At 38.8% G+C, this 225,546-nt stretch overlaps 6 protein-coding genes across 22 annotated transcripts; 2 read left to right on the top strand and 4 right to left on the bottom strand.

Moving 5' to 3' along the window:
- Positions 1-15,581: 15,581 nt before the first annotated feature.
- On the bottom strand, positions 15,582-21,449 carry LOC309882054 (uncharacterized protein). Its single transcript, XM_082768722.1, has 7 exons — positions 21,326-21,449; positions 19,281-19,631; positions 17,910-18,326; positions 16,884-16,979; positions 16,756-16,783; positions 16,612-16,646; positions 15,582-15,786 (listed from the first exon to the last, which is right to left on the bottom strand). Exons 1-7 carry the CDS (start codon positions 21,399-21,401, stop codon positions 15,623-15,625), a joined length of 1,167 nt encoding a protein of 388 aa, XP_082624848.1. The 5' UTR covers positions 21,402-21,449; the 3' UTR covers positions 15,582-15,622.
- Positions 21,450-25,529: 4,080 nt separating this feature from the next.
- Positions 25,530-42,340, bottom strand: FAM81A (family with sequence similarity 81 member A). Of its 3 annotated transcripts, XR_014318227.1 has the most exons (11): positions 42,256-42,340; positions 40,812-41,207; positions 39,382-39,447; positions 37,863-38,136; positions 37,001-37,119; positions 30,193-30,322; positions 28,939-29,045; positions 28,524-28,659; positions 27,978-28,173; positions 27,305-27,560; positions 25,530-26,124 (listed from the first exon to the last, which is right to left on the bottom strand). XR_014318227.1 is itself a non-coding variant. In XM_082768723.1 (10 exons), the coding sequence occupies exons 3-10, from the start codon at positions 39,426-39,428 to the stop codon at positions 27,421-27,423; spliced, it is 1,149 nt and encodes a 382-aa protein (XP_082624849.1). In that variant the 5' UTR covers positions 39,429-39,447; positions 40,812-41,207; positions 42,256-42,340; the 3' UTR covers positions 26,943-27,420. The 3 variants fall into 3 exon arrangements, 1 of the variants encoding a protein (XP_082624849.1); XM_082768723.1 differs by lacking the exon at positions 25,530-26,124 and having other exon boundaries at positions 26,943-27,560; XR_014318228.1 differs by lacking the exons at positions 40,812-41,207; positions 42,256-42,340 and having other exon boundaries at positions 39,382-39,554.
- A 2,579-nt stretch (positions 42,341-44,919) lies between these two features.
- On the top strand, positions 44,920-134,293 carry MYO1E (myosin IE). Of its 2 annotated transcripts, none has more exons than XM_082769269.1 (28): positions 44,920-44,976; positions 81,323-81,466; positions 84,198-84,287; positions 85,205-85,299; positions 92,487-92,574; positions 94,521-94,610; positions 95,646-95,777; positions 96,900-97,034; positions 98,101-98,233; positions 100,346-100,542; positions 101,562-101,642; positions 102,002-102,088; positions 103,299-103,385; positions 104,050-104,217; positions 104,944-105,029; positions 105,619-105,700; positions 106,862-106,968; positions 110,691-110,789; positions 113,785-113,929; positions 117,722-117,836; positions 118,334-118,503; positions 118,943-119,088; positions 123,648-123,794; positions 125,381-125,538; positions 126,536-126,628; positions 128,296-128,488; positions 132,574-132,743; positions 133,216-134,293. In XM_082769269.1, exons 1-28 carry the CDS (start codon positions 44,935-44,937, stop codon positions 133,290-133,292), a joined length of 3,357 nt encoding a protein of 1,118 aa, XP_082625395.1. In that variant the 5' UTR covers positions 44,920-44,934; the 3' UTR covers positions 133,293-134,293. The 2 variants fall into 2 exon arrangements, with proteins under 2 accessions (XP_082625395.1, XP_082625396.1); XM_082769270.1 differs by lacking the exon at positions 44,920-44,976 and adding an exon at positions 47,173-47,256.
- Positions 134,294-135,526: 1,233 nt separating this feature from the next.
- Positions 135,527-142,152, bottom strand: CCNB2 (cyclin B2). The gene is made up of 9 exons (XM_082769271.1): positions 142,021-142,152; positions 140,876-141,004; positions 140,682-140,795; positions 140,107-140,277; positions 139,875-140,033; positions 138,161-138,397; positions 136,817-136,957; positions 136,137-136,247; positions 135,527-135,842 (listed from the first exon to the last, which is right to left on the bottom strand). Exons 1-9 carry the CDS (start codon positions 142,042-142,044, stop codon positions 135,741-135,743), a joined length of 1,188 nt encoding a protein of 395 aa, XP_082625397.1. The 5' UTR covers positions 142,045-142,152; the 3' UTR covers positions 135,527-135,740.
- Positions 142,153-143,338: 1,186 nt separating this feature from the next.
- On the bottom strand, positions 143,339-195,069 carry RNF111 (ring finger protein 111; the record flags this gene model as incomplete). Of its 8 annotated transcripts, none has more annotated exons than XM_082768671.1 (14): positions 143,339-146,259; positions 146,908-147,035; positions 148,627-148,722; positions 149,644-149,736; positions 155,528-155,654; positions 156,406-156,531; positions 159,036-159,387; positions 160,134-160,389; positions 161,240-161,559; positions 162,466-162,663; positions 164,875-165,038; positions 167,851-167,977; positions 177,317-178,212; positions 194,993-195,069. In XM_082768671.1, the coding sequence occupies 14 exons, from the start codon at positions 195,067-195,069 to the stop codon at positions 146,142-146,144; spliced, it is 3,078 nt and encodes a 1,025-aa protein (XP_082624797.1). In that variant the 3' UTR covers positions 143,339-146,141. The 8 variants fall into 8 exon arrangements, with proteins under 8 accessions (XP_082624797.1, XP_082624799.1, XP_082624798.1 ...); XM_082768673.1 differs by having other exon boundaries at positions 146,908-147,011; XM_082768672.1 differs by having other exon boundaries at positions 160,134-160,386.
- A 23-nt stretch (positions 195,070-195,092) lies between these two features.
- SLTM (SAFB like transcription modulator) lies at positions 195,093-223,272 on the top strand. Of its 7 annotated transcripts, none has more exons than XM_082768666.1 (21): positions 195,093-195,356; positions 195,743-195,830; positions 204,353-204,417; positions 204,743-204,928; positions 205,356-205,403; positions 206,323-206,350; positions 207,764-208,178; positions 208,742-208,791; positions 210,840-210,958; positions 212,486-212,635; positions 212,723-212,832; positions 212,920-213,080; positions 213,399-213,490; positions 213,715-213,878; positions 214,945-215,119; positions 215,721-215,845; positions 216,830-217,000; positions 217,887-218,201; positions 218,651-218,804; positions 219,587-219,744; positions 220,080-223,272. In XM_082768666.1, the coding sequence occupies exons 1-21, from the start codon at positions 195,147-195,149 to the stop codon at positions 220,186-220,188; spliced, it is 3,093 nt and encodes a 1,030-aa protein (XP_082624792.1). In that variant the 5' UTR covers positions 195,093-195,146; the 3' UTR covers positions 220,189-223,272. The 7 variants fall into 7 exon arrangements, with proteins under 7 accessions (XP_082624792.1, XP_082624789.1, XP_082624794.1 ...); XM_082768663.1 differs by having other exon boundaries at positions 207,710-208,178; positions 220,080-223,271; XM_082768669.1 differs by having other exon boundaries at positions 195,095-195,356; positions 218,663-218,804; positions 220,080-223,270.
- The last annotated feature ends 2,274 nt before the right edge of the window (positions 223,273-225,546 follow it).

Here is a 225,546-nt window from a genome sequence, read left to right as displayed (position 1 = left end):
CAGCTCTGCCAGGGGGTAGTGGAAACCAGCAAGGAGCAATGGTAACTCTCCAAAAGCCAGGTTGTAGCTAATGTAGGAGCATACACTGATTACATTCTCAGGTATTTTGAAATAGTCCGTCTAGGTTGAGTTTCATTATTTCCCTTTTTTGTTTTGGGGTGGTTTTGTTCCATGAGATCTTGACACTTCAGGAACACCTGGCAGACAGGAGTAAGTTACTAGGATCTCTGTGTTATTCACAGAGGAACCAAGTGTTATTATCCATCTGTAATTAAATCCTCACATGGCAGTGCTCTGAGTACCCAGATTTTGCCTCTTCACGTTTTGGAAGGAAACTCCTTCTCTCTTCCTCCTGCTGTCCACTGCTGCTTTGGCACAGGTCCCTCAGGCATTTCTAGGTGGACAGTCAACAGCAGCAACTGTTCAAACAGCAAATTTGGAGAGCAAATTTACAGTTCAAGGCTGACCTCTGCTGTTGGCTCATTTTGCTCTGCACATTGCTTTGTTGCCAACTGCCTCACCCCAGCTGGTGAAGGCAGCACTGTGGAAGCTTGCCCAGCCCAAGGTCCTCAGCGGCCTGTCGGGACTCAGCCGTTCCCTGTAGGCCACGCCAGCCTGTATCTCCCGACTTGTTTGCACCAGACCCCTCCATCTACTTCTTGCATCTCCATTCCTTCTAGACCACACAGCCCCAAGCCTTCGCCCCCTTTTCCATCTCACCGTGTAGCGGGAGCACAAGGCAGGATTGCTGAGCAGGGCTGGAGGAGGAGCTGGTGTTGCTGTCTTGGCAGCAGCCTGCCCAGGAGAGAGGTGCTGTGGTTAGGCAGCAACCCTTCAGGAGCTTGCATACCTTACAGCAGTTGGGAAAGCAGAGTGGGGGTACTCTGAGATGTATTGCTGAGGCTACCTCTTTCCTTCTCCAAGCGATGGCTGGAAAGAGAGGCTGTTCACAATGCCTGAATGGTCTCTGGTTTCAGGAAGGCTGAGAAGCTTCAGAATGAACTGTGTGTCTTTGGTCTTTGTCATATACAACTGGCTCTGGAAACCTGCCTCCCTGGAGGCGATGAAAAGGATGGAAAGTACCTCTCAGCACAGCAGCTCCGGGCTGGATGCCCGTCAGCAGGAGGTGGAGTTGGTGGCAGGGAGGGAGAACACCGGGTGTCCCTCTGCCATGGCTTGCAGCCTCTGTAGCTGGAAGTACTTGTGTGCAAACCTAGAGGGCACTGGGACCTCTCTTGTTCTCCTGGCACCTGATCTTTGCATCTTCCTCAGTGCACTGGCATTTGTATTCAGAATGATGTCTTCGGAATTATTACTCATTTAATAATAAATCTATTAGACTTTAGTAGGTTTGCTTGTAAAAAACAAAAACAAAACAAAAAGTTTACTCTGTTTTTGAGAACAGATCAATAAAAATATAATTGCTAATTAGAAGAGATGAAAAAGGTAAACTCTTCAGGGGGTGGTGCTGAAGCCCCAAATTCCAGTAATAGAAGGACTGAATGAATAATTCATAACTATTTCTTTGATAAATCTTGACTTATTTTTCTGTTTGTGGATGTCTTATTTGTTTTTCATGTTAGCAAATTAAATTTTATAGGCACTTTGGAAATTGCACGCTGTAGATATTCTATAACAGCAATGTGCAGCCAAACTCCTTGATTAAACTGTGTTCCTTAAGTGCCACCGGGCAGCTCAGTCAGATGCATTCCTGCTAAAGGATTTTCCTTTCTAGTCAAAGGTGCTGATGTGAATGCACATGAACAGCAGGAAAGGCTGGAGTTTACTTTTGGTAGATATCCTGGCTGGCAGAAGTCAATTTCACAAATACTTATATGTACTAGCAAAGAAAGATAAGCACATACTGTACTGAGTCCTCTGAAAGCCCATGTGGCACACGTTTTTGTAAAAGTACATTGTACACAACTGGGAAGAAAGCTGTACAGCCTGTGGCCAGCAGAGGCTCTTTCCTGAGACTCCAATGCCCACCAGAGATAAGACTCATTCTCCTATGGGCTTTAATTCTTCTTTCTGTAGTACATTATCCAGGCAGGTGATTTGGAGCCATCACCCCTCCCCAGGTAATGCATTTTTAAACAAAATGATGAGAGCAAATCCATTTCACAATTAGAGGCTGTAAAAGCTGTTGTGGGTCTCCCAGCCCACCTTGCACTTTGGGGCCAGACTATGGACAACCCCTTAGCATCATTTCATTTGTCATGTACGTTGGACATAATTCAGCAAGGCAGTTGTGCATGTCTTATTTGTGAATAGCCAACATAATCACAGAGACAACAGTATGCACAGATGACATATCTTCACAGGAAGGTCAGGCATAAGAAAATAATTTCAGTAATAGTGTTTATTTAATGTCAGCATGCTTCCTGTTGCTCCTTTATCTGGTAAGCAAAGAAGTAAATACATCCTTGTACAAAAGGCACAAGTCTTCATTCAAGTGCTACTTCAAGAATTTGAGTGAGGCACAGAGTTATCAGAAACAGACTTGGAATTGTGAAATAAAGCATCTATGGAAAAGGCCCTCTTCGTTACTGTAACGTGTTTCCCAGTTTCATTTACAAGGCCAACTAGTACATTGGTCAGTTAAAAGAACCAGGGATTGAAGGACATTAAGAACGACTCGTGCGGTCATTACAAGATGCTGAAATTGTCCAAAGATTATAATATCCCCAAGCACGAGGAATATCTTTATTTTCTTTCTATACAGACTTGTGGGGGATCAAAAGCATTCACCTGCCTAATGTGACAGAAGACGGTAAGACAGCCCTGAGACTGGGCTGGAAGAAGTGACCATCTTACATGCAGCTTTAACGTGCCTGCAGCACTTTCTGACTTTGATCTAATTATTGTGCAACTGCAGTGCCCCAGGACTTCCATGTCAAAAAAAAGTCTGCTTTTCCTTCTTTTAGAGAAGAAGGCAGAGTAGGCTAGGATTCAGAGTAGGCTAGGATTTTAAATGGTAACTTACAGTATACGTTAGGTGAGACATGCCTACATTTATCTGAATGTTAAGCAACTTAAATTAATTACCTCTTTAATTGTTACCTTTATTTTTTTATTGTGATGTAGTGTTAGTAATGGTGTCTCATGCTATTATTTATTCTCTATGGTTTATTTTGCACCACTAGCAGCCTCACTGAGGGAGAATGTATCGGTGAAGACCTTGAATTTTTTCTATAAAATACCCTGAAATAATATATTGCTTCTTCTTTGCCAAGACGTAGCAGATAGCTTTGATGGTGATTTTTCTACTGAAGGACAAATTAATGATTTGAAGTCTGGTTATTTTTGTAATTAAACTTGATGTTCTATATACAACAATACATTCCCCAAATGGTCAGTGGTTGGAAAGGATAAAGAAGGGCACAAACTATATTGTTGTGTAAAAATAACAAAGCTGCTGCACTTCCACTCTGCAAGAAGCAGAAACAGTGAGCCTGTCTAAACAGTGCTGTAATGTGAAGAATAAGGATTTGTAAAATTTGTCTAATGAATTTGTGTATCTAGTGATTTGTGTAACAGGGCACATGGTCATTTCTATAATGCCAACACCTTTCAAATTTCATTCTCATCCCTTATTGTTGTTAGCATACACACACATTATGTCTGAGTATAGCTATTAAGCGGCAGCAGTAACAACACTATGAAAATGCCAGAAGAAATCTTAGGCTCTTCTGGTAACTGGAGCTCAAGCTACGTAAGTACGGATACTCCTGGATCTGATGGCTCAGTCTCAGTCATTAGGTGTCACATCAGACAACCGCAGAGGTTTTTCAGCATATCTACCGTACTGGTGCTTTTTGTCTGTTGAAAACTGGCAGATTTTTATTTATGCCATGCTTAGCACACTTCCACTTTGTTTTCTGTATAAGGAATTACGTGTTCCACTCATTTCAGCCGCTGTCATTTTCACTTCTTTTGAGTCATTTTGTAATCCCAGGGCTTGGCATTCATTTCTCACAGGCGCAGAGTTCACAGCATTACAGAGTTACTTTGCCATCTTTTTGCATGAGTGTGAACAGCAGAAAGTTGGCAAAACTGCTTTTCTTCACCCTGGTTAATTTTAAATAACTACATAATTTAAGGTTCACAGAAGCTAATTAAAGTTGACAAGAAATCTGCATGTTAGGCCTGCGGCTTTAACAGTTCCTCATCTAAAAGCATCTAAAAATCAACCTTATTTATCTTGTCCTAAAGCAACACACTACAAATTTTTCTTTGCTGAAAAAATTACCATCTGGTAAAATTTAAATGACATGAATTCCAGAAAAAAAGGGTTGTTTTATCTGTAAAGACCATATTAATTAGGCCTTTGACCGTAAAGCTAAGCTCTAATCCTTTCAAAGATGGAAATGTTTGAAACATGCCTCTTTTTTTTTTTTTTTTTTTCCCAAGCAGAAATGCTAAGTAATGTTGTGTCAAAACTGAGTGCAAATTCATGTAAACTTTGGAGATAGAGATGAGGCAGGGAATACAAACAGACCAGTCTTAAAAAGTCAAATTTTTACAGATAAGATTTCTAAAATAAAAAGTAGTCAGGATGTTTTCCTCTGCAAAGAATGCTGGTTTTGTTTGTTTGTTTGTTTGTTTGTTTGTTTGTTTTTAGAATTCTACTGCTTAAGCATAGGTTCATTTTTACTATGGCTGTGAGGAGAAACAATTTTTTACTTTTACAGGTCTCTATTTTGTCATGGAATGCAAGGATTGCAAATTTGCAAGTGCAATTCGTATTTTGTAGAAAAGCCAGCATTCCCCAGTGCTTCTCTCAGCTTCTCCCACAAAGTCTCGGTATCACTCCTAAAATAAATCAGTCCAGTCCGTGTAGGTTTGATTTTAATTAATTGCTGCTGAAGGTGAAGTTGGTACTTCTCAAGCATTCAGAACAACAGACATCATGTATCACCTTCTGTTTTAAATGAGATCTTGTCCTTTCCCTCTAACTGCATCGCTTGTGTTATCATCACAAGTCTACAAAGGGGCAAGTGCCACAGTGATTTGCCAGGGACAGCACTGGGGTTCCTCCTGCTCAGCTCTTTAGAATGGCTGCCAGCCATGGCTCAGTGAAAAATGCTCTTTGTCTCCAGATGGTGGCAGTTTTTTCAAGGAAAGTCTTGCAAAGGGCAGCAGTCAGAGAATGGAAAGGAAAATGAGTAATTTTGTTGTCAGAATAGAGCATGGTTGGAGTCTGTGGATCCTTCAGAGGCAGGGAGATTTTCAAACTGGGTTCCTCCCTGGGCTAAAAGGAACACTCAAGCTGCTAGCAGGTCGTGTTGCTGATGAGGAGTTACAGAGCTCTGGCTGGGGAAGTGGCCAGCGAAACAGCACAGCTGCTGGGTTTGCTTAAGCAATCAGTGGAGTCTTAGCAATTACAACCTTATAAATAGTAAGTGTTCTGGGTACATTTCAGTGCATTTAGTGATGTCTGTTGGATCATCTCAGCTACACATAAAAATACTTGAATACCTCAGTTGTCAGTCATAAAGTTTAGTTTTATTTGAAAGTGCCCGCTGAAGGAGGCTGGCTCTAAAGACTGGTTTTCCTCTTGTCTGAACAACTGTTAATCTGAAGATCATTGTTGAAAACCTATGTGATGCAGACAGAAGGCTGTGCTTGCATTAGGATAGATTTCTGTAGCACATTTAAATTAGGACTTGTGACTCCGAAGTGAATATCCGTTCAGTATCAAGCGACTGCACTTAGCAGTAACTTTTCTTCAGCGTAAATAAGGTACAACCTTAAGCAAAGCAAATGCTTTGCTGAGCAGTTATGTCTTTGTCAATGTCTGCTGTTGCCTGTTCACTGCCAGACTGAATTCTTTTCCCTGTCTTGGACAGCTGCTTCATGCTGCCTGCCTATTTCTTCAATCCCTTCTCTGTATATTTTTATTATTTTTAATGTACTTAATTAGCATTATAATACATCTTGACAAAATGCCCTGTGCATCCATGTGCAGACTGTACCACAGGGGAGGAGTGAGTAAAGCATTGTTTAGCTGAGCTAGAGGTCAGAGACGCTGAGGGTGTGCGATAGGAAGTGGGTGCTGTTGTGTACCCGAGGGAGGAGCTGAAACTCCTGTAGATACGTGTTTTGATGGAAAATTCACTGCAAATAATTCAAACCACTGGATGTGATCCATTTTATCCGGCTGCCTCAGATACAGAAATGAGGACCTAGGCACAGCACGTCCAAAGTGCTGAAGAAGACGGGATGTGGGTTTTGCTGTATTCAGGAGTGCCAGCGAGGTTTTTCTGTGTGGGAAGCACAGCAGGACCATGCTCCAACTTTCCAAACATGGCCAACAGAAACAATCCGCTGGCTCCTAGGACTTTCGGAAACAGCCAAGTGTGTAGGAGTAGCGGGTCCCTCTTCCAGCTTCATTTCTGATGTTATTGTTTGTGACAAAGTGTGTGGGACTTTCTCCTACTCACTCTTGGTTTCAAAGAAGACCAGCCAGTCTACTCATCACATCACACTGACTGCGAAGCCAGGGACTGTACGTGGGTGTAGTGTCGGTAGCATAAATCATGAAGCAGAAGAGTGCACAAAAGCAGTTCTGACTGTTGCAAGTGGAAAAAAAAAAAGTCTAAAGCACTGGGTTTCTTCTCCCAGTGCTCAGCTCCAGTGGGTTCTAGTTCTTTTCTTGCAGAGGAGGAAGGGCTTGTGACCTTGAGGTCACAACCTTGAGGTTATGACTCACTGACAGCTAGCGTTATTGTTTATTGACAGTAAACAAATATTGTTTATTGATGATACTCCTGAGGGATTATTGGGGTGGGTTGTGATGCACATCATCCTTGGAAAATAACTATACAACACCATATACACTTTGAATAAGCCAGATGCAGATAGCAAGAATACCTGATCTTTTTGAGCTGGCAAGAGAAGCTTGTGTGATAACCTCCAGGTTGTGTGATTACCACCAGGGTGGTAACCTCTCATAACCTCGACTGTTCTGTCTCAAAAGATTTTAGAGTTATGTAAGATTTGATCAGTATGTTTTGCAAAGCATGTGTGTTTATTTTAAGCACCTATTTAAGACCCACTTACCTGCACATTGTTCAAGAATGTTCAAGAAAGGTGCTTGACTAAAATGAGACCTTGCTGAACAGCAAGTGCCACAGAGCTGAGTTCATCACCAGAGTGGGAATGGCGTATTCAGATGAATGGTGTCTTATAATCAAATGTTTAACTAATACATAGAAAATAAAACCCTTGGCCGTATGTGACTCATCTCAGCACTCAAGCACCTATCAGAAGAAGAGATATCTGAAGTAACTACTTTATGAGCAAACTGTTTGGTAGCAATGAAATCAGACACATGCACAAAGGAAAGACCTTCCCAATAATAAACCTGCCTTTGATTTTAAGGTGATAAATAAAATAGAAATAAAAATAAAATAAAACAAAACTTCTCTGTTCTTCAGTAAAACTAAGAGTTTTGTTGTTGTTTTTACATATGAGTGGATGAAAATTTCTTTCAGTGTGCTTGAATTACATGTAAAACAGCACAGTTAGTTCCTACAGCTGTTATGAACAAATTTGCTCTAAAATTTCTTTTAATATGGCAGACAGGATGAAAAATTTTTAAAAGAGGAGAGTAAGGCCATAAAGTAAAGAGAGGAAGAAACTGCTTGTTTGTTTGTTTGTTTGTTTTTCAGGCATTTTAGTTAAGTTGCAGGTTTTTTTTCAAGTTTGGGTAGGCTTTCAGGTATTTCCTATAGCATTTGGTTTGCAGGAGGAATTTTAAACCACTGGCTGTTTTACCGACTAAGTGTAAAACAAAAGATAATGATCAAAATAGAATGAAAAATGGACCTAAAATTTGTCTAGCAATTAGAACAATGTACTAGGAATGTCTTACATTCCTACCCTGGGAGTGTCTTCTTCTGCATGTCTTACTAGCATAGATACAAGAAGCCAAATCCTTAGTTTTTTAATGGTACTGGTATTGAATTTGACTCATTTGATACAAGAAAAGAGCAGAAAAAAAAAACACATGGTTTTCTAGGCCAGGCAAATAAAGCAAGAAACATAAGGGAGCTTACTGAAAGCTTTCTATTGTCATATTTCAAGTTGATTTTTCAACCAGAGATGTTTGAATACCTGGACTTCCCTTAATGAAGCCGAGCTTTCAGGGAGTTGTCTGTTCATACTGTGTACATAGAATATCTAAGTAAAACAGCGTTCCTGTTTTTGCTAATTCACATAAGTAATCTTAATTTTTAATTGAAGCTCTTGCTTCTAATAAATCCTCTGGGATGTCTAAACAAAAATGCTGCACATCTCCTTAATGGCTGTAATTCAAGGCTGTCTTTTTGTCACGGTCAAGACTGTTATTCTGGATTCCTGCTTAATTATGAAGTTAATGCGGTGCGGCAGCTCAGAGGGAATAACGACATTGCTAATGTCAGGCTGCAAGGATAGCTTGTAAGTAGCTGAGATGGCTTGAATATTTTAATTCAATCTATCAGTTTGCTGATGCATTGTCTGTAGTAGTGATATTTATAACCCACAGATTTCAGTGTATGATGATGATCAGTATATCAAGTATGTTAATAATAGTACAATTTTTAAAAGTGCTCCAGTAATTTAAAGCCCATGTCTTACAGAGATTTTTATCACCTGGTATCTTAAGTCTTAGGGGAATCCAATAAGGTTATATGCCTAAGAGTAGGTTTTATAAGCGTTTTATTCTTAGGAGTGTGGTTTTTAATAAATCACCCGAGCATTTTGTAAGATTTTAGAGTATGTCCTGTATTAATTTTTATTTTTTAAAGTTAAAATGTTGTGTAATGAACTCATCTAAACTGATGATTCTGAAGGTTTTGAGTGTCAAAACCCAGAAATCCCCAGATAAGCATGTTGCAGAAACACCATCTCCCCAAATGTCTCTTGCAAAATGGGAATCAGCTGAATTTGTCTTATGTAAGCCAAACAGAGGTGTTAACTTACTGGTCATTGCTTTGGGGTATTTTGTGACACAGGACTGATTACTGCCTTGTCAGCATGATCTCGATTTGGATAGTTCACTGAGCAGATGTTTGGCAGTAAGGCGTCTTTCCTTACTGTTGACCTGGCCTGAAGTTGAGTCACTCCAGTAAATCATTCATTTCTCTGATGTGTTCTGAGCTGCTCTGTGTTTTCTGCTGCTTCCTTGTCTGCGCATAACAGCTTCTTTATTTCATGCATTGTGTTGTCAAATTCAGCACCAAATCCCAATATCATTATATAAATTTTCTAGTTTGAGGAAGAAGGGGCAACTTTAAGAACATGTTAGGATTCCTTTGAGGAGGAGGAAGGCTGTTTGTTCTATGAATTTGGAGTTGCCAGGTGATAAAGAGCAGGACACTGATGGAGTCCCACCTGAGGAAGAATGACTGTATTTTAGGGTTAAGAACAGGAACAGGAAAGATAGAGATGCTCTGTTAAGTATGTTGGCTCTATTAGAGTGGTAGCTTTTTTTGTTTGTTTTGAATTTATTTATTTCAGTGAACTGGTATCTGCCTAGCTAAGGTAGCTTACCTTTAGGGAAGAAATAACGGAATTTTGGACAGGGTTTTAATATGGTATTTCTTTTGTTAAGAAAATGAATGCTTGTAGAACTTCTGGCTTTTTAATTTTTTTCTTTTTAATGAAGCTTGTAAGTTTGTAGAGCATCTTGTTGGTGCTAGCATGTATTCAGGCTAATTATTTGAGAAATATACTTCTTAAATTCTAAGTCTAGTAAGGTGTTTTCAAGTATTTTCCATGCATCTGTTTTCTTCAATAGGTACTGCATAGTCTTTAGGAAAAACAGGAGTGTAACTGTTAGACTGATGAAGCTGAGACACAAAACAAGGTAGATGAAGATGACGGGTAAGTCTTCAATTTTACTTTTTGATCATTTTGTGAATTTGCACTGTGATTCTAGAGTTTTCTTTTGGGGAAAATTCTATTGAATTCTAAGAAAATAAGATCAAAACCTAGTATGGTAAAAAAAATATTCTGCAGTGTTCTGCTTCTGATTCTTTTCTTTCTGAGGTCTGCAAGACTTAATTGCATCTCTCCAATGTTAACTTAATGGAAATTCTAGGGCTTTAATGACCAGGAGCTAACAACAGGAGCCCAGGTTTAGATGAGGCTGCAGCACTGACCAGGCAAGGTTCCCAATCTTGATTTGGGCGTCTGTTAAATCAGTATGGAGAACCTGGAGTGGGTTCTGTGAAAAGCAGCGTGTTGGGTAGAGAGCTATGTAAGGCAAAGTGGCTGGGAAACACTGGGAATACATGCAGGGCTTAAATGTTGTCCTTCTTCCTACCTCTGTGCTGAAGGCATGTATGCTCTATCTGCCCCGCATAACTTTAGAAAAATAATTCAAAACTCCCTCAGGAAAATCAGAATGGCTGTTTAAAATGGCGCTTGTGTTATCAGTGGAACTGAGGCTTAATTACAAGGCATGTTTATATGTATGATGTAAACAACCACTGATATAAGTAAATGGTGCCATTTTATCTAAGGTAGTAATATCTTACGTTCTAAACTGAAGATCTTCCTCAATGGGATAATTTTCCCAGTATTTCTGAGGGACGCCTGTAAGGCCTAGTCAACTGGAACAGGAACATTTCGCTTCCTGAATATTTGTTTATGACAGACCAAAATCTGTTCTTTCTGTAGGTTAAAAATGAAATACTCTGTCGAAAAACAATTTTTTTCCCAGAAGACTTCCTTGACAAATACTTCTCATTTTTTTTAAAACAGTGTTATTTATAAAAACACTTGAAGTGAATCACTAAAATCTGAGCTTTGAAATTCTCTGCAGACAGCAGCAATGAAACCTGCCTAAAGTGTAAACGAGCAGAAATTTAAATACTAACTATGAGTTGATATTGCACAACCCTTCCTCTATACTCATTTATAGAACACTTGAGCAGCACCCTTTGTATAAATAGCAGTTATTTGCTGCTGTGGCATAATTTAAAACTTGATGTTTGAGGAAGATAAGCAGGAACTGTGATGTCTGTTGCTGTCTTGCTGCATGATATTGAGAGAGGACTGAAACTAATAGTGCGCTATTTCCTATAACTCGAATTCTTATAGTACTGCAAGCAATGAAATGGTATCAGTGTGCTTAGACTTAACTAACGTGCAGCAAGAATGTCTTTTTGCAAAGGATTCTTTGGCTTTTGGGGGTGAAAACAAGTTATATAGTATGTGAATTAAAGATGATAGTTAACCAGGCTTAATTAATATATTTAACTCATTGTCTTGAGCGAAGCCTGCACAGGAAAAAAGACTTTTACTCTACTTACCTGGAAGTAGGAGCACAAATTGGCTGCAGTTTGCAAGAGCTAGGATATTGTATTACTTTTGATTGCTTACACATTCTCTTTTGCACTAACTTCATTAATGCTTCTCTGTACTTTTTTTTTTTAACCTCACACAAAGACATTGATCTAGTGTATAGTAAACTTTTACAAGAAGTCTTAGCATGCATACAAGCTGTTCTGGTGTTGTCTGGTTTTGGCCAGTACTGTAGTTGTATCAGACATCTTTGTGACTGTGGTTTCACTGAGTCAAGCATTTTAAGTGTGTTTAAACTCTTAGGAAAACCAAGTTCATCATTTGTGAAGCAGCAGGCTTGTTTAGATGCCAAATTTAAGACATGTTTTAGGTGCCGTATGTATGTGTAGAAGTTTGAGTATTAACCACTACCTACCGCTGTGAGCAGAGTAATAACAGTAGAGCTTGTTTGTCACTTGCAGTCAGTGCCCGCATGCCTCTGGGCTGAGAAGACCCTGAAAGCCAGATGCTGTTCTGCTGGGCCTTAATGCGCTTCTCTGAATGCTTATATAGTGAGAGGTGCTCAAGTGAACGTAGTCATGAACTTTTATTTCTCCTTCATAACTTTCTGAATGGTGATTAAAATATCTCTATGAAAATCATGCTGTTCAGTTCGTCATACCCTGATATTCTATCATTCTTGCCAGACGTGAAGTTACTACCTTGCAACAACATAGGTGACTCCACTCTTAGCCCCTTTGTTTAGATCTTACCTTGCATCTTTTCTGCCTGTCACTGCCCCTGAAAAAGCTTCACAGTCATCATTAGATGTGTGTTTTGGCCTCTGCTTGGCTTTTTGTATTGGATAACTGTCTACCTATTTATGGAGTTTCTCCTATTTCATTATGCTTTGTTGTGAATGCTGCAGGTGGAGGAGGGCTTCCTCCTCTGGTCTGGTGTTTGCTTTGTGGGGTTCCTGTCTGTGCACAGACACTGAGCAGTCCCAGCCTGCCCTCAGCAGACCACAGAGGGGCTCATACTTAACCAAATCTCTCTATTTCTTGTCTTTGTCTTATATCTTATGGACAGCAGTTGTCATTTTTGCCTTATCAAAATAACTTGAGTGATCTCCCTCAGTGCTCCCTGCCTGCTCAAGTCACTTCCAGAGCCGCCAATTCGTGCAGACATGCAGCCTCACTGCCTGCCTTGACTCGACAAGAGCAGTGGTGACATCAGGTGGCAGCAGAGCCTCAGGGACAGAGTAATGCCAAATTCCTTCCTCACTTTTTTCTCATTATGTTTTGAATTCAGTGTGGTGTTGGAATCACTACAACTAGAGTGAGCAACTTAATGAACATAAATAATTGATTTGCTGCTAGATAATTTACTGGAACAAAGGGCACAAATCTATAAACTGTGGGCCCAAATGGATCTGGGATCTAATGCTCCAGCACTGTGCTCTGTCTCAGTGTCAGTACTATCTGGATCTTTCTAGTCTCCCCTTGCTCTGGGGAAGGGAGGTACATCAATACAAATTAATGGTGATAATATTATCTGTGGTTCTTTTGTCTTGTTAGTAATGGTAACTTGAAACCTAAAATGTTACACAGTGGTGGTTTTTTTTTTTTTTTTTTTTTTTTTTGCCAGGAGACCATACCAGAAACCAGTGATTGCTTTTATTTTACAACATAAAACATTCCACATGCAAAGAGATAAGCAAGCAGCTTACTGTATGCTGCAAGCTGCCACATTCGTTTTAGTGAGATTAATCTCAGGAAGGAAAGCATGTGTGGAATTGGGTCATAGTGCTTCATGTATTCAAGTGTATAAAATACAGTGATTGATTCCCTCATAAGATCTTTGTGAGCTGAATAATGTTTATTAATTATTTTTGTAAACAAGTTAGCATTTACCTCTTCCAAACGTGGCAATAGCATAAAATATTTAACTTCTATCATTTTCAGTTACCTGCATTTTAAATGTTCTACTTTGCTACACCTTCCTAGAAAGTTATGGTTTATAGAAGATACAAGTCTAATGAGAACTAGTCTTACAAGGAGCAGCTGAGGGAGCTGGGGTTGCTCAGCCTGGAGAAGAGGAGGCTCAGGGGCGACCTTATTGCTCTCTACAGATACCTCAAAGGAGGCTGTAGCGAGGTGGGGGTTGGTCTGTTCTCCCACGTGCCTGGTGACAGGACGAGGGGGAATGGGCTAAAGTTGTGCCAGGGGAGGTTTAGGTTGGAAATTAGGAAGAACTTCTTTACTGAGAGGGTTGTGAGGCATTGGAATGGGCTGCCCAGGGAAGTAGTGGAGTCACCATCCCTGGAGGTCTTCAAAAAACGTTTCGATGTAGAGCTTAGTGATATGGTTTAGTGGGGACTGCTAGCGTTAGGTCAGAGGTTGGACTAGGTGATCTTGGAGGTCTCTTCCAACCTAGATGATTCTGTGATTAATGAAACATCTGCCTTTATTAAAACTTTAGGGAACAATGTCTTTGGAATGCGTGTTTTGTTTTGTTTGTCAAAATGTGTAATATTGTGTAAATTGCTTGCAGTCCCACGTCAGTGGTATTAGAACATTTATGGATCACAGGTTTAACAGGCATCTTTCGTTCATTGACAAGAGTAATGGTGACACCCTGTGGCCAATTCTATAGCAGACTTGCATTGCATTTCTCAGTGTTCTTTCACTTACTTCTGAACTTCTTGTGCCATAGGGAAGGTCACAGGAGGAACCCCTTCCCTACAAATATGAAAAAAATTATGCCCTCGTGTCTCTCACTAGAACTTTCCATTATTGGAATATATGTCTTTTGAGCACTTTAATTCAGAGACAAGGAGAGCGTTCTCTGCCTGTGATGGCTAATAACCTGAGAAAGTAGAGCAGGAAAATGTAGAAACTGAATCAAGATTGTGTTTCATGTTAAATTGATGTAATATGAGTACACTGCTCTATGTGTTCTTTCACACTTTTTCTCTAATGCGATTACAGTTTTGACATACTGATGTAATTCAGTGGACACAAAATAAACATCCACAATATAAAACTGCACTATGTAAATGATCGGGTTTCAAAGTCAAGATAATCTTTATAACTTCTCATTTGTATCATTAACTTCCCTAATGAGTCTAAGTAACGTTATTATTCTGTAATTGCTGACATAATTCTGTTTCCAGTTAAGTCCTGGAGACTAAACAGGTCTTTAAACCTTAGAGGTGAGAATTTGGTGTACGGGCAGTTAAGTTTTACATACACTTCAGGTTTCCAGCAGGCTAACACAAAGTATTTAGCTTTCACTCGTGCAGTGAAGAACAGTTGGAACCTCCTGTCATATGTAATGGTGATAACAAAGAAATCTGTGTAGTAAATTTACATAGGTTAAGATTGTAAGGAAAAAAGAAATCTGTGTGTAAAGTCTATTCAGTAGTTTGTGAAATTCATTCAAAGTGTCAATTCAGGTCCATCTAATATTATCTTATTATCAAGTAGATAAGATGCTTTTTAGAAAAACTTCAGTCAAACTTGAAACAAACAAACAAAAAACATATAAACTACAGATCAGAAATGTGTTTTGCATTTACTAAAATATTCAGTCTTCCCAGAAAATATTTTCATGTTACCCAACTATTAAAACGTGTGCAAATCTGCACTGTTTTACAAAAGTATTTGCAGCTCAGCAACTTCAGAATTTGCCAAAAAATATTGCTTCTAGATGAATGAAGAAGCAAGTTGCCGACTCTTTTCATAGATTTCTCGTTCAGTGAAAGCTGCTCTTGATGGCTTTTTCTGGGTGGCCAGCCAGGGACCCTTCTCCACAGACTTCCATTTTGTTTCAGTTGGTGTCCCAGAAGTGCTTGGAGGGACAGTTCCTGCCCTAGCAGGATGACAATGTTGCATATGGAGCAAGATCACTGCATGTTTCCTTGCACTTCCCATATTGCATGTTTTGTGTACAGCATCAGTCTTGCTCAGTGACCACCTAGCTCATACACATTACTAGTGTAAAGTTTGCAGAGGATGAGTTGTACTCATCCATGTTAGGCAGGCATTTCAGCCTGAAACAGAACCTATAACCCACAGTTTTATTGGTAGAAGAAGAGGCAGAAAGAAAGAAACACCTTTTCCATATTGCTATAGTTTAAATAAATAAAAACACACATTTTATTTGGTGATTCACATATCGGAAATGTATTGATCTGTGAGTATACATTCTAGTGATAAAGCTAGTACACATCTAGCCAGGATGTTATTCAGTCTGCCATGTGTTTTGTAAAAAACAAACAAACAAACAAACAAACAAACAAAAAAAACTTGCAAATTCCTATCTTGATGTAGCTGAAGCTTACTTATTTAACAGCATATGCATATACTGTATGTATATCTTCCAGTCCTGTCCCAGAAGCCTTGTTGTTATCTGTGGCAGAGACTTTTGCATAAGTCCCCGCTACATGGCAATAAATGTGCTCACTTCTTTGCATGTCACTGACACAACTTGTTGCATATGGAGAACCTGTGAAAAACAAAAGGATATAAGAATTTCACAGGGTTAAAACTCCTTATTTTGATATTTAAAGAAAAAGTACTTGTCCCCTTTAGTAAATTAATAAATACAAATCCATTCTGCCCTGCAATCAAATGCTAATTCATACTCTGTCCTAAGTCTTAATTAAGATAAGCGATCTACTGGCTATGGTATACTGACTGGCACTTTGGTACATCTTCCCACCTTATGAAACAGTGGGCTTGCATTCTTCTTTCATTTGGAGAACAGAAGCCTAAGGTGGGGAGATTTTAACTTGACCGAGGTTGCAAATCATGAATAAAGAGACATGATGAGAAAATCCTGCAAGTTCCCATACAACCCAAACCATTCTATGAAATAGAGCTTCTTATAGTATTTGGTGTCTATTGGTCTCCTCAAATATCTACAGCTTACTTAACCTGGTTCACTTAGTATATTTCAATTGCCAAGAAGAATCGATAGCATGATACTGAAAAATACACACAGACAATAGTGTGCCTGTGTACCTGGGTAAGTTTGGAGCAGTGTACGGCTACTGAAGAATAGCTCTCTGTGCAGTAACCCCCATGTGTGTGCTTGTTTCTTATATCAAGATCATCTTTAAATTCACTTTGGAAGCTATGTAAACATGATCCCTTGGAGATGGGGACAGAGTGTGTTGTAAGGAAGCTAATGCTGAAGAGCCTGCATCCTCTAAATGTTGTTGTAACTGCCAACAAGCAACTTCCACCTGAGCCCTTGTGTATACATAAACCTTGATAAATCTACTTTGAAGGTAACCACTTAGAAGGTTGTTCAAAACTTCTTGCTTACATTCATCTTCTGGCATTCCAGCAACATCATAATATCTAAAATGAAAAGGATGGAAAGGTCTGTTTATAGTCATGTCTTTCAAACATAAGCAACTTTAAAATTAATTTTCAGTAGTCCAGGATATAAGCGTTTTCAAGGAAATACCTGTTAAATTCTGTGGATGATTTTTTTCCTGAAACAGATAAAAGAAATTATGAAACTTCAGTAATTAAAATATTCATACAAATGATACTTAGCTTTAATTCAACAAAATAATAGAACATGTTCCTTACCTTTTGATTTGGCTGTCTTGAGATAGGTTAGCCATGTTACGACACAGAGAAAAATAATCCCAGCTATAGCTCCAGAGGCGATATACCACTGTATATCTAAATAAAATAAAATTTATATATTATTTAGAATGTGATGTGATAGTGAATTCTGGGTCAAGATAGATTTTTATTTTTTTTAAATATAATCTATAGTGGTTTACAGGTGATCACTTGATCTTTAGTTACTGTGAAAATAATTTACATATAAATCTTATTTTGGATGACTCCAGGGTACTGTATCCTGGGAAATATCTTGATTTCTCTGGGCAAATTTCCTTCATGTAAAAAACAAACAAAACTATTGATATTTAGTGGCACTGCAGTATTCTCAAAGCACAGCATGAGCAGGAAGGTAGGCAAGGTCTTCCTATTTTCTGCCTCCCCTTAAGAAGACAGGATGCAGCCTACAGTGCTACCTGTCCTGCTCCCATAACTTCTCAGGTCCTTAGGCTCAGTGCTCTGTGGCAGTAAGGTGGCTGAATGATGGTAACGCACATCTATGCAGTGGTTGGCAACAAGTAATACGATAGTGAAAGACTGTTTTCACACTTGGCACTCTTCAAACATGGATCATAAAAGAAATTATGGTGAGTCAATCATCCACTTACATTGTCATTCATTTTCCTATTTTTCTTCATGCCCGTACAACTGTTACAAATATGGAGTTGATTTTTATGTGATGCAATTTAATAATTCATCCACAAAGTATTCTGTGTGAAATAGCAGACAAATAGTCTGTGACATGCTGCTACTTAATGATGCAGAGTTGCTCTATTTTATTTTAAGTTATTTAAAGAACAACCAATTCGTTTGTTAAAAAGAAAAAAAAATCATTTTTTTGATCATATTTTTGGGAGGTAGGATTTTGCATGACTGAATCTAGTGATAGAATGCAGTATCTTTATGACAACCAGGTGCAATTTCTTGGATTAGGATAGCTGTCACCTCTCCAAGTTACAGTCTGTTACGAATACAGTTTCAACTCACATGTAGTTTTGTCTTTCCGAACTTCCACAGACAGGTTATTAGCAACTCTCCACACATGTTTGCCGTTTATCCAGATAGCAACAATGCATAAATATTCTCCACTGTCAGCACTAGTAACATTCAGAATAGTCACGTTGCTTTTTTTGTCAGTTGAACTGAAGTCAGTAGTGTTCAATAATCGTCCATGCACGTCTTCATCAATACAGCAATGCTCATTGTAGGTCAAACGTGGGGTTCCAGGTTCATGTGCTAGAGAAAAAATGCATTCACTTGTTTTCGCAGCTCTGATCCAATACAGAGTAAAACATTGTCCTGAGCAGTTAGCTTCAAATTCACATGACAAAATGATGTTGTCTTCAAATACCAGGCTGCTGTATGGTGTTTTAGGAACGCTGTCTAAGGACTTGCTTTCTGAAACTGAGGAAATGAACAGAAAAACAAACAAAAAATGGTGCAAGTGAGTCTAACCTGGCAATATTTTGAAGTGTGAAAGCTGCATGAAGAACTGTGCAATCTCAGACATAGATTAAACAGTGTTTTACACGTAGATTAAACAGCATTTTGTAATTCAGTTAAAATACTTGTGCTCTGTTACATCTGAATAACAATTATTTTATTCATTAATGATACCAAACTAACTACCTGGCATTGAGATAACTGAGTTCTTGGTAATAATTCTAAAGCTTGGCTTCTACATACATTTTTAGGCAGTATTGCCTCAAAAAGGATGATGCTGTGATAATTTAAGAAAGCATACAAAAAGCAAAGTAGTCTGTTGTTAACGCAGTAGCATATGCTGTCAGTGGTGTGTCCCTGGTCACACTGTTCTTACCGTTGGGGGTGTTACTTAGCAAATCTGTGCTTTCCTGGGTTAAATTGGAGAGTTATCAACTGAACTCCCTAATGTCACCAGTGTGCCAGTCTGGCACAACACCCTATCCTCAGAAAGCTTTCACAGGTCTAATCCAAATGTTTTTAAAAACCTGAAACCGTAAAACTTTGAGAAGTGTGAAGTGCCAACTAGAATTTCTTATTTCTATTTTTCTTTGATATGTATTTAATGTTTTCAGCAGCTTCTCTTACAGTTCTCAGCCATTGACTTCCTCAGTTTTTCCTAGGTTCCCGTTCTCCTAGTGTTCTGTTTGAGCCACACGTTGGGGTTATGTATCCTGTTACTGAGCATCTTCTCCAAAGAATTCTGTATCTAAGATACAGTAGGAAAAGGGGCCTAGATAGCGCCACAGAGCACCGTTATTGGAATTGTCTCCTTTTTAATGCAGGTTTACCAATACTCTTAGTGGGCATCTGAGCTGAAGACAGGCTTATTATGAGGAGTATGGAAATACACACTGTTTAAAAAGCATCACTCACCTTGTGTGGAGTAAATCCTCTGTGTAAGAAAGAAGTTGTAGTGCCTGCAGTGAGAGACATTGCGAAACAGCGGGCAAGTTGCTGGTGTTCCGTCACTGGGAACTGCTCCACATGCAAACAGCCCTCCGCCAGGGGGTATGTGGGTCACTTGTAAGGTGTCATTGCAGCCTGAAGGTCCCCCTTTTTTTCCACATGAGGAAGGAGGCTCCTTGGAAGAGCAGCTAATGAACTTAAATTGCTGCAGATTGTCGTCTGCTATATACCAAGCTATTTCTGCTTTTCCTTTAGCAGCTTGCTGATTGCACTGAAGTGCAAGATTTCCATGTTCTTGTCGATGAAAGAAAGTTTCGCCTGTGAAGCATATTTAAATGGTTGGTGAAGCAAAGTGATCTGGAAAGACAGTCTGATCATTAAAATTCTTGGTGAGATCATAGAATCTTAGAATCAGTCAGGTTGGAAAAGACCTCAAAGATCTTCTAGTCCAACCTTTAACCTAGTACAAGTCCACCACTGAACCGTGCTACTGAGTTCTATATCTAGGCGTTTCTTGAAGACCTCCAGGGATGGTGACTCAATCACTACCCTCAGCAGCCTATTCCAATGCTGTGCAACACTTTCATTAAAGAAATTTCTCCTAAGATCCACCCAAAGCTTCCTCTGGTGCAATTTCAGGCCATTTCCCCTTGTCTTATCACTTGGATACAATGTTATGGTTTTGTTTCTTTTTTTTTTTTTTTGACAACAGAACGTATTGCAAATGCAGTGATGGATCCTTTCTTGCAAGGAAGGGTATGCTGCTGTGTTCCCCTTGGGTGTGTTCAGCTTCTTCCCAGCACCAGCATCAAGTGCTGAGCTCTCACTCTTCCTGCACTCCTGGCAGTACTCTCTAGGATAAAGCCTTCTGAACAGCATTGACAGCCTTGGGTTGGAGCAATGTAATGGAAAAAAGCAATACTAACACTGATCAAGGGATGCAGTACAGGCATAGATAAAGGCTTTTCTGAACAGAGCATTTTTGTGAACGCTTCTGGACACATCAGTGCTACTAGATGAAAATAGGGTACAGACAGACATTTCTGTACTTTAAAAAGGCCACATAGTTTAACTAGAGAAGTAACAGCTGCGATCAGCCACTACGTTTTGCATGACGGATTTAGCCTGCTGTTTGTACCTTGCGGGGCACAAATGCAATCCTCTGCTTCTGCAAACGTTTAATGCAGGCAGCGGAAACTACTCATATGTAAAACTAGAATCCACCTTTGATATTTTTATGCAGCAGGTATCAAACATAGCCAACAGTGTATGTCAATATATATTTAAATTTTTTCTTAATACACTGGAGGATTCTAGCGCATTGAAGTCAAGTCCCCCCAGTTAGCTGCAAAGTCTTAAATAGGGCCGGATATGCATAACCAACGCTGGCAGGGTGTATTGAGGCAAAGTAATTGGCCTTTACAGTCTCATACTTTGTAATACCCTAGAAAAAGCAAAACTGAAAACAAATCAAAAAAGATAGCGTTTGCAAGTTGTCTGTCACTTTGGCTGGGAAAACTCTCAATAAATATTACGTCTACTTATCAACACTTGGAGTAACTGGAGGAAATGATAGACAGCTGCAAGAAGAAATATTATTATTGACATCCTGCCTCAGCTGCTTAAGTTTCCTATGTACTAAAGGGTACTTGCTAAAGCCCTGACCCTGGGGTTAGTGCTCTGACATTTCCAAGTCACTCTGTAGCTTGTTCAAAGCCTTCCCTCATTCCTCTTCCCCCATTCACCTGTCCATCAGCACATCAGTTCTTTCTCACAGAGCTGCTATGAGGCAGGGAAGTACTCTTGAGACAGCTGTTAAACGCAGCCCTTCAGGGGTGGAAGCATGGCCATAGCCACTTGCTTGATCAAGTACATTCAGATACTTCTGCATTCAGATACTTCTACCAAATGTACTTAAAGCAACAAAGAAGGAAAAAAAAAAAAAAAAAAAAACAAATATCTGAAGTGAGAAATGAGAAAATTTGAATGATTTATGTGAAGAGAAAGCATACCTGTTATTTCTCCTAGAAAAGACGTGATCGTCAGGAAGGTTATTACTTTCTGTGAAAAAGAGGAGAGAGTCTTCATCCTTTTCAGTTCTCTTGCTTCTTAACTCTAAATAGTGCTCAGGAAGATGGATGGGGAGGAAAGAAGTAGAAAGAAGAGGAAGTGCTGACAGCATGCAAAGCCACAGCCTTTCCTCCCTCAAAATGCCCTTCCCTCACCATATCTTCCGCACAGCCTCGTCTCAGGAAGAAATTGTGTGATGAGAAATGAAAGGCCAACACAGGGCTGAGATCCATGCTACTGTCTGCATAGACATAATTCGCTTTAAAACCTGAGAGCCCCTGTATCAGTGAGGTGCTGCCATAGTTTCCAGTAGCATGTGTGCTGTCCTGGAGTGCTTTCCCAGCCTCTTTGAGGCTGCTGCACGTCACGGTAAGCACCAGGATGTCACAGCAGTCTTGTCACTGGACCTAAAGGTTGTTCGTCCATGTCTGTCCTCACAGGAGCATCAGCAGCAGAGGTGTGCTCCCAAGAAGTATGAGGAAATCTTTGGTAGAAAAAAGACAGCCAGAGGGGACCCAGTAAATCCCCGCCCTGCCCGTGGTGGCCAGGATCTCCTCCAGGTCAGTGGCCGGGGCCAGGTGCCAGCAAGCAGCAGCTCTGGCAAGCGAGGGCAGCCCATGCCCGGCCAGAAGCCATGCTCTGGAGCGCTCTTAGGAGAACTGCGGCTCAAATGTGTGGCCAGAACTGTGCCTGAGCCACCAGAGCAGCATCACAGAAACAACGCGCCTTCTACACAGAGGCAGGTTTGAAACTGCGGTTTTATTTCAACAGGTGTTTGAAGCACACAAGGTGTTACACAGTGCCATTAACGTTAAGACCTTCCAGCCATTTTCCTGCCACTGCTGCCCCCTCCAACTTCCCAAGCAGTGATGTTAATGGGGTTAGGCCACAGGCAGCTGTTGGGATCAGCATCAGTAAATAAGAAATTTCTGTGGTCATTTGCTGCTGTTCTTCAGAAGTGTTTATTCTTTAAGGAAGATAAATATAAAATACATAAAAAATGTGTCTGCAATAGGCTTTGCCCGATTTCTTGTCTTTTTTTTTTTTTTTTTTTTTTTTCCCAGAAATAACCTCCCTGTACGTTCACGCTTTTTCTAGATAGTTCTTATATCAGTACTGGCATAGTACAGTAACTCAGTGTGGGACGTGAGTAATGAAAATTATATAGAAAATGTGTATCTGTGAAGAATAAGAAGTGTTATCTCTGCATTTATAGCTATTTAAAAGACAAGTTGGGAAACTCTGGCTTGAGGAGGCACTTAGTCCTTGTATCTTGGTTATTAGTTGATAAATAGCAGTATACATGTGTATTGCCTGAATAAAACTCCCCAGAAAAAAATAGGATTTTATAAAAGGCTATGATGAGAACTAAAGAGCAGCTTAAGAAATTTTTCTTAAGAGGAAGTAAAGCTGTACATTTTACAAAAAGTTTCTGATTATGACCTTAGTTCCTGTTAGATTTTTATTAACCACAGTGTGCAGAGTGGGCAGCAGAAGTGAATAAGTTACAAGAAGAAATAGGAAGCTGCTGTTACAAGAAGAAATAGAAGCAGCAGTCAAGGCACTGCTGGTATCACATATTCACATGTGGTGACATTTTTCCTGTGTGCAAATCTTGTTGTGGCCAGTGTTGGTTAAAGCCAGATCACACTTTTTATCAGGGAGATAAAGAAAGAACCACAGGGTATGCAAATAAGGGACATGTACAAAAAGATTTCATGAAACCTGTTCCTTTTGTCCTTTCAGATTTAAAAGGCTTGATCATAAACTGGATTATGGAAATGAACATGTCTTTTTTTTCTTTTTTCCCCAGCTGTAGGCCTTCTGTTTGTGTTTCCTTGGAAAGCTAGTTTCTAAAAAGAGAAACCTGTTAAATATCTCTGAGTAAGTCATGTGTATGCTAGGTAACATCCTTGCTTGACTTCTCATTCACTGAAAAGCATTCACTGAAAAGTTTTTGAGTCTGGCCAGTTGTTTAGGCAATGGGATCAGCTTAAGAAACCTTGGCAAATTTAGCTTGAGCTTCCCGTGTGAACCTGGTTTCCACGCCCCAACAAGAGTCCTTCCATTCACCTCATGCAACATCGTTTCTTTTTATTGTATTAGAAAGGGTTCTGCTTTGGGTTTGCTTTGTCATCTGGTTTGATTTGATTTTAGTTTAATACCCAGAGTTGGAGCCTAGATATTCAGGTTTGTTAGTGAGTTTAAGGAAGCATTGCTCCCTAAAAAGCACATCAAAAATACTGGCGTCACTTGTCAATTTTCTTCTATCCCACCTGAGAGATTTTATCTATGAGTTTAGAGCTTTGGGGTTTGTTGATTCACTATGTAATCTCCTCGTACTCACTTTCAGCTGCACAGTTATCAACATATAATTCTTTAAAGTCATGGGGAGAGGAGAGACGGTCTTCTGATTTCAGAAACTTTCTTGGAAATGCAACTGAAAACTTTCTTGGAAATGCTTCAATCACGAGGATGTTTCAGCATTTAAAGTAGTGCATTGCAGCAGATCCTATCTGCTCTCTGTATCTCATATTACTAAAGGCCATTACAGTGATGAAATTTGGTTTTAAATTTATAGAACTGGGACACTCTATAAATACACAGCTTGGAGTTGGAGATACCCTGGAAATTCCTGGTTCTGTAAGTGTTTGCGTAAGGAGAACTCAGCCAGTCCAGAGGAATATAGTCATTATTCTTGCCTCCTGTACTTTGAGTATTCCAGAAAAAAGTTCCCCGTTTGTGCAATATGAATTGCTACCTGAGCTCATCTACTACGTGTCCCACACCTTTTGAGAAAGGAGAGTTTTCCTTCAGGGGCCAGTGCTGGACCTGCTGATTCAAGTTCTTATGCTGGTTTAGAAGTCATTAGCGGTAGGGGATAGTGGATCTTCTTGGCGCTTCCTTCTTTTTTTTTTTTTTTCCCGTTTGTTTTGTGGTTGTGTGTTTGTTTTTGTTTGGTTGTGGGTTTGGGTTTTTTTTTGGTTGGTTGGTTTTTTTTTGGTGGTGTGTTTTGTTTTTTATTCTTTGTTCAGAAGCTCTGTATCCCCTAAGAAAAACGTTGCATACTTTTGTTTCTGTATTGCTTAAGCTTTATAGTAAGCACAAGCTCTGAAGACATTAAAGTCTCACCTCCCATTTCATGGAAGTTGGGATCATAGTCAAGCAAGTGGAACAAACCAATGTCCAGCAAAGGCTGTTTCAGTTTAAAGGAGCAAGAGTTAAGGAGTAGTTTTTCCTTCAGGGTAATAGAGATTCAATATAACCTTGAAAATTACCCAGACTAACACTGCCTCTTCTCACTACGTTTCTTTTCTCCCTTTGTGGAGAGAAAACACAGCCCAGTTTGGTGTTGTACAGGTAGTGACTCCTGGAGGTACTAACGTAAGTACTTATGTTGAGTGGAGAAAATATTACTTCCTCCATCAGAAGCCCTCTGCATTCCTGAAGGAATGAAATTAGCACTCCTAACACACAGGAATTTCAGGGGAGACCAACATGGAAAGGAAAAATAAAGGGGCAGCTCCACTTTCAAGCACAAGTATGTCCTTCTGTTTAGTTTTGCAGGATCTGTGCAAGTCAGTGTTTACAACTGGTTTCTGCTTTTTAAAATCAAGCTTTCCTAGAACACAGTATCCATAATACTGTCCTCCTGACTGTTCCCCTGGGGGCAGGCTGTTTCTGCCTGATGAGAGGCTTTTGCTATGCAATTTTAAGAAGATAGAAAGACGTAGGGACTCTAATTCTACATTGAAGAACTCAGCTGTTATTTACCAGAGACAAACACTCCCTGACAGAAGGTGCAGTCAAGATTTTGTAGGCCTAGTCTGTGCAGAAAACTTCCTCCAATAGCACTTCATCGTAGTTGGAACACATTGCTTGATAGGAACTCACATTTCAGTGTTGTTGTGTGTGTTTTGTTTTGTTCTGGTTTGGTTATTTACCTTAGCTGAAATTTAGGGAAAACAGCAGAAGTAAAATTAGCAAGGATGTCAAGGATGTTCTACTTTTTTTTATATATATATATCTGATGAATCACACAAGATTTTACAAGAGAAACATTTTATTAGTCATACATAAACTGTTTCTCTGTTTCCCTGTAAACTCTTCCATATTGTACAAGACTCTCTCAGGTACAGATTTGCAATTACAGAAGAAAAAGTGAGGTTTTGTTCATCTCTTGTTTCTTCCTTGTGTGTTCAAGGTGTGTGTCTGTTTTTTACAAAACACCAGTGATAGCTTTTCCATTGTACTTGTCTAAATATTTAAGAACAGATGAGAATACAGAAATGAAGAAGGAATGAAGTATTAAGACAATTCCTAAAGCATATCTGCAAGCATTTCATTGTGTCCATTTAGAGAACAGGGCTTACCTTTTAGCTGCCGTTGTAAATATACTCCACAGCATGTGGATGATACCAGACAGGACTAACAGAGGCAGTGTTGTTATCAGAGAGCACTAGAAGCCAGAGTTGCAAAAAGCTCAGATATCTTTGATGCATTAAGATACTTTCAACTATATAGGAAGTAAATATCAACTTAGGCACTAATCCTGTAAAGACATGTATGTTTTCCTGATTTTACACAGTACACTGTCCTACTTAATGCACATGTAGTTTTGGAGCATTTTTTTAATATGGTGACTGTGTGGGCCAAACCTTGGTTCATGGAAGTGATGAGACGTTTGCCACTGGTTGTCCAAACACGAATATGGTTTTGAAATATTGGCTAAAAGAAAGGCCTGTTAAAGACAATGGAAAGACATTGTATCAACTTGTACAAGTTGGCAGTAACACTTGTACGAATTAATGGTATTTTTGCACATGAAGTACTATTTACTGTATAAATTAATAGGATACTGGATGAAGCCTGTTATACTTCAAGACTGCTTAATCCTGCATGATTTGAAAACATAAGCAATAACAAGCTCTGAATGAAGATAAAGAATCAAAATATATTTTTTCCCATCTAGATTATTATTCTGCATGGGTGCTCATTTTCAGCATGTAAACTATTATGGGAATGGAAATAAGCACCATTATTACTTGGAAATACCATGAATTACCAGTTTGAACCTACTAAATTATTAAAATCTACTTAAATTTGAAGAGTTAGTTGTTTTACTTCAATAGAAATAGCTAAGCAGATCATAAACTGCATTTCATTTTACACAAAATTCTCCAGACTTTATCTCCAGATCATCACTTTTTCTTTTGTTTTCAAACCTTTCAAAATCCATAGTAATATAATGAAACAAGTCACAGGAACACATGCCCAGCTTATAAAATACTGTATATAAATTTTTTTTACTTTGTCTCAAGTCTACTTGGTTATTCATTTAAAAAGGTCACAATACATAAGACCACAAGTTGTTTCTTATATTGTCATGAATCATCTTAGTCTACAACTACATTATATAATACTATTTAGTTTCCACACACACACACGCGTATGCACGCACACAGGATATTTGCACAGCTAAACAAAAGTTTTCTGACAGTGTCTAAGTTTTGAAAATTGGTCAGTTTGGTGCCAATTCTGTCTCCTCAGGGAGTCAATAGTAGAGAAGGTCACTGCAAAAATGTCCGGTGACTTCAAACATAGTAATTTGTATCAAGGTGGAGAACCTTGCCGAACTGATAATAAACAAGTGATACCAACTTCTTATTTAAAAAAGAATATATCGAGATGCTTATACATATAAGCATATAACTGCCTGATCAAGCCTACAAAACTGGGGAGCATTGAAATGCCTTTAGCAAGTTAGGTGCCAGCTTCACCAATATATTACTCTAGTTTTACGTTGGTAATCTCCTGAGAGCAACTAGAGTAGTGCAGTGGTAAATCAGCACCTCAGCCCATAAAAGCTTCCTGTCAGTTGATCTGTTAAAAGCTTGCATTTACCACTTAAACATACAAACCTGTGCAACAGCAGCCTGTCCTTCGGTACATGCATTACATTTGGATTACAGACTGGAACAAGATTATAGTCTGCCTATTAGCCAGGTAAATATTCATCTCAGACAAAATCTTGCAGTCACGGTCCAGCCTCTCCCCATGCTGGAATCTCCTGCTTCATTTGGTGGATCTGCTTCTGTAGTTCATCTCTGTCAAGCTTCATTTTTGCTTCTAGAACTTGCCGTAGAGACCCAATGCTCTCATAGATAGCTGCAAACCCTAATTGCACATGAGAATTGAATTAGTCTATAACATAAAGCAAAAGAGTATGATATAGTTAATATCAGAATATGCCTCCTAGCATAACACTCAATTTTTCACTAGAACGATAGTAAAAATTCTGTAAAAATAGGACTTCAATTATTCTGGTGTGCTGATGGTAATAATGCCCCTGATTGCAGCCAAACCGTGCTTACATATGTTCAGGGGAAGCACTTCTAAGCTATTAAGATGTCACCTGCTGTTTCTGTGAGCTTCACACTTAGTGAAAGCCCTTTTAAATGCAACAGATGCAACAAATATGTTTGGCCCCAGTGTCTTTAAAATACTTTAGTACAAAGACATTTTGAACAGTGTTAAAGGTCAGTCATTGTTACCGCAATTCAGAAGAAAGATCTTGATCGATCATAGTCCTACCAGCATTAACTTCAGCTTTCATTTCTTTTATGTCTTCGTTAATCTCATTTTGAAGTTTGCCAATGCGAATATTTATCTTTTCTTCATTCTGTTGTGCCTCATGTGCTTCCATGGTAATCTTCTGTATTTCTTCTATTTTGTCAATTTTCTCTGACATTTGGTTGAATTTCATCTCTATAGCTCTTTCACTCATTTCCTGGAGCCAGGAAAAATAATTTTAATGGTTTCTTTTGAGTATGAAACTAGAGTGGTGTTTCCCAGATATGCAATAGGTATTGATTAATCATCTTTTCTTATGTGGAATTTAAAGGTGTAAGGAATTAAAATTTACTTTAGAAAACACTTTAAACTCACTTGATAGTAGGCTAAAATACTGATGTTTTTAAAGTGGTCAGATCTATTTCAAGACTCTCAGGCCATGGGAATGCTATGCTTGACATCAATGAAAAGAGTTCTGCAACTATTGGTGAGGTCTGAAAGTCCCAGTTACTAATAATGCTTTTGAATAGTTCCTGAGAAGTGTTAGGAGACTGTAATGAAACTTACCGTGGTTTCCTTAAAAGTCATTGAGAGTTGGTCCAGCTTTTGCACAAGCTCTTTTTCAATCCTTTCATGTTCCTGTTCCAACCAGCTGCGTGCAGACAAAATCTGGCTGCTGAGTTCCTCAATAGCGTTTTTTAATCTAAAAGCATAATACAAATTAGGAGATAAAAAGAGCAGAAATTTCAGTCATTCAGCACCATTCTTTTATGATGATCACAAAAATTTAATGATAATTACTGCATTCTTGACACCGTATCAAGGCAAATCTTCAAACTTTAAGGCTAGTAAATGGGACAAGGCAGGCAACATTGTTTTGGAAAATAATGAAAACAAAATAGAAGTATTTATATGAAATACCACAACGCTTTGGGGCACTAAAAATGGGGTCGTCTCTTCGGGCCGATGGCTGCTCACTCACTTGGTGTCCAGCAGGTGGAGCTGCTGCGTGCTCTCCTTGTAGGCAACCTTCAGCTTTGCTTCTTGCTGCATTATTGACTGCTCCACTCTGCTCAGGAGATGAGAAATCTGAAACAGAATTCAGAATTTACTATTTTTCAACAACGTTTCACCACAGTCTCATTTGGGAAATTTCTGTATCAGTAGAAGGGATAAAGAAGGGTCGTATTGCTGATGTTTCCAAAATTATTGAGTTTGTGCATTTTACTTTATCATGAAAAGTATATTGTCTCACAAGACAAAAGTAGAAACACTGTGAAAGATGTAATTCTACAGCCATCAATAAAGTGAACAGCCTCGTCCTGCTCTGAGGCAGCTGGATTTACACAATCCATACATCACCAGGTGTTACATGTGCAGACCCCTCCACCGCAACTAGGTGAGAGTCTTCAGCACTTCTCATGTAATGCCTACTGCAGTGCTGAATTTAACTGCGGATCAGTTATTGCTAATGTAAAGTATTTCTCACAAAAGCAGTCGTGGCAGTACAAAACATACTGTTCTGTTTACAAGATTCATGACAATATATTCCTGGCATGCTGAGTGTTCTGAGAAAAGTGAATTTTAACCATTTACCTCCCACAAAGTGAAAGTGCAAAATATTGTTGTTACCTAAGAAAATGAGAAGGCTTTGAGACAGAGTTATGAAGAACCTTTTTTTGCAGCGTCTCAGGACTCTGCTTGTATTTAGTGCTCAATTTCACTCTCGTACCCAATGGGAGAGAAACCCAACAGATAGGTTAAGGGATTCTGAGAACCACAAAACAGATTTGTTTTGCTGACCTTCAAAAATAGTGTTCAAATGTATACAAAATAATTTTGGGAAGGCCAAAACATACAGGGTAACCTCAAGCTTGCATTATTACGGTGGTTTTGTAGAACTTCCCTGTCTCATTAACATTCTGACCTCAAGAAACTGTTCACATCAGCAGTCACTGATGGCTGTTCATTCCTGGAGACTTCGTGGGTACCTTTAAACACTAGGACCTTCTGCACAGCATACAAAAGGCAACAATTTAAGGACTTTTTTCTAGTTAGACCAATGCAGTAATGTAGCTGTGTAGCAATATTCAGTCTAATAAGGACTGTGAGTAGATATAAGTCTCCATCTTTAAATCTCTGAACTCCCAGGAAAATAATTAACGTTAATGGTGTGTGTTTGAATTAGACTGTAATTCTTACCTATACGTGGATCACTTGGGTCTAAATACTGTACCTGTATTTCTGCCTCTTTGATTTTAGATTCTAAGATCAGCTTAGAGGTATGTTGGTCTTTACTTAGGCTCTGAAGTCTTTCATATGTAATTTTATGTTCTGCAGACAGTCTGGCTAACCCGGCATCACACCTGTTTGAATAAACAAATACCAAAGCAACAGCTGAATAGAACATAAGGTCCAGCCTTTTAAAATTATCCATTTTAGACTGGGTATTTCTGTGATAGTGATGGCTGTCTAGCAAAATATCGTCTTATGAGGCTGTTAGAATGCCGATATATCTCACAGTACCTATCAAACTGCTCCTGAATAGGAATAGAAGTCAAATAGTCTACCAAACATTTGATGCACTCCTGTTTTCTTGGCTCTGGCATAAATTGTAGACTGTGTTGTTATCAGAGTTGGGGTAATCGCATTACAATTTCAAAGATACGCAGGATTTCAATGTGTCATACTTCTGTCATATTCCAGCAGACAGCTGTCATGGCCTGTAAGATTTGGCCTATGTAGTTAGAGGCCTAACTAATTGAAGACGACTTCTCCATTATTGTAGCTGTGCTCCTCTGAGTCTTGCATTCCTATTTTTATTTTCTTCTGCAAAATAATAGTACACAATCTATGTAGTAAACAATGTGGGGAAAAGTTATGGTTTAGTTAATACAGTCTGTATTTAGGTAAAGCCGTCATTTAAAGCCATGCCAATTTTGTCTTGCTAAGGACTCCAAAATGCAGTACTGGCACATAATAATTACTTTCCTTTCTTCACGTTGGAACATTTCTCAGTGCTGTAACATTTTAAGGGCAAATGTGCTATAGAATACATGCATTTCCTACAACATTTCAAAAATACTTTAATCAGGTGGATTTCATCTACAATAATACAATAAGGACATTAACTGAGCTGCACAAATATAAGTACTGTAATTTCAGAAGTAAGACCCCTGCAAAGTATGAGTCATGTGTGTATATATATATATATATATATATATATATATATATATATTTTAGATGTATAATAACCAAAGTTACTAAATTTGATCTCTGAAACTGATGAAGAACAGACAGCAGTTACAATTTAAAGGGGAAAAAGGCAGTAAAATGGGACAAACTATGGCAGGTTAAGTCATTATGCAAAGCCATGACACATTTTAACTTCTTTTAACTCAGGTTTCAGTTGGAAAGCTTTCACTTCAAAATGTGCTTTCATCACCTTGGTTACAGTAACAACTGTTACTATAAATATGACAGTACAATTTCAATATGAAAATAATAAGTAATGTAAAATATCACAAATTAGAAAACCTGTAGAAAATAATTTATAGTTGAGCAGTTCAGCATAGCAAGATTGATTAGTAATATCTGTAGAAAAAGCAGAATAGGTTTACACAGCAGTGAATTACAGGTCTTAGAATCAGTGGTTCCTTTAGAAAGGCAAGAGAAGCTAAATCTATTCACCAAAAGCCTGTGAACTCAAAAAATAAAAATTAAAAAAATAAAAATAAAGTCTTGTTTCTCTGAGGCATTACAGAAAATATGAAAAACAACAGCTTTGAAACTACTATACCAAAAGTAAAGAGTAGGCATCTGTAATTGCTTTTAAGGCAAATTAGCATTATGGATTTAATCATAGGGCATCTCTTCTTTGTGGAACTGGGTTACATGATCAAAAGGGTCATGTAGTTGTATGGTAACTGAAACCTTAAAAATTCTGACTGTTAATTTAGTGTCAAGCTGGTATGTATGAATTGTGCTTTTAATATTTCTACAGGTATACTGTAATTGGCACCCTTTTAAAACAAAAGTAGGAATACATTTTAAATATCAATGTAGTTATGGAATGTACTTCATTTTTATCCTGGGTTGTTTTTTAAAACAATATTCTCAGTGTTCAAGTGGTCAAAGCAGTCTCTTTACTATATATGTTGTATGTAATCCAAAATGCCTGATCAGTTTTTACCTGCAAAAGAACACTAGTATGCTACATACAAAGATCCTGATATCAGTTATGTGAGTATATATTTTGAGTTTAAGACTTACAGCAAATAATTTTGGTCGATGCTTCCACTAGCCTTCAAATAGTACAGAAAAAAAGTAAACAGTATGAAGATGAACATACAGAAAACCATGGTCTTTCCAATACTTTTGATTTATATTTCCTCCTGCATGATGGATGGGAAGAAAATTGGTAATCTAAAAAATAAATGGTTCATTATAGTTTGGAATTTTTCTTTGTTTACAGATAAGAGGAACATTACAATACCTGCTCGATTTTCCATATGTCAGAAAGCTCTGACTTCTTTATAGATTCATGTTAAAATCAGAATAAATCCTTCGTAAAAGTACTATTTAAATCCAATGTTCAGAAATATTTAATATAATTAATAGTAAGATCAGACTATAGATGAAGCTAGTGGACTATGGATAGAAAGACAAAAGTTGAAATCAACTTTTGAGGTCTGGTCGTCTTAAAAGCTCAAGGAAAGAAATTAGAAATAGTTTAAGATTTATAGAAAGAATACTAATTTAAAAATGTAAGAGCTGAGGATACGGATATAAAAAAATCAATTTGAAAAAAATAGCTGTGCTTCCAGCTTACGCAACACTTAAGATTTTATAGAAAACCATTTTGTACAAAGAAATGCACAACAATGTCTTCATGCTTCAAATGAAGAGAGTAGGCCACACCAACTATTCACACCAGTTTTTCATGTTGCAGTTGCACACATGCACTGTTGAAATTTGGGCCAAAAATGTACTAGGACAGGTTTGTTGTACTGTTATTTAACTGTGGAGGACATTTTCTAAAAGTTATGATTACCAAACTGTGTACTTAAATTAAATTAGTATAGGAAGACTAAATGAAGAGAAGACTTTGTAGTTCCAAGTACTCTGAGTTTCAGAATCCAGTATAAATAAATTAAAAAAAAAAAAAAGTAATGTTTAATAAAAACAGTGAAATTATCAAGCAGCTGTCTTCCAAATGTTAGTAAGCAAAAGCAATAGTTCCTTTTCTGGCACACTGAAGAATATTTTCATTGCCTTTCATCTCTAAGAAATCAAACTGTAATGGCTGTTCTATGAAGTATCATCAATGACTAGAAAAAGCTGAGAACTAGGCTAAAATGGCATGCCAGATTGGTAATGTTCTGGTTTGTTTGTTTTTTAATAATAGGAGATGTTTTGATTAAAAACATCTTTAAACATTAAAAAAACATTAAAAAAATGCTTCAGTGAAAAACAGGTAGCTGAAAGAAAGGTTGTGAAAAAACAAGTTGATGCATCTAGGGGATCCACTGGGCTGGAACAGCAGAGCTAGTAGATACTACATGGCCTGCACCCGGGAGGCCAGATCAGTCTTCCCTGTATGTCTTGTACATCACCAGTAGAGAGAGTGCAGCAGATTTATTTTACTTACAGGGATCATAAATGCAGTGCATCCCAGATGCATCAGACTCATTTTCTACTCAGTGTAGGAAAATCTGCCTACATGTTTGAAGTCCAGGGCATCTGAAATGAGTCAGATCTATGATGTATATAAAAATCAACTATATATGCCTGGTAGGCCCAATGTGAACACGCATCATTGCTATTTCTCTGGAGTTTTCAGGAGAGGGCGACCTCTAGACACAGCAACTGCTCTTGTTCTTATAAGGCTGCTGTATTTAAACGTCCCAGACAAGTGGTCATAGTCCACAGAACATTCTATAAATAAATGATAAGGCAGCACCCATGAATTTTATGGTCTTACGAATTTATCACTAGAAATAAACATAGTAAAGCTGGGTTATATAAAACTACCAACATCAGGGACGGGAGGCTGGGCTAATGGATCTATGAGTATCTATCTAGTTTTCTGTTCAGTGTGTCACTGCTTTTAATAGAGGTAAATTCTGTCTTAATGATAATGCTGATTCTTAGGAATATGGACAGCATCATTCATGCTGAACCCCGTAATGATGCTTTACAAATTCATCAATAATTCTTAATGAAAAATGGCCCAGAGACATGAACTGCTCTGTGGGTTCCGTCCTCTCCTGCTAGGGCTATGAGCTGATGCTGTGATGCAGGTGCGCTCGGCCCTGAGGTCTCTCTGAGTCACACGCCTCCAGAGCTGTGGGGCGTTGGAGCTGTGCCTCTCAAGTGCACGTGCGTGTAGGGATCCCTGTTCTCACCGCTAAAAGCAGCAACCCTCAAGAATTAATGAGACAGTTGTTCAATAATATATTGACATGTTACAGAACAGTTGGTGTTAGGAAATAAATAGTACTCTCTCCAATACTGAAGTTGAATAGGATATTTAGTATGCATGTAATTACTGGCGTTGAAATTTGGCCAGGATCCTGAGATTGACAGGAAAATCCTTACAGGATCCAAAGGCTCAGACACAGGTGATTTGCCATCACTCAGCGTATACAAACTGAGTCACAGCAGTAGTCCATGTGTATTCTTCTAGCCTAGAGCAAATGTGATGTACTTTGAGTTAAATTAGCCGACTGTCACTATAGCCTGAGCCACACACAGCACCCTGGCTGTGGCTGAGAGCAGGGCTTAGCTGATGGACCCAAGCTGGTAACCCACAGTAGCTTCAACATGTTTCTAAGCTTTCACTCTCTGAACTCATGTGAGAGCTAGTAAGACCAGATGCTGAAGTAAAATTATAGTAGGTGAATTTGGCTTATTTTATGTAACGTATTGGCTAGAGTAATCAGGAAATATGCAAGGGAAAGTTTCTGGTAAGTATCTGTATAGCACAACAAACTGCAATTTTGATCATAATCTCCAGGAATACCATAACCATTATTCACGGGAGTTTGAAGTAGAATATGTTTGTAGGTGAAGGAAAATAACCTTCTCTCATGGACCACTGCTTTACCTTGATTTCTGGTGAAAGGCAAGCTTATTTTCATCTGCACAGAGAAAATGCAGGTTATAATACTGAGTAGAAGGTAACAGTTAAAAGACAAACTAATTCTCTTGTGGTAATGAATACAAATTTCCAACGTTCATTGTTCGTGCTGACATAAGGGCAGATTGGTATAATCTCTTAAAATAATCAGATTGCAACCCAGGCAGAATAAAAGGGAGTTGCCCTAAGTAAATAAAGGAAGAAATCCTGGCAAAGACTGAGCTAGTCCACCACCGCTCCCCATACCAAGGACTCAGTCAGGCGGCACCCCATGGAGAAGCTCATGTTGGCACATGTTTATTCATGTGAGTTCTCTCCTGAAACCAAAGGCACTTTACTTTGCTGCACAAGCAGTCAGTATCTGTGTTGCTCCAGATAAGGACCAGTCTTACGATGTAGTGGGATCTCAAAGTGGATATTTTATATAAAAAGCAGGAAGATCCAAGCATGTACATGTGTCGCATCCATCCTCATGGCCCACGAAGATGACCAGAGGGCTGGAGCTGGGGTCATTCAGCCTGGAGAAGAGAAGGCTCCAGGGAGACCTTATAGCAGCCTTCCATCACCTAAAGGGGGCTGCAGGAAAGCTGGGGAGGGACTCTTTGTTAGGGGGTGTAATGATAGGACAAGGGCTGATGACTTTAAACTAAAAGATGGGAGATTCAGATTAGATATTAGGAAGAAATTCTTTCAGAAGGTGGTGAGGCACTGGCCCAGGCTGCACACAGAAGCTGTGGCTACCCCAACTGTGGCAGTGCTCAGGGCCAGGCTGGATGGGGCTTTGGGCAGCCTGGGCTTGTGGGAGGTGTCCCTGCCCATAGCAGGAGGGTGCAACCGGATGATCTTTAAGGTCCCTTCCAACCCAAGCCATTCTATAATGATCCTATAAAATTTCGCAGAGAACAGTATATATTTCAGTCAAGTTTTCATTTGACAAAATGAGTTTGTCTAGTTTGTTCCTGTTTACTAAAGAATAACTTTTAGGAAAGCATAAGTTTTTTTAAAAGTTACATAATCAGTATTTTTAACCTCTCTAAAGTATTCTTTACAAAGCGGGCTAAGAAGTAACTGTGGAAACTTGAAACAATCAAAGAATTCATGAGAAAAATTTACTTTAAGGAAAATCCCTCCCTGGATATCTTTGTAGGCTGTTATCACTACATCAGTTGAAGTACAAGAAAAAATAAAAGTTACCTGTACTATACAGATAATAGGTCAAATTCAGAAGAAGTGTAATTCCAGTGAAGCCAGGATATTTTAGGACAGATTTGGTCCTTTTTTCTGTAGTTGTACAAAACTGTCTTTTAAGTTTCACTTCACAGACACTGAAACAAATGTTGTTGTACTATGGCTTGTAAGTGTGTCAGTGGTGGCACAACCTTGTGTATGTGTTGTTGCACAGCTGTAACTTGGAGTTTGAAGTAGCCTGTAAAAACTCAATTGTTTTATAGCTTTCTGTTTCTTACGTGCCAGGTAGCCTACATAGATTTTAATATGGTTAACCAATAATTTAATTCACATATTTCTACCTCTAACACATACGCAAAAATGTGCATCTATTATGTTCTTTACAAGTGCAGATTATACCATACCTCCTTTATAGTAATTGTGCTAATTAGTCTTAAAGTCTAACCATAATTCTTTTTAAAACTGAACTAAATCCAGATTCCTATGGAATTTGAAGTCATTTGTTAAAAACAAATTTGGGGAATTAAGGGTCACGTTGTTAAGTTTAACACGTAATACTGGAATGCAAAGGATTATTATTCATTTTCTGGAAAACACCGAGCAAAATTACCCTGGGAATTTTGCCAAAGTTCAGCCCATTAACATTGACATTCATATTTCAAGATTAAAGCAACATTAGCTAGTCCCCAAAACATACTTTCGTATTGGCATTTACCTTGCCACTCTTCCCCGAAGATCTCCTAAACCAGAAAGCTGCCGCATTTCCAGACTCTTTAGGGTAGAATTTGTTCCATAGCTGAGATTGTCTCTGACACGTATCTGTTCCTGCAGCATCTACAAAGTATTCATATGCAAATACAAATTCAGTATGTTACATTTAATGTACATTTTAAATGTCACTCATTATTTTTCAGTATTTCAGTAAAAAGAGATATATTTTATCATGACTTTAATCAAAGCTTCATCTCATATATACAAAAACAAGTACCTCTAGGTCATTTATTTTTCTTACTGTCCTTACCATAATCTGTATAAAGTAGAACTTGACAATGGAATAAAGTTTTAAATATTAACGTTTATCCATCAGTTTTTCCCACCACGCCCATGTTGCTCATTGAGCAGAGGTCATGTATCTGCGTATGATTAAGTCAGAAAAATGAGCAGTTGGGTTTGGTTACTTAGTGTCATCAGCGAGTCAGAAATAAAAGAAAGTTTATTACAGACCTAAGGCATTTCCTAGTGTTTATTCGGCACAGCCTTTGGATTGAAGTTGAGCTGGGTATTAGTGTCACGTTAATTCATTTTTTTCAAGGTTTTCCAGTGTTGCTTTTGAAAGCAAGCTTATTAGTACCACAAAGGTTTCTGTGTTTATATGCTAATATCCTGTACTATTTTCATAGCTGCTGAAGGAACTGCCTAATTTGCAAACAGTGTTTCAAGTTATAAAAACAATTTATAAGCTTACAGGATCTTCAGACCTTGTCTGAACTTTCTCATCCTGTGATAAGCTTTGTTATTAAATGAGAAGGACTAAGTAGCTGAAATGGTATTAGTCCTTTTAAAAAACCCTAACGTACCTCAATGTCCCGATTAAGCTGCCTCACTATTGCAGTTATGTTTCGGATATGTTCTTCTAAGAGTTGCCTAGCCAACCGATCGCCCCCCCCTTTATTCTGCATTCTGTGCAGAGTGGAAACAATGTCCTCCTTAATACGAAAAGCGTGTTCCACGAGCGCTGCCGTGGTTTTCTCATGGCTTAGGATTCTGTCTTCCAGCTGATCCACAAGGCTTGCAGATGCCAGCGGGACCGCTGTCAACGCCTGGCTGTGCAGCGGTATGTTTCGAACCCGTCTAGTGAAGAAGAATATTCAGATATTATTAAGGTCTCACACAAAACTGGCGGTAGTGGGGAGAAGCACCAAAAGACTTACAGAGAGGGCCCACTGCGGCAAATAAACAGATGCTGCTTGCTACTGCATCTATCTGTCCTGTAGAAAGGCAAGTTAGGCTTTTTCCTACTCTTTAAGGAAGCTTACAAAGGCATAGGATCTTAAGAAGAGGACATTAGCATTATAAAAAGTAACAATTCAGAACTATAATTGGAATAAGAACACAAACCCAGATCCTGTTACTGAGTTTCAGAAGTAATGCTATTTGTCTCTACAGCTTTCATCTTTCTTTAGGCTTAATCAAAGCAGAAACTGTAGAACGTAGATACTGCAAACTAAATAAGACCAGGCCAAGATTAAAAAGTAGTAGCTTGTGTACTTTCTTTCTTGCAGTCTATACAGCTATCCTCTAATACTGTACAGAAGCTTGTCCTCCCACAAATGGGATAGGAGCATATGCAGGTTTAGAACGTGAGGAGAGATCAAAATTATGACAAGCTTCTCAGTCTCAGAAGCCAGATTAAAAAACAAAACAACATATTTAGGTCTAGGTTTCTCAAGAGCTCTGCATTATGTAGCTTCCATGAAAAGCAATGGCAGCTCATGGATGCTCAAAGTAAAAGAAAATAAATAACAAATTGACCGCATAGACTGCGGATGCACATAATCATTTCCCAATGCTATGTTCTGTAAAGAGTAAATAAATTTTTCAGAACCATAAGTTCCACTCCCCTTCAAAAGAGGAGTCGTTATTTTTATTTTTTTTTTTTTAACTCTGTTAGTTACTGTGTATTGTCCATGTTGTTTCCTGTTAATGAACCAACCTGACAATTTACTTTCACCCTTATAACACTGATAGAGATGTACGAGGACTCTAAACAAAGGTGAGGTCTGTCCTTGAGCTTTCACACTTATTCCATGTTTAGAAGGCTTTGGCCTAAGTATAGCATTCTTGGACTTCTACTAAGTTACAGTTTAAGCTATTTAATTTTGTTCAGAAAGGGTTAAGTAAAAGCTGACTAAGGAATTGTGATATGGGCCGTGATTTGCATGAGTCTAGGGTATTTCATTTTGCTTTGCATATAAAATGCCAAAGTTCTATGTTACAGCATTACTATAAATAGACAATTAAGAGAGAATTAAGAGAGACATAATACTCCACAATATGAAGATTTTTTATTTTATTTTTTTTACATTCCAGCTGTACCTTTCAGAATGGGCAAGAGTTGGGAAGATCGGGCTTCGCTGGGCCATTTTCTGGTCAATAATTTGTCTGTTGAAAAAGTACACATTGAATTATTTAATAGTCTATATCTGGCATGAAATGATTCAATGCTTCTGCTTTAAGTGAACCTTCAAGAGGAGTTTAAGAATATGCTGACAGGTCTGATCTTGGAGTTTAAATATTGCTTATGGAATAGATGCATTTGAAAATTGATATAAAGGAACAAAAGAATGTGAACTATAACCTGATAGGAAGGGTTTTTTTTGTAGTGAAAACGGTATTCTAGAGAAGGGCAGGGTTGACAACTTCACAACTGAGATCTGCTCCGACCCATAGAACAGGTTTGGCAAGACAGAGGCAAACAAACTTCTTGACCCAAATATGTCTGCTGGTCTCAGACGGCATCAATCAGCAAATACAAAAGTGAGATACATGGGATTATAGTAAAGCTTAAGAATGCATTGGCTAGAGAATGAAGTGAAAAGATTCCATGACAGCAATTACTGGGGATAATGTATTTTTCAGGTAATCTAAATAGAATGGTAGAGAGCAGTATGGTTTAGCAAAACTGTATATTTTACCCATTTGTTCTCAAATCTAAAAGAGCACACTTTATGTAGTAAATTCTTATGTAGGAAGACTATATGTTTTGTTCTTAATTTTTACATATAGCGGGCCAGACTGTGACAGACATTGCAGCAGAGTAGCTCTGGTAATAGCTTCAAAAAGACATTTTCAGTATCTTACTGTAAGTGAGATCAGGGCCTGGCACAGTAGCTTTCCTCTGGTGACAGAAATCAAAACAATAAAAAAAAGTAATAGCCTCAATCAAATCCAAGTGTTCCACCCCATATGAAACAAACACACATTTTAATCTGCAACAATGGCACAAGTGAGCATGGCTATCCCATGGAAGGCCTGAGCCTGAATTCCTGGGGAACCTAAAATGCTCACTGAAAACAAGACGCTTACGTATGAAGAGAATTTTGCAATTGCTGATGAAACCTGGTGCAATATGCTGTACAAACAGAAAGAGGAAAACAGGGTTATTGGAACAAAATCATAAAATTTTGACTGTAAAGAAGTGATAGGACTGTCCTCTGAGGTTTCAAAATGCCAAGCATGTTTGTGCTTTAGAAACTTATGAAAGCACTGCCTAAAAACAGAGCAAACATTGTCACAGTATGTGTGTTCTATTTATAGCACAGTGCTTCAGAAACTACAAATTAGAAAAAAAAAAAAAAATAGTTTCAAGAGAGGCTGGGTTGCTGAGCAGCAGTGACACTAGTCTGCAATTCCGAAGGTCTGATGTTAATTCCTTGCGCAACCTCTGATCCTGATGACTGTGGATGTTATTTCCATGCCTAATGACTCGAATTCTCTATACGGGAAACAGAGATAATGGTACCTACCTCTTCGATTAAGCTCTTACATGCCTGTAAGTAACAAGCCCTGAATAAGAGCTGGGTATCATTATGATGACTGAGGCACTGGGAATTCTGCACAGCCACTGAATGTCCAGTCGTGCAGTCTGCTCCTCGCACACGTGGTTCCCCACGTTTTTTCAAACGGTGCCGCTGTCCGTGGGGAGCCCCTGCTGGCTGTCCGGGGGGGCTGTACAGCTGCCCGGTAGTGCCCGAGGTCTTGGTAGGCCGCAGCTCATTTACTCCCGGTGCTCTGCGCCGTACCACAGTTTAATGATCTTGATGAAGCGAAGCATTTGAACGTGCAATTTAACTATGAACACAGGGATATCCCACTGATTTAAGTAGAGCTATGCATCACAGAGGCAAAGAACTGGATTCTACCTAAAAAAAAAATAAATAAAGCATTAAAGTCTGTACATCTAGCAATATCTCAGTGATACACTCCTTATAAAAACAGCCAAACAAAAAGTCCTTAACTCAAGTGTTTTCTTCTTACAGCCTTCTTACATTTCATATCAACTGAAAAACAATTTTTGGAGTAGAATAAGCATAAGGTTGCTTGAAGATTTTATGTTTTCTCCCAGACTACAGCTAAATGCAAGTGTCTGGACAAATTGTGCACATGAAACAAGAGACACATGGATGGACTTCTCGTTCTTCTAATTTAAGCACGTCACTCATCACTGAAATCTTTCCTAATCAATTACAGATGACTTGACCTGATGCGGCACTCAGCAGGGCTGTGGGAAGGTGCTGGTCGGCGGCTGCACAGAGCAATACTGCGCTTGTGAGGTGCGTGCAGCAACCAGGGACACCTGGGTGCCAGGACTGATGCCAGATTCCCTCTCGCTCAGCCTATGTAACGAGCGCCCTTTTATCCTAACCACTGTCAAACCCAAGGAACAAGGAGGTGTTCTCATGGCAAGCACCGGAGGCGTGCAGGCTCACGCAGCTCCGGATTTAGCGGTGCTGTGCTGAGGTGGCACCGACACCAGTCGGATCGCTGCCTTCGCGTGTTTAGGCGCTGTTCTAAGCGGTGCTGCCTGCAGCTTGATATTGCTATGGCAATTCCAACCATGGCAATTCCAACCGTGCTGTACCGGCGCAGTGAATTGGAGCAAATCCTGCATTTACCGAACGGGGCTGCGCTGGGCCCGGTGGCAGGACGCGGATTGTCCCGGTGCTAAGCGGCCCGACGGCACCCGAAACAGCCCTGCCCTCGGCCGGGGGGTGTCCCGTGCGGACCGGGGCCGCTTGGTCACCGTCTCCCGAAGTCGCCGGCACCCCTTGTAGGGCGCCCCTGTCCCTGCCTGCCCCCCCCGTCCCTCCCTGCCCTCCGGCCGGGCGCCTCCCGCACCTCGGGGGGAGCCGCGGGGGCTCCGGGGGGCTCCGCGGGGCGGGGTGGCGGGGAGCGGGGGCCGGGACTCACCGCTGCGGCGGGACAGAGCCGCCCGCCTCTCGTCCCCGGCATCCCCGCGGCCGGCGGAGCCCCGCTCCTCGCTGCGCTGTGTCCGTCTGTCCTGCTGTCCGTCCTGCCGTCTGTCCTGCCGTCCGTCCGTACCTCCCCGCCCGCCGTTGGCGCGGGCCTTGGCGCAGGCCGCGCTGCGGGAGCCGGCGGCGTTGCCAGGACGCCGGCACCATGGGAACGGCGCGGCGGGGGCAGCTCCGCAGCCGGGGCAGCGCCGGGCGGGGACGGGGCGGGGCGGGGCGACACGCACGGGTGGTGACACACACACGGGTGGTGACACACGCACGGGTGTCCCGGAGGCTGCACGGTCTCCCTGGACAGTTGCTGGGGGAGGCATGTTCCTTGCACCCAGTCTGAACCTCCCTCGGCTCACTTTATGTCCTCGCCCCCCCCCGTGCGTTGCTGTGAAGAGCTTGGCTTAGCCGTCTTGACGGCCTCCTCATCGGGGGGCTTCTGGTGGGTCCCCCAAAGCCTGCTGCCACCTGGCAGAGGAACCCTTCTCACCAGCCCCCCGGTCCTTGTGATCCTCTGCTGAGCTTGCTCGGCTTTGTTACCGTGCACAGCTGTGTTCCTTCACCTGCTGGTGCCCCAACTAAGTTCACGCACAGGTGTGGTTTTCACACACCTGGTTTTGGATCCTTGTAAAAGAACTGCTTGGAGTGTTAGTGTTTTCTAGTATAGATATGGCTGCAGGACCTGGGCTTAAAAGCAAATTGTTATTTGAAGCAAATTGATTAAGGTTATTTTATTTTAAAAACAGCTAACATGTATATTTCCTATTTATATAAAATCCTATTTATTTCCTATTTATATAAACATTTATATTTCCTATTATAGCCTTGCAATTAACGTTAAACTGATGCACAGACTCACTCTCAGCCTGTGTTCTCCCTCCAGGCCTTCACGCTGGTAACAGTGTTGGCCCCAGCGGGCTCTGGGAGGTGTGACGGTCATGCTGAAATGCTCGTCTGTTCTTACACGTGTCCCTAGGTGTTCATACAGGCTGAAACAGGACGATAAGGTGAGTGATCTTTGGTTTGACCCACATAGATATTCTTTTCAACTTGTGTTACCAGAAACCATGGCTTTTGTACTTATATTGTTTCCTTGATGTTTCTAACTAAAGCAGTACTAAACTGTTGTATTTGATGTAATTGTATCTTCAGTGTAATCGGTAATAAACAGATTTATTTTCTTTAAGGTAAATTCAGATCACTTTCCCTATCAAAGCACAGTAGTATCATTTATATGGACTGCTCTACTGTCTCATTCCTGTGGAGCCCCATTCTGAGTAATCATAGAATTACAGAATGTAGTAATTTAAGTTTGAAGGGACCTCAGGAGGTAATCTGGTCCAACCCCCCCCCTCAAAGCAGGGCTAATATTGATGCTAGATCAGGTTGCTCATCCAAACATAAAGTTTTGATCTTAAAAACTTCCATAGGTTTTCAATAAATCTTCCTCTGAGGAAACAAATACAATCCTTGTACTTTTGTTGATGTGATCCCACATAGCTTAACTGAAGCCACAGGAATACAGGAGACAAAACTTCTCGGTTACCAAGTCCTTGTGGAGTTCTTCCAGATCTATAGCAGCCTTGAGAATAACAACATTATTCATACGTTTCGGTTTGCAGTTGGAGAAGAACTCAACACTGTGTATTTGGAGCATCTCAAGTCTGAGGCTTCTCTTAATCAGATCCAGAGTAAAACAGCCACATGAGGGGAAAAAAAAAAAAAAAAAAAAAAAAAGAACCTCAGAAAAACAGGGGGTGAAGAAGGCTGTTGACTTTGTTACGGTACATTTACTCCAGTGATATTTTAGATGAACATGTTAGTAAGAATTTTTCCTGAACAGGTATGCTTCTCTAATTAAAGGCCAGCAAAAGGCAGGGAAGGAGGAGACTCTTGTTAGATATAGAGACAGGGAGTAAAAAAGAGTTAAACTGATTGTACTGTCATCCAACGTGGAGATCCTGTCCTAATCATTGATTTCACCACATTTAAAGTCATAAAATTCTGGTTTTGTTTTAGATATATAATTTAATTTCTCCCTGCATTTCACATGAAGAAATTGCTGAATCCTTACTTTGTTTTCTGTAAGTAGGATTCTACATTCACCGCTTGTAACTGCGGGCAGAATGTAACCATCTGCATTTTAGCATTTAGAAAATGTTAAGATTACTGAAGTGTATGTTTATTCTTTGGAAAGCAGATACAGCAAAGATATCTGCATTGAATTTTTAAAATGACCTTAATTTAATACCATTTGCTTTTCTGTGATACAAATCCTTCATCTTTCTAAGAAATACCAGATTGTGTGGCTTTCTAACTGAAAGTATGGTATTTTGTTAAGGGTATTAAGCCTTATTTTAGTGGCCTTCAGGCATTAGTTAAGTGATTAATGAAATGATTGTGATCAACAGAACACAAATATGTGGCTTGGAAAACTTATTCTAAATGTATTTCCTGAGTAAGAGAAAAGCAGTAATGCTTTTTTTTTTTTTCTTTGCCGCCTGTTTTAGCCAATTAAAAATCAGTCAGGGCAGTGCCTATTTCATTAAAATTTCTAATCTTTTCCAGATTCACTGACTGCTTATAAGAGCTACTTCTTTCTGAAGCCTCAGTACATTTTTTTAGAATGAAGAGCACAGGACGATTGTATTCTGTGGTGTTTCCAGAGGTAAGTGATAGGGTATTTTGGAAGACAATTTAGTCTTTATGCATTTTAGCACCAGCCTGATTCCTGTTCTGTGCTGGCTCAGTCGACCAGGCTGTGGGTAGGTAGAAACATGTGTGGGTTACCAGCTGCACGATGGAGGAGGCAACAGCTTCTCTCTTTGTGGCACTGACTGGTGCAGTGCAGGCTCCAAACTGCATGATGGCAGAGGCTGTGCTGGATCCATCAGCACTGTGCCTGTAGCCCTGAGACAAGTCCCTTATGCTAAGCCAATCAACCTACTCAGGCACTGAAGTGAAACTTGAGCTTAAATGTCTCCCTGAAGCTTAACTATAGTGATCAATATCAGGAAGATCAAACACTGCAACTGCTTGCATCCAAAACATATCCTCAAGATAGTTTTTGATGCTACCACTTCCTTGCATGAAATAGTATTGCTAACCAAACACAACACTGTCAAACAATATATGCATGAATGAGCTTGCTGAAAAAAAATGATGGAAGTTCTTGATGCAGGGAGTTCTTGCATCTTTTCGAATTAGGTCTTTTACAGGTAACCTGTCAATATGAATTTCATGATATAAATGTCACCACTTCTAAATTTTGTGCTTCATTTTAAATGTACACAGATTTCTTTTTTTTACTCTGCTGGAGCTCCTTAAGATGAAAATGTGAGTTCTGCCTTCCTCAGAGATGACTGTTACTCATGATTAGCTGGAGGAGCTCAGGCACGCACAACATTTAGGCACACCACCACTCACATTGGAAGGGAAATGCCTTCCCCTGCTTCTGAGCATGGATGTTGAATAAGTATCATTCACTTAATATAGTCAGCTTGGGAATTCGATGTTTACCATTAAAATAAGCAGAAGTAAACCACTATGTTTAACAGCATGAAAAGACTTTATTGTAAATTAGACTGCTTGGTACACACTGTGCAAAGGTTAGCACAGAGGCAGAGCACAGATGCTTTTGGCTCTGAATTTTTTGTTAAAAGTCATCTTGTTGTCCATCTAGACTAGATGGACCCTAGCAGCACATGTAAAATTCAGGGAAGTTGGGACTAGTTTCTCTATTAGCTATGTGGTGCAAATGCTCTTTTTAAATCTTCTTCCACAACCTGAGTTCTCTGGTTTTTTTTTTGAGGAGACATTTCTTCTCAGAAAGAGTGGAACGGGTTGCCCAGGGAAGTAGTGGAGTCACTGTCCCTGGGGGTGTTCAAGGAAAGGTTTGACCTGGTGCTTAGGGACACGGTTTAGTGGGTGACATTGGTGGTAGGGTGATGGTTGGACCAGGTGATCTCAAAGGTCTTTTCCAACCTTAATGACCCTGTGTTTCCTGTGTTTTTCATAGCTTGTTATAAAGTTGTTTGTATGTAGACACATACATGCAAACATATGTGTCTTAGGAAAGCAAACCTAGACATTAAGAAAGACCCAAATCCAAAGCGAATAGAAAAACCTATAAAACCTAGGGAGACTCTGTCGTGTCTGTCCTCTGTATGCTGTGTGGATTCTTACAAGTTCTTGCACTGATTTTTATATTAGACTTACAAATTTCTGTAACGTTTCCATTTTCAAATGAAATGTTAGGCAAATTGTTTCTGTCCTCGTACAGTGCAACCGCTGCTGCCTTCTGTTGGGAATCGAAGCGTGGAGCTCTGTTCCTGCTCGCTTCCCCGATGTGCTTTTGTTTTAATGGCAGTCGCAGATCACGTCTACCACACGGCTCCTCTCCCAATCCCCTTCCCCTCACGCCGATACCGGTTGTGTCTGAGCAATCCGACAAGGACGTGCCCGGAGAGGGGCCGGGCGAACGGCGGAGCCGAGGCCTGAAGCGGGAGGAGGGAGAGAGGGAGGCCGCGGGTCGGGCGGCCGGGTCACGGCCCCGGGTCCCCGCTCGTCCCCTCACGGGGCTCGGTCCCGGAGCCGCCGCTGCCCCTTGGGCGGGCCGGGAGCGGGCGCTGGGGCGGGGGCGGGATTCCCTGCGGGCAGGGCGGGCGGCGATTGGCTGCGCCGCGGAGACTTCGCCATTTATGGGCACGGCCCCGCGCGGGGCAGCCGCTGCTCCCCGCCACCAGCGCCCGCCCGGCCCGGCCCAGCCCAGCCCGTCCCGTCCCGGCGGCGTGCCCGGAGCTGCGCGCGCGGGAGGGGAGGGGAGGGGAGGGGAGGGCAGAGGGGGAGGGCGGGCTCGCTGCTGCCGCCGCCCGCCCCCTGCCTCCTGCGGCCGGGCCGGCGCTCAGCGGAGCCGCGGGCAGCGCAGCAGCGCGGAGCAGCCGCGATGGTAGGCGCGGGGCCGGGGGGCGGCGGGGCGAGGGGCTGGGGATGGGGATGGGGCTGGGGTCGGGGTCGCCCCCGCGAGGGGCCGGGGGGAGTGCGGCGGCCGCACCTGAGGCGGGGCCGGCGGCGGCTTCGTCCCGCGGCACCGGGAGCGTGCCCGGGGGTGACGCGGCCGTGCGGGGCCGGAGGGCGCCCCCCGAGCCCTGCCCCGAGCACAGCGCCCGCGGGGCTGCCTCGCCGGGAGGCAGAGCTGAGGGGCGGCGGGGGCCAGGGTTCCGCCAGGTGCCTCAAACCGGCCTCCGGTAACTCAGGGAGCGACCTTTGCTCCTCGGCGCGTTACCTCGCGGATACCTGTGGTGCCTGTGGTGCCTGCGGACTTCCTGGTAGGAGCCGGGTGTCGTGCTCCGGGTTATCGCGTCGCTGATGACCCGTCCAGGCAGGTAGGAGCCGCAGCACGGGTCACGCAGAGACGTCTGCCTGCTGGCACTGCGCTGGGATCAGCCTGTCTGCAGCACAGCTGCGGCAGGGGCCAACAATTCCCCTCCGAGGAAGGGCTTTAATCAAGGCGCAGCTCTCATAAATGCATGCAAATAATTGGTAACACACTCAACAAATGTTACTTTATCAAGCTGAGAGAGTTAGTTTAGATATCTTCTAATTAGAAGATATTCTCTTCTAGGAACTACACAGGCAGTTTTTGCCTGGCTCGTGAACAGTACTTTTATGGTTCTCCCTAAGCAATCATTACAATCAGGCCAGAAAAGATTGATGTTTTTAAAAGCACTGCTTTTTCTAAGACCTATACCCAGACGATTGTTTGATAATCCATTAGCAGGTGGTGTTTTATAATGTAGCTGGCAGAGGGACTGTCTGACAGGATTTCTAATGGCTGCTTACGATCATGACTCACGCTGCTGTCCTGTAACTTTGCACTCTTTTCTGTGCTGTATAAAAAAGTAATAATAATGTTGTTTCCTTTATTTTTGCCTTGACAGTTTTGATTTGTGTGGGGGGGGAAGAAGTCACCACTGACACCAGTGGCAGGTTCACATGCTGATTTTCAGGTAGTTTGATGTAGCAGAGAGCATGAAGGTGGTGACCCCAGGGCAAACGTTCCTTCTCTTTCAGCCTCTGCCACTGCGCATTGCCCTCCTTAGGGCTGCTGGCAAGACTGCAGCTCTATGCAACTTAGCGATGTGCATGCACTTTTTTGCTGGTTTATTTTTAAGCCAGGTCAATATCTATATCCGGTTAACAGCGTGGTTTCGGGAGGAGTTCTGCAGTCATGGAATGGGTGAGCATTTTTGTGGCCGTACACTGCAGTATGACGTGGGAATGAGAAAGAATGGGGCAAAACTGTGTTAAAGCTGACAGCGTTAAGGATCATTGATGATGGTTGGGATTTTTATCTTGAAACGCGTTCCTTTTGTTTATTTTTTACTTTTTTATAATTTTTTAAATTCAGAATCATAGAATGGCTTGGGTTGGAAGGGATCTTAAAGATCACCCGGTTGTACCCCCCTGCTATGGGCAGGGACACCTCTCACCTGCCCAAAGCCCCATCCAGGCCTTGAGCACTGCCACAGTTGGGGCAGCCACAGCTTCTGCGTGCAGCCTGGGCCAGTGCCTCACCGCCCTCTGAGTGAAGAAGCCAGAGCTTCTGATGGTTTAGCTGCAACTTCAAAAATCTGTATTATGCTAAGCATAAAGTTGTCCCAGTTCGGTCATGGACTAGATCCTTAATATTTGGGAAACCTCCCAACAAAACTCAGCTGAAACTTTCTTGAAATGGCACATAAGATCAGGTGAACTTTCTGCAGCTTTTGCTTTTATGCTATGAATTTGAAATTATTTTCACTTGACTGTCACAGTGCAATTAGATAATTCATGCTGTTGCATTGGAGGGCCTACCAGAAGATATGTTACCTCGAGTTGCATGGAGAATCTGAATTGTGCTACAGAAATATATTTTTTTTTAAGTCCTGTCATAATGTGTTTTAAGGTCTGATCTTAAACCTTGCACTTAAAAGTAGTTCTGTGGCTTTCAATGATGGATTATTCCCATGAGTACTGCCACCTGGCTCTGGCTTTCTCAAGGGTAAGATGTTGGACACTAATGAGATAACATAATACTGTTGGTAAGGCATAAACTGCTACCATGGTTATGTAAAACATCCCAACGGCAGCTGATCAGTGATCAGCTTGGCTTGCTGTTGTACGATCTGTTATACATTAATTTTACTGAAGTTTAGTACCAATTTGTTACCTGTTACCACTTTGTCACTGAGGAGAATGAAAAGCTTGGCTTTTCTCCAAGAGAAAGCAGGTTCAACAGCATCTGGAGTATCTTTGAGCAGAAGATAGCAAAATCAAGCCAGGGTTTTCAATTTCACTCATGTCAAGCAAAAAAACATGTGTTCACATGTTGCCTTTAATCAGCTTTTCAATACAAGCATTTTGCTGTTGTGCTGCAGTCAGAATGTGCGTTCTCTGGGCATGTTTGGTGGCTTCCTGTTTCCACCTCTTCAACAAAGGTGGAAGGAGAACTGGTTGATTTTTTTTAAAGTTTTCTCTGTACAGAAGTTCAACATAACTTGATACGAGTAGAGGTCAGGTGTTTATAGCTCAATCCAGCAAGATGCTGGGGAGGTCTTGGTTACATGTAGTGCTCGTGAAAGTCTGCAGAAATGAAAATGACTCAATTACACTGCGTGGACTTGCTAGGCTTTAGGATTTGGTCCTAAAAGAGCTTGTGTGATGTTAACTGGGACCTTATACTGTCTTAAGCCACCTTCCTGTAAGAAATTCACAGGCAAGACACGGATGCTTAGATGGGTGCTTTTCTGTCTGGTGCTGCAGACAGTAGCATAAGCTCAAACCTTGCTCTCTGCCAAAAGTGGAATAGTAGAGACAGTAACAGCATGTGCTTTGCATTATGACTAGAGGTGCATTCATGGAAAAATCTTCCAGCTATATGGTGTTCCTGTCTGGGAGATACATAAAATATAGTAACACAGTAGCGTGTTCAATAGCAAAACTGGTGATTCATACTTGGTGTGTTACATCGAGTGCATGCTTTTCTCTGCCTCTTTCTAGTCTAGACCTTTGGAGTGGTTTATGGATATACTGTGGATGTTAGAGCACTTTTCAGACAACATTAATGTAGGTGGAACATTGCCCAAATGCGGCTTTTGCAGCTGATTGAAAACTGAACGTGTAACTATATACGTACATACATCCTAAACATTTTCCTCATAAGTCTTTTACTTTCCAGAATTACTTTTTTTTTTTTTTTTTCCTGTCCGTGCATAACTACCTTATAGTAAAGGAAATGGGGTGAGAACGCCGTTAGTACTTTGTAACTAAGCTCTTTACAGTCACTTTGTTTAACTTGAAGTATGAGGTAACTTGTCTTACTGCTTAGTCTTTAAACCTTGCTGCATAAGAGTGAGGGGAAAGGTGAAACAATCTTTTCAGAGCTGTTGTGACAGTTGGCCGGTGAAAGGTTGTCAAGCTGAACTCATCAGCTCCCAAAAGGTTCTTGGTAAAATCTTAGCAGTTACTTGAAACATTAAGTAGTTGCACATCTCTTCCGAGAATTTTCTCAGCTACTCTTGTGATGACTTTAAATATTTAATTTTCTTTCAGCAATACCAATTTGATTTCTTCCCAGCTTCTAGGAGTTAAAAGATGGCGTAAAAATGACATTGATTTAAAAGATCATGCATTGCCTTATCCAAGCCACAGCTCAGAACGAAGTTTTTTGTGTTTTTCTATTCCCAGTGTCAGCATAAGGAATCAGAAATGCCTGTGTGTTTAGGTTTGGCATTTAATACAGTATGCATGTATTACTAGTGTATATATAATGAACATGTAAATAAACATTTTTGGAGCTACAAAAGAATCCTTTATAGCAGTAAAACCTAATTAGTTTCAGTTGTTGCATCTGATGAGGAAGGGAATAGAAAGGTAAAAGGTAATCTTGCTTGCAAAGTTGCTGGTTCTTGTAGTTGCTTTGCCAAGGAGCTTGGGTAACCCTAGGCATGATGCTACTGTGGTTAATTTCAAGGGTTCTGACATAAACTGCTGTAGTTGTGCTGGTGAGATGAGCCTGTGACCTGGCTTACTGTGTCAGCTTATTAGTTGTCAGATTTTTTGCTTACCCCTTGGTTCTGGTTGCTGCCACAACACGTGGCTTATAAATGACAAATCTGCTTTTATTTTTTTTTGAACCTGGACTGTAGATCTAGATGGTGTGCTGCTACTTGGAAGTGTTAAAAGCTCTGCTAAAGGGGATTTTGTTCCTAATTAAAACGGTTGTTCTGGGAGTTAACAGCTCAGAACTAGAGGGAGAAAATCAAAGCAGCAGTTCTGAGAACTGTGAAGAGTGAGTATGTTTGTTTTACAAAACTAAGTATTTGAAAAATAGGCCAGTCCCTCTGCAAACAAAAATCATGGGCACAGGCTTTGACAAGAAAGCGATGGCTTGTGCTATTGTTAGCTTTCTGAATGAAGCTGCTTTGTACTATCTAATCAAAGTCTTATCTTGAATATATGCAACAGGGCTTTACATCAGCATGGAAGGCTAAAAACCCTGTGGGGAAAATCATGTAAAGTTTCTTAGACTTTTATCTGATGGACGTCAGTCACTTCCCCACTACCCTGATGTCAGAACAGCTTCTTGGCAGACCGATGCTAGTCACAAGCAAATAACCAGCATTGTTATTACCCCTGTGGAAGTGTCTTTTATTTCTTGGGAGTGGAGAAGTATTATAGATATGTGGGCTGCTCAGTCATTTCTGCAACCAAAAGGCTCTGTTAGCTGTTGTAGGTTGTTTGGCTTCAATTGTTTTCACTACATGGGCATACAGGTATTTGTAAATATCTGAGAAACATGAGAGTAAACGAGAATTTTCTCCTTATCTTAAGATCTAAACCAAGTCTCTTTCACAGATGAGTTGTTCGGGCCTTGACCTCACCTAATCGTTGGGACCCTTGTGCAAGCTCCCCAGGCTCCTGGGGGCTGGGCTGTGAGGAGCTCTGTGCCTTCAGTCGTGCCTCCCCGCGCTCCTCAGCCCATCCTGCTCCCTTCTGCGTGTGCCCTGGGCTGCCGATGGCTGACCTGCCCAGGAAGTGCGGCTGTTGCTCACCTCCTGACTCACCCTCAGCTTCCAGCTCTCCTGTCCTCCACCTACTGACTTCCTCCCCTTCTCCTGCCCCCGACCTCTTCGAATACGCAAATACCCTTGGGGAGACCAGGTGCGCAGTCATGTCCTGGCAGGGCGGGGAATCCCTCCGCTCTGCTTCTCTAAGCTATTGCTACAGGTGGGAAGAGGTTTCTTACCTAGGGTAACGCATTTCTGCATGCTGAACCTCACCCGTATTATTAGCCCGTGTAACAAAATGCACCTCAGCCAGGTGTGTACCCAGCCAGGGAGTGACTGCTCCATGTACCACAGCAGCTACATCTGAGCTCAGGATTAATGGAAATAGCCTAGCAAGGGGGGTGGTCGAGTATCCATTTCCAAAGACAGAGGCATTTAATTGCCATTAAAACCATCAGTGGGTTGAGTTCGTCAACTGTCCGCTTGTTTAAAAGCTTTTACTTGAAACTGCAGTTGTGCTTTTGAGCAGAGCCAGGGGAGGGCTGACACGGTTGGTGCTGACAGTGGGTGTTGGGGGCTGGAGCAGGACTCAGGGGTTCCCAGCCTCAGCAGCAGTGCTGCTTGCTGGAAGGAGCACTTAAGAGGGACTGTGCTAGTCTGAGGAATTGCCTGCTGACATAATTAAACAAATTCAACAACTAAACGAACGTTAAAGCTAAGTACAGCAGTTAGCAGGTCTTCAGCGTGCTTCGTGCTTCTGGAAGTGTAGAAAGGACTGTGAAAGGGTGGGGACTCGGCTTTCTTGTCAGCTGGGTGATTCTTCAGCTGCCAGAAATGTCTCGGGTGAAAGCTGCTTCTGTCTGTCGGGGAGCAACGCAAAAGGTGACAGCACACCCCCCGGGGTGGGATGATAGCTATATATTTATTTAGCTGACTTCAGAAAAAAAAAAAAAAAAAAAAAGAACATAAATACTTTAAACAAAAACATGTGATTCTAAAAGCTACTTTGATGCTTTGTTCAGCAGTCTGAAGTCTAAATAAAGTTTTTTGGCACTCTTCAGACAGGGCTAGCAGCTTTGTAGTGACTGGCTGCACTTGTTCCTGAGCAGGAAGTGTGGGGATTTTTTTTCTTTGCCAGCTCAGAACCACTCACTGAATCACCTTCGTCAGCTGAGCCAGCTGAGCATGAGTCTGCAACCAGTTCTCTGTCAGCCTTGTCTAATTTAAGTGTTGAAGAAACGTTCAAGTCTGAACAGTGCAGCCTGATATCACTTATAAACTATGGCATCTACGCTCTGGCAAATGTTCTTAACGCTCAGGATTTTAAATCTTTCATGCTCATGTCTTATGAAATAACATGCTGCCAGATGTTTGATCCAGCACCTAGGACGGTCTCCTGTTTTCAATCTGACATTCCACTGCATTTGTGAGGCTTTACATTCTAGGCAGTTTACCATTTCTTGCTGTTATTTTTGTACTGATTTATAACTTCTCCTGTGCTTTGAGTTGTATATTACTAATAACATAAATACGGAAGATGGAAATTGGGGCTCTTTGTCAGTAATACATTTGAATTGCCAAGCAGTAGTCAAGAATTTCTCTTTTTTTTTTTTTTTTTCCTGTCTTGAAGGATACAAGTCTGTACAATGCTGAAGTGCTTCCAAATCTGCTTTTGCAGTTAACCCTTAACTATTTGTTACTCCTAATTCTAGAGAAACACACTAATACAAAGTTTATTTTTATTTCTTATAACAAAAAATGCTACCAAGTCCATCAGGTTGCAATCCCTGTGCACTGATAGCTCTTCTGGTATGAAAGTACTCTGCGTGAGGTGGGTTGGTAGAAAGAGTCCAAGGATAAAAGGTTGTCCTATGTATTGTAAATATTTATGTGTATTTACATAATTCTGTTAATCGGTTTTTGAGCTGTTGTAATTCTCCAACATGCACTGAATGCCTTTTGATTGCTCAGTTTTTGGAATACTGATTGCAGATGTTTTGGTGATATGCTGATATACTTAACTTGCTAAGAGAAAGCAGTGTTCTTAAGCTGCATTGAAGCAGTACTCTTTTATTAAACCTAATCTTAATGGCCATTTCATGGTACTCAAAGACAAGTGCATGGTCAGAGTACTTGTGTTTTCTCTCAGTATGAGAAGAATTTTATTTGTCTGTTTGCCTGTTGTGAAAGAATCTGTTTTCCTATACTGCACCCCGATTGTATTCCAGATATAGCTAAAGAAAGGGCAAATATGCAAATAAGTGCTTGAGGAGTCACCTTTCCAGTACAGGTATATTTAAATGGGCAGTTTCAAATTTGATGAGATTTGTTCTAGAAAGGATATAAAGCTACAAAGCGATGCGTTCTTGCTTTCTGAGCAGAGGTACTAGTGGTCTACACAGTCTGAATTATGAAATAGTTCTACACTATCTAATAATTGCAAAAATTCATGTTTAATTACCTCTATCTTTTTGGCACTTGTAAATTGCCTTCTAAATATGGATCAGGAGATCTGATGTTTTTTCCAGGAGCTAGTGATAGAACTAGATTGTCTAGGGAACAAACTAATTAATCACAGGACTCTATCAGGATTAGATTATTGTATCATTTTTTGTTCTGTAATCTTTGATTCTTGATACTACAGTTTTTATGGAAGTAAGTTATAGACTAGATGCAGTATTCTTGTCAAGAAACTTCTGATGTTTTCTGCCGTAATTTGAATTAAAATTTTGGATAGTGTGGAAACTGACGTATATGATTTTGTTACATATAGCTCCTATACTACAGACCGTATAACATTCTGCTGCAACTGTTATGTAAACTTTTGTTCCTGAATTGCTTTAATTCATGTAAACAGATACTTGATTTTACCAGTTAGAAAGCAAAAGTAGTTCCGCGAAGTACAGAACTACTTCAGCTAGATTTCCACCCCTGCACCCTCTCAAAAACTAGGCCTTATGCACAGTCATGTTTCTAGGACCTGATGCTGTTTTGTTGGTAGTTCCCAAAGCCTTTTTCAGTGCTTCCCCTCAACTTTAAATATACACTGGGAATTACTATATTGGTCAATAATTACTAGATTCAGCAAACCAAAGATTGCTACAAAACCATTCTGGTCTTTGCAGTGGAAAAGTCAAAATAACTTGTTAGGGTAGGGCAGTTTGGCTCCTGGCTGTTCTGTGTGATACCTGCACGACTCGAACAGGCTGCAGGAAGGTGACTTCTTGTAGCTGACGCCTGGGTGGGGAGGGGGAATCATGAGCCTGCTGCGATGTAGTAGTTCCTTAAACCTGCTGAGATGGTTGTGGCAGAAGTGCCAGAAATACATAAATTGGGTCAAAGTCTATCCTGAATGGCCTCCGTGTTGTTAGCCCTTCACTCGCTCTGCAGTGGCTGTTGGCTCTGCGAGACATCTCGTCCTCCTTCCTGAGGTGCCCGAGAGCTCCGAATCACAGATGCTTAGAGCCTGCCTGCTCTAGCTGCAGCGGTAAGGGGTGGCATTAGTGCACAGTGTTTGCGTGAGGAGAAACTAGTGTTTTTTTCCAGCTAAGCAGCAGAACACAGTGGGCCCCTCGGGGTTCATATTTGATGGTCAGCATTAAGTTCTGCTTGCAGTGGTTGAAGGCGAAGTCCCTGTGGAAACGGCCTCAGGACACCGTAAGGATCCACGTCCTGTTCTGTTTGTGATCCTATTCATGGGAATGGAGTATCAGCAAATAGTCTTGACTCTTCAAGTTGTATTTGCAGTAACTTCCATAGACTGTGCTCTTTGTTGTGGGTTGTGTGGGTGTATTGTTTTTTAGGCCTGAATTAGGCTTGACATGGCCATGAAGAAGAGAAATGATCTGAAGTGTTGCTTGTGTCAAGTGGAGGTTCTGGTGTGACATTGCATATTTCTACGCAGGTCTCATTCAGGATTTAACCTTTAACAATCGGAAACTTGACTTCCATGTAAAGCAGAGTTGTATGTGGGGGGAGGCAAGGTGACTTCGTTGTAACAGAGGACACGGCTTTTGCTTTTGGGCCACTCGTCTTCATCTTGGCATTGGGTTGCAACCACAGAGGTCAAGAAGTGATTGCTTTCAGATGAGAGGATAGGGATGGGTCTTCCTCGGAGCAAGTCCTACCTACCTACCCAAGTGAAAAAAAGACCTGACAGTGCTTGAGTATCCAATATGTGAAACTCAGGGTGTATGTTGAGTCCCTTGAAGTCAGATAACTGCTTCTAGGAATTAAAATGTTAGTCTGGTGTCTTAAACTGCTTGTAGATATGTCTGTAACTGTCACTCCTGTCTGACAGCACTGTGTAAGCACTTACATCTGTATGAAAAGAACTAGATCCAATGTACTGGAGAAAATTTGCCCAGTTTGGTATTTGCTTTAAATAGCAATTAAATCAGCATATATGATGCTTGTTAGATAATGAAACTAAAATGTGATACAATTGCAACAGTTATGGCTTTAAAAAAATGTACATACAATAACAAAGGTTTGTTGGCTCTAGCTTGACGCTGCTGTCAAACAGACAGGAACGTGCACCCAGAGCTCAGCACAGTCCTCGCTGGCATTGGTCTCAGGAAAACATTAGTTGAACAAAGTACTTGAACCTATTGCAAGTGCTTAAACGGTGCACAAGATTTCATGTAGATAGTACTACTGTTAACTAAACAGTTTTAATACTGAAAGAATATTTAGGTTACCAATTTGTAACGTCAGTTACCCAGCTGACTTTTCCAGAAGTCTTAGAGATATTCACGAGTACTACTCTTTAAAGCTTTTATAGTGGTAAATAGGCATTAAAAGCCCTGGAACTAGAAATCCTGAAATACCAGCACACCCAGTCCACAGAGACCCAATCTCAATTTGCAGAAAAAGTTCATGACCAACAGTGGTTTCTTCCTGCAGTTTACTTTGTGTTTTTATTCTTGGCTCATTCTAGGAACACTTGAGAGGAAATGAGCAGTGGGTGCTTATTCCCGTATTTGGTATCACTCTAGACAAAATGAATATCCTTCTTCCATTGAGAAACAGTGTTTCTGAAGAATCCAGCCCTCCAGTGACGTCCATGGGTTGATCGTAACAGGGTCACGTCAGGCTTATTTTCATTGTAGCTGCATACGGGGCAGGGAGTTAGGGTGATGCTAAGCAGTCAGGTATCACCAGTAGAGTGAAGTGGATTAAGATGAATGTTTGCATCTTTTGCAACAGTAGAAGCTTGTGTTTACATAGTTACAAGCCCTTGTTCTACAAGGGAGTTTGTCTTAGTATTAGGCATTAATAGAGATATATTTAAAATTATGTTAAACAGAATTGGAATTAGTGGATGTGATAAAATACAGTGAAATAAATGTTCAGCTTTTAACTGCTGATGGTGGAAGAGGAAAGAATAAATAGAAGATAAATGTCAGCTACATCTCCTAACTTATTACTTGTTTTTTTTTTTTTTTTTTTTTCTTGATGTGTACTCAGATGGGTTCATGTTATCTGCTGTGTTCCAAGTACAGATCTGGGGTTGGGGGGAACTCCAGTCCTAAACCTGGTTTCTTAATCAGGCACTAATTAAAAATAAAATAGAATGAAGCAAATACACTGTATTCCAGAAGAACATTTTCATCACTAGACACATACTCCCTGCTTCCTGCTGCTATCATGGGCTGCTTTACCTGCTCCCATGCAACTCATTAATAAAAATACAACTAATTCTGTGACAGCATACTTTGATTTTTAGTTTAGGAGTCCTGAGCTTGACCTGCTCTTGTTAAGTGTTGCAATCGGTACTTAGACTAACTAAAATTCAGCTGCATGCGTCAGACTAACCAAAATTAAACTGTTATGGATACATTCTTCAGAGAACTAAAAATGACCAGTTCTGGATAAGGAAGGAATGTCTGAAACCCACCCAGAAAAGCAGCACACAGTACAGAGCTCTCAAAATGAGCCCTGTCTCAGTGACATAGGATAAGTCTATAAACTTATCCTAACTGTTTGTCAGTCCTCAAAGTTTCTTTTGTGGAAAGGAATTTTAGCGCTGTTTATTCTGAAAACAATCTTAACTATGTGAAAGAACGCAAATGCTGAAGCAAGTATATTTGGGCAGTGTTGACAGTACAACTTGTACCGCTGGGTGTATAGGCAGATACCTCATAAACCTGCTTCAGTCACTAAGGATGTTCTGATGAATCTGGAGGTGGTAGCCTGTATGTGATAGAGAAGCATGTTACCACAATTAATGAATTAATCATAGATAGCTATTTAGTCTGACACACCTTGAGAGTGTTCACCTACTGAAACCTGGTTTTCTTTTGTTCAGATAATTTCTTAATGATACAGGCGGAGGCATTTTTGTACATGAGGTCATTAGGTAGCTTGACTCTTTCAGTCTTTTCTGTCCTTAGACCAGAATGCATTTAAAATTGAACAAGGAGTTAGCAGGCCTACCCTGCTACTATACAGGATGATGTCTGTGTAGCTCGAACACTGAAGTAGTGTGTAGTCTTTACTCACTGCTCTGGCTGAGTAACCCTTGTGCCTGGAGGTTAAATAACAGCAACAACTGCAGGCCGATACTACTGTTTTTTCCAGTTAGATCACACAAATTGTTATTGAAGAAAGAAGCTTATGATATTTTTCTGCATGGATTTAATTACCACTAGTCCTATTCATCAAAACATGTGTGAATGCTTTACTGCTTAGGTAGCTAATAGGCACTTAGTAAGCAACTGAAACTGTTGGCAGCTCTGATGCAGAATTCTTGCCTCTTTTGTTTTGAGGGTTTGTGAGCTTTCAGTAGCTGGAGTTCTCTGCCCACTAACTTCTCAGTTCTGTTATCCTCTTCATAGCCGCCTCCTTGACAGTACTTTGGCAGGCTTTTTCTTCTAGGATGTTTTTTTTACAAGCAAATACAAGGGTTGCCAGTCTCTGCCCGTACAGGGAAACAGGCAAAAACTGAATGGCTCCCCAAAGAAACATGAGGTTCCTCAAGCCCTGCAGAACACCTGTCAATAGCTGCTCTTCCTGGTGTCTATAAATCATTTTTTTTTCTGTGGCTAGAGTCCAGCCTGGGACTGTAAGGGACAAATCAAGTTGAACTGCTTATATCAGCTTCATTGCAACCTGCCTTTTGCAGTTTGTGCTGGATCCCTGATACTCAGGAACAGTTAAATAGCTGGTAATTTAGTGTGGTGGAAAAGACTTCAATTAAAAATACTAGTGGTAACTTTCAACTCTTCCAGAATTCACTTACGAATTTGGAGAGCTTGTCTTCCTCACCTCTTCAAAATGTAGCCACAGAGTCAGGAACTGGGGTATTAACTCCCTCTTGTCAGGTAGCTATAAGGTCATGAGTTCTGCATTTGAAGTGGCCAATCATTTGGGAGGGAGGATATCCAGTTTGATTTCAAAATAATTTTCCATGAGGACCACAGTTAGATCTTAAAGTTAGAACTCAACTTATTTGTTCCACACACACCCCTCTCCAGGTCTTTGAAAATGTTTTGTCATTGTGCTCTGTACAGATGCAGGGTAGCAGGCTAACTATAAACCACTAGTCCCGGTGCTGTGCTCTCAAAGTGCAGGTGTACACACAGGAAAAGAAAAAACAAAGGGGAAGCCAATATCATCTGATTACCAAAACAAAAAAGCATCAATTCAGTAGCTAAAATTATGTTCAAGCTGGTAACAGGATATGGTGAACAATGAAGAATGTGTTTTTTTTTTTTTTTTTTTTTTTTTTTTTTAAGTTCTGTCACTAAATGTGTCCTTTTAGGGCTTGTTTTGCATTTAGTTTAGGCCAATAGAAATTTGTTGGGGGTGCAGGGCTGGAAATCTAGCTCACTTAAGTGAACCCATTTAACTTTCTTGGCATGATATCTTGATTGGAAGCTTAGTTGTTAATTTTTAATTGGGATTTTTGACAATTTGGGATTATACTCAAGACCTGAAATTGAGTAAAAGGCTTCTTTAGGTCAGTTGAGACACGTCTTAACAGGATATCAGAACTGGTAGGTGGGGGGGAGTACTTTCTATTTTCTATTGCAGCTGTAATAAAATATACAGTTTTTCGTAATTCCTGTTCCTGCCTTCCAGTCTAGTGTGATGATGTACAAGAACCTTACTGTGAAGTACCAGAGTTGCACTCACTGCTTCTCTGGATGTTGTTTTGTTCTGGTGCTGTGCTAATAATTACTAGGGAATATAGCTAGGGGACATATTCCTAATGGCTGCCACAGCCTCTGTGTTGTGGAGCTTTTAGGATCTTAAATAATCTGCAGCGCGTGAGAGGACTGGGGTCCTGTGCTGGCTCTGACAGCCAGTGTATCCAAACCACACTGCTTTCTGTCACGGGAGGTATGACTTGGTCTGCAGTAGTCTGAGTGGCAGACCCTCCCTTCTCAAATAAGAAAGGGAATAATGGGATTAAATGTAAGAGGGAATGGCAAAATGGTCTGGGCTAGAGAGATGGTGGGAGCCTAGTTTGATCCAGGTAAACTGTGTCCAGCCCCACTGTCAAGTTCTCCTCCTTCAGTGCCACCTTAACACTCTTTCCATCTGGTTATGAGCCTTCAGTGTTGCTGATGGAACTGGTTTAGTCTAACACCTGTAAATCTAACCTCATGTAGGAAACTTGTGCTTGTCCCCTCTCCTATTGATCAGCCTGAATGTGTGGTCGTAATGCTAATTCCGTGACTTCTCTGATTTGTCTTCCACAACTTTCCCTTTCACATCTTTTACTTCTAGCAAGCCTTTACACACATCTTCCTGTGTTCTGCTGCAAATCCCACAGGACATGTCCCACTTTATTATAGGCTTTGTGTGATTTTTGGATTTGTCTTAAATGTTATCTGTAATCGTGTATAATGCGATGTGTAAGTTACACCTTTACTAGGAGTTCCAAACAGGTTTAACCTTACTCAGTCAATAGTTCTTAAATGGTGTGTGCAAACACTGGAGCTTTTTTCTGTTTCCTTTTTAAAAGGTTTTTATATAGTGCATACTAAAGGAACACTTACAATAAAACACATGGTATAAAGGCAGTTTTATTTTGTACTTTGCAATAAAGTGGTGGAGATGAAAACGGATGTACAATTATATCCATTCACAAAGCTGGTTATATGAATAGGTCCTATTATTACTTCTGCCTTCATTCTGAAATGTCTTTACAATAGATTAAAATGAAAACTCTTACTTTGTCCTGTGCTAGCACTAAGTTGACAAAACACCACTGGTAAGATCTCTGATACAGGAATCTATGGAGTAGTTGATGTTAGATATTGCCTGTATGCCACAGACCACGCTTTTGTATTAACAGATGATATGGGAAAGCCTTCCATAATGCTAGCACAAAAAGGCTATTCCTGTACAACTTAAAATGCATGATGTCTTTTTGAAGCTGCTGGAAATGCAGTATCTAAAAGCAATACAACTACTTTAGGGCTGGACTCCAGAGCAAATAAATCTGTTCCTGCAAAATGTTCCACTGCACCTTGAATCACTGCAAATAATTTAAACCTCTCTAACAATCTGAAAGATCTTTTCCCCTTCAATGGCCCTTCTGTACCTCCAGTGGGCCATTTCTGACGCATCCATGACTAAATTACTGGTGTAGCTCTCTGTAGAATCCCGGGCTTCACCTGATGCTCTCCCATGCAAATGCTAGGTAAACCCAGCCTTGCTGAACATTACAAGATTTGACAGGAGCAAACTCCAAAGCAAGATAGCTGCAGGCTGCCTCCTGTACTTTTGTACTGTGAATTGGTGGAAATAAAATGATTCTGGCAGTCAGACGTTGCGGAAGGAGTATGCAGAAGCACATCTGTGTATCTAATGGTTTACTTCTTTAATCTCCAGATTTTAAGTAGTGCTTTCATTAATTGGATGAGGCATGCTTAGCTGCACAGCATACTTCATACTTAATATGAACAAACATGACATTTTGTTGGAGAAGGAAAAATGCAGAGGAGGGCTGTGTTGGTTAAAGATCATGTGCCTGATGTACAGCGTATGTTTCCTCTATTGCTTCATAGAGGGCACGGAGAACTGTGCATGTAAAGGAACCTTGCAGAAAGCAAGATTTCCTCAAGTGTTATACTTCAAATAGACCAAATCATGTAAAAGCATCAGCATGTGGGTGAGCATGTGAATCCCAAACCGATGTCACCAAATGATCACACTCAAAGCTTCAAATCCCAGTTTATTTGCTGGAACAGTTGATGTATTCCGTAACTTGTACCTTTACCTTTTCTATTACGTGCTTTAAGTCCTGCGACAGGATAGCGTGCTACCCTCAAGTGACATACGGCCCACTCCATCTGACCACATGCCTGTGTCCAGTAGTGTTAGCAGTAGTGGGAGATGGCAGAGTGGCTGTGAGCTGTGTGCTCTTGCCCAAATTCAATCCTAGTGTACAGGTACAGTAATATGAGGAGATATATATATGGTGGTTAAAACCCAGCATTTCTTCATTAAATTAAAGTGAAATCAATAGACATTGGAAATGATAATGAGATTTAATAGTGCCATGCATGAAACACTTAATAGGGAGTTGTGAAGTGAGTTGTTCATCTACATAGGTCAGAACTTAACTAAATGAGGCATTCCAGTGCTCACAGGTTTTAGATACACATTACTGCATTTAAATGCAATATGACCTACAGAAGATTCATTTTATCATTTACAATACAACAGTCTAGAAATTATACTGAAGAACACTTTGTGCTAGCTTGTCTCTTTTTGTACTGAAAAATTTGAACAACAACAAAAGCATAGGTTTTCCTTAATTGTGAATATATTAACAATATAGTGAGTCTGAAATACTAAAAGCTATGTTCTTACAATAGTAAAAATAAAAAAAAAAAAATCAGATTTGTTCAGTTGCTGTAGTTACAGCCTTTATAGCCTTGCTTATTAAAAAAAAAAAAAAAAGTGTAGACACATAAAAGGTTTACCATGCAGGATATTTGAAGATCCAATTCTATGATCAACAAAATGACTTTCACTTTAGAGCGATAGACTAAATGGGATCTGTAACTTCAGTTTTTAGCTAGTTCTCTGAAATGTGCACACATGGCTGAAACCTTATGATTTGTGGATGAGGTCTTCCCTTTATTTTCCTTTGGAGCACTGCCTATAAGAATGGATAGGGTACTTCAGTATTGTCTTTACTTCCAGTCCTTCAAGGACAAACTTTCATAATTCACCTGAATATTTTTCTTGTAAGCAAGGTGAGGATAGTTTTCTTTAAGTTAAAAAAAAAAAAAAAAAAAAGACTAAGTAGCAAAATAGGTTGACAAGTTATTACAAATACCTGGATGTTTCATGGTTCTTTGTTCTTTTTTAATTATGTGTACATAATTAGAATAATTGTTTCTTCAATTGCCTCAATGAGCTTCAGTACTTTAGCTGTTGCATAATTTATGTTAAAGTTTGTTTACGTGCTGTTAATGACACCAGAAAGAACCTCAAGCAACTGTTTAAAAAAATAAATAAAATTACCACCTTCCTTTATTCACCTCTGGTTAATAACATTTAAATTCAAAATGTCTTGGCAAAATGTGCTTATGTGAAGACTAGGCACTATGCCTAGCCCTAACACTGTGTTATGAGGGCCCTCCAAATCTTCCCCCCCTTTCAAAATTGTTTTTATTCTATGGACAAATGTTCTGACACATTTTGTTTCCAGTCTTCTTTTTTTTTTTTTTTTTAAGGGTTCTTTTCTTTATTTTCAGGGTTGTGTGGATGCTATCACCAAGTACAAGCAGCCTCACTCCAAAATGAGCTATGCTGGAGTGTTCTATTAGTTTTGTTTATAGAGACTGAAGAGGGGTGTCCGTCTCTGTCCTTAGGAAACTGTCTGAGCACTGACTTCTTCAGACTGTGCTGAAGTGATGGTTAGCATAGTATCAAGGAATTGCTTGCTTTTTTTGTAAAATAGTTACCAAATCCAGTGTCTGACAGTGTTCATGAGGAAATGTTTGTGATTAGACAGAGGAAGAAAACACACTTGAAGTTACAGGGAACCCCTTGTTAGCAATCTCATAACCAGATTTTTTTCAAAGGAAGAAAACCAGATTTTTATGGATGTAGACTTGTAAACGTAGAAGCACATACTCCATCAGTGCCTTGGCATCTTCTCATGTGTTTTCAGACACCATAGGTCAATGCTCCAAAAGTTCATGGCGTTGAATTAAATTCTGGATTTTCGTAAGAATCTTACATAATAATATGATTGTGGAATTTAGGGGAAACACTGAATATGCAGTAGTAGAGAACAGGCAGGAGTTGTGGTCTGTAGTCAACTGCAGCGTCTTTGTTGCTCTATCTTAACTTCCTGAAGTAGCAGAAACACCATTCTGTTGCTTAACCAGGGCTTGGAGCTGCCTGCTCACCTGAACCCTCCTCAAGAACCAGATGTGCTATGGACACATCTGCTTTGCAAACCAGAGGTCAGCTCAGGCACTCACAGAGAAAAAGGGTCAAAACCAGGCAACTGTGTAGTGGCAGAGTTAGAGGTTGTTCTCTGACAGTCTGAAGATGGAGTAAAGCTCTTCATGCATTCCAGTGACTGAAGCCCTGATAACGGATCTGCAGGTTTGGTATTATTCACAGACTAATAGAGCACGTTGAACCCTTAAAGTCAGCATCAGGGGGGGTCTGTAGAAAAGTGTCTATATTTCTTAAGAAGTTTCTTTTAGGTATGGTTTCTGGGATGCTCTCCAACATCTAGTATTCATTCTCCTTTGTTTCTCGGTTCAATTTGTGTCCTAGTGTTTCTATCTCAGGTGTGAGGAGTACAAAGAAACTAGTGTGGAAAGGAGAAATACAGTGGAAAGGTTTGTTAAAGTTCCTGATACACCTGTGCAGAGTAAGTGGAAATCACTTATGTTTAATGGATACCTAGTAACCAAATAGCTCTCCCTGTCCATCTGCATGCCTTACTTGCATGATGATGGAGCACATGCACGGCTGAGGTATATGTGGCAGAATGCACTCTTACTACTACAACTACTGGTGTTGTATTTGGGTCAAATTCTTAGCACACCACTTTAAAAGGTATTTGTTTTCAGCAAGGTAGAGTCAAAGGCAGCATTTATGTCACAGCTGAAAGACCTAAGCCAGTCCTCTGGTCCTTGTGGGGTCAGGAGGAATATATTGTTTAGCAAGCTGGCACACAAACTTAGATCAAATCTACCTTAGTACTTGGTTTTTAAGCAAGAACTTTATTTTAAAAGGCCACAAATCTTGACTTAAATACTTAATGTAGAAAAAACATAAAGCTTTCTTTAAAAGGCTTCAACAGAATGTAATGAATTGAGACATCTAAAAAGCTGAAAGCAAATAAAAAGGATATTGGTAACCTGAGCATTTATCTCATGTCTAGGTTGTGTGAAGGTTGGGGGGAGGGAAGAGTACTCATCTAACAGCTGTCTCTTGTGAATGAATGCTGAACTTAGATGGAAAGTCAATATTACAACTAGACTTTTGCTGCTGAGTACTGTGTGAAATTCAGCTGGTCTTAGTTTACATTTCCAATGACTTTTTCCTTCTTTTTGGTTTGTTTAGTTTATGTGGGTTTTAATTTGGACTTAAGTTTGAATAAGCCTAAAAGTTAAAAGCGCTGTACATCCCAGGCTTTTAAGTTTAATATGAATTCATGTTTAAGTCCAGCAAGCTGAGGTCTTCGGACAGTTAATATCTGAAATTTAAGTGTTTTCTTGATTATTCTCAAATTCAGAAACCTCAGTGAAAGTAACTTGTGATTTAGCTTGAATTTTACCTGTTCTGAGTTTCTATTGTGAAGTATAGCATATGCTTAAGTTAAAGGTAAGATGCCAAATTGTTGGCATTAAGATACCGTTAAGAAACATAAACAAGTAGTTGATAAATTGTGTTTTAAAATCATACAAAAGAGTTCTTTGAAGACAGTAAGATTAATTTTGTTAGGGATACAGATGGTAATGATGAAGAAGGGAACAATGTAGAATGTGAAATCATGCTGAATACAGATCTGCATCAATACAGTGGGGGGGGGGCAATTTATTTGGATTGGGTTTCAATTTTTGGATGCTTTACATCCTTTTCACTGTTCTTGAGTGTTCAAATAGAACAAACTTTCAGTTAAATGATGTATCCTCAACAAAGAAAATGTTAATAATTTTCTCACAGGAAGCCAGGGTCAGACATGGATATGGAAACAATAAAGGGGACAGGAATATGCAGTATCACTCTGCTCCACTTCAGAGATGTTTTTAAATAAAATTTGAGCAATTTACCTGTATTGGTATGCAACATTTCTTTCTTCAAAGCTGATAAGTAGCTTTCTGTTCAGTTTCCCATTAACAGAATTACTTTGAAACTGATAGATATTTATGATGCTGATAGTGAATTACAAGTCATAACAGATGTTTAATTTTGGTGTTTTACATGTTTCTGCAAAATTGGTGATAAAGCTACTGACTTTGTGAAACAACAAACTTTTAGAAGTCATTTAAAAACCCACTGGAATATATTCAGAGCTTGTCTGGCTGGCATCTCTGCTTAAAACATAATTATGCCAGTACAACATCTGCAAGACTGAATCTAATATGTATTCTGATAGTACCAGTTTCCTCTAGCAGATATATGAAGAAAGCTGGTTTACAAATGAAATCAGTTGTCAACACATGTGGTAAAAGCCTATAGCTTTGGAGGTAGCTGGATGTCTGAACTAGCTTTCTGTTAGTTTTCTTGCTTCAGTAATTTAAATGCTAAATATCTCCATGAAACATTCCAGCATTTAAAAAGACCCACACTCCCTCCTCCCCAAATAAACAACCGACCAACCAACCAAAAAAGAAAGAAAAAACAGAGAAAAAGCTTGGGGAGCAGAATAGCTCTTTGTGTGAGAAGATCTCTGGTAGACTAATAGGAACTGTCATTTGACCTACCAAGTAAACTCTGCACACAGTTCATAAAACGGAGACACTGCGATTTCCGGGATCATACATACGTGTTGTTGCAACCTACGTAATAACTATGAAGACCCAATCACCCAGCTGTAAAAGGTTTTATTAAAGGAAGTATCTGGCCCCAAAATTTTTAATTCAGCTCCTAACCCTGGTGTTCCACTGGAGTAGAATGAATTCTTTGTATTCTGAATGCATTTCTCTGCTTCCATCTTTCTGGGACATAAGCTTTCCTGGCAGAATGATACGAGGTACGTAGCCAATGGAGATCATGTATATTCATTTTTAGCTTTATTTTTCTCAGTGCCTTATGAATTATTATGCAAACGTGAAAGTCTGTAGAGTGGATATAAAAGCTTAATGAACACTACAGTAAATAATTCAAAGCAGGGGATCTGACAGAAAGAAGATATGACAGCCTTATGAAGTCTTAAGCAGGCTGCATTATTTGGAAAAGTGTTCAAAGAATAGCATGCTTTTCATGTTGACTAGGAAAACACTAATAAAAGCCAGTGAAATAAAAACAAGGTATTAAAACAAGCTAAGTGTTCTATAAAACCAAAATATTACTTGCTGTTTTTTATGTACTTTCTTCCTGAAGCTGCTCTTACCACAGAGTTGACTGAATAAACAAAAATATTTTAGAAAATTAGTGTAATGGCAAATACTAACTTTCCGTATGAATAATGGGTATGTGGAAGATGATCTGCTTATGAGAGCATCTCTAATTTATAGACATTCAGTGGGACCTGCTTGCTTTGGCATAGTGTAGTTATTGGTCCAAGTGAAAACCAGTCCCTGACAAAGGGTGTGCAGGAAATTGTCGCAATGGGTAAGTATTTTCATTATTTGTTCACTAAGTTCCCACTTTTGTATGTTTACCTTGAGTAGCTTAGACTTTTCCTGCTGTGTCACCATGTATTTTGCAGGAGAAAGATCCTTTTGCCTCCTGAATGATTAGGTAAGGTCCTTATGTGCATGTCTGAAAACCTGGAGTGATCTGCAAAGTTTCCTGTATTGGATCTTAATAACCTTGGCATATCTTCAGGCTGGCAGGGGAATGTGCTTTCTGCTGGCATTCCTGTCAACTCCAGAAAGCACGTGCTCCGGAGCTGCAGCGTAGTTGTGTAGCAGTCTTTGAGCCTTAGGCCAGAAGCAAATAGTAAGCTCTTTGCAGATCAGGCCAGGTATGGAGGTACAGCTGAGAAAGTGAAGTGCCTGAGAAAGAGTCTCCTACATGGGGCGTGAACTTTGTCAGGTCTCACGTACGCTGCTTTTCCCAAGATTTTGCTTCTTGCTGTGTCTTTGGTTAAAAGCTGATGTGAGCATGTAGGACTTGGTCCTTTGAAAAGATACACGTAAATAATTTCTGAAGTGGGATGCTGAAAGGAATCCTTGCTTGTATTTATGTAATAATTAAACAATTTGTATTTGGAAGAACTGAAATAAAAATTAGTGTTGGATTCTTCTGAAGGGTTGCAATAAAGGCTTAACCAGTGTTATCAAATAGTCTACTACACTCTGAAGTCAAATCTGATTTCTGCACATGGATAGCAAAACTTGAAAGCTATTTTATTGTGAAAGCTATATTAAATTCATAAAAAAGGAATTTGTGGGCTAAGCCACGGGCATCTTACAAGCCTGGTGTCAGCTCCCCAATAGGTGGGGTGAACGCTGCTCCCTGTTGCACTGAGCCAGTAGCGTGGGGGTAAACAGGCAGCTGCTGTAGTCCTGGAACATTTACTGTGTGTTTACTCAGCACCCTGTGAAATTAAAGCAAATATAGAAAACAATTTTTACCTCAGAGCCTCCCCAGCTGTGGAACCTCTTCTGCCCAACCCAAGCAAGCACCTCCAGCCACTGCCCCCAGAGACAGGAGCTGACTGCTCCCATGGGACATGTCAGTGTTGGGGGGGAACCGCTCCTGCCCCTGCCTCAGCAAGGAGTCAGAGATTTCCCTGCATCTCCTGCCTCCCGGTGTCCCAGCTGTCAGTGCTGCTGGGGGCACTGCTTGCTCTTGGGCTGCTTCCCCACCCCCTCCCGGTACAGTGACCTGAGCTCTACAGCTGAGCACAGTCTAAGGACAGATAATGCAACTCTTCAATCCAACACGACAGCAGGTATTCTTGCAGCCATCTAATGGGGTAAATCTCAGATAAATTTAACTGCAGCCAGGCCTTTGGCAAGCCTGTTCCTTTTCAGGGGGCACCAGCACGGCAGCGGTTATCTCATGCAGCCCAGCGATACCACCAGGATCTGCTGTGTACACAGGAGGGCAGGCCCTGGTTATACCAGGCAGGAAGGTCAGAGCAAGTATCTCAAAATAAGTTGGCCTGAAGCCACTCAACATTCTTGTGCCCACGTTAATAAATCAGCAGTAGAATTAATTTGGCATGTTTTATTTTGGGCGTCTTGGCAGTGCATTACACTAATAAAGCGTTGAGGTATCAGCACAAGGATGCTTTTTGGTATGGACTGTTCAAACACCAGCATTAGCTACAGTTATCATCTGTTGCGTTGCAACTTCTGCTGCTTTATCATGACCATTACAAAAACTGGTGTTTCTTTTTAGCTTGACCTACCATAGATACGAGGCTACGTAAGTCTAAAAAAAAAAAAAAAGTTTATGTTCCCTTTGATTTGTAAATAAAAATTCATATATATACATGGTTTTTATTATACCTAAAAGGAAAAGAAGAAACCAAAAGAGCCTCAAGGATGATTTTTCAACATGATTTTAAATCCAAATGTGATTCTAGATGCATAAAAAGGTTAAAAAATAGCACAGAGGTTATTACATTTCAGTTGTCGTTTGTCCTTCTCTAGGGTTTACACCGAGCAGTTTTAAAAGACAGCATGTCAGACTAAGCACTGCAGGGTTAGAAAGGCTGTCGTGAATAGTTATTTGGGGCTTTGGGAATTGTTATTCATGCAGACCCCCTCCCCTCCCCTGCCGGTCACCGATTTCAGCAAGCTTTCAGCAAGCTGAATTAGCGGAGCTGAGAAGCTGGCAGAGTTTGTGCAACAGGGCCCAGGCAGCGCGGCTCCCGCAGGCTGGGCTCCTGGGATCCCCGGGCCCTTCCTCCCTGGCTGATTGCTTTCAAGCTGGGGGACATCTACAGTTTTTGCAGGAACTGCTTTGCTGCTAAATAATCAGGTTTTAAAGATCATTTTTTTTCACGGGATTGCACAGAATAGTTGGGGTTGGAAGGAAGCGGTGGGGGTCACCCAGTCCAACCCCCTTGCTCCAGCAGGGCCTCCTAGAGAAGCTTGCCTAGGAACCTTTGTTCATCTTCTACAAGTAGTGGTCTACAGGCTGAATACAAATTTCTGAGTTTTCGTTATTCTAATTTTGTTAAGCCTTTTCAATGTCTGAGTATTTTTAATGAAAAAAAAATGCAGATACCTTTTGTATGTACTCATGCAGAATGGCGAAAAAAACACCCGAAAACCTTATCAGTCTTGGAGCATAGTTTTATGCCTCACTTTTAATATATCTAATTAATTAAAATGTCTAGGGAAATATTACGATCTTAATGAAAAATGAAAGCAAAAGTCATATTGATAGGCACATAATTCTTAATACAAATAATATTTTCATGCAGTGCCAATACACTAGTTAAGAGATTTACTATCATTTTATTATGTAAAAGTTTCATTTGGCAATGTTATCTCATGAAAAATATTTGCTGAAAACTAAATATTTTATGAATAGACAATAACATTATGGTTAAAGTTTTACACTAAATGTAAGGGAAGATTCAAAAATATAAATGCTTGGCATTTCCTCATTTTGTCATGCTTCATGGTTACTGACAGAATTGCTTTTGAACAAGTTTTTCAGGGATAAGTCATGCTTTAATTGCATAATTAAGAATACAAACTGTGACTATTTTCTTTCAGGGTATAATATTTTCCTGTTTATAACTAAAATGTTGGACAAATTGTGTAAATACTTATTGAGAATGAAATGTAGTGAAGTCACAAAGGCTTCAGGTGTGTTACCCCAGATATCAGCTGGTTGTGTTACTGAATGCGTGGCTGTATGCCAGGTGATGAGAGCTGAGAAAAAGCTACATTCATCCTCTCACGATGACCTCTGTAGTCTTTGTATACAACAGAGCAGTGGTAGAGAGGGGCAGCATGTGGAGAGTCTGGGCTGATCAGCCACTGAGCAGTTGCCACCAGGTAGCCCAGCAAGCTGCAGGGTTGATGGGGCCACAGTTGATAGCAGGTCTGCTGATGTGAACAGCCCTCCTTGTAATCTCACTGTGAAAGGGTAGTTGGAGGCTCCAAGGCCACAGGCTGCAGAGAAATCATTTCCCTAATAAAGCCCTCTATCTCAAAGCCATCATCCAGGGGCACCGTTTCGGGACAGGCTTTGGCTTTAAGGTCTCAGGTTAATGTCTCAGCAGTACTAGTCTGGTGAGAAAAACAAATACCTTGATTTTATCATGAAACAAAAGGGTCAATGGGAGGGGGAAACCAAAAGCAACTTCCGATTGCTGTTTGTAGATATACAGATAGGGCAGTGACTGAGCAGGAAGGAATCCACTGGGATGAGCTGTGGCCTGTGAATGTGGTTTGGTGCTAAAGGCCTGAGATCCCAAAAGATGGAAGATGGGGGAAGGGAAATGAGCAGTAATGTCAGCTAGAACAGGACAGGCTTGTGATGGCATTACTGCAATATGCTGCTGGTTTTACTTTCTCCAAAAACTTCAGCTGGCACCAGTATATGGTAATGTACCACCATCAAAATGCTGTCTTCTGGCAGTGCATGTGCAAGACGCTGGTCCATGTGTAGAGCTTCTGAGTCATGCTGTTCCAAGAGTCTTCTCTCTGGAAACCAGATGGTAAGCTCCCACTTGACTTCAGTTCTGTATTTAGTGTCAGGATGATCAAGGAAAATATTTTCAGTGTGATGCTGAAGGAGAGGCTGTGGCGTTTTGTCTAAATTTATTGATTGAGGTTTTCAAACTAAGTGTTTCAATTAAAGACCATAATACATTTTTTGTTAATGTGACACACATAGGAACACTTGGAATAAATTCATTATAGACAAATTATTTTCTGTTGCTTGAAATAAATGAAGAAAAAAAAAAAAGTGTTTTGTTCCAGAAGGGGTGAAGCATTTGGGAGCATTCCAGCTATAGAAAATCCTGTGATTTTTGGCCTCTGAGATTCCAGTTGCTATGTAGTATTTTGGGAGAGGTGATACTGAAATACTCCCAGAACATGCCATTTCCAGGGAGATGTCAGGAGAATGAATGAGCTCTTGTCCTTTTTTGTAACGAGTGAAAGTAAGAAAAAGTTCACATATACATAGATACCCTTATATTGTACAGTTGAAAAAAATGAATTTTCATACTCTGTGGAACTTTGATAGCAAGTTTTGGTTATGTGATATATAGAGTAATAATTTGTGTCAAGAAGATGGTTGATATTGATAAAGAAGGGGGAGATGTGGGAGTATGGCCATGGGGGTTGACAAGTCCCATGGTTGATGATAACATCAGACTCTTAACGATGAGGCCATCAGGAATGTAAAGAGTTTAGAGGGAACAAAGAAGATATGGGAGCACTTCAACCAGGATTACCATCTCCAGCTATGCTCCCCCAGTTGTGGACATTAATAGTCAATTGATACCTTTGCTGATTGTACATATGTATAGGCGTACTTGTGTTTAATATGTAAAAGCAGTGTTCTGTATATTTAGAAAGTTCGATGTTCGTGTGTGCGTGTTGGTAGAGCGTAGACTCCGTGCGCACCTAGCGCTGTTTACTTCCCTTTTATAAATATTACTAAATTCAGATTGAGTTGTAACTTCATTTATAACAGTTAAAGTATACAGTATTTTGTAGTATTGCATTTGAGATGGTTTGTTGCGCAAAACCTCTTTAAACTTGTTTTAAATGGAAAAGAGGGACAGAAAATATTATCTGTAAAGGTGAATCCAGCCAAGGTGAAACATGTTTGCTGTAATTGTTCTCTTGCATTTTCTTAACTTGTGTAATACGTATATACAATGCGAACTGCATGTACAGTTTAGAGACTGTGAGTCAGTGTGAATGGGTGCTGCTCAGTGATCAGATGATTGGAATGGCAGATTTGTACAACCTGACTAAATTTTGCTATTGCAAGGCCTGTCTGTAATCCATCACTGTTGCAGGGGATTTAGCTACTTCTGCCATGGTGTACAGGTGAAATACAGAACATCTCAGGGGGTTGCCCAGTAGGTCAAGTAAAGTAGTGAATATTCAGGACTAAATCAACCATATTAAATACTTAACAGCATTGCATTTTCCTGAGATATTTCTTGGAACTTTAGGCTACAGCCATCCAAAAAGCTGTGGGATAGACAAACATGAATCTACAGTTCATTAGAAACTTTTTGGTGACTGCCTACTCTCTCTGTGTAAGTTGTATCAAAAACTAATGTATGCTACCGTATCTGCTCTTAAGTTCATTCATATCCTTATTTGTTCTGCAGAGTACCTATACCTGTTTTTAATTTTTTTTTTTTAATTAAAAAAAAAATATATATTGATGCAATACCTGTTTCCCACAGTCAAACACTGGAGTAATTTTTATTTTGGTGATGTTCTGTTTTTTATGAGAATGCTGATGACTTTCCCGACTCCGACAAATGAGCATAATGCATATACCCTGTAGACATCTCATATTCCCATAGCTCGTATTGTGTTTCAGGTGTGCATTTGCTGTTGGGTAAGCAGGCTCTAGATTGTCTCTTGCTGTCCTCCTGAGCACAGCTGCCGTGGCTGTGCCGGTGCTGGCTGCCAGGAGGGCAGAGCCATGCCCTGGAACCAGTGCCCAGAGCAGCAGACAGCAGTGGGGTGGTGGGGACGTGTCCCGTGGCCACTTCTGCTGCCTCTGAGCTGCAAAGGGGCAGCTCAGGAGCAGATGAGGAGCAAGTGCTTGAGCAACTGGGACATCCCAGCAGCGTGTCACCAGCTCTGGAATCTGTCCTAGCCATGCTAGGCTGAATCCTGTCCTACAGCAAACTGAGAATTGACTTCTTTTCCCCTCAGAAATATTTTTATTGATACTTCATTTCTATAGGTGTGTCTTTCTGGGATATTAAGCTGGTCGTAGTTCCCATTCTTTAATACTTATTTGGAAATTTTAATTCTTTGTATAAAATGTCTGTCCTGCAACTAGATGCTTAATATTTTTGCTTTGCTATTTTCTCAAATATTTAAGTACTGCCTTTTTTCTCCCCTAATGTTTCCATCATATTTAATTTAAATCATTTGCCTTTTATCTTTGTCCATCTAGCTACTGCTTCTGTCTTCCTTTAATTTAGTCTCTGGAATGTGGTCACATCCCAGCAGCCAATGTCTCTGTTTAACATTAAACATTACATACACAAGAGTTATTTTGACGCACTTGTCTACCATGGCTTCTCAATTTTGATTATACCAATCAAGAACCAAAATTCAAGTTAAGCTTTTATGAAATATTTTCTACTGAGAATGGCAGACTGTTTCACTTCATAGAAATACATAAAAGATTCCTGTCGTTAGATTGTGAAAATTTACTAGTTTGGTGAATGTTACTGCAAAAAGCTGGCAGTGCGTTTTGGTTGGTTTTGTTGTTGTTTTGTCTGTTTGTTTGTAAAATGGAAGAACTAGTATGAATTATGCATGTGTGACAACAGTGGTACGCCTCCACTGGCAGAAGCATTGATGTCAGGTGTAGAGTAAATGGTGTGCAGCTTTTTCAGTATTCTGAGTTAGGATGATAACTGTGTGTCATTTAGTGTGTTGATGATACTAATCTCATGTGGAGTGGAGAGACAAATGCTTCCAAAACTACAATGATTTTATGCAATAGCACTCTGTCTGCAATAGGTAAAGAAAATACCTGAAACGGGAACAAAAAGATCATGCTTGTGATCATTTGACACTCCCTCATGGAGGCTGAGTCCCTTCTGTACCGTGATGAAGGATGAATGTTAGCTACTGAAAAAAGCAGTCAGGAGTGCAGGTTGGCAATTTTTCCCTTAGTGGGAACCAAGAAATGATTTTTTTATCATATGTAAGTTGTTGTACTTTAGGCGGTGCTGATGGAGAGGGGGAGAGAGAAACCAGGCACTTTCTCGGGGCAGATTATACAGTCTTCTGATCCCTTGTTTTTAGTGCTTTATTTTTAGATATATTATTTTTAAACAGCTTGAAATACAAAAATATTTGTTCTTTTTTTTTCCAGTTAAAAGAAAACCCTGTTGTGACACAGCATGACTCAATCTTTTTATAGCTACATCAAATACGTGTTGCTTAGGATAATGTAAAAATGTATAAACAACAACAAAGGCAAAAATAAGAAAACACCAGTTGCTATTGTGACACAAGGTGGAGGGCAGCAACACAAGTTCTGTAAATAGATGTCTCATCAATATTATTATTCATTCTGAACAAAAACAATATTGTGCTTTAACCATATCGTACCAAAGTTAGTACAGGTCTAGCACATGGGAAAGTTTTTTATCTCCAGGACTGCTGTAGCGGTAGGTGATGAAATCCCCTGGACACGGATGGTTAGTGCTGCTTACTTGTTTGCTAAGTAAGGTGTTTGTATCACTTTGTGTGATTGTAGCAATTGTCTTAAAGTGTTAACGAGTGGGTGTTAAGAGAAATTTGGAAATTGACAGTAGAATTCATTTTAGGCTCTTTAGATTCTTGATTGTTTTGCTGCTGAAGATGGTAAAATTGTGGAGGTTTGCAGGACAGTGCTTCTCGTTTGCCAGCCAGTTGTGACCTGGATATGAGCTCCTGAAGCGGTACGGCTCCGAAACAGTAGGCTTTTGGCTCACAGGGTCATCTTGTGACTGATAAATGTTATTCTTGTCAGATTGCAAAGCAGATCTGATTTTGAGCCTGAAACAGCAACCGGATGAATAATAACAGCTGACAGCAGTGCAGCACACGCCTTTAATTCCTACTTTGCCAGCCCAGCCTTCGTTCCCTGTGCAACTTGAAGCACGGGGTTTGAAGCCCTCAGAGAAGCTCGCAGGAGCCTTGGCAGCCAGGTTGTTCTGTGCCTGCTTGCGTCTCCACTGCTGGGGCTTTTCACCAGGCAGAGGTGCTGAGGGCTTTTAGCAGGCCACTGAGGTGGTTTTGTTTTTTTGTATTTTTTTTTGATCTCCCAAGCTTGTCTTTTTCCAGCTGCTTACAGCTTGTTAGTGCTGACACAAAGACTTGTATTGACTAATTTATTGTACAGTTTGAGCACATCTTTCACCAAGAAAACCTGAGGCCGAGTCGTGGTTTGCTGACCTTTAAATGTGCCACTCAGCCCTGAGCCTCTGTTAGCCCGGATCTGCCCATGCCAGTGCGGCTCTGCTCAAGTCACTGGGTCCAAACTGGTGCTGAGGTGAACACTTCCAGCCGCCCTTGTTCTCCCAGGTCAGCTGTGGGAGACCTGACCTGGCCTTCTTTGGGAGCAGGTGGAGGCTGAGTGCAGTGTGTGAAGGGCTGCACAGGACAATCAGCAGCTTGCTAAATTAGTTTGGGGCCTCCCTGCAGAGGAGGGTCAAGGTAAGGTGGACACCAGCTAAGTAGCTCAGATTTAAATAGTCTCCAGATTAGAATATTGCATTTTTATGCGGATGATAGAAAGCTGTAACTAAAATAAAGGTTAAATTCTCAAGAAATATCCAATAAGAACAAATCATTTGTGTTTGAAATGTGCCAGCTGAGGGAGGTCAGAAGTCATGTATTGCAATCCCTAACCCTTCCCTGCTTAGGGTAGTTCACTTTGCTTGTATTTTTACAACAGAATACCAAAACCTGCTTAGTTATTTCACAGTAAAAACATACTTTTTGGTACTGAAGACACTGATTAAATCGAACTTCTAAATTTGGGCTACTGAAATAACTACATTACTACAGCCCCTATTTAAAAATGATTCTGCTGTTTTGCTTTGGTCTGCAGAGGCTGTAAAAAAGAAAGACCATATTCTGAAGTGTAATTTGGCTGGGTCTTCTCTCCATAGTTAAAATAATATAGAGGTGCTGGCTCCTGGAAGTGCAGCAGAATCAGAGATGAGAAATTTTACTCTGGACTACGTTTGATCAGTGTTTGTCTTCCTGCCAGACAGAGTTAATTTTTCTGTCCGCCTCTGAAAAGCACTTACAACTTTATGAATCAGTGCTCTGTGAGCATTACTACCTATGTTCTTTCTTAGTTTTAGTACCTGCGTGCTGTTTCACTGTTCCAAAATCATTACTACCCATATTCTTTATTATTATTACAACATGCGTGCTCAGCTCTCTTAGTTTATGTGTAACTCCTTCAAAGAATGCAAGACAAGGCTAACTATATAATGTGATGACATGCGAAGTTTTCCTGCCTGATAATCCACTCCTTAGAATTTTCCATTCCGTGAGCAGATCCTTTTCCATCCACTGCCTGTGCCTCTTCATTTGTAAGGGAACAATAGCGCTCCTTAGGGTTAATTTATGAGGGATCCCCGTCCTTGCCTATGAAGTTCTTTTTCTGGTTACTTACTGTTTTGCTAAGTCTGTAACAGCTTTCTACAAACTTGGTTTACTGTACCACATGAAGCCATCATTCGAAAGTCTACAGTGTGTGTGTGTATATTACAGTATTATTTGTATGAATCTGAAAATAATTGTAGTTATGCTTCTTCAGAGATGACATTTTCTTTCAGTTATAACTGAGTTGTTTATTACAAACATATCAAGTATAATTTTGAGATGGAAAGGCTTCCACATATGATAGTGTTTTGGGAGAGACGTTTAAAGTACATTTCTATAATTTGCCTCTTGAACAAGTTTTGAAAATGCAATTAAAAACATCATAATTTTTAAATATATGTGCTTGGCCTCTAGGAAGTGTGCAGTGTTGGAGAGGTGTGAAGAGTTCCTTTACAATTGCTGTGATATGGACTTTGTTTGGTTGATTTATGACAGGAAGATTTTTTTTTGTATTTCAGAACAATAGAAGAGTAGTAATTGTTATTCAGATGTGGTTATAGTACCAGTTGGAAGGGGCTGAGGTTGGTAAATTCAGGTCAGACTTTAACACCATTCTATGATCCATGCTTGGGGGTAGGTGGTGCCCTGTAGGAACAGCACTCCCTGTCTTAGGCACTACATGTGGCCACCCCACTGGTGCTAGGTTCCTCAGAAAAAAAAAAAGAGGCTGAAAACAAAGCTTAAACATGCAAATGAAATTAGTTACTGCTAAAGCTTGGACTTATTTCTAGATCCACAGGAAAAATCTGACAAAGGTCTGCCAATGGTTTGCTGTTTCTCCATATAGGTTCTTATAAGGCTGTGCCTTAAGGGAGAAATAGTCCCAAACTACCAATAGAAACTTACTTAAAATGTGATACAATATTATTGTGAACTACTTAGTGCTAACATTGTCAACTGTCTTCAGTGCAATTGGTTTCCTGGATATTTAGGCTGCTGCTTTTTTATTACATCTCTGCTGCCTTTTCCGTTCGTGTGTGATACTGTAGGAGTCAGATTTGATTACAGCTGCACATTAAATCAGCGTAAGCACTGGGGAGAGCAGCTCTCGAGGTAAGCTGAGCCTTCCTGGCATTGCTTTTAGAAAGAAGCTTCTGGCCTGGTAGTGTGACTCACAGTCAACCAGCAGTCACTGACTTCTATAAAGCTTGCTGTTGTGTGAACTGTGTGCACATTTTCCATACATCCAATGAGCTTTGTGAGCTTTGTCTTTTTCTCACTGAATTTCCAATGGGAGCTTGGTTTTCTCCTACCATCTCATTTCTGTTTTCTGTAGCTTATTTGATTTTCTGATGCTAAACCACATTCTGCATAGCTTCATGTCATTCTGTGTGTTTATTTTTATACTACACCTTCTTTGTCCATGCTGCCAGTCCCTTTTTCCAAGTGCAATATCACAAATAGTTGATGAGTACACTGAAGGAAATTATGCATTTCTGCTGGACTTCTGTTTTCTCAAATAACCTGACCTTCAACATATTTTCTGTCATGTGTTTTATAACAATTTCCAAAAATCAGTTGGTTCCTTCATTTTCTCAGTGCTTCCAGATCAGTGCTTCCATTTTGCAAATATAAAACTGACAAGTCTTATACAAACTAAAAGAGCTTGAAGATCATTTTGTTTGTGCTTTTGTAAGGTTGTTATGTTCAGGAGAATGGCTGAGATTGTGTGCTTTCAGACATATTTTCCTCTGCTATCCTGTATTAAAAAGCATTCTTTTCATTAAAGCCTACAAATATTCTTTAGTACTGTTAGCAGTGATAGAGCTGAATCAGTGGTAGCAATGGCTGGGGACTTAATAAAATACACACGTAAAGCCTGGAAGTCCCGTGCTGTCTGCAATAGGCAAATGGGTCCGTTTTTAGTGCACACTAATTTATTTTGAGATAAAAATCCAGTTGGGCCTTGTTTTTTTATGTCAGTTAGTCAAGCTGAGATGAGGCCAACCTGCAGGTTTGACTCCACTTGCTAATGTACATTATGGATTAAATTGTGTCTTTGTTAGTTTTTACTGTTTTTTTTTTTTTTTTTTTCCACAATTGATGCACTGAATTTTGTGGGAAAACATACTCTGAGACTAGTTTAATGAATACTTGCAGCCAACCCAGCTTAAATAAAAACCTTGTGCTCCCCTGCTTCCATTTGTTGCTCCCACTCCTATGCCTGGTATTAGTACAAGTGCCTGACTATCAACACGAGGAAGCCGTTCTGCACCTTTGTACAATCACATGGGTCTTTTGCTGGTATAGAAGTGTGCACACACAAAAGTTGTCCATCTATCAGTTGCTGATGTACCATTTCAAAATACCTGAGTGCGGCCAAAGTATATGGAGTACCTACATCTTCTTTCTTACCCTGTATGATTATGCATTATTTTATTCTGTGAAACACTTTATAAAAAGTTGCACGTATTCTGATGAATATGACTTCATCCCATAAAATACATGAAAGCAGCGCAGCTAAATCTTATTGCTTGGAATTATAATGTTAGAAAATGGGAAGAGTACACCAAATTGCTCTTTTGTTAGCCACATCTTCCTTGACAGCGTACCTGGTAATTTATCAGTGTAAAACGTATTAATTTTTGTATTTCTAATATCAGTATTGTACAAACAAAAATTTAAGTATAAAAATGCAAGAGGGCTGAACTCCGTGAGAATTCCCTGCCAGGCTGCAAGGAGTAGTTTTGGGATTAAAGAACAGATTTATAGCTGCATTGCGTCTAGACAGGATTTAATTCTGCTTATGGGTGCATCCACAGAACCCAACTACTGTTCAAATCAGCTGGAAAAAAACAGATTTTGATTTCAACTGCTGCAAATTGAAATGTCACGAGTTTTCAGTAGCATCCCGAAATAGTCTCTAAGTGTGGGGAGAGAATATCTATTTAGATGTCAGTTAAGTATGGTGACTAACAGATCGAAAGGGACTGTTAAGACATGCAGCTTGTCAGGCTGCACAGCTTGGTCTGCAGAACAAACATCACTGAATACTTTCTGTATCAGGCTGAGCTTCTATTTGAGTAACATCGCATGTCCGTGTTTGATGTAAAACACTGTTAAAGGAGGGAGAATCCACGGCATCCCTGTTTAATGTAGTTCAGGTGGTTAACTATCCTCATGACCAATAGTTGCACTGTAGGAGACTAATTTTAGCATCCTTAGCTTTCAATGACTGCATCTCAGTTGGAATAATTGTTGGTTGTTTTTTTTTCTTCTAGTTTTAGAAAAGTCTGACATCTGAAATCTCTTCGGTGTGCAGACAGTCACAAAACCCCATGAAATTACCTTCTAATTTTTGAGGGCAGTGATGCTTTAATTAATAGTTCAGAGATGAGTAAGGTGACATCATTTGTGTATGCTTTTCTATAATGCCTGGATTAAGGGATGGAATTCAATGTGAGGGATCTATTTTGGAAGTTGGAATTTGAATGGATTGTTTTCAGTTACCTAATGCTCATGAGAAATATAGTAACTTTTTAATGCTTCTTGTGTTTTCCTGCAGGGCAGCAAAGGGCACTACAGATACCACTGGCAGAGCCACAATGTCAAGCACAGTGGAGTGGATGATATGGTCCTTCTTTCCAAAATCTCAGAGGATTCCATAGTGGAGAACCTTAAGAAGCGATACATGGATGACTATATTTTTGTATCCTTTATACTACTACTTTTATTCAGGTCCTGTGGACTTACTGAGGCAATGCAAAACTAGTAGCATATATGTATTCTGTTTAAGTAGATCAGTCAAAGATCCTGAGCATTTTATATGACAGTGCACCTGTGAGTACAGAAAATGAAATTTTGAAATTTGAAATTAAGATCTGAAGGTTTGAAATTAAGATCTGAAAAACGTTTATTTGATATTCTTTTTTACATATGGTAGTGTTCTTGCCATTGTTGAAGATAGGCCTGTAGTTCCATGTATTTATATATCCATGTGACCTCTGAAGCTAGGTACAATTATGCTACTTCAATGATCAAGAATTAATAGGTTTAAGCATTATATATGTTTTGAGATTATGTTTTTGTTTTTACCTATCAAAATCTAACATTCTTTTGTGACATAGTCCTGTTTACAACTTGTTCTAGAATTCTTAATACTGTGGATCGTGGACTGATGGAAACAGATAACCATATGAACATCTGCAAATCTAAAATGTTTGCACTTCGATTCTTTTTTTTTTTAAACTGTGATTAATGAAAACATGAAAGATTTAAGTACGTGAACATATAACCCAGCAAGAAAAACAGATTTTAGCACCAAAAATTTGCTTTTTTTTTTTTTTTTTTTTGAAATTCCATATGAAAAGACTTCTAGAGACAAAACACTAGACACTGTTTCATTTTTAGCTTTCACAATATAACGTGAGCTGTAGTGAGAAATTTTGTAAACTCTAGTCCGTATGACACTGGTACTTCTTCTGCTTTAGCCAAGTTTTCATACTTCCTAGTAGTACCTTGTGAACAGTTTCCTTGAAGTATTTAACGTTTTATTTCCCTTTCTGCTAAATATATATATATATATATAACGCCTCCTGGCTAACTATATATTCAGATAGTAAGAGCTAAGTGGCAGCTTGCTTTAGCAAGGACTGATAGAGGATAAGTAATGTTGCAGCTATGCTGACATTTCCATCCCAAACTGTATAAGTTTTTAATAGGTGTGCATTCATGGTTTTGGATCCTCTGTTCAATTAATTACCTCACCATTAATGATTTTGCATTACAGAAATGTGACAAATTTGTCAAACAGATAATATTGGGGCAACCTATAGTTCTCATCCTATTAGTAAAATGAACACTTCTGTCCCTGTGGAACCCTGCATCTTCCATGAATTACATTCACATTTTTCAGTGCTCAGTGCTGAAGAAACCATTTGATGCTTTTTTTCTTACAAAAAAGTGAAGTTAGCATAGTCTTCTTACTGAAGCAGGATTAACTGTGTTTTCCAAGGGAAATGGTGGTCATGCTGAGGTATGAGTCTCCTTTTAAAAGCATTATAATTCTTCTGTGTGGGGAAGAAGAATCCTTTTGCAGTCCTGTGTAGGATTTTTGTTCTAGAAATCATCTCCTGAATCTTTCAATTGTTCTTATGTCTCCCCATGAATGAATATTTCTCAGTGCCACTCTGCACAGAGATAACTATTCTTCCCAGAAAATGCTTGCATTGTTTACCAACAGAAAACTATCGCTTCAGATGTTTATACTGATGCAATGAGTGCTTGTTTTGACCCGGATGTTGTTAATCTTCTTTGAATTAAATTTAAAAATATATAAAGAAAACATTGCAAATTAACAATACAGAGGTGATGTTCACTGATTTATAGTTCTTCCCCAACTGACTACTGTCTTGTGCTCTGGCACCAAGACAATAGGTTATTTTGTAGGGTAACACAGCAGGATAAATTTCTAATTTTCCTACATCTGTATGGAAAGCTTAAATAGTAAGTTTGTCCATGAACAATTCCAGATTGTTCAGTGAAACCAGCAGTACAGTATTTTGGACTTGTTATTATTACACTGTCAACTCCTAACTCATGAACCAGTCCTGCCTGTAAAGCAGTATCAGGTGCTTCATTTATGTGTATAACAATTCAAATACTAAAGGTTTCTGAAGTATTTTCTAAATGTAGGTACGTGTACAGCTCAGTGCAGAACTGTGAAACACTAAGATTCAAAAGGTTGCAAAAAATCTTTCTGGGCATAATAATAGCTTGTCGCTGATTGTTGTCTTACAGGGCAGCCTGCAGGATGACTTCTAGGAACTGTCTTCTTATACAGCCTGCAGGATAAGACTTGTATGGACTGTTAACAGTTACGTTCATAAAGTAACACCACGTAACTGAATTACCTAATTCCCTTAGCTCCCTGACTTGTCCATGCAGCTGAGTGATTGTCCAGTTCAGCTCAGTCCAGGCTGTTTCCATCTGTCTGCATGCTCAGCACAATCTCTGTGAGATCAGAATGTGTCAGTACAGCTCATTCTGCTAAGGTCAAAACAATCTTTTCAATACTAGCAACACGATCTCCTCAGTTGCAAAGGAGCAAAGCAGTTCAAATATACCATTTCCTTTCTGTATTTTTACTCAAGGAGTATTGGATTTGGGCCTGTAATACATGTTCCTGTACTTAGCTTGTTGTAAAACACATATTTTGATAATATGAAAGTATCCTCCTGAATGATATTTTTATATTCTTGTAAGCCTTCTAATTTTATTTTTATTAATAATCGTTTTAAGCTGTTTTTTTTTTTTTTTTTTTTTTTGTATTATTTGAATCTGTGTACTACTGTGTAATATATGGAAAGGTTATTTGGCAGTCACTAGAGGTAAGATAATACTTTTTAAGCTGTAGTTACCTTAACTGCTTTTAAATACAGACATACATTGGCTCTGTGTTAATCTCTGTGAATCCTTTCAAACAAATGCCATATTTTGGGGAAAAGGAAATTGAGATGTACCAAGGAGCCGTAAGTAAAGCAGTCTCTAGTGAACTAGAGTATTGGCAGGCATGTAAATATTATTCTACGTTGTAAAACTCTTGAAAGCATTTGTTTCGGGGTTTTGGTAGTTCGCTGTGTTAGATAAATCGGCTGGGAGAAATCGGCTGTTATCCATCACCATATACTGACTCTTCAAATTGAATTCCCCAGAACATAGAATTAGTATCTCAAGAAAATACTTGCATTAACTCTAGTCCATACCAGGCTTTGCCCCTTGACAGGCCTTTCCTCTTGCAAAGGCAGTTTTTAAGCTATTGGGTGCTTAAAGTGTGGCGCATAATACAAGCTGGCCAGAGTGGACTTGGAGAATACGGGAAGAGATCCCTGACTGGAAAAGAACAATAAGAAAATCGAGATGCCAAAATTGGATACCTGTTGTGAAAATACTGCTTGAAGAGTGAGCAGCACAAGGACATGAGGGAGTTAAAATGCAGTTTCCTCCTCTGCTCACATGCCCACAGCCAGAAGACTAGGGAAACCGTTCGGTTTGAGTGGGTGCAGTGGATGAAAATGAGGCTGTTACAGCACCAGGCTCTGTGTAGTGGCTTAGGTAGTTTATTGTTAGCATGTGACCACTGGTGGGTTAGGCTTAAATTATATGAGTTTCTCTTGGACAAGTAATGTATTTCAAGCACGGCCTATTTTTAGATCAGACTGTTTACAATACTTCAGGAGAAAATTATAGATGAGAAAAAGATCAGTAACAGAAGCAGAGGCTTTGGTTTGTTTTTATTAAACAAGCAAAAAAAATCCTCAGAATCTTCAGTGTAAAGTGGGATAGAGAATTGTTTTCTTGTTCTTCCAATTTAAATAAAAGTTTATATTGCTTTTGCTGCATTGCCTAATGCTGTGTTGAAAAAACTACGCTCTGTTTCCCTTTCTAGGCACAATATGAAAACCCACCACATATTTATGCTCTTGCAGACAGCATGTACAGAAACATGATTATTGACAGAGAAAATCAGTGCGTCATTATTAGGTAAGAAAAAGATCTGCAAAAAAAAAGTTGTTCTTTTTTGTTTTAACTTCAAGAAATGGAAAAGTTTATTTTTTATTATACTAATAAAAACCTTCTGTGTCCATGACCACTGAATATTTTGGGGTTTTCTAGGATAGCTAAGTATTTTCTGACCCTCCCTTTTGTTTTCCAGTAGAATCCTGGTAGCTTAACAAAAAATTGCTTTCTCTCTGCTTCATGCCCAATATCAATTCTGCAATAGCTTGAATGACTACATGAGGTACAGATTAACAGCTATAGCATCCGTGGGCAGTGCAAAATCCAACGCTCACATTGACTACATTAACATACTCTGGGTTTAGTTCTATTTCTTTTTTTTTTCCCCATTAAAAATAAATGCACTTTTGTTCATTTTATAATTTTCCTTGTATTCAGTCAGAGACAAAAGGAGAAGAGAGATACAAGCAAATTAATTTTGTCCTCACTATTATTCCATTTTAATTATTAGGCTGAGGCACTTTGAATTTATTATTGAGTTTGTTTAATAATAGGCATTACTTAAGTCACAGGCACAGTGAATTTTGGGTACAGAGGTATGCTTTGGTCTCATCTGTGAGTTTATACGTGGTTTATAATAAAAGAAAATGTGCAGAGAGCAAGAACTGCAAGATGTTTTATCTCGTACACTATCCCTCTTAAATATTTTCCTTCTTGAATGGAAAAGTTAAGAGGTTCACTGTAGTTCACCTGGACCTGCAGTTTGCCTATGGCAGTGTTGTCCAAATACATTTATATATTTTGCAAATAATTAAATTATATATATTGGGAGTGTGTGTTGAGTAATTTCTTACTGATTGGGTGCATAGTCAAAAAAAAGTTTGGAAATCACTGGCCTGTGGGAATGTATCAGTCAAGAAGCAGGGAAAAGAAAGAGAAGGAAAAAAATTCTCTTAAGTTAAACAGCCATTATTTTATTAATAACAGTCATTCTTAAGCTTCCTATCATGTCTCTTCAGAACACTCAGAGAGACATCACCATGAATTTAACTGCTGCTGAATTTAACAGAAGAGATTTCAAGACTTGAGTGTTTTTCTTTGTCCGGGGGCCCTCTCTGGTCCTGGGGTGGCTGTGTGCCTTGCAGTGTCACAGCCCCAAGGGGCAGGATGTCAGTGATCCGATCTGATGCCATGTAACTTACTGCTGGCTGGAACCTGCCAGGAAATGGTGAAGGGTCACTGATGTTAAGCCTCAATGCCTTTTCACCAGCCACTTGCTAATTTCAGTTTCACAGCAGTAATAAAAAAGACACGGGCTTAGTGAGTGGATCTTGCATGTGGAGGTGCTCCATGTGCGAGTTTTCCTGTACCTTACTGAATGATTCATTGTGAAAACAGGTATAATATTTACATATCTCACATATGAGCTATATAAAATGTGCATATCTCACCAATGAGCTGCCTAGAGAGCTTGTGAGGAATAATTGCTTGTAAGTTATATTCATTGTGTTATTTGGATCTATGCCTGGGGGTCATCTAGGCAGAGCATTTCTGGGTGACAGGTTGGTTACACTGGAAAAACTGACAGGTGTCCCTCTTAGTATTAGTAAAAAGTGCATGTAGGTATGCAGAAACTGATGGTTTTGCATTTAGGAAGGTCAGCCAGGCATTAAGAGTTTGTGACACTGAGCTGTACTACAAGGGCCTCCCTATTTCTAGGCTGCTGTTACATGGTGCCATGTAACTTAAAAAGCCCAAAGCTCATACTCTTGCTTTTCATATTTCTAAACTGATCCCTGAGCTGTCATCTTTTGGGGAAAATTGATGCCTGTTGCCAGGATGAAGTTAGTAGTACCATTTGGTCAAATTTAGACCTGTTAGGAATGAGTAAAATTGAGATTTATTTTGATTTTTGTACAAAATAACATCCCAGACCCTCAATATTTCATATTAAGCTAAATTTATAGTGCAAATTCTTAAACTGCGGTGGACTGTTAGTAGAAAGCACAATTTTTGATGTGTTGCTAATGCCTCAAAGTGTAACGTATACAGAGGAGTCACATTGCCAGAGAGTGGAGTCGCAGATCTTTTTCAATTTACAGGTTAAATTCTTGAGAGCATTCTTGTGCCTAAATGATGGATAGTGCATTCTTCAGAGTGTGTGCATTGTGTCTGGGCAGAGTGAATTTTTTCTCAATATATGCACAGACTATTCAAAATATGCTGGAGTTAATTAAAATCTACTGAAAAACTGAAACAAGAAAAATCATGTTTTCCAGGGCTATTTCAAAGAGTTCCTCTTACTCAACATTTTTTATTTTTCCTATGATTTTTCTTATTACAGACACTGGAAAGACTGTAGACTAGACTTACAGGTAGTTTTCATGGTAGCATTTGTTTTTTGGGACACGATTAATTTCTGTGAAATTGGTAACTGGGCCTTTCATAAAATTGATTTTGTTTAGTGTGATATTTTAATTCTTTTGACCACGGTTCATTTAAATTGTTTAGCTATATCCCATATTTTGCGATTAGAAAGACATCAAAATTTCTAATGACTAGCTTGGCTTAAAAGGGAAGTTTTGTGAAATTTGGCATTCTGTTGCTTCCATTTACCTTATTTCATGGACCAGAAAGCACTGAAATTGCTGGCAGACTCAACAGTTCCCAACATCCTGCAGCTCCTGAGTTAAGCAGATGCTTTAGCTAGCTACATGTCTACTGTCACAGCATCAGTTTCACCTAATTGCTGCCAAGGATTTTACCATTATCGTCCCCAAACTGCTGATTGTCAGAAAACTGAGATACAGTTCCAGTTGTTTGTCTTCAGCTCCACAGAAGCCTGTGGAATGTAAGCAGCTTCATATGAACCTTTGCATTTCAGTGAACCATAACTTTTTCCATAAAAATTGATCCTGTGGGAAATGAGTGATGATGGCAATGCAATGAGGTGCTGATTTGCTTCTCTTCTTCGTCAACCAGTCTAAAGTTGGATTGGCTTCACTGAAAATCCCTGATGGAACAAAAGAAACAGAGAAAGCTAGTACAGAAACAAGTCCATTGTTTTTCTATTTTTCCCCCTCCTGAAGATATCAGTCAACATTTTCAAATAAAGGTTTGCAAAGAGGGAAGGGGCAAAATCATGCGTAGAGTGGGCTGGTTCTCAGTCATGTCTGGCCTATGGTGCACGTGGAGACAAAACAATGATGGGGGTGGGGTTGCTGCATAGCTCTGTCTTTCCACAGCATGGGGTTTGGGCACCTGTGGCATCCACCTCCAGACCTGGGAGGGGTCATGCATTCAAACAGTGGGCACCAGAGGTAGGTTTCCAGGCAGGTGAAGGAAGGTCCCAGCAGCATCCCCATGTGGTCGGGACCCTATCTGTATGTGGGGACCACTCAACCTTTTCAGAGGACATTTTGTTCCAGGATTCTAACTAATGCGTTTGGACACTGGTGGGAGAAGTTCCTCCTCTTCAAAAAGCAACTGAATTAACTAGGAAGGCAGATCCAAAAGAACATAGAGTTCTCTGAAAGGCTGCATTGATACTAACCAAAAATATTTTTTTTTACATGATAATACTAAAGAAAAAAAGAAAATCCTCACTGACCAACCATTCCAGGGACGGGAAAGACTATTTCATTAGTGAAATAATTGCAGTATATATGTGTATGCTTTAAGAAAATTATATGTACACGTCTAATTATAGCTGAGGAGCCATGGGTTATTTTGAATGGCTGTTAACAGTGTAAACAATGAAGGGCTGGATTCTGGCTGGGCTGAATGCAGGTGCAGAGTGTGTGCTATGGTGGGAGGAGGGAGCAGCACCTGCAAGCTTCTTCCCTAGTTCAGTATGCACCAGGCAGAATTACAAAGGAAGATTGCTCATACAAGTAATGGAGTTATGCTGGAGTTGGGTTTCTTACTGAGTTTATGTTGCACTGACGCGTGATACTTAATTGAAGCCTCTACTGAACCAAACGGATAAATCTGTGTCTGCTACAGCAGACTGTTCATATTTCTTCCTCACTAGAAATGGCAGCCCTTCCAAATGAGCAACAATGAGTTGTCTAATCAAGATTTTAATTAAGAAGGATTGTCTGTTGTGGCTTTTAATTCCTTCTGGACTATCACTGTCCTTTAGTTAAGAGAGTGGAGGTTATGATAAGTATTTTTCTATTGTGTAGCTATAAATATTTCCTCAGATTATTCTGAAGGTTTTACCTGTCTGTAAAATTGAGGACTTTATTTTCCATTTCATTCTGTGATTTCTGCCAGGAGATATAGCAAACAACTATCTGTCTGTCTTAAGCCTACCAAGTTAAAAATTTAATACAAGATTTCTAGTCGGTTTTTGTGCCTCAGACTTCCAGAAGACTCAAATGTCCGATAGTTCTAAAACGTCTACACAGAATCTCACTGGAAATAAGGCTGAACTTTTATGAGGAAGTGGTAGAAATGCAAGTCTAATGTAGTAAGAAAAGTTAGGTAACAACTCTCTGTTTCAGAGGGGAAAATAAATCACTGCTGTTATGCTGCTGAGGTCTCTGAACATCACTGGAAAAAGTAAATTTTGTATTTCAGCAAACTAGAAAGCTTATTCAAACATGACAGAATATTTTACATATATGGTGTTCTTTGCTGGTAGAGCCAAGTGTTCTTTATAAAAATTTATTATTAGAATTTCCACCTTGTCTTGATTATGTAGATAACTAGTATTGTTTTATAGCCAGGGCGACAATATGAAATGTCACTCAGCAAATTAATTTTAGAGAGAAGAATAAAGCTCTGTATTGGATCTTGCTTCTATACTAATCACTGGATTATATTTCCTCTGGGAAGGAAGGAAGGAAGGAAGGAAGGAAGGAAGGAAGGAACTGAAAACTTGCCCTGTGTTATTCTGATTTCAGCTAAGTGTTAATTGACTTTGCTGAACGTAATGTAACTTTTCTGAAATTGCAAATAGTGCTAGAAAAACAATACAATGCCTTTCAGTGTGTTCTTTTTTGTTTAGTGATACATGTAGAGGCTATATAATGATTTATTTTTAGGAAGAAAGGTTTCTAAGAAAATTGTACCATAATACGCTTCTTACTTTAAGCCATTCTCGTTACTTTTTCAACCTTTAAAAACCACTGTACTTCCAACATACCAGTAGTACGTAATTGGCAGAGTACCAGTGCTTTGCTGGGGGTAAGGCACCATCTCATCAGATAAAATTACTTCAGTTCATAAAGAATGTATCATGCTGTTCAACTGTATTTAATTGGAGATATTTACTGGTCTCTGATCAATAAACTTATAAAACTGAGGAAAAGTGTAAGCATACATAAATCTACAGCAAACTCTGAAAGGCAGTCTTTTGGCCAAATTAATTTAATATAAAGGATAACTTATACTGGAACAGAGACATAACAATAAAATGGAATTATATTCCTCCATATTGATGTCCAGGACAGACACTATGGAATGGGTAATGTAAACCATACTTAATTTGAACAAAGAGAAGGATAATGTATGCATCAAATAAAAACTTAAGTAAATGTATTACATTTTTACTGCTTGTTAAATAACATCTGATCTTATTTATTCAGTGTTTGACCCCAGATCCTTGTCTGTATTCAGTTGAAAAATGCATATATAAATTCAAGAATATGTTTTGGGGTAGATTGGTTTCTCTGTCCTGTTCTGCAATAAGATAAACAAATTACTGTGAGCAAATTTTGGTTTGACAAAATACTTTTTTCTAAAACATCTTTAAATACTGCTGATACAGACTTCCAAATATGGTTTGCTATCTAACAAACTCAGTCTGTTCCTGTGAATGTCATAGATACCAATAATACAGGCTTTCTTCTCCTTGATATTTAGGAAAAGATGACTTAATAACAGAAGTCATGATCCATACTTGATCAAGAAGTATTTTTTCACCTTTTTAAGTATCCTGTTTGATCTGTAAAACTGCAGTCAGGAGAAGACAAACACATGAATTTATTTCTGACCCAAAACAAAACAAAACAAAACCTCCTTTCAGTATTTCTGTACCTTTTGGAAGCTTTGGGAAGCCTTTTTAGAATTAAGCCTTTGTAAATGTCTCCATTAGTCACGCTGATAAGGAGCTAAGAGTTGACATTCTCAGCAAGTCCTCTTCCTGTGCAGGACATGCTGATGTTTCTCTCGCAAACATAGCTAAAATTTGTGCAGGAAAAGATGTGCAGTTGATCCACATCCAGGAACAAGTAGGCGCAGGATAGAAGAGTCAACATTCATAGAAATTACTCAGGAGCCTAAAGATGATACAGGTTTTCATACAAGAAAAAACAACAACAACAAAAACAAACATTTCAGATGTCTTTATGACATTGAACAGACATCCTTATGTTTTTCTTTGTATTCCTATACAAGTCAAGGTCAGGGTAAATTCATTAAGGACAAAGCTAATTTGCAGCAAGATTTATGTAAGGCTGGAGAAATTCTGTTGAAATGAGATTAGCTTTAAGGTATGAAATAAACTGTTGAGGTTGGATTGCATGAAGTATCAATCTCCTTTCCATCTTAAGAAACTCTTAATAATCAGAATAAAACAAATCTGATGTAAACTGTATTCACCATTGAAGTGAAATATTCAAACGGAAGGAAGGAATTATTAAAGCTAGTATGGAATATTAAGATTTCTTGTACCCTGTGTCAAGAGGCATAGGAACCGGAAGGTGGTTCTTCCGTCATTCCGGATGTGATTAATAATGTCTCATTATTTCATTCAGGAACGCCTAAAACAAAAGAAGTAGGCATCTGGCATGCCACTTAGGGCTTGGACTTTCAAATGAGTTTTTGTGTTGAGATCTGAAATCCCATTAAATTTAAATGGGATTAAGCACTTGTGCTCTTTTGAGCATCTTGATTTAAGTATATTTATTTTGCAATTTACGTTATATTCTGACTTTGAAATCTCAGAGATTCTGGAACCCATGCAGGGTGATTTAATCAGAATTATTTATTCATAAAAATATACAAGCAACCATGCTACAACACTGTATCACAGCCTGTGTTACCAACTTACCTGATATAGAACACTTACTATTTATTATTATTCATTATTATGGTATTGTTATTCAATATTAAGATACTTGAACAAGATAAACCATAAGTTACTCCGTTCTTAGAGTTATTTAAAAACTAACAGGTACATTTTTGTGTTCCTTTTTTCATAGCGGGGAAAGTGGTGCTGGGAAGACTGTGGCTGCTAAATACATTATGAGCTATGTCTCCAAAATTTCAGGAGGTGGCCCTAAAGTACAGGTGAGTTGATTAAGGGCAATACTGAAGCATAAGCATAGTCTGAAGATTGAGTTCAGAGGTAGAATGGCAAAGGTCTGTCTTGGCAGATGCTGGCAGCCAGTAGGCACTTCACTGCAGAAGCTTGTGAGCTGTAAGTATATACAAGTCCTCAACAGCAGAGAGTCAGCTGAAGAGAATACTGAACTGCTTGCTTGCAGCTCTCTAGGCCACCTGTGTGAGGAGAAAATCCACAAAACCAGAATGATCTCTGTTAAGTGTTTTTTTTTAGCTCTCACACTAAATTATACCTACAAGTATGTGTGTGTGTGTGTGTGTATATATATATATATTATATATATATATATATATATATATATATATATATATATATATATATATGTTTAGTTAAGGTGGTGTGTCGTGGTTTAACCCGGCTGGCAGCTAAACACCACGCAGCCGTTCGCTCACCCTCCCCCCTCCCTCTCTGGGACGGGGGAGAGAAATGGAAAGTGAAGCCCGTGAGTTGAGATGAAGACAGTTTAATAAGACAGGAAAATAATAATAACAATAATAATAATAATAATAGTACAATGATGATAATAGTACTACTACTAATAATATGTACAAACAAGTGATGCACAATGCAATTGCTCACCACCCGCTGACCGATGCCCAGCTTAACCCTGAGCAGTCCGGCCCCCTCCCCCCGGCTAGCCACCCCTATATATTGTTTAGCATGACGTCAGATGGTATGGATACCCCTTTGGCTAGTTCGGGTCACCTGTCCTGGGTCTGTCCCCTCCCAGCTCTTACTGCACCCCCAGCCTGCCTGTTGGCAGGACAGAGCGAAAGTCTGAGGTGTCCTTGGCCTGGTATAAGCACTGCTCTGCAACAATTAAAACATCGGGGTGTTATCAGCACTCTTCTCATCCTAAGCCAAAACACAGCATTCCACCAGCTACTAGGAAGAAAATTAATTCTGTTCTAACTGAAACCAGGACATGGTGTAAAACTTTAATTATCATTCTTAACCTTGTTAAGCAATCTTCTATTAGTAGGTGTGATTTTTTTTTTTCTCCTGGACTGGTATTGCATTGAAAACTGAACTGGCTTTTCATGTTTGTATTACTTCCGTTCCGTCTCTGATTTGTAGGCATGCATTAGAGAGCCAACAGCAGGAACATCATCTTGTTTTATCAGGTTATCTAATCAAAAGTATAGTATCTGAAAGCTATCTGAAATAACAAATAGTTCCTTTTCTTAATAACTGTATTACCAACGTCTGCTCTATCTACAGAAGAAGCCCATGAAGTAAAGCCAGTTGTCTTGAGCAATTTCACTTGAAATAAAATTCAATTTTATTTATACAGCTCAGCATGCATTAAGTTTCTTCTGAAACTAATAGCTAGACCATAATTCCAACTCCTAGGATCAGATACAGAAACAATAGTAACAGACTGTATGGCTGTCTAAGATAGATAGGTAGCAGCATCACTGGTCCTCAGACAGGTTACTTAAGTACTTGGAGAAGCCTACATTTCACGTTCTGATTTCATATGTTGTGGTTGCAGACCCTCAAAGTGATCTAAGTGATTATGTGGAGGAAGGAAATTGCTTAAAAACAAGAAGATGAAAGAAAAAACACAAGAAAACCATATCAATTTATTGGCTCTGTTGTTTTGCCCAACAGTGAACAGAAGGACTAGTTGTTTGCAGCCTCAGGCATTTTGTTCAGTTTTCTAAGATTTTCTTCAGAAAATAAGAAGCTTCAAAAACATGAAAGCTCTGAAAAAAGATTGCATCCAAGAGGATATTTTCCAGATATGGTCTTCATTACTTTTTTATACATAATTTAGATGTCATGGTTTCCTTGAAAAACTCTTAAGAACTTAAAACAAGCAAACAAAAGACTGTTAAAAAAAAATCTATTTCTGAATCTCTGTTTCTTTTGTTTCCTCAAATTTTAGCACGTGAAAGATATAATTCTACAGTCCAACCCTTTACTAGAGGCCTTTGGGAATGCAAAAACTGTACGGAACAATAACTCCAGCAGATTTGTAAGTCCATCTCCCTTAGAGATTTCCTTCATGCTTCCAACTTCTATAGTGTTATTATTCAGGAGTTTAATATAAAATTGTTTATATTGTTTATGATAGAAGATATATCAGGATAAAATGAATAAAATAGAAGATATATCAGGATAAAATAAAATATAAATAAAATGATTTATATTATTAATTACTCAGGAGTGTAATATAAAATAAATACAAATGAAAGAAAACTATATCAAATATAGACTGTGTTTTCAAACAAAGTATATGTTGAGAGGCCTCTTTAATTCTGTATAGACTGTACATTTGTTACTCTTGCAATATGTACTGGTCAAAATTTATAAAATTCTCAGTCTGTAAGCAAATAACAGCAACAAACCATCCAGGTTAGTAAAATATATGCAATAATATATATATATATTTATAGTACATAAAAGCATCCTTAGAGTTATTTGATGAGAATTAAATACCTCTATTAGTATGTACAGAAAGCAGGAATTATTTTTGTTGTGTCATTATAAAATACTCAAGGTACTGTTGTGAAATAACTACTAACATACTGTAGGTTCTGTTTTTAAAAGTTACACATAGGCTTTACAAATTTGCTATTTGTTCGTAAGCCAACATGAGTGTTAGTACGATTAATGTTTCCCTGAAAAGACAAAATAATTGCTTTACCTTGCTTCCAAGCAGAACACTGCGTTTGCCATTGGCCATGAATCTGTTACTTTCAGTACAGGTGGGCATTACGGTTTCCTTTATGCTAAGCAAGAGTCTCAGCAATGAAAAAGAAGCCCCTCACTTCCTCTCTACCTTTGCGTTACTGCATGACGTATTATCCCTAGTCTAGCACTGCATAAATGAAGAAAGAAGGAAAGATATGTGATAGTTCAAGATTCTTAGCTCTGGTAAATCTTGAGGTAGCTGAGTCACAATATCGATGATAATTAAATACGCTACTAACCTTCCTTGAGATATAGTACAAGTAGTGCATTATTTACTATTTACTAATCATTCAACAACTTTAATTATTTATTGCAGGGGAAATACTTTGAAATCCAGTTTAGCCCAGGTGGAGAGCCAGATGGAGGAAAAATCTCCAATTTCCTACTGGAAAAATCTCGAGTTGTAATGAGGAATCCTGGAGAGAGGAGTTTTCACATTTTTTACCAGGTCAGAAGCCTACAGCTCTTTTATGAGTTATTTTAAATAACTTGTACCTGTTATTCCTTTTGATTGAAAAGTCATTCTCAACCCAATGAGATTATTGAACACGTTTTCAAAAAGATAATCTGGATATCATTGAGAAACTTCATAGCATCTTAAGGCACCATGTGACAGACCTGTCTAGCTGCCTTTCAACTCTAAAAGGAAAGTACTTCAATATTTCAGAGGCCCAACCTGGAAATTCGGTGTGATCTCCCATATGGAAAAATGCAACAGAATATAATAGAAAATGAGAACTTTCAAACAAATTTATTTTTAAACTGGCTTATATAATTTCACCTTCTGCTTTGGAATTCCGTAGCACTGCTGTGAAAGAGAGATTTAATTCTATTTTGTGGGACACTTAGGATTATATCAGTATGGTGAATTCTCCAAAAATCCTCTCAATTTATGTTACAAAAGGCTTTTCTAGCCTTCGCTGGTCCTTTATTTAAGAGTTTCTTATCTGCTTAAGTGCTGCTGACCAAGCTCTACAAAACTAGAGTAAAGACAGTACGTTGTAAGTGACTGTCAACAGCATCACATAAAGTTGAAGTGTTGTGAGGATGGAAAGCTGAGTTGGAGCTGGAATTGCTCCAGGAACTGTGTATTTTCCTTGTCTAAGGCATATGAACAGTTTGCGGTGTCCTGCGAATTTTCCTCTGTGTCTAGGAGAAGCTTTTTGATGCAGGCAGTTCGAAGACTGTATAAGGTTTTGACTACTCCGTGCTGAGATCAGTTTGTTCATTCCTTCCTACTGCAGCTGTATGTCTGCACAACTGTGCCTGCCTTTCAGTAAGTATGGAAAATATGTTGCTCCTGAGGATTTAGGTAAAACATTGAAGACTGGAAAAACAGCTTTGCCTAATCTTTGAGATAAAGATAATAGAAGACATTTACTAAACCATTTATGAGAGAGGGAATGAATATCTGGTTGTTCACTTAGCGAAAAATTAGGAAGGTTACAAACTTTGCACAGTATTACCCTTCTTTCCTAATAATTTCAGACTCAGTCCTGTTTCTGACCAGCTTCATCTGTGCTGAAGGTTGTTATATAATGCCTAATAATATTGGGATTTTATTTTGTAGCTGATCGAAGGGGCATCTTCAGAACAAAAAAGCAGTCTTGGCATTACCACCATGGATTACTATTACTACCTGAGTCTATCTGGGTCCTACAAAGTAGATGACATCAATGACAAATCTGATTTCCAAGAAACACTGGTGGGTTTTTGATGCTGATTTGTGTAGTGGTGCATGTATGTTCACTTCACTGTGAAGGTGTTTTGTGAAGGAAGGTGGTTTTTTTTCCATTCGTCTTTTCTCATAAGGGTGAAAATTTTGAAATTTGTGCACAGATAAATTGTACATTTAGAATCTGGAGTATAAAACGTGAGATGCAAACACACTGAGGAATTTCCATTAGAAGAAAATACAAAAGAGCACCCTTTTAGCTGAATTTTTGGTGGTACCTTATCTTCTGTTCCTATTTAAAACATCACAACTGAAAGGCTGGATAAAGGGACCTAGAAAGCATAGATTAGAAATCTTCACCCAGTATTGTTGTCAGTTCATTGTGTAACATTTATGGAGGTCACATCAACTTCCTGATTTCCTGTTATTGGAAAATCACTACTTAAAATAAGCATATTAACATGTCTTCTTATTTCTATTTGTAGCACACTTAAAAATGCATTCCAAAAAAAAAATTGTTACTTCTACATTCTAGCTAATTGGGTATTTTGGAAAAAGAGTAAGTTGAAAAGACATTTTGTAAGTTGTCATGGACTCTAGACTGACTCTAAAACACAACGTTGTGCTGAGTCACTCTCTAATAAGTAGCTGAAATAGCCTAAACCAGACAGACTGTGCTACTGTAATGTTGAGAGTCATCCAGTACCTCTTCACAATTGTTAGTCTCAGTAGAAAAACTATGCATAGAAGGAACAAAATCATTGTCTCTTAGGTTCGTTGTTCCCCATTTTGCAGTAAACAATTTATTTTCAGTGTGACACTCAAGGGCAGGTGCTTGTTCAGCACTACATTTTTTCCAGAATTTATTTTGCTAACGCATCTTCTAAATGGTGTAGATGTTTCTGTATATAATTATTAAAAATCAAAAATGCTCAGGTAGGATATCTAGTGCTTTTGGATAATTCAGGCTGTAATGTAATTTGGATGTGTTAAGTATTTAAGCTCTTCATAAACTGAAATTTTTAAAATAAAAAATTTAAAAGGACTTTTATGGTGAAAGTAATTGAACAGACTTGTTGACTTTTTTTTCTTCCAGCATGCAATGAGTGTGATTGGGATCTTTGCAGAAGAGCAGGCATTGGTACTACAAATAGTGGCTGGAATACTTCATTTGGGAAACATCAGCTTCAAAGAAGTTGGCAACTATGCAGGAGTGGAAAGTGAAGAGTGTAAGTACCTCTGGAAACTGTTACAGAATTAGCAGTGGGCTGAAACCCAGATGGCATGAGCTGAACTGCCATCTTGAGCTTCTTATCCAAACACAGTGCATCATTTCTTTTAGTGTGAGGCTGTTAATTTAGGTTTTTCCAAAAACAATAATGGTACTGAGGCCCCTGTTCTGTCTAGTACAATGCCATTGACTTTAACAGAAATGTAATTTTGAATTTAGGAAATCTTTTTCCAGCCTTTAAGCATGAAATAATTGAAATTGTGAGAACGTCTTTCAAGCAAACTTAAATGTATTCTCCATTCAGTGCATCAACAGTCATTCATAAAATTAAAAAAAAAAAAAGTCTCTTAATGGTTTGTCTGACATCATCCTCACATGGAAGCAGCTACCAACTTGTAGAGTATCTCTAGTCTCAGGTACACAGTTAGTGCTTGGGCGTACATGCACACATCCAACAGAGTAGCCTTGAAAATGCATTGAAGATCGGAATTTACATACTACAAGTGTTATCTTCCTTGTCTCAAATTTCTCATTCCATGCTTCATTATCAGATACATCTACCCTGGAAATATTTCCTTATTAGTAATGTACTGACCTGGCATCCTTGCGCTCTTGCTGCTATTTTATATCAGATGGTGGTGAGGCACTGGAACAAGTTCCCCAGAGAACTGTGGATGCCCCATCTCTGCATGTGCTCAAGGCCAGACTGGATGGGGCTTTGAGCAACCTGGTCTAGGGGGACGCGTCCCTTCCTGTGGCAGAGGGTTGGAACCAAATGATCTTTAAGGTCCCTTCCAACCCAAACCAGTCTATGATTCTGCATTAAGAGTGTAGAGTTATATTGTGTTTGGTTCTGCTTCCCTTACACTAAATCATCAGCACAGTGAAGGAGGAGTTTTTGAGGTGGCTCTTATCATTATACTTTCCTCATAAATTCTTACAGTAATATTGGCTAAATATTTATTCTGGAATCTTTACAGTATATGTGAGCATATTTGGTCTATACTTCCCTACAGTCTCTTGCCTTTTAAAATACATGATGTTTAACCTTTTCATGTTCTCAGTGAGTTATCAGAGATGCTGCTATAGACTCAACTTTGGATAGTTCCTTGGTTACTAGTACCCTTGGGTAAATTTAAACAGTTTCCTGATTGTAATCAGAAAGCTGTCAGTTATTAACAGTTCTAAAAATACTGTTGGATTAATGTAGTAAAGGGTTTAAAGAAGCCAGATCATGCTGTCATATTACAGATGTGTAAAGCTCAAATGGCCGCTGTCCTAGTGATTATTTTACATCTTCCTCACACCAGTAGAGCAGATCTGAAAGTAATGGAACATGAATGAAACATTGTTAGAGGATTATGTGGTTTAGTGGAAGCACAACAGTAACTCCAAGAGACCTACCCTTGGGAGCTATTTCCATATGCTCTTAAGCAATTTCTTTTTTCCCATTCCTTAAGGTGTGTGACACCTGCAGCTAACATCTGCTCTATGTGCTAAAATGCAAATACTGGACTTGTGGCTGCTTATTGCACAGATGTGTATTTTTCTGCTCTGCTTTTATACAATGGGAACCAGAATTTTCCCTGTAGTTTCAGAATAAGGGTTAAAAAACAAATAAATGGAAGGGAATTTAAGATTTTTTGCAATATTCTTAGAAAGGGAAAGGATTTTAGGAAGCAATAGTACTCTTTTCTTATTATACTTTATACGTTTCATGTATTTACACATTTTTTTTCAATTGCTTCAGTTTTATTTAATATGTGAGCTTTGTGTTTTCCTCCCATCTCCTCCAGCCACTCCATCAACCACATAGTTCAAAACTGGCTTAAGACAGTTCGAAGGACTGAAGGTACAGAAATAGATGACTACTTTACTTTGAGGTGGTTTACCTTAATTAAAATCCACGTACGCAAGGACCTGAACATTTCCTTGAGGAGCTTAGAGGAATTTTTAAGAAATAAATGCCTATTTATTTTTTTAAAGCTGCATGCCCCATGAGGTTTATTACTGCTGTTTGTTACTAGTGATACAACTATTTTTTTTTTCTTTTATTCTGCACTGGTTTAGCGTATAAGTCATAATCTAGCAACCTTGATTTTTCTTACAGTTTTGGCTTTCCCTGCTTTCCTCCTGGGAATTAACCAGGACCGCCTAAAGGAAAAACTGACCAGCAGACAGATGGACAGCAAGTGGGGAGGCAAATCTGAGTCCATTAATGTAACACTAAACGTGGAACAAGCTTGCTACACCAGGGATGCACTGGCCAAGGCCCTTCATGCCCGTGTTTTTGATTACTTGGTGGATGTAAGTTGTATTTGCTTGATTCTATTGAAGTATTGATACAGTGGGAATGTTCCTTGCAGAGCTTTTTTTTTTTTTTTTTTCACCTGGTATGTGTTCCTTTGCCTAAGCTTTAGCAGCAGCACTGAGCAGTGCAGTGGGAACACAACCACATACAGGGCACTGATTATATGAGAAATGCTACACTTCCTTTGAAGCAAATGAGCTGTGCTTTCAGCACTGTATTTGTTCAGTCTCTTGCCACAACTGACCTGTGTGATGTTCTGACATCTCCTTTCTGTCACCATCCATACTTCTCTGAAATCAGTCTTATTTTTCTCCTACAGAATTGAACATTTTCAAATGAGCAGAATAAATAGGTTATGTTACTTGTCCCCTGTTCTCTTACCCTACTCTCCTGCAGAGAATCTCCTTCAGCATCCTGATACTGTGGCATTTGAGCAAATGCTCAAACTGCACTTTCCATGCTGCAGTGCTTTCTATTCAGGATGACGCTGTAGGCTGAATTGGCAGGGGATAAACCTTACCTTTGGCCACAGATGTTAGCTAGATTAAATGAAGTCTGCTCATCTGCTCTGTGTTGGCACTGCTAGTATCTCAGAAGCCTTCCTGTTCATGACAGTTCTGAAATTCCTGCTATATGAAATAGGGGAATACAGAAATTAGTGAAAAAAATCATGTTACTATCTGCAAAACACATCAAATATCAGACTTAAAGCTGGTCTGTTTTTTTGTTCATTCTTTTTTTCTTCAACTGCACTGAGCCAGTTACTCCAAAGGAGAGATTTTTACAAACAGAAAATCCAAAGGCTCACTGACTTGGAAAACAGGGTAGTATACTGTTAATTTCCTAGATATTAATAACACTTTATTAAAAAGTAAAGTACCCTATTAAATACATATGTATTCCATTCCAATATGTTATTTCTGAAGAAACACTGTATTTATATAAAGATTTATGAATATACAATTTAAATATTTTAAGCTTCACTTTGTTTTATGTTTTTTGTTTGTTTTATTAGTCCATTAATAAGGCTATGGAGAAGGACCATGAAGAGTATAATATTGGTGTCCTCGATATTTATGGCTTTGAAATATTCCAGGTGAGACGATGCAACATTCAGCATTTGAGCTGATTTGACCTGACAGTTTTTTGTTATTAGAAGGGAAAAAATCTAACAGGAAAAAAAAGTTTGGGGGCAGAATAGAAGCCAAAAAAAGACAGCTTCTTAGACATTAAGTTCTTGCTGCTAATGTCTCGCTTAGTAAACACAAAATATTGAAGAAAATTCAAAGAAACTAGGTCATTGATCCTAAAACAAAGATCTGAGATTACACACAACACCTATAAAATTAGAAACCTATCCATCATTGACAATATTTCTATGAAGCTTCTCCTACTATTACCAACATAAGAACTAAGAATTACTGCATGAGAATAACTTTGTTTCTTTTTCTGTAGAAAAATGGCTTTGAGCAGTTCTGTATCAACTTCGTTAATGAAAAACTGCAGCAGATTTTTATTGAACTGACACTGAAAGCAGAACAGGTAACCAGACATTATTTTTGACTTCACAGAATGAGCTATCATTTTCTCAGTTGGTAGAAAAAGTGAGGTTTCATCATCTGTTAACAATAAAATTTGCCTTGTTAAGCAAGAAACAAAACAAAACAAAATAAAATCTTTGCTGTTGGCTAACCCTAAAAATGTAAACCAAGCGAGTCCGTCATACTGTGTACTAATGCAGTCATATGACTGCCTAGACTTGCTGCGTACTCTGACTCACTGACAGGAATGGAAAACTGCAGTTCTATTCCATCCCTGTGCTTTCATTGGACATGACAGAGTAAAATGGGAATACTTTTCTTAGTTTCCTCCACACCCATTCCCCTCTCCGTTTCTTTTTTTTTTTTTTTTTTTTTTAATGTATACAAAATAGATCCCCGTGGCAAATGCGCAAATATTCTGTGTATTTGCATTTCTCTGCTCACAGTCTCACTGAAAAACCCCTCTTTATGTGAAGGGAGCTTCTGCATGGGAGGGCAGACATAATGCAGCTGAGACAGTAATTGTGTACAGTATGAGCTCAGGCCTGGCACCGACTTCAGGACAGTGTTTTCGAGAATGTGCATACACAATTGCCTTTGTATAAAAGAAACTGATCAATGCAATTGAGCACACAAATAACCTTGTAAGTGTCTAGCTAAATTCATATGTATGCAACTGAGTGAATCAGTTTAATCAAATTTCAGCATGATTTTTATTCCAGTCTCTGTCCTTATGGTCATAGTAATTGTATACAGAAATAAAAAGTAGAGCTGTCTCCATTTTATGTCCATTTCTGAATGTGTTATTTTGAGGGCCTGATTTTTGATATGCCTGTCATAAACTTATTTTGTAAAATACTTTAGAACATGGATGCTTAATTGCATTGTCAAGATAACATAAAGCTCATTTTGTTGCTATTTGCAAAGGACTTTGACAATAAATGCACTGGCAAAATACTCCTGCTGGTCTTAGTGACTACTCAATAGCTATGAGAGACAAAAGAATGTACAGAGAGCACAGAGAAGGATCCTAATTCTGCTCTTAGGTGTAGAGAGCTGGCTTTAATCATCATATGGGTCATTCCTCTTCTTTACCCAGAAACAGAGTTGACAGGTTTTTCTAAGCATAGAGTATATATGTAGTATATTGTAGATCTGCTGCTAGAGCTGTGGTGCATGGGAATATTTGCATTTTTCCTCTTACTTAACAGGAAGAATATGTGCAAGAAGGAATCAGATGGACTCCAATAGATTATTTTAACAACAAAATAGTGTGTGACCTGATAGAGAACAAAGTGGTAAGTAATTGGCATAAACAGATGGAAAAAAAAAAAAAAAAAAAAAAGAAAAAAAGAACTGTCTCTAAAATATTTGGGCAACTGCTTTGCTGTCAAGAACATTCATGAGAAAAATGCAAATACTGTTGTTCAGTAACTGAGTCATACTAAGCCTATATATAAATCTTACATAAGGTATCTTATAAGATCTTACAAGAGCTCTAAGATATGTTATTTAAGATATTGGCCAAAAAGAGAACCATAAGATAGTATGTTTGATAAACATGATTGAAAAATTCACTGGTTGGAAATTACTTTATCCACCTAAATTTGTCATCAATTTCATGACATATGCTCCTGTATACATTAGGTAATTTTTGGTAATATACATAGGTATTTTTTGGTGGAATGAGAAAGAAGATTACTTTGCAAAGTTTTCTAAAAAGTTCTTAACAGGCATAATTTCCGACTCTGTCACTAGCATTACATGGACTTGTATCTCTCGTTAAACTGTTTACATGCTAGTGTACAAATTAACCTTTACTATGAACTGTATAGATTGATGGAGATTTCTTCCTGCTGTGACTTTGCTCTCATGTTTTTGTACTAAAGAATTTTCTTTTGGGGGTAGGCATTGAGCTTTTTTTTTTTTTCCTCACTTTGTTGTTTTCCTCAAATGCATTAGAATCCCCCTGGAATTATGAGCATTTTAGATGATGTATGCGCCACAATGCATGCAGTGGGAGAAGGAGCTGACCAAACACTGCTGCAAAAACTCCAGATGCAGATTGGGACTCATGAACATTTTAACAGCTGGAACCAAGGATTTATCATTCATCATTATGCTGGAAAGGTAGTATGGAAAATCATCACTGAATTCCGCATAATGCACTTATAAGGAAAAAGAACAGTCATGAAGGGAAGGGGGAAGTATTACCTCTAGAGGGCTATTCTGATTTTAAATAGGCATATTATCTCAGGAGACAGTGCCATCCTTTCTCAACGCATGGAACTTAAAACACACATGCCCTGACATAGGTCCCTTACTTAGGATAGATGTCTGGGCCTTGCTGCTGTCAACTGTTTTAAAAAAATCTAGTATTAAATGTAATAAATACCTCAATCTTCATTGTCAGTTATAATAGCAGTAGGTTTAAAGCATTCAGGCATAAAAATGATCCTTAATGTACTAGTCAAATTAGAAATATATACAGATCCTATATACAGTTACTTGGGCATATTTCTCAGACTATTCATGATTTCCTGCTGTTGTATTGAATAACAGTAAACCCTTATTGTGCTAAATATTTTTATTCTATAAAGTATTGAAATCACACGCATTATATTCTATTCACCACTTTCATTTTTCTTCTTTGAGTTCAAGTATATGGATTAAATTCCTTTGTTGTGAAAGAGTTAACTAATATATGCAGGAATTTTTTAATCCCTATACTGCCTTTAAGTAATACTAGACTAACCACAAAGTTCAGATCAGCTACTGATGAGGACAGGATATAAATTTTCTGTAATTATTGGGTTCTCAACTTACCACAAACAATCAATTTCCACCTTGGCCCAGGTATCTTATGATATGGATGGATTCTGCGAGAGAAATCGGGATGTTCTTTTCATGGACTTGATTGAACTCATGCAGAGCAGTGATTTGTACGTAAGCAAAACTTGCTTAAAGCTAGGAATAATGTGCTAGTTCAGATGGATGCAGAGGGCCTGACTACTACTTTGCAACATGTCAACTGATTTGCATAAAAATGGAAATGAACCATCACAGAAAAACAGCATCGCTTGCATTGTACTCAGTCTTCATTTTCTGCAAATCTCAGTAATTATGTAAGGTACCAAAGTGTCAGAATTAGGTAGTATATTGATAAATGTTTTTTTGACCTCAAAGCAGGCCATCACTGATTTGGCATTATCTCAGAACAGGAACTATTTTAACATAAACGTTTTTTTATTTATTTTAACTAACTGAGGCTTTTTAGGAAGTGCTTTTTGCTTTGAGTCTTGAAATCTGTTATCATGTGTCTTTACAAGGCTCACTAAAATACTGAGGGATCTCTGTGAGGAATGAAGCTCTTGGAAAATAGTAATCTTAAAATAGATTTGATACAACTCTGGGTTAACATAAATAGCTCTTTATATTCTACTCAAATATCAACTTTAACAGCATATTCCTTGACATTCCAGCATTTAATTGTCTTTCTATTCCAACGCTATTTTGTTTATTCTTTTCTAGGCCTTTTATAAAGGCTTTGTTTCCTGAAAATCTTCAAGCAGACAAGAAGGGTCGCCCTACCACTGCAGGCAGTAAAATCAAAGTATGACTAATTTTTTGTTATATTATTGTGTGTTTGTGCAAGTTTAAAAAAAAAAAATAGTAGTCTTTGCTTGTTTTTATTATCCAGATATTTTTGAAGATAGACAGTGGAGTGTTCTGACTGCAAAGCAATGCATTGTTTCAGCTGTTAGAATCATGTTTTGCCCAGCATCACTGTTCATTAAACCTTTTGTTCATCTGCATTCTACAGCAGTGAATTTTCCAAATGAGCAATTGATGGTAGTGATAATACTACTTGCATGTGCATAGTGAATGAGCCCCTTTACTCAGCCACTTGATATCCTACAAATAACTACAGATAACTAGTCTCTTTATAGTGCAGAAATGCAGCAGAGCCTGACCCTACACCCACTGAAGTTAACAGAAGTCTATCTATTGACCATAGTGTGGGCTGAATAAAGCAACAAGTGTTAGAAGGCGTCTCTTTTTTTTTTTGAGACTGGTTGTAAAATACATGCTTAGATGATATACTTACTTGAAGACTTTGGAAATCAATATTTTTTCAGTGTCTTTCCTTATATCTTACCCTGACAGTTAAGCTCACCTAACACATTCCCCATGATATGCATTCCCCACTCCCTGTTTTTATATAGTAGTTTAAATATATTACATGGTTGGAGATAATAGTGCCTTCTGTTTACTGAAAATGTTTTCCTGAGGTGAGAGACTTGTGGAAGGTGTTGAGTTTCTAAGTGGATGTGTTTATACATCTTTTACATACATATTCATAGACACCAACATGGGTAAGTTTTAAATAATAAGAATAAAATTATTTGAGTGAGCAAAAGTGATTTGCAAAAACACAGGAACAAAGAGCAGAAAATTTTCCAGTAATATAAAGATAATAGCATCCTTTCCTTAATTTTGGATGTTTGTAGTATTAAGAGGTGGTTTTTGTTTTGGTTTGGTTTTACTTTCTCCCTCTCACCTTACACATACATGCACATACATGACTTTTTCTGTACATTGTTTCCGGGCTAGAAGTGCAGGTCTGCTACTGCTATATATTATCCCAAGACAGTTCTGGAGAAAAGGACCAAACCCAAATGGATCATCAGTAGATGTTTGATGTTTTTACAACTCTCTCAGAGGATTTACTCTCTTTAGGTCAGATCTTATTATTTTTTCCTTGATTTTACAGAAACAAGCAAATGATCTTGTTGGCACCCTGATGAAGTGTACACCCCATTACATTCGCTGCATCAAACCAAATGAAACAAAGAAACCTCGAGACTGGGAGGAGAGCAGGTATGTGCATAAGCAGCCAAAAAAAAAAGCCACCAAAAAAATCATGATCTTTAATCCTATAACCTACAGACAATAAATAGGGCACATGATCTAAATAAGCAGTTAGTAGATGAAGTTCTTAGTTGTTTTTTTCATATCAGTTAGAGATGATCAAAATTCGCAGAATATGTAGCAGTAAAACTATAAGTATATTAAAGACTTTGTTTTCCATGTGGAATTTGCACACCAAATGCATTATACATCAATTCTAACTTTTGCTCTGTGCTTTGAAAACAGCTTCTATTAGATAGCTGAAAGCCAACAAGACATTTGTATTTGCTGTCATGTATCAAACAAGAAAAACAGAAAAAAAGTGTCTATAGCAAAGAAATATAGGTTTCATGTTTTTTTTTATTTTCCAACATTTAAGTTTCATTAGCCAGCTCTTTAAAGAGAAATAACTAGAATATCATTCATACAGACATTGAATAGATGCCTAAATCATTAATTAGGTTTATTGCATCTGTTTTAAGTCACCTTTAACCATGTGGTACTTTTTAACATCTTCATAATATCTAAAAAAAAAAAAAAAAGATACATTTCTTTCTTGTACTGAGGTCAAGTACAGTATTTAACATTTTTAATTATATACCAAGTACTTCTGGTATTGGTAGAAGTGCTGATAATAGCAATTAGTTATTTTTGTCACAGTGAAACGATTTGTGAAGTCTGATAAAGAATATTCTTGACCACATCAACAGCATGCCAGAATTCACTTCCTGCTTATTTGGCACACAGACTAGCACAATTACATGCAGATGTAGAGCACTTACAGAAGCCACAATCATGACTGCCCCTTGAAAGTGTCATTTAGGTCTTGGCAGTAAACGATAGACCCTCTTTCTCTAGCTTTTCCCACCTTTTAAAAATCCTACTATGCAGCACTTAATTTCTCACCCACACTGGGACCAAAGGAGGAAAGTTATTCTAGTGAAAGTATGTCTAAAAGTTGTAGCAAAGCAAAAAGTACAAATTGGGGGCACTTTAAAAATCAATCATTTACATATTGGAAAACAGGCCTATTATTGTGGGAAGTGTTGCTAGGAAACCAGTGAAACGAAACAAAACAAAAAACTAATCCTGACAAAAGGCCAGCTTTCAGGAAGCCCATTTTGGAATAAAAGTGGGTAAGATTTCTCCCCCCTCCCAACAGGGATGGTATTTAGCAAATGCAGCAACTGGTGACACTAAGATAAATGAAATACAGATGACTGTATAGTATCAAACTCAACTACAAATAGAATTAGTTCTTAGGATGGTAATCCTTCATCCCTGTTTACAAATACTAACATTCTTTCCCTTTTCAAACCATTTCTCATATATTCTGACATCATATTATATACATATGCTGTAACATTTAGTGAAATTTGCAGGAAAAATAAATGTAATTATATGCATATATCAACTCAAAACTTCAGCTTGTTTAATTTTGTCATTTCATGATTTTACCATGAGAAAGTTCTGCTGAGGGAAACAAAAATGCAACTGAGTATGTGTTATTTTTCTGAATGTTGCAGTAGTGTTTTTGGTTTTCTTTTGTGATCATTCAGTCTTGTATCACACACATGCTGCCATACTTAAAAATATGATGGGAACAGTATATTTAATCTGCTTATTAGTAGCATATTACTAGACAGCGGAAGTGTTATCAAGTAAGGAGAAACTTCACAAAAGCCCATCCTCATGCTCATACAACCCATGTCACTTCAGCCTGCTACAGCTGTTGAATAATTTCAGATTGTTTTGTACTTTAAGATAGACCTCGTATAATACCTAAACCTTGTATAATACCTTAGTTATTCAAAAAATTGGGGTGTTCCTTGAAATGTGTTTTTGTTCAGATCCTGGCACAGCCACTTGGACGTGTATTCAAAATTGCTGCGTTAGCTGAATTCCCAGACCCTGACCTGCTTGAGGTTGATGCCTGGAGGGAGTTCAGTGTGCCTTTTCTCAGAAAGAAAAAGAAAAAAAGAAAAATGTCTCAAATTCTGTGTTGCTGGACACTAGTACTGGCAGGACAGTAAGAAAAAGGGAGTAATACTGTTGCTGCAGTGCATTATTCCAGATGTGAACAGGAAGGAAAAGCTATAAACAGGAAAATGTATTTTTGTCTATCAATTTTCTACTGTTACTGTACCAGAATTTTTGGAGTAGGTTCAAAACATACTTTATTCCTTGAACACAGCAAGTTAAGATGTGCAGTTTTTTTATTATAAGATAAAAGAGCAGCGTCTCTCTGTAATAAAATACCTCTAAAAAGAAATAACCACAGGGCTTCTGTTATTTGTAGCATGGGATTTCAATTTTTTTCCCCTTATACTGAGTCATGTGAAAAGAATGTCTCTACCAAAAAAAAAACAAAAAACAAGTGATGAAATTTATATTGAAATTTAGCATTTCAAAATACCTAAAGAAATAATACCAAATTAACCTAGAGGGTTTTCAAGATTTGAAATATCTTGATTCATAAAATTGGTGAAACGGTACTTTAAAAAGGATTAAAATTAAATGGTTCCTTACAGACTCACTTTTTTTTTTTTTTAATAATATGAAGAATTTTTATATACTGTTCATTAAATTTACAGGACTAAAATCTTAACTTACTTCTGACTGAAAGCTAAAGCTTGCATAATTTGCCCTATAAAAAAAAAACAACAGAGCCCCTGGAACACCACATTTCAGAATTAAAAGCTGACATTGCTTCTTTCAACCACATGACTTAGATGAGAAAAGTAAAGAAATGCAAAGGAAAACAGCACAAATTGTACATTGTTAGCAAAGTTAACTGAAATTCTTCAAATCAAATCTCCAAGCATTAAAAAGCAGACTAGTAGGATATGTAAGAAAGAACTTAAAATATGTTCCACAGCTCCAGAGACAGGAAAAGGTGCCAAAAGATTTATGGGGAAATACTTGTTCCTTGTTTAGAACCTGAAAGAGTTTTGCATGAGGGAAATGTAATGGTGTTGGGATAACAATGTTTCAGCTTGTGTGTACAGCAGAATCACCCCACAGCCATTAATTAACACTTTCATCTGGACTAGTACCAGCTCAGTTTTTGTTTAGAATTAAAGTATGCCATGAGCAAACTTACCAGGCACGCTTCTGCAAGTCTTATGCCTATCCTCAGATCCTCCCTTTGCAATATGGTAAAGTCAAGAACAGTGCTAGCTTTTCACGAATATATTGCCCAAGGTCTCCTATTTCTGATTCTGTGTGTGCCGGAAGTTTGGAATCTGGGCCTCTCCCCTCTCCTCAGATGCAGTTCTTCTCCAGAACAGCCAAAAATGAGCTGTGTGCAACTGTCAATGTTTGAGCTATATAAACATAGGTGAAAACTACAATAAAAGAATGCAATTTCCCACTGCCTGGAATATCAGCTATGTAATTGTGTAGGTAGTTATTTGGCTTTTTATGGGTAACATTAGTGAAGAAATCTATACATGAATTAGGAGGTAGGTAGGTAAGCTACAATAGGGAATGCTACAGTAAATTTCCTGCATATATTTCAGTAATGTAGTCTACCTGCGCTGAGTATTTGTTCTGCCATGCAGTGTGCCTGGTAATATGCAAGAATAAATAGATTCATATATGAATTTTATTATTTCATATGTGCATGAATTTTACAAGTAGTCTTCTTTACTTCTAAAAATAACAGATTTTAAATCTTGTTTTGTCCACAGGGTAAAACATCAAGTGGAATATTTAGGTCTTAAAGAAAATATTCGAGTACGAAGAGCTGGCTATGCCTACAGGCGGGTTTTCAAGAAGTTTTTGCAGAGGTAGGATAATACTAATTTTGAAATATTACAGTACAATTGTTTACATGATGAGGAAAAAAAGAAGTTGCAATTTTTAAGCGCTTCTCATGTCCCACTTTTCCTTTCTCCTATTTACCTTTATCTAGGCTATGCAGAGATTTAAATGTATCTTAAAGACTGTCTATTGTTGTCTTTGAAAGTCTTTTCACTTTCCTGTAAACTTGCTGAAGAATTCAGTTTTTTTGTAGTCTTTTGAAAGGGTTGCTGAAAGTTAGAACTGAAGTCAAGAGAACTTAGAGTTAGGAGCTGTGTGTTCTGGAATCTGAGGGTAGCTCTCCAACTGCTCTTTGCCAGTGACAGGATAGGCAAAGAAATATGTGCCTGCCATTCCGCTATTTCAGTGCAAATTCATACCGTAACGTGTGGACTCCATTTTCATTATGAAATAATTTTTAATCCTATTTTTTTCTTTATCTTCAAGCCCAGACATAATAAACATGAATGTGCTTCAGAGTATAAAACCTTATGTGAAGGCTACTGCTGAGACAGAATAACAGATAATAATGAGTATGAAATCTAGCCTAACAGTTGTCAAACACTGATTATGAGGGCTGTGTCTAGAAATCTGCCTGAGGTCTGCACAGAGGAAAGCCACATGGTGTTTCTGGAAGGTGAATAGATTTCTATACTTCATTTCATGTGCAGAGATCCACAAGCAGCTGAAACCATTCTCTGTGGAATTCATCCATTTGTTTCAAATCTGTTTTGTAAAATTTAACAATTTAAGAGTAAACCTTGTCCTGCAACCTTTCCATTCACAGTTCCTAATATGCAGAACAACCTGTTCTGACACGATGAGTCAGTGTGAGTAAAAGTGGGCTGAGGCATGGGATGGTCAGGAAATGCATGCTTGTACATTTGTTTTCATTGGGAGCTACTTGGCATCTTGATGTAAGAAGAGATTTTGGGGCTGAATAGACTTTTATGTACGAAATTTACATTTGCATGCAAAAAGCTGATGTCACTGAAAAGGCCTGTGTGTTTCAAAGCATAACCAATCTGAAAGCTGAACTCCATACTCAGAGATAGGACCTAACTCCATACTGTGAATCTGTAATAGATAATATTTTTGATCTTTTTTTTTTTTTCTTGGAATTGTTACACAGCATTTTAAGAACACAGTCGTGCTGAAGTCCCTCATAAGCCCAAATTACATTTAAAGTCACAGAACCTATATATACAGATACCAACACAACCAGTTTAATGAGAAGTATGCAGAAGTACATTGGAGGAAAGTGCTATTCATTCCTAAACAGCAGTGGACAATGATAGAATTGATGCACATAACATACTAAATTCCAGAATTGTGATATGCTCAGTTGGTACATGTTACAGTATAATATAGTTTGTTTTTTTCTTTTTTTTTTCTGCCCATTAGACTTGTAACAACTGTAAATTATGTGAAGCTAGTCTAAGTTTATGAAAAAGCAGTTCTAATCTTTTCTTATTCTGTACCTGAGAACTTTACTTACATTAAAAGATCTTCAGTCATATTTTTCCCAATGTCCTCCTTTATATAGCTTAGATGTAGGAAAGAATTTGTAACATGCTGAAATGTAGTGTCAAATTAAGTTTTGTGAGGGGTTGCACAACTTTGATTGCCTTTATTAACTTCAGCACCTTTATATTCAGACTCCATTATCCAACTAGATTGTTGGAGTTACACGATGAACCTGCAAAAGAGGCTGTTAAATAAGCTGGAAGTTAGTTTAACTTACAACTCCTCCTTACTACTACACATCTATCTATCCCATAATACTGATAAGTAAATTATACTGTCTCTATACAGACTATATGTAATGGACATCTGTAACATAACAAAAGTAGCTCTTATGACATAACATCATGCTAGTGTCTGAGTATTTGTTAACTAACTTCAACAGGAGAGCAGTATGGACCCTTTGAATCTCACTGAATTTTGTTTGCCTTTTCTTTTCATGTACATGCTATTTAGAAGTATTGTGTTTTTTGTGATATGCTCCTTTTTAACTGTTTGTTATTTTTATGTGGTATTAAGTTGCATGACACTGTTTCTGCTTCTGGCTAGATAACAATTTAGATATGACACGATAGAGAAATGAACATTTCCTGAATAAAGTTTCTAACGACTTGTGTGATTTTGAGAAATTTTATTAGAAGCTGCCTAAATCTTCCTAAGAAACGTGAACTTGGGAATTACAACAAACTAAATTCCATACTCTATCAGTTTTTTCATTAATTTAATAGTTACACTAATATAAGCATGGGAGTATTATGAGACAGAAAACTACTCACTGCTACCTATCAAAGACATGGTATTACAGCACTTCCCTGCCTCCTTTCCTAGCTGTTTGTATGGTCAGTTGACCTCAATGTTCCCTCCAGATAGCACCAACATCACAGTATCTTCCCTCCTGTAGCAGGTGCCAAGCCAAAGGCTTTCTGGGATAAGGCCAAGACTGGCTCCTCGCTAAATGCGGACCAGCTGTTGTTAACAGGTGCGTTAGGAGCACGAGCTGTCCGCTTGCTCATAAACACAATAGACCTTTGTAAGAATACGGAAGACAAAGGCTTGAGTGGGAAATTGATCCCATACTTGGGAAAAAAATCTAGCATATTAAGGATATGGAGGTACTTAAACTTGCACCGTAAGTCCTTGCTAGTAAATAATCTTGCTCTGGCTTTATGGAGAGCAGAGCAGAACTTTCTGTAATTAACCACTGCAGTTACCAAATAGTTAACTTAGGATTTGGAAATGGGAGACTCGTGGACAGTTGCCATTCTTGATGCAGCTGTTTTGTCTCGCTAAGCAAAAAACACCTTAATATTCTGCATCTTCCCATGCTCTGAGCTTCTGTAATTCCTACCAAGGTAGTCAGTATGCCCCCTGGGTAATAATACTAAGAATCAGTGGTATTCTGCTGCTGCTCTTTGCTGTTTTAACTTCTTTTCCTTCTTCTTTTCCTTGGTGGTTAAGATACGCCATTCTGACCAAAGCAACCTGGCCTTCCTGGAAAGGAGAGGAGAAGCAAGGAGTTCTCCATCTGCTTCAGTCTGTCAACATGGATCCTGACCAATACCAACTAGGGAAATCCAAAGTCTTCATCAAAGCTCCGGAGTCTGTAAGTGTGGTAGGACATGAGTCTATAAATATGAAGCTTTAGCTGAAATCAGAGGCCTGCCCACTCAGAAGTTTCACATGATAGGGTGGGAGAAATATCAGAATATAAGTCAGGCTGGGCAGGCCTGTCACAGATGCCTCAAGTCTGTGGGTGCAGTAGAGATTCTAGTCGCTTCATTGATGGGTACAGTATAAGGACGCTGCAGAAGTTTGACACACAAGGAGCATTAAATACATGAAGAGATGAGATACGCAAGGATGCTTTGCACGCTTTGTCAGGTTACATATGATGTTCCATCAGTGAATCTGTCATTTGAAGGAACGCGATGGTTTGAGAAGATATCTGTAGCCATTAGTCCAAGAAAACAGGTGCTTTTCTCAGTATAAGAACTACTGATGGAAATAAGAGAATAGCAACAAATATAGTAATGATATGTTATATATTATGGAGTAAATCAATGTCACAGGATGACTGTAACTTGAAATCCCATCCTGAAAGAACATTAGGTAGTCAGATTAAGACTTTTTTTCCCATGGCTTTTAAATTGCACAGTGTTGGAAAAAAAGTTCTTATATCACTCATACATCATTCAGGAAACTTGTCAAGGAAGAAAAGTACTCAATCCACCATCCTGTGTTCCTTATTTATTAGTAGCAGGTGACTTCTCGGTGCTTTGCCTTAAGTTACACATCAAAATAAGAGCAGAATATTTCTGTTGCTGTAATTTTCAGAAAATTTTTGGTTTTGTTCTGTATGGTAGGCAGTAGATTCAGGCAGTAGACTCTGCTATGCCCATTCACATGGTAAAAGCTCAGAGGGAAAATACTTGTCCAAGTCTTAAAATTGTTTCTACCATGAATAGGGTAAGTCTCATCTGTTTATATAATAAAGCATTATAGTGTTCAAGGTGTATAGGGTATCTGAATACTTGGATGCATGTTGACAGAACAGGAACTTCTAGTAGAGGATTATTTTCACTTCAATATTGCAGTCAATGAGACTTAACCAGCTAATTATAAAGAAGCATGAGCTTTGTTTGCCTTCCACTGTAGCACAGGTCATGATTTATTTGTTAAGATTTTGGTGAGTCTTACAGAGTTGGTGTGATAGTCTTGGTCATCAGTGAATGTCATTCATATCTTTTCTTGTGACAACAGTTAGGACTTTCAATCCTTTGCTGATGACTTCAAGTTTATGATATGGCAGTGGCAAATACCCATTCTGGTCAAGTAGCAGTTTAGAGTAATACAGATTACTTAGTTGCTTGTAATTACAAGGGACCAGAATTAGTAATTTAAGCAGCATCTTCTAGTTTGTCTTATGCTGTAGAAAATTGTTTTTTCCTGTTTTCACTGTGAAATTATTTTGCATCCATTGTAGTAAGTTTCAAACCCAATGCAATCTCAGTTTGGGAGATAAAGAAACCAAAATAATTTGCATAAAGGCCACTTTCTTGATGCTATGCTATTTTCAGGAAAAAATAGTTTAAAGTTTTAATCTATTTTTCTGTTTTATATAATAAACTGTAAGGAAATAAGCTTCTCTGAATGCTGAAAGACCCTAAGCTTTGGTATCCTTGCCCCTTACAAGAGGGCAGATTTCCAGCAGCCATATCTTCAAAGAAAGGAATGAAAATGTTTGCTGGTACCAATCTTCTATTTAATAGCTAAATGGTTCAACTAGTCACTTAGGATCGATGCATCCAGTGCAGCCTACTCTGAAGTAGCTAAAACCTTAATCTTCTGTACCCCAACATCACATGCTACTATTCTGTTTCCCAGGGGGGAAAAAAAAAAAAAAAAAATGCTTCCAGTTTTGCAGCATCTTCCCATTTGTTTCAGTGACATTTAATGACATATCTGTGAGTTTTACTGAAGGGCACTTCTGCAGTATAAGACAATACGAGGGTGACTGAAAATAGTAAAACTTTTAGGGTTGCATTGTGATTTTAATTTAAATTAGTGCTTTTGATTACTATATATTTTTCTTTTAAAAATGTATTTTTTTTCAAAAGCCATGAGGTTAATTTTAAAAATACTAAAATAGTTGGTTTAAAAATACTAAAATAGTTGGGGCCTTTTCCATTTTAAGTTGAAAGAATTTGAGGTGAATATTCTAAAGCTGTTTTTTTAAGCATTGAAAAAACATCCTGAAATTACTAAATTTAAGGCTAGTGTCATTACTTCTGACATAGTAAATGAAAAGTTTTCTTGCACCACTAAAGAAAGTGACTGTTATAGTTAATTGGATGAAAAAGTACCTGATTTGTTCAGGAGTGTGAGGGGTAGCTTTACAATACATATTTTTAAAAAAAGTTATGCAATATTTTTAGTTTATAATGTGTTTCAGTAAAATATTAGTTAACTTGATGTTTTCAGTGAACTTCCTTAATTGGGACTCTGACCTTCAGCTGCAGGTGACAGACTATTTTACACTGATATTTTGCAGTTAGCATTATTAGAGAAATAAATGACATGTTCACGAGAGATCAATGATTACTGTAAATTGAATTAGACACGGGCTTGATCATGCCCCTGCTGAAGCTTAGGAAGTTTTTGCATCAGGAGCATGCGTTTCATGCCTGTGCACTGAAACCCGATCTAGCACTTGTGTGTTTGTGAAAAGATTTTTTTTTAATAAGTTTCTGTAAATGGAGATTTGCCAACTGCAAAATAAGGTTTTATGGGTAGCAGAAACGAGGCTTCATTACTTACATTTCCATCAAACACCTGAATAAATAACTCTGTACACAAACAAGTAAGGTCTTGCAGAAATGGTTTGCATTAGATCAAGTTTCCTTTTAGGTCAATATGAACAACGCTTTTCCTAGATTTGCATCATTTAGCAGCAAATTTAACAAAGGGTCCCATAGCCCAAGCTCACTTCTTGATACACCTTTTTGTTTGTTTTGTATTTTTGTGTTTGTTTTTTAAAAGCTTTCTCGCTTTTGAGAGCTAGGAGAGAAGCCCTTACGTGTATTTAAGTCACAGTATAGGAAAGTAATTAGCAAGAGCCAAGCTAGTGAACTGCTTTAATATTATAATCGTTAGACAAATGTTGAGGTTCTGATAAGACAAGAAAAAATAAATTACATAAAAAGACTGTAGTGAAATATGCCATCCTCATTAAATAATTATGAGACTATTATAATGCATTAAATTTACATATATTGCAGTGAGACCTGGAAAGAAGATGCACCTGCTATTTCAGTTTTCATAAATCAGCACGTCCTCTTGATTTCTGACAACACTGTAGAAACAAGTCTTATCGTAGCATACTGAAATATAAGATTGTATTCTAATTACAAGTCCTGCAGCCAACTTCACTGCTGAGGAAGAGTGGAGCCAGCAGACACAGCAGGGTAAAGTTTAGATGAGGAAGAAAGATATATATGAATATGGTGCATTATGGTGTTACACATTGCACAGATGCCCATTGACATTCTAACATTGACAGGAGAAATGTGAATTTTAAAGAATATGGCAGGTTGGAGAGGCAGACTGGATGGATGCCCAGTGGAGAACTTCAAGTTGCACCAGTAGTATTTCAGGAGAATTCACATTACTTTTTCTTCCTAATTGGGTTTCAGGGTTAATAGGTAAGCTGGTAAAACACAGAACCACTAAAGCTTCTCAGGTCTTCCTACCTTAGCATTCTGATCCAAGAATCCTTGGTCATAGTAGAAGCAGCAGCTTGGATCTGGAGTGAAATACATTGGAAAGTTGAAAGTAAAGTGTTTTTCCAAATCTTCTCTTGTAAAATGTTTGACCTACCTATTGTCGTTTTGTGCAGCTCTTTTTATTAGAAGAGATGAGAGAGAGGAAGTACGATGGGTATGCCAGGGCCATCCAGAAGGCATGGAGGAAGTATGCAGCCAGGAAAAAATATGTACAGATGAGAGAAGAAGGTAGGTCCTAACTTCTGGTGACTTATTTCACATTTCCTTTATCTCTTGCACCATATTTTTTGTTATTGGAATCATCTCCCTCTCTTTAAAGGAAATGATTGCTTTGCAGACTAGGAATGACTGGAAATTGTTGGACCCCTGAGGTACCACTGATGAGGTTAACTGTTCTGTATGTGTGGTTTTGTTGGACTACCCAGTGCTTTGGTCTCAAAACAAAGCCAGACTGAGTAGGAGAGAATTTCCGTAGTTTCAGAAGCACTCCTGATTTGTCAGAGCTGCCAAGCTTGCCATCAGTGTATTTCAATAGGAATGGATTTAATAACCATGTGGATCTTTATATAAGGATTAGTAGCAGTGCCTCACTATTCTTTTCCTATTAGAAGCAATTTGGTTATCACTTCTCCAAAAGTTCTGCTTTAAACCACTAATGCTCCTTCACACTGAATTTAGAAAATTTAGTAAATAGTATTAATCAATGTCTATTTTTTGTATTTAAGCATCAGATCTATTGCTGAACAAGAAAGAGAGGAGACGGAACAGCATTAACAGGAATTTTGTGGGAGATTACATAGGCATGGAGGACCATCCAGAGCTACGCCAGTTTGTGGGCAAGCGGGAGAAGATTGATTTTGCAGACACCGTAACTAAATACGATAGGCGGTTTAAGGTAGGCTTAAGAACAAGATCCACTGATGATCAGTTCTGCTAGGGAGTCATACTGATGTCTCTACAATCATTTAACAAACTCCATGTGTCAAAAAAATCTAAGATAGTAGCTTGAAAATAGTCTTTGACCCCTCTTAACTCTCAACATTGAGATTTTCAAGCTGTTTGTTCCAGGGCAAAAGGGAATTGCTTTATGGGACTTGCTGGGCAGAAAGCTAAATTAAGAAAGGGAAGAAAACCTACTTTAGTCCAGTGCAATCTGAGGCTGTGATTTATCACATCAGATTCCCCCGCACGCATTCAAATCAAAGACTGATAGCCTTGCCCCAAATCATTATATATTGTATGCCCCCAATACATTATGTATTTTTGGAACAGCATCATGACATTAATGCATTGATCTCTGTATAACTGTATATTTTCAAACAATTCTGTTTCAGAGCGTGAAGCGAGATCTTGTCCTCACTCCAAAGTGCATATACCTCATTGGGCGTGAAAAGATAAAGCAGGGTCCAGAAAAGGGTCAAGTTAAGGAAGTCTTGAAGCGAAAGATGGAAGTGGAGAGAATTCTTTCTGTTTCTCTAAGGTCAGTATCTTGAACACATCTTTCCACTGACAGAAATTTGTGTAAAACAATGAAATAAGTTGATTGATGAAGGGTGAATTCCATAAGCTCTATTAATTGAATGTTGTAAACAAAGCTGGAATCACTTTCACTCACAGCCCTAGTATGTTATAGCAGGTGTTTGTTAATAAACATTTTCTGACTAATTGTTAAAATGGTTCACTTGGTTTAAGTCTCACCCAAAATGTGTTCTGTGAAGCATATATGCACTATAACGTGCTCAAGAAGGTTTAGTGAGTTTTGGCTTAAGCTTGTATCTGAGAGGTAGTTCTTGGATATATATTTAAATACACCTTGTGTGTATCCAGTGCTTCCTGAAGAGTGGTTCTCTGTGGTGAGCTGTTAAAACCTTCATTCCTAGTTGGATTTCACATCACTTCTGATGACTGAATATCAAACCAGTCCCAACTTGCAGGAAATATCTGTGGTGTGGTGCCCACAAAGAGATAAGAAACCTGGTTAGGTGAGTAAATAAAAACAGGAAGAAACTTCCCATGAGACCCATAGATTTTTGCCTGTATCACTTCATCCCCTTGAAGATGAACAAAAAAAAGTCTCTGAATACCTTTGCATTTGTTATTGCAGTTTATCAGAGCTGGCAGCTGAGTATTAAATTTAATATAAAAGAATACAGATCCAGCCTAATGGACCAGCAATAATTCTATAAATATTAAAATTTTGTAGTTTAAGAGAATACTCTGTAGTTGAGTACTATATATTGACAGCTACGGCAAAGTGGTTTTTTAATAATATGCTTATAGAACATTGTTCCTATTAAGATACTCAGAAAAGATATTCAGAAGTCTTCCCACAGACATAATCCAGTACTAAAACAAAGATTTTCACATTTCTGCATTTGTAGACTAAATTAAATCTTTCCAAGATTAGGGAAATGTCTGCTTTTACAATACTGTTTTCAAATCTTGTGGTTTATTTTAGCACACATCTTTCTAACAAAAGCTGCAACAGCAATAGATCCAGGTTAAAAGAGTGGAACCTGCCTAGTTAGTGTTCCAAGTTTCAACTGTGTGCTGTACAAATATTAAACAGATTTCAGCCAGACACTTGAACTGGGCCCATAGCATTCCACAGGCAGAGTTGCATTGAGTCAGCTAAAAGCACAGCTGCCTGCCAAGGTAGTGAAAGCTGTTACACTCTTCTCAAAAGTAAATAACAGTTCCACAGAAGGTTTTGAAGGAAAACAAAATGTGCATAGTTTGGAGGAAATGTGTATATTACATTGTGTCTAATACTGTTTTAAACTTAGCTTATTGAATTTATTTTGTTGGAAAAGCCATTCTTCGTATATTCTAAAATTAGCGTCAGAATTACAAACTGTCAAGCTATCCAGGTATTCCCCCCAGAACAAAGCTGCCCAGAATACACAGGATCAGGAGAGCTTTTCCTGTTTTCGTGTTACTATGGGCTGAGTTCATAATGGATCTTACTTAAGGAATATTTTAACTCTGTATTGATACAGTTTATTAGTAATACAATACCCTGGCTGCAGAGGCTACACAAATTACTGCTTCACTAGAATCTGAGATGATCTTTTGTCAGTGATCAGAGTTGCAGCTTGTAGTATTTAACAGTCTTCAATTAATAAATCCAGAATGAAACTTTTACACAGTACAAGTATTGCCTCTTTGTATTTTTGAAAAAAAGTTTTTCAGAGGTCATGCTCAAAACAAAAATTGCGTTAGCTCTCTAGCTTGCGTTGTCTCATGTGTTTTCAAAACTCTAGTTTGTAGTTTATTTTTAAATAAAATTCTAATTCTCAACTAAAAAGGAAGGGAAACTCCCTGTACTTTAAATTTTGACACCTGTAAGGTAATTGACTTCTGACCAGTTTTGAAGTCTCAGTCCTCTGCCTTGGAAGAAAATAATTGAAATGACACTTTTTAGGAGCTAATCTAGACTGGCTTTTAGCTCTGTTCTGTATTACAGACAAGAAGGGCAGAATATTCAAGCAGTACTGCCACATACTCACATCAAGTAACACTACGTAACAATTACTAAAGGAATTATCCTTTAAAATACAATTACCCAATTTGTAATTTGTTCTGTGAATTGAGTATGACAACTACTCATAGAAGTCTGCTAGTGTTTTTAATAGCAGTAAATAACTGAGTTTTACAATTTATCTGATAACCAGTGACACAGGATATCCTAACACTGTTGCAAAGGCAGGCTCTTTGCCAAGCAAGCTAAAATAGGACCACTGGCTGGGTAGTATTTCCTGTAGTGCTGGGGTTTTTCTTACATGTCTCTTTCAGAACCCTGCTGATACTCTGTTTGCTTGATGGTAGGAAGGGAGGTCATGGGTTTACTTTATTTTCTTTCATTTCTTACTGCTATTTTAAATACTAAGTAGGTAATTAGGTAAGTTTGTGGCTTCATACACACTTCCATAAGCTATAGGAAAGATTTCAGAGTTTGATCTTTTCAATATGGAATATGTAAGTGGTGGGTAAACTTTTGGAAAAATGAGTAGCAGTATGACTTATTCTTCATCTCAGGTTAGAAACATTTTTATATCTAACAGTCAAGAGTATCCATAGCAATAGTACAAAATTTTTTAATTCTGCATGAAGTAAATTGGTACTCACTGTCTCTAGAGGGAGTCATAGTCTTCAGTAACTAGATGAAAAATGATGATGAGAAAGCTACCTCTGCTTACCACCTTCGTATTTAAAGAGTCAGCAATCAGGGAAACCAGCTGTGAGAGGAAAAGGAAAGAGCATGCTTAAAGTGGAAAGCTGTTAATTGCTAGGTAATTAGGATCAGAAAAGAGTGATGAGGGAAAATAGATTTAATTTTCTCTCTGATGGAAGAGAAGGGACTTCTTTTCTGAGCTGGAAGTTATTTCAAGTTCCTTATTTGCAAGACTTAATTTACTCTTTGACTTACTGTGAAACTTTGAAGTATTGCATAATACGTAGATGGGATATCAATGCCTTCTCTGCGTGATTTATTGCTATGCAAACCATTTAAAGATGTTTTTCCTTAGTGCTCGTTATGTAACTTTGGCTTGCCCTTCACTTGGCTGCCAAAGCCACCTGCCTGGTTTTCCACAATCTTAATCACTGATGATATTGACACTGCCAAGTTTTATGCCATTAGCAAGTAAGTTTTTAGTATATTGGTTTTAGAAGAAACTGTGAAAACTACTAATAAATGCTAATTCTAAATCCAAACCTTTCATATCCAGGATTTGAAAGGTTTATTTCTCCAGAAATGCAAACAGATAGTGCCTTTTTCACTTATGAAACAACATCTAATGTATTGAAATAAATTGCTATGCTACAATTATATTTTCTAATATTACTAAAAGCAGATGATGATAAGATGGGAGCAAATAAATAACAAAAAGTCACAACTAATATGGTTAATTTTAAATTTGTGTGAGATTTTAGCATGTTGTGATGGGGAGGTCAGCTGCTTGCTTGCAGTAACTGACCTTGCTGTAGATAGCTTTTCAGTGTAACAGTTGTAGGGTGTTTTGTTTTAAATGCAGCAGCTGTGGATGGAGTTGCTAGACATTGTATTGACAATATCTTTATCATCAGTTGTGACTATGATAGCTTGCTGACCATATTTATGACCTGCTTTCTTTTCCTTGCTTTCAGCTTTCTTCTCTTAAAAAAATAAAATCCTGTAATCATCCTTGTTGGAGCAAGGAGAGGGTGTCATGGCTAGACAAAGTGAAATCTTATTTCACAGAGACATCATGTTATATTAGGTTTAAAAAACCAACCAACCAGACACTTATGTCCTTGTTCTTGTTTTATTTGTAAAGCTTTATGTATATTGCTTTTTAGAGAGGTTGCAGAAACAGATAGCCACCGATATAGTTATAGCGAGGAAGTATGCCAACATGTTGTTAAAAGGAAAAACAATACATTTATAAACAAGTTAGCATGCTGAAACAACACTAATCTAGCTAGAACTCAGAGGAACTGTGGGGACTCGGCAGAAATCAACCAAGTAAATTGCTGATGTGGATATAATTTTCTGTGGAGTATTTTTGCAGCATCTGTAAGCAGGAATCGATCCATTGATGGCAATAGATCCCAACACGTGTGTTCTTTGTACTGTATAATCATTAAGCTAAAAACGATGGAGAGTTAAGAGCTTTCATTCAGAATTTGCTTGCTTTGACTTTCAGTCTTACTTTATGACTAGTAACTTTCAAGTTTCCAATTCATCTCTAATCACAGATTTTGTCATTGTTAAGGAGATGGACTTTAATTTTAACTTCAATAGCACATGTTTTTATGAAACACTGATTACTGTAAAATGAGCAAACAGCTTGCCTATGTTTCAAACAGGGTTGTTTCAGGTATTTCGTTATCGACTGCTCAAAATAAGTGTTCTCATAAAGCAAGACTCTATGGTACACGCTCTTTGGACTTTGTGTTTTTAAAAATTAACCATGTGTACAAATTTCATTATAATGCTGGCTCTATTTGCTATTGAAATTTTAATCTGAATGGTAAATCTCTCTGATTTCTTTTCAGCACGATGCAGGATGACATGTTCATTCTACACGAACAGGAATATGATAGCTTGCTTGAATCAGTCTTCAAAACTGAGTTTTTAAGCCTTTTATCAAAACGATACGAAGAGAAAACACAAAGAAAACTACCTCTGAAATTTAGCAATACGTGAGTTATGTTTTTTCAGTGCGCTTTTAAAGAATAAATAATCATTGCTCTTGCTGACAAGGCGGATGAGTGAGAGCTGCTTGCTGAGCTCCTGCCTAGTGCTTTGCTTTAGAATAATAAGAGACAATACACTATAAAAACGCAAGGAAACCAGACGTTTTTTAGCTCATTGGAGTAATAGATTGGGGTTGTATCTGGGCCATCTGCCACTTTCCACTGTCTGTGGGCGTAGGGGAGTTGCTTGCATTCTACTGAACGTGCAGCAGGATCAAGGGTCTGCAACTTCGGCCTGTCACAGCTCAACTTTGTGCTGTCAGTGCTGTGGCTGTGCAGCAGGGGCCAGGCCAGTCACTGCACAATTAATGTGCACCCATAGAGCAAGCTTTCCCATCTCTCTGCTGCCTGCTGTTTCCTCTCATGAGAAGGGAACATCCTCTTCAAACTCCTTAACCTTGACCCAGCAGTGGAAACATTGTGATATTTGGAACACAATTCCAGAGACATAATATAATAATCTGAAATAAGGTCTCTTCTGCCAGGTGAGACGATAATTCCTGGAGGAGCTTGTAAATTATTTTGGGAACATTCCTTATAAACAAGCCTGAAAAGCTACTGAATGTTTGATGTGTGTTTTAGCTGTAAGGGCGTGCTGGAAACTATCCCAACGACTGTTTTTGTTAATACTCCTACCCTTGAAGTACATTAGCAGCAGCAGGCCTTGAATTTTTTGTATGTTCATTTCTTTAAAAGAAGTGCAAGAAATATAAAAGTTAAGAGGAGAGTCTTATTTTAGTTTGAAAGGGTATAGGAGGACAACTGAAGTTTGGAACACTCCTGTAGCATATGCTCCTATACTCAAAGCCAGGAATAAATATTTTTAATAATCCAGTACCAGGAATAAAAATTTTTGTTCATGCCAGTTGTAGTGTGTTATATTTCTTGGGTTTGCCCCAAACCGTGATTTTCTTAGCTTATATCTGATTGCATTAGAGAGCAGAAGCAGACAGATAGTATGGAAATACTTGGAAAGAGTGTGTGTGTATATATATATATAGTCATTTATATAGTTCATATATATGTGAAAATAATTAGAAAGATTGAAAAGTGTGTGCAAAAAATGTTCACTCCCCAAATATGCACAAGGCCCACTCATTAAGCACATATTGGGCACCTAATGGCATATACAGAAGAACATTTAGGAATGGAGCACTTGCTAGCTTGCACTGGTAGAGTCTTCTAGTGAAATCTGTCTTATGGTAGACATGTCTGTTGCTTAGACCCTTGTATGTTTTTCCTCAAACCTCGTGTATCTTCTTATCCTCTCCAGAGTGTCTTAAACTTCCTTCCTGTATTATGAAAGCCAAAAGATCAGTTAAGTAGAACATGTAAAAAAAAAATAAAAATTAATTAGGTGCTTTATATCATTATTCACGCATTGAATAGAGATTCTCAATCTAAGCTTTTTATTTTTATATCTCTAAGTTATCTGCTGCCAAGTGATATTGTCCTGGTTTGACATGTAAATTCTTTGGTGTTTGTTTTTTTTTTTTTTTTTTTTTCTTCTTGTTTTCATGTGCTTATATTAGGCTTGAAGTAAAGCTGAAAAAAGAGAGCTGGGGGCCCTGGAGCAGTAGTGGTTCTCGACAAGTGCAATTTATGCAAGGCCAAGGAGATATAGCCATTCTCAAGCCAAGCAATAAAGTGCTGCAGATCAGCATTGGACCAGGGCTACCAAAGAATTCCCGTATGTATGATTTTCCTTTAGAAATGAATGACTCCCGCTTTCCCTCCTTGCCTCTCTCGCATCAGCATTTTCATTGTTTCTCTGTTACACTGAAAAGAAGATCCAAGTTATGGGTCCCACTGATGCAGCAAATTTCCCTACTGTTTTATAGTCTTTCTGAAATTTAATAAATTTTTCTAAGTTTTTATTTCCCTATATACCAAATGCTTCTGAAGTGTCTGAGGTTCTCCTTGTGGCAAAATAAATAAGGGTGTTAACTTACATGCCATAGTACAAGCAGCAAGCACAATTAGCCAAGCATTTTGAAGCCGAGTGTTTCAGTCTACTCAGAGCTCGTGCAGTTCTTACAGTCATGCTGATGCAGAAAGGACATGACCTTTGTACGTCACCGAAGACTGAGCTCTAAATAGTATTGTCTGTAAAAAATAGTCTCTAAAGGTGTTTACCTTTTTGCCATATTAAATCCTTTCTGTGAAGCTTCTACCTCTTAGAGGATTCTATGGGGAGAATAGGGAAAGTTTTTTTTTTGGCACAGCTATCTTATAGGATAAAAGAAGGAAGAAAATAAATCTCTTCTCAAAGTAAAACACCTATATTTTAACTAGACCTGGAAGCATACTGCTAAATTGTTTTCCTGTTGTTTTCCTATCAAACAGGACAGTGCAATAAAATGGGGGGGGGGGATTTCTTGGTATCTAAAACTTGATTTCTAAAACTAGTCCCTAAAGCTAATAGTCCTTAAGGCTCAATTCACTGCAGTAAATTGTCTTGAGACATCTCTACCTTGAATCCTACGGCTGAACTGGATCACAAAAGGGAGAATATGCCAAAGGCATCCTTGTTGCACCTAAAGCTTTAGCAGAACATGGCCAACACCGCACATTAAATTGATTACTCCTAAGATCAGCCTCTCTGAACACAGAGGGGCCTGGTGGCCATAACCTTACCTAATTAATGTAATCAAAAAAGGGTAACAAAATGTTGCTGATTCTTTCAGGTCCTACTAGACGTAATGTTACGCAAACTAGAGGGTATTCTAACAGGTCTCAAACTCAGACTTATCCTATGAGAGCTGCGCCTCCTCCTCCCGGTAAGTTTTCTTAGCCTCAAGTTTAAAACAAAACTCAAAATTTAGGCTTTCACTTTTTTCTTTTCATCTGTGTTTTTTTTTTTTTTTTTTTCCATAAAAAACAAATATTAAGAGGATATTAAAATTTTGCTGTCTTAAATTAAACATACACTGCAGACATTTTTGAAGTGTGTCATTGGGAGATTAGTGGGAATCATCATCAAACTGGTATTCCACCAGAGACAGCTTGGTTGTTAGGGATGCTGGCATGCTCAGTCGCTGAGGAGAAGATACTGAATCTTAAAACTAACCCCATAGCCTCTCTATCGTCCTTTTTAGGGAAAAATACACACATTAATCAGGATATAGCCAACACTTTGTAATGAAACTGCTTTCAGGGCCATAAAAAACAGAATGCAATTTATGTCTCATTGTCCTACCCCGTTAGATAACTTTCATGTGTACTGAATGCTGAGCCCTATGAGCTCTGCCAGCAAGTTGCATGGCTTTTTTTTCTGTATGGGATTGATGTAATTAGGGTGTTTCACATCTGCCCTTGAGCGATATGATTAATTTAGCCTGTGAACTCAGAGGAAAGAACAATATCCCATTGACCTACAACTTCCCAAGTAGTTCTTTTTTCTACATTCCCAGAGTGTTTTTTTCAATTATTTATTTAAACAAAAGGTTCTCTTGCAGTCAGCTGCTGTTTTTTTGAGAAGCACAATGATAAGACTGTAAGTCGAGTGTGCAACCAGTCTTGGTTACCAAATGCCAACTCCCAATCCTATTGAAAAAAACAACTCATAGCCATATGACTCAGACAAAGGCCTGCATGATCAACAAGAACTGCATATATTCTAGCAAAGTGGCAAATTATTGTAGTTAAAGAAATTAACCAGTTTGTGGACACAGACAGTAAATACTTGTACAGAATGAATTAAAAAAAAGCAAGGGAGGGCTGCTTTCATTTGTATTTTCAAAATTTCAGCACTTTCACAGCTACAGGAAAAAAAGAGACCAAAAAAATAAATTAAAGGAGTCTTATGACTGTAGACCTAGCTCAAACTTGCCTTACAATAAGGCAAGTTTGGATGTAGATTTTCTTTGCATTCAAGTCAAAAGCATAGACAAAACATAATTGCAATTCAGCCTTTTGTCATAATATAGCCCCAGCGCTCATGACAGCTGCTGAGCAGACATGTCACAGAGTCCTAACTAAAAGAATCTGATTCTGTGTTCAGCAAGACACTGGGCTGACTTTACTGTGGTACTGAAGTAGATAATCACAGAGCAGTAAAATTACGCTGCAGTGTTCAGGCAGGATAAATGTAACTACTGAAGTTAAGTAGTTGCTGTGTTGACCCATAGGCATTGAAACAGCACGTTTAAAAGGTGAGCAGACTTTTTTCATTCATTCACTCATCCATTCAGTCACATCGTTTTTTAAGGTACATGTACACTTACAGGAAGCTAGACCAGTGTACATGCACACATGTATGTCTGTATGTGTGCACGTTCACATTCATGTGTCTGTATGCACAGGCATACTTATGTGCATTTTATGTATTTGTGCATTTGCACATATGTACATCTGTGTATCCATGTGTTTGTGTCTGCTTTTCATGTGTGCCTGCATACATATCCATAGTTTGGACTGGATGTGTTCATTCTTTATTTACTTCCAGGACATCAGCAAAATGGAGTAATAAATCCTTCACAGTTTGTACCACATCCCCAAGTCCCAGCCAATCAGAGAAATCTGTATACAAATATGACACGACCAACTTTACCACGGCAACTGTCAGGAGGATCGGGCAAGATTTCACAGCAACCAGAAAGCCTGGATTTTCTGAAAGTACCTGACCAAGGAGCAGCCGGGTAAGTTTCTACATTAATTTCTGTAAATAGTTCTGTAAATACACAAACTGTTCATGGCTGATTAAGTTATCGTGGATGACCAGCTTAGGCCATTAAGCAGCTCTCAGAGAACTCGCCTTCCATAGGATTTTAAAACACATGCTCCTTAACAGGTTATAGGCCTTTAGGAATGAAGGTAAACCAGTTCCAATTAAATATCTTAAGCTTGCATGGTGCCTTCTGCTTAAGGATATTAAAATACAGTAGGCCTTCTTTCCCTTCTAGTTTAGGGATAATAAAAAGTAGATGTGCTGTTTCTTGGGAACTATCAGCCACATGCTAATCACAAAAGTTGCAAGCATATTCTGAGCATTTGTAGGCACTACTAATTTTGACAATTTCAAAACCCTCAGCATATGCTAACACCTTTAAGCATGCTTCCATCTTCAATGCCTTAAAATAGTGAAGTTCATTAAATTGACATACAACAAGCAAAGGTGTTTTGCTAATGTTAGATTCTTATTTTGTCTTGAGAGTAGTTCACATAACAGCAACAAAAACTAAGCCATATGCAGGGTAAACCACTATGATTTCTACCAGACAATTGCGAGTAAAATTTATTATTGTGAAATGTAGCACCTACCAAGTACCTAATGAGGTAATGTTAGTCACGCTATCGCATAGGATTAAAAACATCAGTTGCATCATACTATATAGTTCCTAATGCTCTGGGTATACACCAACACACCCATCTCTTTCAGTCATCAGTTTATAAGGATCATTAGTATATATATCACAGTTTCTACTTTTTGTAATTGCCATTTAAAATAGTTCACCAAGAATAAAAAAGTACCTCAGACATCTTCACTGTCTGCCCTAGCTTGCACTAATATCAGTGTATGCTTGAGACAGGTAGGAAAAAAAACACAACAGCAATTAAACCCACCAACAGCTACAGCAGTAATTGCAACTAGAACAAGTATGGATCTGCCATCCACCTCTCTGATTTTATGAATGTCAGTTTTCTATAAGAAGCCACCAATGAGAGACTGCTCAATTCTGAAGAAAACAAGGAAGGAAGAGGATGTTGGAGAGAGCGAGGATTGATTTTTATTGTTCTTATTCTAAAAACAAACAAACAGCAACAAAACAAACAAACAAACAAACAAAAAAACAGCTAAGTCACATTTAGGCTTTAACATTCCAATACACAGGTTGCTGGCTATGTAGTAAACCCCACAACTTCACCAAATAGTTTGTTCCACATTTTGAAATACAGTAAAATGCAGCTTGGGGAAGAAGTATTTTGGTCAAAAATGTTAGGAGGTGCTGCACACTGAGGAGAATACAGCCAAATAATAATTTCAGGTGGGCATTGCATTACAGCTTTGGAAAGTGTTGGGGTATTGTTGGAGTGAATATACAGTGGTAAAACCTACAGGAAGAAAGATTTATTCGGATACTTTGTATTCAATGTGTTAATGCTAATAATACCCAACTCTGAGCACAATTTGTAACTGCCATAATAGTAATAATACAGCCTTGTTCTCCCTACCAGTACTAATCATTACTGAGCCATATTTCAGTAGGCGTTTCCAGAGCCATTTTATAATCTAGTTTCCAAGCAGAAAAAGCACGGTGCAACACTGTCAAATGGTCCGTTATAAGAATACAGTAGTGTCCTGAGGGAAAACAGCAAGTCTATTAAAAATAAGTCAAAAAGCTGCAGTTCTGGGAACAACTCCAGCAGAGGCCAGCCCCCTTGTTGCCCAGTAGTGGTGCTGGTCCGCAGGCCGGCTGTGCCCCGTTGTGCTTGAGGCGTGTGCACGCACCCTGCTGGCAGCCGGGGGAGGCTGAAGCCAGCCGCAGTCAGCAGGAGCAGGCCTGACTCTGGAGGTGAGAGCATTTTTGCTGGCACTTGCTATGACCACACAGCGCGCTGCACAGCAGAGTTCTGCTCTGCCTGGCTTTTTGTTCCTGCTGCAAGGGGCAGTATATTCAATTTTTTTAGAGAGCCTGGACAAATACAAGTGTGTCTTACCACTCCAGCAGAAAGGCTAAGGTACACGTCAGGTGTAGCTCATCTTCCAGCAGAAGACATATTAAAGAAATAGTTTACCTGGCAGCTCTCTTCCTAGTTTTTCTAATCCTGTATATAGTCCTGGGGACTGGCAGCAACCTCAAAGCCTTGCCATTGCATGGGAACTACGCTGATTAGTGCACATGGGTTGCTGCACTGAAACCTGTGCAGTGAAGTATGACAAGGCACCAACACAGTTCAGGCTTTAATTTCCCTGATACCAATACCTCAAGATCCAGTACAGACAGCAATGCAAGTTCTGATCCTTTTCATCACCGCACTTCTTACTGCCTGCACTCTTGGCCAGCACAATTAGGGACACAACTGGTCCAAACTATCTCACCAAGCTAGCGTATCATTTCTCACCGATAACCACTCCCCCAGTCAGTCCAAAAATAGTCTAAAAACAAGAAAAAAAAGAGAGACAGGCTCACAAAGGAATGGAGGCAGCAGATATGCCAGAGTTCAGAAAGGGCACCTGAGGGGTTCTTCCTGGTCTTCCTTTCAGCTGAACCTGTTCAGTGGCACAGCCAGACATTTCGACGGGACTATCTGTAAGTTTCTGTGATACATTCAGCTACTATGAAAAACCAATATCCCAAAAAGCAAAAGAACAAAAGAAATACACAAGTGACATTTGCAAGGCTTTTCCTCCTAAGTGTTGAGGTCCTTAATTTACTAAAATGAAGTGGTATTGCCATAATTCAGCAGTGGCTTCCAGATTTTTTTTCAGTTTTTCCTCTAGTGTAGCTGTACACAAGACATTATGAGGAGTTATGAATTTACTATTTTAAGACCACAGCTGTTATTGATGTCATTTTAAGGGTAGTATTTTTACCAAGTTAAGTTTTATCTTTAACAAGGTTTCTGTATTAACACATCTTTAATTTCTAGTGATTACTAACAATCTAATACAAGTCCAAATAAAAAAGGCAAACAAAAACCCACCGTGCTCTCACCATCAAGACATTTCATTTAAGATGTTCTTGTTCTGCTGTAGGCCCAGAAAAGCTGTTACTTCTGTGAGACTTATGCTTAACATATTTCCACATCTATCTAGTTGGTCTAGGCTACACACTGTATTGTATCCCAAGCAAATCAGCAGCCTAACAACAGGAGAACAATCCTCCCTCCACTTGAAAAATTTAGTCCCAAAATGCTAAGCCACGCTTTAAGACAACCCCAGCTTATTCTGTGATGTAGCTCACTGACAAAAATGAAGTGTAGGACTTATTATAAGTAACTACAAACATCTTCTGCAAGAGCTATGTTGCATTGTCCTGGTATCACATATCATTATCACAGTTCAGCTCCCCCACCCCCACTCCTCCATCACAGCTTTTAAAATAGGAAGTGCAATGAACAACTAAAATGACATATTGCATCTAATACCTGTTCTTTCTTCCAGCCTTTATTAGCTGATGAGCTGGCAAAACACATTTCTTCCCTTTCCTTTTCCTAATCTTTGGAGTGGTCATAGCTGTGACAGACTTTGTGCAGCATCTCCCCTGCTGCTTCAGAGTTGACTATAACAGAACAAGTCCGTAGACGGTCCTGGAATCTGAGACAACTTAGGACAGTCTCTCTTAAAGCTTAGTCACAAGAATGGTAAAGTAGCAAACCCGTGAGCTAGAACTTTGTTTTTATTACTGGAAATTAAATTCCTGCTGAAATGGGAGCACAGAAGGAGCTAGACTAAGCCACGTAGTTGCAAAGATATGCATGAGCTGCATGTGCCCATTTATTTACGTTCTGGTCTGAGCACTATCTTCACCTATGTATTTAAACTACTGTTTGGAAGTACTCGTTCATCCATTTTCAGTAGGAAGTAAACAGCAACTCTTAACCCTTTCATGTGGAAGAGTCTTATATGCCTATATTTAATTGGTGTGAAATTTAAGAGCTATTTTCCCCTTTTCTATGATATTCTTTACAATCTGTTCATCGGGATGGGTTGATAAAGCTTAGGTTCAAGTCATAACAAACTTTGAAACACATTAACATTGCCCTTCCATCCTCTCTTAAGTGTTCGCAGGCAGACCACAAACCGGCCCCCACCAGCTGGAGGAAGGCCTAAACCACAGCCAAAACCTAAGCCTCAGGTACCACAGTGCAGGGCACTGTATGCATACGATGCTCAGGACACAGATGAACTTAGCTTTAATGCCAACGACGTGATCGATATAATCAAAGAAGGTACGTAGAAACATAGAAAAAAGCTTTTGTTACTAATAGTTAAGAACTGTTTTTGGAGTTACCCCCAAGTTATCTTCCCTGATACAGCTTGCAAATTTCTGTGATAGTTCAGAGAGCAGAGACATCCACAACAGTCACACCTATGCACTTTAAAATATCAGAGTTGACAGTTGAAAGCTATTCACTTTATTTGCTACTGTAGATCTGTCAATTTAGAGTGTAACTATCCAGGTTCTGACTGAAAGTTAGCCTAATCCACAAGAACCAAGTAAATCCAGCTCCAACTCTTTGATTTCATCCAAAGCAACCTAACCTGAAGTTGCTGTGATTAGCAAATTCAGTTCTCCAAATCATTTATCATTATCCTTCGTGAGAAGGCTGTCAGAAGTAGAACAGCTTGGTGGGCTTGCCTCAGAAAGTATACAATAAGGTATACAAAACCTCTATCCTTACTTTACTTTCTTTGTCACAGATCCTTCTGGTTGGTGGACAGGAAGACTACGAGGGAAACAAGGTCTGTTTCCTAACAATTATGTCACTAAGATATAAAAGACTGTTAGGCAAGAAAATGCTATGAAGCTAATGATGTTTGAAGATGTTTTCCCTTACCTTCAGGACACTGTTCTCCTGAGATCTGCTATTCTCAGCATTTTTCACCAGTAAAGTTGTATACAAGGAACAAGAAACTTATCCACAGCAGAGACTTTGATATTTGTCTCAGAAACGTATGGCAATGGACATACTGACTAATTATTTATTATATTTAAAACCTGGTTAACACCTAGCAAGTGAAAATACTCAAACCTGTCATTGTTCTGAAACAGAAAGGTGCTTTGCAGTCTGGGACCAGGGACTTTAAGGTGTATTTAATAAGTGCCTTTAGTTGAATATCAGTAATCTTTTTAATTATCTGATGAAGATTATGTTAAATGCACATTTCCTCTAATGCAGATCATTCTGGGGAACATGTTAAGTATGCTGCTACGTGTTTAAAAGTTAGGGTCATTTGGGATATTACCATCTAAAAATCTACTGCGATGGTATATTTAAATAATTCTGTACAGAGATGTAATAGAATTGGTTTGCATTTACTGATCTATTTAGGGACTCCCAACAGGCACTACAAAAAAGTTTAAACAAAACTATGTAGTACTGTATGCTAAACAATGTTGCCTTCAAGATTTATATTGGAATATGGCTGGCCCATGTTGGAATTCTGTTTAATGCTCTACCTGTTATAAGAAATGTCTTTATGCACAGCTGTACATTTATAGAAACAAATCCTATACTGTATATAAAAATTGAATATGGTAGAAACATGTATGAATGTATAACATAGTATTCCACTGTTCTTACCATAAAGTAGTTCTACTAGAATTTTTATGCCAGGTACTTACAGATATGCACTACTCCTTTTAAATGGTAAAGCAAGTGTTACTGCTTAAGTCTAATTGCCTCCCACACCATTGAGAGTGACTGTTGCTTGCCATACAGTTATCAGCATTCATTGCTTTGCCTTGTGAACCTCCATAAAATAAAACAAGCAGCAGTTAGCTCAACAGGTCTCTGTGCAGTTTGTTTTCAGATATATATATATATAGCAACGTTTCTTAACCACTTGTTTCAAAAAAAAAATCCTCTACTGTGCTCTAACTCAGCTTGTTTTCACTCTACCCAGATAAAGAGCTATGCACTACACTTTTTCCTCTGAGCTTTTTCTGTTTTAAGGTGTTGAATCCTGTCCCTCCTAAGCTTCATTTAGGAACACAAACTCCATCTCCATTAAGAGATTTGGCTCCTTCAAAAATACCTATTTGCATTAAGTGCTAGACTTTACTTATTCCATGGGAGAGAAATCTCTTGCCATAAAGATAAAAGTCTGCAGCTTCAACCTCCCACAGGCATGGATGGCATTGAGGCCTAGGCACAGTTCTGTAGTACTGGGGACTTGCCTTCTACATCAGAGCCCACACACTCATGGAGTTCAGCATAATTTACAGACCAGCAGTTTGAAGGTCACCATTAAACACATAGTACTAAGTTAATAAGCATAAATGAAGTGAGGCAGAAGAGCTGCAGTACTTACGTGCTTATATTCCTCTGAGCATACAAGTAAATACCTGTGCTTATTAGAATAAAAGAATAACAAAGGAAATCAGATATTGTAAGTGTATTGTATTCTCTCAGGTATTGAGGTTTACTGAAAAAAAATAAAAAGGGGAAAAAGAACAGGCAATGAGAAGCTATTTTTTTTGTTTTTAAGACGTAGAGTAGGTTTTAAGAGGCAAACTGATACAAAGGTCTGATCCCTGTAGTTCTACATCTACAACCAGTGCACAGAGTAGTCTGGCATCACAGAGGAGTTTCCTGCCTCAGCTCTCTGTTTAGGCGTACAAAGATAGACAACACATTGTCTTATCTTCACTCCGTTGCCTGAACACAAAGCCTTACAAGGCTGCATCTGTTAAAGCTGGGAAAAGTAGGAGGCTGTAAGTCAACAAACTACAAAAAAACAAGTTCTTGAAGACTTCTTTGGGACATGGCACTGAAATAAACACCGTATTCACTACCCCATAATGTATACCAAGGAAAGTCCTGCTCTTTAAAAGTGTGAACAAATTGCTAAATGCAAAGCCAAAAGATACTGAACAACCGCAGAAAATACACGTATCTAACTGCACATTGTATCAGTCACCTACTTTGTCCAATGTCCTAATTCAGCAAATTGCAGGTATTTCTAGATATTGCCCTTAAAAGATTCACAGTTGCAGAGAGGCGTTACTGTTCTTTTTTTTTTTTATGGTTTTGTTTTTTTTAAAAGAGAAGAGCTTTATTTCTGAGCATACAGTTGTATTACAAAGCAAGTTTAAAATTTCACCTTCGGAGGGTCTGAAACGTCTGTGGTAAGGCTAGAATGCTATTTACAAAGACCAGTAGCTTTATCTCAATAGACAACTAAGGACAAAGTGCATATCATCAGATACATGTCTAGGGTTATCATAAGAGTGATGATGCTAGGTCCTTGATTGTCTTGCCGTTCAGTTGAGAGATTGTGCTGATCCTCAGGAGTTTGCTACTCGCATACTTGTTCTTTATAGCCTGCAGAGGCAGAGGAATAATGTTACAGAAGATCTACACACACAACCCTTACTTTGTTCAATTATTCTGCTTTGAAAATAAAAGTAAGGTTAGAAGTGAACCAACACAAAATAGCAAGAGCACAGTTTTACTTTAAATGTTTTGTAATTGTTAGTACTGATGGAATATTTTTTCACAGGCTTGTCTAAATAGCTTACGCTTTAAGGTAACATACACAGAACATTTATCTAAGGAGTCACAATATGCAGCAAAGGTATTACTAAAACATAAGAAAGTTTAAGTATTTATACTTACAGTGTATTTTGTTAAGTTCCCATTTACTTTAACCACATTCTTGGCCATATGCTTCATAGTCATCACAAGACTGTCTTCTGCATACCCAGTGTAGTACTGCTGCTTTGTACCCTACCGTGTAACAGTAAGAAATTTAAGATTTACAAAGTGGGGATTCTGCTTACGGCACAATCACTTCAGGTAGCCAGCACCCCAGGCTTCAACTACTAACTTTGAGTACTAGAAGTTGTAGTACTGTCAGTTTAGAAGACAAATTCAGAATCATATCTAGTGTGCAGTGAAATCTGGACACATAAATACCAAGAATCATGCTTTCGTAATGCATGGAAGACAAAAGAAACAACCCTTGCAAGAGTAACCAGTAGCTGATTTACAATTTACTATTCTCAGTCCATAGCTTCATTATCCTACCTGAGCTACTTAGAGTGTAGTCTTCTGTAACTCAACACTTTCATAGGAAACCATTGTATAGTGGTGTTCATATAGAAAAAAAGTCAGTTTTGGTTTTAACGGTATGTTCCATATTCTACCTTCAGCTTTGCATCAGCCTGTCCTAATGTCATTTGATCCCCCACATTATTACTGATGTAAACACAATTTCCTTCAGTAGTGGTTTTAACAGTTTAATTCCATTGACTGGAGGAAAAAAAACTCACAATGTGTTTGATTAAAATACTTACCCATTTGTTCTGTCCCAGAATCTTTTGAGACAAGCATAGCGCAGCTGCTGCAATCTCTGAAGGATGATGGTGTACCATGTCATAGTCTATCAATGTCAATTCCATCAGGTATTTTGCTAGTGTATGTTGCTCAGCATCAGCCTATCAGATTGAGAGTTCGTTAAGACACAAAGTTTCACTTCGCCTCATCAAGATACTTCAGGGTTGTTTATTCTTTTAATTAATTAATAAGTTGACTAATCTTGTTTTGCCAAGAAGATCTTTATAAGGCCTAAGGACCATATTAATTAGCAGTTACTTCAGAATTCCAAACCAGTGCAGTCTAGCAGCCATTTGGCATTTAGACATAGACAAGTGAGAGATTTTAACAGAAAAATGGCAGCATCAGGCACTGCTGTACCCAGCTAAGGGCTACAAGTGCTCCCTCTGTAATACACTACTAGGTGGGGAAAAATATACATTAAGTAGATCTTCATTAAGGCATCAGCTAACTTCAAGAACTACTTAGTGGTCTGTTAAAGTAAATGAAGCCCACTTCAAGTGTGGGCAGATTACTTAAGTGTAAGAGCCTCCTAATAGTGAAGGCTCAGCTCAAACAGAAAGCTTACCTTTTGATTCTTAAGATAATACAGCATTTGCATCCAAGAATCACGAAGAACTGATATTGCTTGCCTTTTATGAGGAACACCGTGATTACCAGACAAGAGGCTACTCTGAAAGCTGGGGCTCTGCTCTAGGTGCGTTCAGTTTACTGTAACAGTAAACTCACTGCAATTAAGACTGAACACAGGCCCCAGTAAATACAAACATGAAACCACTGCTGGCTGCCACAGTGTGAGGTCTTATTCCTCTGCCTGCAGTTTCATAACTGAACATTCCTTGACACAGCACAAAGCAAGCAAGATAACAACACCCAAAGCGTTACCATCTTTACACCATCTTGACTGTCAGGGGTGTTCATATCATCATATATCAATACCTGAAGGGAGGGTGCAATGAGGATGGGGACAGGGTCAGCAGTGCCAAATGCCAGAGGAGAGGCAATGGGCACAAACTGGAACACAACAGGTTCCGTCTGAACAGCAGGAAGCACTTCTTTACAGTGCATGTGACGGAACTGGAACACATTGCCCAGAGGTTATGGACTCTCCCTTCCTGAGGATCTTCAGAAGCTGCCTGGATGTAGTCCTGGGTAAGCAGCTCTAAATGTCCCTGCTTGAGCATGGGGGTTGGACCAAATGACTTCCAAAGCTCCCTTCCAATCTCAACCATTCTATGATATATACACAGGAAGGTTCTAGGCAATAAGGCAAGCTTCTAGGTTCAGTAAGGACAAGTACCCACCTCTCCAGCTTTTGATGCTCTTCTTAAGAAATGAAGTGGAAGAGGCCGCCCCAAATCAAAGTTCAACTCTTTAAGTATTGTCATCTCCATTTCTCTAACTTCAGCACCAGTGTAAGCGTTGTCAGTAATGTAAACAAAGTCTGCTACATCAGGAGAGAACATCTCTTCATATTTTGAAGCTAGAAGCAGCGCTGTTACACCTACCAACTGAAGTCTCTTACGAGATACTGAATAAGTCTGCAATATAAGAATTTGAAAAGTAAGACCCAAAATATCAAACTCTAGACACACAGATTCAAATTCATCGGTTTAAATGCCAGTATGCGTTTATTCTTAAAGACATAAAAGAAATTTTCTACTTTTGAGTCAGAAGTAATTACAAGCTCAGAGAATCACAACTTTGGAGTTAAGATGTTGTGTTACAGAACTCTAACATGAAGAGCAGCAGACTTTTTAGGATTAATCGAACTCCTTTAAAAGGATAGTTATTGTCTTGTACTTTTTCTGCAACGTTGCTAATTCAGCTAGAGACCATTGGATGGTTCATACTGTGGTATGAACATCGTTATCACTATCATTTACAACTCCAGTTCTGATTAATGGTCATGTAAGTACTGGTTCTGGGGTAAGATTGTAAGATCCCACCAATTGTTAGTATCATTACCATACCAATGTCCATCCCACGTCTCAGGATTTGCACAGTGTATCAATTTGCAGATTTGTTTAGCAGAGACCAAGCATAGCATGATTTAGTAAGAGATCAAATACTTCCTCTAGTTGTTTTTCCTCGCCTTTCAGCTGAGACCAATAGCATTTTAAGTTCCCTAATTTCTGTCCCTAGTTTCTCTTCTATTCCTGCTTTGGATGGTGCGCACTTAGATTTTTGCAGCAGTTTACCCATGGCAATCCTGCTGACTACTCCAATTTTAGTGTCGCATTAAAGTGAACAGAGTCAATGTTTGCCTGTTTCACAGCCCTGCCAAGGGCTTTCACTGAGAGAGTTCCTCAAAGTTGAATGTATTTAATAAGGTGACAGATATAACAGATTTAGAAACGCCGTTGAATAAATACACTTACTGCAATAGCACTAACATATAATAGTGCTAGCAAAAATCTATCCCTCACCAAAAGGTGAAGGCACAGAGCTTAACAAGGTGTCCCTGTCCTGGCAGAGGAGAAGGAGCCCAGTCCATCAACTGCCTCCTCTACCTTTCCAATTTCTTTTTTCTTCCCTAAGCTTTCCTTTCTTTGTCACTATAACTTTTTTTCCCCCTAACACAAACTTTTTCTTTAACTGTTCCATCTCAGGTGTGATGTTTAGCACGATTTGGGTGAAGAGTTTAGTACTACAGTAATAATATGTTTAGCATGTACCTCATTATGCTCATTATCATATCCAGGGGTGTTAACTTTAATGTTCATTTTACACATAATGGAGTAAAAGTTTTCTCTCCAGCACCATAACCCTCAAGATTCTGTTATGTCACAAGAACAGGGCCATCACACCAACAGAGGACTCACTCCATCAGCAAGCTCTCTTACCAAGCTTGCAGGCCTCCATCCATAATGTTTGCATACTGGATAGAAGAACAAGCTGTTCATCTCCCCGTTGCCTGAGGCTGGTGCTTATCGGTGACACTAACAAGTCTGACTAATCCCCAGTCAGTGAGCAAATCGTGTAATCCAAACATGTTGACAAACATTGCAGACTTACTTGTAAGAAACGGTCCATAATCGCAACACACATGTACAGTGTTTCCTGCAGAAGCTGGAATCTTGAGTGGACCTGGACAAGCCAGTCAACTAAAATTGCACGCATACGCCCATTGATCGTCTTCCCGTCAAGGTAATGTGGGCGCACCGACTGCTGCAGCTGTTGGAGAAAGAGCTGCGTGAGCAACAAGATAAACACTACGCTGCAGCAGCACAGATTCAGTATGTCATACCTCAAGCTGTCTCAGATACAGATAGATATCCTTTACGTAGTCACTACAGAGCTGGGGATTCCCACAGTCCTCAGCATCGATGTCTTCTACATTGTTGAGCAACACATCAGAGAAAGCTTGGCACAAATCCTCTTCTTGCATAGATACATCCATAGGGACAGGAGACAGAACCTAAGGAACAGGTCAGTGCTTACATAACCACAAAGCGGCAATGTTCCTTTATCCCCACGTTTTTCAAGTTACTAATGTAACAATTTCTTAAGATAAAAGTTGAAGAAGAAGCTGCACTTTAGTGTGGCAAACTTTCACCCACATGCCAGCCAGCCAGAATCAGTAGACCTTTTAGTAATCGCCCACTGAAAGAGAAATCTGTAGGCATCACCCTGCAGTACTTCAACAACTAATTCTGTTGCTTTAATATTAGCCTTTAAGCACATGTATTGAACCAAAACCTCAGTACAAAGGGTTTGCTTTTCCATTATGGAAACAGGATACATCTACAAATAAAATTTGATGTTAGCACTCTCACTTACAGAGCTGAGATTAAGAAGCACGTTAGCATCATAACTTCCTACCTTTGGAACAGTAGTTTCTTTGAACACTTGTTTCACAGCAGCAGGACGTTTAGGCTGTATGATTGTATTCGTCATCTTACTGGGCTTTGCGGATGGTTTGAAGCAGTCTGTTTTCTACAGTGAAATCAATAATTATTAGTACAGAGCTAGCTATGCATCTTTTCCTTATCAGTAGATTTCAAATGTTACTTTACCTTAGCTGCACGCGTTCCTCTTGTTGTAACTTTGTTTCCTATTTCTTCCAAAGCAGCTCTTTTAGCAGTCACTTGGGTTTTGGCTTTACCATTAAGTTCAGTCACAGCATTCTCCACCCCCATGGTGATCTAAAAAAGTAAAAATTCAGTTTAAAAGTCAGAGACTAACTTCATTTAGTTTTCAGATACCCGACGACGTTTACAGCACTTGCCACCACTGTACTGGTATACCTCTACGTATGCCATCTACTACTAAAGGTCGTAGTTTTTATTTCCTACACATTCACGTGGGCTCCAGGAAGAAATCTCAAGCACACGGATTGAAGAGAGTACCATGAAAAGCACAGCCCATCTCATTCTTCCTTACAGCCTTTTAATTCCATGTCACAAGGTAGAGCTCTTACCCGCCCCCTAGCTATCTACCGTGTTTCCCCACCCAGTAACCAGAGCAGCATTTCCATGCAGATGAGCAAGGCGCTTTTTGTCCACAGAATTCTAAAGGTTGGAAAAGACCTCCAAGATCGTCTGGTCCAACCGTTCCCCAAATTCCAAGCCACGTAACGAAAATCCTTATATACATGGAGATAAACGGCCGGTGTTTGCCGTGGGGAAAGGAAAAAGAACAAAAAAGAAACACAACACCAAACAAACGCTACTTTTCAAGAGCTGCTACTGAAGTTTTTAACCCTTGCAGAATTATCCCAGAAAAAAAAAAAAAAAAAAAAAAAAGTTGCGGTTTTTTTGTTTCCTTCCCTCACCTCGTAGTTGGGCAGCCGGGATCTCCCCCCCCCAACCCCCCCACACACACCCCCCAACCCCCCCACACCCCACCCCCCGCCAGCAGCGTGAGGCCGGGCCCAGTTGCGGGCCGAGGAGCCGCCAGGGCAGGCGCCCGGCCCCGTGCCCCCGGGAGCAGCACCCAGCGCCTCAGGGACTCCCCCCCGGCCCCCGCTCCCCTCAGGGCCCCCCCCAGCCCCCCGCGTGCACGCGGCGCTGGGCGCCCCCGGCCCTACCCGGCCTCAGGGCGAGGCCCTGCCCGGCCGCCCACCCACCGCCCGCGGGCCCCGCGCTCGGGCAGGTGCCGGGAGCTCTCCCAGCGCCTCGCCCAGCTGCCCAGCGGGGCCCGGCCGCCCCCCGTCACTCACGGCTGCGCGGCGCGTTACGGCCATGGCTCGGCGATGGGGGAGGCTGCTGCTGCTGCTGCTGCTGCTGCCGCCGCCGCCGCCGCGCCGCTGCCACAGACGGAGACCCCCAACTGCTGCCTCGCGCCGCCGCCGCTCCCCTTTAAACTCTCTCCCGCGCTCCTATTGGGCAGCTTCGTACGATGCACGCGCTCCATTGGCCCGCCCCTAGGGGCCCCGCCCGAGGAGGAAACGGTTTCAATCGCGTCCGGCAATTCCGGGGGGCGGGGCTCGCGCCCCGCCGGCGCTGAGGGGTGGGGCCCAGGCGCCGCGCGCTGCCCCCGCCATACCGTGCGCGGACGGCGCATGCGCAGTGGCGGGTGGGAGCCCTGAGGGGAGGCAGGGCCCGCCTCAGCCTCAGCCCCCCCCTCCCCGTCAGAGCTCAAACAAAAAAAGCAAAAGCAACGAGTGGAAATAGGACAGCAAGGGAGGGCGCTGCAGGGAAAGCGATCCGGGGAGGGCTCCCCTACCCCCACCCCCTCTCTCTAAAGAAAGAGCCAAAAAATCATGCAAAGGTTTTTATTACCGCTTACTAAAGCAAGCACTGGGGCGTGGCTCGTGCATTTTCCACTGCAAGTAAACTAAAAACAAAAAACCCTCCACACCAAACAAGAGTGCTCAAGTGCTGTTGCCACCAAATCCTTACTTCACCTTCCCACTTTAAACGATGTTCTATTCCATTGAGGGTTTTGTTTATTTTTATTTATTTATTTTAAATAAATGTAAATCTTACCTTGCTTGTGGTATTTTAAAACATAACAGTACTGAAGATTCAGTAAAAGCCTCCAAAACCGTAAATTTGGAGCCTGTACACACTGAAGATGTAACTAGCACAAATCACCTGAATTGCAAAGAGCACTAATAGATGTATGTATTTAGGATGCAATTTCAGTTTTCTTAAATATATTTTGTATCATGCTCCTGAGATTCAAGAATTTTGATACTAGAGTAGTTGCCTAAAACAAGACAGAAAAATCTACTTACAATTGCCTAACAATCTCCCCAAACTGACTGGCTTTGTTTATTCACAAGCGCACATTAACAATTTGATAGCCTTTGTAAGATCAGTCTCCTTGAATTCCTAAACTTCAGATAAATGACACTATTTATTATCACACTGAACTGCTGCTAAGTGTTGGTTGATCCTTCACTGAGACTATTTTTCCTTGTCAGTACCTGTGAGAATACACATACACAAAAGAATTTTTACAGATCAAGACTTACAAAAGCAAAGTAAGGACGGCAGAAGGAAAAAAACTTGCATAAGAAACAGGTCTTGAATGATACCAGTCTAACATTTTATTTATTGCATACAAAAGGATTTCTTTTGACAATGGAACTTTATATGAAAAGTAATTTAATGCATACTGTTGAGAATCTTATCTTCAAAGTCAAAGATGCTGCAGAAAACTTAAGGCAATGCATCTAAGCATGTAAAGCACAGTAAGTGGTGGAAATTTTCAAAATCAAAAAGCCTACTCATTTTCTTTCCTTTAAATTATGGTTAAGTCACAACTTTCTGGAATAGAAATAGGCTGCAGCTTTAGTAGCCCCTGCAATAGCATATCAGATCAGAACACTGATTCCTGGCAAATACCTAAGTGTTCAACATCACATTACAATGTTATGCATACATTTAAGAGCAAGACAATATCAGTAGCAGTTATAAAACAAGTCAACGCATGGGCCACTAAAATACCTCTAGTACCAGGCACCCAGACTAGGTGCATAAGAGAATCCCTAAAAATAATCCCACAAACCTGTGCTTCTTTGTCTTCTAAGAAATCCAAAAGAGATTACATCACATACCCAGGGTCTCACTTATTTCACAGGCCCTGGTTGTTGTGTTGTTGTTTTTTTTGCCCCAAGTCTCTCAAGTACCTTCTTGGAAACTTTTTAAAAGTGATTATTGTCAAACTTCAAGCATCAGTGGTCAACTAACTTCCCTCCTTTTCAACAGTCACTGAAGAATAGGAAGTGTTTACTGTTCAGTCCTTCCCAGTAACTTTTTTTTTTTAATTAAAAAAAAAAAAAAAAATGCAGCTTCAATTTCACACTCACTTTCAGTTTCCCATAGCCATAATATTCAAGAAGGTTTAGCATAAAACCATGCCAGGTTTTGAAGCAATCAAATCATGTTACCTCTCTCCCATATTCCCCATTGTACAAACACAAAGTGGTTTTAAGTTCAGTTTTAGCAATGCAATTAAGCTTGAGAACGTTGATTTAACACACATGCTGGAAAAAAAATTCTCCCCACTTAATGCCTCAGTGCCAGAGGTGTTAAGTCTGTTGCCAGCAATAGACACTGCGTTGGGAAATGCTACTCCTAACAGATTAGAGGACAAAAAAAAAGGGGGAAGCAGCTTTAACCAGACAAAAAACAGGCATTAAATTAGATAAGGTAATATTTATAAATGGATCACTTTTTTAGTGTAAACATAACATTGTTTTCTAGGTTTACTGTAAACTGTTTTACACTTAATCTGATTATGAAAGACAAAGACAAGAGAAACTGAAGGTATTTATTATTCAATCCACTTACAAAGCAGGTAGCTTAATGCAAGCTTATTGACATGTTCATATATGATCCCCTAGGAACATCTTTTCCAATGTGACAGTAATACTGTCTCAATGTTTTCGCAATTTTCAGCAACTGTTTGAGCACATTTAAATAAACTATAATCTATTATATGTGAGACAATGTTTATGAGCAACTTGAGACCTGATGTGGATTAAAACTTCCTCCAAAGGCGAAATGTTAGTACATTATAACTTAATTCTATACACTATATTATGCAGCAAATCTCAACTATAGAAAATATTTCAATCAGTGATGGACTGTTGGTAATTTATAGAGGGAATCTATGATCAAGGCAAAACTAGGCAACCACAATTTGTGTCTCAGTTTCTACAGAAATTTACAGGCTTTCAATTTACTAATGAAAAATAAAACAAGAGACAGCTGAATTTTGCTAATTTTATTAACTTTAAAACTAATAAAAATCCCAAGACAAGCCTGGAACCTTTAGAAGTTCTACGAATGCATGTGTATGTGTCAAAAAACACCAAAAAAAAAAAAAAAACCCTGCAGCTCTAAATCCTGATTGAATGGTTTTTATATTAGAAAACAAACAACCTTGATGTGCACAGATACTTCAACTTAAGTTAGCAGAAGACCAAACAAAGATTCTAAGCTATTTTTCCATTTCCCTAATAATTCTTTCAATTTGCAAGTATCTACAATCCAGCTAACTGAAATCAACATTTAGTGTTCACTAGAGAGCTGTTTCACAGCAGCAAATATTAAGTTAGGGATTCAAATTTCTAGACATAGGAAGAAAATGATAAATACAATCTGAACAGCAGTCTAAATGTTTAATATTGACATTCAAATACATCTGCATTGTGCTGAAATCTTCAAACAAACACAAAAATCTGATCAGACAAACTGGTGATGAGTATGCTATATGTATCAGTCAAACTGAATATAGTTCGTATTCTGTTCCCACTATTTAAGGATGTTATTTGACTCAAAACTGATATTGTAAATATACAGCAGCCATTTTTTCCTAATTAAGGAATGTCTCAATACATAATATTATCCTCTTCTAGATGATCTTTATACATTAAACTAAAATATATGATTGATTAAATTAAGGAATCCGAGGTTAGTAATGAGTGAAAATCATACTTTCAAAGCTCGATACTATGTAAAACAAACCAAAAAAAGAGACCACACAGTTCTACTTACTAAAGCAGCTAATCTTGCCTGCAAGTTTGGGGTCACAAAGCCCATAATATGTGCAAACAAATGCAATACAAGGAACCATGCAAAAATACAGTAATGAATCAAAAGAAAGATGTAAAACCTAAAAAAAAAAAAGTTTTATAAATATACTGAAACTCAACTGTCTTCTACATAAACTGTAGGTCTAGCATTAGTTGTACCATATAGCAGAGCCAGCACTCTAGGTTCAATGCTTCCAAATCTGCGCAGGTAAGTCATGCCATCTTTGGTTGACTGCAGTACCAGGAAGGATGAGAGGGAGCGAGAAGGAGGACCATAGTTCTGGAAAGTGGTGTCAACTTTCACTAGGCAGTTGAGCCTCAATGTCCACTCTGCAAATGGGGCACTTCTTGTTAGTAATCAGCCACTGATCTACACATACTTGGTGGAAAAGGTGCATACATGGAAGTCGCCTGTCATCAAAACAGAAAAAGTGCATTAGCATTAACATAGCATTTTCACATCAACATTGCCGTTTTTTCAATGGCTATGCAGACCTCACTATTTTTTGTATGTGTATGTTTTTCCACAAGTTTTACTAGCCTTTCCAGTTGACCTGCATTTTGTCTAGTTCCAAGAACAGGAAATGAAGTTAAGTACCAGGTTGCTCCTAATGTGTTACAACAATTTAAACCTGTTACACAGCTTAAATAGCATTATTACTCCAGATAAGTTGAAATTAATCTGGAATTCACCTGGTTAATTCCTTACGCAAGATACTGTGCAGAGAGCACAGTATGATTTGAATGAAGCACTATCATCCATACCCTAACTTTTTTTTTTATATATAATGTTATCATCATCATCTTTTGTTAAAAGATAGACAGTCAACTTAAGGAAGACCATAAGAAGAGAACCTACATCCTACCCAAAGACAACACAGAATGAACAATAAGTGCTTTCCATTAAAGCTTGTTTTATACAATGGTTATAAGGACAGATAATGATTAGTCGTAAAAGTTAAACATGGTAGTGTTGCAAAGAGTAGCATAACATATCCAAGTATGGTCTCAAATCCAGAATATTAGCACAGTATTATGATATTCAGTGGTACTATTTACCTGACATCTTCACCTTCCTCTAATATAGATAAGCAGATGGTACACTTTTCCTCTGTGTCTTCTTCCGTTCCTTCCTCCCCATCTTGCTTGCAGTGCAGTTTCCTCTGTGAGAACCAATCAGTTGTTACCTTATTAGTAGAGACGACATTATTGACAAACTGAGTAAAATCTGTTTTTAATACAAGTTCAACACACATTTCTTTTAAAACATTCCATATTCTTAAGTATTACTTATTCAAATGTGCTTGAACCAAATGAAGAATTATCACTTGTAGCAAAAAAAAAAATCACAAGATAGTTCAACTTTAATTAATTCTTGTGACTGGACTGTTAATATATGTATTTAGTATTGTTGCAACCAGTCCCTTCATTTGTGGCTTATATGCAAGTATCTTCATTTCATTCACAACGAGGCAAGAAATATACACACAGTATCTTAAAGTCACTCTTTATCAAATGATAAAGAACACTACATAAGTGTGGATGGGATTCTATATAATGGTATAATAAACCAATTGAGAGAGAACAGAAGTCGTGGAAATTCTGTACCAGACTCAAAACTTGACTGTCTTCCTAGTGTGAGCAGGGTGAAGGTTAACATTTTAAGTATCAAGCTGGTAAATGTTGTGAACAAATTATTACAACTCAACTCCAAATGAAGTCTTACTGTACCTGATGAGTCATCCCTGAAGCCTGTTGACTATTTAGTTATTACCAATAGCTATTTCATTGCTCACATGGCTATTCATAATTGCTGGACAAGTTATTTAATAATGTGGCTGAAGATGGCATCTGAGTGCCACTGCTGGGATGCAGGAAGAAACAAAATTTTAACCTACCATTTCCTTTCTTACCCAAACAGAGGCATTTAGGAGAGAAGGCATATTTCCACTATTAAGTACTTAACTATTCTGAATACTGAAGAAGCCACCTTGAAAATTTCAGCTGTCCCATTCTTCTCCCCATCTACATTTACAACACTTACTTCCCTGTCCCGCTCATTGCTTAAAGTATTCTATAAAATACAGTTTTCAATGCAAAATGCACAGTTCAAAACCACAGTAAAGTTATCAGCTAACAACCGAAAGAACATTATTCTGACTGATCTGGAAAAGAAACACAGAATGAAATGGAAATCTAGGTGGAGAAGCGGATTAATACCTCATAGTGGGTCTATGGTGCCAATGAGAAGTGTGGGACTAATCAGACCTACCAAGCATCCCAAGCAGAACTGTCCATATGAATTTGGCTCTGAATCTTGTCAAAACTACACAGTTAAACATTTTGGCCCATTAAACTTGAAAGGTATTTGTTTTCCCTTTTCCCTTGGTCTGTGAAAGAACATTTTCCTGTTTCTAGTTTTTAGTCTGCGAAGACCAGGGATACTCTTCATCACCCTTATCTTAAGGTGATATCTGTATGTGCAAGCATTCACTACAAAATAAATAAGGCTAAGCTTTGACCTGTTTGTGTGTCAGAAACATATGAATACCAAAACTTTGCTTATCACATTACAACAGATCTCTATTTAGAAACCACATTTTTTGTATTGCCCTCATGAAGGAAGCGGTATTGTATGCTTTGCTTACAATCCCTGAAATTGCAAGACAGGGTAAACACGCACTCTTTGAGATCAACACTTCTGCAGATTTAAGCTAAATACAAACGTTACTACATTTTAGGGAAAATATAACAGCCCACAGTTTAAAAAATCCTCACCTTTTTGTACTTATGGGGATATGTGCATCTTTCTATAGTTCCCTGTGTTGCTCCACGATTCACATTGCCCAATCGTTCCTCCAAGTGAATCAGCTCCTAAAAGAAATATCAAGAAATAAACAGCGTAAGAACTGATAGTTCAACTACCTTGAAAAAATATATTTTTCATTCTAACCCATTTGCAGATTGACAGACAAATTTTAATTCCCTAGTTATTCAAGTGCAAGAAAAGCAAAAAAGGGTATATTGTATAGAAGTTACGGGTTTATGAAAAAAGCAAACTAAAACCCCTAAACACAACACTACCTGGTATTTTAAGTTACAGGGAAACAGTCATGTAATAGTGAGAGAATCAAAAACTGCTTGCCAGCTAGGAATGTTTATCAGTGTATTTACACATACTTGTGTTTCTACTGAGGAAAAAGCAATTAAAATGTACCAGGAAAGTATTTGCTTTCTAACAGTCATTAAGGCTTGGAGGCAGGGGGAGACATTTCTTAAGATGAAATACAATGACTGATTTCTTTTTCTCCAGCAATAAGTTTACTAGAAACATAAGATGTCACTGAAGATGTTTTCAGTGGACTAGGTCATTAACTCTCTGCATCTGATATTTTATTATTACATTTAAAAAACAAAAACAGCTTCAACTCCCGCACTACATAATAAACAGGACAGCACTGTCAAAACTGCCAAGTTTCACCCTCACTAGGAGGATTCTGGCACAGATATTCAGAGACACGTGAATACTACATCCTACTTAGGGGAAGAAGACCAAAATGTACTGTCAGTTAATAACCACCTAAACCTGTGTTATCCACAGCACCTTTTCTTGACTGACTCAAGATACTTTCAGCATCTATTCCCAGTCCACGCCAGTGAGGACATTCTATGAATTAACAATATTTTCTTTATGATTCTTTTACATCTACATATAAAACTAGCTCTACCATACACCCTCCCCGTATTCCCTCATGACATATTTTGGCATTGATCTAGTTTTAATCTATTACAAACCTCAAAATTGCCCCTGAAAGGGCCTCTGAATGATGTTCCATCCAATCCCGATGAAATGTAACGGATGTGAGGATAGCCCGCCATGTCTGGTACCTATTCAAACAGCAGATGTTAAGTTAAACCTATTCAGAACAGTGCCAGAATTTTACTGTTCACTTTGTAAAATTTAAGATCCTTTTGCTTTTATTGAATCACTTATTTATACTCCTCAGCTTGAATACACTATTATAACCGACAGCTTATCACCACTCTGAGCTCTCTGAATATAACTGGGAACGAAACAGAAGTGAGACTAGATCCTCTATTATCAACTCTCCAGATATGCATTACCTATTTCTTGGCATCACTTGCCAGCTCTCAAAGTCTCAACCTGCTTTGTATAACCACGCCCTAGATATCTACCTGTATTTGTAAACAAACACACTAAGACTATGCATGAAGTTACCAGAAAAACTCGTTGTAGATTCTCAAATATAAGTTTTTAGTACCACGGAAGAAACAAGGCTAACATTCAGCCCAGAAAAACAACCAATTTCCTTACCTTACTCAAGAAAACTGAACATCTTTAGACACCCTTCACATTTAGAGGCAGATAAAAGTAACACTTGAATAAATCTGATCATCTAACGTCATAGACATCTCTACATACGCTGTATGTTCAAGCATCCACTGACTTCCTTGCATATTAAGAGATACAAGCAGTGAACAAATTACCAGTGTTCAGAGATTTACTACCCTGCAGGCACTTCAAACACCAGTGCTTTCATACAGGAGAGCAGAAAGGTAGTTAAAATACGACGGATCACCTTCATAGCAGAGCTTCTTAGTTGCATTTTGGCTACCACAAGACAAGTAAATAATGGTGCTGCCTTTTGGTCAGAAACTTAACAGTAGCAATTTGTTTTTTTAATAAAAAGGTGAGAAAAACAAGATGATCAGTGGATTCAATTTACTTTCAACATGGAGAGTGTACTGATGTAAGGACTGTAAGAAGCAATTCATTTGGAAATACTGTAATGTATTTTAGAAGTGCTATCTTCCTTTCTGTGCTGTCAGCTAGTAATGCCCCTGCTGCTGTATGTCACAGCTCAAAATTAATTTTGTGAGTCTGTCACCAAGTTAGACATCTCAGATATTATCCTTTAAGTTGGATACTTGTATGATTTCCATGATTTTCAGCAAATTCTTAACATATAAAGGGTGTAAAACTGAGTTAATGCACCGTAAGGAGCCACAGGTCTAGACAAAGTTACTCACATATCATTAACAGACCAATACAGTACCTTTCTATGTTTTTCAAATCCCGTCTAGTAGCTAAAAGCTGACATGAATAGCAAAAGTTTCTAAACAACTTTATTTCGCTAGCAGATGCAGAAATTACACTTGACATTGCCTCAAAGGTCAGAGGTTACCAACTGGAGCGACATGTAGCCAGTCAGTCCCCCAGCTAGAGTGAGTTCTGCTACTAAAAGCTATTTGAGAAACCTACTAACACCACCACAAAAGCAAGAGTTTCTCAGAGCACATATTGCAACAAACAACTGAATTTACACAACAAACGCTGGGTGGGACATGATATATTTTCACAGTACTAAACATGCCTTCACATTAGCCTGATGGGAAACATAGCACCTCTGTACAACTATCTGAACATGGCACATACAGGCTCTTTTATGCAATATTCTTGAAGAGCAGGTTACATTTCTGGCCAAGTAAAAACACTATCTTGAAACAGCCATCTTTGTAAGAACAAAATAGCTTTTATGCCTGCAGAATAAGCAGTGTGCTAACACAGCAAAATTTTAACTGATTACATTTGTGCCTACAAGCAACAATGGGCAAAGGAACAATAATGCCCAAGAGACAATAGCCTAACTACTACCCATTTAACTGTCACCAACTGCAAACAGAAGATTTCTGCTCTCTTGAAACAGCTTCAAGAAAGTTAAGCACAGATGAAAGTGCACTTTCAGTAAGTTTTGAAACTGCAGAAGAAAGAAAAGACAGATAATGCCAGCCTATGTTAAGTAACTTACTTTTTTTTTTGATATAGTCAAATAATAATATACAATTTAAAGCAATATACTCTGAATCTGCAAAGTTCAGTCCATGCTTGCCAAGAACTGTGTTTCCTGTAAAACAAAGGATCACTTGTTTCTGGTTTTGCACTTCCTTACGATGTTTCCTACTACCAACAAAAATGTACAGTGACTCAGAAGTTCAAGCTGAAGTCTGAACTAGTTACAACACAATCATTCTGAAACAGTTTGAAATAGCCTACAAGAAAGATATAGCTTTCCTTGCTATCCTGTTTTCAACACCTTCCGTATTTCCAGGATTTTTCTGCCTTTCCGCTGCCACCAGTGATTTTTCCATTGCATTGTACTATTTATCTTCCCCATCCCAGCCTTCCATTCAACGGTTCTCATTAAGGATCTTAACAGTACACTTATCCAGTTAACTGCTTTAATCCATGTCAATACTTGAAAAAATAAAGCTGATCAATTTTCTTAAATAAGTCAAATTCAAACAAGGAAAAGTTGCAATTTTCAGAGAGACGCTGTGGGAAAGAACAATTAACATATGTTGCATAGCTAAAGACCTAGGTCTATCTGTGCCAAAGGGGAACATAAAATAAATGCTCTTCAGTGGTCCATAATCTCTTAAAAAGCAAGCAAACATGAATTCATGTTTATATGGGAGAAAAAAAGGATCAGTTGTATTACACAGTTCCATTTTTCCTATTTGAAAAACAGTTAAATCTGTTGCAGTTAATGAAAATCTATTTCAAACCTAACATCCACCTTCAACTACACTACAGCGGCACATATACAGCCTATATCTCCTGTCTCTCTCATATGGTGCTGCATTATTTATGTGACACATAGATCTTTAGTTGATTCCTCTGAAAAACGTTCAAGTTTGCTGTGCAGAATGAATCCATCACAAAAAATCGCTTTGACAGGAGCTTTTTTCCCTCACCATATGCAAGGCACTGAAATAATAATGATGGGAACACACACTACTCTCAGGCAGAGTCACAATGATCAAAGTAATTGCATTAACTCAAGGAGGGAAGTAGACTAATCCTTGTCTAGGTAGGCATGAAAGAAGTGTTCTTTAAACTGCTTTTAATCTAGGATTCCTCCTGAAGCAACACTTAAACAAGTGAAAATTGCCTCCACCAAGCTAATAAGAGGGTGAGGGAAACAAAATCTTTTCTATTTGGACTGGCAGAGCTGCTGAATGCTACTCCTATCCCCTAATGCATCCTGATCTTGTCTTGCTGAGGACTGAAATTGCAAGTCTGTTTGAGTAGACCAGATTAAAATTAGATTACCTGCATCCGATTAAGATCTGAAATTGATACATCAGAGTACTGATGTCATTTTAGCCCTAACAATCCATTATGCCCTTTACATCAGACATTAGCTTCCAAGAGTTTTTTGTAACTCCCCAAAAAAAAGCACACTGCCTACCAGGCAATTCACCATTTTTGGAAAGTATATTAAACACAACCGATTTTCAGCTGAGCTACTGCATAAGTTACTTCAAAAGACTTTTTAAAAACAAACAAAAACCAGAACATCAACAGTTTATGACACCTGCATCAAGAACACAGCTAATGAACTTGCAAACTGCTGCTCAGTACACCCTGTTTTCTGAAAAAGAAAGCGCTCCTCATAACATTAACTAAACTTAGCAGAGGGCCTTCAACTATAGTTCAGCCTCTCCTTCCCTGCCCCAGTTCCTAAAGTTACAATGAAAAGACCCTGATGACAGAAGCAGTCGCATCTGTTGTTCTTTAATAAAAAAATGGCACTTTTGGTTAAGATTCAAATTTTTTTTTTTTTTTTTTACATAAACTTCACAGATTTGCTCCATGTTCAGTAGTCATTTTTGCTGACCAATCTCCTATATTCTCACGTACGTATAAATAAAGAAAACTTTGGCTTTCATTACCACCTTTGAAGGGGCAGAACCATCAAAGCGCTTTGAGCCCCTTCTGTATACAACTGCTAGCAGTGCTTTAACCTGCCTTTATTTTCTTCTAGTGCATGTAATCTGCATACATTTCATATGACTCAAAACACCACTGCTTCAAAGCCTAACACTCAACCTGATTTCAGCAGGGTTCAAAACAGATCCCAAACTTTCAAGGAATTATTCCTTCCAGATGTCCGTACACTGCAAAATGCCTTGTCAGGACAATGAGTACAAAAACCTGACATACACAGCTTGAATTCCACTTCATCCAGAGATTCATGACTGACTTATAAGGACCAGATAGCCCTACACAAACACATGCGCAAGTTTTTGTAGAGTTAAAGAATCCTACTTCATCTGACATATCTGTTACTAACAGCAGCTATTTGGCAAGACTCCCCAAAGTATCTTATCAGACATTCATCAAATACTTCTAAATATTCTCTAAGGTTTTTTTTTTTTTCCATTCTACTGCTAACAAGACAGTAAAAGGGGGGTCCCAACTACTTCTCGTGTATCATTTTTGATGTATGCACACACCTGCAAAAGTTAAAATACAGGTAAGTTTCTCAACACATTAACACAAGGATGAGCTCACCTCTCAAGTTTCTAGAAGCTCCACAGCAACAGTGGAAATAAGTCTCATAATTGACTTAACTAGCCCTGATAGTGAGATAAAATAGACACATTTAACTTGCTGCCTCCTAACACAACTGCAGGTCACTGACATATTTAAAGGGCCCTTTTTCATGGAGAAGGCTATATAATTTTATTGTCTATGCTAAAATACTGAATTAGAGTGCACTGAATGGTCTATGGTAACTATGAAAGCTGTGCAACAAAGAATTACCAACCCTACAGAGATCAGAGATACCTGAGGATTATTACATTAGATAAGTAGCAAGGATCAAGCAGTTTAAGAACAGACGACAAAGAGACCACTATTACAGTATTAGTTATAAATTTATAATCCAATCTCTAGATGTCAGTTCTGGCCTCTAATACAGAAATCTTGTATGGGCAAGACTTGCAGGTTGATTTTTTTAATTACAGTTTTAGCATCTGTCTCTAGATGAGGCCACCATTTGATTAGATTGTCTAGCTTTTAGAGGGCTAAATGAAACAGATTAGCCATACAGAATACCCACACAGAAATGGTGCACTTACTCAGTTCAACTACATTTCTGTCTTGAATTGTCTTGAAAGAAAGTTAAGAATATTTTTACATAACCATACAGAAATTCTTTCAAAAACTAGTATTCTGTGTAAGTCACAAGATACAGAGATTCTTGTTTTTCTACTGTAGATTTAAAAAATTGTGTTTAGTAAGGGACTAACCCTCACACTTAATTCTGCTTGTAACACTTCATGCTACAAAATCATATTATTTTATCATGTGGAATAAGGTTGATGAACACCAAATACTACTGAAAAACCAACCAAATCTCTATACAGAATTCCAGCTGTACATATGGAACTTAAAGTTAAGTGAAGCACCAGCGCCAATCCTTATGCGCTGGGTGGAAAGCTGGTACCTTTAACGAACTAAAGCTCATTAAAGAGCACAAGTTTTAGAAATCAGATGCAGAGGGTCAATGCATTGCAATGCACATGACAATTTAATTAAAATATGATTCATTTTACAAGAGCTGAAGTTAGAAATGTTAGCGTCCTAAACTATTTTTTCTCATTAGATATGAGCCTGTCTGTTCTTGTAGCTTTCTATCTGGGAACAACACAAAAGCACTGGATTATTTTTTTCTTTAGTTAAACCAATACCTTTCACAACAAGGTATACATGCCTAATCAAATACGTTAATCCCCCAAATAATTTTCTTAACAAACAAAATAATTACAATGACCAATTATTGTGATTTTTCACAAGCCATCTCCTTACCATTAGGGGAAGAGCCCCTATTTGCAAGTGATGAAGTCGAGGAGGTGCGTGGTAGTGGGCCAAGTGAGGATGCAAGGGCCCTGGAGGGTAAGTAGCTGCAGTCACACCAGCTTCAATTCCCAGTTCCCTGTCACATGAATGAAAGTAGCATTACAGTAACGGTACATCTTGCCTCCTAGATACAATTTCACTGCTTTGGACAGCATAAACCACAGCAACACTATCTTAATACTTTTTTAAATATATGTAAACTTTGCTGAAAATCTTCTTAATCCTACCATAACTAAAAGCAGCTTTTAAGTAAGCTATGAAGATCCAGTACATTAAATCAGTAGAGACAACTACATATTGATCGTGTTGACTAGTTCATGCACTATGGGAACAGAAGCCATAACCCAGGAGCCTCTTCTCTGATGGCTCAGAAGTAATTTTTTCCAGATATTAAATACATAGTAGAACTTAAACCTAATCTTCCCAAGTGGTCTGATGCAATTTCAAGTAAGCTAATACATACATACGAGATAATGATAAGGTAGATAAAGTCTGGATTTGATTTACAAGCTTATTTTATAAACAAAAAATACAAGAATAGGCTTCAGCAATATTTTACTTGCCTATTTTAAAAAATCAGTTCTTGAAATAACAACCTACTGTCAGTGATCCTCAACTTTCAAGAAGCAATGGATAAAAAACTAGAAATATGCTTCATATATGGAGTGCTAAAAGCAACGTTTCAAAGCCAAATCAAGATATACCAATTTTAAATTACAGGTGCACACAGCATTTTTTATTTTTGTTTTTTAAAAACAGCCTGCATTATCAGCTATGGTCCTTTGCATTGAGTCTCAAAGAACTAAAATAGTTATCTGATTACTAACCAGGCAGACCTCTCTGGAGCTTGTCGAGGATGGGAAGACATTGTCTGAGGCACATGAATGTGATGCCCATGACCGTAATTTGGGTGCATTCTGTGAGGATGCGGAGGAGGCCTCTCATGAGCACGTCTAAAAACAAAACAGCAACAGTTAATTCCACACATTTATTAGGGTAGAGAAAGTAAAATTCATCAATGTTACAGCCTGAATTACTGGAACAAGTTAAAATGAAAAAAAAAAACACTCCCCACGCTGTTTTAATTTCAATTTATGTCTAAAGCTAGAATTTCAGACTCAAACACAAAACTGACCAAATAGTTATCTTTATAGCAATATACTGAGATACACTGCAAGCACTGTCAGCTACCGCGATCTGGTCTTTACCTGACAGATACAATCAAGGGACTGACACTGTTTAATCCTAATCTCAAACTGCAGAAGAGGAGAGCAATGAAAGTGCACATAATAGTCATGTCACGATTAAGGATGTAGTCTGTAGCACTGCCGTGAATGATTTTTAGTTTATTTCCAGTGAAATTATACCACCAGAAATTATTAGGGGTAAACAAGCACACTAATCAGAGGTAATTTGCCTTGAAACACGTTTGCATCATAGCTCAAGTAATAAGAGAACAGTTCCTTCCATTCCAGCTGGTACAGAACAACTACAGTTTTGGACAAAATCTTTGCAAAAAACCTGCTGGCTGATTTCTGCTACTTTACCATCTTCCACTTACCACAAAAAAATTGATTAGTGTTTTTATTTCCATTGCATTCAAAGCAGAATTATTTTATTATTATTATTCAGCCTAGAGACTTGGATTTTACTAAGAGCAGGAAACTCCCTTCACATTCAGTCCCACCTTAAACTTCCAGACAGAGCAGATTACATTTTGTAATCTACATACATCTAAAAAAATAAGAGGTTACTTAAAGCATACTATTCTAACCAATGCAAACTGATGCTTCTTCAGAGAAATCTGTTGAGCTTGTATAAATTATGTTACATGGTACGTACCACTGCAGGAAACTAACACAACACGGATACAATTATCACAGCAGAACCTATTCCTAGTCTCACCTCTGTTCAGTTCATTAACTATGGGAAAAATCTGGAACAACATATTTTTAAAAAGATTTTAAACATAAATACTATATGGTATATGAACGCAATGCACCATCAAATGCTGCCTTCTGCACATTTTGTTGCCAATCCCAAGATCCAAAGAAAGTTTTAGTTGTACCCAGTGTTTGAGACATGACAGTAAGGATACTAACCACTCTCTACTTACAATTTTGAAAGAGTTCTGTGTCACTAGAAGGTATACAAGCTGGAAGACTATCCCATATACTATTTCTAGAAATGAAGGATGAAACAACATCCTGAGAACTCTTGAGAGGTTGAAACAAGGAACTGAAGGAATCAGAATTCTGCTATCACGAAGTTTCTAGAACAAGTAAGATGGCTATCACTTTTGTTTTTGCTTGAAATTCAGTCTCCCATTTGACCTGGCTTGAGCGTTCCAAAATTGATTTTTGTATACTACTCCATAATCACAGGCATACACAACCAGTACCCTTGCATGCTGAAGTCAGGGTGTTGAGGTCATACCATTTGCATAACAGATAAAGAACAGGTCCAGGTTCAAAACTGTCATGACTGAGAAAGAAGAGAAACATATGACTTCCCTACAGAAAAACACAGATCTGTCATGTATGTCATGTATCACTGTCAGCAGAGTTAGTACCTATAGGGTTCTTTTGTGGTTTTGTTTAAGTATCTGAAAACTGTTTAAGAAGTTGTGGTTAAAGCAAATTTTTGTTTCAGCATTAACATCTAAATCTGTTTTATATTAGGTACTGGTAGAATTAATATAAAAATGTTAGGAGAAACAACTAGGGAGTTCTTGCTTGAAATGCTCTTGAATATCTAAAAGCATTATCTCCAAAACAAAATAGCTTCAGTTATGCTTTGATTGAATTCCAAGCCAGTACTGACCTGATTTCTGTTGATACTAGCGTCTAGTTTAGCAACAGCAGTATCTCTTAAACAGTATCAAGAAAGCTACACCTCAATATCCGTCACCTTCTGATAGGCATTATTCAGTGTTTCTTCTCTTCTCAAGACCAAGGTGTAGTAAAGCTAGGCATTTATCTAAGATTAAATCTTCATTAAACCTGGTAAGCCATCTCTTACGAGAAGTCCATCTTATCTTAAAGCATTAGTTACATAAGAAGGATCTTAATAGTATCAGCAATGCAAAAGACAAGACATTTTTAAGAAACATATGGAAGGAGCTTATGATGTACTTTTTAGGCTGTCCAGCTTGAAAAGGAATTCCTGCCTATTATCTGAAGGATAATTAATGGGCAAGAGAAACAAAGCTTCACTTCTCTTCCATAACCAATTCACTGTACTTCTTGCCTCACCTGGACGCAACAATGAATGTAGTGACAAGAACAGGTTCAGTCTAAATGCTCACTCAACTGCGATGGTATGTAAAGACACTTGGTTTAATGCTAACAGTTCCTAACCATGCAATTACAATTTGAGATCCACATGCAACATTTTACAAACCTGAGGGAAACGAATTATATGTTTAGATAACGTTCTGAGTACATTTGTGACATACGTTGGGTGTTGCATCATTCTTCTTCTCTGGACCTCCATCCTCTGGATCACTTCATGAGGATGTAGCCTCTGTGCTGGAGGTGCTGTTGCAGGGATGTGATGGGAGATAGGCTGATGTGCTGCCGGAAGATGCTGTGGAATCGGAGCAGCTGCATTGGCTAAAGGATGAGTTGGTGGCGGAGGTGGAACAGGATGAGAAGATGCGTGGGAGGAGATTGAAGGATGGAAGGGATGCACTGGATGAGGAATAACATAATCTACTTGAGGTGGAGGTTGTGGCTGCGGAGGAGGATTTCCATGAGAGTGGGGACATGCAGAAGCTTGATGGTGAAGAGGTCTGGTCAAAGAAGCATCTGCAATGAAAACAGAGACTTTTGATCTTGTCCATAGTAGTTTCTGGATGAAATTTATAAAAAACATCAGTATATTCACACAGGTGCTTCGATGTTGTTATACCAATATAAAACAGTGGCAACATGGGAATTTGTGTATATTCAGCTTCTCAGATGACTCCAGTGATGCATCCTACAAGCCCACACTTCCTGCAGCCACTACTCTTTTTTCTTAGGTTGGTAAAAAGTAGGCATCTGTGATGCATGTTGAAAAGGATATACATAGTAAGAAATTTTACTTCATTTGTTGTTTTTAAATACTCTTTTTCCCCTTCAAGTCCGCTATTTTGTAGACATAACACATCAAACGAGTTAGTTAACTCTGAGCCTGCTAAAGCAGAACTCATTGGAGATATATGGAAGGGGAAGATATAAGGAAAAAAACGAAAAGGTGTTACTAAAAAACAAAGGATAAAAATATTTTTGTAGTAAATACTTTTTTTTGAAGTTTGAATGTTAAGAGCTGCCACTCAAAAATGACTTCTTCCAAAAGAAAATATTTTAATTTCCCCTTGGTTACATGTAATTCCTCTACATAAACTTAACCATTTAAATACATTTCTTAGCATGCATTTTTCTAGGCCATTTTTACAATCAAAGTAAGCAGACAGTAAAAGTTTTCATATGTTGTCAGGGAAGCTGTTTTCTTGTTTGTTTTGTCATCCGTTCCAACGCACAGATATCCAGAACTTATCATCAGTACTTACAGGGAGAATGCATATAATGCCGGCAGGAAGAAAGCGATGCCTGAGGAGGAGGTTGGGGCTGGGGCTGTGCAACCATACTTGATCCATACCCATCTATTGTTATTGATTGGCTTGGGCCAGCACCAGCCTGATGCCCATAAATCGCAGTTCGAGATGAAGAACCAGGACAGCAGGGATCAAAAGCAGACGTTCCATGAAAAGCACCACTTCCATGACTTCTTATGCCATTGCTGCTTAAGTCTACTGGCAACGCCTGCTGCATAAACAAACCACCTCTTTTTCAAGCAATTCTTCAGACATTGAAAACAAAGTCACCCTCAAACATAATATGCTAAAATACGAATAAATACTATCTGGGATCCAGGTTTTTAAGTTTTAAGACTTGGTTCTGGAACATTCCTTAGATACGATTAACATTTCTTATTCCTAAATTCTTGAATCTGACAAAAGAGACTGAATTAGTTATACCAGTACCATATAAACACACAACAAGGCTACGATGGATAAATCAAGTCTGTGGGAGCTGCACACCTTGAATTATTTGCAGGCAAACAACAAACTTTAGTGTTTTCAGTTGTGTCTACTGTATTACACTTAAAACATACACCAGATTGTGCCAATTTAATTTACAACATGTAGAACTATCAGTAACGTTCTTAGATTTTTAACAGTATTGTTTTAGATCTGTTTTTTAGTTACTTTGGAAGTCTTAAAAGCAATGACTTTAGAAAAGCAACTTTTCTTTTTATAAACTGAACCTTAGACTGATTTTTCTTCCCTTAAAGCAGCTCACTTATGCACAAAACTATGATCTGCAAAGTGTATTCCAAGGTATTTATGTTTGTTTTGACTAAATAGCAAAATAAAATAAGCCTTATAGTCATCAAGATAATGTCAGCTGTCAATGATTATTTGTCAGGTTATGACTTCTCTCATAATATATGGACACAAAAATGCAAACTAACTCAAATTTTCTGTTTAGTTCCTTTTTATCGTGTCTGCTACAGAACATGAGAATAACCCACAATTCAGCATCCTATTCTATTCTTCCATACCTATAACACAACTTGAAATCACAAAGGAATAGTTACAAAAATTAAACGTGCCTGCTCATGGTAACTGGTGCCAGAACTGCTGCTTGCTCCACAAGGGGCAGGCACTGGAGGAGGCCTTTCAACAGGGCAGCTGGAGTCACTGAACGAAGGAGACAGCGGAACAGCTGGGTGAGGGTTGTGGTGGTGGTGGTGGTGGTGTTGAAAGTGGTGGCCATGCTGCTGAAAGCAGCTTGTATGCGGATGCCCCAGTGCATGATGATTCTGTGAAGATCCTCCACATGGAGAATGCTGAGGGCAGCAAGATGGTAACCGTGGCATGGCCGGAGGGCCAGTTTCCAGTGTCGTATTAGATGCAGTTCTTCTCGTATCATCTTTAAATTAAAAGAAGTTAACATTAAAGTATAAGAAATTAGTAAAGCCAGACACCATAAAGCAGAGTCTGAAATTTAAAAAACAGTACTTCATGATTAAATAATTAACTGATCAGAAAACAGATACAGACTACAACAAAACAAACTGGATAAAAAAAATGAGGATTTAGCCATGCCTGCCAAATGAAGCAAACACGAACAGTTTCAGTGAATGTACACATGAAAACCACTAGAGGAAACGAACTGAAACTTGCTTTATTATTCCAGTAGTTTAACACACATTATCAGCAGGGAAGTAGAAAACACTGTCCCTGTGGCTAATATGTACAGACCTATTTTGATCCAGTATCCTCAAATTCCTTTGTCAGTGTGGTCAGCTCAGGTTTTTTTTGTACATCACCTGACTTGCAGAAAGTGAAAGAGCACCCATATCTCAGACATGTTGCAAGTGCTACCCATACTTACAGCTCTCTTATAGGTCTGTATAGACATGCTTCCAGTGAAGCAATCTACAGGTTGACATCTTTCACTTCCTTATACCACACACATAAAAAAAAAAAAACCTACAACACTGCCATGGAGGACTCCACTCCCAGTGAACTATATTCTGCCTCCTCAGAAATTAAGTGCATGGTTATTGATCAGATATAATTGAACCTTCCCAATAAGCAAGCACAGAATGCTCCTGCACCACCTCATTCATCTTTGGGACAAAAATGATCACTGTTTTCAGATTCCTTTCCTCTCAACTTTACACAGTCAATCTAACCAATCTCAACTTATTATTGCTATCTTCAGTCCTAAAAGATCATAAGCTACTTAAGCTAGAGGAGGTTAATCAGCTTTCTCTATCTCCTTTGTACTGGCAGGCAATACAACAGTTTAGAAAGCTCTCATATTCTGTACCTCCAGCTGAAGAACCAGCAGTGCTGCTATTCGGAAGACTGGAAGTCGTCTCTGGTGCTGCAGAGGGCTGGCTGGTGGAGACGTTTGGAGCTGCATCAGAGGCCTGCTCTGAGGTAGACGTACTAGAACTGTTACTGGAACCAGAACTCACAACCTGGGGCTCCACCCTAGCTGATGTGGTTGGCACAACTGTCGGCTCTAGCAGGGGAAGAAAAAAGTTTCCACGTTCTGAAAACAGTTACTAACGTATTTGCGGAAGTTTTCTATAAATTCAAAGGCAAAGTATTCTAAGATTAAGTATTACCCTTACCATCTTTTAAGGCCTACGAAGCACAAGAAAGTTTTTAGATAACTAACCAAGAACATCATAATAACATCTAAACTAGATGAGCTACTTTACTTCACAAGCTTCAGCTATTCTATACGTACATTTTTAAAGACCACTGTGAGATAAACTTGGTTTCTAGTCTCAGTAGACGTTGAGACTAGAATCAGATTCATTAATCAGTATTTGAGACTTCAAGTTCATTTTGCAGATTATGAAGAATATACATACATACATATATATTTCGTTGGACCCACAGAAAATTTACCACACTTCATAGATTTTGTTCTCTACTACACAACTGTGAACAAGTAAAGTTTTAAAAGGATAAATAAATGGTGGCATAGTTCAAATTCAGTTTTAAAAAGTCTGCCTTTGACTACGTTTAAAATTTCTAACTACTGACAAGGCAATGACATGCCTAGGAATAAGAGATACCATAAAAGGTAAGATCAGAAACAGAACAGCTTTTTTTTTTTTTTAGTAAAAAATGCCTGCATGGGTATAATAAAAAAGCATTAAGATAGTTCAAATGCTTCTCTTACACAAAGTCTTGAAGTAAAATATGACTCGTTTTCAAGATTTCTCTCCTAATCTAATAGGTATATCAGCAACTCAACACGGAAGGGAATAAGCGCATCTCCCTTTCTGCAGTCTTCCAGATGATCACATTAAAAACATCACTTGATATCTATGCTTAAATCCCTTTAAATTTAAATGTGGCGTTCTGATTTTAATTAAAGCAAGTATTTTCGGGAAGTACGTTTAAATTCAGGCAAAAAACCATCCGTGAAACAGGACACACAGAGCCTAAAACTGGTGTGTGAATACATAGTACATGAGACTGGATGCTAATGCATTCTAAAAGCAATCCTGCAGCCATGCAACTTATTCTATTAGCCTCAAGCATCCTACTAGCCTATTACCGTTTTGATTTGTTACCAATAATGCAAGCAGTTCTGTTCCCTCTCTACCTCCCTCCACCCCCCAAAAAACATAAAACAAATAAAAGCCAGTAGGCTTGGTCAATCTCAAAATGCTAGCTAAGAAAAAAATATTTTTAAACGCACTTCCCAGGTGTTAATTCACAAAGGTAAGTGGGAAGATAACCCTTTTACACTTATGTAAGTAGCCAAGTTTTAATACTGGTACCTTTGAAGACATCCATAAAGTTAGGAATAAGTACATCCTTGCCTTGTAACAGTTTCAATTCAGAATGTGTCTATTTTCACAATGGTTTGTATGTGACACATGTACATGTAAGTTACATCAATAAATGCTATTTCCTCTCCAATGATAGAGCTGTTGGGATATTTCATAGTAAAACTATAAAGCACAAAAAAGCTGTAAATCAACCTATCTTCTTCCTTTAAAACCATCAACAAACCAAAAAATTCCAAACCATCCAAATCACCCCCAAAAATCAAAGCATCTTAAAGAATAATACAACTTTCATACAGAGATGGAACTGTAACAGTGCAAAACTTCTGTTAAACATTCACAGCAGGGCGTACCCAAAAAATTCTTCAGAGTGACTACCAGCAGCACCAACAAAAACACGTATGAGTTTAAGACTTTCCTCTGGCAACATCTAACAATAATAATTGAAAATCTTTCTTATGATTTTCAGCAGGAATACATTTAAGTGCCAGTACGTTTTAACACGAAGAGGCAATGAGAGGTCACAGTTTCAGAAATCGAGCATGCTTTACTATACATATATATATATATTTTTTTTAATTCATTTGTACTCCAAAGAAGAGTCATAACTCCGAAGCACTACCATGAGATTTTCCTTTCCTAACGCCGTACTGAAATAAAAACATAGATTTAGAGCCGTGGTTCCAACCTAGTCTGTAATTCCTGCCTGGTGACTCACCTTTCAGACTCACACTCAAGTCAGCTTTTTAAAGAAAGTTAGACATGGAGGATCCACTGAAATATCTGAACTTTTAATTTGAAAAATAAAGTTGCAAGAAGATTTTCTGACATTCTACCAGACTTTTTCACAAAACAGTATGCAACTAATACAATTAATTCAGCTCACCTTAAAGGAAGGAACTTCTCAGAGCAGTATGACTTACCATCCTCATCCACCGTGAGGTCCACGACTTCTGCTGCGTTCTGTCTGAGGGGCTGTATGACTGTGGAAATCCTGCTGCGGTTCCGCTGCTCTTGAGGCCGCGCAGCGTGAGAACTAGAGCTTTGTCCCCAGTGTGATCTTGAGTGTCCGAGTGTTGAACGAGACCTTAAAAAAGGTATTAGCTTAACTACTGACCTAAATCTTGCCTTTTTGTTTTTCCTTCCACCTCACTGTTTGGGAGGCTGCTGTTTTATTTTTCAATAATAGAATAGAGTTTTGTTATGCTGAAATACACATCTAGTGAATATGGCGCAGCAAGGCATTTAAGTGTTACTGCAGCCTGTAACAGACAACATAACAGCACCTATTTAACAGGTAGAAATTAGACATCTTTAATATTTGTTTCTGTGAAATAAACACCAGTAATTTATTTTAAAAAAAATCACTGTGAAACTGTATCAGTCAAGCAGCGATCACATCAATTGTATGTTTTTATTTTCTTGTAGAACACGAGTCTCTGAATCCTATGCTATTCCTATGCAGTCTGAAACAGATCTATCAATGATGAAAGAAGCGTTAAGATTGTAAAAATTAGTAAATATTAAGTTTTGAGTGTTAATTTGCAATGACATGTTTTCAGAGGATGATTTCTAATCTTTAATGTTGAAGTTCAGAGATTGCTTTGGACATTCTCTTAAACATTTCCCTCACTCCCATTTAGAAATAAACACAGCTTTGTATTATGTGTTATGAAGCTTAAGTGAAATGTAGCTGAAGAAAGGAAATCATAAGCCCGTACCATACCTAAGGAAACGGACAGGTTTGTTTCTGTAATATAACAGCATCCATTCTATTTAATGCTACAGAGCATTAGAAATAGTATTTTAATTTTTGCTACTCCGATTTTTTTTTTTTTTTTTTTTACTTCCACCAAAAATACATTTTTACCATTTAAAGCAGGTAAAAGTCTATCCACAAGTTACATGACAATAAAGGAAACCATTTATGAAAACTATCTACCAATCTCAGAATACTGTTCAGAGCAAGATAATGTTCAGTTTGCTTACAGCATTTACATTTTTATCCTGAACTACCATTAAGACTTCCAATAGCTGCCTTTGTTCCTTAAATTGTTCTTTGACAAAGCTAACATTCCTGAACCACAGGAAAATCTGCATAGTAATTAACATTCAAAGTACTGAAGACTAGTGTGGAAGGGACACTTCCTGACGTTTTGGTATCAAGATTGGAATTGGAATTTAAGACTCTTCCTTGCCATAGCAATCTTCCTGGAATTGTTTTTGTACTGTATTTGTTAATCACACAGAATCATGACATTTTCCAATAGAAAACAAAATTTAGTATCTTCTCATGAAATTTTTGGAGTAAAATCTCTTCTGAACAGCTGAGGGAAAGTACATAAAGGGCTCGACAGCAAAAAAAAAATTCTATTTGCCCACCCCATTATGAATTTAATAAAAATTAATTTAAGAAGTCTTCATGTTAGAAAGTCTAACAAATTAAATGGATCAAAATTTAAATACACCAGAAAAAACCCTTGGTTCAGTCCCTTCCTCAATGAAGAGGAAAACACCACTGACACCAATATAAATGAGAGGGGTGTTGCTGCTGTTATCTTGGCAGTACCACTGCAGAAGGTAAGGTAGAAAAGTAGTAATTTTTTTGTATGTAATTTTTTTATGGCTACTACAGCAAACATTTTCTATTGATGGTGAGAAGAGGAAAGCTGAGTTTTAAACAGCATTTTATGCATCTTTAATCAGGTTTCAACTGACGTTCTGTAAGCATTATCATCATATTGCCTCCTTTTTAACCCCCCTAAAGCTTCACATGAAATTTTAAGTGGCTAAAACAAACTTGATCCAGCTCTAGCTGAAGTCTTTGCAAGAATATTTCTCTTAAGTTTTACAATTGTTCTTCTCAACAACACATTCGTATGGATAAATTAACTATTTCTGGAAACATATTTCTAACCATCTCAAGAGAAAGCATCTATTGATTCTGCAGCTTTTGCTTTCTTACAAAGAATATTCTACATCTTTAAATATAAAGAATTATAAAGAAACATGTTGTTGAATAAATCCATTTTTAAAATGTTGATTTCTTTCATCTCTCCCTGTTTTATCTGCTACAAAATATGCAACCCAGATTTATACGTATGACATCTTGTGTGTGTCAGTTTTAAAAAAAAATATCAAGGAGCTTGTTTGAAGCACTCATGAAATCCCCCTCATTATGCACACACCTGACTAAACCATGAAATGGGTTTTGCTAGGATATGCCATTTATTCCAATGAAGTGATGTCTGTAGGAAAATCCATCTGTTTTTTAACTTTAAAATTACATTAATGAAAGCACAATCTGCTGAGAAACACACAGGATGTTTGTATATTTTACTGTCTATTTTTCCTTTGTCATTTTATAAAAAATTGATGGCCATTCTTCATATTCCACAGTTTTGTCCTCATGTTCACAAACAAGTGTATTTAATTGGTAGGCATCTCCAACAGTCCCATGCACATGACAGTTTCACGTCTTCCACTTCAAGGAAGTCCTCTCTATTAGATTTTAGAGAACCTGACAAATATGGAGCAAAATTTCCATAGGGGCACAGAAGAACAGGAAAACATTATGAGGCAGTGGCTTCACAGAAAGATGCTGTCAGAGCAAGGTTGTTCTCTCTAGGATCACACTACACAGCTTTGCTTCCCTGAAGTTCTCCCTCTCAGACACACTATCCACAGCCACCTCACCAAATCCATCAGTTGTATTTTCAAGCTTTAGCAAAGCTGTGGGGTTTGACTTTTTCTCTTTTGGAATCATAAATGCATACTAGGCCTGGTAGTATAGAATTTCTGTAACATTACCTTATGGGCTTTTAATGATACAGACCCTTGTGACAAACACTGAGTCAAGCAAAATTTTACTAATACAAAGAGACACCAGTCTTACTCACCTGTAGCTCTCACCAACTGTGACAATCTCCACTTCACTATCCGTTGAGGTAACATTTATTTCTTCATTAGCAGTGACCTGGGGAGTGGAGGATGCTTCAATCACCACAACATCTTCATCAATACTTCCTAATGAGGAAAGAGGAAGAAGAAAGTTTGCATACTTAATTTTAAAAGCTGTCATTTATGAGACTTTTTTCCCCCTTGACTTAAAATGTAGGTGCATTTCATAGTTTATGTCAAAACTTTAGGTGCAACTGTCAAATACGTGACCTAATTATGAGAGGTAGCAATTCTGCTTTAAGTATTTATGAGTAAAAGGAAGATGACAAAGAGGGGGGGAAGCTACAGATGTGCAAATTTACATTCTACTGTGTATTGGAAGTGATTCTGGCTAATTTTATCAGCTGTAACACCGATGAGATTCAGTCATTTAATATAAAACCAAAAGCTTTGAAACTAGCAAAGCAGGAGTGGTTTATTATTATTTAATAGCTTTATTTTTTTCGTATGTTCATACGTATTCAAATCTAACCTTAAGGCTAGACAATAGCAACAGGAAAAGCGATGTACCAACTAAGAAACGTTACTCATTTCCAAAACAAATTGAAGACCACAAATGCATTGATGCTTATAACATCTTTAAGTCTACACTTTCATTGGCATTCACAATCATATAATAGACTGGCAAAGTTAAAAATGGAACTATCAGCAGTAGAAATAACCAAATACCTCACAAAATCAACTCAGAGACAAGATTTGCCAGGAAATAATTCCTGCTTTAGGAAGAGTGGTTAAAGTTCCAGTCTAGTACCCATACATATGGGAACCCTTCTCTGTAGCTACGATACTGGCAATGACAAGTTTGAATACCTAGAATACTTAAATTGAGTTATAAATTTACTCACTGTTCCAATGCCACTGAACACAAAGGAATTTATTAAATAAATGAGCTTTCTACCTTAGAAAGAACAAAGTCTACCATTTTGAGATCTGAGAATTTCTCTAAGAAAAGTGCTTAAAGAATTTGGCCTCACTCTAGTCAGTAATTCTGTCCTGTATGGACTGTTCTGCCCCACGACAAGGTGCATGCTCCTTTCTTCATTCATTCACAGCAGGCAACAGCTCCCTGGTCTAGCAGAAGGGCTCCACAAGAGCTCTGCAACTTCTTAGCTGTGCCATTATAAGTGAAGCAGCAAAGACTAACAGATTTCAGAGGTTGGGGGGTGGGCCACCCTCCCTCTTATTCCCCTCAAGCACCAACTTTTTTATGCGTTGACAAACCAACAGATTTCCTTTGTTTCTGGTCACACTATTCCCAGAGAGACTGGTGCCTGACGATGGGAACAGCCATACTTCCAAATGCTGTTATTCACCAAAATGTCACAAGCACAAGTAGTGTGTGACAAAATTAAGTCACAGAACTCATTTGAAAATATTGGCAGAAACCGAGCGCATTATTACAGCGTCTCAAAAGCAAAGTCAGACACTGAAACCAAAAAATACAGGGGGGGCATTTACTCAAAGTGAAAAAACTGCAGCTGAAGTCTTCACCATGTTGAGCAGAAAGTAAATGTCATGCTGCTGACATCTTACAGGTCACAGGCGAATGCGCAACAGCTTCCTTACGCAAAACAATCTTAGGAACTTCTCAGGTAAAACCAACCAGCTACGCAGCTGGTGAAAGGTCAGTTAGAAAACACGTGATTGTTTTTTACCCCATCTCTTGGCTTCCAAACACGCACTGCTTTAAGTATAGTAAATTTGAAAGCACTCCTGGGAGTCCAAACAGCCTCGGCCTCAGACTCAGTAGTTATTTAAGTTTAAGACAGGTCAAAAAGCAAGAAGATTTAGGCTGAAGAGAGATCTCAGTATTTCTGAACACAAAGAGCACCTCCCTGAGGCCGAAACCATATGCTGTGTAATTCCAGCGTGCATCTCTCTGCTTGAGCTCTGAGGCAAGCTTCTCATGAAAGCCAAAGGCAACTCTCAACTGAATATCCATGCAATTCAGATGCCCACCTTTCCACCTTTTAAAGTTGATTTTTTTAAAGCAAATCTTTAGCTAAGACGTGATTTTACAGACTATACATTAGTCAGACTGTAGAAAGCATCAGGCCTGTCACTAGCTGAACAGGTTTTATAACCTCCAAAATAATAAAGGAAGTCTTCAGGAAAATAGCCAAAGGTACTATAAATAGGATCCAGCGTGGCTATATTCCAACCTTCCGCCTTCCTACCTGCTTATGCTTTCCAGTGGGTCTCCTGAAGTCAAAAGCACAAACCGATTGGGTTTTCATGCCAGAGCATTTTCAGAACTACACAATGAATCAGTAATACACTGCAAAATGAAGACTAGCAACAGAAGTCTCTAAGCTACAATAAATGCCTTACAAGCATTTGTAAGATTATTTTCCTAGGGAGAAGAGAGAGGAATGTTAAATTATGATCATACACAACAAACTTTGTACCCCTTTTATTTAAAAGGGTCTTCTGCGTAAAGTTTATTAGAAGCACACCAAAAGGAAAAAGTGCATGTATGTGAACCTTGTGTATTTTAGGAACACTGTAGTTGTTTGGAGAATGGCATATAAAAGTTGACCAATCTACCAATACAAACCAATTTAATTACATACTTTTATCTGAACAATAACTTTAAAAAGATCAGCTGAACAGCAACATTTCAGAAACAAAGACCACTGAGGTAATGTTCGTAATCCTTATGAAGTTCCTCTTCTGTAGTCAGACAATTATTTTCAATAAAACCCAGTTTTAATGTGCTTTGTAATTTATAGAACACACCAAGAGACAAGGGGAAAAACAAAACCAGAAAATATCCAAACCCAAGAATGCACAAAGTGTGAAAATACTTGCATTTTGTCCTCAGTATTATTTCTGACCCCACAGTCCACCACACAGGATGTTTTTATATAGTTTGCCATCACAAGGTACACAATTATTTGTTTTAATAGATGTACCAGTCACTAACCAGTCACCTTCTCCTGGAATGAACTCTAACAAACTTGATCATAAATTATAAATATTAATACATCACTCGTCAATGTATCATCTCAATGATCTATCCTACAAGAGAACAGCTGAATTTGTATGAGTGTTACTATAACAATCCTGTACTACTGGAAATTATTCATTCTTCATGAAGAAGAGTCATTGGACTGATGGCAGCAAAATAGTTACCCAGACTTATGGTTTTTTTCCTTGTTGTCTCCCCTGCCCCCCTGCTCTCAGCATAACACCTATTGTTATATAGCAAGCAGAAAACAACCCTCCTGTAGGTATACACCACTCTGCTGTCTCCTGAGTAACAAACTGGAGAATAGTTCACTTGCTATGTTTTGTGATGAAATTAGCCTTTGGGCTACCACTGAAGGATTCATTCAACATTTTTAAACGAGCTTGTTAAAACCAAAACTTCTGAAAGTTACAAACTTTGTTGTTGTTGTTTTATTATTATTATTATTTGCCCTACCTACATCCACAACTTATATTTTACAGCACATACAAGACACCAAATTTCAGTTTTTAAGTTCCTCATAACCTCACAAACTCAGAGATATTAGCAGTAGTTAGCAATTAGGTTTTGTTAGTAGTTAGCAATTGAAGCTTTTTAAACCCTTCTTTATATTAAAAACCTAGTGCTCAGCCAGCCTAGGGGAAAGGATGAAGTTAGGGGAAAGGATGAAGTAGACCGGCATGAACCCAAATTCAAGCAGGCTCAAATGATACTCACCCCTTAACAAGCAAAACAACCCCCACCACAGGCCCTATGCCACCAAGACAGCAAATCTGTCAGATTAATTTACTGAGCCAAGTACAACTCTTGAGTAACACTCTGCCATCCCGTATTCAGACCTTTAAATGAGCGTAACTTCTCCCCAGAAAACTGCAACGTCAGAAGTATATCTGCTAGGTGCTGCTGACAGACCACGAGCAGTTCTGGGAAGCAAGTTTTAATCTTAAATGCTTCAATAACCCAGAGGTTGTAAACAAGCTGGGCTTTACACACAGTAGTATCACTTCACTTTGACAGACCATAGCATGGCTTAGAGATTTAGCAGTCACCAGTTAGCACCTATTTCCTACAAAGGACACAAATATTGCTGCTGTAACATCCAAGGTTATGCTTGGCCAACTACTGTCCTTCCTGGAGGGTACGTTGCTAGATTTTAACCAGATGAAATACTACATGTAAAATAGTCAACAACTTTTACCACATACGATTTCAAATGAGACAGCCTGACCAAGCCATAAGTGAAAACAGAAGATACTTCAAGTAAGAAGTCAATTTCCAGTGACAAAGATGACTTATTTTGAGTTCCAAGCTTTCACTAGGTCAGACCAAGGGCCTGTTCCGACCCATATTCTCTATCAGCTGCAACACACACACAAAAAAAAAAAATGCTCTGAAAGTAGAAAATCCAGGCTACAACCTTTATTTGAAATTTGTCCTACCACTGAGCAGTCACTACTCCGTTACAAACACCAGGAAGCGTATCCTTGCCTGCTCGCTGTTGATGGGCAGCTGTCAGTAAGCATCTAACGCCCTTCTGAACTCGCTGGCACTACCTGCCTCTGCAGCACCTTGTGATGGTGAGTTCAAGTTCACTACCTGGTTAGTAATTCAGCTTGAAATTGATAATATCCTAATAGTGTTAATGAGTTCTAAGTGTGACTTGTGTGGAACATACTTTGACAGCTGTGCAAGATGGGAGAAATCTGCAAAAACATGCAATTGCCTAGGACTCTGCACCCTAGCGGAAAAGGGAGTCAGGCACCAGAATTTAGGGGATCTCACCCAACTGTGAGGTATGCTCATGTGGGTTAATAAGCCCAGACTCTACTTATGTTGTAACCAAGCACACAGGCCTCAGCCCTATCAGCAATGCCACAGCAAACCAGCTCTGTAACGTATTTCCAGCACAAAACGCTGCAGCAGTCAGTGAAGTGCTGAAGTGAATCCCCAAGCTAACTGATTACTGCAGTTATTTAAAGCTTCAATTCACATCGGATAGGTACGGTGAGAATAGCTAACGGGGGCTGCTCACACAGCCAGGTGCTGCCTTCCGCACTACTCGGAGCTCTTCCCTAGCCCCCGTCCAGTAACACAGTAGAAAGGACACAGACTGGTTTCCTTGTTCGCTACTGAGATAAAAGCTCTTAATTATGACCTGCATCAGTTACTGTGGGAAGAAAAAGAGCACAGTGTAATTTTAGCAGAAATTAAGTAACTGAAAAATCATTAACAAAAGACAGCTCATTTCCATTTCATATGTGCTCATCTTGAGCTGCTAACAGAAACCCGTTAATGCAAACAAGTAGCACTTCATGTTCGGATTAGCATTTTCACCAGCCTCTGGCTTCTAAAATATCAGATGTCTACATTCAACATTCTTGGAAGACACACAACAAATACGGGAGTGGATTCGGGCTCATCATTCTTTTTTAACAGAAGCTTGTTCCAATCAGCCTTGAACAAAAGCTGGAGCAGCTTCTCATCAGCATCACATTCTAAGCAAAGTGACAAGACCTGTCTAGCACCAGCAATCAGAAAAAATACAAAGTCTGGCTTGCAAGGAATTCGAAGGCCTATTAGGCCAACAATTTATAACAGTACAAAATTATACTTTTTTTTTTTTTAAATAACACTTCCCATTATTCATGGTTTAGATTTACTGCCAACTGAGAGTATGTGAAGCTAAAACCTGCTCCACTTCTAGCTTTTTCTGAAGTGCTGGCTGTCTCCAAATGGCAACCCCAGCCATTTTAGGTCCAAGCTGAAAATGCTGTCAGTACCAGAGTATCAGAGAAGTTTCATTACAATGCTACAGAGATCCAAAGCCAGTAACAAGCTGCAAAGCCACAGGATTTTCTCTATAGGTGTTTACACAGGTCCTCCCTCTAAGGGAGAGAGAAAAGTTTCTGGGCTACCTAACAAAACACAATCAAATACCCATTTTACAGTAAAATGACTGCAAACGGCAACATCTTTAACTGTGAGCCCCCTATTTCAATTAATATTAACTGAGCATCATATAGATTAGAATAGATAGCCCTAGTAGCACTGCAATTTCAAGTGTAACCACATCATTGAACTGCAGTGAGTTGTTTTGTCCATGTCCCCAAACTTTCCTCCCTCCCCTGAACAAGCCTCATCTGGTCATCTCCAAATTAATGAGGACAGCTGCCCTTTATGACCAACAGGTGGTAAAACAACCTAATCCAGTCCCAGGTGTCCTGACTTGGTACTTGCTCAATCCCCTTCTATTCCCAAAGCACCTAAATTCCACCAGAAGAATAGCTGAAGCCCTGTAACAGAAGAGAAAAAGGTAGACAAACTCTGTAAAGCATTGGTTTCTTTGGGTGTGTTTTTTCTGTTGTGTTTTTTTTTTTTTTTGGGGGGGGGGTGAAGGTGTAGTAAATATTTTATAAAAGGCATCATTAAAAGAATAACAAAGAAAACGCAGACCTCCATTCACATCATTTTCCAAAAATAACCAAGTTAATTTCATTACCTACAGGAACTCATGTATTACTTCGTTGACTCAAAAGATGTGTTATTTTGATTTCTTGCAATAGTCAAATATTTTTTACTAACAGTGTATGTTAATCAAAATTGCCAAGTCTTTAAATGCATTGTGTCTTTAGAAAAAAAATGAATGTTTGAAACAAAGAAGTATTTTTGACATATCCTTCACACAAACTGCTAGCAAGTAGGCCACAACAATAGTCACATCACTGTGCTGACTGCTTAGTAGGCATTTAGTTACTACCTTATCTTTTAAAATAGTATTTCTCCTTTTCTGATTCTTCTTCTCCTTTCCTAAGACCCCCCTCTAGTACTTCTAAATATATGCTGCAGGCCTCCCAATCGTAGTGGAAGATCTTTGCCTTTCAATATATTGTGTCCTTGCAGCAGATGCATACACAACCCTCGAGTGCCAATCTAGAGGGGGGTGAGGGGAATCTTCCCAAACAGTAACAGGTTAGGGTAGCATTGCTAGCAATACAATCCTCTCCATATAGATATCTAACATTATCATGCTTGTTCACTATAGAGAGGAATTAAATACTATTTTCTCAGTCAGCCCCATTTTTGTCCCAATTTGCTCAGTAACTAGAAATACCTTATATAACCAAAAAGCTACGTGAAGTGTTAATCAGGCTCTTCTCTTACTAAAAATAGGGCACTAGCACAAAGGAAGTCTGCTCAACTTCCCATTCTATCATCCATGTAAATAAAACGCTCAAAGCCTTTCCATCAATGTGTCCACTGCAAAAAGAAATACAGTATTTGTATCTCCTAGCCCAGAATTACTTCTCAGCTCACTGAAAGTGTTAATTCTGAAGTACAGCCACCATAATACATATTCTTTAAGTGTAACTTATTTCAGTTACAACTTACACCAGTAGTTTCATCTCAATTGGTGCCGAGTTAATCAATGTGAGAATGAATACTACCTCAAATTAATTAAATGTGCTTTTCAACGCATGTTTCAAGTAGCAAGTATAAAAATAAAGCTATCAGACAATATATTTACTTTTTGACATGACTACATGAAACAAATTGCAAATTCCAGTCTCCCGACCATCAGAATAACATCACACAATTATTATTAGAATTCACCTGACCAGCTTGAATATTCAGTGATTATTACATCCATTTTTAAAGAGCTCTCTAACAGACTCTTTTCAAATACCTAAGGAGAGCCCTGCTGTAGAAATCCTTGTGTTCTACCCTTCAACAGAAAGAGAAGTTCAGACATGGCGTTAATTGAATTTTAATTTTAGAAGTGCAATAGGTTTTAGCAGTTCAAGTAGATTAAAACACAACTGCAAGTTCTCTCCATAAATACATTTATCGTGGTTAGAAATAGATGGTTGCCTGAGAAGCCATAACCTACGTTTCCTCATCCATTTACTAGTTTCACTGTTGCCTGGCACACTGTGTGTGCTTGCATGTGGAAAGAGCATTGTTAATGGTCCTACATCATTCTACAGTTACAAGAAAGTTCATCCTCTCTGAAAATGAGAAGAAATGATTAACCAGGAAATAGGAAGTGTTGACACAGTAATTTCCCAAACTTGTTTTTAGTATGAATGTACGCATGTCCTCTTACGTTAATTATTTACAACTTGTACCTTCTCTACGCTTGGACATGCATTTCAGACACTTAACTTTTCAAAGCTTAAAAAAAAAATTGCATTTCTGTCCTCACAAATGTGCATGGAGATAATTAAGCCTGCGCAATAGTCCTCCCATTTTAGAGTTATTTATGCAGTCCTAACACTGCTTGAGTAAGATTTTTGCATTACAAATTTTACTTCTTGTATTAAAACAGTATATTAAAGAATAGCATTTAAATTATTTCCTACAACAATGAATAATAATCTATTTAGTACTGTGGTTCTGTTCAAGCATACGTTGTGCTCTAACATAAACATACAGATTTTTTACCTTGTACTTGCAATTTCAGTCAGTTTTTCTTTGAATAAAGATCAGCACAGTCCAAGATACTGTTTCATTTTGTAAAACACATTTGTCATTGAACAATAGATAAATGAAACATGGCAGCACAGACTAACACTATGTAACGTCCTGTGTATCTACCTCTCCATGCTCAACAAAAAGCTAAAATGATTCACAGAAGGCACAACTGCAACATCATGAATATAACTGGCCCCAGTCTTGCAACTGCCTTTCTCTTGGCAACTTTATGAAGAACAGAATTCTAAGACAAGTGGTAGAGGAGGAGAAAAATAACATTTGAGCATATCCTTAAATACCTATCAAGACATACTAGAGAAGCATCTCTGTAAACAACTGCAAGATCATTCACTAACTAACTATTTGGTATATATACAATACTCTGCTTTCCACAACTTCAGGCCTTAGAATTTGCTTTTATTATTGCAATAATAAAGCTACCTTCCACTAATCCTATTTCACATAATTATCACAGTGACCTTGTCTTTTTAAAGTTGTCAAGCATTGTTAATTATATTAGCAGACATGTTATAGATACCTCTTCCTACGTCCTGAGACCATTTCCACAATCGGTTAACAAAACAGTATTACAAAGTTTAGCAATTCCAGTGTAAAAGTTAACATCTTTAATGCTATTTAAAATAACTTTAAAATGTAACAATTCCACAGCATGTGACTAATTAGATTCAACAATGTTCCAGCACCTTGTTTAGACCATTAACTTCACCTTTTACATTGGAGGATTCTCAATTTGTAATTTTACTGGAAGTTATCAGTGTGCTTTTCCCAAGCATTTATGGTCTAATGTTCAAATTATTATTATAGTTAAGTCTACTTGCAGTATAACTTCTTTAAAAAACACAAAACCAAGCACTCCAAAGCACCTATAAATTGAAGAAAAAAAAGCATACTGCACATAGCGAAAGCTCCATAACAAAAGTAGCTCAGGAATTCAGTTTTACCTGAAGGAACAGCTGTATTGTTCTGGTGGTTTTCACCAGTTGACACAAATAAGTCTTCCTCCCCTTCAGTAGATGAACTGGAAGAAGATTCACTACTGAGATCATTCTCACTTGAACTGCTAGAGCTGGGTAGTAAAGCGTACTTTCTCCGAGCTAACACTTCCCGTTTTTTCCTCTGCATTAAAATTCGTTCTTTTTGGTTCTGTGTCCGCTGTGAGGAACTGGTTTTCACAAATCTCTTTCTATAAGGAAGTCTTCTCAAAGAACTGCTGTGAAAACAGGGCCTTTTCATTAATAACCCAGGTACAGAGTCTGCCTCAGTCCGAGGCCACTTTTGTGACCTTGCACTATGAGTTCTACTTGTAGTATTCAACACTGCCTGAGGGTGTCTTACAGGAGCATCTTTTTCTTCTTCAGACGTTACTGTGTCAGAGTCTCCAAAATGTAGGCTGGATGAAGGTGAAGAGATACAGTCACTAAAAGAAGAGTCATTGTCTTCACTCTGTGTTTCTAGATGCTGTCTTAATCCTAAGATTCCTTGGTTTTCTTTATCAGGACAATTCTGAGTATATGAAGGACCAGCCTGCTGGCTCTTGCGTTTTTTTCGCACCACAATACTTTTGTCTGGGTCTGTACGGTTGCCATTCATTTCCTTCTGCTTTTGAGAATCACCACATAAGTGAGAGAACTCATTCCCTACTTTACTAGCAATCATCTCAACTTCTGCAGGGAAGCTTTTGGCTGCCCCAATAGGCTCAGGGTTCAAGAGGATCCCCTTCAGACTCTCCTGTCTCTTTGGTGCATCAGAAGGAACTTCACTCTTCATATCCGCTTTTAGAGTATAAACTATATTACATTCAGGAGTCCATTTAGACATGGAAAGTTTTAAGAAAGGCCTAGAAATAAAAACAGATATGCATTAGAAAAAAAGAAAGCAATGGATTTTTTCAAGACCAAAATAAGAAAAAAGTCATTTGTCATTTATTGATAAGACTCCCCATCCCTCAGGAAAAGTGAAACAGGAATAAATGAAACAAGTATTTCATAACAATATTATAAATACTGCTTGACATGTAATTTTTAGTTAAGATGCAACTATACTACTTGCATTGAATAGACGTTCCTGTAGGCAGCAAAAATACTACCGCTTCCACGGAGGAAATATCAACATATGTCTGTGAAACACATGAATGTCTGTTTTTACCAGTGGTTAAGCATGAGTTTTACAGGCTACTGTTCACAGAAATTGCATGACCTTGAGCTAAAGAGCTCCAATATTTAACCATCAACTAAACTGTATTCTTATACAGACATTGAATGCCTTGCATACAATGCATGATACAGTACGGCAACAACTGAGCTATAAAAATGAGTTACTTCGAATTCATGATTACTTTCTGACAAGGGAACGAATAAAACAGGAGACATTTTGAACCTTACTATTTTGGGGTAAAGTAATAGAAAACCATCAGTTTATTTAAAGAGAATAAATAACCACACATTAATAGTATAGTGTACATACAAAGCTGTTTTCAGCCCATGTTCTACTCCGCAATAGAAATTGAGCATCTATCACATGTACCCTTAATAGTCAGCGCCAGACGGGCTCCCCTCCGGGTCAAATACCAGGCTGATAACATGCAAAGTTAGCCTCAAAGACCATTTCTAATAAAAACTTGTGTACCAGGTGACTACAGAGAGGAAAACAAAACAATAACCTCAGTAATACTTGACCTTCTACCTGCTTCACCTGGCACCTCTGCTTTCTGCTTAAATTCCCAAAAGGAAGTGACAAAAGAATTTGGTTCCCGCTGTGATAACCACCGAAGCACTCTTTACTGCAAGTAATACAACTTTTTTTTTTTGCACCTCATATAAATAAGGCTACTGTAGACATCTGCCACTTGTACTACTTAAGCAGCTAAGTGCTCCCTCTTTACTGCCACCCCCTCAGCTCGCTTGAAGAACACCTCCTGTGCTCTTCTGCCAGAAGTGTTAATACACTGAAACAGACTACAGAGCTGACCAAACTGAGAAAGATTTCCCAGTCAGATCAGACACCCGCCTGATTCATTGCATACACACGTAACCAGTGGTACCTGGCTTAACCAGGAGGCTGCGTCAAAAAAAAAAACAAAAAAAAAACCTGCGTAATTGTAGCTCATGTGGAAATGAGGCTCCTCAAGCAGCACATCTGGTACATCCGCAAGGCCACAAGAAAGACTAAGTCAGCAACGGTAAGATCTCTGGTAGGTAGCACTGCCTACTCCAGTCAGCATCTTCTGCCTGAACCACCAAATTCAGTTTTCAGAAGGCTGACATGTTCTTACTTGTTGCCAACATTTAAAGCTCCCGGTCACTGTCATAGAATTAATCAATACAAGACTGAAACTACAACAGTCAAATTAACATTTCTGAGATTGTTCCACAAATTGGTACTTCCAGGAGCAGCTGTGAGCCAGTTGCTGTTCATGTTCTTACAAAAGACTTGTCTGAATTGGCAACAGGTCTAAATGTACATGTTACCCCTGTCAGCCTGTGCTCTCCTCATAGCCATAAGCAACTCATCTAATTCTTCAAGTGATGCAATCTGAAAAAAAATCTGCACAAGGTATAAATGTTGCAGTGTTAAGCCCTAAAGAAACCAAGATGTTCACTGGATCTTCCTGGAAATCAAGAGTCTTGTGGACACCAGAACCCCAGCTGAAAAGATCATTCGAGTCTTCTCACCAGGAATCCTACAAACAGCTCTGACAGTTACTGTTAAACGCAAGACCTACACCCTGCGTCAGCTACAAAAGCACTGCTGTTTTCTACCGGAATTACTGATGGAAAATATAACCATATGCTGTAGGTTGAAAGCTCACTGCACGCAAGTCAGACTAAGCATTTAAGGGCTTTTAAACCTCTAACTCTTCCTGTCAGTACATGCAGCAGGTCAGCCTCTTACTTTCACTTCAACGAAACACAACCGGCAGTAGGAGGTATTTCTCATGTCCAAGTGCTAGCGGAGCTGCTGCACATGTTCGTAATTTACTGCAGTACAATTTAGTGGCATGTGCTGTAAGGCTACCTCCCTGTCTAGGACTAAATAACAAAGATGCAAAATTTGAAACAAACTGGGGACAAATATTAAGAGAGTGTAAGTTTTCACAGTAAACAAAAATGAGAAAAGGCCTCTACAAAAGCACTGGAATTGCTCTCTGCTCCTGACAGCTCCTGAAGGAAAATACCAGTTCTCACTTGCTTACCCCCCACCCCCCAATACCATCTCTCTCTGGAACCAAGACTTCCATTTTACAATATTTAATTCTAATAAGAACATGAAATTGGAATTCAAAGCTGTTATAAGCACACAGAGATGAAGGAATACAAAGTCTCTCTCATCCTTACAAGGTCACCTTTAAGCAGCTCCTTTGGCCTGTTATTTCAGCACTACTATTTCATAGAAACACAACACAAAACTTTTCCACAATCCAAATACAAGCCAGCCCCTCCCACAATAACCCTATATTTCACCACAACTCTTTCAGAAAATCCACAAAACACTTAGATTTGGTAAACAAAGGAAAACATTAATTTATTCAGAGGTTGCTCCCTTTGAACATGAGCAGGACTTACGTTACACTACACTCCTGGCCTATTCACAAGTTTGCTGTTCTTGTATTATGATAAACTAAAGGAATAATTCAATTTAATTCTGAATTTCTCAATAAAGAAACACGAACAAAACCAACAAATTTTCTCATTATGCAACCACAAAGCATACACCTTTATGTAAGCTGCTTACTGCAGCACAGAGGCCACTGCACTAGAACACAGAGGTACTGAAGTTACAGCAAAAATACAAAGTGAGAAACTTTACACTCTGAGAAACTTCAAACTACTCCAAGATGACAAAAACACCTCAACCACCACACAGCAAAAACCAGCACACGTGAAACAGTTACTAGCTTAGCTTTCCTCCAGTAAGCAGCCTAGATATTACAGTCAGGTAACTCGGAGCCAAATACCTTGTGTGTTTGCACTACTAAAAACAGGGGAAAGTCAGCAGTAACTCATTTAAGTAAATAATCAAGAACCTTTCATTTTTGCTAGTCAATACACATCCTGATGGACTGCTTGCTCATCTGAGAGCTGCTGGCTGCCATTTAAAAATTACACAAACAGCTTAAACATTTTTGAAGTGAATGGTGGCTATCAACAATTACTAATAACCTATTCATTCAAAAGTGCTATTAGAAATCTTTGAACAAAAAATCAGCAGAAAAGACAGAAGCAAGATGAACAGCTTACTATTCAACTGGAGTCCAATTTCCTACGATTTTTAGTGTTCAGGTGAAAGAAATACATGCTACGTACAAGTCCAGTGTTTTACACAGAATTTAAGACAAACTTTAAGAGGGACTACAAAAATACTATGCAATGAATTAAAAGTCATTAGAATATTATCTGCTGTTAAACTATTAGAAGGTCCTACAAAATCGCCCACTAAAATAGTCCTCGGAAGCTTTTTCAGAAAGCAACAAGATGCAGTAAGTGCTCCTCTTCCTTTTTAACGTAGGGAATCAAGACTCTGAGAGGAAAGAAAAAGGAGGTAACATCTTTTATGACATTTTAAATGAAGACTTGAACAGCTGGAAACAGAGCTATCTGAAAACCATACATCTAAGTTCCTCTCTAAAGTGTATGACTCGATTCAGAATCGAGAAGTGCCCCATCCACAACTTATCCACTGACTGCACGAACTGAAGAATATTGGCATCAGTCCCCGCAGGCCATGCAGCACTGCAAGAACGCTCATGCAAATTGGGGAAGTCCTTCGAAACTGCTCAGTCAAAACAGAAGTTTTGAGATCTTTACATCAGACAAAAGTTTCTGATCACATAAAAGCAAAGCACATGAGTTATCAGAGAGCAAGGTGGCATTAAGAATTAGTTTCACTACTGACAGTCAAGCAGCACGATGGAACTGAAGTCAGCACTATAAAGAAGTGCAACAGTTCAAGACACATGAACTCAAATTTTCATGTAAACTTGATGAATATAAGTAATCTATCATTATTTTGAAGATGTATTTTCAGGTAGATAGTAAAATATACTCAGCTCCCTTTGTCACCAAGAAGTAACCTTTTTAGGCATCAAAAAGCACCTTGATCAACTCCCTCCAAGGTGTCTACAGTAAGCACACTGTGCTCTGACACATGGCCAGCCAGCCACTGCACACCTCCCGCTCACCTTCAGAGCAGGCTTCTTACATAACCCCAAATCACCGGTCTCTGTCTTGTTGGTGTAATACACACCTGCACCCAGAGAGCCATATAAAAGGTATTTCCTGGCTGAACTATTTTGGTAGAGTTCTAGGAAGCCTGCCTTCCTAGGCTTGATGGAAAGCAGCAAGGAAAAAAGCTTCATCTCAAGTCAGCTATTTCCCCACCTCACATCACAGAATGCTTTGGGGTGGAAGGGACCTTAAATATCACCTGGTTCCAATCCCACTGGACACCCCCAACCAGCCCAGGCTGCCCAAAGCCCCATCCAACCTGGCCTCGAGCACTGCCAGGGATGGGGCAGCCACAGCTTCTCTGGGCAGCCTGGGCCAGTGCCTCACCACTCTAATATTAAATAATTTCTTCCCTATATCTAATCTAAACCTGCCCTATTTTAGTTTAAAGCTGTTACTCCTTGTCCTATCACTACATCCCCTGACAAAGAGTCCCTCCCCAGCTTTCCTCTACCCCCTTTAGGTACCAGATCTTCTTCAGTTTCCCTCTCCTCTCTCATTACGGTGATTTCCCCTTGCCTCCACGCACTCCCCACCGCACAGACCCTAAATGCACTTACAAGTCAGTCAGGTAACCAGGGTTAAACCTAGAGGACAATAGAGGGAAAAAAATCTTCCAAATATGATGGCTCTGGGGAGTACCAAGAGCTTGCAGAACATATTGCTATCATCACCCTGAAAGAATGCAGCAATTTCCATAACAACTCCGTGGTCTCTTGGACCACTTATGAACCCACCTCAGCTGCCCATGCATACAGGGACACCAGGCAAGCGAAGCTATTTAAGATTCTTTCAGACAGAAAGTTTCTATCACTTTCCATATGTAAATCCTTTACTAAGTCCTACCTTGTATTTTCTTTGCATATGCTATCTGAACTCACCATTACAATTTTAAAAATTACTCCCTTCCTTAGTACTATCAAATGGTTTCTATAAAAGCCATTTTTACATTATTTTCACTTTTAACATTATTTTCACTCCTGTAAGCTAACATGGGTACGGCTGTCTTCATGAGAAAACTTCTGTTAGCCTCTGGCACACGCCCACAGACCTTGTTTTGTATACTGTTCCTAGCACAGTATTTTTTCGAACTGGCAGACAGGGCTATCAAGAGCTCGAAGCATGGACCAGTGAATGAAAGTAGAGTACAAACTGCGTCTTGGAACCCCAACAGTCATCCTTGTCCTGTTAGTAGAAGATGCATTTTTACTCTTTCAGCAAGGCTTTTCCACCAGATGGACCAAGACACCAGAGAAGGGGTAAACTTAGAAACTTACACTTTTAAAATTTGTACAAGTCCTTGGGCAAATGCAAGATAACCTAAGTACTACTACTCCCCTTCCTCAAGGGCAGAGAGCCAAACAAGACTGATTAATGCATGACCCCGACCCAACTGAGGTTGCCAGGGGATTGGGAGCCATTTGAGAAGCTATTACAATGCCACAAAGAACGAATCGCAGTGCTACCATGCCCTGCTTCAACAAAACCAAAGGGCTCACTGAAGCAGCTCAGGACAAAACACCTGTAAGCCTTGAAGGCGCAGTCACGCCCTATGCATTTCAACCCTATCAAGCAGGGGAAATCGTACCATGTCGAGCAGCAAGAACACAAACATTCAAAATTCAGTCCCAGTGTCAGCAAAACAAGTGCAATCACTTCAGAATCACCCAGCTTTGCTTTTGACTGTTGTTCTTTTTCACTGTGTAATGAGAAACTGCGCTCTTTTAGAGTTTAACACCAAATTTTTAGTATACTGTATTTTGGTCTTTTAATCTTTGCTGGAAAATAAAACAATTGATGGTTTAAAATCTACACACCTTTACAAAACAGCAACAACCAAAAGCTGATCTGAATTTCTGTTACGTTTGCTTTGCTGTTAGGTGGCATCACTCCCAATTTCCCAACCACTCTCCATTTCCCTTTTTGTGCCCTAACGCAGCTGGAGCAGTAACGGATGCCGTGATTTTTGAGCGACAGAACTGCCTGAGAATTCCCTGGGCAGAAAACTTACCGTTTGCCCTACACAAAGGTACAGCACATCAGAACAACGTATAGTATTAGTTATCAGCTGCATGACAGCGTTTGGAGACAGGTTCTTGCTGGCAGCCTCCTAAAGACACCCCATTACAGCCAGCCCTGCGGGAAGGCTTTGGCAGTGCTTTGGAGAGGGGTGCTAGTTTTACCTGAGCCACAGCACGGCAGGGCAGGCAGGATTACTGACCCCATGCAGCCACTTCTAGGAACCATGAACGATGTGGGAAGGCTACTCTCCAAGTGAAACAATGCTACTGTAAGTACAGTACTACTCTTATTAACCTTGCAAAGGCATCTCAAAGGTAAGTCAAACCACAGTACACGTAACCAACAGAAACCAGCCTCTGGACCAGCAGACTCCTTAATTTTATGTCTGAAAAAAACCTCCTTCCAGGTCTGTTTCCTCATGCACTAGTCAATTCACAGCAGTAACGCAATCATCTGACAACCAGAACATCAGGCCACCTTTAAAGTAGGTGCAGAAAGCCTCTGTTACGCCATGTTCGCATTCACCTCTGAGACTTACTACCATTGGATTTCTGTTTATTCTTTTTATTCAAGAGGCCACTGAAAGCACTGCACTGTCTCTTACATCTTTGAGGAGAACCCAGCACAGGACAGCTATGACAGAAGAGCTCTTCCCGAGGACTGGATGGATCCGTGGCCTGATTCCAGCTGGAATGGAGGGAGCCCACAGGAGCATGCGCAGCTGGATGCACCTCAGCTAGATGAGCTGGCAGGCTAGGAACAGCTCTGCACAGAGCCCTCTGAACAACAAGCAAGTTCCCCTGCGATACGCTATGAATCAGCCCAGGATGGTTAAGGCACCCAGGGAAATCCAAGCACCAAAGCATTAACGTGCACTTACCCGCTTGGGCAAGGAATCCATTTGCCTTCGCACAACAGATGCAAGCAGGTGGATTTGACAAACACGGTGCTCATGAGCACATTCTTCAGTCTAGACATTTCTCTGCTCTGTCATAGGCTTAAACTCTGTTAACTACACTAACACCATGTAAATCACTGTTTTAAGACAGAAGCATTATGATTTGGCAATCAGGAATGCTTTGGCTTCGGTGAACTCCAAGACAAACATAACTGCAGTGAATTTGGGAGTAAGGAGTTGTAGCTTTACAAAAGAATGACAAAAATACACTTGCTCTTTTACTAGACTTAAGATCTTAACTGGGGATTCTGCTTCAGCCAACTTTAAGAGAATTGCTTCCAGAGATGCTTAGGGAAACTGAATTATATAGCCATCAAAAATAATTTAACAATTTATTTATTAGTCCCTCCGGCAGTTTTGACCTTTCAGGTACACTTAACTGTTCCTAATGCAGTATCATTTTGCAAACGCTTCTTGATAAAGCCCTAAGGAGCTAAGTATGACATGATCTTTGCTATGACTGCTAACAAAAATCCTGCAGGTGAGAACTAAGAAATTAAGCATTAATGCAGGGTTATGCTGTTCTTTAGGAAGCCGGTGAGAAGTAGGAGAATCTGCAGACACTAAACAAAGTAGACGTGCCAGGTTAAGATGGAAGGAGAATGAACCTTCTCCAGTCCTTTCACCTACTAGAGCAAAGCAGCTGTAGGTAAAAATCAAACATTTCACTTGACAGCAGCCAGGTATTATCAGGATGGCACTTGATTGCCACCACCCTCCCTCCCCTACCCAAATAGAGAAGGAAGTCTCTTGCTGGTAGTCTCGGACAAGCCTTTTCCAAAGAAGTTTCATTTGGTAGATAGTAAGGAAAACATCATTTCAAGTCACAGCCGTTACTTTTCCAAATTGCATCAACCATAAAATTCTGGGCTAGTGAAGGAAACATATTCTCTTCTCTCTTCCCCTTTTTTGTATTAGGGGTCTCTGTTTGGCCTGACATTAAACCACCACACAAAAAAAAAAACAACACTAAACCTAGGCCTTGTTTTCTGAACGAAGTTTACTAGCGTAAAAACTAAGGATGCATTTCGCGTTTCTTTTAAGAGCACTGCAGACTTCAGCAGCAGCTGATCACTACCACTCACACTGCAAAATCTTTAGGGACTATGACTGGGAATAACTATTCTATTCTTATGTTGTGCAGATTTCCTATCCTATTTCCTATCATATTTCTAAATCTCTTTAAATGACATGCAAAGAATTGAAGCACTACAGACCCGGTGATAAAATTGACCTTAAAGAAGTTATGGGTTAGTAAAGCTGTTGGGAAACCTTTATATAACATCTGCCTGTGGCAAATCCATCTCTCCCCGTGCTAACCCCATTGTTTACCTCTGAATTAAGTTGTCCTGATGCCCCGCACCCCTGTACTTTTTCCCCATTTATTAAACTGCCTGACACCTTGACCTCTGGACTTCATCAGCTGGGGATGGGGCACTAGTACCTTTATCTTCTCAAATTCAAGTCTTCACTACTGGAGGAAATGGAAACAACTGAGATGAAAGGTTCTTGACTTTAAGAAAAAAAAAAAATACCGTAACTGATGTCAGCTAACTGTTATTGCAGCACAGCCTCCTCTGCTGAAAAACTAGGCTATTGTAACTGCTTACAAAGGTGTACAAAACTAGTAATTTGAAAATAAAGTGTTGATAACGTCATGGATCTACCAAGATACACTACTCTTGGTACACGTTACAAAAGTCCCTGCTTCAAGAAAGACACTTCTGAAAGGTCAGAATGCTCTCATGCAGATTTTGAAAGGCCATCTGAAATATGCATAAATGCTTAGGGCTGCTGTTCACCCCCGGGCTCCCAACACTAGACATAACTGCAGCGCTAGCTGTAGAGGCTTCAACTGTGAATAAAGAAGTTTCAATATGCATAACTTCGAGAGTTTTAAAATAGGAAGCTTGGTGTCTTATACCCTTTTAGTTAAATCAAATGAAACACAAGATGTGCACAGACTTTCCTGTTCTATGAATTCAAAAAGAGGTCATTTTCTACTGTGGATAAGAGCATGACAGGTGACCAGACATTCACAAGCACGGAGATCACATCAATCACATCTTTCCCTATCAAGCCCTGCACACGAACAAGAGCACAACCTGAACCACAGATAATCCCGGCTAATAGCTCTTTTTTTTTGGGGGGGGGGGGGGGGGGGGAGAGGGGGTTGGTCAGTAAAGTTCCTCTATCCCAAAAAAGGAGGAATAAGAACATTTACATTGGTGTAAAGCTACTTAGGCAGCAAGAGCTACGTGTATGCCAACTATTAGAAGCTTTAATTTTTAAGAGTGACAAAACATTCCAATTCTTTTCATATGATTTCCCTCAAAAAATATTTCACCAAGCAAACAGAATTAATCTGTTTCTGGAATTTCTCACTAGCTACAACAAAGGCAAGGTAAGCCTTATTTTCCCACCTGATAACCCGGCTCTCCTTTATTAGCTTATAACACTGCTATTCCACTGCGATGTTACCTAGAGGTGCCCCTGCCCAGCAGTTGATTCTTTTGTTTTCACTAAATATTAATTTCTGAAGTAATCCCACCAAGAACCAGATAAGGTTTTACAATTCCAGCGAGCCCCTAACTTCCATGTGGTATCTTCTTTCGGCGCAGTGCCGGAGGGGGAGGCACGAAGGCTGCCACCGATCAGCCGAGGCAGCCAGGCCTCGCTGGGGGTCTCACAAAGCCATGTGAGCCCGTGGAGGAGCGAACTCAAACCCAACAAGACCCCCACCAATGTACGCCCGGCTGAAACACCACCTGAAGGACAGCGTGCCTCACACCTCCCCGCTGCCCTGCACCCGCGAGGGGCCGGCCTGCCCCCCGCAGGGTCACAGCCTCCTTGCTTACCAGGCGGGGTGCCTCAGACGGTGAGGGCAGGAGCCGGGGGCCGTTGGGGCGGTTACGGGCGCAACCAGGACTCGTTCCCGGGAGGGGAAATTCTGTGACCGATTCCCAAGGAGACCGCCGAGCGCGGCCCGGAGCGGGGCCCCCCCAGCCCGCAGCGGGGCCGCCCCCACTCCCCCCCCGCCGGGCCCCGCTCTGAGGGGGCGGCCCCGAGGGGACGAACGGCCCCGAGCGGCCCGGCCCGGCCCGGCCCCGCCGCGGGCAGCCCCCGCCACCGGCCGGGGAGCGGGGCGGAGGGGCAGGGAGATGAGGAACGGAGAGGGGAGAGGAGGGGAGAGGAGGGGAGAGGAGAGCAGGGGCAGCCCGCAGCCCCCCCCCGGCCCCTCCACCCGCCGCCGCCCCGCCCGGTACCTGAGAGCGAGGCCGAGGCGGGGAAGGAGCGGCCCCGGAGGGTCCCCGCGGCCCCGGCCCGGTGCCCGGCGCCCCCCGCGGAGCCGCCCGGGCTGGCGGCGGGCGCGGTTTTGTTGTTGCGCAGCCCCCGGCGCTGCCCAGGCGCGGCTGGGCTCGGCTCGGCGCGGCGCGGCTCGGCGCGACACCCGGCGCTGCTTTACAGCCCGCAAAGCGCAGCCGCCAAGGGGCGGCGCCGCGCTGGAGCCCGCCCCGGCCCGGGTAAAGGGGGGGGGGGGCACTAACCTCGAAGGGCAAGGTGAAAAAAGGAACCAAATCCAGTAAAATCACGCAATAAAACACAGGCGCTGCGCCCTTCGGTGCCAGTTGCTTGGGGCACGTCAGGCACAAAGCCCAGCAGGGCAGGGCGAGGCGCGGCAGCCGCTGTCCGCAGAGCATCTTAGGGAAAGTGCTGTTCATGGGGAAGTTTTAATGCTATTGTAAACGGTATTGCAGGTATGGGCTCACAAATACCTCACACGGCCTGCTTAGTTAATAATGTGCATTGAGAGAAGATGGAGTCTAAGCTTCAGAGGATGCTCAAGGGAACAGCACGTGTGAGAGGAAGCAGAAGAAATCGGGCTGCTTCCCCTCAACGAGACGGGGGAGCTCTCCATGAGCTGGTCAGAGCCGCACGCCGGCAAAGAAACACACCAGCGGGTTGTGTGTTCACATATTTACCTTTTTACTTAATAATCGTTTTGAGCACTCGTGGCAAAAATGACAGGAACTTCCTGGCAGAGGAAAGGACAGTCACCCTGCGCTCACCAGCTGAAAGGCATTCCCCGAGGAATAAAGAGAATAATAAGGAAAAGATTCCCCTTCTCAGAGTTCTTAGCTACAGGAACCCAAAAGGTTAAATCTAGACTTTCTAAATGCCTAATTCAAAGTGCAGAATAGCTTGCAGGCCACAGTGTCATCGATTTGTACTGAATTCTTCAACTGCTTCTCACTGGGGCCAAACGAAACCATCCCAGGGACACCTCAGGGCCCAGCAGCACCAAAGACGGAGAAGAAACCACCTCATCTAAGGTGAAAATAATGCCAACCAGCAGGAGATAGCACTTCACATTTGGGGGGTGAATAAATTAAAAAATAATCAACCACTATCCTGAGACGCTTTCAGCAGCTCGGCTTTGTAGCTGGACGTGGCTGTGCAGCCCAGGAGCACTGTCTGAGTGTCCACAAAGGAAAGCGAGGCACAGCTTCTTCCAGACGCAAACACCGGCGTTTGGAACCCAGTCCCACCGGGCACACAGCCAAGATGCAAGGTGTGCACTGTCAGAAAGAGGTGTCCTTGCTCGGGGCTGCCTGAACTGCAAGCCTGGTCATGCCCAGGGCGGTGCGAATACTACTCACTGCACAGGTACACAAAGATCACCATCTGGAGCTCAAAATGACTTGCTGCCAGGGTATTAACCCAGATGAAGCAGCCCCTTTCCTTGACACTTACATCCTATGTGGCTGTGTAGACTTAAAATGGACCATCCTTAACTGTTGAGGTGTTTCTAAGTGTTTGGTCAATTCTTAACTGCTAGTAACATTAACAAATAGAGAGTTTCTTGTGATAACATTATGTGGCTGAGACAGAAAAAGCAGCACAAAATCTGTGCAATTGATATTCAGATGATACAAATTGCCACAGCTCCCACCAGTTTGGATGAAGATCTTACCAAATAATGAAAACTGGATAGATAGGGACAATGGTAAACTCAACCCTTAAAAATCCATATAGTGAAAAATTCCTGCTAGGAAACAAGACTGACACACTTGCATGTTCAAAAAATAAAACTCCGAAGCTCTGTGCTATATATTTCATAGGGATAACTATAGGAATTAACGAGATTTATCTGAGAGCCTTGGAAGGCTCTGGAAAGTAACACACACCACCCAGGTAACTGTATTTTTTAAGACATGTGGAAAAGCAAAATAGCCTCCATTACAGTAAACCAGAAATGACCCGCTAGTCACTCATTTCATTTCATATTATATGATGTGACAAGGCTTTGAAACGTCAGGCAACGTTGTTGCAACACGTTACTTCATAGAGCACGCAAATCCCTAATAAGGTCTCAAGCAGTTAGATCACAGATAGTCTAAGCAAGATATTTTAAGTATTTACGTTGTCACTTAATTAAAAGGTGTGTATAAATAATTTCTTAAATACTGCCAACAAGGTCGCTGTTTCTTTTTAAATAGGGAAAAAAAAAGTTTCATTTTTTTTAACAAAACACATATGCCACCAACCCATTAACAGAAACATGATATGAGAAACACCTTTAAATTCTTACAGAGGTTTTAACAGAATGGGGCCAAATATATGGATTTTAATTATGAACCACCAACTGTTTTAGGGCAATCAGGTTTAAAACAAATAAAAACTCCTTGAATTCAAGGATCTGATTTTACACTGGGAAATTCCATAGCCACTTCCTAGCAAGTACTTTCAGCAGTCACACAAAGGAGAATATTTGTCCTTGATTTACAAGTGCATTGTGTTCTCCGCCTTGCTGTTCTGCAGAGGAATGGTAATGCGGGCGACTTACAGATCAAAAACTCATTTGTACAGCCTCCTGACTGCTCATCATACGGTATATCAATAATACATCAAAAAGAAGACTCTACATCCGAAGTGGAAAAAGCTGTTTTTCTAGCAATGATGTATATTAAATTAGCAGTGATTCTTCATTTCAAAATGCATCTATTGTCAGATATTCCCTGAAAACATCTCAAATGTTACTATTCTTCCTTGCCCCCCCCCCCCTCCCCCAGAGGAGAGAAATGGTGCAGCAAGCACACCAGCTGATAATTTCCAATTGAAAGCTTGGTCGGAGGTTTGAATACAATCAGCTTGACATCAGAATTACTAAAAGCAGTATTTGAAGTTGTAGTAACTAAGCAATATAACATAATAACTGGGAGTCAATGACTTTCAAAGTAAAATGGACTCTTCCTGTTGATTTCAGTTAATCACTCATAAAAAAAAATATCTAAGAAGGAACTGAGTCATTGCATCATTTACTGTTGTAATAACTAGCTCTGATGCAGTCAGCACCCATAGTATCCAAAATACAACACTGTATTAGAAACTTAGGTTTCTGAAGCAAAAAAAAAAAAAAAAAAGCCTAAAGCTGAAGTGAAACCTTGTGCTCCAAAATGAGGTTTTAAATGAACAGCACGTCAAGCTGCATCTCCCCCTCCACATGTTCCTAAACCAACATCTCTTCTCTCTAGAAGGGCACACGGACAAACACGTGCCTGTGTGAAGAGGAGAAATGCGGGACACAGTTCTACTGGAGGTGAATGCTCTAGCCATAAGGCTTTCTTAAAGAGCAAATCAAACTATCAAAAAGAGCAGGAACTTCCTCTCCGTGTTTTGAAGTCACTGACTAACACTGTTTTAGAGTCGAGTCATTGGAATTGCACCAACTACATGAAGCTGTAAAAGAAGATAAAATAGCTATTGTTTGATCCTCTGTTAGGCTTCCGTGTGAGGTAGGAAATAGACCGGCCAGCACTGTCAAGACCGAGATTACCTATGCAGAATTACAGAGGCCATGGAAAAAAAAAATAAAATCTAAGGCCATTCACAGCTTCCACGTGTCTCACATAAGGTAGACAAAAATTAGTTTATAGGAGCACAGTTTGGGGTTTCTGTCTTTGCTGTTATTTAAGCACCAATATCTCGGCCAACCATTTCTCCTCTTTGAAAGGCTCTTACTGTTTCCTAATCAAACTTTACCGCAAATTTCAGAACCTAACCGTATAGAAGTCTTCTCTTTGAAGACTAGTAGATGTTTTGACAGACCACACAAGGTCAAAGAGTACTTTTCTTAAAAACAAACAAACAAAATACCCCAGGAAGTTAGAAACTAGCCAACATACTTAAAATTCCTGAACAAATTCAAAATATACCTGGTAATAACAGGTATACCTGGAAAATAACAAACAAAATGATAAATACCAACCACCATGACTTGCTCACAGCAACCTATTGGAACAACTTCATTTTTCAGCTATGTTACCAGAGACATGAATAAAATGAAGATTTTAGTTTTACTGTGACTTTTGACATTCTGTTCCATTCACGCTTACTGTCAGTGAGGACAGAAGGGCAGTAAACACGATGAAGAAATTTCATTTGGATACAAAGCACAAAAGTGGTGCCAAACTGCTTGTTACCAGAGGATCACTGTTAGTATTTTAATATCAAAACAGAAGTTTTTATCATATAAATTCCCTCATACACTTCAATATTTTAATATATTTGGGTAATGACTTAGAGATTATAATTATAAACCTGCAGCTAATGCAACGTTGACAGGTACCACAGAGCAGAAATCTGCATCGGTCTGAAATCACCTGAAAGAACACAGAAATTCTATTAACACAAGTGCAAAGTGCTGCACTTGGCAGGAAACAATCGCCTGCAGAGAAACGGGTACTCTAGTAATCTTGCAGAAAAGAATCCAATAAGAAGAGTGGATCACAAACCCTATATATCAACAACTTTGTGAGGCTGAAAAAGGCATACAGCACACTGAGATGAGTAATCAGAAGCGCTGTCACCACGACAACTTGAGGAAGTTGTAAAAAGACCGGACAAGAGCTAGGGAGGTGCAACAGGGAAAAGTCATGTGTTCCAGAACTCTGTTTTAAAAAGGAAATAATCTGAGCTTTTATTCAGAAACTGAAAGACTGAACAAAAATATGCTAATAGTTCATTTGTGTAAAAGGATGCTGCAGAGACAAAGGGAATGCTGTCCTTTAGATTCACTTTGAATAAGAATGCTAAACTGCAGCAAAACGATTTAGTTCAGACATTTGAAAAAGGATAGTTAAGGGCTGCACTAGACAGCCAGAGGAATGAGTGGCATCTGTATTTAAGGCTTCAAGAACAGGTTAGACAAACATTGGTCAAGTCTGTTCTCATAATAGGGTATCGTGCCTCAAGGCAGGATGACTGAGGTTACATCGTGAGGTCACTTTTAGCTCTTTAAATCTACAGCTTTGACATCTACAGGACATCAACAAATTTTGAAGTTTAGGTAAGTCAAGCAACCCCTATAAAACACTTGTGTCTTTCCTGAGACAGAGATTAGAACCTAACCAGTGGGTTTTATCTGTATTTGTACAGGAGCTTACCACTGAGAAGCTCACAGTCCTGACTGAGATTTTGATACATTCCTGAATTCAAAACAGTATGTAAATAAATAAATGTACGACTTTCCTATGTATTGTTTAAATGTTATACAAACACCCACAAAATCTGTTGCTATAGCCTACAGTAAAGTTAAGGAGTTACTTGGTTAACCTCACAGACAATCCTGATGTATTTCATGTCAAGGCAAATACTATCATAGAGGACAGCATAAGCAAGAACACATGCAGATTTCTTACTTGAGATTGTTGTTTTTATAAATCTTTACCACATCGAGCAGCACCACTGCACATTTAAAACACTCATGCAATCATCAGGCCAAGTTGTTTCCATTTAGACTTAACTACGTGCTTGACTTTTACATATCCGGATATCAGTCTTTTTTAAATGGTAACTACGTAAGTGTCTCCTACATACTTCACCTGCATTTTGAGAACAGAAAAAGAGGATGGCGTTACAGGCCTTTGCTGGATTTGGGACTTACTTTGCACCAAAAAAATAGGTTTAGTTAAGGTTTATTAAATAAAATGAACACTTTTTTGATTTTATCAGGAGGCTGTTTTGAGTGAAGGGACAGAACAAGCAGACCGTTGTGACAAACCGGTGCCAGATAGATTCGAGCTCACAGATTCTTCCTTAGTTGCAGATTTAATCGCATTCATAAGATCGAATATTGACACGATTACCGGGAGCGCTTCTGACGGGAGGTGAACGCCATGACGACGGGAGGGCCGTACCCCGCTGTGTGGCACAAACACCCCCCATCCCCGCAGGGGGCCGCCGCCTGCCCCCAGCCCGGCCGCCCCGCGCCTCCCGCCGCCCCGGGGCACCTCCCGGCCGCGCCGAGAGCCCAGCCCCGAGCCCCAGGCCCCGAGCCCCGGCCCGGCCTTCCTGGGCGGGCCCGAAGCGGCGCCCCCTCCCCTCCCCTCCCCTCCCCGCCCGCCGCCCACCTCTGGCGGGGAGGTCCCGGGGCCAGGTGAGCCGCACCGCGCCTGCGCCGCGCCGCCAGGTCGGCCGCGGCCTCCATCCGGGTACTCGCGGCCGGCCGGGCGGGGGGGGGGGGGGCTCATTGTGCGTGCCGCCGCCGCGCTCCCTCGCCCTAAGATGGCCGCCGCCGCCTCCTCTCCCGCCGCCGCCGCGGGGGCTCCCGCGGCTCCCAGCGCCCCGGCGGCCGCGGCGCCGCCGCCTCCGCCTCCCCCCACCGAGAGCAAGAAGCTGGCGGAGCTGCGCGTCATCGACCTCAAGTCGGAGCTGAAGCGGCGCAACCTGGACGTCACCGGCGTCAAGACGGTGCTCATCTCCCGCCTCAAGCAGGTGAGAGGCCCCGCTGAGGGGCCCGGCCCGTGCTGCCCGCGGCGGGGCCGCTGTGGCGGGGCGCCCTGCCGGCGGCTCGGAGCTTCTGCTGCTGCTGTGCCACGGCCCCGTGTGTGGCGTGGAGGCCTCCTCGCGTTATGAGGCGTGCTGCTTGTCGCCAGGCTGCCCCTCCGAGGGGTCGCTGCCGCGGCTGGAGCTGTGGCCGTCAGCCCCGGCCTCTCCTCGGCCTCCCCCAGCTTTCAGTGCGAGGTTTAACCTAGGGTGGTTCGTAAAACACCTAATAGTTTCAGAGAATACGTGTTTTGGCTCAGTGATGCTTGCTGAAGTCAAATTGTCTAGCTTCCAATCGAACTCAGTTAAAAACTGTCCTTTTTTGTCTCATTCAGGCTATTGAAGAGGAAGGAGGTGATCCAGATAATATTGAAATAACTGTTTCAGCTGACACACCCACCAAGAAACCAACTAAAAGCAAAGGTTAAAATCTGTTAATATAGATTATGTATTTAAAAGAGCTTTTTGTTGCATATATCGCCTTTAAGGAGTGTATGGTTGTAGCCTGTAGCGTGGCTGCAGTTCTGCTCATTACTTCTGTCACGTAACACACCTCGTTCTCCTCACCCACTGTCGGGCACTGCTTCTCCTTCCCCCATCTCCGTTCCCCCCATCGCCACCTGTTTCACCTGCTCACTTCCTTCTCCTGCACGCTGCTGTGTCTGTCTCTGTGTCACACATCTACTTATCCTTGCGGGTGTGGGATGTGTGGAGGAATGTGTTGAGGCTTAAGGGGGCCTTGCAGAGCATAGGGATACCGGGTATATATGGAAAATGGGTTGGGTAGGTGATGTGTTATGAGGTAGTGGCTGTACAGCCTTCTGACAGGATCTGATCTTGGAGACTTCTACTGTGTGTGCTCAGACTGTACAGATGGTCTGTGAGATTTATTTTTTTTGGAATATGCTGTGTGCAGGGGGTCCTGAGTGTGGACTTTGCCTCCTGAACGTAGGCAAAATGGGTATAGGAACCATGCAGCTCTGATGCTAGACATGGACATCAGTGTAGAGACTGAGTATCTGCGCAATGGCAGAGGGAAAACTAAGAGGTTGTTTAGCCATGGGAAGGGACCCTGAGTAGTGATGTTTGTGGTAGGGGTCACGGCCTGAAGAGTATTGTGTTGTGCAGATTTATAAACATACTTTTTGCTGAAGTAAGACAAGATTTATAAGTAAGAGTTTCCTGATTATGATTTGAAGGTTTTCTGGGAAATGAAACATCCAGTTAAGAGACTTGAGTTCTTAAGTTGTAAAAACTAACTATTTAGATCTTAAGCTGGTATATTTGGCAATGGTTGCGTTGGCTGTGTTTCCTTATGCATAACTATTTTAAGATTTTTTTTGGGGTGGAATGAGAGGGGGGACAATGATGATACTGTTTCCTGTTTTTCTGGGGACATCCATAACCTGCAAAATAATACTGGGGAAGGAAACTCCTGTTTTATGCATAGCATTCTTCATTGAACATATATGCTAGGTATGTTCACACATGTGCTATAGATACCTGTTGTGGAAATGATCAACCTTATAACAGTGTCATTTGTCTTAGGCTGAGTGTTGTGATGGAAATGATTATTAACGTTTTTGCCTGGTGCTGTGAATGGGGAATTTATTAATAAAACATACCTGTATAGGAAGTTTGAGTAGTAACTCCTCCGTGCTTTTGGCGCGCTAGAAAAGTGTGAGGAAAATAAGCCAGCAATGCAGTTTCATTTTCTGTGGCATTGCTTTATTCCTTATTTTGGGAAAGGTAACTGATGCTTAAGAAAACTACATGGAAGCTAAACAAGGGAATGCTTCCACAATTTTTAATGTAGAGACCTAAATGGCTGTTTGTTCTGCTGTAATAAAAGTTTCCTATATCTCCTGCTTTTCATCCTCCTATTTTCCAAACTAGATTGATGACATGCACGATGTGTTTGAACTGGCCTCTTCTATACTCGTGCTATTTTGCTTCTGCAAAGATTGCTTCCCTACTAGTGATGCTGCTGCCTGAGCTGAGGCTTCATTCAGTAGCTGCGTGCTGCCACCTCTTTTATGGAACTAAATTGTAAGGCTCATGTACGAGATATACAGCCTTGCTACAACTCAGAGCTAAATATGACCTCCATGAAGTTGGTACTGGCTCACTCTGAACTGGAGAATTTCTCAGTACTTTTCAGATTACAAAAGTCTTATGAGCAAACTTTGTGCCAAAACTTTGAGAGGTTTATGCAGCATTAATCTTCCAAGTAAGGAACAAGAACTCATTAATTTGTCTAGGGAAAATCTTTCTGGATCTTACTGGATCACTACTAACTGTTCTTTCTGTTAAGTACCTTTGAGCTGGAAGGAAAGGTGTTCCACAGAAGTTCTTTGCTTTCTTTTCAGCTGTCCCTTGTGGTCTTAACTGCTGATTTTGATGTTATCTTTCCCTCTTCTTATCCTTGTTGTTGAAATATCTTACTGGTTACCAAGAATTTCCCTCCTTACTGGTTTACCTCTAAACTTGGAAATGTAGCACTTAGAAAAATCTGTTCCCAGCCATGTCACTAGGGAACTTTTGAAGGCATGTAGAAGATGCATGCCTATCAACTGGATTTTCTCTTGAAATTAACTATCTTGATCCTTCTTGTACTTGTACATGGTCTTTGCTATGCGTAGTGTTGTGCCCTTTACTGATTTTGCTCACAGATTGTTCCTAGCCTTTTGCTAGTGCTTTGCCTCTCCCAAGAGCTTCAGACTAACTCTAGTGAGTTTTTATTTTAATTATTTTACTGCTGCCTATCAGTAAAATAAATGACACTGAGTTCTACAGTAGTTTTTCATGCTATCACTGCTGTACAAAGGAGGGTAGGAATACTAGATATTTGTTGGAGTTACAAAGAAAACACAGCCTCGGAAAAGGCCAAGGAGTGGGAGATTTCTTGCAGGGGGTAGAATCAATCGTGTCAGGTGGCCATCAGTTTTAGTTCTGAATGTAGCCAGTTCTGCTGCATCTCTTTAAGATCTTTGGAAACATTGAGGTGGCTAATTCCATAGCAGTGTCAGAAAACCTTAATCCAGAATATTGATGCAGGCTGAGTTGGGAGGAAGGGGAGGGTACTCTGTTCTCCCTCTCACTCAGCTGAGTGTGTACTGTAGACTTCTACTAGACTATGACAAGCTTTTGACAGTGGTGGTACTGAACCAGCTTTTTACGAGACAGGGAAGAAACAGCTATAAAAACTACCATGAACAGAAGAATAAGGTCTTAATTAAACTGACTTGAATATAGACTTTCTTCTACAAACAGTACCTCACCAGTTCTGCAGCATGTGATACTGTATGGAGGGGGGGGGGGAGGGGGGAATGAGTTTTATTTAAAACAGAGCATTTACAGACCTGCCAACATGTAGATAAAACACAGGGAGCCGTGTGGATCCACTCATGAGGGAAGTGTGCTGTTAGAAGCTTTTACATCAAGACTCCTACTTGCAGAAGGAATCTGTAATGCAAGCAAAATCCTTGATCAATTCTAGACTTAAAGTTAGTCAAAATGTAACACTTCTTACCTGAAGCTAATTTAACTATCTGGAGTAAAGAAGAGCTACAGAACAACTAATTAAAAGAGCTATATAGGTGAGATTGGCTGGCTTTGACAATTCAAGTCTGAAAGCCTGAACTTGAATAAATCCCGGGTGTTCCATCAAGCCAACTTTAATTGCCTCAGTTGTGCCTCCACTCCCTGGAACTTAGCAGCTGTAAGAAAAATTCATTTTTGTAAAAAACGTGGCAGTTTTTTTAAAGTGTTCTTTTCAAGCTTCAATATTCTGTTATTGTAGAATTTAGAGCAGGTTACTGCTAGTATTAAATCTTCTTAATGTTTGTGATATGAACGTTCCTTTGAAGTATCTGTAATCAAAAATATGGTAGCATTGCATTGATACATCGTAATGCAGTGATTGAAAACTACTTTTCTGCCACGTTTTGCATTGTGTAGATGAAGAACAGATTTTGGACTAAGCGATTTTAACTTCAGAGTATTAATGTGGGCAAAGATGTTTTCTGATGCTTTTCAGGTTTCTAAGGCCACTTAGTCACCTATTATTTTGCAGCTTTAGTCTCCTCCTGGTTTACATCTATTTCCAATTTGTTTCATCTGAGAGTCAGTATTGTCACTGACACCTGACAGTGTCTAGCTTAGACTATTGCCTGCAAAATTTTTCATTTCTTTGTTAAACCTGTTAAGTGACTAAAACAACCAAGTAAAGCTGTTGGCCTTTAAAAGGAAACTGGAGTAAGGAAAATGATCTGTTGCAATGTCATCTGTCCCTCAGAAATATTAAAATTGTTTTATCAAACTGTCCAGTATTCCTTCTCCTGTTAAAGGTGTTAACATCTGTCACTGTACTTTTGTGGTTTGACTTCTGAAATACTGCAGCGTGTGGTGAAGTGTGCCCAGCACTAGATCAGAATTCTCTGGCCCAGTGAACCAGCATTGGAGAGGACAGGGACTGCAAACTGCATTTTAAGTGTGTGTTACATATGTGATGTAATCTGCTGGGTGCTAGTACCAATGGCTTAATTCTAATCTTGAATAACGTGATTTTTTCCTAAATAAATATTTTTAGAATACTTTTTCCAAAGTAGTTGTCCTCCTGAGCTTTGCTGCCCTGCTTTTATTATTGTGTTTTTTTTTTTTTGTTTGTTTGTTTTTTTTATGTATTTATTGAGGCAAGCAAGTAGCTTGTTTGACCTTGCTGGCCGGTTCTGTTGATCTGTTTCACAGTTGCTGAATAAAGTAGCACAGACTGAAAAGTGACCTCTCCAAATGCTCTTGTGGGGGGCTTGCCCTTGCACACAGCACTGCTGCAGTGTCAGCTAATTAAGCCTGTTAGTGTTGCAAGTCATGTCTGTCTTAACAAACCTACTTTGTGAGTCAATTAATTTATTTTTTTTCTAGGCATCTGAGCGGTGATGCATTCAATCACTCTATTTCTGCAAACTTTGAAGTATTTCTGTCAATATTAAACCAACTGTTGAGACCCTCCTTTCTCCTAAATATTTTACTCAAGATACAGTACATCATAAGGAAATAATAAATGCAGTTCTGTTCTCCTCTTTCGAGGAAAGACGTACTTAAATTATTTGTAAAGAGAACTTCCTTTTGCAGGTAGAATTCTTGCCTATTATTCAGTAGGTGATATATAAAAAAATCTTTCTTTGGGGAATTAAATTCTTAAGCTAAAATACCTGAACTCAGTTTTGATCTGATGATTAGAAATTGAAGATATTGTAATCAACACCTGAAAAACAGCACACAGCCTTACTCTTAGCAACGCTTTGCATAGGTGGCTCCAATGTTAGAAAGCTGTTTCCATCACTTGAGTTGGGATACATCAGCCTTACTGAAGTGAGATATAAATAGTATACAAGTCTTACTTACAGCTTTTTATCTGCTCTCAGAAAACTTGTTAGGAAAAACTAATCTTGCTAAATACTTCCTAAGTAACTTCATTAAGGTGCAAGTGAGTGATATCTCTAATGAGCTGCACTAGGAAGCATTATGAATGCTTAATCATATGATAAGAAATTATGGCAAATGTTATGAGCAACTTGGTGATTATCTAGAGAATATCTGGTTTTGCAAAGTGCATCCTTTCTTAAAAAATAAATGAGTAACAGCGGTGTTGTGCAGAAGCTATAAAAAACTTAACTGTTCTTGGTACCCTATGATACCATTTAAGAATACAGTAATGCAACAGGGTGACTTCTGGTAATGTTATGACAAGTGGTCCTATTCAAGTTGCAGCAGCTGTGGGCCTCTAACGTTATAAAGAGTTTACTCCATTGTAAGGGTTGTCTTTCCCCATCTTCCTCTTTACTTCCTGTCCCATGTTTTTAATGATTCTTTAGCATCAGGTATGAGAGAACCTTGTTGCGGGTTCACCAGGAATACCAGAGGAGATGCAATCACTAATTCTTCCAAAACTTGGTGACGAGTGTCACTCTACTTCTGCATGAGATGCAGGTTTCTAGTTTGAGTTGTGTGGAATAAGCTGTTAGATAATTCTGGATACTGTTGGGGAGTCTCAATTCCCTGGGTAGAGGACAGTGAATGGATATGATGAACTTAAGCTACTGCAAGACTTTTCAATGAGAAAGTAAAGTGTTGGTTTGATATTACGCAGGTTTAAAGATGCTTCAGATCTTCTACTTACCTCTAAGGAGGTTACCCATTCTCTGTGTAAATGCTCTTGCAATTTCATGGTGGGTAGCAATTGCCATAGCCGGAGAAATGACTGAGCGCAGCTTATGAGAGTACCAACACATCAAGGTAAATTAGTGGTTGTGGTGTTAGCTCAGGCACCCAGGTTTGTGGGGAGTACTGTTCACAACACTGACACTTCCAATAGCCACTGCATGGATAACCTGTACACGTGAGAAATCTTGTTGTGTTAGCAGCTTGTGTGCCTTGAGACCCACTGCACCTGTTGCCTGCAGAAGACCCAGCTATTCTGACTGTAGTTGTTTACATACCTTGTAATCCAAGTTACCTTCCTTAAAGTGTGTTTGTTGTAATCTCACAGTAGTTATGTGAAAATGAGAGTCCATTGTGAATGAGTATCGGTGTAGAGAAGTTCTGAATTTTCATTGAGGCAGGGGTGGTTTGGTGTTTTTTTTTTTTTTTTGGTTTAGCAAGTTACTGTCGCTAACAAACCTATACTAGCATCTGAAAACTATTTGTATCAGACCTTTGAAGTACTGTGGTGCTAACCAGGTCAAAGTAACCTAAAACACAGAACTAGCAGGGAAAGTAAGCTTCCTACCACTTTCTGGCTAGAGGCTGCAAAGCAAAGGTCGTTATTCAGGTTTCCTTATGTGTTTTAATGCCTCTGATACTCAGAGCAAACTGGGCTTTTATTGCAAAGGCAGACCAATTAAGATACATATGTCTGTCTCGTTTACTCTAGCAGAAGGTAAAAGGTACAGAGGGCTTCTTTATGCAGAGGTATAACTTCCCTTTGATGAGGACATGGCAGTAAAATGCAGTTCTCTAGCTGTCATTGCAGAGTGATGGACTTACTTGAGGCAGCTGTGTCAATTGTTTTTTCTATTCCCTCTGAAGTTCACCTGCCAGATTTCCTCTGACAAAACAAGTGAATTAAAGTAGTTTTCAAAATAGCACATGCTAGCTAGTTGCTAAATGTCCAGCATCTGCTGTATGTATTTGCCTGTCTGTGTATGCCTGTCTGGATATGAGATGCGGAAAGAACTTGGACTTTGAATTTTAATAAACTGAGGAACTGAAATGAGAGGGTTGAAACAGAAAATCCATGCTGTTTCACTGCTTTCTTACATTGAAGATACTTGTGGTTATGGATTCTGTTGCAGAATGCTGAAATATTAATACAAAGTTGGGTTAGTCTGTCTTTCACACATCAGATGTGAAGCATATCAAAAACTGTCCTTTCTGGTATAAGTCCACAACTCTTTTTGAGGGAAGCCGAGCTTCCCTAAGTATACATCTGCTGTTGGGTTTTTACTCCAAAATCTCACAAACCTATTGCATTCCACATATAAAATGGGAATGTGTTGTTGATTCTCCTGTGCATTTAGATCTGAACTTTTTCATGTTTTGCAATCAAAGACTTCTGCAGTGTATCTTTTCCTGGAGACTAGTGCATTTCTGACCTTGTAATGCAAAATGGTGTATACAGGAGTGCTGTCAGTGTTGCCTTTCAGTGGAAAAAAAGGGAAAACAATTGGAGTCTAAATAGAAAGAAAACATATTTTTTCATCCTGTAGTATTGCAGTTTCTAACTTTGAAATGTAATTTGAGCTGTGTGTGAAAGACTAAGAAAAATTGTTGACAAAAAAAAGACTATTCCAAGTCACAGAAATGTGCATACTACATCAGACTTCAGCTTGGGTTTTCCTTTTCTATTCCTTCAGAGTATAAAACTGATAATTTAGCATTTGTTTGAAGATGAAGTGATGAGCAGAGAGATGAGGTCAAAAACTAACGCGTTAAGTGCTGATCCTGATTGCCATCTCATTTATGTCTTGAATTGATACTGAGTTTCAACAGAAGATAGTAAAGCTCCTTCCCAACTGAACTGCTTTTTCACCTTGAGCTACTGAAAATTGTCACGTAGGCTGATCTTTGATAAAATGAAACAGAATGCTCTAAAAAGGGCTTGTTTGTCTGGACATACTATATCTAGGCCTCTGGCCTCCTTTTTGCAGAGGGTTAAGGAAATGCAATGGGTTCCAAAGGGAACTCTGTCTAGTTGTCATCTCCACTGAGCCATATTAATTAGGAAAAAAGCATGTGTGTACTGGAAGAACAGAATTCTTTGATGGAACATGCCCTCTGTACACTAAAGAATATGTAGAAAAGCCAGTGCTTGACCTGACTCAATTCTGCTGCTAGTTCCCTCTAGTGATGAAAAGCACTGAAAATGGAGGCTTGTAGAAGCTGTGGACTTCACATGCTTGTAGATACTCAAAAACATAGCTAGATAAAACCCTGAGCAATCTGATCATAATTTGAAAGTTTTCATTCTTTGGAGCCAGAGGTTCGGCAGACCTTCTGAGGTCCCTTCTAACCTAAATTGTTTTGTGCTGCTAATTATCCTATAAAGAGTGGCCTTTCCAGAATGTTAGTTATAAAGTATAGTTTAGCTCCAGTAATTCTAGAAATACACACTAACGTTCTCTTCAATTTCATCATCTCTGGAAGTAGAAGAGTTGATATCAAAATCACTAACTTGGATGTAACTGCTTGTTTATGAAACAGCATTGATTGTTCATATTAGCTCGTGTGACTTTTTTTCTCCCCGCCTCAAAAACACTAGACTTTGGGAGGGTTATATAATAGTGAACAGAGAATAATAAACTGTAGCACAGCACATAATCAGTATTGGAAGAAAGCCTGCTCTGCTTAGCAGCTTTCATCATTAGCATATCCTGTCATTTCAGGTAAAAAGCAGGAAGCTGATGAATCAACTGGTGATGCTTCAGTTGAAGAGGATTCCTTTGTCAAGGTAATAAAAGTATGTATTTAAAAAAAAAAAAAAAAAGAATATTCCAGTTGCTATTTAAGTTCAGTGTTTTGCTTTATTTCAAAAACAAACAAACAAAAAACTCCGTTTTCTCTGGGCTAATTTACATGGAAATCTGGATCATTGTTTTTTACTGTGTTAAGAGCTATCATGCTGCAGTGTGTGAAGGTGTGGGATTTTTTTGAAGTATACTTAATTCTTATTATGGCTGCGATACAGTATTTTGCAAAAACAGCAATTTTGGCAGTGATTTTTTTTCAGAATATAGCTGATAATCATGCCAAACATTTGTTGTTCACATCAAAAGGAAAGTGAATTGGAGACTCAAGATGCAAGTGATCAAGATGGAAATGATGAATTAAAGGACTTTAAAGAATCTGTTGAAGATGAGAACTTGAATTCTAAAGAACTCCCATCAGCAGAAAAGAAAAGATACCACAACTTGGAGCCAGCAGAGACAACAGAAGATATAGAAAAGGATTCTGAAAGTCAGGTACTCTTGTATTTTAATGTGCTTCTTTATCAGCAAAATGCATATTTTCTTATCTGTGCTAATGGGACGTTAAGAACTAGTTTTTCTGCTTTGTCTTGCTTGCTTATCTCCAAAAGATGAGTTACTTTTTTTTTTCTTCTGTTTTTCTTGGTCTGTATCTGAATAGTCCTGGAACAAATGTGGTATTAGTTGATAAAACTGTACCACAGTCCACGACTGGGTTCCCAAGAGGTTCTTTTCCCTTTTTACTAGTAATGACATACATAATCTGAACACTGAACTCTAAGATGCAAATTAGGAAAAGCACTCATTGATGTTCATTTTGAGTGTAAAATGTTTTCTGAATTAATTGAATTTATTGACTCTGAATGTATTTAAAGTATGTTACAAATAGCTTGCTTAGCAAGTCCTTTTTATGTTTTCATAGGAAAATGAAGGTCAAGACATAGAAGATTACACTTTCACAAGTGTCCATGTAAGTTCCAAATCATTTGTATAAACTGATTTTCATATCAGTTAATTTGGAAAAGATCATTTTACACTTGCTTTCTGTTCCAGTTTGCATCTTAGAGGGTCAGAGACTGTTTACCTTTATTGTATTACGTTATAGAACACTTTTTTTAATTAAATAAGAAAAAAGTGTATAAATGCAAACTCCTGTCTAATTTGGGAATGTTCGGTGCATAGACTTAGTAAGGTATTTTTTTTTAAACTCTTAAAAATACTTCAAAGGGCCATGACAAATGTTAACAAAGTATATAACAAAGTGTATACAGCCTTCTAGATATACATGTACATCTACTACTTCTGTTTTAACTTTCTAACTTTGCCTTTGGAGAATATTTTTGTTAAACTAACATCTGTAACATCTTTAAGATCAGAAATTCATTCTGAGTTGCATAGAACTGACATCTGAAAAGGGACAGATTAGAGGTGTTAATGATAAATAAATACGTGTTAAAATTGCTGTTTCATTTAGAAACAGTTAATGAGGGAAGTCTATCTAGTTTTAAACTTTTCTGAAACCAGGTAGTTTCTTCTTTCAAAGCTGATGATGGATTGCTTGCATTTTGTTGTAAGTAGTACTCAGTGTAACATCTGTTCGGGAGGTTTTAGCAAGATAAGGGACAGTTTAGAAACATCTTCTTAAGGGAAGGTGGTGTCCAGAGGGAGAAAACAGCTACATATTGCAAGTATTGGAGATAAATACCAGTGAAGTTTATACTAAACTTTCAGTGATTTGAAAAGGTTGGTTTCGTTATCTTTTCTTTGGAAATGGTTTTTATGATTCATTAATTTACCTTAGTATGATAGAAGTTCTATGGAAAATATGAACTGTTCTACTTTAAGTTCTAAAATAGAAGACATTTAGTCTTGACTTCCTTTTCTTGCAGGATGGTGAAGATGAAGAAAATGAGAAAGGTATGTTTGAAGTTTAATAGAGTTTAAGAGGTCTTTAGCCTGATAGACCAAGCAATTTTCTCTTGTAACTTTCAGTCTCTTTGCTAATAGTAGTCTTCTCTGAAGTACTAAGTATCAGTTGTCTCCTTATTAAGTTCAGCACCTGGAATTATTGCAGTCATTGGGTTTATTTTGCTCTTAAGAGTTACTTTACTTTTAAGAGCTGATTACAGTACTTATCAGTTACTGTGGTGGATGTATAAAATAGTTGTAATACTATGAATCTTAACTGAATCAAAAAACCATAGTATTCAAGGACTCTGATTTTAATATACGGTAAGTCTTGATGCAAATGCTTCCAACTTGCACTGCAGTAACTGATGTTTACTTGAGTGGAAATGATACGCTCTTACGCTGAACTTGGGCGCCCAACATATGTATGGACCGTCATATGCTTGAGTTAACTGTCACTTGGAAATACCGGTTGTATATAGAATGGTAAAACAAGTATTTGGAAATCTGTGGAGTGGCTACTTTTTTTTAAGCTGTGCTCATTAGTGAAACTATAGAAGGAATATGATGCACTTGGGCAAACAGACTTTCTGGACAGAAGTCTTAAGGATTCTACATATTGTGGACTAGAAAGGACATGGAACACCATCACTTTACGCAAGATGGAATAAACACTGAAGTTACAGAATAAAACTACAGACTCCTTGTTTACGAGGGACCTACAACTGAAGTATCTCTTCAGTGCAAACCCAAGAATTGTTGGAGATGCCAGTGTGGGACTGAGATGGAAAATCCGTCCAGTGGATGAAGACTGAGAACCATTCGTCTACGAACTCTGGATTAAAGGACGATCCTCCGTTTTCTGCAGCAACCTTGTACAGCTAACTTGACTGCCAAACCGCTCTTGGAAAGGAAAAGCCTAAGAAAACCAGTATGGAAGACTGACTGAAATTCTCCAAGACTGTAACTCTTTTGGATTTGGGAAGTCTGGAAGTCGTACAACCAGGAAGATTCAAAGATGGATTAATCCAAACTGTGAGCATCCAAAGCAACTATTTTCTTACGACATGCTAAATCTTAAACTGGAAAATGGATACTTCTTATGAAGAACGGGTATCTCCAGGATGGAACCATATTCTGACTCCTAATGTTTTGGTATTTGTCTCTAGAAAATGTGTTTTGCCATGAAGAATAAGTGATCCTGGGTAAAGGATTTATATTTGTGTTAATACACCTTGTGTTTTTTTCCTAACCTTCCATCAGTGCTAATAACTGGCTTTGTATTTTCTAGGTCCTATTCTAGCTTATGAATATGAAATTGTTTAAACTTCTTGTTTTGCCATATTTATTCCTGTTAAATCCTCTTAGATAAAGCAGGTTCTGGTGATGGTACACAAGAAGTATCTAAACCTCTTCCTTCAGAAGAAAGCCTAGCTGAGGCTGATCACACGGCTCACGAAGAGATGGAAGCTAACACCTCTGTGAAAGAAGCTGAGGATGATAACATATCGGTTACAATCCAGGCTGAAGATGCCATCACTCTGGATTTTGATGGTGATGACCTCCTAGAAACAGGTAAAAATGTGAAAATTACAGATTCTGAAGCAAGTAAGCCAAAGGACGGGCAGGATACCATTTCACAGAGCCTGGAGAAGGAAAGCAAGGACTATGAGACGACTGAGAACCATAAAGATGGTAAGAAGGAAGACTGCGTGAAGGGTGATCCTGTCAAGAAGGAAGCCAGAGAAAGTTCAAAGAAAGCAGAATCTGGAGACAAAGAAAAGGATACTTTGAAGAAAGGTCCCTCGTCTACTGGGGCCTCTGGTCAAGCAAAGAGGTTTGTTTTTCTATGTCAGTTCTTTACGATACTGAGTACCAGCATTCAATAAGATCACTCTACATTAAGGGGGTAGCAGCAAGAATCTTATAATTAGTATCCTATGCTCCTGCCTATAGATTTTTTTGACCGCCATAAGTTACTTTTTAAAATTCAAGATCTTCGTATAGACACTATGTCCTACTGTGATTGCATTGTCGAATTGTCAGCATTTATTTATTTTTTTCAAATTGACGAGTTTTTTAAATGTCCTTGTGATGATGGTAATGAACAGCTATCAGTTCTAAGAACACAAAATGAAGTCAAGTCCCCGTCCTGAAATCTGGAGAAGATTGCCATATATCCACTGAATAGAGTTGTCAGAAAATCTAGATCTTCAGGCATCCTGGGGAAAATCAGTGCAAGAATCCATAAGGGAATCCTTTGTTCAAATATACAGCCTAGCCCTTTTTATTTTTATTTTTTGAAATGTTAACTTGTCTATTAGTATTAGTAGAATTTGTAAGTATTGCATTTTATACTGTGTTTTCAATTTTCTTCTGATTTTTGATTTGCTTCTCTAGCTCCACTAAGGAATCTAAAGAAAGCAAGACAACATCAAAGGATGATAAAGGTAACTATTGCAAGCTAGGGTAGTATTGCCTTGGAGTAAATGCCTTCCTCTTTGAGAACTTTCTTGCCATGCACTAAAATGGCTTATTTAATTGAACTCATTTGTCTGTAGTAAATTATGCTGGAGGTGCAGTAGTTATTAGCTCTGTGTGTGTTTGTTTGTATTTCCCCTTATGTTGGACTCCTTATAAAATATTTATTCTAAGGACTCTATGGAAAATATATTCTTCTATTTCAAAACATTACCGTAAGCAAATTCTACTTAACGTCTCCCAGGTGTTTGTTTTGTGAGAATTTGGTATAATTTTCAAATATGCCTGCTCAACACAAATGGTTGTATATATATACACAGAAAAAATGCAAAAAACACTTAAACATAACACCAACAAAATTACTTACATAGACTAATTCTAGCTCACTTCTAAATAAAATGAACTGTCAACTACAATATAACAGCTAGCATGCTAGCTAACAAAATAGCACTTGTGGCTATTTAGTATGTTGAAGTTGGAAGCTATTTGTATGCATTGGAGTTTCCTTCTGTTACCATAAAACTTGGTATTACGATCTAAAAATATAGAGTGGAGCTCCAGTGTGTGTTAATGTCAACAGGTATACTGATGCCTCAGAGCTGAACAAAAGCGTTCTTTGTGTCTCCTTATTCTGCCTATTAGCTCTCTGCCGAAAATCTTCGTCACAATCTCTAGCATTTCACAATGGATGAATAGAACTCTACCTGATAAATGAATTTTTGAGGGGAAATTTGTGTGACAGACATAACTGTCTTCTGTAGATGCCTGTCTGTTCATTGATATTTATATACTTGAAGTTAAATAAAGATACAGCAAATCTGTTTTCATGTTATCGATGGCAAATACAATAACTATAGTAGTAACTATCATAAGGCTCTCTTAAAATACATATGCAAAGCCAGTATAGTGGCTATTTAAGGATATTCTAAGCATATTGCAGTGTATCAAGATAATTAGGATTATCAAAATAACTATTGGGATAATCCTAGATGAAGATAATGGTGGGTTTGTTGCCTTTTGCTTTAATTAACCGATGCATTGAAGGAGAACCACCTGCTAACAAGATGGTAGTTCTTAAAAAGTAACTTAATTACTTTCAAAAATAACATACTACCAGATTTTTCCAACTGCTTAACTGGAGCTCCAGTTCTGGTCTCTCCTGTATAACTAGCTATAATTTACCTTAATCAGAAGCAGTTCAAACATTTAACAGCAAACAACAAGGAACTGAGCAAAATAATACAATAGATGTTGAGAACACTTATATGTGACTTTCTTGAGTTCTTAGTTCTGTGTTGCTACAGAAATGGCTAATATGTGGAAGTGGTGGTGGTTTTTGTGTCGTTTGGTGTTTTGTACTGTTAGCTTGTATGGTTGTTTTTTAAATGTTAATGTAAAATTTTAATGTTTTTCCAGCTTCTCATTAGTATTTTCCTAGTATACGTGAAATCACATTTGGTGGGCTACATCCAGCAGTACTTCTAAAAAGCTGCTCTGGATGGAGGGCAGATGCTTCCTGAAGTTGTGGAAATCGGGCACATTCTGGGGCTAGGAAAAATAAGCTATAATGAGGATTAACTGTCTCCTCTGTTTACCTTTCAGTTGTCTCTTTAACGTTACTAGTGTAGAGACACACTGATGAAGAATTAATGTTGGGTGCTAAAAAAATCTTTTCCTTTTTAGATAGAAGTTACTTAATAAGAATCAAAAAATTGAAGCTAAATTTACGTATCTAAATGAGGGGTAAAGCATGTTTTAAGCAGAGGATTGTATGATTTTCTAGCTTTGTCTTCTGGGTATGAGTTAGCCAAGCTGTTGGTCTCAATACGTGGGTGAATGAATTAAATCTTATGGCATATATTTTTTTTATATAGAAGTCTTTTCAAGAAAGGTAACCGGATAAACAGTTACTTAAAGGTAACAGGCTAAGTTTCTCTTTTCAGCAACAGTTTAGTTCAATATTGATAATACCTTTTGTTTCCTTAATTTTTTGGCTGTTTTGCAAAACTTGTTTCAGGAAGTGCAAGCAGTGTTAGTGGTAGCAGTGGAAGTTCAACTAGAAACCTGTGGGTTAGCGGACTCTCTTCCAACACAAAAGCTGCTGACTTGAAAAATCTCTTTGGCAAATATGGAAAGGTATTCCATGTGGTGTGATATTGTGTGTTGTGTGTGTCTCCTCCCCCACCCCCTCCTCTATTCAGATACAGAAACTAAATATTTATTCATTTAAACACAAGTGAGTTGAAATGTCTAACCAGTGTAATCAAAAAAAAAAAAAAAAAAAAAAACCAAACAAAAAAAACACAGTACCTTCAGCACCTAAAATAAGAGTTTGTGCTTACAGGAAGAACCATAAGTTAACTTTGAAAATTGTCTTCATTTTGAGGTAAGACAGAAAATAAACGTCACTAATATGACTGGTCAGGACTTAGTGTAAGATAATGTGCCAGTAGCTAAATTGCAAAACAAGCAGTCTTTATAGCATCTGCTGCACTGGGAAACCTTTTTTTTTTTTTTTTTTTAAAAAAAAAAAGCATTCTGAGGGCTTCTGAATGATGGAAAAAAGAAGTTAAAAATATAGTAGCTTTTAATGTCTGTTCTTTCAAAGAGTCTTAATATTTTTATGAGCTTTGTTACATGTTGCTTAAACCAACTTACTTTTCCTGGATTTTGGTTTGGTTTAACATGGGAATTGTATAGAACACTTAAAAAAAAAAAAAAAAAAAATCCATATAAGCTCAGCATTCTTCTGAAAACAGTCGTTTTCTCCTTGCTCAAAGGAGTTAATGTCAACTGTGTGAATTCATAGCATCTGTGTGAACTTGTGCAGTTATGTTGTTTTATCTTTGGGGCTAGTTAGAAACTTCACACTGTGGCTAATAAGTATGTGTACTGATTACTGGAAATCTGATTTTCCTAATAAATCAAGGAGGTGTTTTTATTTAGCACCTTCACAGGTATTGAAACCTGAGAGTATATTTTGTTAAAACTTCTAATTCTTTGTCTGCTTTTGCTGTAGAGATGCTTGGCAGCACCTGTATTTACTTACATTTCTTATTTAAATAAATTGGTAAATATTTAACGTCTGAACGACTATACCATTGCAGGCTGCTAGAAAGATTAAATTGTTGCATTAGAGCAAGACTAGATCAAAAAGATTAGCTCCAGAAGGTAAAGAAATTCTAACAGGGAGCAGCAACACAAAGCTTAATGCTTTGTCAAGATGCAGGTGTCAAAGAGCTGGTTGCTGAAACTGCTTAATTGACACATCTGCCAGTTGCCTCTGAAGAATTTTCTGCCTTATTAAATTACCGCATAATAATGCTTATACCTTCCTGTGATTAATTGGCAGCTGCTGACTTTTTTGAGTCACACATCAGTGGTGTTTTTGTGAATAACTTTTGATGGTAATTTATCAAAAGAAGAGTTTGGGTAATGTGCGTGAGGCTCTTATTGGTCAAAACATGATGTAAGCGTTAATTTGCCATGATTTGAAAATTTTCAAAAAGGTGAACTATGCTTTTAAAAATTTGTAGAATCACTCCTAGCAGAGTGTAGGTTTTTATTTTACATATAAGCTAGGATAAAAAATATTATTGGACTATCATCTCTTCCTTATTATAAATGTATGTCTAAAATCCTAAATTTCACCTGTTTATGCAGGTACTTGGCGCAAAGGTGGTCACAAATGCACGAAGCCCAGGGGCAAAATGTTATGGCATAGTAACCATGTCTTCAAGTACAGAAGTGGCTAGATGTATTGCACACCTCCATCGAACAGAGCTGCATGGACAACAAATTTCTGTTGAGAAAGTAGGTTTACTAAGATGCAAACTTCCTAGAATAGACCATCTTATGCAAGAATCCGTACTAACTTTTTTGCTTTTGGACAAAATATAGGTGAAAGGTGATCCCTCCAAAAAGGAGCTGAAGAAGGAAAGTGATGAGAAATCTGGTTCAGGTAGAAGCACGGGAGATAAGAAAACGGCATCAAGTGATAAAGCCAGCAAGTAAGAACTTCATATGTGTCTTTTGAAGTTGTAAAAATCCTTTAAGTTGAATCTTCCTCATCGTGTTTCTGCATCTCTCCTAACAAGAACTCCATCAACCAAAAAAGAAGAAAAGAAATCTGAGAAATCTGAAAAAAAAGAAAGTAAAGAAGCCAAGAAAACAGAAGGTAAAGATGAGAAGAATGATAATGGAGCAAGTGGCCCTAATCAAGAATCCACTAAAAAAACTGAAGAAAAGAAAAGAATAAGTATGCAATATAGCCATGTTTCTTCCTTTTGAATCTGTGTGTCTGACTTATTTTGGGGGCATGTTCCTGCTCTTAATGTGGAAGCAAAGCAATTAAACGCCTGTTTTTTTTTTTTTTTAGACTCTAGTAACATCTACTATATCTGATGTGAAAGCTTCCATATTTTATATTACTACTTAACTACAGACGTGCTGGTATGCTTCTACCAGTAACAGCTTGGTTTAGAGATTTATAAATTTTGCCCAAGAAAATCTGTAGTAGGCAAATGGAGATGTTTGTTTTAAACCCCTTCTCCTTTTTTTCTTCCCCCTTCACTAGGTGGTAAAAGCCCAGGTCAAGTTGTAGTTCTAGACCAAACAAAAGGAGACCAAGGCCACACTAGGACAGTTAGAAGGGGAAGATTTGAAAAAGTAAGTATCTGTAGATTTGATAGAATCCTTATTTGAATTGATGCTACTATACTGTTGATGTCTTTACTGTGATGGGTCAATAAATTATCGCAAACTGCTAAGCAGAGATAGAAGCTCTCTATGCTTTGGGATAGATAAGTAGTTAATGATATTTGAACATAGCATCCAGAAATCTCCCTAAGGAATGAGACTTCTGAAATAACCATTGTAATCTCTATCTATAGCCACAGATATTGAGGAACAAAGAGCGTATTATTCAAGATAAAGTGAAATTCAGGGAATACAGGGGTAGAAAGGATATCTTGCCTTTTGAAAAGATGAAGGAACAGAGATTGCGAGAACACATGGTTCGATTGGAAAGAATACGACGAGCTGTTGAACTCCGAAGGTAGTAATTCAACTTTTTGCTAAAGGCTTTTTTACACATTAATTGATCAGATACTATTTTTAGAAATTTAATTAGAATGTGTTCTGTCAAGCCTTTTACTCAGATGTTAAAGTCTGGGACTCTACCTAACAATATCTTCATACAAATTAACTGACTCCAAAATTTGCTTAATCTTTTAATAGTCACATGTGTGTACACGCATAGCTTAGTGTTTGTTAGAGGGGGTGTTACTGCATGCTAGTTTGCTTTTTGAAAATATGAGAAGTTGAATAGGAGATGTGGCCAAAAATAATGATTTTTAGAGAACTATTGTATGCCTAAATGACAAATCAAGCACAATGCCATCTTGTTTCTACGTAAAAGGACTAAACAGTTGGTCTCTTCTATTTGTCTCACTTTATTTGGCCAAAATCTTGTAAAGGATAAAGTGACTTGTTGTTGACTGGATTTCCCTAAACAAAGGAATTCCCAGCAGGCATAAATTTTATAGGAGAAAATGCCTTTCCTGCTTCTTGTAAGCTGTTTTATAGGAAGTGGGAAGAAGAAAGCCAAATCAAGTTGTTCACATGTATACCTAACCTGTGCAAGTCAGAATTATGAATGAATATTGACAATGTTATTTTGTCTTTATTTTTGGACAGAAAGCAGTAAGTAAACTTTTGTTAGCTTGAAGCAGGCAAGAGCTAAAACAAAGTATTTTAAAGATCCAGATCATATTCTTTACTACGCTGTTGTTATCTGGTGGATAATAAACATAGTATAATAATAATAACAACAGATAATAAACATAGCAGTATGAATCCAGCACAAAAAAATAAAATCAGAATGATGATTCTTGACATAAACTTTTCTAGTATCAGTTGTCTGCTTAAATGGCTCTGCAGAATATGCTAAGGACAGTTTGGCTACTTGGGGCTAGAAGGAGTATAGACTTCTTAATACCAGGGCTTCTCTTAATAGTCTCCTCTCAAATAGTTTGTCTATGTCTGCCTGAGGTGATGTTAGTTTTGGATGAGAATTATTTTCAGATGAGTTTCTGCTACCTCCTTTGCTTTTTCTTTTTCAGGAGAAGAGAAATTGCGGAGAGGGAGCGTCGTGAGAGAGAACGTATACGAATAATGCATGAACGAGAAGAATGCTTGCAGAGGGAAAGAGAACGATTAGAAATTGAAAGGCAAAAACTAGAGAGGGAAAGGATGGAACGTGAGCGTTTGGAAAGAGAGCGTGTTCGTATTGAACAGGTATTGCATTCTAGTCAAAGAATACAAACATGCCTGTCATAATGGACTAACCCAATTTGCACTTCCTATGAATTTCTCTCTTCACCCTTCCACCCAGGCCTTAAAAGAACCAATGTAAAAACAAATAATTCACCATGTAAAACAACAAAAGTAGTCTTTTATCTTGTTTAGCTTGTAAATTGATGGCAAGTTCTTGCTACTGATTATACAGTAGCTGTATATGTCTTGTCACAAACACTGATACTGAAATTCACGAGATCATTGCTAGTTTTAAGTAACTTTACTGTTTTTTTCTAGAGAACAGTGGCAGAGCGAACCTAATGAAATCCATTTCTGGGCAGTGAGCACATTAGCAACATAAGGAAGCACCTGGAGATATTTATACTTAATAGCCAATAGCTTCTCCAGATATAAAGAGGAAGAACACTTCCTCTTAAAGTAGTCCTTATGCTCTTTAATGTGGAATGCTCTCCAAGGATGATATATATATCAGACAGTCTCTAGCAGAAAACTGTCAAGTATTAGGTCTGTATGCTTGCTATCTGTTTTACAGGTTTCCCTAGTAAGAGGTTGTTTGTGTTTTTTCACCCTTTTATGGTAGGAACGTCGGAAAGAAGCAGAGCGTATTGCTCGTGAAAGGGAAGAACTTCGTCGACAACAGCAACAACTTCGTTATGAACAGGAAAAGAGGAATTCTTTGAAACGTCCACGTGATGTAGATCACAGGTAATCTAATTCTCAAACCACTGTTTTAGAGCCCTTAGTAAAAACAAACAGCTACAGCCTTCATGGCAGACCTGAAAAGGTGTTTGTGCCTGAAATGAATCTTCCTAAAAGAACTGAATTTCTAGTATGATTTTTACAGTAGGCTATGCCAAGTATGAAACAGAAGGTTTTGAAATACAAGAAGCAGCCTGTGAATAAATTCTTGTACCAAAAGAGCATAAAGTAATTGTGTGCACTTGCTGAGAAAAGCTGTTCATTTCTCTTTAAATGGTTGAAATGTCTAGCTTCCACTTCATAAAGAATTCACATATCTGGTAAATTAATGGTTCAGAGAGTCAATGTGATGGCTTTTAATTTTTACTGAAGCTGATGACATCTATCACTTGATGTTTGAGTCACATGGCTGAGACCTTAGCCATAAAATTTACGTAACAGAGATACAGTGGAATGTAAGTTCTCATTGTAGAGACAGTAGCAGAACACTAATATTTTTTCATTAGGGGAGTAAAGACAGCTTCATTTGTATACATTTCAGTATCTTGCATTCTTGTCATAAAGACTGTACCTGAGTATTTCTAATTAACAAGGCTGTGACACTCCCCATACTGTTCTTTCTTGAGAATACCGTTCTGAACTTTTTACTTCTCTAGAAGGCTGCTTTGAAGGCAAAATCTTGCATGGATTCAGTTTGCATGGATGGGGCATAAAATGTTTTGTTTCCTTAAACTGCTCAAGACAGTATACTGTGGCATAGATCTTTATTACTGTTTATTGATACCAGCTCTTTAATTTGCAGACCAGAGTGGGGGGAGGTGGTTCTTAAATGATTTTGTTCACTATTTAAAGTGACTGACTGTTAGAGTCTTTTCACGGGTTAAATACTTGTCTTTAAAGCAGACAAGTAACTGGTAACTTGAATGGTTTTCTGTTAGGCCATGATTTGGATATATGTAACTGATAAGGATTCATTTGCTTCTCTTAAAGGAGAGATGATCCTTACTGGAATGAAAATAAGAAGATGGCTCTTGATACAGATGCACGTTTTAGTCATGGTTCAGACTACAGTCGCCAGCAGAACAGGTTTAATGATTTTGATCACAGAGAACGGGGACGATATCCAGAAGGTTCTTCTGTTCCATCATCTTCTTTTGATAGGTAAGTTTAAGTAATAGGGCAGGTATTTACCTGCCAACATCTCTATCTCTCTGGAGTTCACCTCTAACTACTTCAAAATTTAAAGTCATGCTAAAAGCTTTATGCAACAAATACATAGAATTGCAATAGAATTGCAGTAGTGTCCTGAAAAGATCTTGGGACTTGCCCTTCATAGCATAAAATATCTGCTTTTCTCTGGCGACATCAAATTAGCTGACTGGTGGACTTTTTTTCATGACACTTCAAAAGAAATTCCGCAATTACTCCTCCTTCAGCATCTAGTTGTAAGTGGGTTCCAATGGATTAGATCTGTTGTACTTGGTAAATTCATCATAATAATTCATCATAATAAATAAGGCTAAAAGCAACTGACCTAATGAGAAGAAGACTTGCATGAGTCACACTGGTTAGAGTCTGTGCAACTCTGCAGTAGATGCTGACTTCAAAACCAACTTAATGTTTCCATTAAATATTTCCAATAACCAATTAATATAAGACCACATAACTGTGACTTCTGTACTTCAACTGTTATGCTGCAGTGAACGTGAAACATATTTTCTAGCTGACTTAAGAAACAGAAATCTAGCATTTCCTATGCTTCACACTAGGAAGGTAAAGGGGAGGTCCTGCATCTGTTGAAATATTACTCTTGCCGAAACTATGAGCAGATAAATCCATTTAAAAATGTCATTTTGAGCTTGAGCCTAACAACTGTAAAAATAAATATAATTTGGTGTGGGAAGGGCCTTGAGATATATACCACAGATTCACATTCAAAAATACTGTTAATACTTATGAATATTTTCTAACCTTTGTACTTAGATGTATGGAGAAATGCGAGTAATGGGAAACAATCAAATTACTTTTTCCTACTTTAACAACTTAGGCGAGAACGTTTTGTAAATCAAGGTGAAGCAAAAAAGACTCGCCCAACAGCCCGAAGAGAAGAGCCAGGGTTTGAGAGATATCCTAAGAACTTCAGTGACTCTAGAAGAAATGAACCACCACAGCCAAGAAGTGAACTTCGAGATACAGACAGACGGGAAGTGCGAGGAGACAGAGATGAAAGAAGAACGGTGATAATTCATGACAGACCTGAAATACCACACGGTCGACATCCAAGAGAGACTGGTTCAAATCCACCTAGGCAAACAAATTGGAAGAGTGAGGGAAGCATAAGCACAGATAAACGGGATGGCAGGTAAGCTTGCTGGCTAACCAAGAAATTAGTGATAGTACTGATTCTTGTAGAATCTATCCATAGTAATAATTCCTCAGGAACTGGTGCGTAAAGAGAACAGATCCCACCCTAAAGAGTGGCAAAGTCACCTTCCAGAAAGATTAGGAAAAACCTGTGTGTCAGCTGTCAAGTATGCTAAACCTCACGTATAAACTTGCTGACTCCCAGCAATTTATACCTAATTATGCATGACAACATATAGTAAGGAGGCTGTCTATGTAAGACTGCTGATGTGAACTAATAGATGCAAGCTTTAATTATTTAAAGAGCTATATCGATTTAAAAGAATGTTTCTAAGAAGCTAACTGCATATTGCTAGGAAACTAAAAACCACAAGTCCATATGTAATTCTATATGTAATATGATTTGGTACCAATTCTACTATACTGAAACCAGAATTTTGATGAAAGCAACTTTTACAGAGGTGAGAGGCCAGACCGATCAGGAAGAGAAGTGTCTGGACATGTTAGAGGTGCACCTCCTGGTAGCCGTAGCAGTGCTTCTGGGTATGGAGGCAGGGAAGGAGAACGAGGCGTGATGGGAGAAAGAGGAGGTGGAGGACAAGTAAGTCACGTTTTTCTGTTTGTGGTTGGAGAATACAAAATAATACTGGAAAAATAAGCTGACCATATTCTATGATTCTACATAGCATCACATAAATCATAACAAGCGTTCTGACTAATTTCAAGTTACTTTTATTTTAAAGGGTGCATGTGTTTTGCTTTCTTTAATAAGCTAATAAATCTGCAGAAAATACAGTACTTATGTCAAGCATCTTTGAGGCAGCGCATGTTACTTCTAGTGCAGTTGGTCACTGTAAGCTATAGCATGCTACTCACTGAAAAAAGATTCTGCATCACTTGTTTTTAAAGCCCACAGACTAAATGCTCCATGCTACTAGATCCTGAAGCATTTAATTCTTTCCTCTTTGTGTGTTTATATATATAAAATAATATATATATATATATATATATATATATATATATATATATATGGAACGTGCTTGTCAGTGATTAAGAAATAAGCACAGAACTGGCAGTAAAGTATGAGCTCATAGAACTTCGCTCCCCGGATACCCATACACTCATTAATGCAAAATAGTTCCATTTTATCTAGAGTTATTTTAACAAGACTTTTCTAAGATTGCATAGCTGCTTATGGACCAAAGTCTTTAAAAACTACTTGATTTTTGAATAGTGTTAATGGAGACCTTTATAGAAAAGCTCACTTTGTGTTTGATAATGAAAAATGCCTTATTATTCATTTATTCGTTATATAATAATAATTATATATGAATATATAATTATATATTATGTACATCATATAATCATTCATTTTCTTGCTAGCACTATAATGAGGATAGACATGTTGTTGAACGCCATAGTCGTGAAACTGGACCAAGGAAAGAATGGCATGGACCTAGTTCTCAAGGAAGTGGGTATCATGACACAAGGAGAATGGGAGATGGCCGTGGAGGAGGTGGCATGATGTCTCCACACACAAGGTACAGAAAATATTCCTTCCTCCCACTCCCCTCCAGTCCCTCAAAGCTCTTCTTATGTTTAGGAAGTGTAATAGTCTCAGTACAATCAGCATTACTTTCAGTGGATAGCTTGCTGCTGTACATCATACCATATAATCAGTCTTTCCATGCCAGCCTCTGGTTCCACAGTTCCTGCATTACTAGTGGTAGTGCTGTTAAAGCCTTTCCTTGGGTGGCTTCAAGTCTCTTTTGAGACTTGAGTTTATCAGTTAGGTAATATGATAAATGTTCTTACCTGTATGCCCAGAGTATAGATACTTTTGATAACTCTTTTTTTTTAAAACCTTTGTTTCCAGTAACTCTTCACCAATTAATAGAGTTGTACAGATCACAGGGAATTCCATGCAGAGGGGAAGTGGCTCAGGATTTAAGCCGTTTAAAGGTGGACCTCCACGAAGATTCTAAGATCTACAGCTGCTTGGTTTCAAGATAACTTATTGAAATCTCTTGTAAACTTTCTTTGATTAAAAACAGGAAATCTTGTCTGGAAGTCCTGGTTAAATTTTTTTAATTTAACATGATTACTTTCCTCTCAATTTTGGAGGCATTTTAATAGTTACGTTGTAATTTTGGATAGTTTTTGTGTATCTTTGATAAGCATTTTCCTTGAGGCACTAGAGCTGTATAAAAACAAATTGGAACCAAAATATTTGTTAATCCTGTACAAAAACAATAGTTTGCAGCTGTGTGCTAGTAGTTTTGATTTACCAACATTAGCTCCGTGGTGTCATGCTTTAAAGTTAGCTACTTATCACACCATCATACACAATTATAACCTCCATTTTGAAGGTTATCCAGGCTATTCTCTCTGCTTTCTAATTTGTAGAGAAATAAGATCGTTCTTTCATTACCGGGTATTATGTAACCTATTTTTGCAGAAGGTACTGTTACATTGAGTGCATTTATGTGTATTCTTGCAAATGTATTCTTTTGAAATAAACCTTCATATTCTGTATAGCTTCTAGTAAGTCTCTGAAACAGTCTTTTGGGAAGGAAGAGAATATTAAACTGACATGTTAGTATAGCAAATCAAAAAAAGTATTGACAGACCCTTCTGAATAGCATGAGTGCTTAAAGTTCCCAAACCATTCTGTTGTAACAAAGACACTGTCAAGCTGCAGCTGTACTATATCACAACAATTTGGTTTCTAATTGGCGCAAAAATCTTTTGCAAAAGATGTTTTACTTATCCTTAAAGCATGCCTATTTTTAAATAGAGATCGACCCCACCATACTTATATAGGAATGTATATTTAATAAAGGAGTAACTAATCATACAGTAGGACCTCCTCTACTACTTGGTACTAGTTCTTCTAGAGACCATAGCTAAAGAGCATAGCAGATGACAATTACAGGTCTACCAACTAAAATGTTTGCTTCAAAGTACAACTGAAATGTTCAGCTGCTCAAATTTCTTCTAACAATAAGTAGGCTGTAGTCTACCTCAAAAAAGTACCCGCTTATTTCAGCGACACTTTTAAACCCAAACCATAGTTTGAAAATACTCTTAAATATACTTCTCCTACAATAGAGGAACTTTCATGAAGAACTTTAGTTTTCATAAGTGCATTCAGTAGCACATGATTTAACAAAATTAACAGCTAAGAGAAAATAGGATCTTTGTATTTCATACAAATGCATGGTATCATCTTACCATTACTGTGACTTTAGTAGAGTGAGTCCTAGAGGTACTGACTATTGATTACCTTATTCTGGTGGATTATAAAGGGCTTTAAGAATAGTATGATTTCCAACATCTACGTAGACAAAATACAGTTTTCACATGAACATCGTGTAACTGACTGTAAAAAGCTTCTACCTTCATTGCCTCCTTAACTACTATTAAATTGAAAACAGAAGTGCCTTCAATAGCACCAGAAAGATAAGTACCAAAAAAATGCTGAACTCTCAGGGGAGGCCTAAAGAAGTATTTATAGACTTTTGCTTTTTCTGTATAGCAAAGCTGTGGTAGAACGTTACCCTTAATAGGGCCTGGATACAGTTTACTCTAGTATGGATTACTATAACTGAATTATAGTGGCTGAAGAGTCCTAAATGCACCATGTTGTTTGGGTATACCAATAATTGCTCTTTTGTGTGGTGTCAAGCAGGATGATTTTTTCTTTTATTTAATGTTGAATGGTTTTGGGCTTGGTAAAGAAAGGTTTAACCTTTCAGCAATATTAGGTACAAGACACCTCTGTTACCTGAGCAGCATGAGCATATGATTACAACCTAGGTGTTTAAGAAGTTAAAAGCCAATTAATCCACTACACTGAATTGTATATTTGCAAAACTGGACGCTGGACAGAAATACATAGTTTGCAAATAAAACTTGAGAAGGGTTTATAAAGTATTTGAATAAAGGCTGAAAGCTTTTATTGGTCCAGACTGTCTTTTAGAGAAGCATCAAGTTCAGTTACAGATCATGCTCAGTTACAGTCTGCTGTATGGAGAAACTTAAGTATCTGGAATGTTCCAGAGGAATGAAATAAAGTGAGTTAAATTGTGTTGTGTTTTTTTTTTTTCCTAGTAAGTAACCTTTCAGGAAAGATGGGAGCAGAGAGAAACCTGGTACAACAGTATTTTCTATACGTAATGCTATGTGAATATTCAAACGTGGCAAATACTTACATTTAAACAAAAGAAATATGCCATATTAGCAAGTGTGCCAAGACACCCTTCTCTAATAAATAACTTATCTTGATGATTTAATACATCTTCTCTCATTTATCTCTTACTAATTTGTACTTCTTGATTTTTTTCCCCTATGATTTTTTGCAGCAGGTTCTAATAAGAGAAAGTACAAATTAACAGGTTAGAGTACATTTAAAAACAAGCAGTCTGACAGTAATCCATGCTTTAAGTGACAACATACAAAATATTTGCTGTAGGATGGTTGATAGATCACATGGGAAATATGAAAGTTAATAGCCTTAGAAGACAAAGCTACAGGTGGGCACAGAAATAAAAGCAGAGATGTATCTTACCTGAAGTAAATAGATCCAGATGTGCATTTCAACTGTTAAAGGAATTAACAATATTTCTTGGCTTTTTTTTTTGCTTTATTAAAAGAAAACATGCATATGTAGATATTTCACTTGAGTAAAAATAAATGAAAGTACTGAAACAGGAGTAATGGGGATAAACCTAATTGAAAAGAAATTACCAGAAACTTTGAGTTTATAGAGTATTTAGGTCAACTGAAATCTACCCTTTTCTTCTCCAGTATGTTTTATTTCATCCAACCAGTGTTATTATGAAAGTTAGTATGAAAGAGTTAAGATGCCTAAATTAAATGTTTATTTCACTTTGCTCAAATTTATTAACAGATAATGACTTTCAGAGGACTGTTAACCAAAATCAGTTTCAGCAGGGTGAATACCTTAAACTATAGAGGTTGATAATCACAGACTTCTTTTTAAAGATACTAGAATTTAGCAACTTTCCTTGTAAAAAAAAAAAAAAAACAACAAAAAAACACCAAAAAGGGGTATTAAAATACAGAATTAAACTTCTCTGAAAATGATTCAAGTGTTCAAAAGTATTTTAACAGTTTACAAGGAAAGTGTCAATTCCTTATAGTATTTAAAAATATTAATATAATATAAACAATTAAGGCCTTTAAAACACAAACCATTCAGTAGCTGTTCTTGTACATGCCATTTAGCATCATAATGAAAAGGATTTCCATCATATGCTTTGGTACAAATGATACTGCATGACTAGATTTAATCATGTCATGCTTCTAAAATACAAGTTTTAGAACTTTAATTTTTCTGTTTCCTAGTAAATCTCTAGTAGCTTCTATTACCTTTTTAATATATATTTCCTGTTAAAACTAGATTTGGAGATACAAGATAAGCTTTAGGTGATTAACAGGCTTACAACTCAACTTCTAATTTATCACAGCTGAGCACTTGCATGATTCAGGTGGGTCTAAGCATAGCATCTTGAACACATTAGTATCTGCTTCAAAAAGCAAGTCTTTCTGAACTTTTCTAAAATAACTTCTAGTTTTTAATTTCCTGGTAATGCTATTGAGACAGTTAATATGGTAACACGTATGTCAGTGCTGGAGAGTGAGGGGCAGTTTCTGTATGACTCATCTGAATTTCATCAGTTTGTTTCAGATGTAGTTAACTTCAAGCTTACATATGTTAAAGGTGATTATCAAAGGTTGTACATATAATAGCTGTGCATCTGTTCACTTGCTAAGAGATTGATAAGAACTTCTTTCATGGAAAGTTGTAAAAAAAGATGAACCAAAACCATGTCACCTAACAGGAAAGATGTATCTCTTAATGGGGGGGGCTGGGGAGAAACACTGATAGTATTTTTTACTGCCTTATGAAGTAGCTGTATTCATTCTTATAATGTATTAATATTGTGACTTTTTTAATGTAAGATCTAGTACTGAGCAGGTAGCAACAGATTTAGAAGTTATTGTTATAGAAAATGACAAGATACTTTTTGCATTAAGTACCACTAACAAATTTCTTGAGTATTAACCTGTAAACGGTGACTCTACACTGCAGACATATCAGTATAGGAAAAAAAAAAAAAAAAAGTTACAAGAAGGGAATAGTTGTCAAATATGATCTGATAGCAATCTGGGAACAACTATTAAGTGCTTTCATTTTGCAAGTACAAACTGTACCAAAAGCACAGTTCTGCTTATTTAATGGATGTCTATACTGTAATTACTTGACTAGTCACAGTTTAGCATAATGTAACAGTACTGGCTATTTCAAGAGTTAGCCACAGGTGGAGAAACACTTGCTACCTAAGGTCCCTTTTTTTAACGGATTCTTAAAGGTCAAGCTCGAAGAGAAAGCATGTAAGAAATCCAGAAATGCAAGCATACTGACATCAACTTATTATATGAAATATGAGCATGTAATTATGACTATTTGAGATAAAAATGCAAATTGCTGAAAAAGTAATTTAAAACGCCACAGGTAGGTTCATTGGGTCACCGTATCTATCTACAATAGTCTAATACAATCAGCTATTAATTTTTATTTATTTATTTATTTATTAAAAGTGAAAGAAGAATTTTGTTTCCAAAGCAGTAATTTTCTTCCTACCGTAAATACAACTCAATTGTAAAGTCTAACAAGGCTGCAATGGACCAAAAAAAAGCATAGTGTTAATTATTCACCTCACATACAACCTGTTTTAAAGCTTTCAATCTAAAGAACTTCACCAAAACCCAACTGTAAACAAAAACAGGAATTATACAGCACTTTCTGGTTCTGGTAAACCTGCAATAATAAAACCCTTAAAATTACAAGACCAGTTGTTGCCCTGGCACCAAAATACTGAAGAGAAATTAAAGTTGCCTTAGAAATAGGCATAAAATGCTGAATGTGCATGCTTTGCAGAAGACATGGTTACATTCAAAACTGAGCTTGTTTTTGCTGAAAAAATGCCAAGGATAATCTAACAGTAGCTTTCCTTGGGGAAAAAAAAAAAAAAAAAGATTCCTTATTTTGTCTAAGATTTTTCAAAAATGTAATAAGTTATATGACTGGCTTGCATAAGCCTATACTGAAATGCCATGTTTTAATTTCCTCCGCATGCTTGTGTATTGTAGTATGAGGTTGGAGTGGACAGACATTTAATTTAAAAAAATTAGGACAAGTGATAGTAGTATTGCAATACTGCTCAGGAAGTTTAGAAGGATCCTAACACATAATTTAGCCACCACTAGTTACTGTAAGATAGCCCTAACTATTAGCTGTAGGAATGCACAGTAGA

The sequence above is a fragment of the Aythya marila genome (assembly GCF_965140915.1).
Source record: "Aythya marila genome assembly, chromosome: 11".
Taxonomy (NCBI): Eukaryota; Metazoa; Chordata; class Aves; order Anseriformes; family Anatidae; genus Aythya; species Aythya marila.
This window is presented reverse-complemented; position numbering and strand designations above follow the sequence as displayed.

Excerpts from the sequence above, each read along its gene's own strand:
- LOC309882054 (XM_082768722.1), bottom strand. The coding sequence starts at position 21,401 with ATGAAGACTCTCTCCTCTTTTTCACAGAAAGTAATAACCTTCCTGACG. Across the intron at positions 19,632-21,325 it reads TTTTCTAGGAGAAATAACAG|GCGAAACTTTCTTTCATCGA; the intron begins GTATGCTTTCTC and ends TATGCTTCACAG. Across the intron at positions 16,980-17,909 it reads TCGGAAAGACAAAACTACAT|ATATACAGTGGTATATCGCC; the intron begins GTGAGTTGAAAC and ends TATTTTATTTAG.
- FAM81A (XM_082768723.1), bottom strand. The coding sequence starts at position 39,428 with ATGGCCCAGCGAAGCCCGATCTTCCCAACTCTTGCCCATTCTGAAAG. Across the intron at positions 28,660-28,938 it reads CTCCACCTGCTGGACACCAA|ATTAAAAAACGCTATTGAGG; the intron begins GTGAGTGAGCAG and ends TTATGCTTTTAG. Across the intron at positions 27,561-27,977 it reads GAAAGCTGAAGTTAATGCTG|GGTTTGCAGCTATCTATGAG; the intron begins GTAGGACTATGA and ends ATGTGCAATTAG.
- MYO1E (XM_082769269.1), top strand. The coding sequence starts at position 44,935 with ATGAAGAGCACAGGACGATTGTATTCTGTGGTGTTTCCAGAG. Across the intron at positions 94,611-95,645 it reads ACAATAACTCCAGCAGATTT|GGGAAATACTTTGAAATCCA; the intron begins GTAAGTCCATCT and ends TATTTATTGCAG. Across the intron at positions 105,030-105,618 it reads CTCATGCAGAGCAGTGATTT|GCCTTTTATAAAGGCTTTGT; the intron begins GTACGTAAGCAA and ends ATTCTTTTCTAG.
- CCNB2 (XM_082769271.1), bottom strand. The coding sequence starts at position 142,044 with ATGGCCGTAACGCGCCGCGCAGCC. Across the intron at positions 138,398-139,874 it reads TTATGGACCGTTTCTTACAA|ACTTATTCAGTATCTCGTAA; the intron begins GTAAGTCTGCAA and ends CTTATATTGCAG. Across the intron at positions 136,958-138,160 it reads GAGCATCAAAAGCTGGAGAG|GCTGATGCTGAGCAACATAC; the intron begins GTGGGTACTTGT and ends TCAATCTGATAG.
- SLTM (XM_082768663.1), top strand. The coding sequence starts at position 195,147 with ATGGCCGCCGCCGCCTCCTCTCCCGCCGCCGCCGCGGGGGCTCCCGCG. Across the intron at positions 213,081-213,398 it reads TGAAGAAAAGAAAAGAATAA|GTGGTAAAAGCCCAGGTCAA; the intron begins GTATGCAATATA and ends CCCCTTCACTAG. Across the intron at positions 215,846-216,829 it reads CCACGTGATGTAGATCACAG|GAGAGATGATCCTTACTGGA; the intron begins GTAATCTAATTC and ends CTTCTCTTAAAG.